The sequence below is a fragment of the Podarcis muralis genome, chromosome 6 (genome assembly GCF_964188315.1).
Source record: "Podarcis muralis chromosome 6, rPodMur119.hap1.1, whole genome shotgun sequence".
In the NCBI taxonomy this organism is placed as follows: domain Eukaryota; kingdom Metazoa; phylum Chordata; class Lepidosauria; order Squamata; family Lacertidae; genus Podarcis; species Podarcis muralis.
In genome coordinates this window covers 57,658,043-57,946,400 of record NC_135660.1, presented here as the reverse complement: position 1 = coordinate 57,946,400, position 288,358 = coordinate 57,658,043, and the positions used below count along the sequence as shown (strand labels likewise).

Genomic DNA, 288,358 nt, shown 5'->3' with positions numbered 1-288,358 from the left:
ATGCAGCCAGGAGGAGCTTGCTGGTGGACTATTGTTTTTTGCATCAGAGAAGCCTTACCAAAGACATGGCTGGCATGAGTGCCTGGCCTCCCTGAGCAAGCGTTGCTAGGATCCAAACATCCCAGCAGGGCCCCTAGCTGCTAAGAAGGAAGGAGCCACCACCCACTTTCTCTTACTGGTTGGTAGCAAGGATTAGGACGCCCTGGGAGCATTTGCCCTGCTCCGGTGGCCCCTCTTCCTTGCTGCCATCCTAGCCCCCAGCACAGAGCAGGCAGTAGTGGTTGTCCTTGCAGCTCATTTGCCATCCCAAGCTACTGATGACAACAGTCAAATGGAGCACTTGCCTGCCCTCCGCTCCTGGCTCTCGTCACCTGCTTGGACAGAGATACCTGAAAGGGGCTCCTGCCTGCCCTCTTCCACTGTGAAGCAGCGAAGGCCCGCATATCCCTATACCTCTAACCCTGTATCGCATACTCTGGTGATCTGCCAGCCAAGCAGCACATGAGATGTCACAGGGTGCAGCCTCCCACAGTACACTGGCAAATGAGTCCTAGGGGCGGCGGATGCTCCCTCCCACATTCCCCACAAGCACTTGGATCTGCGACCCTAAGATGTGCTGTTGCTCAGCATCCCCATCATGCGGCATCATGCGGCACAAGCTTCCTTGCTTCCCATATGATGCTCAGACTTCTTTGTGATGCAACATAGACTGAAGGAATCATTAGAGCAGAATTTTTAATAGCTACTGTTGCACTAACCCTAAGACGGAGCCCAGATCAATAATACCGTGTGTGTGTGTGTGTGTGTGTGTGTGTGTGTGTGTGTGTACACACCAGTGCCTCTTTTCTTTTCTTTTTACTGCCAATGGCAGTGATTTTCTGCTAACACCCACAACACTTTTATCAATACATGAGTATTTGCACTTCATTTTTATTTTTATTTTTAAAAACAAACCCCAAAAAGCACACGTTCCCTTTTCTTGGTTGATGATTTTCCAAACCTCATTTTACTTCATTCTGAATCTGTGGGTAATGGAAAAAGGAAACAAGATTCTTACTACGGACCGGGTGGAAACACAGCTCACATTATTATTCTTCCTCTATAAAAAAGAATGCCATTGTAATTTATTGGTCAGGTGCTGAAGTTTACCGCAAAGTACATTCACCACAGCAGAGAGTGTCTTAACTGATTTCAAATCTCCGTTTTAGTTACGAAGCCAAAAAAACACACCATGTCCTGGGTTGTTTTTTTAAATGCTGAGAACTCTATAATTATAGCATCTTTGGCTACGTTTTCAGCAGTCCAGGTGCACTGAAGCTCAGCTACATTCCTATTTATTTATTTTTAATTGAGTAGCATAACGATCAAAGCATTTTCAGACTGTTGTCTAATCTGTGTTTCTGCATATTCCAGTGTAAATCAAAGGGCAAAATGTCTTTCTCTTTTTAAAAATAAAAGCTGCAACAGGCCCCAATCTAAAAGGGATCCAAGGACTAGAAAGAGGAGAATATGCATCCTTTCCACGTGCCATTTATCTGTCTCATGGGCCACTCCAGACTGGTGTGGGGCTTTTTGAGAGTGTATTCTGCAACTTGCCATTGATGCAATAATACTAGTGCATCAGTGATGGACTGATATAAGATTGTCATTCTGCTATATTATACAATATGAAGATGAAAGCAGAGTCTATTAGTTGTTCTGCAATACTTGCGCAATGCTATCACATCATGGCCATCTGGAGTGGCACTCTTTTACAACAAAAAAGACATAAAAGTTTCAAAATTTCAGCAGGAAGTTACAGGACATGCACTGATTGCTACCAACACAGTATGTCCACTTCAAAACTTTTGCAGGTCTTGAAGGTGAGATCATGCATAAGTGCCCTGATACCCTAATGAACACAAAGCATCAATATAAAGGATGCCTGGAGGAGCCCTAAACCCCCTGCCTCAAAACTGCTTTTAGTCACTGAAGAAGAGGGGAAATAAAGTTACCATGCAGGCCTTTGTTTCCTCCAAAACTAATAGGCATTTCAGGAGGAATTCAGGTTGGGGAAATCATGTGGGACTCCTGGCAGGATTCCTGCATTGTAGAAGGTACAACTAGATGACTCTTAGAGCCCCTTCCATTTGGGAACCTGAGGCAAACCATAAATTGGCACCCCCATCCCCACCAGGAAAGAGGGGGGAGTGAAGACCTACATCAGAAACAAGCAGGGTATAAAGATCTGTATTGGGATCTACTACCTCTGTGGATTTTGCTGCCCAAGGCAATCACCTCATCTTACCTCATGGGCCGGCCAGCCCTGACTTTCAGATAATACTGGGGTGGGGTGGTTTTAAAGGGGCACACATATTCACAGCTTGCACACCACATCAGGCACACCACCTTCTGATCTTACTTTTCTCCACCTAAGAGCCAGGTATATAGAGCAATGTTCCACAGTCTTACAAAAGATGGTTACTGCAACTGATTCTCAGGCTTTCATAGACATGCTAAACCACATATCAGAAGCATGAGAAGATTTGCATGTGGACACTACCTGGCTTTAAGCCGGTTGCTTTGGCTTTAAGTGGATCGCTTGAAATGAAATTTATTCAAGAATATGAAAATCCAGCTGGAATTGCAACCTCTCTGTACACCATCAACATTGCAGCAAGCTTCTTCAGAGTTTAGCAGTACAACCAAATCAACAACCCGGCAGGAGCTGTAATTTGAACACACACCAAGGCTATAAAAAGTCTCTTTTCTAACGTCTTCGGCTAAACTATGTTGTAGTAAAGCTTTAATTTTTTTAAAAGTTTAAAGTTTGAATTAGAGTCTGGAATGTTTAAATTCTCCACTGAATAATAAATAAAAATAAGTCCTCATAAATTATCCAAAAGAACATTCTGTAGCTCACTTGCTTTACATTACCTTGTGCACATATTAAACGTTTAAATTGCCATGTTAGATTTACTACATCAAACTTTTCCTGCGTTTTCTCTATCCAGAGACAGAATTCAAGTTCAGAAATGTATTGTTTTCTCATTCACTGGCCACATCATAAGGTCAACTCAACCCAACCCAAAGAAGCAAGCCAACATGTTAAGCAGAGTCTATAAGGATGGCATTGATGTTATTAGTTCACCTCTTTGCTAAACTTTTGTGTTGCTGAAATGAAATTAATACGTAGCTTATCACAAGAAAGCATGAAAAGTTCTAAAAATGTGTTGTTAGCTAAAGGCATTGAAGGAAGAAAAGTGCTTGAGGTTGCAAACCTGTGCCCCAATACCTGAGAGAAAGTCCCACAGAACTACTTCTGAATAGATGTGTATTGGATTGTGCAATTAGGTAAGTCTGCAAGTTGAAACTATTAACCAGTTGGCAAGAAGCCCTCTCCAGAAATTAGGGCGATACCTGTTGTTTACCAGCAGCTATAATGACCAAAAGTCATTGGGAGCCTTATTTTCCATGAATTTGTCGAATACTGTTTTAAAGCTATCTAAGCTAGTGGCCATCTCCATATTCTGGGATAGCAAAATCCATTGTTTGCACTATGCAAAGAAATGCTTCTATCACCAACCTGCTTCATTAGAGGACCCTGGATTCTAGTATTAGGAGGGAGGGAAAGATCTAGCTAGTCTGTCCACATCAAGCACAATTTTGTAAACCCTAATTTTTTTCTCACCTTTCCCCCAAACTAATTATTTCCTAAGATTTCCTCATACGGAAGTTGTTCCAAGCCCCCTGGTTATTTTGGTTGTCCTTTTCCGTGCATTTTTTTTCAGCTCTTCAAGGTCCTTTTTGAGATACAATGACCAGAATTTCACACAGTATTCCAAGTGTTTTCCCATATAAAAGTTTTAGATAGTTTTATTTTCAATCCCATTCTGTAACAATGAATTTGCCGTTTCCACTGCTGCTGCAAACTGGGTCGACATATTTATTGAGATATCTACCACAACTCCAAGCTCTCTTTGCTGGTCAGTCACTACCCACTCAGATGTTATAGTCAGTCAGTGATATTCACAACTTAGGAATGGGTTAAGTCAAACCCCTCCTTGGCAAAAAAAAAAAATTATTATTATTTAATCCTATATAGCATCTAAAGCAAGTGGGTGGCTTTGTGAAGTATCTGTTGAGTCTCTCTCTGGAAAGCGCAATCTGTTTGATTATTAATGGTAAAGTTTATGTCATAATAGCAGCAAGTTGTCATCACTGAGATTTTGGTTTGGCTGCACTCTTGGGAAATAGAGTAAATCACAATATACTTGTGTTGAAACTCTTGCAGAAGACACCAATTTCTGTTCCCCATTACTAGGCTACAGAATTATGTGCAGCCTCTCTTCTGAGAAATGCCTATATTTTTATTAACAATCATCTTGGCATTTCCCATTCTATGATTAGCTTATAAGATGATTAATGTAACCACTGTATTTTTGTAACATCTTGAATAAACTAAAACCATTACGTTTGAAGAACATAACCAGCATTTGTGGAAACCATTTCCCTCCAGAAAAATATATTAAAAACTCTCTTTTTAAGACTTCACATATGGCATATAGTTCTCTGTGTGTTTGTCTGTTTTCAGTAGCAGAAATAAACTCTGACATAATGACATTCACATCTCTTATGCGGGAAAGGGGCTGCGTTCTCCACTTCTAAAACTCTCTACCATCATGTGCAGATGACCAACGAAAGCATCATATGAAAAAACTTGTGACCCTCCAGAGCAGTGTTTTCCAAACTTGGTTCTCCAGCTGGTTTTGTACTACAATTCCCATCATCCCTAACTAGAAAGGCCAGTGGTCGAGGATGATGGGAAATGTAGTCCAAAAGCAGCGGGAGACCCAAATTTGGGAAATGCTGTTCCAGAGGTTGCTGGACTACCACTGCCATCATCCCTGGCTGTTGGGTATGCTGGCTGGAGTGGTGGGATTTGGAGTCCAGCAGCCTTCGCTGCTCCAGTTAATGATCACGCTACCACATCAAGATTCAGACACAGGCTTGCAATTGAGACTTTCGATCCCTGTAAGGGACAACTGCATATTCCTGCATTGCAGGAAGCTGGACTACATGAGCCTTCTAACTCTATACATCTGTGATTCAATAAATAGCAATGCATTACCTGGACAAATTAACAACAAAGGAAGAAACGCCATGGTGCATCTGTAACAGTGAAACTGGAAACCTTCATCTGCTCCAGCTGCCATAAAACATCTCTCTCCTTTATTGGTCTCTACAGCCATAGCGGGCACTGTAAGTCTCCAATGGTTTGACTTTACCCCTAAGAAGGATGGATGCCAGCTATGTAATATCATCAATTTAACTCATCCAAGTGATGGCGTGTCATTTAGTGATACAACAAGTCCTGATTGCAAGGCTTCCCCTATATTTTGGTGTGGTGCCTTGATCAGTGGCTATAAACATAATATTACAGAGATTCTAACACTGCATAATTTTCAGATACCAACCAATGAAAGCATGATGTGAAAAAGCAAAAGTGGCACTCCAGGTGTGGTTGGATCTCAACTCCCATCATCCCTGAACACTGGCCATACTGGCTGGGAGTGATGGGAGTTGGGAGCCTGGCATGTGAAAAGGGATCGCAAGTCAAGGCTACAATTCTGCACATAGAAGTAAATTCCATGGAATAAAATGGGATTCGCCTTAAAGGATGTATGCATCAGATCAGGTTGCCCTTTTTTATAGTGTTAGAAATGGATATGGATATGTTTCAGTGATCTACAAATTATTGCTAGAGATTTGGGGCTTGGAGGAGAGAGGGGGCAGGCACTGGGCTTTTGCAATATTATCAATTGTTAATTCAAAAATTGATTTTGCAGAATGTCTACTCTGAAAATGCTCCTTGTCTTTTTAAAGAAACAATAATAATATTTGTACCTAATTCTACATCCACCATAAATGTGTTTAAGCTGCTTACTCAAAATGAATCAGGACCTGGTTGCTGGGTGATCTACATTTTTCAGCCAAGTATTACATAATTTGCGTATGAACTACATGAAAAACAGAATTAGGAACATTACTGCAGAATAGACCTGACAGAAACAGAATTGCCACTTTTGCATTCTCTTGCTCCCGTCTTTCCATTTTAATTCAACTAAGCCACAATGTTTCCATTCACTCCTTTGCCTTGAAAATTGGCATCACATGTTGATGACAAACAGAGATTGTAGAAATATGTCGAGTGTAATTGGGCCATATACTAAATGGGGTTTCCCACAGCCGTATTTTCCCATGCACAGTGGTGACACAGTTCCACTGATTTTGCCACTTTTGCTCAACATGCACTGAGCTGCCTAACCTTTGCTTCCAACAAGACAGGTTCCGAGTCTTGTGAAATACAGCAAACTGAACACATGTTGAATTGATTGACAAAGGCAGGTTCCACAGGGATCTTCACTTTGAGATCCACCTGAGAACGACCACGTACGTATAGCTCACCATAGGAAAGTGCAATTCTGCAAATCCACCCCATGAGAAACACGAGTTGGCAATGCACACGAAACTGGGGGTGGGGGGAGAATCTTGTCATTCACAGCACCAGTGAGTACCATCTTAGGCAAAGAGATGAAAACAATCCACAGGAGTCGAGAAGGTGCTGTGATCAGGTGGCTTGGCTTAGTTGAGAGGTCACACTGAGAGGAAGGGAAGTCCAGCTGTTAGGAAGAGAAGATACAATCTATGGGGATGGGGAAACACTCTCAAAATTTAATTTATGCTTTGAAAGATTGGGATCTTCTTATCTAAATCACTTGGGCCCCAAAATGAAGGGTGACCCTCTCCATCAACCCCACCGCTATTCACAGTAAGTAGACAAGCAAGCAAGTCTTTTTTAAAAAATAAAATACCCCAACCCACTCCAAGTCCCATAAAATCAGGGTGTGAAGCATCAGGGAAAGAGAGAATCATATTAATAATTCATTCCAAGCAACCCCCTGGAGCAGTTTTACTATGATATGCTATGCAGAATGCTTCAACACACTAATTAATATTTTCAAAGTGTTCCATGAGCTCCTTTTAAAAGCACTTTTGCCTTCCATTGAACATTCTGCATTGTAAATAAGATCAATCCTGTCCCCCAAACCTACTGATGAGTTACTCTCCTCAGCTGGCAATTTAGGAGCAGAGAAAGATTTTCCCCTTGAATCCAAAATAACCAGTGCAGCTATCTTTTTGGTAACCTGCGCATCTTTTGTTCCAAAAATGAACAGGGATAAATTATGCTCCCTTTGAGAGGCAAGTAACTGCAAAATTCAGGTGAGCCCAGGAGATACTCTGTAATTTGCACTTAATGATTGTATTGCAGGGTCCCCCGTTGCATTGCTCTTTCAGCTAACAACGAAATAAAGTCACTGTAAAAAAAAACACCTTAATATTTAAAAAGAAGCAAATTCTTATTTTGTTTATAATACTGATTACAACGTTCAGTGATGAATTTGTTGTCGGATGCAGTGACTAAATCAACCTATGTACTCGCCATAATAATTCTCATTACTAAAGCCCTGTTGGTGTTAAGATAGGTTAGGGCATATCATTGATTGATGAGTTTTAATCCCCAAAAGAATGGCCTATAAGTATCTGAAAAGATTCCCCCTGTAGCTTTGGAAGGTTGTTTGTTTTCTTATCAAAAATGGTGACTTCTAGTAGTGGGAATATCACACAAGATAGACAGTTGCCAGAGTAGTTAAGATTATTTTTCCTTGGGGATGACGAGTGGTATTGGCTTTTTTTATTATTATTCAGAGGCTAACATATTGTCACGAATTTCTGTTCCTCAGATCAGATGGGCTGATGACAAGAGGTGTTATTTGTGTTGCTTGCTTGCTTGCTTTCCCCAAAAATGAGGAATTAAAAGACAACACTCTGCCCCTGCCCCCCAGTCACATGCCTTCATTAATGTGGTCAAAGCCAATGTCTACTATGGAGATGTAGCCATTTTTTAATTTTTAGAGAGAAAAAAGGTATCAGTATGCACCATGAAGTTGTTACAGTAAGTGCCATACTTTTAACATTTGGGGGAGGGATTGAGGCACCATCACTGCATACACTTGAGTACCCCCAGATAAGAAGCAGTGGGTGTAGCTCATCTCAATGCCTGGCATATTGCAGGAGGTTAGGTCTCCCAGATTCAGAGTATCCACGAAGGCTCATTTGTCCTGTAAATAAAGTGCTAGTGAGCAAACAAAATGAACCTGTAAATCTAGATGGAGATCGTGCCCTGGAACCTGGTGGACTTAAGAGATAGGTCATAGCTCAGTAGCAGAGTGGCATGCCTTGCATACAAAAGGTGCCAAGTTTAATCTTTGGCATCTTTAGGTGGCTCTGGGTGAGTCTGGAACCCTGGCAAATAGGCAGTGCAGGCAAAACTCAGCTACGCTGCATACCTTCCAACATATCCAGGCCAAAAACCAGGCCAAGCATCTTCCAGGCCATGGTCCCATGTGAGTCACATGACCTGTGCAAGATTGCAACCCTGAACAAAGCACTTTTTGAGTCAGGATTGCGGTGTCCAAAATGGCCGCCATGCTCTTGTGTGAAAGCATGGGGTGTTCCAGTTTTCCCAGGATAGTTGAAAGAGCGGTATGTGATTGATCAATGGTCTACCTCAGTGTAAAGCAGTTTCCTATACGTATTCCTGTTGTGATAGTGGGCACACCTTACTCCTTTTGGCTTCCTAAATGCGATATAAGCATCCTCTTTAGCTTATGTTTAACCTTTTAACATCTTTGAGCTCTGCTCCCATCTGCTCTTGGTATTCTATATTTCTGAACAGCAAAGTTCTATTATATGAACTAGCCTGAAGAGACCACTGGAATGTAGAGTGTCTTCTCATAATGCTGAAAGCTGGCCCTCTAGAAACCTAGATTCCTGGGAAATCTACATTTCATGGAGAAAAGGTAATGGGGGAACTCTTGCCACAAGAATCCACTGTGAGATTTCAATGATAGTGTTGGCACTTTTCTGGCATTGCCATGAACATGGAAATCACAGCAGAGTTTACTCTCATGGTGATGTTTCGCCATCAATTCATGGTACATTTTTCCATGTGAAAAATAGTCAAGATGAATTACATGAACAAAAATAACAGCCAATTTGAATTTGCTCATGAGACTGAAGAATCGTATATGGGCTGTATATTTTACCTCTGTAGAACATTGTGTTTCCAACAGTATCTCTGTGGGGTTTTTATTCTATATATGACTGTTGATTTGACTGAATACAGTACAACTTTGCACTGACAGAGAGAGGACAGAGAATAACCAAAGTAATACCAACAGTTATTATGCCTTCAGGATATAACAAAGGAATATCTCCTGTTAGAAATGGACATGTGCACTGATCTTTCTGAAAGCTAATACAAAAGCATGTATTTCTTATTTTGTACAAGCATTCTGTCTCAATTAAACCTGTTAAAAAAAATTTAAGGACAAGCAGCAATTTCCTGCTTTTCAGGTAGTATCTAGCAAATCAAAGAATTAGTAACAATGTATAAGCCCTGGGACTTACAAAGCCTACATATGTTTCAAAGACTGGGATGGGAAAGCCACATCCTCCCATAACATCTTAGAAGCCTCTTTGGAGAATGCTGCAAGAACGTTCCTTTGTTCCAAGTTGTATCACAGTATTGTGTCTTCCTTATGACTCTCCATCAAGCAGAAGATGCCTTCTGAAACCCCTTTACATTAGCTAGAAGACAGATCTAAAAAGAAAGACTAGCAGGAAGGGTTTATTGATATCCAAAAATATTGTTCGTATGCGCACACAATCATGCACAGATACACACACACACACATACACCTTTAGATGTAAGCCAATTTATTTACTGTTTATCCAAGCCAAGTAGAATAGTCTCCTTAAACAGAAATAGTTCTGTATCACTGGGCTGCAGATCAGACTGCAAGCAGATTCTGCAATCTATGAAAACAGAGAGATTGGGGAGGAGCGATACCTCGGGTTTGTGGTGCTCTGAAGACTCACTAGTGGTGCAGCGTACAGTGAGCAGGCCATATGCCAAGGGATACACAGACAAATTGCATCCATCTCCTGCTTGCAAACCTCACACTGATTTGGGCTGCTCACTTGAGAGAGGCCTCTGAACCCAGCGACTTTTCAGAAAGCAAAGGAGTGTCTCCCTGATCTCGCTCAGAATGCGTTCTGGATGGTAATTGTCGTTTCCCATTCAAGTACTCGGAGAGGAACAAAAGGATTGCCTTTCAGCTGGAGAGCACCCAGAAACACAGATGGAAATGGCTGAGGACTGCCAGCCAAGTCTGGAAATTGTTGAGCCATTAGTAACGTACAGAAGCTAACTGTGAAGGAATTAGGCAAGAGGCTTTGTCTTGAACCAAGGCTGTTATGCAAAAGAGGTTGTCTGTTCAGCAGAAGTGCAACCCGGAATATTTCCCCGTCACACCCCATTGTATCATCCCTTTCCCCCAAAACTCTTGTATATATTATAACAGCAGCAGCTCCTTGCCAAGCAGGCCTAGCTAGTCCCATGTCAGAGGACCTTCTGTTGGTGGTGGCAAATATATTTTTATTTGAACAGCCTCTTGACCTATACAGCTATGTTTTAAAATAGAGAAAAACAAACTGGTTGTTTTTATTGATGTTTGACTTGACTTGTTTTTATGTTTTATTTGTATTGTATTGCTGCTACACTGTATTTTCTAATATTTTATTATACTCATATTATTGATGTTAGCTGCTTTGAGCATCATTGCTGAAAAAGATACAATTTTTAACAAAGAGATGATGACGACAACAACACCTGGTTAAACTCTGGCCCTATTTTCCCATTGTAATTTCTTGACTGAATGATGATATGACAGACAACCATACAAGTTTACCACAAGCACGTATATGATCTTCAGCATCATTTGCTGGAAGACATACAAAGGTGAGGAAAATACTGGAACACTAGTAATTTTTATTTTTGTTTTGTATTTAAAAACTTGTGTGTCGTATCCATGATACTTGAGGTGGTGAAGCCGTTTTTCAAAAAGGCAAGATATATATTTTTGAGGATCTTTAAAAACAGTAGTGCAATGTTAAATTCAGCATGTCAACCAATTATCCCTTAAATAGGGTTTTTTAAAGAGTTTTTTAAGTAGTAATAAAACAATGAAGCTGTTGTTGTTGTTATTGTTGTGATTTAAATTTCTATACCGCTCTTCATCCAAGGATCACAGAGAAGTTTACAATATAAAAACACAAAAATACATACCATAATAATAAACAATAACAACCCCACACACAGTTTAAAAGGCCACAGATTGTTTAATTAGCTAAAGGCCTGAGAGAAGAGGACCATGCAATTGCTAGGCATTACAGAAGGGTCTTTTCAATGGTTTTGAAACTCCTTCCCAAGGGATATCCCTATAGTTCCTTCTTTATTATCTTTTAAATGGGCTTTCAAAACTTTTCTATTCCAACCCACTTTTAATTAAAATGCTATGCTGTATTTCTTCAGTTTTACATGAATGTGCTGAGTTTTATGGGTAACCACTGATGCTTGTTTGTGTAATTATAATTAGATTGCTTTTATGAAATTATTGTTCAATGATTGCCATTGCTTTAAATAATACTTGAATTTGTTATTGCCGGCTGCTTTGTGAAGGGCTCGCCATTTTAAAAGCGGGGTGTAAATATGTAAATAAAGAAGACAAGACTAATAGTTACTTAATGGAACCCTATAACTTTATCTTAGAGGCCAGCCTGAATATCTTTCTTCCACATATACCTACGTGACTTAAACCTTAAAACCTACCGGTTTCTCTCTTTATTTCCACAGGCCTTGTAAAAGAGAGTTAAACTCCAATACTCCTACACAGTTAAGCTAGGAAAGACCAGGAGCTCTACCACAAAGCCAACCAATGCAGAGCAGGGAACAGGGCTTCATCTGAGCTCACCAGAGCTCAGCAGCTTAAGAGCAGCCTAGCTGGATCAGACTATAGGTCTACCAAGTAGACTCTTCCTAGTCCATCATTCTGTTTCCCCAAATGCCCAGCTGGATGATTCTGAAAGGGAAACTAAGGCACCAGCCTGCTCCTGCTCCTCAGCAACTGGTACTCACGGCCTTTAAACCTGTAAGCTAAATTTACCCATCACAGAAAAAGGTGTTGCTAGACTTATTCTCCGTGAATGTTGCTAATACCCTTCTAAAGCCATCGACGCCAGCCTTGTTTTTTAGTCCCAGGTCTCAGGCCCAGAACAGGTGGAGCAACAGTAAAGAAGAAGACAGCACTAACAAGCATGTGCAGGGTGCAATTTCCTTCAGTACTTAGTAGCAAGAACTGACCCTCATACATCTCAAAATAAAGGTCAACACAAGAGAGGTCCAAACTTCTCCTTGTTCAGCAGTCACACCTCTAAGAGAGGCTCAGATGCTGTGGTTGGCCCCAGCATATATGGTAGAAACTCTTGAAAGAGGGGGAATTTGAGATATAGAAGACGACAAATACAAGCTAAGTCATGCCTGCTGGAATTAAATGTATTTGCAATACGATTTAAGATGTCACACTTAACTGCTTCTGTTTGATTTTGTAGCTACCAACTGATGAAATTTAAAGCCTCAATATTTGGTGCTTGCCAGAATTGGGGTGTGTGTGTGTGCGCGCGTGACAGTGAGGCAGTTTGTCACATCCCTAAAGGCAGATTGCACTCACTGTCACATAGGGTATGTACAAAGAATTCCCATAGCTTTGCTGAATTGCCCTCAGATGTGCTTTAATGGGAGAGAAGGGGATGTCAGAGGTTATTCCTTTATTTCCGTATTAGGCATAGCATTACATTCATCCTGAGATGCGGTAACCTGTTGCTGTTACAGATCTGATGTTTTAATTAGGACAAAATTGCCATTATCTTTGCTTTTGCAAAACTGGATGACCTAACGTTTATACTAATGCTGGTTATTGTACTTGTCGTAATGCGTACCTGCCTGCTCTGAAATAAAGTAAGCTTCCAGTTAATGCAGTTCCCATGTGCTTATAAGTGTGTGTGTGAGAGAGAGAGAATACAGTGGTACCTCAGGTTAAGTACTTAATTCGTTCTGGAGGTCCGTTCTTAACCTGAAACTGTTCTTAACCTGAAGCACCACTTTCACTAATGGGGCCTCCTGCTGCCGCCGTGCCGCCACTGCACTTTTTCTGTTCTCATCCTGAAGCAAAGTTCTTAACCTGAGGTAATATTTCCGGGTTAGCGGAGTCTGTAACCTGAAGTGTATGTAACCTGAAGCGTATGTAACCCAAGGTACCACTGTAAGAGCTATTGTGGATAGCGATAGATGATAGATAGATAGATGATAGATAGATAGATGATGATATATAGATAGATGATTGATAGATAGATAGATAGATAGATAGATAGATAGATAGATAGATAGATGATAGATAGATGATAGATAGATATAGTCAGACAGACAGACAGACAACAGTTCCTTGTCCATGAGGATAGTAATTCACATCACTGGTAGGGAATAAAAGGAAATGAGCAGGCCTGGCATTCACTAGTTGAAACATAGCATATCCCTCAGCAACATTCACACAAATGTAGTCTAAAATATGTGCCTGGCTACTGGTTGAACAATAACCATATGTACTGAGACTGCAGGCCTGGAAAAATTTCTCCACAGCCACATCTACAACAGCCAAAGCCACCTGGCAGGAATGGAGGCAAGAGTGGTGATTGCTTCCATAGCTTGGCTGGTGTGCTGTGATTTGCTGACTTTTCAGACAGACGCCGACATATCTCTCACATAGGCAGATAAAACCATTGTAATAACCCAGGTTGCGGGGGCAGGGGCAGGGGGGGGGGGAAAGCCCTGGGATATTTTTCCTTTCCCGCACCTTATTGTAGAATGAATCCAACAGCAATAAGGTTCTGCATGGATGGGCCTTTGTTCCTTGACACAAATTTGTTTAGGTGCAAATAAGGTTTGAGACGTATCACCTTAGCACTGGCAAATGCCTGAGGAAGAAAGCTGCATTTCCTTCCTTTTCAAAATCTTTCTGGCTTTTGTTTTTATTCTTTCTTTTTTTAAAAAGGTCTGGGCCATCTCCTTCACTGCTCTTTCTTCAAAATGGGTTGGCCCGAGCCCAGAATATTCCAAGCAAATGGCACAAGGTGCAGAGGAACCCCTCGGCTCCCACCAAAGTCGAAACCAGCAGCCCCTCATGCAACAAGAAAGATTATAGCAAGGCCCGAAAGGAGATCAGCTTAGGTTCTGATCCATTCAATATGGCTACCTGGATGCCTTAGCTTTAGAGAGGGGCTCAAAGGGCAGACAAAGGTTTTTCAGCAAAGAGGCTTATGGGAAAGGAACGCCATCTTTCATGCTTGTGAATGGCCAGAGCAGTCTAGCTAGCTTTAAGTTTGGATTCCAACTTTTGTTTCTTCGCTCTATCTCCCCCCTCTTCCCCCTTCCCTCATATCCTCATCTCTCTCTCTCTCTCTCTCCCCTTCCCTTCCACTTCTCTGAAAAATAAACTGTTACAAAGCTTAAGAGTGCCATCTTGTGGGCCAAAGTAGTAACTGGATAAAAGTCAGGTTTTCCTTTTTTAAAAAAAACAAAACAAAACCCAAAACAAAACCCCCCAACATACCTACATACATACTTTATTTATTTATTTATTTATTTATTTATTTAAGGGCAACACTGAAATTTGAGCTGGATTTTTGTTTTGTTTGCTTGTTTACTTAGCCTTGTTTAATTAGAGTGGTCATTAGTGATCATGCTCCATTTGGGATTTTCCAAATGGTTTTGGGCCCCATTATCTCTTTATGAAGCCAGACTTTGAAAACCACGAGTGCTGAGTAATACAGAAAATTCAGGCTTGAAGTATTTCAGTTTAAAATTGGCAATGGATTTTTGTTTTAATTGTGCCCTTGGCATGGCCTTTTAAATATGCCTAAATGGGGCAACTTCAAAAAAAGAGAAGAGAAGGGAAAAGAGGACAATGAGCAGAAATTTGATCATCCGACAGACAAAAGAACAACATTCCATCAGAATCAATCAGCAACCTCAAGTAAACCTAATTCCAAAGTGCAGGCATTTTATTATTTTTTATTTTACTCCCTTCCTGATATTCCATAACAAAAACCCTGTCCTCCTTCTTCCTGTACTTCTTTCTGGTCTATCCATGATCATTTCTTAGTTATTTTGTAGAACTGTTAGGAGTTGGGTATTATTATTATTTTACATTTTTCAATTGTATTATTTTTCTGTCAAGGTTTCCTGACTATGACAATGTAATTGTCCCATACATCAATCCCATACATACCTACACCAAAATAAGCTCAACTGAATTTAATGGGATTTACCCCCAGGTAAGTGAGCATAGGATTGCAGCCTAACAACAACAACAACAATAGAAAGCATATTTACCAAACAACACATCTCAGATTATTTTCCTGACCACACTATGGAAAAGCAAGGATAGCTCCAACATTAGTTTCATCATCTCATACTAAAAAAATGTATGTCGCTTCTTGTCGTCTCAACAAATAAAAACCTTGGCTTTTCTTTTCTTTTTTCTTTTATTTCTTTCTTCTTGGCACCTATTAGACTTTAGCTATCAGGCTTTAAAAAAAAATATCAAATTCTAAACATTTTAAAGTTTATGTAATACACACACACACAATAGGAAAGTGATATTTAAAAGAGCAAAATTACAGCTTTATTTACTCTTGCTTTTATTTATTGATAGCATGCTAACCAAACACAGCAAAAGTGATTTTTATTATTGGATCCAATTAGATCACCAGAGAGCTCAAAATCAGTTGTTTTTTATTAAAAAATCAGGCTGTAATTAACTGTGTGGTTTTCTTTAATTTAATATGTTGGTGTTGAAGATTTAGCATTTAAGAAATAGGCAAAAAAAAATTAGGTGTATTAGAATTCACAAGACTTGTGAAAAATTATTTTGTATATTAATGATTGGCTCTCTCTTTAAAAAAAAAAGAAAACAAGAGAAAAACATTCTAAGGATCCGTGCAGAAAGAAACAAAACAATATGTTTTAAAAACCCTGCATAAAAGCAATTTTTTTACTCCCCCAACTACCACGATCAGATCAATTCCACTCTGAAAGGAACGCCAATGTAAAAGAAAAACAGATATCATAACAATGTTAAATCTCCTCCGGTTTTGGGGTTGTTTTTTTAAGAATGTCTTTTTTCCCATGAATAGCCCCTTGGACAATTTCAGAGAACCTTAAAAATTACTGTGGTTGTGCTTGGTTGGAAGTGTGCTCAACCAACACTCTCCCTTTCTGTATGCAGATACTGAAAGGATGAGCAACCATTCAGAGTTGTCTAAATGTTATTCACCTGGACTGCAAAGTGCCAGAACTTTTATCCGGACACGGCATCTCTTGATCACTTTCGAGCATGCTCTTGATCACAAGCCACCGACAGGGCTATGAGAGGGGAAATGTCACTGACCATTCAGAAATAAAGCAAGCTCTGTCTTGGAAGCTGTCTTATTCTCTAGAGTTCGTACAGTACTTCGGAGTTCTCTGGTGTTATTATTAGTGTAGGTTAGTTGCCTGGGTTGTATTAGAGCAACCCTAAGCAAAACAGAAAGTGAGGATTTTGCGATAGAAAATTGCTTCTAATTGCTTAGAAGTCACAGAAGTCTTAATCTGTGGGGAGAAGGGTTTGTGGTTTGTTTATTACTTTACATATTTGTTAACGTGAAATGCTTTTATTGCTAAATCTGCTTCAAGTGCAGCTGGGAACAAAGTGAGCTTCAGTTTCCATCTTTTCTAAAGCAAAATAAGAGCTCTTTTTTGTAATTTCATATACAGAAACTTATTCAAAGTACAAAGTAGTAATAATAAATAATACTAGCAGCCTGTGTCTGCACAGTTAACAGTCAGAATTGGGCAGCGTGGAAAATGCTGGTTCTTTTGCATGTTATTCAGACCTTTTGTTACAAATGATAAAGAGCTGTTGGGTAGGAGAAAGCACACAGAACATTACACCAGATCTATAAAACTGTGCTGAAGATTCAGTTTATGGGGAGGAGCTGGTTGCAGTTGGACTGCTATAGCCACAATCTTACACTATTCCCATCGTTTTGGAAGAGTATATATATAATTGGAGCACCATATTTTGAAGATGCAGCAGTGATTGAAGGGAGACCTTTTTAAATCACTAAAATCTAACAATGGCAACAGGGAAAGGTAGGTTCCGGCAGTGTCTGCCCAGGAAAAAAAGCATTGCTGTATCAAATAGGTGCGTGTTGCTCCTTATGGCGAGACGAAAGGATTGTTTTAAAGATCATCTGCCTGGATCCTTCCAGCTCAACGTCCGGCGTGAAAGTCAATTTAGATTAGGCTCTTCCCTAGTGGGTCTGAATCAAGCAGTGGGATCGGAGCCTAAACCAGTTTAAAAGGCTGCCCTTGTGGACTTTAGTCTCTAAAGCAATAGCAGCTAACCTCCGATGTCTGTTACCCATCACTCAATAAAGATTCAGCTACATCCGACTGCCCTGAAACGCAAAACCACTTAGGTCTGGAACGAGCCCCGTCTAATACCTATTACTTCTATTACTGCATTTGTCATCAGTCATATGATGGTAATAAAATTTGTAACTGTTTTGCCCACACTAGTGGTGCGATTTACCTAGCTTAATAGACAATGCAAATGCTAAAAGGCACATATACATCTTCATTATATAAGCTGGTGCCTGAGTCATGTTCCTCCAGAGACAGTTTTATTCATTTTTATACCATTTGCCTACTGTACAGTGCAGATGGTTTCTATTAAGTAAAATATCTATTTGCTTCCAAATTTTTTAGTTTTTGTGATTAAATTGCTTTAAAATGATAGTACATTGTGTTATCTCCTTTTCATGACTTAATTTAGCTCCACGAGCACCAGGCTCAACTTGCAAACCCGGTTTTCATCCACTCAGAAAAATAGATATTTTGACCACATGCTGAGCCATCTTTTTATACTGGCTGCTGCATTAACTAGGCAGCAATTAATTTCTCATAAGCCTTAACTATGTGGATTATTTTCCTAAAGATGTATTTAAACATAAGATAAGAGAAATCATTGGTTATTAATATCGGGGGTAGGCTGCTATATTATTTCTCTTGCTATGTTGCATTCGCATGAAGTGGAGACAAGGCGATACCTAATGCGGTGGTGCCGAGCAGAGGGGGGAAATGACAAACATGTAACTGTGCTGCCACCAGGTGGCCTTCTTGGGTATTTATTACAGTTAGGCTTCTATAGTTGGTTTGTGTTAAGAAACTTTTGAAGTTCTTTTCCGTTGCTTTGCTTTCATTTATATACCAGCCATCACACAAACCACAGGGCAGTTTACAATGAAGTCAATTTTTAAAATAATAATAAAACAGTACTGTCCACACTGGTTTTCCAGAATTTCAGACAGGGGCCTCTCCCAGTCCTTTCTGAAGATACCAGGGATTAGGACCTGGGACCTTCTCCACACTGAGCTGTGGCTCTTCCTCAGACCAACTCACTAAGTAGCGATTTACTGACAGCAGTAGCAGCTAATTCATTCATCTCACCAAATCTCTACTCCTCAAATAACCCACCCAAAAAGGTGTGTCTCAACAGGTCTCCTGAAACTATAAAGAGATGGGGCTCGAAGGTAAAATATTGCAGCTGTCTTTTGGTGCTCTGTGTTTATCAGCATGTGACTGGATACAAGGATTTAATCTGACAAATCGTCACACGGACTTTACTGTAGGGGGTTGTGATCTGAATGTATCAGAAAGGGGGCTGACTTTACCCCACAACTTCCAGTTCCTAGTTCAACCCATGGTCCGGCCTTGAAAACATTTATTTCATTTAAATGTATAGTGTACCCCCATTCCAAGGTCTCGGGTGGACAGCAATTTTAAAAGCCTAATTGTAATAATTTCAAACCGTGACAGATTTATTTTTATTTTTATTTTATAAAATATTTATTAAAGGTTTTAAGCAATACAACACCAATCACATAAAACACCATCACCAAAATAAAAAAATACACACAAAACAAAAGAAATACAACATAGTTAAATTTCAAAAACCAAGTTTCCATAACCTTCCTTTCAGACTCCCTCACATCTCCCTTTCCTGCGTTCCCGTTTACAAAATCATGTTCAGCAATACTTGACCTTCTCTCAAATCTTGTTTTAGTTTGTACCTTTCAAATATTATATCTCCAATTTTACCCTTTGTTATCAAATATTTAAATATTTAAGCTTGACATAATATTTATCAAATTTCATCTTTGTTCTTATATTTCAGTTCTTTTCATACTTCTTTCCACTAGGTTACTAATGCCAAGTTATCTTTCTATCCTGCATCATTCTAGCATTCATACAATTTACAGTACTTTTGCAGATAATCCTTAAATTTCTTCCAGTCCTCTTCCACTGTCTCTTCTCCCAGGTCTCGCATTCTGCCAGTCATTTCTGCCAATTCCATGTAGTCTATCAGTTGCATCTGCCATTCTTCCAGGGTGGGCAAATCTTGTGTCTTCCAATACTTTGCAATGAGTATTCTTGCTGCTGTTGTCGCATACATAAAGAAAGTTCTATCCTTCTTTGACACCATTTGGCCGACAATGCCCAAAAGGAAGGCCTCTGGTTTCTTAAGGAAGGTATATTTAAATACCTTTTTTAGTTCATTATAGATCATTTCCCAGAAGACCTTAACCCTTGGGCACGTCCACCAAAGGTGAAATAATGTTCCTTCAGTTTCTTTACATTTCCAACACTTATTGTCTGGCACATGGTATATTTTTGCAAGCTTGACTGGGGTCATGTACCACCTGTAAATCATTTTCATAATATTTTCTTTCAAGGCATTACATGCCGTGAATCTCACACAAACCGTGACAGATTTAAATACCGTCTCTCCTCCCCTCTCAGAATCCAGCCCAAATGGGACTCTTTTCACTCATTGCTGCATGAACATTTTGGAGGACTATTCCCTCATAATCTCCACCTGATTTTTAAATATAATACTTCTTTATCATTCTTGTGCAACCCCCTAAAAAACCAAGGCCCCCATTTTACTCATTGTAAAGCATGATAGCACACTAAATAAGGCTGGCAACATTTGCCTGTGTGTACTTCCAGGTTTGTTTGTTTGTTTGTTTGTTTGTTTGTTTGTTTGTTTTAATTCTCGTCGGCTCTCAGCCCTGTTAGAGTCATCTCATCAGTCCCCCACCTGGATTAATTCAAACTAGCCCCTTTATCACAGTCCACCTGCTTACCAGCAGTTTGCAAATCTTTAACACTAGCTCAGGCAGACTTTAGAGTCACACAAGTCCCTTCGTCTGAATTAACACAGTCCACAGAAGCATACAGGGCTTGGCTCCTCACCCGGGTCTGTAGCAAGCATACATTTCATACGTTCTGTAAGATTCCTTCTGCTAGCGTGCATGGTAAGCGGTGGAAGAACAACGAATGATATGAGTGAAAAGAACTGGAATACGTGAAAGCTAACCTCCTAAGTACACACAATGTAAAAATCAGATCCAAATGATCTGTTGATGTCCACACCTCAAACACCCTTACGGATCTTAAAGTGGTTGTCTTGGAACAAAGTAAACTAAGTCGCTGAATTGCAACTTATCGATTCTATTCATTTGGAGACATAATCATTATTAGGGTGGGGGGCAGGGCATCCAATCCCCAAAGTCTTTCTGATTTGTCCTAGATCCCCTATGAAGGATTTCCTCAAAAAGTTGAGTGTAAATCTCTTAAATAAAGGAATGAAACTTAAGAAACCTCGGGCCTTGTAGTGATGATGACTAATATGGATGCAGAGAGTTGATGAAACAAAATATTGTTTCCAAGCTAGCCAGTACATCAAAACAGGAGCTTCAAGAAAACTTTGCTGCCCGAACAGGAAGCTTATCTTTTTGAGAAGCTTTGTTAGAACATAATGAAGCACAAAGCAGGCACATTAAATAGAGTACATATAGAAGCAGAAGCAGAACAATAGCTGCTGTTTCTGAAGTTCTAAAGGTGAGGGTGTTGATAGCATAGTTGACCTTTCACAGTAACCACAAGACACAGAAATGTGTCTGGGAGAAATGTAAACCTTTCCATATGGTAAAACAAATTTGCCCCACTGGTCTTTTGTCAATTTAAGACAAAGGTTAAAGGAAATTAACAGGTTCCAGAGTGGGTCAGACGAGGATAGTATGAAAACAAAACATTTTAAACTTAGTGCAGACAAAGCTGGAAAGGTGTTAAAATTGGGACAACCAGAACTGTACTCAAAATTAAAACTTGTTGGCCATTCAGTTGTAAGGTAATATAGTGAGCCAGTGTGATTTTGCTGGTTCACAGAATTTGGTTTTTCAGTGCTTTTTTCCCCCTAGAACTGAGTTCTGTGCACCTGGTTTGTATTTTGGTGGGGTGGGAAGAATCTTCCATACCTCTACAGTCCAAATGGCTCTGAGAAGTTGCCTCATCACTCTTGAAACTGTGCGTCTGCAACAGCAAAAGGCCTTTTCAAAAGAGTTGGTGGGGTTGTTTTGGCTGTTGCAGTACAGCCACAAATAGCTTAAGCTCTGTATAGGGTTTACCTCAAAAAAGAGAAAAACTACCAGCAGAAAGAGAAACTGAAAGGAGAAAAGAGGGGTAGATTTGTAACTGTCCCTAGACAACACATACTGGGTGAAATTTATGAAGATCTACATAAAATTATTAGTAACATGAAACATAGGTAAAGGTAAAGGTACCCCTGCCCGTACGGGCCAGTCGTGTCCGACTCTAGGGTTGTGCGCCCATCTCACTTAAGAGGCCAGGGGCCAGCGCTGTCCGGAGACACTTCCGGGTCACGTGGCCAGCGTGACGAAGCTGCTCTGGAGAGCCAGCACCAGCGCAGCACACGGAAACGCCGTTTACCTTCCCGCTATAAAGCGGTACCTATTTATCTACTTGCACTTAAGGGTGCTTTCGAACTGCTAGGTGGGCAGGAGCTGGGACCGAAAGATGGGAGCTCACCCCGCCGTGGAGATTCGAACCGCCGACCATGCGATCGGCAAGCCCTAGGCACTGAAGTTTTACCCACAGCGCCACCCGCGTCCCAACAACATGAAACATGTCCAAGATCAAATAACCATCTAAAACTTTGCAAACTTTTGCAGCAGGTCTCTACACCATTGTTATTTCATTTTACTTATTAAATAAAAGGAGTCAATAACATTCATGATATCCTATAGCCAAAAAAGTAGCTTTTGAATCATAAATATCATAAAACAAAACAAAAACATTTAAGCATCCTCAATTAAACACAGAGCCAAAGGTGCAACTGTAAACCAAAATATTACTAAATCCTGGGAGGAAATAGATATTTTGCAATGCTTTCTATAAGTCCATACGCTGAAGATCAGAGAGCGTTTACTTGGTGGGATGTTTTGCCGTGTTTGGGTCACCACTGAGGAATACTAGCATGATTTGGCCATGGCCCTAAAACATGGTTTAGTGACACAGCAATAAATGCTGGGCTTGTGTGGTCCCCTTTTCCTTCCATCCTTGTGCATGGCCATGAGGAAGAGACTTTTATTTCTAAACTAACCATGTCTTGTAATTACAGTGGTACCTCAGGTTACAGGCGCTTCAGGTTACAGACGCTTCAGATTACAGACGCTTCAGGTTACAGACTCCGCCAACCCAGAAATAGTACCTCAGGTTAAGAACTTTGCTTCAGGATGAGAACAGAAATTGCGCGGCGGCAGCAGGAGGCCCCATTAGCTAAAGTGGTACCTCAGGTTAAGAACAGTTTCAGGTTAAGTACGGACCTCCAGAACGAATTAAGTTCTTAACCCGAGGCACCACTGTACATATGGCAAGGATGAAATGTCGTTAGCTTTTAAGCTGGCTTGTTGAAAATGACCAAACCAGGGTTTTATATCCTTGCTAGGCTGGTTCATACACAATGGCAAAATAGTTTAGTGTTGCAAGAATAAGCCTGAGAAGCACTGAGTTTGTATGAGCCCCTTGATTTCTAAATGGACTAAGAGATGAGGAAGAAAATGGGCCAGCCCTATGAGGAACCAAACACTGGTTTTGACAGGCAAACCATCTCTGAAAGCGGAACTAGCATAACTAGCATAGCTGGAAGCCATGGATAACCTTATCTTCAATGAGAGGTGGGGACACAAACCGATTCACCTGTCACATCTCCTTAGGGAGGTCATTAAGAACATTCAGCCAGAACATTGGTCCATTTAATTCACTAATGTCCAAACTAACCGACACCAGCTCTCCAGGATTTCAGACAGGTCTTTCCTCATTCTACCTAGAGATGTGAAGGTTTAAACCTGTGGCCTTTCCGTATGTAAAGATACCTGTGTAGCTTATGAAGAATTCACTTGATAGGTTCTTACCATTCTATACGACAACATGGGCTGCTTGTCATGTGAAGCAAATTCCAGTATGATCCCTCTAAATAGTAAACTATGGAATATCACTATACAAGTCCACTATACAAGTTTAATAAATAAATATACCAATAATTACACGTATTTTAAGAAGTAGGCCCAATTTAATTGCAATCCACACTAGTGCAAATTCTGGAATGTTCTGGTTTGCTCCTGTGGGGTTATTCTATATTTACGCAGCTTTTGTAACCATAGTTATCCTTCATGTGGGTGCCTAAATTGGACAGAAACTATTTTCCATCTTGTGAAGCTGCTGCATAGCTACACCATAATGGTCAAACACATTTAAAAGTAAAGAACTCGCCTTATTTGCTGTGTATCTAGGGTTCTAATAAAAAAAAAATGGCTCTATGTTGGCCCGAGGCAAACTGAGAAGTAGAAAGATTTATGAAAACTCTTCAAAAGCTGTTTCAAACAGCTGTAATAGAAAGGAAATGCGTGAAACGTCTGAATTACAAAATTATTATCCTGCCACTCTATACAATATTACCAGGGACCCTCCAGCAACTACATTATTTAATAGACCATTTAATGGACTATTACAAGTCCAGTTGTCTTCATTATGGCAAAACAGGCAAACACACAGATAATGCAGCTATTTTGTGAGTAGAACAACTGCTCTGAACGAAAAGGTGAAATGGCCACAGAGATCCCATGGCTGGACGATGGTAAGAAAGCCCAGAGCCAGAGCCAATCAAATACTTTCCAGTTACCAAACATTTCTGTTGTTTTCTCTCTAAGAAAATCTAAATCAATATATGAAATAAAACAAAGCAATAAATAAGCATAACATGTGTTTCTAGTTATCCAAAATCTATCACATTTTAGCATGCTTTGGCAGATGTTGAACATTTTTCAAGATGAGTCAAGACACTGGGCCATTTCTTTGGGATGACCGTAGCATCTGCAAATAATGAAAAGCAAGTCTAGGTTTTGTGTTTTACACCACACTTACAGATTATGTCAGCTTAAATATTTGTAGGGTCATGATTGATTTCTAAATGGACAAAGAGACGATGAGGAAAATGGGCTGGTCCCATGAGGAACCAAACACCTGCAAACTACCATTTGCTCTGTGCGGCGGGCAGGGGGGTTGGGGAAACAGGTCTTTGCAAGCCACAAGATGAATTCCATACTAAACAGGGTGAGGAATTAAAATTGTTAAGCAAATACCTCTGGAAAAAATTAATATATATAGCTGGCCAAGAGCAGCAATCTTGCAGTGACCTCATCAGTCAAACACAGGCAAATTGAATAAGTATTTACACAGGAACCTTCAAGTGATCATTTAGCATATAGCTTTTTTAGAATAAATACCAAATCCATGATAGAATAACAGCTGTGTCTACGTAGGCAAAGCAACTCAGGAGATCAAGATAAAGGACCTGACAGCAGTTCAAGGCTGCAACTGAGGAGTTTACCCATGCAATACAAGGAAGGCTGGTCCATTAGGCTGAATGGGGTGCTGCCCCATTAGCCTTAGTCTGCCCTCAGCTAGCTCCCACCAACTTGCCTTCTTACTTACAACCAGTCAGGGTGGAGGAGTGGCCTTGGTTGTCATCTTACTCCTCCTTCATGTCACTTGTAGAATTCAGCAGGACGGGGACAAAACTGGAATTGGCTGTCTCCACCTCTCCTGGTCTCTGTCTCTGCCTCTTATTGGCCCTGGCGCCACTTCCTGTTTGCCCGCCTGCCTTCTTCCCTACCAATCCCAACGTGACTTTAACTGATAATTGGGATAAATGGTGAAAGTCATTTCTATTCCAGGGTTGCCATATTTTAAGAAGTAAAAACTTGGGCGTATAGCACAACCCTATATTCACAACAAATTCAGCAACTACCTTCAGTAGATAACGCCTATTGCTTTTTTGGGGGGGGGACACAGGGGTACGCATACCCCTTAACATTTTGTGAATCTAACGGGAGATGAAACAATTTTTTAAAAAATATTTAGTTTCTTCTCTAGCATGGTGAATCATCAGTTCCGTTGCCAGCCCCAATAGCGACCTCCTTTCCTGTCCCGGTGTTTCCTGAGACTCAGACAGAAGCGAGAATTTAATGTGTGAAGCAGTGTGGAATGTGGATGTGTGGTGTTTTACTGATGAAAGTTTGGCCTCATTGAGGGGCAGTATTTCAATATGAGTAATGCTCTTTGTACTTTTGTCCTTTTACTGTACCAGTATTTATTTTTCCCAATTTAAACTATAAAATGGTGCTTTTCTTTGGTCAAAATGAGAGTATCCCTAAACTTTTTTTTAAAAAAAGGGAAAAAAGCACCGGATAACACCAAACTTCCATCTCTGTTTTCTCCTGCTGCCTGGAAAAGACCAAAATTAAACCAGAGAAGATACTCCCTCTAGCTTTTCTAATGCTTGGAGACTTTGAGATTTATACTTACTGGTTGCAGGGGGCAAAGATTGTTGTGGAATGTGTAGATCCCACCAAGAGAGCGCAATACAATTATGTCACCTGAAGCCATACCCCAGCCCAAAATTGGAATGTGTATCTTCCTGGCCACCCTCCCGGATGAGTCATGCACATTTTGGGGCATCGTGCTCTCTTATAAGCCCAACATTGGGATGTCCCAGGACATTTGAGGGGTGTGTGAAGAAGGCTACTGCCCCATCACTGTCCCTTTCTGCAGTCACTTTATCCTTCTTGCCTAGCCATGGCAACTAAGAGCCTGAACAGCAGAAACAGGGGCAATGACAGTATTATTTTAGGAAAAGCAAAACAATTTATTCATTTGGACGGAAAACATTTTATTCAGCCCATCCTGTGTACTGATGTGTCCCTTATTTTTTGTTGCGGTTAAGGATTAATCACCATAAAAGGGGGGGGATATCAATCCTCTTGTTAAAGGAATTCTGCTGCAGATGACATTTACTGTGCTGTGCTGGGAAAGGGGCACGTAACTGTTATTCATATTGACTATGCTTAATGTGAACTGAAAAGTGGATCACTAGGAAAAATAAATTCATGTATGAAAATTTTACCACAGTCGTCATTAATACGCATCAGAGTGTCTAATATAAAGTGTGAACTGCAGTGTCCTTAAATGCAAGGGAAAAAAGTATGTCTTGGTAAATTAGTTCTCTGGAGGCCAAAGTTAAGAATGGAATGAAAGAGTATCTTCATTTTCAGCAAACATCAATTCTTTTTCATGGTAATACCATTAAGCAGTCCTGTCAGTGCAACATTTTTGAGGGACTGTTCCAAGACAAAAGGACAATCTCCTTTGGGGTGGGGGTGTTTTATGTTGCCAAGTAATCAATATTTTAGCAGTGCTTCACCCATTTAACTGAGCCTTTCCGCAGTATCAAAACAGTAATTTATTCATCTATGGCAAAGTTCAAGGTAATTGTTTCACTCATTTGTTATTGTCTCCTGATCGTGCGTCTGCTTTCAGCTTCTCTAACTTTCATTTTAGTGTTATTATGACACACAAAGTGGCAATAATTGTCTGGGCAGCATTCAGAGATTTAAAGTTTTTTTCAGGGGAAAAAATTAATAGAAACATTTCACTGTGTACGGCATCTGAAGTAGGGGAAAAGTTTCTTTGAAAGTGACATTTAGAGCATATCTACTGTACTTCTTTATTATCACAAGCTGACACTAGGAAGAAAACCATCTAGATTATCATGATGGTAGATTAGATCAGATTTTAGATTAGAGTAGGCCTGGCAAGGGCAGCAAAGTTTGGGGAGGTGCACCAAGATCTATGTTGCTGTAGGTAGAAGAGAGAGAATTATAGGGTGTAGAAACAATGAGATAGCACGAGGTGCATAGAAGCTTGTAGGGTGGGAAAAACAAGAGGTGCATAAAGGGATAGAAGTGGAGTAGGGAATAGTAGGGAAAAGGAACAACTGGAATTAGAGAAATAGGTATGCAGGAAAACTTTGGAGAGAAGAGATTCCAGTAGGGTAACTGAGAAAATGGCAGATGAATTTATGGTAGTGCCAAGAGAGAGAGAGTGCACCAAGGAGTGGAAAGGAGGAAGAAGTGGGTTAGCAAATTATACTTCCAGATGACTTGTTTATTGAGCATTCATCCTGATTTGTTTGCAGGGAGATTAGACAATGTTGGCTATTTAATGGGCACTCGCTCTGATTCATCTGTGGAGAGATTAGACAGCATTGCATCGAAGCAAGTGTTTTTCCACACTTTCTGGTGCATTTCCTCCTCACTTTCCTAACTGCTAAAAGTTTGCTCTTTGGTGGAAGCTGATTTGCTGCACAAGCTCTCCCAGTCATCTATAGTTGTGCAACCTGAACTTGCCAGCATGCAGATGAATCCCAGTCAAAAATGGTGACGCAGTCTGGAAGCACCCAAACAAAGGGATCCAGCAAGAGTGTTAACGATGCAGAAAGGCAAGAGTGGGCAATACACGCTGTGGAATATAGACAGAAAAGTGAGGAGAAAACAAACTGAATTAACAAGAAGGCACAAAGAGTGCAACAAAAATGTGTTCCCAGGGTTAACGTCATTATAGGGGGAACACAGTAGACCACAAACTTAACATGAGTCAACAGTGTGATGTAGCAGCAAAGCAAGCTAAAAGTATTCTAGGCTGCACCAACTGAAGCATAGTGTCCCGATCAAGAGAAGTAATAGTTCCACTCTGTTGTGCCTTGGAGTACTCCACATCTGGAGTACTGTGTTCAGTTCTGGGCATCACAATTAAACAGGGCTATTGACAAGCTTGGTGACCAAGAAGATAAAGGGCCTGGAAACCAAGCCTTATGAGGAACAGTTGAGGGAATTGGGTATATTTAATGTGATAAAGAGGAGACTGAGGGGAGAGATAATAGCCATCTTCAGATATCTCAAGGGCTGTCACATGGAAGATGGAGCAAGCTTGTTTTCTCCTGCTCCAGAGGCTAAGACCTAAACCAATGGCTTCAAATTACAAAAAAGGAGATTCTGACTAAACATCAGGAACAACATTCTGGCAGTAAGAGCTGTTCAACAATGGAATAGACTCCCACAAGAGGCGGTGGACTCTTCTTTCTTGGAGGTTTTTAAGGAGAGGTTGGATGGCCATCTGTCATGTATGATCTAGTTGGGATTCCTGCATTCCGGGTTTGGGCTAGATGACCCTTCCACTTCTACAATTCTATGATTGATTCTGTGAATTTATGCACAGAAGGGATCACCAGGCCATGTACACTAGGTCCTCACCCACTCCTATCACTACATACTACCACCCTGCCCCCCCCCCAGCAAATACCCAATTGATGTTTGCTGGATAGAGTTTTCTGCATGAATTGATGCATGCATGGAAAGCTCCTACACTCGCTGAACTCCTTGCATGTAGGAATTCTCCATGTGTACAACAAACATTCACTGGAGGATTTGGTTGTTGTGCACAACAATGGCACCAGGGGAAGACTAAACCATCAAACTTCACAGCTCCCCCTGGGCATGCATACATGTGAAGAGGCTCGTGTTAATCCCATTGAAATGATCTTCTTTAGCCCGTGCCCTTCTAAGTGATTTGACATGTGCCACACAGATTCCAGTGGGTCACAAACTGGATTGCCATCTCCTTCCACAAAATCCCAGATTTCAGCAAATTTGAACTTTGGCACACGACCTGCATCAGACAGAAAGGAAAGCAACATCTGCCCTGTGCCTTCTTGCTGCCATGTCCTTCATCAGCTGTTCCCAACACTGTCCATGCTGAGGGCATGTCTGCAAGGAGGCAACGTGCAGGATGGGCATAAACTGTCCCCATCACAGAGAAAAACCTGACAACAACCCCAGTCTTCTCTTACGCACAATTATCAATGCTTGTGTCTAAACGCCTGAATAGAGCTATAATATTCTGCCAAGCTAGCACTGAAGCTCCAGGTCTTATTTCTTTATTTAATAATAAAAAGTGTGTGTGTGTGTTATAAAATATGAAACTAACACAGGAAGACAAAATCAAACACCAGTTAAAACAGCATCAGAATATGCTAAAAATAAAACTGAAAAGCTTTCTTTAGTATCTTTCAAGGTTACTTCTTCAACTGTACAAGGAAAACCCAAAGTGACTTCCCTCTGCTTTCATACCTGTTTCAACTACCTTGCCAACTGTGTAGCTGCTTCTACAATATGATGTCTGCAAAATTAAGGCGCCGCAAGCATGGTGGGGCAGCAATGGGGCTTTTATGAGTGTGGTGCCTCTGGACCGATCTTTATTGTGGGATCAGTGCTTCACATGAATAGGTGTTTTTTGAAGCACCCACAGAGTGCTATTGTCATCAAAATGCCAGTCTGTATTCCCCTCCACACACTCTTAATCCGGATTTACCTTTTCCATGGAGGGGGGGGAACCTACTGCAAATTAACGGAATAACCTGATTGCAATATTAAGCATCCATCTATAAGCACCTTCATTACCCACAATGTATTTCTGGAATGGACTGTGTGGGCATAAATTGTGTATGGTGATCGGGCATACCCACACCAGTCTTTTTGTCAACACCCCCAAACGTGCCCACCCTACCCCAAACTTCCTACATTGAGAGGGAAGGTCTGAAAGGAGCTGCAAGTGAAGTGTTGGTTGAACATGCTTGGAAGTCTCCTCACAACTAGAAACAACGAAAGTGAAGGATTCCCAATAGTGGGAAGACATCAAAGTGTGTTGCGCCAAATGTGCTTAGAAACCTTTTCCTGTTAAATGTGTGTCTGTGAACTTTGCCCAGGCTTCTATAGCATATGTTGGATTTGGGCCTCATGAAATTAAGCCTCCATTCTTATCAGCCATTCCAGGATACTCCAACAAGGAGAAGATTTTGCTCTCCATGAACCTGTATATTTATGAAGACAGAATATTTAATTTTTCTACTTTAGCCACTCTGGTATCTTAAATATTACGAAAGTATGGGGGGCTTTATTAAAAAACTTCAATAAACAGTAGACTTTTTGGACAAAATGAGCATTAAAGGGTAAACACTAAATGCTACCTCTTAGCAGGACAGTAGCTTAAATTGCAGTACTAAATCATTAAATAGACACTATGAAAAATACTCTCATAATTGTTTCCTTAATTTTCTCTCTTGGTGTTACTCTACGAGGCTATTATTACATAGATACTTTTACCAACAGTTTTTCTGTTTTACAGCTAAAATAACTTTTTAAACATGTGCTAAAACACCCAATGCCATTAGGTGACAACATTATAGCAGCAAATGATGGTGATGATGACAAACAATATGCATTTATTTGGTACTGTGATTGGATTTAGTATTGTACAATAGAACACACTGCTAGCAGGTTTACCATCTGAAGTCCTGGTGTTAGAAAATTCTGCCAGCATCTCTATGCAAATGGAAGCATTATACCTGCATTACATCCCTTAGAAGGGCCAGCCCTTTCGTTAGGCAGGGTGAGGCAACTGCCTCAAGTAGCAGATGCTGGGTGGGGGTAGCAGCAGCAACAACCCTCTGACTGTACCCTTCAGGTGGAGGAAAGAGCTATCATGGCTGGTGTCCACTGAGATTGGCAGTGGAAGGCAAGGAGACCAACAATATGCAGAACCACAGCCAATGACTCAATGTATCTTTTACATACAAAGGGAGAAAACAATAACTGTATTAGGAAAATATGTAAACGTGTTGAAATCTTTCAGCCTGAAGGAACATATCTGGGCTGAGTTAACATGTAGACTTCTTTTCCTCCACCACCACCAGCTTTAGATGATAGATAGATAGAGATAGATGATAGATAGATAGATGATAGATAGATAGATAGATAGATGATAGATGATAGATGATAGATGATAGATGATAGATGATAGATGATAGATAGATAGATGATAGATAGATAGATGATAGATAGATAGATAGATAGATAGATAGATAGATAGATAGATAGATAGATATAGATGATAGATAGATAGAGATAGAGTACCTGTAAAGTCATCAATGTCACCCACTTTCTTATAGCAAAATGAACTCATTTTACTTTGTGGTGCCTAATAAACTTAAACCCTTTGGCTTTTATGTGTCCCAGTTGTAGACCATGGAGTGCTACCATGTTCCTTTAACATCTGGGACTCATCACATCTTTTCTAATGACTCACTGGTCTGCAGAAAATGCCTGCTGAGACACAGATGTATGGTGTCACACAGACTTAATGACATACAGAAGCAGCAAATAAAAGGGGATCCATTCAAGGAGCCGAGGATGGAGTGTTTTTTAAAAATGGAGAAACACTTAGGAAGTGAAAAGAAAGCCAATAAAGAGAGGCAATCAGGAGCAAACGGCCCAATACCTCCAGCAAAAGAAAGCAGAGATACACTTGGTTTGCATTAAATGACAAGGGATTTATAGTATAGTAGTATAGAAGCAAGCAACTCAAGTACCACTTCCACGATGTCTTGTGGCATGCTCCACCCAAGTATCTTTGCGATGTTAATTTTACAATACTGAAATATTGACATCACAATATTTTCCTACAGTTGAGAAAGCATAGCTTCACATACCATTAATTAGGGCATTTCTTTTATTTATTTCTAAAATGGCTGCATTTTCAGAGTGAGATGCAGGCATCACTGCATTTTTTGTTGTTGCAATTGGTTCTAAAATAGGGCAAACAGCAAGCACTGTGCCATATAAAATAGGTACCAGAATACAGGCCATACAGGTATAGTGTATAGGTCGTACGATAAAACTAATACATCTCTGGGGTGGTGAGGAGGAATCAGTGATGACTGCATGATAAGTGGCAGGAGTAGATAACTGAATTAGTGGTGAAGTTCCTGTACTCAGCTAAACTGTTGATTCTTTTGAGTTCTCAGGCATCTTCCTCATGTCTCACATCTTATAGAAGAAGTGTGCATGCACACGAAAGCTCATACCAATAACAAACTTAGTTGGTCTCTAAGGTGCTCCTGGAAGGAATTTTTTTTATCTTATAGAAGGAAAAGGTAAGGTCAGGCATGGGGTGGTACTCAACAGTGCATGTGCTGCCTCCACTGAGGTCTTGCTAAACTGTGACCTGTTGGAGAAACGTTGGGGTCATTTGGAAAGGCCTAGGGCTGTCTAGTCTAGCTCTAGCAACACCACTACTAAGAGGTTTGCGCACTAATCCTAATTGTCTCTTGCTGTAAATAATAATAATAATTTGTATAATATATATAATATAATAGTAATAATAACTTAGAAAAATTACAAAAAAAACCTTATGAAAATTAAATCCAAGTATAAAAACTAAGACAGACATCCTAAAAAGACACAAAGACACACATGTACATGCACTACATACGTGCCACTAAAGGAGACTACAGGAAATTTGATTTCACATTGTATCAAAACTTTGATATCCCATTTAACACATTTAACATGACTGATGAACAAAGTAATGGTGTGGTCAAGTTGCCTATTGCTGTTATTTCGCGCGTACTTACACACACACACACACACACACACACACACACGGTATACCCCTCCTGTTCTTGCCCCAGTAATTCCTTCCAGCAAAATGTGGGATAATGATGCGAGAGATTATAGTCACCTGTCTGCTGCACTTGACCCACACATGGCAAATGCCAGGGACTGATGTTATCAATCTTTTGCATTGTCTTCAACATATCACTCTAGGATTCTTATGTCCCTCATGATGATTCTGATAGTTGATCTATTATTTAAAACAATATTTAAAATATTGTAATCTCACAAATATGGCAGCAGCAATATTAATCAGTTAATGACAGGGCACACAATAGTTGAGAAAAGTTAGTAGATACCTTTAGTGAAATCATATCCCTTTAAAAGTGATACTATTGCCAAAACATTTTTTTAATCACTCATAATCAAAACACAAGGAGATTCAAAACTAGATAGGAAATCATATTTAAGGATAACTATGCATTAGGATTTTTATTACTAATTCATTTCATTCTTAATCATAAAAATCCTGAAGCGGCACAACTACTTTGGAATTATCATTAATAATTACTTTGATACTGAATTCCTTCGGATGAATAATACAGACGACTTAGAGATAGGACTCTTTCCAAATCTCCTGAGTGTTTGCATGAAGTTTAATTCATTTCCTTTCTCCTAGTTTGCAAATGAAGTGTGAAACAATTCTCTGATTCTACAAGGTGTCACTATTCATGCTCCATACCTAGTGTATACCCAGCTCGCTTAATTTAGCGGATTGGAAAGACGCTGTCATCCAGTATAACCTGTGTCATTCAGTCACCCAATGAGGTCATCCAGACACTATTAATTATTACAATTTATTGAGTGATGACAAGGTGCTTGGCACTGTCATGACGGCCTGTATCAATTTACAGCGACTCCCAGTATTCTAACAATTCAGCAACTCCATTGGGAAAGAAAGGACACACACTGAGTCACGCAGCTGTAAGAAGACAGAGCATTTAAGGCAACCTTACAATGGAGGACTGGGTGAGAGCACATTCCCATCATTAGGAACGCATCAAGCTCCCCAACCCCAGGAGATGATCATTCCCTCAGCACCTCAGCATCAAGATGGCTGGTTAATGAGATGCTGTGATCAGATTCTCCGCAACAGCTTTTCGGAAAAGGAGCTTGTTAGCAACTGCTACGAAAGTAATACAGTATTGGGAATTTTTCCCAATGCTAATTTTGGGGCCTGCACTGGAAGACCCACAAAGACCCCACCGTTCATAAGATTGTCTCTTAATGAGTTTAGCTCCCTGAGAACTAGCGATCTATCTAGTAAATTTTTCAAGACCTGGTCATTAGGAATGTTTTGTATATTCTATTTTCCTGTTTTCACCATCTATTGAGCCGTCATTTTTAATTCATTGCCCAGTGGAATTTTTTGTGGGGGTGGAGAACTTGCTCATGAGCTTTTCAAGGAATAATATGTGAGGCTAAGGCTGATGAGTGCTACCCCACAGGTGAACCTCTCCAGCTCTTAGACAAGTGCCTGGGAAATAATCAGCATGATCCAGACTCAATGCATAACCCAGAGTCATTATGGAGATGAGAACTGTGTGTTTTGCTTCCTGTCACAGCAATCACTAATGACAGCAGTTGGCTAAAAGTTCTCGTCCTTGTTTGGGTAGAACATTTGTATCTGCCTCTTCAGCGCTTTTAGATTGTTTATTCTTAGAGCATTTTAGCTCGCTCAGTGTGGTGAAAGAAGATGGCTGTTTTGCTGCTTTCCAAATTAGCAAAGCAACTTTGCACGGAGGTGGGAAGTAACCCAATAACCATCTTACTTAAGTGCAGATGACTAAGGAATATTAGGTAAAATGTATGCATTCAACCAATGTTCTTCCTCACATTCCAAGAAAAAATCCTATATTCCACCAAGGTCTGGCACAACTACTAATTTTACACTTCATTTGAGGGGGTGTTCCTTAAAATATGTGAGGCCAGGAAAAATTAATGCCGATATCTCCATTAAAATCTGTTGGACAGACTCCTATTAATTTACTGAGTTAGGCTGCACTTCTAATCCCAGCTGCTGCCCAGTGGTGTTTAATGGAATGGCAGGATCAGCAGCAGGTTCTTTGCCCTGACACAAGGGCCGGCTGGGGTGCAAAGTAGGAAGCAGGCATATCACTGTACCTGACTGAAGCTGGTGCAATGATCACGGATGATGCCATCAGATGACCACAGTGGGGCTGGCTCAGAATCCAGTGAATCCCAAGACAGCTCAGTCCCTTCTATTATGAGCTTGTGGGCTCAGACTGAATAATATAGTGGGCCTATCCAAGGCCTGCTTAAAATCTAATATGGCTGCTGAATAAGCCATACCAGTTCCTTTGTTAAGATAAAGACCCGGACCGGCCACTGACTGTGCTGTGATTTAACATTTCCAAAGAGGTTGCTCTGTTCCCATACTATCCTAGGATGGAGAGCAATAGGCCAATGGTGATTGTGTATAGGAGACTTGTGTGAGAGTTTTGAGCTGATGTTGGAAGCTGGAGACGCAGCTTCTGTACAAAATTCCATACGTGTCTACTCAAAAATCAGTTCCCTTGAGTTCAATGCATCTTCTTCTTCTTCTTTGGCTATCACTCGTAGCCAAATAAGATTGTCTTCTATAAACACAGTTTTAACAATGAGTCCGTAAGTGACTGTGGCCCATGTAAGCCTTAAGATGCAATCCTATGCACACAATGAACTGAGTGAGTTATTTCTGAGAATACATAAACACAGTCTTTTTAAGAAATAGCCTGTGCCCCCTGAGCTTCTACCTCCAAACAATATAGGACATACTGTCCATCAATAAAACAAAAGTGGATAATGTGAATTAAGTGTGTCATTACTATCATCCAAAACTTCTTATGTGTTGGAGGCTTTGAGATCCAGCTTTGACATTACAACACCAAGTAACCACATCTACTTTTCACAAAATCAGCTTCCTGTTGTTTACTACCTAGAGATCAGAACCCTTACATTAAAGGGTTCATTTTTAACAATTTAGATTAAACTTCTATGCACACTTACTTGGGAGTAAGCCCCATTGAAAACAGTAGGCATTGCTTCTGAGTAAACATGCAAAGGCTTGCACTGTTAAATTAATAAAAACTTAAACCGTCACATAACTGAAATAGCTGCAACTACATTGTCCAAAAAGGCAGCAGTAATAAACTGAGAGCACACCCTAGGAATATGATTGCGGGCAGTGTAAAAATACCTAAAATAAATAAGGTTGTAACTAAAATCAGAAAACATATCTGGTAGTGTCTGTCCTTCAGAATGCAAACAAAACTAAGATATTAGGGTTGTATCCTTGGTATATTAATACTATATATTGCTATTTAAAAAATCAACTCAAGAATATTTTATGTAATTAAACAATATTACTCCAAGAAAATGAATGGGTTCTTTCACATACACACAACTTCCACAGTTTCACCCATAAGGTAAAAAAATGGGTTTTGTCAGCTTCACTGATATGAAATTAATTTTGGTCAGCTTATAAAGGTGTTGCTTTCATGTTTTCCCTCGTAAGAACTCATGCCCCTCAGAGGTTTGGAATCACCTTGCTTCTCCCAGCTTGTCTCCTGTCTTCTATTCTTCATTACACAACAGATGACCTATCAGATATTCTTCTTCTCCGCCAACAGATTTCCTGTTGCCAACCGTCAATGAGAATAAAGCCTGCAAGCCTTTTTATCTTCATTCTGTTGCTGCTTCCCTCCTTTACCACCCTCCCTCCCTCCTCCTCCTCCACCTTTCTAAAGATCATTTGCCAGCATTGCTTTCTCAGTTTTTACCCAGTGGAACAAGCGGTGTCTTCTGAACTGACAATTCTGACTTTTTGTTGCTTGTGATTTTTTCCACAGCATGACAACTACTTCCATGAAGACATGCTAAACCTTTTCAGCTAAAGAGGCCTGTGGAAAAAAGGGAAGGAACAAACAGCAGAGGCAAAGGGCCTTCGATGAATAAAAGTCATTATCAGAGGAGTGAAATGAAATAAATCCCTCATGTGTTGATTTAATTTGGCCATACCTGTTCCACGGGAAATATAATTAGAATCATGACGTCATGGATCTAAAATGCACACAATTTCTTCACTGAGCAAAAAGCATATTTTCATACCCTCCAAGTGTCCCGATTTTCCAGGGACATTCCCGGGTTTACAAAAGCCAACCCAGCTTCGAATTTGATCCTGGAATGACCCTGTTTCCCCTGCCACCCTGGAGAGTGGGAGAGGAGGAGGAGAAGCTTCTGCCCACGATGAGCCACAACTGTTGCCTACGCCTGAGCCAGGTAAGCAGCCATTACCAAGAAGACCTCTACCTGTCCAGTCAAGGAACTGGAGAAGAATCTGAAATACAGCGAGTCAAACAAACTTGGATCCAGTAAAATAAAGTGTGCATTCCACACCTGAAAGCATCCAGATTCAAAAAGCGGCGTCTGAATCCATAAAATTAGAAGCACCAAAGCTCAGCTTCTAACAGAACACATCAATCGTAGCAAGAATCAGTTACTCACAAGCCCACAGCCATGTCTTAAATTTCTTGACACGAAACATCTGTATTTTTTCTTTCCCTCTCAAGATCGTATTTTAACAGCATTCAAGACTGGACCCACCCCCCACCTCACCCCAGCATATGACCAAGGTTTTCCTACACAATGATGATCACCAAGGCATAAATAGTCAGATAAGATAGATAGATTTGATCAAGTATCTCGTATATCACCAACTGGTTTATTGGGCTCAGGTGGCAGAATTGCAGCCCCACTGAGTATGGCTGCAAATCACAAGTTATGGAAAGGAACCCTCACTGCCAGGAAAGAGGAGCTGAAAAGCCTTGAACACACCTCATAAAACAAAATATTCATTCGCTTTACTTAGCATCACAGTGGTCTATATTTGTTTATAGATGCATGTCCTGTATGCCTGTCAGAAGCGGAACTTCCTAAAGAAAGTGGCAGCAAACTCGAGAGAGAAGCATTTCAGTGTCTCCGAGAGAAATCAATGAGAACAAGAGATGGATTTCTTTCAAAGGGAGCTGGGCGGAAGACAAACTAGAGTTTGGAAATTAATTCCTCCAGTCCTGGTGATCTTAACACTTTTAAAAGGACAATCCGTTAGTCACTTCTCTGAGCTCAGTTAGCAAGTCCTAGCCAGCATTTTTCACAGGCATTTTTCACATACACTTCTCTTTCATTTCTGGCGGCCAGTGTGTGCCATATCACACTTTTCTGTGACAGTTTTTTAAACAGGATAATTATTGACTTACATTGCCAGGGTCTGTCAGGTGAAGAAGCTACAAGTTATTGTGCTTTTGCTGTAACTCACACATGCCTTCTGGCAGTAGATGCTTTCAAGATCCCCAAAAGGCTTTCCCCATTTTGTTAGAAAATATGTGAGTATCCTGCTTCTGTACAAGATGGCATTTTCCCCCCTAAGATTTTTTTTTTTTTTTTTTTGAGTGTCTGAAAAAATGCTAGGCATTTGAGGCATCAGATCAAAGTAACATTCTATACAGTATAAAATCTCTGCAACAAACGTATAAGACAGATGTTTTGGACGACTATCACGTATAGAAGCAGGAATGTTTTGAACTGTTCCCATCATCCCTGACCATGAGCCATGCTGGTTGGGTCTGATCAGAGTTGTGGTCCAAAATTTCTGGATGACACCAAGATAGGAGAGACTGGTATAATGTCCCTTGTGAAGGCTATACAGATATAATAACAGACATGTACCTGGCCCATATGGGCAGGGATACCTTTACCTTTTACCCAAAGGGGACGCGGGTGGCGCTGTGGGTAAAACCTCAGTGCCTAGGACTTGCCGATTGTATGGTCGGCGGTTCGAATCCCCGCGGCGGGGTGAGCTCCCATCTTTCGGTCCCAGCTCCTGCCCACCTAGCAGTTCGAAAGCACCCTTAAGTGCAAGTAGATAAATAGGTACCGCTTTATAGCGGGAAGGTAAACAGCGTTTCCATGTGCTGCGCTGGTGCTGGCTCGCCAGAGCAGCTTCGTCACACTGGCCACGTGACCCAGAAGTGTCTGCGGACAGCGCTGGCTCTCGGCCTCTTAAGTGAGATGAGCGCACAACCCTAGAGTCAGACACGACTGGCCCGTACGGGCAGGGGTACCTTTACCTTTTACCCAAAGCAGTTCATGTTGTGAGGATGCCTGATTATCGTCTTCCAAAGCAACTACTCTATTCCAAACTTAAAAATGGAAAGCGTAATGCAAAAGAGGTTTAAAGACTCTCTCAAGGCAAATCTATTTTTTAAAAAAGTACTATAAACATCAACAATTGGGAAACATTGGCCTGTGAGCGCTCCAATTAGAGAGCAGGCTTTACCAAAGGTGTCACGGGCTTTGAAGACGCTCATACTCAGGACAAAAAGGAGAAAGGTGCTAACAGGAAGGCACACTTGGCAAACCCTGACTGTGATCAACTCCCACACGAGAACCTATGTCCCCACTGTGGAAGGACTTGTGGATCCAGAACTGGCCTCCACAGTAACTTACAGTCTCACTTCCATGTTCATGGAAGACTATCTTACTCGGCTATGAGCGTTCGCTAAAAAGAAAGAGACTAGGTACAGCAGGACCTAGAGTCAGGTCATGAACATCTTTGGATAAAGAAAACAAATCATGTGACTGTTAATTACCCCATCCTTTAAGGACTTTATCCATTGCTATTCACCACAAATAGGATTATGGTGGCCCTAGACTTAGCAAACTCATTTAAAACAATAGGACGGAATTGATTCAAGTGAGTCTACCATTACTGAGGCTATGTATGCATTTAGTGGTTTTGAATGCACTGAGGTTGCTCCCCGCCTCACAGCTACATTTCGAGCCACATTTTTACATTGCTGTACACACCAGAGAGGGGACTGGGATGTCTTCACCCGACTACCTGATTAGTTAATCTGCTGTCTTCACATGTGCAATGGATGTCTCAAATGTATACACCTCAGCTTAAGCATGGATTATGGTTTCAAAACAGACAGAAGCTGGTTTGAGGGGGAACACATCAAACATCAGAGTTTCTCAAAACAAAAACAAAAACAAAATTATATATGGATTGTGGCTGTTGTGCGTACTCAGCTTCAACCACTGTAAACTGTAATTTGCACACAGCCTAAGTCTAGATCCAACACCATCATCACTGGGTTGCATCTGACTGTCATGTAGGGTTTATGTCTGACTAGACATAAACCCAGTACTCTTTTTCTGGGGGGCTGCAAACACCAAACATTTTCTGAATCTTTGTCTTTTGTCCATTAATGTATTTATTTTTCATGATTTGAAGTATAAAATGGAGTCAAAATAAGAGTACATTTTTAGGGGGAGAAAGCACTGCATAAACCTCGCTGAATGCAGTAAAACTTCCAGGTAAGTGTGTATAGAACTACAGCCTTAGTGGTGGTGGTGGTGGTTGTTATCAGCCAGTGGGGTATAGCAGTTAGACTGGCTGACTAGGACCTGGGAGACCAGGGTTCAAATCTCCACTCGGCCATGAAATTCACTGGGTGACCTTGGGCAAGTCGCTACCTCCCAACGTATCCTGCCTCATAGGGTTGTTGTGGAGATTAAATGAAAGGAAGAACCATTTACACAACCTTGTGCTCCTTGAAGAAAATATGGGATATAAATGCCATTACTTATTATTATTATTATTATTATTATTATTATTATTATTATTATATTTTGCATTGGGGTATTAATTTAAGTATAATTTATGGTTTTTTTGTATTATGGTATTAATTTTTGCATACCATATCTCTGATAAAGGAGGCATCTGGAAAAGGGCCTCAGCAGAAGATCTTAATAGCATGTACTGGAGTAAACACTGACCACATTTTAAATCACTACTGGGTGGTATTTCCCTGCCATTGTACCAAAAATACTTGTGTGTAACTGTAAATCATCTCTCATAAGTTACCATGTAAAGAGTGGAAATGGGCATCAGATGATTTTCTGGAATTCTGTGGGTGACCCAGGATCAGTCTGTTCAGGCATAAGAGGATTAGTGGTTTCCAACTCCATAACCCCACAAGGACCCAGCTGTTCATGGGCCAGAAGAACCTCTTTTCAGCCTTCACATAGATCAATTTTGCTAGTATTGCAAACTGACATGAAACATCTGGGAAATCTATTCACTTGCATTCTCCCCAGTGCTTAATTCAGTTTTTTAAAGGTAATCAGCATGCTGCTGCCTTGGATTAAGCAAGGGGAAAATACAAAAATAAATACAAAACCTTCCCAATCAAGTAGGAAACAATAGGGAGAAGTGGGGGAGATGGCTTTTTGGTTATTTTGAGCATTTAAATAAATCTATGCGGTTTATATGAAGAGAACGGTTGGCTGGTCTAGAATTCTCTCTTCTAGAAATTCTCCTTGGGTATCTTGCTCTGGCCTACAACCTGAACCCTATGGTGGGCTCTGGAATTTGAAGTGAGATCTCATCCATATGCTACTCTTAGAGCTCAACAGTCATGGGTTAGAGATAGTTGTACAGTTAAGTACTACTGGGTCCAGCCCATGGTTTTTAGGCAGCTCTGGTTAAACAATCATGTACATGGTCTTGTTATGTGCAGGATCTGACATCAATGGGCTTTTGATATTCCGCTGATTAAAAACATACCTCATTTTCAGATGTGTTGCACTGTATATTACACTGATTATCTGTAAAGAGGGACGGCCCTGGTGTTCCTTTATCCAAATATAAAAGGCAATTAGAGTTGAAACCCACCATCTGCAATGCATGTGCCAGCCCCATTCATTATTATTGGACCAACATTGCTACAGCACTAGCAGATTTTGTTCTGTGTGCATTAAATGCCAATCCTACCCTCAAGAAGCATACCTTCAAATGTATATGCATCTATATCTATATATCCCTTCTTGATTCCCTAAAACATTTTTTTCCTTTTTCCTGGCATATTAGAGACTGTTCCTTGTACAGGCACTTGGCAGGGTTTTCTGAGGGCTATTTTTGTCTTGTTATTAGCTACCATCGTGCAATAAAACATCCTTGGTTCCCCAAACATATTAGTTGAACTCTTGTTTAAGAGTGTCCTTTGGTATGGTTTTCCAATATGCTCTCCAGAGCCAACTGTGTCACTGGCAATCTAATTGAGATTTGGCAGTGTACTGCATTTACAGATAAAGAGGAATTTGAGAGTAGATGTGGAATCCACGGGCTGCAGGCCAGTGGGCACTTACTTAGCGTGTCTCATAGGTGATTCATTCAGTCTTCCAGCAAGGCTGCTGCCAATGTTGCTGTCTCAGCATCCCCACTAGCTGATCCATGGAGTTTTGCTCTCATCGCTTCCAAAAGGAGCCACTTGTGTGTTATTAAGGACAGCAGTCAAGTATGGTGTTGACAACAGTGATTCAGAAAGAGAGAGGGAAATGGAAGAGCCATTCCTGGATGCTGGCTGGCTGTTGAGTTTCTGATGCAGGGCAAAAGAAATAAATAAGTGCGGAGGAAAACTAGGAGAAGGCCTGCAGAGGGCAGGCAGAAAGAAGAGCTTCTTTAGGGAAATTAGAGTGAAAACAAATGTGCTCTGTGCAAACTATTACTCTGTACTACATCCACAGACTTGAGGCAGAGGGACTTAGCTGAACATGAACCAAACAGCAGAACTGGGACATACTTGGACACAGAAATTCTCATCAACAAAAGCGACTCAGCAAGAAATCACTGCTGAGCCAAATTGCTCAGAAGCAGCTGAAATTTTGGACAATTAATATTATAAATACTCTGAATTTAACTTGGCTTATCAGAACACACTTGGCTCCATCATCAGGTGCCTTGAGTTCCCAATATATGGCTATCATAGTTGCATTATCCTTTCTCTGAGCAGTGGTAAATCCAAAGCAGATTTAGAGCAGGGAATAGGGACCCTCTTTGAGTCCCAACAGTCCCAGTCCCAGGCATTGCTCAAGAATGATGAGAGTCTGTCATTCAGCAACACCTGGAAGGCCAGAAGTTCTCCATTGGGGCTTTAGAGGGTGAGTTTTAATTTGAGGAAGACCGCACGCAGGAGATTTGCAGCATTTTTATAAGGGCCTTTTGATTTACAAAGCTATAGATCAAACAATCAAATACCCAGGAAGTACTAGATTTGTAGTGACATCAAGAGCTGTCTGAAAACAGCAGCAAAGAAACCCAAACGACAACATTTTATTCATTGTTTAGCAGTTTGCCAGCAAGTCCGAGCACCACTTATCGCAGCCAAATCAGAGTTGCATCAGCTACATAATATATTTTTTAAAATGGGAAAATCCAATGATGGAGGTCCTTATGTTCTGGACTTTACACACCAAGCTATCTTTTCAAGCAAAGGGCAACCGAATGACCCATCAATTACAAAGCACTAAGCTGTGAAACGCCTGCTTCTTGGGAGGAAAGCAATGACCAACCTAGACAGCATCTTAAAAAGTAGAGACATCACCTTGCCAACAAAGGTCCGTATAGTAAAAGCTATGGTTTTCCCAGTAGTGATGTATGGAAGTGAGAGCTGGACCATAAAGAAGGCTGATCGCCAAAGAATTGATGCTTTTGAATTATGGTGCTGGAGGAGACTCTTGAGAGTCCCATGGACTGCAAGAAGATCAAACCTATCCATTCTGAAGGAAATCAGCCCTGAGTGCTCACTGGAAGGACAGATCGTGAAGCTGAGGCTCCAATACTTTGGCCACCTCATGAGAAGAGAAGACTCCCTGGAAAAGACCCTGATGCTGGGAAAGATGGAGGGCACAAGGAGAAGGGGACGACAGAGGACAAGATGGTTGAACAGTGTTCTCGAAGCTACTAACATGAGTCTGACCAAACTGCGGGAGGCAGTGGAAGACAGAAGTGCCTGGCGTGCTCTGCTCCATGGGGTCACGAGTCGGACACGACTAAACGACTAAACAACAACAACAACAACAAGCTGTGAAAGGCTACCATAATAAAACAACACAGTACAAATTAAGATAGCCATGCATACTGCTGAGCTGAGACTGTGCACTTCTGTCTTCTAGTGCACTGATCTTTAGCAGATGGTTTGGGACCCACAAATGTGTTTCAGTCCAACTTCAGGGACTACCTCCATTTTGTTTTGTCAGAAGGATGAGCTTCTACACTCCTAGATAACCTTAAAAGTATCTGTGCTGACTTACTGCACATGCCCATAAAATTGTACCACAAATTCAAGTAGGTGTGTGTGCTTGTGTTTCAAACATCTTAATTTCCATTGAATAAAATCACATCCCTTTAGGAATGTGTTCATGCCAGCTCATGCCAGCACTAGCTCATGCCAGCACAAACTGATTTTGAATTTCTGAAAACAACAAGAAGAAAGTGGGTGGCTGGGGAAATACTCAAATTTATGAGCTTTAAATATATTTGCTGGCATACTCCATTGTAGGAATCCCCTACATTCAAATGAATATAAGGTGAACCCTGCTGGATCCAACCATCTAGTCTAATATCTTCTTCTCAGAGTGGCCAACTAGATGCCAATGGGAAGCCTGTATGGAGGACCTGAGTGCAATAGCACTTTCCCCACTTGTTGTGATTCCCAGCAACTGGTGTTCAGAGACATACTGTGTCCAGAGCACCAGTTTGTAGAACAGTGCTTCCTGTTGCAGATCAGAACATTTGCAAGGCTGTAAGCTGCCTTTTAAACTTGCTCAACTGATTGCTACCTCCAACCCAACACCAATTGTCTGTTCCATTAGTGAGATTATTCCAATTCTTACATTCTGTTCCATCCAGCTGGCTGACCTTACACCTAAAGGACTGCCATTCCAACACAATCCTGCCTCTTGGTTAAGAATTGCAATGGGGAGCCGCTTCTTGGGCTTACCTGTAAGATCAGTGGTAGGCAAAAGTGTTAGGGCCTTTTCTTTAGTGTCCCTGCCACATAGCTCTTAGTATGGTTACCAGATTGTTTTCAATGAACTGGGGGACACTTTTCAACTTCAATGGATTTTGTATGGGGACTCATTTGTAAATCCGGGGACTGTCCCGGGAAACGGGGCCGTCTGGTAACCTTATTTTACAATGCAGGCCTTCAAACAAGCCTTAACATTCCTCTCTTCCAGCTCTCATCATCCATCACCATTGACCATGCTGGCAGTGGTGGAGTCTAACAACATCTGAAAGGCCAAAGGTTCCCCAAGCTTGTTCTGGGCTTTCTTATAATGCTGTATTTTACTGTGTGTAGATACTTTAAATGTGCCTAAATATATCTCAACCTGGTGGTGTGTAGGTCTTACAAGTTAGCTTATAAACACAGGTACTTGAAAAGTATTGAGGATTTACGGAGTACTAATCCATGCTGATAAAATTTAGATATATGGGTACATTGATGCTCGCACTTTTTCATATTAAAAAAAGATTGCAAAGGAACAAGGCATCATCCTATCATTTGCATATCATCACCCCAATCCAGTGGCAAACTGATTTTCAAACAAAAAAAACCCCATAGGACATGAGGATCTGCAATTCAAAGGTGAAAGGGAGGCAGAAATGCCACTCAACCTGCATAAAACCTTTTGGTTCTTCAGATCCTGGTCATTGAGCTGGTTCCAGTGGTTCCGTTCCCCAGATGGAAACTTCTTCCCTTAGAGGAAGGGGCCCGTTGAATCCAGCCCTAATGTTTTTAGAGGAAAAATATACCAAATATACAATTGCTTAGGAATGTGAATTAAATTTGACTTTCTTCTACTTTCTTCTCTCTGCCATTCTAATGGTTGTCATATGATCTTTCTGTTCTTTCTTTCTTTTAATGTTAACTACCCCTTATCAGGATATCATGATGAGAAGGAGAGATGCTTTCAAAATAAGCTACACTTTCAAATGAGCCACTTCCAGGAATGCCTGGTAAACTAACAATGTGACTGCTTGAGAGAATCAGGTTCAAGGTTTAAAAAAAAAAAGAAGAAGGAAAGAAAAAGGCTTTAAAACTTTCCTCATATATATTCTTGTAGTGGTGTTTAATACCGTTCCTTTTGTTTGTTTCGACAATGGATCTTATCTTTCGGTAAGGGCTGTGTTCGGGACTATTATTGCCCTATATAAAAGCCTCATAGTCTTTCTTTCCACTTGTTCAGCACACCAGAGTGGCATAGCAAATTTAATCGAAGAACGCAGCTCCAGGGAGAGTCTTTTGAGACTCTCCCCTTTTTCATAATGCTGTTATCTCCCCTTCCTTGTGTTGGGGATGCATAAAAATCACAAAAAAGTCATTCTGAGTATATTCTTCCTGATAATTATTGTCAGACTCCTAGATAAGTACCCTACGTGATGTAATGTGTGTCAGAACTGGCTCTCTGAATGCAAATCCAGCAACACTTATAGGCCCAAACAATAGTAGCCCTGAACACCAGGGCCTGGTATTTTGCCACAGACAAGAGACAGCTTTGATTTTTTTGTGTTTTGATAAGGCACAATCTGGGTGCCTTTATCTCAGCTGTTATATTTAAAGATGACATTCTAGCCTTGCAGCCTTGCCTATTGTTTTGACCCTGATTATCTCCAAATGTTGTTGTTTAGTCAAACTCACAGGCTTAATGAAAGGCCTGCTCCCAATTTAAGGAAAATTATTTAAATGCAGAGTATCCTATACACTGCGGTTTTCCGAAAGAACTAGGTGGTTAATCAAAAGTTAATTGTATAATTCTCATGCAGATTAAGGCCTCTTGCAAACGAATCCCAGGTTGTGATTATTAAAAAAAAGAGAGGGGGGAGAGTGCTGCAGCAATGCACATGGGTCTCCAGCCTGGTAAACAATCAGCGAAGGTTTAATTTGTGGTAAACAAAGTGATGATACACTGGGGGGCTCCAAAGGAGACAAAAAGGTGAAAATAAATTAAAAAACAACATACAGATATGATCTTTTTGTTTTTCAAAGCATCTTTCAAAAACATTAGCTAAATGAATAAAAAGTAATCCATTAATATTTACTGGCAGCATCCTGGCACTATGCAAATTCACAGCAATTCTATAATTACACTGCAGAAACAGGATGCTGCCAGCAACCTATGCTGTTGCTCTCCTTACAATAATAAAGCAACTATATAATGAGCAGTTTGATTAATACACAGACTGCTTTGCTATAGGACACCAAGCTGCTGCAGCTACATTAAGCCATGATGATGTGCTTTATGAGCACATTGATTTGGACACAACACAAACACACACAGGGAAATGGGGAAAAGGCATCAAATGCAAGTTTGTGAGGGTGCGGAGGGGGAGCAAAAAGCAACCATTAGGCAGGAAAGGAGAAGTTAGCCCCCCATTTTCCAACATTCTCTCCTGCCGTGATTAAATTCACAACTGAATGGTTTCCCTTTAGCTGGATTTAATTATCAGAAGCAAACAGATCAAATTCAGATGTTTAAATGATCAACTGGCAATGAAGAGTGTTTATTTTGGGCTAATGAGATCTGAGGTTCACACTCTGGTCCATCACAGGCTGCTTCAGCAAACATGGTTGGTTTTTCCCCCATAGAAGAATGGGTGTGTTTGCAAGTTACTTTCACCAAGCAGAGAGGTGGGAGGAATCACCCAATCTGGGTTCAGAACTACAGTGGTACCTCGGGTTACATACGCTTCAGGTTACGTACGCTTCAGGTTACAGACTCCGCTAACCCAGAAATAGTACCTCGGGTTAAGAACTTTGCTTCAGGATGAGAACAGAAATTGTGCTCCGGCGGTGCGGCAGCAGCAGCAGGCCCCATTAGTTAAAGTGGTGCTTCAGGTTAAGAACAGTGTCAGGTTAAGAACAGACCTCCAGAACGAATTAAGTACTTAACCCGAGGTACCACTGTATTTATTTCCTACCATAACTATAGTGGCTGGTTAGCCTAAGAATGAAAATTCCTGTTCATGCAAGCTCCAAAGGGAGAAGGCTACCTGTACAGGGTTGATGTCAAGGGTCAGCCAAGCACAATAGGGAGCCTACCATCAACCACCGGAACCTCTTGTTCTTCTTTCTTGCTTTCCACTGCCCAGATCTACTACGAAACTAATGAAGCTTAAGTTTCAGGGACCCTAATCCCAGAGGGGCCCCAGAAGTGACTTTACTTCACATGGCTTAGATATTTTGCGTCTAGTAGGCCCAATTTGAGTCGCACGTCTTAAATTGATTGATTTTTGGTCGCCGAAGAATTGATGCTTTTGAATTATGGTGCTGGAGGAGACTTTTGAGAGTCCCATGGACTGCAAGAAGATCAAACTGATCCATTCTTAAGGAAATCAGCCCTGAGTGCTCACTGGAAGGACAGATCGTGAAGCTGAGGCTCCAATACTTTGGCCACCTCATGAGAAGAGAAGACTCCCTGGAAAAGACCCTGATGTTGGGAAAGATGGAGGGCACAAGGAGAAGGGGACGACAGAGGACGAGATGGTTGGATAGTGTTTTCGAGGTTACCAGCATGAGTTTGACCAAACTGCGGGAGGTAGTGGAGGACAGAGGTGCCTGGCGTGCTCTGGTCCATGGGGTCACGAAGAGTCGGACACGACTAAACGACTAAACAACAACAATATTTCAACGATTCCAAAGTTTGAGAGTCAGTAGCACAGACGTTGTTAAGGTGTGGTGATCTGTCATGGAACAACCCCAATGAAGAAGGCAACAATAGTTACCCAGGCCTCAGTTGCTGGTTGCAAAGGGAACCCCATAAAAGTTCAAGCTTTAGGGCCCCCAAAATGTAGATCTGCCACTGCCCTCTTCAATGAGTGACCAACAAGATAAGCAACAGTGTGAGCTGTGACCATGTGGACCATGCTGTTGGGAGCTGGAGGCGTGCAACATGCAGAGTGTTACATCCAGGTCTGTGACTAGACGACTGGATCATCCCATGCACATTTGTAATTCCTCAGTACCCAACTGATTTGCATGTTGGCTTGGGACTTTTAAGCTTCAGCCTGCTTCCCTAAGTGCTGTGGAATCATCTCCGACCATTAGCCATGCTGTCTTGAGCAAATGGGAGTTGGAGTCCAACAACATCTGGAGGGCCACAGGTTTCCAGTACAAGGAACTTTTCCATGTATATATTGCAAAAAAGAAGGAAAGCGTCACCAAAAATTGGGCAGATTTGCATACACTAATTTATATGTATCTAATGCAACATCAAGGGATGTGGGTGGTGCTGTGGTCTAAACCACTAAGCCTAGGGCTTGCCGATCAAAACGTTGGTGGTTTGAATCCCCGTGACGGGGTGAGCTCCCGTTGCTCGGTCCCAGCTCCTGCCAACCTAGCAGTTCAAAAGCACGTCAAAGTGCAAGTAGATAAATAGGTACCGCTTCAGCGGGAAGGTAAACAGTGTTTCCGTGCACTGCTCTGGTTTTGCCAGAAGCGGCTTAGTCATGTTGGCCACATGGCCCGGAAAAACTGTCTTCGGACAAACGTTGGCTCCCTGACCAGTAAAGCGAGATGCGCGCCGCAACCCCAGAGTCATTCGTGACTGGACTTAACTGTCAGGGGTCCTTTACCTTTACCTTTACCTTTAATACCTTTACCTTACAGGAAATTATTCCTGTAGTTTAAATATAAATGCAGCACATATTACCATACTGGAGGAAGCTTGCAAACAGATGACCTATGTGCCTTCTAAGTCTGCTATCCAGTTGCTAGCTGTTGACAGGCAACTTCAAGGCCCCTGCTGTCTGTCCTTATGGTTCTTCATCTTTAAACTGGACTTAGGAGAGCCCTTCAAAAGAGGACTGTCATCTGTAAAGTAGGACACATGGCCACCCCAGAGTTTGCTCAACCAGTTGCTGCTATCCTGGCTCAGAAGATCAAACTGCTGTTGCTTCCATCGATCAAACATTGTGCCCCTTCACACACATGCTGGGAGCCTAGCAGCCAATTGTGTGCTTCGAGAGGATCAGGCTGCTAAATACTTTAGGAAAACAAATTAAATGGCACAATCAAACAATATAATTGTAAGAGCTGGCAGCCTGGCGCTTGGAACATTCAGATTTAATATTGTTGCATCTTTTTAAAAACTCCACATTCACCCTCCCTCCAATGTTTGCAGCTGCTGCTCTCCATAGCATGCAAGGCAGCGTTAACGGGAAACTTTTGTTCGCAGGCCTCGGATTTCTCTCTATCACTGTCAATTTGGACCAAAGCATCTCATTCTGAGTTTCAACCTAATTGATGAAGAAACTTTTAGCAACGTCGTTTGGCCTGATTTTCAAATATTCATATATCAAATATGCATAATGAAAATCATTTTTGGAGCTCAAGCTAGCTAAAGCATGCGTTTTCAACTTGATGTTTTTCATCAATATAATCCTCTGTGGACACAAGTACTGTTGATATTTCAAGAAATTTAGCACGCTAAGCACCCCAAACCCACTTGAGAATGCTGTTGAAGCTGGCGATACAGGGTACTGTTCCCTCCCCCCCTTTCTCCCTCCCTCCCTCCCTCTCTCTCTCTCTCTCTCTCTCTCTCTCTCTCTCTCTAAATGGCCCTGTTTTGGAATAAATACCAAAAGCAAGCGATTTCTACACATATGTGCTTGGAAACAGTTCATAGAGTACTGAATAAAGCAGCAAGACCAGATCCACTCCATTATGTTAGCGTGTATTTTGGAGTTGCTTTAATCTGTGGAGACACTCTTGTGATGTATAACTATGCACATTAAACTCATTACATTTTTGATAATATAACTCCCTCTGCACTTCAACCACAGAGTTGTGATTTGAATGTTCAAAATTATTTTTAGGAATACACCAAGGACATTAGCTGCATCATAGGCCGGTACTGTCTGCATCATTCCACTGTACAAATGATTTTTATTTATTTTTTTGCATTTCAAGAGCCCCTGAAAAGTCTTTGACATAAGAAAACAAATCCCATACTTCTTCCTTTGAAAACAATGGGATGCATATATATTTCTGTTCCTAAGCAGTTTATGAAATGCGACCTTTGACAACTATTATCCACCAAGAAGTAGCTTCTTCTGCTAATATATTATGCTCTTATATCACCATAATTGATTGCAGCATAGATTCATTGAAGGTTTATGTCAGTGAGTATTGCTGTGAATCTCAAATCAACTACATTTTAATACTGGCCATAACAAATGACAAGTACCACTCATCTCTTCTTGACCTTCCAAACTTAAAACAGCCCAACTAAGGTCATTGTAAATGAAAACCTTCAAAGAAAGTGCCTTGATTTGTTTATGCTTTTGCACCACTGAAAATGGAGGCAGAAAGCTAAATATGATGGGAAAGTGTGTTATGAGTTTGGATGAAACTCTGGTTCCCCTTCCAAACTTGGGAACCTGTATCTGTGAGGGTAGAAACTTTCCAAACCAAGGCTTTGGCTGTCTGGTTAAGTACCATATTTAGCACAACCAAAGAAGTTGCTCCATGCCTTAGAACAGATGGGTGGGCCTTCTCCCCACTGCAGTCACCTAGCCGCTGTGTAGGAGAACAATGACAGAATTGTGTGAGAGCTGAGTGGGAAATAGATGGAAAGCTAGAAATCTAATAGAAAAACAAGATCTGTTTGGTCCATGAGATCTGTGAAAGCTCTCACCCTATGCTCATGTTGTGTATGTGTGCAATTAAAACCATGTATGCTAAAGACAGCACAGTTTCCGTTGACCTTTATTCTAAGGAAACAGAACCCTAGAAAAGCACTTGGAACCCCAGGAATCTCTCATCACTTGGGGGGGGGGTACTTCCCATGCTACCACCAGCAATTAGTTGCATGATTTCACCCAAAGCTAAAGCTCCTAAAATGTGACTATAGAAATAACAAATTGAACTAGGCATTCATAACAAAATGGCTGGATACAGCCATTTGGGGGAGGGGGCAGGACAGACTTAAGGTAGCACAAAGGCTACAAGGAATAGCATCTGAAGACACATCATTATTAAAGTAATGAACATGAGTCTGTGTGATGCAGCTTATGCCACAAAGCCAATTGCCAATGACTGGCTTCTATGCTGCACTGGGAGTAAGGCAGGCTTTCTGTATCTGGAGAGCAGATCAAATCACATGGGTACTTCCCACACCAACATCAGCAGCTCCAACAGAAGGGGAACCTTACTATGGCAATCCAGGCCTATCTGCATGAAACAAACGTTCCCATGTTACTTGCATGGTCTGGGCATTGGCAGCCATGAAAGAGCAGCTTTGGGCAGTTAACTACCCCAGAGAGATAATCTAGAAGCAGTTACCAACATTGCTGAACTTTATAGACTGTCTGTATGACCTGCTCATAGATAAAATGCCATTCTCTATAGTATATCAACGAGTTCTATAATCCTCAATTCAAACAGGACCTCAAAGAAAATATTTGTTGTCTTTTTTCTCTCTTTTTAATTACTGAATTCATGAACTGACTAGCTGATCTAATTATAGTACTCTAATGAAGACGTCATTGCCCAATTTTCTTCATCTTCCTGAAGTCCCCCCCCCCCCCATTTCTGCCCTCTGGCAATAACTGCTCAAGAATCATGCAAAATTGGGTTGTGGTTTTGGAAGTGAACAAATGGAGAGTCGAATGAGACCTGAAACTCATTTTCAGTTTTGATCTGAGCCACAGTTTGAACTGGAGTCGTTAGGAATTTCCATAAGTAGGACAGGGCCATAGGGGCACCGCACTTGATGTACAGTTGGGTCGAGGCTACAGCTGCAGGATTTCAGCTATCAAGACAAGGGCACACAGACAAACGAGGTCAAATCTACACTGCCTACATCGGAGCAATATTCATACCAGCAGCAAGCATACCACATCAAAAAACAAATCATCAACATATGCATAGTACTTCCTGTATTAAAATCTGAAGTTTAAATAGTTGCAGGGACCTGTGTTGGTGCATTAAGGGGTAAAAATCCAAAAGTAGCAGGGAGATAATACTCTTATCAGGCCCAGTTAGAAAGTCACAAAGAGTAGTGAGCAAGCCTTCATGATTCATGACTTTGACCATATAATAAGGATGAGCGGATCTGTCAATTTCAGTTTCTCTCAGTTTCTTATTTTCTCCAAATTTAAGTTTGATTGTTCATATTTCTGCATCACTATGTGGTGTTGTTGTTTTTTTAAAAAGTCCTCATCAAAATTCATCAGCATTTAAGTGTGAATCACTACTAATGTACACGTGTGCAATTTTGCCGAATATAAACATTTTAGCAATCACTCCTAGCATAATGCAGTGCAAAATTCAGAGAAATGTATATTTCTAAGGATATCTATTTCAATTCTCATATTGTTTTAGAAAGTACAAATTAAGCAGGTTTGCCTTTAAATGAAATTGAACTGAATTTTGCCCCCCATTCTTACTGTATAATAACTGTTGTGTTTTATTGTATTGTTTTCCAAATGTTGACTTAAACTCTTTCGGCTGAATGCAAAGAATAAGAAAAGCAGCAGGAAAGAGAAAAATATGTCGGCATCTATGATAAAAAGCTCAAATTGGTTGTTTCTGGTAGTCTTAAAATGAAATGGAGTCTGCAGTCCTAGACACACTTAACTGGCAGTCAGTTATTGAACTTAACGGGATTTACTTCTGAGTATACAGGTGCAGGATGAACTGCTCATTAGAGTTGATGAGGCATTGCTTTTCCACAAAGAGCTGGAAGAAGAATGAAAATGGTTGCTCCACAGAGCACTTACCCTATATTATATGGCAGTGTCTCTCCCCATTGACAATATCCTTCTATAGCAGGCTTTGATTGATGAGAGATGCAGCCATGGGCCTGCAAACCTGTGGAGAGCCGCAGTTCCCTCTGAAGTAAATTCAGTTCAGGAATGGTCTCCTACACCTTAAATTATAAGCTTCTTTCTTGTGTCTTCTGCCTCTAATTTGCTCCTTCAGTGTGTTCAGCATTACTCCTTAATTGCCCTGTAATTAGTTGTTTGTCATGGACCCAGAGTCCACTTGGCCTGCTGAAGAGCAGTGACTCCACCTGCAGCTGATCAGCCTTCAAGGAAACAGAGCAGAAGGCACTGATGAGAACCAGCTGGCTGCTTGAGTTCCAGGCAAACAGGGCTTGAAGGGGCTGGTAACAAACTGTTGTAGTCTCATTGCTGAGCAACAATGCGCAGGGCTCAGTGGCGTGGGAGGCCAGCCAGCCAGAAGAGTCTCTGAGACGTACTTGTTTGGCGCAGCAGAGGCGGCACCCAAATTCAGGTCCAGTCCTCGCGTCAGGTGAACAGCAATCTGCATGGTCAGGTGGTTCAGGGGTCAGGGAATCCAATGATCATGGGGTCAAGGGTCAAGGGTCAAGACAAGCAGGAAGCAGCAAGGTAGGGCCAGGAACTACATGCATCTGACTGCTGCTTTGCTTAAGCTCTGCTTAAGAAAGCTGAAGCCAGCTGGTTCTCATCAGCAATATAAAAGCTGGATCTACAGTAATTGTACTAAAATTGATCTATTGTAAAACAAAACAGAAATCAAAAGTCAAGATGACATTATTGTCCTCATATTAACAAGGCTGGCAATTAATGTTAAGTAGTACAGTAGTACACTAAGTAGTACTATATATATATATATACATACACCAGACTAAGTAAGTTTGCATGAGTGATTTCAAAGGGGGCCTAAGTTAAAGTAAATTAGCCTGGATCCAAACCACTCTCCATGGAATCCAAATTGGGTAGTAGCACCTAGTAGGGCTACTCCAGGCACTTTTGGAAGAAACCATTTCATCGGGGTTTAGGCCTGGTTTTGGCACAGAAACTGCTTTGGTCACCCTGTATGATGACCTCTGTCAAGACAGAGACATGGGAAACATGTCCCTGTTAACTATCCTTGACCTCTCAGCTGTCAATACCATTGACCATGGTATCCTTCTGGAAAGACTGTCTGAATTAGGGGTGGGTGGCACCGCTTTGCAGTGGTTCCAGTCCTACTTGGATGGTCGTTCCCAGAGGATGTTGCTTGGAAAATGCTTTTCAACCCCATGGAACGTTCAATGTGGGGTTCCTCAGGGCTCAATCCTATGCCCCACATTGTTTAACATCTACGTGAAACTGCTAGGTGGTGTTATCCAGAGCTTTGGAGTATGTTGTCAGCAGTAAGCTGATGAAACTCATATTTATTTCTCCTTTACATCTGCAGATGAGGCAGTGGAAGTGCTGGACCAGTGTCTTGCCTCGGTAATGGACTGGATGAGAGCCAACAAACTGAAGCTCAATCCAGATAAGACGGAGGCACTGCTGGTGGTTGGTTCCCTAGACTGGATGGGTGGGAGATCACCTGCTCTTGATGGGGTTCCACTTACTCTGAAGGAGCAGGTTCGTAGCTTGGGGGTACTCCTGGATCCTTTGCTGTTGCTTGAGGCTCAGGTGGCCTCAGTGGCCTGGTACCTCAGGTTAAGTACTTAATTCGTTCCAGAGATCCGTACTTAACCTGAAACTGTTCTTAACCTGAAGCACCACTTTAGCTAATGGGGCCTCCTGTTGCCACCGCGCCGCCGGAACACGATTTCTGTTCTAATCCTGAAGCAAAGTTCTTAACCCAAGGTAATATTTCTAGGTTAGCGGAGTCTGTAACCTGAAGCGTATGTAACCTGAAGCGTATGTAACCTGAGGTACCACTGTATTACAGCAATCCTGGTCCAACTGCACTGGCTACCAATTAATTACCAGGCACAATTCAAAGTGCTGGTTTTGACCTAAAAAGCTCAGGTTTTGACCTTAAATAGCTCAGGACCGCAATACCTCAAGAACTGCCTCTTTCCATATGAACCTACTCGGATCCTGAGATCATCTTCTGAGGCCCATTTTTGTGCGTCCTTGAGAGGTCTGGAGGGTGGCAACACGAGAATGGGCCTTCTCTGCAATGGCTCCCTGTCTGTGGAATTCTCTCCCCAGGGAAGTTCACCTGGTGTCTTCATTATACACCTTTTTAACCAGGCCTTTGGTTGATTTGATTGACATCCTATGCCCTTTTAAGATGTGGGGGTTTGGGGGTGTTACTGAGTTGCTGTATTTTGTGGTTTTGTATTTTGATTTTGTTCTATAAACCGCCCTGAGGCCTCCTGGTATAGGACGGTATATAAATTCAATAAATAATAATATTGAGAGGGTATGTTCCTTCCCATAAGCAAAGTTCCATTGAGTGGCAGAAAATCATTGTCCTCCAGTGCTAGTACTCTCTTCCTGGGTTCTCAAATACATTTTAAAAAATAAACAAATAAAACACCTCTAGTAACTTTGTTAGGACAATGGAAAATTCCAAAAGGAAATATAACACAACTGCCCCTATGCCAAGCAAGACCTTTTCTTCTTTATTTAACATCCAGTCAGACTAAGTGTCCTTGTGCACTCAAAAGCTTGCTTACTAGTCTGTATCTTCCCAATGGGTCCCAATAAAGGTATTTACTACTGCTGCTTTTGGAGTAGATCTTAAATATTATTCAAGAGTGCAGATCACAAATAGCAGTATTCTGAGAAAGCCAGTGGTACCACTGAGTTGTTTTCCATGTCTTCTCTTAATTCAAAATGCAGGACCAGAGACCTGAAAAAAATGGCGGGAAATTTTCGTTATTCTGACAGCACAATCAGATGCCAGAAGCTCCACTGAATTCATTGGAGCTTAACCTGAGAGGCTTGGGGACTGAATGTGCATTATATGCCATTTTGGCATTTAAGTAGTGGTATATAAATAAATGAATATTGTTATTAGCTACAAGTTGACACAGCATCCCTGTGTCAATGTATTTTTGAGAGGAAAAAGAACTAGATATGAATGTTGTTGACTGTTGTATGTGTTGACTGTTGGAGCTTCTGTAGAATTCAAGACCCACATTTTAAATCGTTTACTTCACTGCCAATCTAAACATTATTTAGCACGAACTTTTGACTTGAAACTCAGACGGCAGAGCGAAATGGAGTGATTTTGTGGAGGGCAGAGTACAATTCACCTAATGGTTCATGGCTGCTTACTTGTTGCAGCAGGAGTAACAGCAGACTTTCTCTCTTTCTCTCTGTGTGTGTTTTGCCACCACTGTGGCCACAATAAGTAAACAGCTCCTAATCTTGTGATGAATGTTGTTGTTCTATGTAATCACTAATTTGCCTCTACCTATGAATGGGAAAACTACTTTGCTCATCTCTTATTTATTCACAGAGTTATATGCAGGAATGTATGGCAGTATGGAGTGTTCCTGCTCAATTCCAAATATGCATTCTTTCTCTTTTTTTAAAATTATTTTTAATTAATTTCCAATAAAAAAGAATTTTTAGTCATACATTTTCAATACAATCACAAATACAAATTTTTGACTTCCATCAGAATCCTCCATGTTCTCGTCTTTATACTGCAAGTTCAAAATTTGTCATTGTCTTTTATCTTAAAATCCACCTACTCTTCCCTTTTTTACAATGTTTCTATACATATTTCTTCACAAAGCTTCCTGTAAACCCACAAACGTTATTTGTTCATCACATATGCTTTACATATAATCCACAAATTTACTCCAGTCCTCAGTGAACTTGTGATCTTGTTGTTTTCGGACTTTCCCTGTTAATTTATCTAGTTCTGCGTAGTCTGTTATTTTCATTCTCCACTCTTCTATAGATGGTAGTTCCTCCTGTTTCCATTTTTGGGCCAGTAGTATCCTTGCTGCCGTCACTGCATATAGAAATAATTTCTGATCTTTTCTATTTATTTCATTTCCAACCATTCCTAACAAAAAAGCTTCTGGTTTTTTTTAGCAAATGTATATTTCAACATCTTTTTCAACTCATTATATATCTGTTCCCAGAATACTTTAACCTTATTACACTCCCACCACATATGGTAAAATGTTCCTTCTTTTTCTTTACATTTCCAACATTTATTACTTACTTTATACATTTTTGCTAGTTTTACTGGAGTGATATACCATCTATAAACCATCTTCATCACATTTTCTTTCAGTGCAGTACAGGCCTTAAATTTTATCCTTTCATTCCATAATTTATTCCAAATATGCATTCTTTCTCATACATAATTCCATTCTGCCCCATTCCTTTTTTTATTTTCTTCCTATTCAGCTTTCTAGAGCCACTGGGCATGATCAGTCTTCATGGAGAAGTTGGTTGGGTTTCCCCATATTTTAACTTCTACAAATATTGAGGTTCCCTTAAGCCTGCTAATATCTTCCTCCTTTGTGTGGATGGTAGCATTTTGATTACATAAGGATTGACTCTCAGAGAATGAGTTTGATACTATAGGATCTTAGTCCTTGTCTAAAGATGAGAAGGAAGGGGGAGATGGGAGGCTAGGCTGCATCTAAGGCGACAACCCACAATTACTTTATTGTGCCTGAAAACAAAACATTTCATATTGTACATTAGCATGCTATGGTTTCAAAAACTAGAAGACAACAAAATGGTATTGTATTCATTTATAACATACAGTACTCGTTCTGCGTATGGGATCCTCTTTTCATGTTCCATCAACTAATAAAATGATCAAGGACAAAATAAAATAATTTGTTTCCAAGTAATGACAAACTGTTTAGGTTATTATAAAAGTTTTCTTCTTTTCCTCACTTTTCTTGTCAGCAGACTTGCACTGGCTGAACGCGTCCTCCATTCTTGGTGGCATTAGTCAGTTAGCTCATGGTGTTGTGGCTGCAGTCCTAAACACAAAATGGTGTTTTCTTAGTCCGTGATCGGTATGCAGTGATAGGATGCACTGTCAGCAGTGCTATGAGGGCCTGACATAAATGGCCTCGGTTGATAACTATTCAGCCTAAGGGCCACATTCCCTCAAGAGCAACCTTACAGGGGCCAAATACCCATAATGGTTAGTCACATGCAGTGGATGTGATTCTTTCTACCGGGGGCATTACAGACGGAATTGAAAATAAAACCAGCAATATCATAATACAGTCATACCTTGGTTCTCAAATGGCTTAGCTGATGAACAAATCAGCTCCCAAATGCCACAAACCCAGAAGTAAGTGTTCCTGCAGCCAGTTGGAAGCCACGCCTTGGTTTTCAAACGGTTTGGGGAATCAAACAGACTTCCAGAATGGATTATGTACAAGAACCAAGGTTCCACTGTACCATTATACTAATCTATGGTGCAAACACGTTTTAAGTCCAGATCTGGTCACCTTATCCCAAAAACAATATTGTACAGTTGGAAAAGCTTTAGAAAAGGGCAACCAAAATGATTGAGGGGGTGAAGCAGCTTCTCTGTGGGAGTTTGCAGTGCCCGGGTATTTTTAGTTTAGAGAAAAGGCAAGAGGAGACATGCTAGAAGTTTATAAAAATTATGCATGGCAAGGAGAAAGCGCATAGAGAAAAGTATTTCTCACTTTCTCATAACGCTGCAGTTTCAATGAAGTGTAAGATTCAGGACAGATAAAATAAAAGTACTTCTTCACACAGCGCATAGTTAAAGCTATGGAACTCACTCCCACAGCAGGGGGTGATAGCCACCAACCCACATAGTTTTAAAAGAGGATTAGATAAATTGAGGGAAGAGAGGGCTAGCGATGGCATAGCCTTGATAGCTATGCTCTAACTCCACAATTGAAGGCAGCAATGCTTCTGAATGCCAGTTGCTGCAAGCCACAGGGAGACTACTCTTTCGTTTGAATCTTGCTCACAGGTTTTCCACAGGTATCTGGTAGACCACTGTGAGAACAGGATGCTTTGGCCTCATCCAGCAGGCTCTTCTGATGTTCCTAGGTTCATGCTTCTCTTTCTTATGATACGGAAGGAACAGGGGGGGGGTACCCATCCTTCCCTACCGCTCCCTGAAGGGGTCCGAGGCGATGGCCCCTGCAGTGCCCAGCCGGCCTCGAACCCTCAGCCCCCGCACCATTGCATAGGCACCACACTGTACCCCTGCCTTGTAAATAAAAGGCTCTCTTTCCTGTCTTCACGCGGGCGGAATAAGCCCCATCTTTCCTATGCCTTTCTCTCGCCCTATTCCTAACGTGAGTCTGGAAAGCATTGAAACCTTTAGAAATTGATATAAAATCAACCACAACTCCGATTTTCTCCATCCTGGTGACATTCAACTCAGTTGCCTCTGGACTCCATGTTGCTACCCCTACCTCCATAATCTTCAAGACGACAAGTCACGTACACAGGAACTTCTTAATCCTGTCAGATCGTCCTGCCTAACCCTTCCTCCGGGCAATACCAGGTGGCAGACGATGCATATCACTGTCCCATTGTCCTGCCACCACCGGTACTCAAGAAATGTTTATTTATGTATATCCCTCACTCTGCACATTCCCCCCTCCCTTGTCTTAAATGTTAATCAGTGTAACCCCACCTCTCTGTAAACATATTCATGACGTGTGTAATATATTCATGATGTAATCCATGAAACCCAACCTTCCCAAAATGTATTCATGACGTTTCGTGCACTGTATTCTGGGACTTGGAGGGAACTTTTAAAAGTCTATGTCGCCCCATTCTCGGGGTTCAATCTCGCCTTGAACCTGTTGCGCAATAAACTTGGATCTTCTACAGTTTGCTCCTGCGTCCGGCTGAGCTCATTTTCTTCCGCAGGGACCCACGGACTTAGTCCGATGAGCTGGGTGGCAGAGCAGCCTCGCACCCAGATTTTTCCGTAACAGTTGGCGCCGCAACGTGGGGCTTGCGGTTCTCCCGAGCTGCTGACTGGGGGCCCCGAAATCTTCAGCCGGCTCCGGGCCATTTTGCCTGGGAAGACCCTTTTGGACCCCCAGCCATCTCCCGGGCGGTAATCGAAAGCCCTAGGAGTTCAGCCGGGGAGCAAAAGAGGGATCCAGCCGGCTTATTCATCGATCCCGGGATCATCATAGAAGACGCGTGAGTATAAGGAAAAGGAAAAATCCAGTGCACTGGTGGGAAGGGGGTGGAAGTCTCCTGGCAACTGAATTCTCTGCCCTCCTCTCTATCGCTCCTTCTCGCCTGTCTCTTGGTCCAAGTGGTGAGAGAGACCGTGGACCGCTGCTCAACCCGAAAGGGGGGTTCTGAGCTCTATCTCTTTTCCTTAAATCTCCAGCCAGCCGCACCAATTGGGAGCCCGAAAGTAAGACGGAGAGACCCGACTTGAAAGATAGCCGACTCTCCGCAACGGGCATCCCAGTTGAAAGCAAGGGGTTGGAGCTCTTTTTCCGATCTTCCCGAGCGTCCTTCCTAGGGGGCAGGAAGTGGTCTTGCTTTCTATCCCAATCCCAGCCGCACTGGTCGGAGCCACGTAACACGTGTATCGTGCGTGAGCCCGCTTCCAAAAGCAAGGGGGATTTTCAGTTCGAAGTTCTATCCAGGGATCACCCGATCTGGCACCGCACGGCGCGGGCGTCCAGTAGGGCCCCTTTTCCTGAGATTGTGACGATAGATAAGGAGGTTGCCAGGAGGGATAGCCCATGAGGAATTGGGCGGGATCGGCAGAGTGGAAAGGGACCCCAGGTTATTGATTAAGGAAATCGGAAGGAAATATGAAATACCGGATAGCTAGAGCTCTTTAAAAACTCTCTCAGAAAGTTGCCAAGCGACTGATGACCCCTCTTTTCCTATAAATCCTCATGTTAAGTATACCAATCTCCTAGACCTACCAATCCTCACCGACCCCTTCTCTTTCCCTCTTTCTGTCTAGACACGCGTGAAACATAAAGGGGTACCCCGTCAACCAAGCGTTGTGAGCCCTACCAGTTTGATTAACTGGTGGTGTGTTTGAAGAGGCAAGGAGGCTCATAAAACCATGTGGGACCTTCCTACTAATTTCACTTAATGAAGCCAAAGGTAGTGGCCCAACTCCTTGCAATAACCAACTAAAGGATGAGAATATATATGTTTACATGTTGTCTGTTATGTGTGCTGTCTGTTAATACATATATGAGAATATGTATGTTTACATGTTGTCTGTTATGTGTGTTGTCTGTTCCTTCTGTCTCTGGCAGACTGCCTTTCTTAAGTGTGCATAGTTTAAACTGCAAGCTTGCTTCAAAAGTTAAATCTAAGGAAGCCATGCTGGATCTTAGCAGTCCTAAATAAGACAAGATGAGAATGAAGTGTGCAAATGTTTACCCCACCTCTTGCTTTGCTCCAACTTTTGAGATCGTGAGTCTACCGTCTTATTTTGGAAGGTGCTGATAACCAAATGTTTCTGCTGCAAAAGCCTAGTTGAGCCAACTGCTCTCTCAAGCTAAAATGCAGTGTATGTACTTCATTAAGCATATGCCTATGAAGGTATGGTGTTCCTTCTAAGAAAATTATGTGAGTCCAGTTTTAACTTTGATTTGGTTGGACAGAAGAGTTATTGTAAAGCTCCTGATATCAGTCTCTATAAGACGTCCTGGCCTCTTTTCTTAGAAAATGCCCCCCTTGTTTCATTCTGTCTCTTTCAGGTTTTTTCCCTTCTCCTTCTTATTCTGTGCCAGGTAAATTTACTCCCGAGTAAGCTTCCTTTAAAGGAAACTGCAAAGGTGGGGGGGCATAGATTAGGCTTACTATTCCTCTGCAAGTTCAGGAAAATTGTTCACTCTTGTATTCCTTTAAATCAAATCTATGGCTGTTTAAACTATGCTTTATAAGAGATCCTCTCCCTATCTTAGGAAAAATGTTCACTTCAGTCTTTAAAGATAATTTATCTAGGAACTTTCACTCTTTAGTCTAAGGAAGTAAACTCTCACTCAAACTAGTTGGGTACTTTTATTTTCCTCTTCCTTAGTACATAATAGGCGCATGGTTTGTGATAGGCGCATGGCTTGTGATCTCTTCCCCAGTTGTGTCTGTGTACATAAGTATGTGTGTGTTTCTGGTAGTACAAATCTTGCTATGAACCCTGTATTTTAGGGTTGGACTAGATGACCCCAGGTCCCTTTCAACTTTCCCAATTTGTGGCTGATGAGTTGAAATTCAGCCCAGATTTGCTCTTTGTTTTTTTAAAAGGTGTGAGGTGAAGCCATGATGTTTGAAGCAGAACTGGTGATATCAGGCATTTAAGTGATTACAGTGTTTATCGTTTTGTCTATTATTTACAAAAATCAGACTTAAAAGTCCACTCAAAGTTTAAGCACATACAAATGAATAATCAAGTAGAATTAGCCTTGACCAATCCTGTAAATAAAGGGCAGGAGAAAAATTTGTCTGCGAATGGTAAGGCTGAACTGACTGAGAATGTTTAAAATCCTATGCATTCTGACTGGCCATTTTTACTCATAAATAAGAGAGCGGTTGATTGTTCCGCGAATGACCAGATAAAATGACCAATAATGATAGCCCTTTCCTGTACATAAAGGAAGCAGTCCCTTTGCTTGGGCTGAAATTGCTAGCTTTGGTGAATACTTGAATTGCTGAGTTTCTCTTTTTTGCTTTAAAATCTAACCCTATTTTTTAAATCTACTCCATACCCTTCCCTTCCCTTATTCAAATGGTAATTTAGCCAAAGGATGCAACATTTCAATAGTATAACAGGTTTGCTGAGACATGAACTCTGCACATGCACAGAGGCTAGATCAGTTTGAAGAGAGAGAGAGAGAGGAGGAGGGAAAGAAGGGGGGGAAGAGGAGGTTTGGAGAGCAAGTACTGCAAGAAAAAAAAACCTATCCAAATTTCCTTATGTAAAAAACCATTGAGGGAAATCACCCTCCCGGAGCTAGGTAAGACAAAAGAGTAGGTACTGAACCCTCAAAAGTCAAGAGGTTGCCAAGTTTCAAATCTTAACATGCCAAATTCTTTTCACAGGTAAATATCAAAGCACTCCCACTGTGAGTTCCTCTCTTGAGCAGTTTCCCAATCTAACATGCAAAATTCTTTTCACAGTTTTCCCACTGAGCTTGTCTTTTATCTCGTCTGGTTTTGTGAATACTATATACCTATGCATTATAGGAACAGCATTCCTGACAGATTTTCACAGGAAATAAAAATTTCCCTTTCAAACAGGATAGTGAAGAGAATTCGGACCCACATAAGCAAAATGTTTAACAATTTGCCAATTGTGTTCAGATTAACAAAGGTTTTGTCCCTTCGTTTCTTCCACAGCCAAACTAAGTGAAGGAAATTAAATGTAAATGATCATAATATTCAAATAGATAAAATGCTTAACTATGAGTTTGTATTTACAGCATCCCAAGAAGAAAATTTCAGAATATTCTCTCCTTTCTTGACTATTATCTTCCTCCTTAAAAAAAGAAAAGAAGGAAAAAACAACAACTAATTATGTCTTCAGATCCTACAGGCCTATTTCCAAAGGATGCTTTGCGGGAGACCAAAATACTAAGACCATCTCCTCACCAGCTAAGCAACCTGCCAATGCATCACAGTGGCCACAACAATTTCTTCCCATAAAAGACTTGAGAAACTGACTAATTAGATTTTGAAGGAAATGCCCTTGCGCCAAGTTTGGAAATACATGTAAAAGCAGCAAGAATTGCCTCAAGATCACATTATTGCCTCAAGATATAGTGTAGAATTAATAATTTGTACGTTTTGGGTATTATGTGTTATTATGTAGGAATGCTGAAGTGTGTCTGATAATGTGTTATCTCCACAAAGAAAATTTCTGTGTGTAATTGTTTCTGTATAATGTAGGATACATAACTATGAACAGCAGAAGGATATGGCTTACACCCAAGTTTTCATGGAGGATTCCCATATATTACAATGCTTTCCAATAGAGCACACTATATTTAGATTAAGTCAACTGATGATCATATTTCCTTGTCCCACCTGGCACTCTGCAGAGTCCAACCTTCCCTACCTATTTATTTATGTATTTAATGTTTTCCTATACATGAAGTTCCCAGATTTTACTATTTCTTTCTTTCTGTTCCAGAAAACTATTTCAAATCTTTTCTATGATTTCCCTGCATCTCTTGCAGATTCAGTACTGTCTTCAAGTAGCAATTGTTCTGCATTTATTTACTTATTAATCTTGGTTTTCATCTATAGCTGCGAAATTAATCTACCCCAACCAAGTATTATTATCGGAACCATATTTTATCAGATAGATTTGAAGCAACACTCCTTATTATTATTTGAGATGTTTTAATTAGGATGCCAGATGAAATTGGGTGTAGATCATGTCCCAAATTTTATTTATTTATTTGAGGACACGACTACCATACGTAATATTATTATTGGTAACAAGAAAATTGTATATGCCTTGATGTAGCAAGAATGGTCCCTTATAGAGTTAAATTGACTCATTTGGACAAATGCCCCTTAAGAATGGCTTTGGTTTTAACATATTGGTTTTGAAAAGTTGAGAACCACGGGGCAAGATAAATTCAAATTGGACTCTACTGGAATTGGGCACGTGTATCCAGGCTGCAACTAGCTTTTGGTCCTTTAAGAGCAAGTGGACAATTTTCCAGGAGTGCGAGACCAGAGCCTGCAATAATGAAAAAACCCATAGAAAGACCAAGGCGAAGACATATCCCTCATGATGTGTCCGAGCCTGTGCCAGCTATGGTGGGTGCCAGGCGACATGGTTAAATGAAAGCCCTGAGGGGATTCAGCAGGATGTGTTACTGTACCACTATGCCGGTGTGAGACCATAGAAGAGCTAGCTTGACACCTGAAAACACAAAAACGGTGGGGCTAAAAAGCAAACTGCATTTTTTCAGTCAGTAGTGGACCTTCCTGCTAAATGTAAAGCATACACCACTATTGAAAGTGTTTGAAAGAGCTAGGGTGCCACAAGTAATTTTATTCGTCCGTGTTGTTCCTGTGTTGTTCCCTCTTCTGCTGCCCACCCACCTCCTTTTCCATTAGAGCCTATTCCCACTCACAGGGCACCCCTACATTCACCGAGATTTAGGGTGCGGAGAAAAGATTTGCAAGTTCTTGCAGAACTTTAATGCAAATCTATCTCCGAATGGGGGACTGATACGGAAGGAACAGGGGGGGGGTACCCATCCTTCCCTACCGCTCCCTGAAGGGGTCCGAGGCGATGGCCCCTGCAGTGCCCAGCCGGCCTCGAACCCTCAGCCCCCGCACCATTGCATAGGCACCACACTGTACCCCTGCCTTGTAAATAAAAGGCTCTCTTTCCTGTCTTCACGCGGGCGGAATAAGCCCCATCTTTCCTATGCCTTTCTCTCGCCCTATTCCTAACGTGAGTCTGGAAAGCATTGAAACCTTTAGAAATTGATATAAAATCAACCACAACTCCGATTTTCTCCATCCTGGTGACATTCAACTCAGTTGCCTCTGGACTCCATGTTGCTACCCCTACCTCCATAATCTTCAAGACGACAAGTCACGTACACAGGAACTTCTTAATCCTGTCAGATCGTCCTGCCTAACCCTTCCTCCGGGCAATACCAGGTGGCAGACGATGCATATCACTGTCCCATTGTCCTGCCACCACCGGTACTCAAGAAATGTTTATTTATGTATATCCCTCACTCTGCACATTCCCCCCTCCCTTGTCTTAAATGTTAATCAGTGTAACCCCACCTCTCTGTAAACATATTCATGACGTGTGTAATATATTCATGATGTAATCCATGAAACCCAACCTTCCCAAAATGTATTCATGACGTTTCGTGCACTGTATTCTGGGACTTGGAGGGAACTTTTAAAAGTCTATGTCGCCCCATTCTCGGGGTTCAATCTCGCCTTGAACCTGTTGCGCAATAAACTTGGATCTTCTACAGTTTGCTCCTGCGTCCGGCTGAGCTCATTTTCTTCCGCAGGGACCCACGGACTTAGTCCGATGAGCTGGGTGGCAGAGCAGCCTCGCACCCAGATTTTTCCGTAACACTTACTATCCCATGTGCCAGGGATGGAGAATCTGTGGCCCTTCGGATTATAGCACTTATCATCCCTAACCATTGGCTTTGCAAGCTGGAGCTGATGAGAGTTAGGGTCCATCATCTTCTGGAAGGTCACAGCTTTCCTCCTGCTGCCTTATAGTACCTTCATATATTTTAAATATAATATACACAGTTTGTCAAAGAAGTTCCCTCTCCCCGGAAAAAAATATCAGTCACCTGGCATTGGCCAGTCAATCTTTAGCGGGCTCAAAAATATTCACCTGAAATAATATTGGTGAAATACCATTATTTTTCTGCTTTTTCTTTTCATATATATTTCATTTGCTCCATATCTGATTTTAAAGTGTGCCTTTTTTAAAAAATCGAAGATGCCAACATATACACTGAAAATGTTAATTATTGGTAACCAGTTCAAACTCTGTCTAAAGATGTCTTCAAAGCAATCATTACAGTAACTACTGCTGTGATTTCCTCACCCAATAGAATACAAGTTTTTTTAATATTAAGGTTGCAGTCCTATACCCACTTTCCTGGTAGTAAACATCACCAAATTCAGTGTCACTTCTTTTTGAGTTGGCAGGTAGAGGATTGGCTGTAAAGAAGTCTTTTTTTCTTTTTTTTTAAGGAACAGTATTCTGAAGGTTGAATACATTTTCAATTTCCTCCCCCTCTTTTTTTTTCCTCCACAAGGGAACCAACCTTTTCAAAACGGAACGGTTAACATGGGAAAGGATGCCTCTTTTAGAGAGATTGGAAAGTTCTTACCATATGCAGACTGAAGAGTTGCCTTAACAACTGTTTTGTCAGGAGCACAGTTGTTCCTCCTCTTCATGCAGGTAAAAGGAGAGTGAAAAAAATGGCATGTTAACTACTGCTAGCACCCTTAGTCTGCAATGTATCTTTGTTACAAAACCTGAATTTCACGTAATATATGTTTTGTGTGTGTGTGTGCAGAGTTAAAGTAAACAAAGCTATTTGACTAATGCCATTGAATACCATTTTCTTCACAGTTGCAACATTTCATCTGGTATCCCTCCCACCCACCTTCCCAGCAAATGGTAACTTGCAAATATGGCTAGGGGGGCAAAGACCCACACACAACTCCATGTATTCAGGTTTGTTCAATGGCTGGTTTAAAATTTTAATAATAAAAAACCTAGCGAGCTCATTCAAAAAAGAAATTAGTGAAAAAACTTTGGTCGTCTCTCATCAGTGAAAACTGATTTAGTTATGCAAATTACTGCTATGAATATTAAACCACTGATGAAAGGTTTTTAATGAAGGGATCTTTTGTTTTGGAAATGCAAGGGTATATGCTTTAATTTCTTGCTAATTTACTGTTCTTTGATAATGTTCACATTTTCCCCAAAGTGACTTCACGGATGGGTTTAATACAGTGAATAGAACTACAGGCCAACAATACTGGTTTTGACAAGCCTTCCCCTGTGTAACAATAGATCATGATTTGCAGCCCCTTATGCACAATTCTATTAGGGTGAATTTTGTCTACAGGGCTTTCCCTGAAATGAATTCTCATTTTAATGTTAGCCTCCTGCAGTTTTTAATTTTTAATCTGTAATATGAAATTGCAAATTTTACAAACATCATTTGAAAAAGCCACTAGGACAGAACCGAATGCCAAAGTTTACATATTGCCTAATTAGACTGTTATGAGAAGCAGCTTATCAATGTCAAGCCAAAGATCATCAAAAAATCCAATTACTAATTTGAAAAACACATATATTTATAGGTTCATTTTGTTTAATTTGCATCTGATTAGCTTAATAATTGTTTAAAAATTGTATTAAGGTTAATAGTTTTAGTTCAGCTAGCAACACACCTGGGCTGGGAATGTGCTCTAGCAGCTTTGTCAGTTGCTACCCCACTGACAATAAAAATTTAGCTGTAATCTTCAGCGTAAAGCACAGACAAAATTCATTACTCAAACAGCAAAGCAGTTTTTAATATTAAAAGATATTAAACCTACTTACCAATGTGATCAATATTGTGTCTTCCACCGCTACTAGTCAGATACTTACAGACTACTTTCCTCTTGCTGTGTGTGTTTGTTTGTGTGTGTGAGAGAGAAACTTCTATTTACATTTCCAATCGAGCGCAGTCACTGACTCTGCTAGATTGAAAATGTAAATAGAAGTTTGCATCTTGTTAACATAAGAAGCACACACTCACTTTCTTGACACTACCCATTTAGTAAAATGTTTGAAAGGCTTAAACCTTGTCTTGAACCCACACTGCTAAGCATTTTCAACAAAGAGATGGAAATAAAAACACGTCGTATATTATGCAGAGGGCATAATGCATAAGCCTGGAGCTTATTTACACAGTCAGTTATCTTATAGTAAAACAAAGATGCCTAACTCATTTCATTCTCTACTTGTTTACCTAATCAAGAGGTAAATTCCTAAGCTGGACACTCAGAGCCTTTTTTCAGCATGCCTCTGCTTTCACCTTGGGATAACTGACAGTGCAAAACGAGATCGCAGCCATAGGTTCACCGTGGGCAGCAGCAGGCGACCACAGAGCACTCTTAAAGGGCACAGGCACAGAGACAGACATAGTGGGAGGCCACAATGCATGGGTTTATTCATTTGGTACAAGATATGTGCCCCTCCAAACATTGGCACATTTGCTTCCCTTGGGACATCTAACAATAATATCAGTATAAAACAACACCCATTTAAATTATGCATGGAAGCATCAAATCAACACCAAGCCAGCACCAAGCATAAAAATTTATGCCAGCTCCTAGTCTACCAGACCTTTCTGCTGGCATCACCTAACAGACCCAACAGAACAAGTAAAACTGAACAGGATTGGTAGGTTTCTTTGGGGTGGGAGTTCTGCAGAGAGGCTGCTGCTGGGGAGGAGGGCCAGTTCCTTTTGGACTCTAAGACATAAGCAGAATAACACCAGAGCAAGGTTGTTGGGTGCTGACTGCAGAAATCCCAATATGAATGTGAAGTTCCAGCACAAAATCCAGCTTCAAGAAAAGTGTGGCCAGGCAGTGGGTTGTGATAGGTAAAGGTAAAGGTACCCCTGCCCGTACGGGCCAGTCTTGACAGACTTTAGGGTTGTGCGCCCATCTCACTTAAGAGGCCGGGGGCCAGCGCTGTCCGAAGACACTTCCGGGTCACGTGGCCAGTGTGACAAGCTGCATCTGGCGAGCCAGCGCAACACATGAAACGCCGTTTACCTTCCCGCCAGTAAGCGGTCCCTATTTATCTACTTGCACCCGGGAGTGCTTTCGAACTGCTAGGTTGGCAGGCGCTGGGACCGAGCAACGGGAGCGCACCCCGCCGCGGGGATTCGAACCGCCGACCTTTCGATCGGCAAGTCCTAGGCACTGAGGCTTTTACCCACAGCGCCACCCGCGTCCCTAGTTGTGATACCATTGGCCAATTTGGGGTGTATTACTTCCTGCATCGGAGGCAGTACATCTGGGAACAGCAATTGCGGCTGGCACAAGTGCTCTTGCACTTACGTCCTGCTTGTGGGCTTTCCATAGGTATCTGGTTGCACACTGTGAGAGTAGGATACTGTACTAGTTGGCCTCTTCAAGTTTTTAAGGTGCTCACAGGTGTGGTGGCCATGCAGCTTCAGGTGCATTTGGAAGAAGCTAGGTCAACCAGAGGGTGAGAACCTGTGACCTTCCAGATGTTGTTGACTCCAGTAGTTCAGCGACATCAGGGCCTAGGACCTGGGAGTCCAAAGTTCAACCACCACTTAGCCATGAAGCTCACTGAATTACCATCTCTCAGCCAAATTACCTCACAGGGTTGTTGTAAGGATAAAACAGGGAGGGGAAGAACAATGTATCACACCTTAAACCATGGGTAGGCAAACTAAGGCCCGGGAGCCGTATCCAGCCCAATCGCCTTCTAAAGCCGGCCAGAGGACAGTCCGGGAATCAGCGGGTTTTTACATGAGTAGAACATGTGCTTTTATTTAAAATGCATCTCTGGGTTATTTGTGGGGCATAGGAATTTGTTCATTATTTTTTTTCAATATATAGTCCAACCCACCACAAGGTCTGAGGGACAGTGGACCGCCCCCCTGCTGAAATTTTGCTGACCCCTGCCTTAAACTCATTGAAGGGTGGGGTTTAAAAGTAATCCCAAAAGTAATGTTTAAAGCCCTTAGCATCTTACATAGGGCCCAATTAGTAATATTTTTTATTTATACCCCGCCCATCTGGCTGGGTTGCCCCAGCCACTCTGAGCGGCTTCCAACACACATAATAATTATTATTAATAATATCAAACATTAATAGTAACAATCTGCACCAATATAAAGTCACAATATTAAAAAGATTATTTGAAGGTGTGGCTCCTCCTATATCATACTGCCTGCAACCCCTCTCTTTGAATGTTTGTACAGTAATATGTAGACAATTGAGTGATGTTTATTTAATTGTTGTACTGTTATATTTTTATTTATTTCATTGTTGTAGCCTGCTCTGGGGTCTTTTGATGAAGCACTGTATAGAAATAAACAAGAAAAAATAAATTCTCCTTTGGCACTGACATTTCTTTGCACAAATCTATCCATACATAAAGGGATAAAAGATATGAAATCTATTAACACAATAACATATGCTACCAGTATTTTCAGATTCCATTGAAGTGCAGCAATAAGTCCCACCTTTCTAATTTCATACTACAAAATCCTACCACATACTCAGACCAGATCCACTGACATCGGATTTAGGTTAGTCTATCCATGTGCAGCATGAAAGCAAGTTAATTAGCTATACTTTTCACATCCAGAAGCTGCAACTGCTTGCTTGAAAACAGATTTTTTATTTCTGGTAGACCTGGCCCTGTTATACATGGAAATAAAAGGTTGGGATACCCTGCAACTTCACAATTCTACTCAAAGCAGTAGACGATTTATACTGGAAACTGAACAGGCAATGGCATGGGGCGGTGGGTGGGGGCTTTTCAATTTCTCTGAACTTGAAATCCTGGGTCAAAAGTTCGGTGGGTTAATGAGTCTGCCTTTCATCGTTTGATGATCTGTCCTTTGAACTGACATGGTAGTGTAACTTAGGAGTCCTTGGTCCAAAGGACATGAAGATTTCAGGGTTTTTAATACTCCCTCAAGGCATTAACCCTGCCAAGTTTTGAAAAGATTAGAAATAGAATGCCAATCTTATCAGGCAAAGGCAGCAGGCGCTAGGGCACTTTTCAGTCAGCAGGCCCAGCTATCCGGATGCAAGCTTTTAAAGAAAAAACTACGGCAGAGTTTTGCTTGATTGTGCATCTTTACCAAACTGTAGCCAGAATCTTGTGTTTACCCTTCCCAACCAAGTCCCCAGGCATTTCCCATTGCTCATGGCTTTCTTTTGTAGCATTAAGGCACTGTTGCATGCCACCCCAATCTCTGAGCAGTGCAAGATTCTAGGGCTTACAGGTGCTTCCCCAGGGTTTGGTTTCCTTGGAATGAGGCACAACGAAGACTTTAGGATGTATGGCTTATTTACACACATATACAACATGAGCCTGTGAGAGACTGATTCACAGCATTAACACCCCAAGGGGTCATGCTTCTTCCAAAGCCACAGCCTTGAATTAAACAGAAATCAAGCATCAAATTCTCACTGGCTTCCCAGCCTGTATCTTTTTTTCTAGCTTCCAGATCGTATCATTCAACTCTCAGCTCTGCCTTTTTTCTTTCTAACTACCAGCCAGCTGAGGCAGAAGGCCCACACATTTGCAGTCTGGTACAGATCCACTTCGTTTCCTTTATGGTCCATTACAAACCAGCAAATTCACATTTTGCTATTAGTTGATTCTGAGCTCTTGCATAACAACCCTGCTTCCCATGCCATAATCAGGCCCCATATTAATGCCAGAGCCTCAAGGAGTGATCAAATTTCAGTTGAGATGCTGCACTGAAGAATTAGCAAGGTGGGAATGGGATACTAAAGATGAACAGGTGAAATCAGTGAGGATAAAATGGGTGAAAGATGTGGGACACAATATACAAATGACTGATTGGGAGAGGCTACGGAAAACTGATCTGAAATTCACGGCATGTTCTTCATTGAAAGAAAACTATATGAAAATGATGTAATAGAATCTACAGATAATTTAGGAAGATAAATTTTTTGGAGAAGTATTGATATGCAGATGAAAACAGAATTAAGAGGATACATGGATGGGATGGGAGGAAGTCAGGAGATTCAGAGTAATCTTGATATGTGAATGTGTATGACATTTTGATGTACAGTGGTGCCTCGCAAGACGAAAATAATCCGTTCCGCAAGTGTCTTCGTCTAGCGGTTTTTTTCGTCTTGCGAAGCAACCCTATTAGCGGCTTAGCGCTATTAGCGGTTTAGCGGCTATTAAAGGCTTAGCGGCTAAAAGGCTATTAGCGGCTTAGAAAAAGGGGGGGAGCGGAAAAAATTGCAAGACTTGCAAGACGTTTTCGTCTTGCGAAGCAAGCCCATAGGGAAAATCGTCTTGCGAAGCAGCTCAAAAACGGAAAACCCTTTCGTCTAGCGGGTTTTCCGTCTTGCGAGGCATTTGTCTTGCGGGGCACCACTGTAACTTTATTCTTTCTTTTTTTCTCTCCCTTATTTTTGAAAATAAAATAAAAATATTTTAAAAAAGAATTAACAAGGTGGGCAGCATCATGTATGAGTGTCAGGTGAATACACCTTAGGCCTGTGACTTGGCATCTTCAAAGGTCCATCACCAAGCACGCCTACACCAACCAAGAAAGTCCACCCTCAAATTCTGTGCCATCCAGTGAGAGTTGAAGTTCTGTTCTTGGAGCTGAACTGAAATAAAACAAGAGGGAACTAGAAGGGCTGAAGATAGCAAGAAGGGTAGTATTCATGCAGGGATGTTGAGGGCAGGGTATGTCACTCAACCAGGAGAATCTCTCTCTCACTGGAACCTTCAAAATAAGTCATTTTTCATCAAACATGAAGAATTTTAGGCATTAGCAGTAAATAGTGCTATTCCTTAAAACTGAATCTATTTCAATAGGCTAGCATACACATATGCTTTGTAAGCTTTATTATCCTCCAATTTTGCTGGCTTGGCAATTCACAGGCAGCTTAGAATTCATGTTGGGTGGGGAGGAGAGAAAAGCAGCTACTATGAGATCTATACAAAACTGAAATCATATACAGTACTGACAACTGAACTGAGGTGGGAGCTTAGGAAAGGTGTGCTTAGAATGCTGCAATAAGAAAAAGGACAAGACCTCTACAGTACTAGACTACTGTTTGGTTCAATTTAATGCCAGCTGCACTGTTCAAGTTATCCTGTTAACAACTCAGGCAGAACTTTCCTAGCCCTGCCAATTAGGATGTTGTAACTATAGGTACCAGGCACTTAACCTTAAATATTTAAGTTTTGAATTGATACCATCAACCATGAGAAGGACTGGAACTGAAGAGAAAGTGACAATCATGATTCAAAGGTATGTGGCCTGGGAAAGAGAAGGGTCTGTTTCCCATCCTGGCAAGCCCCAATGACTATGTTATGTGGAAAGAAAGGGGCCAAGTATAATCAGTTCTGTTTAACACTACTATATATGGATTGTTGTTCTCCTAGAGTTGTTAAAGTGCCATAGCTGGTAGTTCGGTAGAGGGATTGTACATTTACTAAGCTATGGACAACAAGATAACAATGCAGCTATCCTTGCCTTATCCTTTCTAAAGCATTAACTGAATGTTGCCAGCGTACAGAGAACAGTCTAACATGCTTTTCTAGCAGTCATATTCACCAGGGATTGGAACAATAAAAGGATACTCTTTTAAGACAAGGTATGGTTTAATGTAAAAATCAGATAACAATTAACACCTGAATTAAAACTATCTTAACACAATACAGTGTTAAACAAAAAGTCCTGTAAAATATATGAAAATGTATATACAGATGGGAAAGCGTCAATGTTGAAGGATGAACTGAAGTTACAGAAACAAAGTAAGGTTCTAAATGCAAAGCATACTTTACAACCCATATATGTCCATTTATTCTGAAGGAAAAAAATTACACAAACCCAGTACCAAAAATTACAAAACATTTTTTTTTGTTTTCCTCCCTCTTGTCTTGCCTTCAGTTTCTCCAGCAGGCTTAACTGTAGATTTGGAATGTTCTTCTTTCACTGTTTTCTTTTTTTCTTTTTTTAATGGTGTCTTTTCAATGCTTTCTAGTTGTTAAAAAAAAAAAGAGAGATGATTTGAGGCCAAACTTTTTGATATTCTCTCTTTAGTAGCAAGATTAGATAAAAATATAACATTCCAATTATCAAGATATCTTTCTTCTGTTCAGAGCAGTTCATTCCAGGCAGTTATTCATTCTTTCCAAACTGACTTGACATCATAACTAAGGGAAACCCTGTGGTAGATGTTTGGAGTCCTATCTCTCACATAAGGCCACAGTTAAGGAAATTGGCTGCAAGGTGCAGGATCCCTCAAACCCACCTCAGGATCACTGCTTCCAAAAAGTTCACATGGAGGAAATTTAATATTGTCCTATTGAAAGCTATTTCAGACCATAGCAGATAACTTTAAAAAATAGTAAGTAGTAAATTCTAAGCATTACTTATTTTAAAAATCTGTAAGCATGTTAGCCCCACAGTTCATCTCTAAACCAAATCAATGCTAGATACCTTTGAATCAAAGGAGACTTTTCTAAGTACAGCAAGATGATTCCTCAGATATATTGACATTCAAGCTGCCAAAGAAGGCATTTTATTTCAACTCATAAAAATTAAATGTTCTATATTGTGCAGTAACAAGCAGACTTTGCTTCAACCTATCAGTTATGGACATTTCAGTTTTGTTTGTAGCTGCTGATCACAAGACAGCAGTATTATCTAATTAGAAATATTTTAAAGGTATTCCCTTTAATGGGAAATGTGAAAGTATATGCTGCTGTTATTGTTGGCGTCCATCTGTCTCAAGAGACAATGAAGGGCACCTTCCAAGGGTGAAGTCAAATCGTTGCATTAGCAGCACTGAAGTGACCTCCTCATGAAACAAGCTTAGACAAGTGTGGTCCTGCTTCACTGATGTGGTTCAAAGGAAAGCAGAGCAATACATTTGGCATCATTGCTTAGGAAATATATCAGGTGTGGCGAACATTTAGCCTTCCAGATGCTGCTGAACTGAATTCTGCATCATCCCAGGCCATTGGCTTGCTGGGGCTGATGGGAGTTTAGAAAATTTCCCGCACATCTGAAATACATGATAAATGGGAAATTTGCTTTCAACATGCTTTTTGAATTGCTGATTCAAAACAATCCACCTTGGTAATGTGGTTAGAAAGGGAAGCCAAACAGGCAGCTACTGCAGGCAGAAAATTATTCTGTCTCCTCAGTGGACAAATGGTTTATAGAACTATGAAGAATGACATCCTATGTCCTTTTAAAATGTGGTTTTTTTGTGGGGGTGAGTTAGTTTTTATTTTGGTAATATATTTTGTGGTTTTATATTCTTATTTTGTTCTGTGAACTGCCCTGAGACCTTTGGGTATAGGGCAGTATATAAATTTTAATAATAATAATAATACTAATGATGGTGGATTCAAAGATTCCCGAAGGCTTGTGCACAAAAATTTCTGAAACCGCTCCTGACTGTGGGTTCTTCATCCCACTTCCAGGAGTAGCTTCTCATAAGAGGAATTCTGAAGTACTAAGATCTGCATGCAGGTTTTGTGCGTAGCCCTTTGGATCTCACCTAACATGGTTAATGTTTGTTAAATATTAATGACTTTATATAAGTTACTCTGTAAACGTATCTGCATTAGAGGTCTCCTGTTTATTTGCTTTCCCTGGGCTACAATTCTTTCCCCCACCCATACAAAATAAACGACAGCATTCAGGACATTAGGGAACTCTTACTAATAATAGTAGTTATTTATAATAATAGTAATAATAGTAGGTTTCATAAACAGGAAAAACCAATAAACTTAAAAGTCTATTTTTAAATAACAGCTAAGCAAGTTATGGGAAGAGGGAGAACACCAGTTTTTCCAGATATCCCACTTATGAATCCAGAAGTTCAATTCTCCGTAAGAAATATGTGAATCCGGTGGCCATCTCACTATATACTATAAACTGGAACCTTTCTGAAGATTAGTCACACTCCTACTATATACTTCAACAATGGGATGGTTTTTCGAGTTTTATCTCTAGGTGATTTGCAGTAAACTAACAACAAAGTTTTATTCCCACTTGTTTAGTGATAGCAACACCCTTCCTAGCCCTTTCCACCTAAGGCTGCTGAGATGAAGGTATATAACTAGAAGTGGACTTTGGGTTATGAAAGGCCTGTCTGCTCCCTTCAATTCTGGTACAGAAAACTAATTCCAAAGCTCTGGATGTGTTCAGAGGCATACTTTCCTTTAATTCATCTGTATGTCATTTACATCTGGTTCTCATTGTTAGACCTGAGTTTTAGTAAAGTCTGCTCACCCTGATTTACATTACCAATGGCATCTTCAACAAAGAAATTTTGAAATGAAATTGATGGTATCTAAATTTCAGGTGTGCTACTGTAACTTTTCACCAAAGCTTTAAGGTTTTCCATTAATTTTGAATCGAAAGCTTAGAATCTTAAACATTAAGAACTCTGAAATAAGGAGGAAAAAACCATGCACATACCTGCTTTAGATTTTGATTTGTTCTTCAGAATCATCTGTCGATCTTTGGGAGCATTATCACCCCCTGCATTCAATCTACGGTTGGTTCTGAGAGAAGCAGAAATAGGTGCTTCAAGTGCATCAACTCTTCTACCTCTTCTGCTTATTTTCTCATTGGCTATAGCTAGCTTTCCAACATCTACATTTTGTTTTTCCTGAAAATCTTCCTTTTCAGGAAGGTTGTGCTTTCTTCTAACAGACATGGAAGGTGTCACTATTTTAATTTTGTTTCTTCTGCCACATTTTTCAAGTTTCCCTTTTGCAGTTGCATCATTTTCACTGGCAGTTTCACCTTTGTCTGGAGGTGGTGGTGTTAGAGTGATGCTTACTTTGAGAGAAGGGTGTACCCGTGATGGAGTAGTTCTTTTTACTCTCTTCCCCTTTGATTGGTTTTGGAAAACTGAACTACTTTCCAAAGACATCTTCTTATCTTTTACAAAAGAGACCTTTCTGTTGCCACTTACTGGTTGGCCATTACTTTCTGTTGAGATTTCAGAAGGAACCGATTGCTTTCTTCTACCTCTTTTGGAAACATTATCTATTGTCACACCTTTTAAAACTTCTGGCATGTCTTCTTGATTCCCAGTATCAAGCAATATGGGCTTTTTACTTGCAGAAACTGAGCTTGCTGCAATTGCCTCATCTGCTTTTCTTCTTCTGCCTCTACGTGGCAGATTCTCACTTGCAACAGTTGCAATTTCCAAAGCCCCACTTGGCTGTTCCACAGCACCTTTGCTTTTGGTTGAGGATGGCAATGGTAAAATGTTACTTTTGAGGGGAGAAAGAGCTGTTACAGGGGCAGTCTTTCTTCCTCTACCCCTTTTTAGCTGATTCTCTTTTACAGTGACAAGCATATTTTGGTCTTCTGTATCACCTGCCTGTTTACTGTCACATTCAGTGAGTATTTCAGGAGAAATGGTTGGTTTGTTTCTACCTCTCCTGAGTGGGTTTCCTTTTGCTAGGTTCAGTCTTTTTGGTGGACTGTGCTCTACTAGAGGTTGCTCACTTTCCAAGGGCATCTTAGGCATTTCATCAAGATTCTTTTCATTTTCAATATCTTGCAAAGAACATTTTCCTTGGGTAGAACTAAGGCTGCCCACTGTTGGGCTCTCCTTTTTAAGAGCAACATTTTCCAAAGGAGGTGGTATTTGGCATCCAGGAGCAGCTCTTCTCCCCCTGCCCCTTTTTGGCTGACTCTCTTTTACAGTGACAAGCATATTTTGGTCTTCTGTATCAGCTGCCTGTTCACTGTCACATTCTGTGGGTATTTTAGGAGAAATTGTTTGTTTGCTTCTTCTACCTCTCCTGGGTGGGTTTCCTTTTGCTATCTTCTGTCTTTTTGGTGGGCTGTGTTCTAAAAGAGGTTGCTCACTTTCCAAGGGAATCTTAGGCATTTCACCAAGATCCTCTTCAGTATGAATTTCTTGCAAAGAACATTTTCCTTGAGCAGAACTAAAGCTGTCTACTGTTGCACCCTCATATGCAGGAGTAAGGTTTCCTAGAGGCAATGTCATATGAGATACAGGAACAGCTCTTTTTCTGCCCCTTTTCAGCTGATTATCTTTTATGGTGACAACCATGGCTTGGTCTTTTCTATCAGCCGTCTGTTTACTTTCACATTCTACGGATGTTTCCTGAGAAATGTCTTGCTTGGTTTTCCCTCTCTTGGGCAGCATCCTCTTTGCTACTTTTTGCTTCCTTGCTGGACAATACTTTGCAGGAGTCTGCAAACCTTCCAAAGGCACCTCCTCAGTTTCATTAGGTTTCTCTTCTTTTTGAATTTCATCTAAAGAACACTTTCCTGGGGCAGAACTAATGCTGTTCGCTGTTGGGCCCTTATATGTAAGTGGAATGTCTTCCAGAGGCAAGGTCACTGAACATACAGGAGCAGCTCTTCTCCCCCTGCCCCTTTTTGGCTGATTCTCTTTTACAGTGACAGGCATATTTTGGTCTTCTGTATCAGCTGCCTGTTTAATGTCACAGTCAGTGAGTGTTTCAGGAGAAATGGTTTGTTTGCTTCTACCTCTCCTCGGTGGGTTTCCTTTTGCTATCTTCTGTCTTTTTGGTGGGCTGTGTTCTAAAAGAGGTTGCTCACTTTCCAAGGGCATCTTAGGCATTTCATCAAGATTCTCTTTAGTCTGAGTTTCTTGCAAAGAACATTTTCCTTGAGTAGAACTAAAGCTGTCCACTGTTGGACTCTCTTTTGTAAGAGCAACGTTTTCCAAAAGAGGTGGTATCTGGCATTCAGGAACAGCTCTTCTTCCCCTGCCCCTTTTTGGTCGATTCTCTTTTACAGTGACAGGCATATTTTGGTCTTCTGTATCAGCTGCCTGTTTACTGTCACATCCTATAGTTTTTTCCTGGGAAATGGCTCGCTTGATTCTTCCTCTCCTGGGTGCTACTGTCTGCCTTCTTGGTGGACTATGCTCCTCAGGAGTTTGCACACTTTCCAATGGCACCTTTTGCGCTTCATCAGGATTCTCTTCATTTTGAATTTCCTGCATGCCTGGCTGTGACGCAATGGAAGCACTCTTTTGTTCTTCATAAGCACCATCCTTATCTCCAAGCATATGTTTTTCCTCAAGTGGTACAGAATTATCACATAGATGAACTTTCCTCCCTTTCCTTCTCCTAACATTATTTTCTTTAACTTCTATTGCAGTCTTTTCCAAAATGTGTGTTTTAGGTGTTGTGTGTCTTAGACTTTCCTTTTTAGCCTCATTAACATCTGTGTTTGTTATAAACAATTCTGCTTGTATTGAAGCAGCCTTTCCTCTTCTATTTCTTTTAAGTATGACATTTCCAGTGCTTTCCACTCCTGAAGTTTCAAAATCTTGGTTTTTTATTTTGTCTTGTATCTCTGCATTTTCTTCTAAATCTAAACTTGCTTCAGTTTGTCGAGCTGCCATTTCCCCCTCAGTTTCAACTGCTGATGTGTTGCTTTCAGATTCTTGCTTTAGATTTATTTCAGTGATGTTCTGATCAAACTTTTCATTAGCTTGCACACAATTGACTGATTCTGCTCTCTGGGTGCTGCTTGTATGCCTCTGTGTATTTTTTGCATCATGTTCTTTTACAGATCTGGATTTATCAGCTCTTCTAGTTCTTCTAGCTGAAGCCAATGGTCCAACGATTTCTGTATCTACTGCCCCAGAATTTGCAACTGGTTCTTTCACAAAATCAATTTTGTGTCCATTTTCAGAGTCCATTTCCTTTAGCTGATGGCTTTCTGAAACACGCAATATTTCAACAGGTTCTATCACTGCTTCTGATTTTAATTCACTAAATGTGTTACATGCAACGTGTCCCAAGTTATCTTCTAATTCTGAAATATTTTTACTGTTGTCCTTTGGTTTTGGCAAAGGAGATATTCTTTTAGGTGATGATTCCAGTTTTGCTTCTTTATTTTCATAGTCATTTCTCATGGACTCTTAAAAAAGAAAAGTACATTCAATGTTATTTCTCAGGATATGGTGATTGTGAATAGTAAACACACTTACTAGCCAAAAAGTCCCAGAGGAAGTACTAGGTAAAGGTAAAGGTACCCCTGCCCGTACGGGCCAGTCTTGACAGACTCTAGGGTTGTGCGCCCATCTCACTCTAGAGGCCGGGGGCCAGCGCTGTCCGGAGACACTTCCGGGTCACGTGGCCAGCGTGACAAAGCTGCATCTGGCGAGCCAGCGCAGCACACGGAAACGCCGTTTACCTTCCCGCTAGTAAGCGGTCCCTATTTATCTACTTGCACCCGGAGGTGCTTTCGAACTGCTAGGTTGGCAGGCGCTGGGACCTAACAACGGGAGCGCACCCCGCCGCGGGGATTCAAACTGCCGACCTTTCGATCGGCAAGCCCTAGGCACTGAGGCTTTTACCCACAGCGCCACCCGCGTCCCTAGGAAGTACTACATTGCTTCATAAATTTGCTTTTATATTTTGCCATGTGATATTTATATCTTGTGCTATTAATCATTCTTAACTTTAACAATATGCCACTATTTGCAGATGCCACTTTACAGTGCTTTCCCAAACCTTCATATTCCAGAATCTCCAAAATAAAATTATTCAAGTTTTGTTGTAATTATAAAGAACGCTTCAAGATGAATAAAATGCAACCAAGTTAAGCACTTCTTAGCTGCATATAGCTTTAGAAATACTAAGTTACATTTAGAACGGGCTCACGATTTGACCTAAACATTACTTAGTGATGGGTTCTTGTAGTCGTATGCTGGAATTCAAATCCAATGTGTGCCGTTAGATAAGCCCTGGCTTGTTTGTTCAAAAGAACCTTTTGAACAGAGCTCCCACACTTACAACCTCATGTGCATTATCTATACACTCAAGAATCAATGTGTAAAAATCATGCAAGCCAGCTGCATCCATTACCCTTTCAGATATACTAAAAAAGGTGAAGGTGAAGAACCCCCGACAGTTAAGTCTAGTCGCAAACGACTCTGGGGTTGCAGCGCTCATCTTGCTTTACTGGCAGAGGGAGCTGACGTTTGTCCGCAGACAGTTTTTCTGGGTCATGTAGCCAGCATGAGTAAGCCGCTTCTGGCGAAACCAGAGCAGCGCACAGAAACGCCGTTTACCTTCCCGCCAGAGCGGTACCTGTTTATCTACTTGCACTTTTACGTGCTTTCGAACTGCTAGGTTGGCAGGAGCTGGGATGGAGCAACAGGAGCTCACCCCGTCACAGGGATTCAAACCGCCGACCTTTTGACTGGCAAGCCCAAGTCTCAGTGGTTTAGACCACAGCACCACCTGTGTCCCATTCAGATATACTGCATGCATCAAATAGGAACACCAGTAAAATAAGGATCCCTTTTTCAATCATCAGTCGTTTTCCTACTGCCATTGTGTACTTTAGGACATAAGGTGCACATAAAGCGGTACAACGGCAACAGATTTTGATGCCCACACATTAAAAAAATTAATCTCTAACTGCTATGCAAACAGAAAATCAAGGCAGACAACATGCACAACTGTTAGCCATCTGTGTATTTGAAAGAGCACCCCAAAAGCCTTGCAACTTTACTGTAATTACTTAATTCAGTCATTTTCAACCAGTGTGCTGTGGCACCCTGGGGGAGTCTTGAATAATGGTCAGGGGTGCTGTGGTCAACACTGGCCTCTGCCCCTCTTTCCTTGCCTCCCTCCTCTGATGCCCTTGCATCTCTGCCTCTCAAAGGTTGCACAGGGAGAATGTTTGAAAAAGGGTGAGGGGCTGCCAGTTCTGCAGGCAAGGGGTGCCATAACTGGGCTCTTGAGCCCCACACAGGTGCTGCAGAATGTAATTGGTCAAGGAAGCCATGGACCCAAAAAGGCTGAAACCTTCTGACTTAATTTCATTCTAGTTGTTCTGAAATAAAACCATATTTTAAAGCAGATAAATGTAAACCTGCTACTTCCTTTTTTGAAAATAAAAGGTTTTGTTGAAATAATATTTACACACACCAAGCTCACCTCTGGAACTCATACAAGATCCATTATCTTCTTTCATTAGATTCACAAACTCTGGCAATTCAGCCTAGAAAAAAACACATAATTATTACAATAGCTGGCATGAAAAGATGCTGGGCCTATAAGCAGTGTTATACAATATTTATAAAAGTCCAAGCTGAACTGACATGTGTGTGTGTGTGTGGAACTGTGTGTTAAGTTCATTGAAGATGCAGGTACTCTTCGTAATATGGCTGATTTAGTGCTTTGTAAAATATGTATGGCAGTCCTGACCATTTCACAAGAAGCTTCATAATACTTACTGAACATACTAAATATCGAAATACAAAAAGATATAATGAAAAAGATGAAAAATAGCAATGCTGCTATAATAAAATCATGAGTGCATCCACTTTGCATCACAAGTGTACCAATGTCATTAAACACAATGTACAAGTGATCCAAAGATGAAACACTTTGAAGTAAAAGCAGTAGTGATAAATGATATTATGTCCCAACTTTTCTCCCTACAAAAAAAACAACTATTTCATATATATTCAAAACCAGTGATTTTAAATGGGAAGATCTGGGCCAAAAAATCCAAAAAGATTCTAATTAGTACTCAGGCAAGATTAGCCTCAGAGTTGGGAGTAAGGTTGATTCATCAAAATCAGGGGTTGCTTGTGCAACCCCATAGGTCACATATTTCCTCCTGGTAAAAAACACAAAGTAAGCACGTGTGCATACACTTTGCTTTTCCAGGAGATCAGGGCTTCCTGGAACAAGTTAGTCATTCTCTGCTCAAAATGCTTGATTCCACATTACAACCCAATCTGCATTTAGAGAAATGGCAGAACTGCGTGTCATATAAACATGTCACAGAATCTTGCTGTGCAAGAAAAAATTGGGTCAGGTTAATGATTTCTTTTATTGAAATAATTAGTGCAATTTAAGTATATAAGACTTTTCTCAGATATTTAATATAGAAGACCTACCTTCTGTTCATCTGCAGCTTCCAACATTTCCTTAACACCTGTATAATCAACTTCAGGACTTGGAAAGCTTTGTTTAGGTTCGGTCATAAACTTCTGCAGTCCCAAGTAGTCATCAACTGGCAAAAACTTCTGCTTTGGTGTCTTCAGTAATCGACTAATGCCAACCATATCATCCATGGGTTCAAATCTTTGTTTAGGTGTTCTCAATAGCCTATGAATCCCTCCCATATCTTCCACTGCTTCCACTTTTTCCTTAGGTGCCTTGATAACATGATTAATAATGAATTTGGAGCAGACAGTGTCATCTGCAATAGACTGCAGGCTTTCTTTGGGCGTCCTCAAGAGCCTCTTGACTCCTGAAAGTGCATCAACTGGCTCTGGTTTTTGCTTCGGCGTTCTCAAGACCCTCTTAACTCCTGAAAGCGCATCAACTGGCTCTGGTTTTTGTTTGGGTGTTCTCAAGACCCTCTTAACTCCTGAAAGCACATCAACTGGCTCTGGTTTTTGTTTGGGTGTTCTCAAGACCCTCTTCACGCCTGAAAGAGCATCAACTGGCTCTGGTTTTTGCTTCGGTGTCCTCAAGAGCCTCTTGACCCCTGAAAATGCTTCAACAGGCTCTAATTTTTGTTCTGGACCTTTTCTTTTATCTTCCATCACTCCCTGTATAGTAGCTTCATTTGCTGCTGTGACCAGTGACCCTACATCTTTTTCTACTGAAGAATTCGTTACTTTTGGAGTTGTAGTTAGGTCATCTTGCTCAAGACCAGAGATCTGTGACACTTCCTTCAAGAAGGGGGATATGACATCTTGGTTGTAAAGTTTTTGTTGGCTTGCTGCGCTGAAAGGTGATACAGACATCTCTCCTATTAAAAGATATAAAAATGAACTGTAAAAGGAGTTTTTGATTACACAAGAAATTACTGTTCTTCCTAGTGGAAACAAGGGACACGTGTCAACTCTGTGCCACCTGATAAGGCAGAATTCTTTAATAAATGATGTTCTGCAGGAAAGGGGATGGTGCATGTGTAACATCCCAAAGACAGATAGTTAGCAGGACTAGGAATAAGAGGTACACTTTGCCATGTGACCAAGGTATTTGAGAGCAGAGGCAGTAAAGGAAGCAGTAAAAAAGTCTAGAAATGTTGTGAAATGCTGAAAAGCCACAGAATCATTTAGCATGCTGAATCACTGTGACTCATCATGATGATGACTCATTCTCTGTACAGTGGTACCTCGGGTTAAGTACTTAATTCATTCCGCTGGTCCGTTCTTAACCTGAAGCACCACTTTAGCTAATGGGGCCTCCTGCTGCTGCGCCGCCGGAGCACGATTTCTGTTCTCATCCTGAAGCAAAGTTCTTAACCTGAGGTACTATTTCTGGGTTAGCGGAGTCTGTAACCTGAAGCGTATGTAACCTGAGCTACCACTGTATAAGTAGGCAGGCAGACTCAGTCTGTGTCTGTCTGTGTGTGTCTCTCTCTCTCTGTGGTGGAGCCTGTGCTCTGTGAAGCCTGTGCTCAATGGAAACTGTGTATGCTCTGAAGCTAGTTTAATCTTCTGTTCACTATGCTTTTATTTGCAAACAAGTTTCTTTTAACTCAGTAAAGCTGTGCGACACACTTATGCCTACTACGAACAGTCCTGAACTGGCCAACACCTACTGCTGCAAGAAGAAATCTGCCGTGCCACAACTATTGAACTGTTACTACTATCAGTGTGAGCACATGTCCTATAAGTAACAACTCCTGGATGTACTCTTTTGTTCCATTTTTCATTTGTCTAAGGGAAACTTTGAAATTGCAAGCACTTTGCCTCTGATGGGGGACAGAAAATAGCACAAATATTTCTAACATCTGGGAAAGCCAGAACAAGACCCTCCTATGAGCCCCTTTATATCCTTGTGTTACACTGATGACATAGAAAAAAACCTCTGCTGTGGTGCTCAGAATGTGTACATTCCTGCCACAACAGCATGCTTGGTCATCCTCAAGTTTTCAAGTTTTCTGCCACCAGCTGAGAAATACTTCCTTTTCAGAAACTTCTTTCCAGATACATGGGAATTTTTAGTTTTAATCTTGGCTCTTTCTAGTGTTAGTTTATATTTAGTAGTTGCATTTTTATGACATTTTCCGTATTCACACATTGCATTAATTTCATTTATTGTAACTGTAGTTCTCTATTTTTTGCTCTGCTTCAAAAAAGCAGAATTTTGATCTTAAAGCAAGAATAAACTAATGCTTCTTTAAAGCCAGCAGTGAAATTTCTTTCCACCAAGTTTCTTGAGTTTGCCAGCAGTTCAGATCCCCACGACGGGGTGAACGCCCATTGCTCTGTCCCAGCTCCTGCCAACCTAGCAGTTCAAAAGCATATGAGTGCAAGTAAACAGGTACGGCTTCTGTCACAGTGTTCCGTTGCACCAGAAGCGGTTTGGTCATGCTGGCCACATCACCCAGAAAGCTGTCTGTGGACAAACACCGGCTCCCTTGGCCTGAAGCGAGATGAGCGCTGCACTCCATAGTTGTCTTTGACTGGACTTAACCCCAGGGGTCCTTTACCTTTCTCATAGAATATTTTTCTAAGATGAATTATAACTCCGAGAGAATTACAGCATAAAAACCTAACTGAGAATTTGCCAAACTTCATGTGTAGATACGTTTGCTTGGACCCCTACACACAGTCAGGGAATCTTGGGACTTTTTCCTCTTCCAAATTTACACAATTTTCACATGAGGTGATTTCGGGGGGGGGGGGGGGGGGAATCAAGTCGCCATGTAATAGTTAGCACTAGGGATATATACAAAACATGCATACCAGACTCCTCTGGAGTGTGCATTTCTGAGACGACTTCTGGTGTTGGTATAGTAGTCTTATGAGCAGAAGAGGGTAAACCTGTCAGTGGAGTGTTGAATATCTCAGCCAACCCTGCAAACAGTATTTAAAGTTCAGTAAAGAAATAATCATTTAGTTTGTTTGCAATTGGGAGCAAGGGAAAACATAACTATTAAGAATTCATTCTCTTTGCTTGACTGCTCCCCAGAAGAACAGTCTTATATACAGTGCAATCCCAGACTACAACATCACACAAGATTTTCAAACATTAATGTTCATGGCAGTTTACAGCCACATGGTAGTTTATCACCCATTAGTCTGAACAAACTGTGATAGCTGTTGATGATGTATCAATTCCTCTTCCCGCTAATGATTTATTACATGCTACCTTTACAGATGGGGACGCGGGTGGCGCTGTGGGTTAAACCACAGAGCCTAGGACTTGCCGATCGGAAGGTTGGTGGTTCGAATCCCCGTGACGGGGTGAGCTCCCATTGCTCGGTCCCTGCTCCTGCCAACCTAGCAGTTCAAAAGCACATCAAAGTGCAAGTAGATAAATAGGTACTGCTGTGGCGGGAAGGTAAACGGCGTTTCCGTGCGCTGCTCTGGTTCGCCAGAAGCGGCTTAGTCATGCTGGCCACGTGACCCGGAAGCTGTACGCCGGCTCCCTCTGCCAATAAAGTGAGATGAGCTCTGGACCTAATGGTCAGGGGCCCCTTTACCTAATGCAAGAGAAGGTACCCATGCTGAAAGATGGCAGCAGGAACACAAGAAGCCCTACCAATGTTGCTGGAGCACATGCCTTGGAAGCAGAGCATTAACCCTTTCAATAAGGGCTCATTTTCTCCAGGGAAGCTGAAATGAACAGATACTAATGGTCAGGGGTCGCTTTACCTTTACTGATTAGTAGGCAAAGAAAGAAAGATGCCATGAAGGCATTTTCAACTTTAAATTATACTAGTATTCTATAAATCTATATTGCATGGTTCAATAAACCCACATACATTCTTGCAATAGGGAAGCGAGCACCTATGCTTCCATGTAAAATCCTGATTTCCTTCCCAGTCTCCAAGAAGTAATATTCTTTCACTCTGGCAAGCTGTGCTTCCGTAAAAAAAACGCAGCAACTGTCAACAAAAATCAGGCAGGAACAGAGGAACTACACCTCTTTTCTTCTCTATATTGAAGTATAGAAAATTTAAAAATATAATGAAGAGGGAAGGTTCGGACCTGATCCCTGCATCAAGTCTTGATTGGGCCCAGTGCTAGCCAATGAAAGCTTGGGATCCATCAGTTCTGGGCTATCTCAGCCCTATCCCTTGGAACACCCTATTTGTGGCTTTCTGCTGGGAGGGGGTTCTCTGACTGGCTCAGCATGAAGAGTAGGGCAGCAGGACACCTGTGCTCAATTCAAACCCCCAGTATTATATATTTTGAAACACTTGGGGAAAAGGCATTATTAGGGCTCTGCATATATGCTGCTACACTACAAGCACTGAGTTCAGTTAAGAACAGTCTCCTTTCTAAATTTTTAGCTACTGAAGATGATGAGATACTTTAAAGTCTTAGCCTGATAAGATCTCACTAGCTAGTTCGAATGATTTCTAACAACTAGAAATGGACCTTCAGTACCCAGCATACCCATTTCCCCGTTGCTGAGAATAGTAAAACAGAATTAAGCAAATCTAATCTAAATTAATTAATGATATATTTTTTTAAAAAAAACCATCATTGTGGGGTGGGAGAGGGCGGAATTAAAAGACTAGTTCATAATTAAGACTAATATGAGTTTGGGAAATTACTAAATTCACATGCTTCCAGATTAAACAGGTAAATCGGGATTTTAGCAAAAGAGCAACTTTCATTCGGGGGCATTTAAAACCAGTATTAGTATGATGAAATGACTGCGTATTTTTGGACCATTATATGATGGTATCACTACTGTATTACACTTGGTTTAGATATTGACCTACCTTTAAAATAATATTACAGTGCCATCTGTTGGCAAAACTGAGAGTTGGTAAATTGGCATGGATAAAAATCTTACTATAGTCAAGAATGGGTAAGTTGCCAATGTTAAAAACCACTTAGTACCTTATATTCATCACTTTCCTGTATGCATGTTCGCAATATAATTTTCTGGCAATTAGGGATTGATAAGACTGAACAGCTTTTATTTCTTAAAGTTTTACTGTACACCTAATGCTGTACTACAAACACACACTATAGGTTTTACATACAATTTAAAAAATGCTAGCTATTAAATCTGCCCAGATTTGCATATAAAAATAGTTAAATGCAAGCTGAAAGCTTATTTTGATCATGGGATGACTGTTTCTGACTAACAGATGTGCTGTGTGAGGAAAAGCAACTAACTCCTAATCTGTTGTCACTTCCTCATGCCTGGGAGCAGAATGAACCAGAGCTAGAACTAGGATAATCTGGATGTGCCTAAGGATACTCAATTGGGAGCTTTGATCTTAGCAAAGGCCCAAAAGGGCTTTGCAAGATTATTCTCTCAGACTGCTCCCCCTGCTCCTTGCAGGTTGTGCATTCCTACAGCTCTGAGCGTCTTGCTGGGTTCAATATCACCTAGGGTTAGTCCAGTCCTAACCTTACACTTTTAGAGGACTGGGAGCATATCAGAGTAGCATGCTGCAGTGAAACAAGAAGGCTATTGCCATCATGCCCTGCTTGTGGGCTTCCCATAGTGATCCGATTGGCTACTCCGGGAAACAGTATGTTGGCCCAGAAAGCCTTTGGGTTAGCTCCAGCAGGTCTTCTTAAAAAGTTAACAAAACAGCACCAATCTATTTTATCCTTCCATTCACAGTTCTGTGGATCAAAGCCATAATAAAGTCTTATAGCAAGTGCCATCTTAGGATGTGAACTTCCTCGTGTGATAGGATAAATATATCTTAAGATGGCACTAGCAGCCAATGGTTTTTTACGAAATATACTTGGAACTTTGTGACATACATGCACTTTCTCCATTACTACAGCTTTATCCTTGCAAAAACATAGATATGTTGAGATATATTGACTAGTTGAAGGGCACCAAGTAAGATTCATGGATGAGCAGAGATTTAAACATAGGTCTTTCTGGCCCGTCACTGACTTAAACAGAATGCTACTTTGTACAAACTAGGTTTGATTTTGTTAGAACAGCATGTGTTTGTTTCAGACAGTAAAACCAACCAAGTTCTTTATATGACCAATCCAAACATTTTCCATGGGATGCAAGTGAACTCCTTATAGGCTTGCAAAATATTTGGTACTGTACAAGAAAAAAAAAATCATTTCACCAAAACACTAACAATTTACCTGTAAAACTTTCATTTAAGTCATCATGTTTCTTCAAAGGATAGTTGATCATCACTTTAGGGACTTGTACAGCAGCATTCACAATACTGGTATGAGCTTTTCCAATCACAATTGGAGCAGGGGAATTTGCATGGCCTGTAGTAAAGTGACCCTTGACTTTTCTTATTGGCGTTTTTAGCATGGAAACATTGTTCTGAAAACAAAATATACAATTAAACCTTTGAGTCTGATCACTGAGGCTCAGAGTGCATGTAAGTCCTGGTGCTCGCAGCTCAATTACCATTTACTTCAAAGTTGGATACAATTCTGAATGTCAAGTCCAGCATGCACAATAAATCCAAGCAAAAAAAAGCAGACAGAGCTTTCATCCATTTTTCCTTCTTGAAACATTTTGCTGCTTGGCAGCAGCAGAAACTACAAACATAGAGCTCACATCTGGCCAGTCACATCTTGCCTCCCCAACAACATACTAAAAATTCTCAGTGCATTGTTGCACTGTTGCTTAGGGTGGCTTTTGCCAATTCTAAGTCATTTCCATCCTTTTACTTAAGTAGTACTGAGAAAAGACTGCAAAAATAAGATAGGAAATCCAATTTTGCATATCTTATTTGATAAAGTCCATTTATGTATGTATTTAATATAGAGGTATTTGAGAATAAGAGAATAATAGTACAGAATGGCATTCAAACTGCTTAACATCCTGTAAGGCTACACCCATATTACAGATTAGACGCTTGACAGAGTATGGCTGATCCAATGATTTCGTGGCTGAACTAAAGTTTGAACTGAACCTTCCTGGTTCATTACATGCTGTTAACTAACTACAATACATTAAGCAGCATGAATTCTAAAGGACTTAATTGTAATTGTAGTAGTTTGAATATAGAAAACTCACTTTATTCCTAAAGTAATCAAATAGTAATTCATAGTTTGAAATATTATAATACAAGAGGAAAGCTGTGTGAAAGGCACTTGAAAACTTTTCACTTGTGGCTACATTTCCTCTCCACATATGTATCTTCTGGCTCTTTCTCTCATTGCAAAAAGCTAGTATTATGTTGGAAATGCTTTAGAAGTGTCTACCCATTTACTTTCAGGATACTGGGTACTTGGTAATTGTTTGACAACAAACAGTAAAATGTAGTCCTGTTTCTCATGCGGAGATCTGCTTTGCATGTGCGCAGACAATGTTGGCTAGAAGCCATTGTTCTTACAGATCATTCAGCCTGCTTTACTTAACCTACAAGCTTTTAAGTAGCAAACACGGCTCTTAAAACATTATTTCTTTTTGCTTGTGGCCCAGTGTGTGGGCAAGCCACTTTGGTTTGTGGACAATGGTCTTGCTCCATCTACCAGACATTGCCTGCCTTTCTACTTGCTCTCATCATGCACCTAGAATTCATCTCCATTCATTTTACCATATCCTCTCTCAAAAGAAAATATGATGCATACTCATTAACATTAGCAACATCAACTTATCCATAATTTTCCCAAGCCCAGTTTTAACCTACTTTACAAACTGCTGTGCTTTATATTACTTATATACTCCAATGTGGTAATTCAGGCTGGTTTCATTATCCAAAAGGCATGCACACCAAGAGAACACATCTCTAAACTCAGAGTAGGGGGAAAGAATCTGATCTGCACATTTGCTCTGGAATTCCATGCAATTATTGGGGGGGGGGGGCAAGGTGGAGGACATTTGAAGCTGCCTTATACAAAGCAGAACTATTGGTCCATCCATCCCAGTGATGTCTATTCTGACTTGGTGGAATAGATCTCAAGTTGTCTAGAAGTGCCAGGGACTGAAACTGGTACTTCATGCATACAGACCATCTATCAAAAAGCTAAAGACCCTTCCCATCCCTGGTTTCAAAGAATTCCAGACTCTGGCATTTAATGACTGGAAAATGGAATGCTTCAATATATTTACTAAATGCAGGGTATTAGTTTTGATCACTGCTAGAGAATTACCTTTGATGGTTTTGTTGAGTTCTTCTTGGCTGACCTCTTCTTGGCTGATCTTTTAAGACCACATTTTGCAGCACTGCTTACTTGAGATTTTGGAACACCCTGTTTCACTATATCTGCCCAAGACTTTGCAACTGGAATGATAATTGTTCAAGATTGCTAGTTATTTCTATGCTTAAAACACATTTTTAATAAAACCAACATTTCCTAGATTTGTAGATTCATTTGTTCTAATGCATTTTTAAGCCAGGGTTGTCAGCCTGATGCCCATGAAGGCTTTCATTGGTACCTCTGGGTTAAAAAACCCACAACTGTCTAGCCCTCCCACAAATAGGGGACAAAATGTGCATGTATCTTCTAAGCCAGTGCTTCTCAAACTTGGTCCCATCATCCCTGATCACTGGTCTTGCTAGCTAGGGATTATGGGAGTTGTAGGCCAACAACAGCTGGGGGCCCAAGTTTGAGCAATTTCTGTGAAATGAAATTGAGTGTGGTGTGACCACCTTGTATATTTTTCCTGGTACTGAGTAATGTCCCATTACAGCATTGGTGTGATCTCCACAATCAGGATTAGTAGGACCTAAATGACTTCCCATGGTTAGCATAAGATTTGAGGGTGGCTCTCTCTCTAATTCTGTGTTAGACCATACTCCTCATTGTAGCCATTTTGTGTTAGGCCACACATCTCTCATAGTAGCTATTCTGTGATGGGCACCCTCACTCTATCGAAATTCAAACTGTGCCCACTGATCTAAAAAGGCTGGTAAACCCTGCAGTCTTTTATAATACTATATGCTGTATCTGATTGTTTTGTGGAACATCAAAGACACTAACAAAGCAATAATGACAAACCTATCAAGTTGGCTTTGGAAGCACCACTTTGCCTTTTAGAGTGAATTACACCCATTACTCCACTTCTCCTACACAAAGAACTTCTTGGAGTAGCATTTTTGCTCCTCTTTGTTGAACGAGCAGCTTTGCATTCTTGAACAGTAGGTTCAGATGTCTTAACTTCAGTGAACTCTTCTTCATCTCCGTTCATCTGACTGGAAAGAGCATCCTGTTCTTCTGAAGGTGGGCTGGTAACATGAGAAACTGAAAAGCGACCTCTTCTTTGGGGTGCATCAAAAGAAAAAGTGGCTGGGGACGAAGCAACCGGAGACCTGCATGCTGGAGGCGAGGCAACCGGAGACCTGCGTGCTGGAGGTGAGGCAACCGGAGACCTGCGTGCTGCGGATGGGGCAACCAAAGACTTGCGTGCTGCGGACGGGGCAACCGGAGACTTGCGTGCTGCAGGCGAGGCAACCAAAGACTTGCGTGCTGCGGACGAGGCAACCAAAGACTTGCGTGCTGTGGGCGAGGCAACCGGAGACCTGCGTGCTGTGGGCGAGGCAACCGGAGACCTGCGTGCTGCGGGAGAGGCAACCAAAGACTTGCGTGCTGTGGGCGAGGCAACCGGAGACCTGCGTGCTGTGGGCGAGGCAACCGGAGACCTGCGTGCTGTGGGCGAAGCAACCGGAGACCTGCGTGCTGAGGGTGAGGCAGCATTCTTAGATGAACTATTCTCATGCTGAACCCCTTCAGGGAAACTCTGTAGAGAAAGAAGAGGGGTTTTTTAAAGTTAATACAAAGAACTTCTAATGAGATATCAAATGTGGCATAGCACATAAGCAGAACTTAAACTGAGGAGACCTGAATTTGGGAATCTAGTGTACCACTTAGGTTTACAACCGTATCATACTGCAGTGGTTGAATGGATAAAATGTTCTCTATGTTGTCCTGAGATCCTTAGAGGAAGTACAGGATAGCAATTGGAAGTATAAATATCCACTTACAGATTTCAGTAGTTGCCCAGGAACTAAGTAGTTGTAACTGGTACTTCATTCAAGTGCATCTCCTTACTATAACATTTGTACAAGCTGGTTTGTTAAGACAAATTATTTTGGACATCTACATTGGCAACCGTGCCCCTATTACCTACAGAAAAGCATGCGAAGTTAGAGCTACATACTTTGACACACAAACTGTTAAGTGCTCCTTTTTAATTAACCTTTCTTTCTTGGGTAAATAGGGATGAGAAACCTTTTGGTGTCCTGCAGGTAGCAGTGGTTTACCAACCCAACCCCCCCTTTGGCACCCATGAAATACCTCAGTAACTATCTCATCAAAAATCCACAATACGTAAGAAATAGCTTGCTCTTCTTGCTCAGTTTGTTTGCACTTATCCAGCTACACCTATGAACATATCCACAAGTCACTAGATGCCAGGATTAAAGTATAAAGAGCTTCTTCCTGGGAGAGAATGCAGTAGTGGTGCTCATTTCTTCACTAATGGGGTGGCATGTCTCCATCATTCTATAATTATGTCTCTTTTTCCATACTTTTCCATACTTTTAGACTTAGCAGCCACTTTACAATAAAAAGCCAACCCATGGCAGCCATTTTGTGATTAGCAAGAACAGCACTTTCTCCAAATTTAAGATGTGCTCACTGGTTCAAAGTTTGGTGACTTCTGGCCTAACTCTTATCAGCTCCAGTGAGTAGAGCCAATGGTTAATGATGATGAGAGCTATAATCCACCAAAATCTGGAAGGCCAGACACATGAAGAGGCCTAGGAAGAAACCACACAGACACACATCATGTCCTAGCCCAGAGAAAAGGAACCTTTTTGGATCCACAGGCCAGTCTAGCAGGCCAAATTTTACAAGTGTGCGGGGCCATCCTCCTGCTGAAATCACAAATTATGTCACAAATGTGCTCTGAAACCCCAAATTTAAGACTTCAAAGCACTAGCAGGCAGCAAGGCACTGTTAAAAGCAACGTGTTTTTCCACATCATTTCAATAGTTGTTTCTTTGTAAATCCAGTTGCTGAAATGAAAGGAGGGACATGACACCTGAACAAAGTAGGAACATCTTCGCTTTGCATCAGCCACTGGGTTCCTGCTTTGTGCACTGCTTCAAAGGCTCCCAACAACCAGCTGATTGTTGGGTGCTTCGGAAGGGACTTAAGCTGGTTTGGCCAACTGCCTCCCTCACTTGTGGGCCAATGGGGAAGCCTGTCAAGCCAAGATTGGCCTGCAAGCCAGAGGTTCCTCAAACCTGTCCTAGCCCTTCTCCTTAAATGAGAGCTTTCCTCCTTCTTTTTTAAAGGGCACTGTCAAGCCAAAACACTTATCTTTGACAGGCCTTCCTCAAACGAAGCACAGGACAGCACACATGATAAAATGAAATACAATCACTACAACTACTAAATAGAAAAACCACAATACAGAACAGTAACATCAAACTACTTGCTCCAACCAACGATGGAGTCATCTTGTCCCTTGCTGCAATTTTATTTATTTTTACTCATAATCCAACTTTTAATAAAAATGCCAGTTCTCAAGAGAGTTATTGTACAGCAGGTGAAAACAAGGGAGTGGGGCTAGACCCCACTCATCCCATGGTGGAAACAAGTTTTCCCTTGCTAGCATTTGTCAGGGAGCAAGACCTCTGAGGCAAATGGTCAAGCAACTGGAACTTGCTCAACCCACACCAGAAATAATATTTCCCTGCATTCAAGATAATAAACCTGTCTCAAGGACACTTCATTTACCCTGACAACTCCTGAATTAAGAAATTTTAGGCAGGGATCCTATACCTACTTACTTGTAAGCCGCATTGGTAGGAATGGATAATATCCAATTATATTGTGGCATTAGAACAAATTTACTCTCAAGGGGGCCTTCTTCCCTACACCCCAGCTCTCATGTTTCCACCAATCCTGCTTCAAAGTGTTTGGACCCTCTGGAGATTTGGTGCGGGGGGGGGGGGGGGGGGGAGAGATACAGAGCAACAGGGGAAGGAGTTTTCTTACACAATGTTGGATTTCACCCAATGGGACTTATATCTAAGTATGCATGTACAGGATTGTTAGAAACACACACACACTTGAAGAATGAGAAGCAGAAGACTTGATCTGGGTGCTTTTGAGGCATTTCAGTACAGAAAATTATTTACCTTGATTCGAGATTGTCTAAATTTCAAAACCGCTCGAGGCGAGTTTCCAAATGGCAAGCTCAGTCGTGCTGGAGTTGCACCTCTTTTAAGTGGTGAGTTTGGAGGTAAGCGTTTATCAAACAGTTCAGGACTCAAGTGCCCACCAAAGGACACCCTCTTTCTCTTTCCAAGAGGCTGAATTAATATGTCAGGTTCTTCGTCCTTCCGCTTTTTAGGTGATTTCTTAACTTCTATAAAAGAGCAAAACATACCAAATTCAATAAACCAACTTACAAAGCTAATCAGAAGGTTGATTCATTTTAGGTAATTTATCTAAAAGAAAGACAGAAGAAAGTTATTCTGAATTCCAAAATAAATATTTAGCTCCAATCACAAAGGGAGTAAAAGGTAAAAGTAAAGGACTCCTGGACAGTTAAGTCCAGTTGACTTCAACTATGGGGTACGGCGCTCATCTCCGCTTTCATGCCGAGGGGGCCAGCATTTGTCTGCAGACAACTTTTCCAGGTAATGTGGCCAGCATGGCTAAACCACTTCTGGTGCAATGGTACACCATGACAGCATGGAAATGCCATTTACCTTCCCCACTGCAGTGGTACCTATTTAACTACTTGCGCTTGTATGCTTTTGAACTGCTAGGTTGGCAGGAGCAATGGGAGCTCACCCCGTAGCACTGCTGACCTCATGATCAGCAAGGGGTTTGGTGGTTTCAGAATGTAAAGGTAGGCTGTTGTTGATTTTTGTTTACTATGTTAAATAAGCAGGATTACTTGAAAGCAGGGATAGACTAATTAATGAAATCTATTGGATTTGTCCAAAAACACGTAAAAAGATAAGTTTTCAAATTGCCTTGATATTGAGGTATTTTGTAAGTTTACCTGCAATGACGATGCTTTAGGTTATATGAAATACTTTTCATATATATTGATTGGTTATATGAAAGTGTGAAATACTTTAAGCTGACATGGAACTTGCTAATAAACAATAATAATAAACAAATATTATTATTGGAACCGTGGGACGCGGGTGGCGCTGTGGGTAAAACCTCAGTGCCTAGGACTTGCCGATCGTATGGTCGGCGGTTCGAATCCCCGCGGCGGGGTTAGCTCCCGTCTTTCTGTCCCAGCTCCTGCCCACCTAGCAGTTCGAAAGCACCCTTAAGTGCAAGTAGATAAATAGGTACCGCTTTATAGCGGGAAGGTAAACGGCGTTCCGTGTGCTGCGCTGGTGCAGGCTCGCCAGAGCAGCTATGTCACGCTGGCCACGTGACCTAGAAGTGTCTGCGGACAGCGCTGGCTCCCGGCCTCTAGAGTGAGATGAGCGCACAACCCTAGAGTCGGAAAAGACTGGCCCGTACGGGCAGGGGTACCTTTACCTTTTTATTGGAACCAAATGGAGAATGAGGTATCCTATTCAAACTTGTAAAATAAGGAACATCACAGAAACTGATATGATGACCAAGAAGATACAGTTAAGTGATGAAAAAGATTTTTTTTTCTTCTGTGAATTGGTTACTACATACTGAGTGTCAGTACAATTTGAATATTATTTATTGTTAATTCATTGTTTTCTAGAGTGATAACTAAAATTTTATCTTTTATGTATTTGCACCAATTCAAGAGCACTGGAGATTTTTTTCTGTGCATACAAAAACCTGTCAAAAAAGATTGCAGGTCTTTTGGACCTCCATGATTAACTTTTAGTCTAGGGCATGGATAGGCAAACTAAGGCCCAGGGGACAGACCCGGCCCAATTGCCTTCTCAATCCAGCCCGTGGATGGTCCGGGAATCAGCATGTTTTTACATGAGTAGAATGTGTCCTTTTATTTAAAATACATCTCTGGGTTATTTGTGGGTCCTGCCTGGTGTTTTTACATGAGTAGAACGTATGCTTTTATTTAAAATACATCTCTGGGTTATTTGTAGGGAATAGGAATTCGTTCATCCCCCCCCCCCCCATATAGTCTGGTCCCCCCATAAGGTCTGAAGGACAGTGGACCAGCCCCCTGCTGAAAAGTTTTGCTGCCCCCTGGTCTAGGGGGTTATTTCTGCTCCAGGTTTGTTTTGTCCTGGCAGAAGACTTAACATACTCATAGTTAAAATCTGCAATACTGATTTCATATTTGTAATGTTCTATTGGGTTATATTGAAACTCCTTCTACTGCGCTCCAGTAGAAGACCCCTACCAGAAACTTAGGCATTTGTTTCTGTTTTGCTTTCTCTTTTCTTAACACTGTCAGGTCACATATTCCAAATAGTTTTTGTGTTAAACTCTTTTGGAATGTGATACCAACAGAAACCTATTTTTTCTTTTAAACCATAGTCACTTTGAAGTAAATAATCCCCCCCCCCGCCCCAGTATGCCCTTAAAGAGGTCTCTTGGACCTAAATACAAGACTGATAGTGTCAGAAAATGAGTGTATGATGACACTTCAGTATCAAAATAGTAAGGATACTTTCTGTTAAAGTAAGATTTTAAAAACAGAACTAGTAAAAGATAAAAATTGAGAAAAATCTGTTGGGGTTATTTTTAGTGCACTGTACTTCTCTTAATCGTAGTAACCAAATTCCTTTGGTATTCATATAAGTTTTATAAATAGAATAACCAACAGACTTCGAATAAAATTACATAAAGAGAGCAAAATTACAAGTTCAAGAAAAAGTAACGACCAATTTCTGAAACAATCTCATAATGATAGTCTTAGGCTTGTACTGCAAGTATTTACCTGACTTTCTTTTTATAGTAAATGCGCTGGCCGCATTCAGTTCTGAAGCAGTCTCGCCCTCTGCTGGCACTGGTACATTATTTTCATGACCTGGTATATTGTGTTTATTATCTAAACTCTGCTTGTGGGCCTTCATCGTTGGTTCTTTTATTTTATCATCCTCCTCCTCCTGGAGCCAGTTTCCCTCTTTTTCAGGTGGCTGGTTAGGTGTGCACATGCAACCTGTTCCAGAAGTATCTACAGGAACTTCTAATGACTCCTCTGAATTGATATGCATCTGCTCTGTAGAAAAATGCCCATTTAAAAAGTCTTCATTTTGCTTAATGCTCCTCCGGGGGCTTTTACTGTTACGACAGCGAAATGAATAGGCAGTGATTCCAGAGTTTCTATCTTTTTGTGTGTTGTTCATACAAATCTCATTTGTTGCTTTCAGAGTTTGCATTGGTTCTATGGCCAGCACTTCATTCTTGCCTTTTATTTTAAAAAACTTTTCTGTCGAGGCAACAAAATCAGGCTCCGCTGCACTAAGATTCATTGAGCACTCTTCAATTTCAGAAGAGGTTTCTGTGGAATTCTTCAGTTCAATCAATGAATCTACCTGTTGCATTCTAGAATTTGAAGAACGTCTGGATTTTCTAGAACGTGGACTAGAATAAGTTTGAAAACTCTCCTTATTAGACTTTGGTATGGACAAAATGCTTTCAACTGATCTGCAAGTATCTGTTAAGTTAGCTTTGATTTCCACACCAGTTGTCTTTGTTGGCTCTTCTTCTGACTTTTCAGGGTGCCCTGCTCTATCTGCAGGTTCCAATGATACTATGGAACATGATTCATGGAAATACTTTGCACTTTGTCTACTTGCTGTTAAATCTGTATCATTACTTGCATTTTTAATCCCTTCAGTTCCATCTAGTTCATTCTCTTCTGCTTTCTTGAAATTTAACGGATTGGTGCCTTCACTTTCTTGCTTCTGTTCTGCAGCATAACCTTGAAGACCCAAAGATGATCTTTTGGATCTGTTCCTTTCAACAGATCTTAGATTTGATATTACACTGTTTATTTCTTGACTTTTAATATAACCAGAATGTTCAAATTCATTCCAAATTACACCTTCAGTCTTCTTAGTTTGACCAGTTTCAGATATCCTGTGTGGTATCTGAGATGCAGCTTCTTCCAAGGTATCATTACCATCTTTTCTGGCTAAGTGTTCTTCTTTTGACTGCAGAAATGTTTCATTGCTAACATCTTTCTCTGCTATTTTTGTATCAGGTTCGTGCTTCACTAATTCATAAAGTTCGCTAAAAGGAGACATTTCGTTTTTCCTTTCTGAACAGAAGGTTTTGTATGTAGATTGGGGTGTGCCATACTGTCCAGTAATAAATTCTTGAATTTTTGTTTTGTCACTTTCATTAGTATTCCGATTTTCCCAGTCAAGTTTCTTTTCTAAGAAGAGATTTTTAAAAGAATACATTTTTAAACAATGTGTTCTTTAAAAGTATTTCTATTTTTGGTATAATGCTTAAGTTAGATGAAACTGTTACCAAATTCTACAGTCAGTTAAGGTTCTGATCATAGGGCAAATATATTTTTGAGGAATTAAGTAAAATCAACACCTGCTTCTACATAGAAAATAAGATTTAACATAAAAGTCCTCAACATACAGCTCAGACATTCACAAATGCACTCATATGAAGCTACTTTGCAACCGATACTGAGAATAGCATGCCCATAGTGAATGGACTCTTAAAACTTATCCTTGTATGCAATAGACTCTCTCTCTCTCTGTGTATGTATGTATGTATGTATGTGTGTGTGTTTGTGTGTGTAAAAAAGCACATTGACAAACATCAGCATAATCTGTAATATAAATTTAAGATTTATCTACTTGTGAACTCTAATCATAATCCAGAGCAAACAAAAAAAGTGGCTGTCCCGCTTCTTCTCTTTTGCCATGCCTGGAGCAGCTGGCAATACAACCTGGAGTGGAACTGGCAGGAAATAGAACTGGAAGGGGTTTTTTCAGCCTACAAGGTGTATTCTCTAAAATATTTTGCTTCCTGCTACTGGAGAGATGGGTGGAGACAACCCATATCAATGATCACATTCATTGATAGGAGAAACTAATTCACCAAATCTTGCTTCATCTGTTCCCTCCTACAGCAGAATCCCAGTAAATGCTTTGATTTCAACTACTACGTATCTGTTTATGTAGCTTTACATTTTCTTGCCATTCAAGGCCTAAGAGTGGTAAATAAACTAAAATAACTACCAACCAGAAATCTGAGGACTTTTAGATTCTGAATTCCGACAGTGCAACAACTCTTCCTGTTCTTCCTGCAGAATATGAAGAACCTGTAAATTTGTACACAATGTATCAGATCAATGAATGTTTTATTTGTTTTAGAAGTTCACAAAATGGTGCCTATGGAAAGTATTAATTGGTTTATTTTTGAAGTAAATATTTATATGGTATCGAATAATTTAACTGAGTAGGTTTCACTAGAACCCACCACCTCTAGCCTAGTTCCATTTATTCTTAAGAAAAAGCTTCAGCTGTTTGTTTATCTTCACCCCCTAAACTAGGAGTAACAGCTATCTTGAAAATAATCTATCATCTGTGAATACAGTTGTTATTGCATAATCATTAAAAAAATATGATATGAAAATGTGCTGTTAAAAGAATGCTTCCAAAACATCTATTAAAAGCATACATTCTCAGTAATATATTACTTTGAAGAGAAGAGTGCTGGCATTAAAACGTTTCTGTGAATACAGTTGCCATCCACACATAAAAAAGGGAGACCCTACATCTGCAGGTAAAAAACCCACTTAAGGAGATTGGGAATATGGAAACCTATAGCTACACATTTCATTCAGTCCAGCAAAATGCAAAGGTGCATTTCATTGTATTCATGAAGTTACCTGTAATGTTTCATTCTCTTGAGACCTGGAACTCCTCTTCCGTGGAAGTAATGAAGGTGGATATTCAAACCTGTTTAAAGGTATTAGGTAGGCTTAATATTGATTTGTTTTTCCCACTGATGAGCTAAATACCCTGGCTGCAAAACAGTTGTTGAAAACTCTTTGGGCTGGATAATGCAAAGAAAGCACCAGCCTTAACAGTCAGAGCCAAACAAGAAGTGTAAGTAGCAACAAATTGAGAAGCAGTCAGGGAGGTGAATAAAGGAGATGAGTTCTGGGATCAGGCTTGGCTATGGGACAGAGTCAGTTTTGGCTGCCTGAGACCTGACCTTTACAGAGAGCAGGACAAGGGGACTGTGACCTTGCTCCTGCTTCTTGACTCTTGTCAATACCATTTCCCATAGTATCCTCCTGAACTGACTCAGTGGAATGGACACTGGTATCACTGTGTTACTGGGGTTCCATTCCTGCAATCCTGAGAACAGCACCGGGAGAGTGCTTTATGAATCTGACAGTTATGTTATGGAGTACCCCTGGGTACAATTCTATCCCCCAGTGCTATTTAAAATCTATACAAAGCCACATGGAGCCTGGACCTGTGCCCGGACACAGTGGTGGGACAGATGAGGGAAAGTAAGCTGAGGTTGAATCCTGCCAAGGTGGAGGCACTATAGGTGTCTGGATCCCATGTGCAATAAACTGATCAATTACTTGCCATGGATGGGGTTGCACTTCACCTGAATTAGCCGGTATGCAATTCGGGGCTGCTTTTGGATCCAGCTTTGTCCATGGAGGCCCAGGTAACCTCAGTTGTTCATGCATTAATGATTTCAAAGCTGAATTGCTACAATGCACTGAATGTAAGTAAGCTTCACTTTTACTAACCAGAAACTGCAGTTAATACAGAATGCTGCAATACAGTTGCTGAAATGATTGGGATTCTGTCAACGTATAACACCTCTACTCAGATATCTACACAGGCTGCCAATTTGTTACCAGGCTAAGTTCATGGTGTCACTATTAGTATACAAACCCATAACAGTTTTGGACCACTTTACCCCACATATTCCCTATCAACCACTTCAATCGGCAGAACTGACACAGCACAACGTAATACTCATTCCGCAGTTACAAAACCACAATTTTTTGGTGTTGCAGCACCTACACTTTGTAACTCTCTACCTACTAATATAAGATAGGAGTCTTGACTAGTATTTTCAATGCCTGCTTAAAACATGTTTAGGCTAGCCTACGCAGACAAGTTGAATGATGCATTTTAATCTCCCTTTGCTTACTGATGATTTTAATTATCTTTTTGAAAGCTTTTAAATACCTGTTTTTAACTGTCTTGTACTGATAATTTTAATGTATTCTTTTTTATAACCACTTAAGAGGCTTTGCTACAATCAAGCAGTATATAAAAGTTGTGAAATACAGGTGGCGACCATTTTGCAGGCATCCAATTGATGTGTGGCCTTCCATGCATGCCATTTTCTGACCCAGAAGGGGATGGAATGGCCTTACACACAATATGACTCAAAATGCAGCCCCTGCACAAAGGAGTTGCCTGAACATAAAATAAACTCATTAAAAATTCCAATGACTTGACCCAACCTAGGCAACGTGACACGAGTAATTTTATTTAAGTAGATCCATAGCTGTGTATGGCATTGTTACCTACCTGAAAGAACGATCAATAATAGTGAATACATCTCCATGCTTTAAGTATGTAGGTTGCTGAAAAATATTTCCATTGAGTTCTGTTGGGTTTGCAGGACTTAAGTTAAACAAAGTTGCCTAAAAATAGATTTAAAAATATTCAGCTCAGTCAATTAAGAAAGGTCCAAGAGACACACAACAAATCAATACAAAAATAATAATAATAATGCATACCTCCTTATTTTCATTGACTTCAATTTTACAATGTTCTTTGGAAACCTGAGGCAGCTGAATTCTGATGTCACACTCTCTTTTCCTTTAAATATAATCATGCAGTTTTCAGATTAACATTTGTATATTACGCAGAGATAAAGGGTTTTTTATATAAAAAAATGCCATAATGCTACTATTCAAATATTAGAAAAATTATAAAGACAAACTATGTAGTATTATGAAAACTGAACTTGTTTTAACTGAAAAAAACACTAATGTTTCCTGTTGGCATGCCATAAACCAGAGATGGCTAATCAATTCAGGGTCTAGAGCCACACTGGTCCAGGGTGAACTGTGATATCAGCATGCCAAAGCAAGCATGCCCAAAGTGTAAATGTGTCCATGGCTAGAATTGCAGTTCGCAAGCTGCCTTCAAAAAGCTTTTATATTCTATCAACACTATTTAAAATCCTTTTTTGATAACCTATTATTAATTATTAAATTCTGTAAGATATAAATATATACATAAGAAAGAATACATTTTATGGATCAGAACAGAGGACCTGTAGAACTGGTCGATGAAGAAATAGTATTTTTTTAATGGACAAATTGGAAGGTTGCAAAGGGAGGGCACAAAAAACTTCCTGGGGAACTATATATGGCTCACAGGCTATGGGTTGGCTACCTCTGCCATAAACTTTCCTCTGCCTTCATTAAATATGCACTTGGCCACTGATACCTATTCACTTGGATACTTGGAGAAAAGATACTCTAAACCAGAGCAACACCTGCACCCAATAAAACCCTCCAAAGATATGAAAAGATAAACATAGATGTTGCCAATAATGCTTGCTTATGTAAAACAGAAAGGTCGAATAACTATTGGAGTTAGTAAAGTTCAACCTTTCAGAGCAGGTTGTACAATTCAAAAATTTCTCTAAAGTTGAAAAAGAGCTCTCTCTATTGACTTTTATGTACGGTGAACTTGAAGCAGACAATCCCGAGAAATTAATTCGAGAACAGCAAAGATGCTTATATCTCCAATAGCAAGTGAATGTTGCTCCTTTCATTTGACCCACTGAAAGCATGCTATTAACCATTTTTGCCCACAAAAATATTATAGCTTCACTTGAGAGTTTCAAAACTGTGAAGAAAAATTAAATTTAAACCCAAAAGTAAAGACAAATTCCTATCTACTAGCTCTCAAAAAGGTCAAATTTACACCAGTGTGCAAACCTAAAATGTGCATATTGATGCAGGACTTAGGCATCTTGACAATTTAATTGACATCTTAAGTTTTGCTGTTTTAAAGTGCAAGCAGGTACGCGCACATCCCCAGAAGGGGCACAAAAAGGTGCAAATAAAGCGGCCCTAAAAGAGCGAAAACAGCAAAAATGGAGTCTAGCCTTTGCAAGTGCAGTCCCAGAAGCCTTTTACGCCTTTGGAGAGTTGAGAGTTTAAGAAAGTAGGTTTGGAGAGTGATTGTGGAGTAGGGTGGATTTTTGGCTTTTTTTCAAGCGTTTCTAGAAGTTTAACAGGTGTTTGCAGGCTTTTTCAATGGTGCCCCAATATACGTAATTTCACTTAAATATGTGGTGCCTTGGAACGTAACCTCCGTGTAAATGGGAGTTTCCTGTAGCAAAGATTTTACTGTTTCCCTTTGTGAAAAAAACAGTTCAGACAATTAAATTCCAACATTCAAAAGCTGTATTTCAAAATACCTTCCAATAAATAAGTCTTACCTTCCAAACAAACAAGAGTTTCTAGTCAGCGGAAAATGAGTTCCATCACTCCCATTCTTTTTAATGACAACAATTTTCCCAAAAAGTGGCATTTTCTCATCTGTAATTCCTACCTGTAAGGATTGAACATTGAGAACTCAATAAAGCTTTACCTAATTAGAATATATGATGAGCACCTTTCTATTAAGACAATACACCAAGAGAATTACAATTTTCTTACACTTTTCTTAAACCCAGATTATCATGAAAATGTATGTAAAAGCCCCTTATCAGGTCTATAGCTACAACATATAATGCAAATTACATTATATAATACAGGAGACACATACAAGTGTACTATTTGTACACGTATACTGTTTTGCTGCTCATTAACACTAGCTCCTAAAAAAATTCAAGTCATTTCTCAGTAACATGATCAAAGTCATAGACGTACAAGTAATTTGAACAAGACATCTTTAAAATTAATGAATGCATTATGGCATTAGCTTTCATGGAATACAGTGCACTTCATCAGATGCACAGAGTGAGATCCTCAACTGTCAAAATATTGCACACATGGGTGCTGTTGGGGTGGATGGATATAATGTAACCAGAAAGGCCAGAGAGAATGCAGGGAAAATAGAGACAGTGAAAATTACATAAATAACAATGATAGTTCACAGAATCAGTTGTGAATAATAGACATCCTGGCATTTGTATACCAATTAACTTGTATGTTTTGTTAACATTTCATTTAGTACTACAATATGTTTACATAGAGCTGCCCTTGAAGCCAGTTCAGAAGTTCCAATTGGTGCAAAAATGCTCCCACCTCACTATCCAGTAGCAAAACTAGATACAACATTGTGACAGCACTCTTGAAACAGTTGTGCTGGTTACATGTTTGCCCAATTTAAGGTGCTCACTTTAGTGTATTGTCCTGCATGGCCTGGATACTTAAAAGAGCACCTTTCCCCATTATATGCCAGCCTGTGCTTTGAGATCTGAAAGAAAGGTCCTTCTTATAGTTCTATTTAAAACCAAGACTCAAACAACAAGACCGTAAGAAGAGCCTGCTGGATCAGGCCTTCAGGCCTATTGACAACCTAATCTAGCATCTTGTTCTCACAGTGGCCACCCAGATGCCTGTGGGAAACCCACAAACTGGACCTGAGAACAGCAGCACCATCCCATTCTGTGGTTTCCAGCATCCTGCTTCTGGAAGGGACTCATGTAATGGCTTCTGTGTTATGGCTCCCCGATTACAGAATTGCCTTCCACTAGAAATACGTTGGTCCTCTTTGCTGGTGTCTTTATGTCATTTACTCTGCTTGGCATTTGGAGGTCAACTGCTCCTACTGTTGCTGAGTTATAAGATGTGTTATATTGCTAGTTTAATGATGGGTGTTCTACCGTTTATTATGAATTGTATACAGTGCTCAAAATTAACCAGGCACTAGGCATTTCCACCATCTGGAAGTGCATGTCTGGGGATCCTTGGATCTAGACTGTTTTCATACAGTAACACTCCATCCTGTAAAATTCTATTGGTTATATTTTATCTACACAATTGGGAATGAATTTCTGGAAACAAAATGCTTCTCAGACTGCAGCCTGAGCAGGAGCAGTTACCATTAATAAAAAGAAGTTGGAATAAGCCAATATACATGTGGACTTTTCTTCTTCAAGTTCTCAAAGCTCAAGGTTGTCATCCGAACTATCCAGATGTTTAACTGATCACAGCCCAAGACTTTAGAGCTGTCTTGCCAAAAAAAATATATATCTGAATTTCTAACACTGATTGTATACCATCTTAGCAACTTCATTTAAATTAATAAATAAAAAAAGATATTTGCCTTACTTCAGTCCACAAGTGAAAAAAGGAAACTCTTGATATATAGTTTCACATTGCAAGTCTGAATAAAGTATCCTTATTACAGGATAGCCAGTTTGTTATCATTTACAATGTTCTGGGAGACTGGAATTGCCCCCCAACAGTTTTTTTAATATTGTAATTTCTGATGAGATTAAATTTATTCTTCTGCATAGCAACTGGCCTATTTGTAGTATGTATGCAATAATCCACTAACAATGCTCTTAATCATTCTACATATAAAGTTGTTCTAGTCCTCTTAATCAATTCCAATAATTTGTCAGAGAAAGTCTGTCATGTACATGAGCAGTTTAACTTGAATCCATAGGACACTGAAACCACATGTCTCCTCCTCATGTGAATCACTAACTGATTTCCAGGTACTGTACTATACAGATATATAAATGCATCTATTTTACTGTCTACCCCATACAGTACTGTCAAAGCAATAACGTTTACAATCTGTATACACAATAGAGGAGCTGTGCAAATCAGCAACTACACTTTCACACAAACAGTTGTACTTACAATGAGACAGCCTGTTATTGTGTTCATGGTTATATGTGAACAAGCCTACAGGCATTATGTATATATATTTGAATATTGCAATTGCTGCTGCTTTTTGTGAAACAGCTTCATCTGCATACACAACTGGAAGAATAGTCTGGCTTTGCAACTATTTTGTTCCATGTTTCCACCTCATGTGATTGGTTTACTAACAAGTACATTTCCTTCAGAAACATTTTCGTTTTAAAAAAACCCCAGAAACTTTAGGGTGGTAACTGTAGATACGTTAATGTGTGGTATGGATACCAACATAGTTACAATATTTGTATACAGTACCACAGCAAAGAGGCAGGTGGCACCTTTTTAAAGTAGAAATACCATGTTCTGTAGAAGGCTCATTTAATTTAAAATGGTCTCAACAGAATTACATGAAGCAAAAAAGTTTCAGCAGAATAAGCAACAAAGACATTGCAAAGTCAGGTATGCTGGGATTGCCAACTCAGTTATGCAATTGTTCCCAAAAGATACAATCAAACAAGGTAAATCAGATGTAGCCCCCTGTCCAAACTGTTCTACTGTACTACAACTCCCATACCAGACTATGCTGGCTGAGGCTGATGGGAGTTGTAGTCCGACTACGAATATTTATTCTGTACAAAGCCACCCTGCAGCATTTTGCTGGAACTCGATTTTCCATAAGAGAGATACTCTGTGGATGCAGCGCGCTCCGGAAAGGCGAGAAAGGCGCGCATTTCAAAAATACCTCGCGACGAGTCTTGTGGAGGCTCCCCACAAAACAGTGGTCTAATACGAGGGGAAACGACCTATTCGCAGCTCTCACCACCAAGTTAGCCAGGCCTGTGCTGTGAACAGTGCCGGATTTACGTATAAGCTAAACAAGCTATAGTTTAGGGTCCCACTCTTTTGGGGGGCCCCAAAAAATTTAAAGGGAAAATAACTGGATGTACATTTCCAAACTATAAGATAAAAAAACACAAATGAAATACAACCTATATACAGCAACAGTGGGAAATGGCTTTAGATACCTATTAGGTCCATAAATTACCATGTAGCATATATTCAACACAAAAAAAACAGCGACAATTTGTTGTTGACAAAGGACAGCTGGACATATAAAGGGCCCCATTATCGTCAGTAGCTTAACGCCTCATCAAACCTAAATTCGGCCTTGGCTGTGAAGGCTCTAAGGGGAAAAACTAAAGGTAAAGGGACCCCTGCCGCCAAATCTCACTGATTCCCCTCAGTGACACCCTCATTTCCCCCAACGTCTCTCCCCCCAACGAACAGCACAGAGGGGACGCTTTTTAAAAAGAAGAGGCCGTTGGACCAACTCACTCGCTTTGCCGGCGCAACCGCTCGCCCCCAAACAAGCCTTAGCACCGTGGGCAGCGAATGCTCCTTCCCCCATTGCCAACTTCTCTCCCCCCCCCCCCCCGCAATAAGAGTCTGGGTCGTGCCCCCCCCCCGTTCCCCACACGGGCTGAACGTCCCTTACCTGCGCGCGCGTCCTCCGCCACGAGGATACGCAGGACCCTCTCGCTCTCCCCTTCTCTCCCCCCTAACAGTCCCAACCGAGTAACAAACCCGCGTGCGCGCGAGCGCCTAACTCCCCACTTAATTCAAATCCCCGCTCTGACGTCGTCACGTCCGTAACTCCGGCGTAAAACTCTCCTCATTCCAGGTCTGTATCTCTCCGCCACGCAAAACTTTGCCGCCTTTTCTTTTAAGTTACTTGTCTCCTGCCCTGGAAGAACGATATAATATAAGAATGTTCCTTACCCCACCACCACTCCCACACTGAACTGAGCTTTCTGGGGGGCGGGGGGGAGCGGGCTGTGCGGGGACTACTTCCGAATGCTTTCCGCGGAAGCATAAATATGGCGCAACGTTTTATCAGATTTACTTTTTAAAACGACGCGCGATGGATTCTGATTGGAGAACGCGAGATGACGCGAGCAGGAAAAACGATCCAATGGGGAACCCAGAAGGCCGTTCAATTTTTAACAGACAGTAAGGAGAAGCGCCGGGCGCGTTTAGTTCTTTCGCTTCTCGCGCCCAGCGGCGGAGGCGGGAAAAGGCGGTAACGCCACTTACCTGCGAGTAAGCGCCTCTGAACTCAAGTCTTCTCAGTAGGCGTGGTTATGAGGGTGTCGTCCGTCCTCTGTTCTGAGGTGCTGCTTAAAAATAGTACAACAGGGTGGATATAATGATAACTTTTGAGTGCTTATGAAGCAGCTGAAGAACTTCCAAGCACGATGATTGAATTTTAAGAAAAAGAAAGAAAAGAACAGCCGGCTTTGCATTTGCATACGTTATTGTAGTTTAGTGTTTTGTTGGAAGCCGCCCAGAGTGGCTGGGGAAACCCAGCCAGATGGGCGGGGTATAAGTAATAAATTATTATTATTATTCTCCCCCCCTACCCTATTTTCTTCTTTTTCTGAAAATGGAAAAACTTGCCAGGTGCAGACACTACCCCTAAATTAATGGAGGATCGGGGGGGGGGTGGCACCCTCGTGACTACACAGGACATGGGTGTGGAAACTTGGAGAAGACCCCTCGGTCCCTAGGAGTTGGATCCTATGATACAGGATCTGGCAATTGCAGTTCCACACAAGTAACTCTCAAGTTCTCCCGTTTAGCATGTCTTTTGTAGGCAGCCCGTCCCAAGCCCATGCAACTGCTAAAGCTTGATTTTCACCATCTCTGAAAAACCCTTTCTCTTATGCAGTCCCACTGTACACCTGCTCTCATCTCCACCCCCATGTCCGTGCCTCCCCCCCCCCATTTTTTTGTGCAAGATCGCTGCAGTGGTGAACTCCATGGTGAACTCCTTCTGCAGCTTTTCAATCATACGTAAATGACGCGTCAGAAACAACTAGCTACTTTTACTTACAAAGAGATACGTCTAAAACATACCTGGTTTACCGGTATTTCAAAAACATATTTGAAATTTTAGCTCAGAAAGGAGAGTACGTGTAAATACATTCTACATTTATAAAGAAATGCTTTCTACATTTATGCAACCGGGGATGCATGAGAGTCTTCTGAATTTCTAAAGGTAGGAGTTACTCTCGAGCATTATCTTTGGCATTTAACATATAATCTTTCCTGCTACCGTCAAATACCGGTGCTTAATATAATTACAGTATTTTCCTGTGCCTTTGTGTGCTGGTTTGACTTTTTCTTTTCTGTTTTCTTTTTTTCTTTTCTTTTGCAAAGTAGCCTCTTGTTTCCCTGGACAATATATGAATGGGAAGTGAATGGGAAGTTGACTCCTTTGTTACTTAGTTTCAATATTTATCTAGTTTGGGAAGCTCCTTCTGATGCAGTAAGTGAAAGTGGTGCTGAAAGAAAAAGTACCGTATTTTATAAATAGCATACTCATAAGCTTTCCCCCAAAATAGAAGGAATGTCCATCTCAAAAGTGTCTTAATGCAAAGATTTTTGTTTCTTAGTTTCTGGTCCAAGGAGTAGGGCCTCTTGAACCTTTAGGCTGGCTGTTCTAATTTCATCACATTTCTATTTTTAATATGAGCAGAATCTTGTGAGTTAGGTTGTTGAGTTTGAGAAGGTTAAACTCAGTTGATGGATGTTGTGTATATTTTGGGTGCTTGCTAATAAAATATCTGTTCTAAGTTGCTACATCAAATCTGGAACTTCATGCAGAACCAGGAGTGAAATACATTGCAAAAAAGTACTATGGAATATTTGAGGACTCCACATCCTTTATCTCTCTCAAATGAGGCAGTTGAGGAATGCAAAAGGGATAAGTTTCAGGATAACAAGAAGGGAGAAAACACTGAAAGGGGGGGGGGGAGTGGCTGCTTTAAACCTTCCACCCCTAATTTACTAAAATTTCTGCTGGTGTTGAAAGTTACCATTTTCTTCCCAGTTTTCTCCATCTCTGCTTTACTCAAACTTCCACAACTTTAAACCACTGCTTTCTGCCTCTCAGTGTGCCTCCCTTCCTCACTCCCATGCTGCTGTTGTGCAGCTTGCCTTCACATTTGCTCCTCTATCCTGCCCTGACTTCATTCAAATCCAGGTTTGTAATGTGGCACTGCAAGCCTCCAGTGGGGGCTGTTTGATAACATTCTTACATTTATATTATATACAGAGAAACCAATCCTCCCTCCCAATTAGGCTTTCTGGAGGAGGGTTTCTCCCCAACCTCAATCTGAATAAAACCTGCAGTCATTTTGATTTCATATCTGTATCATCTTACATTAGTCTTGTCTGAGCTGCTTCCACTTCCACTTTCCATTATGTCATCAGATTAAAAAAAGTGGAAAAGTGAATATCAAAAGCAGATGAGGAAAACTGCTTCAAAATTTAAAAGGTGATTGAGATAGTTATAGATTCTAAACTCTGTACACATGAATGAAACAAAATGGGTATGTACAGTGTATGTGTACACCTAAATGTCTTTGAGTGTTGAGGAGAGAAAACAGGATACTCCACCCATGGCCAGTAATGTATAATATTGTACACTTGTTACACAGAAAACTGTATGCATGGTCTGCAGAAGTGCTGTTTTCCCTCCCACGTGCCGTATGCCAATTTTTTCTGCCTATTTAATTAAGGGTACCTGGGAGTAAACCCCACTGAACCCCACAGGACTTATAAGGAACTTCCTTGCCTTGCCTCGCCTCACCCTCACTCCAGACATTTTGAGTACTTGAGTCATGTGAAATCTAGTAATTTCTAATGTGGTATTGCGATAAGGTTATTTTTTTAAGGGGAGGGCACAAGGGACCCTGTGTACACCTCTGGGTGTTTGTATATTGATGATTTAGTAAGGAGGTGATATGTGTGTGAATTATATATATTTTTGTGTAAAAGTAGTTGATACTGAAAATTAATAGCATATACCTTGCAATTTATATGCTGCATATTAACACTTCCGGTAGTTTGCCTTGGTAGAATATATGGTCTAGTATCAAGTTAATAAAGTTTTTGTGAGCAGAATATATACACAGAGGAAGCAAAGTCTCGGCAAGGTCATACATTCTTTTCTGCTGCAGGGCATAACATTTTAATATTTAGATCTTTCAAAAAGCAAAGTCTCTTGACATTTGTGCTTTGCTTTTGTAATTTTTATAGTTTGCCTCATTTGCTGTTTTCATGTGGCTATGATGTTTAGTCACTTCAAATGTGTTGTAGTTCAGTGTAAACAGCTTTGTTAATGTTAGCTTCGCTTTGGAATTAAATTACTCTGAAGTGGCAAAGCTACTAGCATGATCCAGCTTAGGCCATCCTGACCCCATTTACTTGGGAGTAAGCTAAGCCCCACTGAATCCAGTTCCCACTGAACTAACCTCTGACTAAACATGGTTAGGATTGCAGTGTAAATTTGCCATTAGATTACAATAAGTAAAGTTTGAGTAGTCAACTTAGTAAAACCTGGTTATTTTCAAAATAGTATAACATTTCAGTCCCAGTTATACAGATACACCATTCTGGAGTTACTACTGTGTCATGTGCAAGGGTGTAATTGAGTAAATAGCTGACAATGTACATCATTTTATCTTGATAGACTTGCTTTTTAACATGCTTTTGGAAGTTGCACCTTTGAGCCAGTTATAAGGGACATCACAATAGGATATTTTATTTTATTTATTGCATTTCTATTCCATCTCTTTCTCCATGGAGCTCAAGTTGACATATACATGGTTCTCCTCCTCCTCCTCATTTAATACCCACAACTACCCTATGTAGTAGGTTTTACTGAGAGGCAGTGACTGGCCCAAGGTCACTTTGTGAGCTTCATGGCTGAGTGGGGATACGAGCCCTGGTCTCCCAGATCCTAGTCCAACCACTCCAGCATGTAGGAACAAATCATTTTGACCATACAATTGTAATTATCTGAATTATATTTTCAGTATCTCGAGAATGAGGTACATGCCAAGGCTTGCTGCATAGGAGTGCACTCAAAAGAAAGGATTTTCTGCAGAAATAATGCTGCAAAGTAACTTCACTATAGTTTTACTGTAATAAAAAAAGAAAGATACCAAGCCTTTAGCACACATTCAGGATTTTTTACCAGTATGTTAAGACTTACAGATAAGTGAACCAAGTTTATAAGGAGAGATACCACTAATGCCAGCGTGGTTAATGAGGAAAGTCAGGGAAGCTATTGGAGAAGGCTTCATTCAGAAAAATACTTCCTTTTTATTTGCTTCCTTTTTTTGTTCTCATTTGGCAAAGGGAGCACAGCCCTTGGGGGGGGGGAATGCAAACAATAAGGGATTTAAAAAAGAATTTGAGGAGCAAATTACCAAAAACATTAAAACCAACAATAAAAAGAGGTGAAATAAAATGGAGACCAGCTATGGAGGCAGTCCTCTTATGGATCAGTAACTGGTTAAAGAACAGGGAGAAGTGACAAAGAAAAGCTTCTCAGAAGAGTCCCCTGAGTGTTTGAAGTTTTGCTGCTTTTCATGAAGTAATGAAGGTCACCTTCCCTTCTCAGGAATAAATGGACAGTTCTCCCAATGGAGAGATGTAGAAAGCCAAGTCCCCCAAGATTCTTGGTAAGACTCCACTTTTGAACTTGTTCATAAATAACCTGGGGTTAGGGGTGAGCAGTGAGGTCACCAGATTTGCTGTTGACACCAAATTGTTCAGGTTCGTAAGAAGAAAAATGGATTTGTGAATTAGCTACAAGAGGATCTATCCAGACTGGGATAGTGGGAATTAAAATGGCCAGTGCAATAAATGCAAATTTTTATTTTGTATTTTTTCTTTTTCTTTTTTCATTTTGTAATATTTTGAAAATTTCAATAAATATCTTTTAAATAAAAAATAAAATAAAATGGCCAGTGCAATAAATGCAAACAATTCTAAAGTTATGTACATTGCAGGGGGAGTCCTAACTTTTCATATATGCATTTATGGGGTCTGAAATTGTAGTGACTTATGAGGAACGAGATCTTAGCTTAATGAAAATATTGAGCCAGTGTGTGGCAGGTATGAAAATTAGGATTCATCAGGACAGGGTTTGAAAATAAAATTGCCAATATCATAATGCTGTTACACAAATCTATGGTAGGAGTCATTCTGCAAAGAAACAAAGATTGTTGTAACTTTAAGAACTGTTTCTGTGAGTTCGTGGTGTGGTTTTCTAGAATCTAGACTGATTAGGTACAGCTGGTGATGGGTACAAAAGGAGAAGTTGCAGTTTGCATTTGCCTGCAAAAGAGAACACCCACATGCTTTGTGTTTGTAAGGTTGTAAATAAAACTCTTGCTTGAATATTTTACACCTGTCTCGTGGTTCTGTCATCTGCTACCAGGAAGATACAGCTCCAATAATCTATGGTGACTGCACTGGAATACTGTGTTGAGCTGGAAAAGGATATTGTTGAGCTGGAAAAGGGAGGAGGAGGTAACCAAAATGATCAGAGAGCTGGAACAAGATTACAACATTTGGAACTTTTTAGTTCAGAAAAAGGTATGGTGGAGCATGATAAGAGTTGTATAAAATTATGCATGGTGTGCAGAAACTGGTAAGAGAAGGGGTTTTCAACCTGGTCCCCACCGCCCACTAGTGGGCGTTTCCGAATTCTAGGTGGGCGGTAGGGGTTCTATGGCACAAGCTGAATCCTCCTTCCATCGAGCACTGGTGGGTGGTAAGGAAATTTTACCATCAAGAAAGATGCATTAGTGGGCGGTAAGTATAAAAAGGTTGACTACCCCTGGGTTAGAGAGAAGTATCTATCCTTCTCACATGTACTAGAACGTGGGCCATCCACCAAACTAGAATGCTGAAAGATTCAGGACGGACAAAAGGAACTATGTCACACAGCACGTGCTTAGACTATGGAATTCATGATTGCAAGATGTAGTGTTGGCCATCAACTTGGATAGCTTGAAAAGGACACTGGACAAATGTATGGAGTAAGAGCTATCATGACTGTATTACTTCCACTGTCAAAAGCAGTATGCTTCTACATATCAGTTGCTGGGAGACACTGCAGTTGTGCTCCTGTCCTTCTCAAAGACTTCCCACATGAAACCATAGTTGGTTGTCCACTATGAGTACAGGATGCTGAACTAGATGGGAGTTGGTCTAATCTTATTTTATTTAGAAATGTATGTGTTTTCATTTTGCACATTTTATTTTCTAGCTAAGGACAGTTACTGGCATAAGCTATAGCCATTTATTTGTTCATTCTAGATATATAGATAGTGTAATCTGAATGCCAGTATTTGAGGAAGGTATGGTTTATCAGTAACTATTTCATAAAAACTGCATCAAAAGTATTTTTTTATTTCTATTTGTAAGACACAAATCAAAAGCTCAGAGACATGATTCTTGCATGCATTTATGAATATGCTTTATAAGAAGCTCATATTAAATTCAGATTTAAAGTCCTTTCAAATAATTAATCTATCTATCTTTTAGATGATAAAAGTGCAAAGTGTAGCAAATTACCTGGGGAAACAGAACTCCAAAACATCAAGATATTTTATTTGATATAAAAAATGGTAACAAATTGTCGAGATTTTTTTCTTTCAACTGCCCTTCTCCCACAAGAGTTCTGTGTTTTATTAGATCAAATATAATATAGAATATTACTTTTACTAATGTATTCTTTTTAAATACACTATTATCAAAGCCATAGAGGATGTTCAGAAAACAGACTACAAATCTCATAATGAGGTCTGCCACTGCAGTTTCAAATAAAACTATATAGCCTGGGTAGTAAGAAATCCTGGGAATGATCCCGAGAAAGTCACTTATAATCCAGCTACAGTGGTCTTTGTTTACACGTGAGTTCTGGCAAAGTGAATAGATGTATGCTAGACTGGATAATTAAAAAATCTGCCAACTTACAGGTTTTCAGTATTCAGAATCAGACTTCTAAAAACAAGATCTCAACAGGGCCAAAATAGATTGGAAACATTTTAAATTCTTCCAAGTTCTAAGCACTGACATCCCATGTAGTCAATTTTATAAGCTTTTTTCCATAGTCTGTGGGATTAGGTTACCAAGAATTAAACAAGGAACTGTCAGAAATGAAGAATTTGCTCATGGAAATTCACAAGTAGTTTTCTCATGGTGATGGCAGATCTGGATTTCAGTTATGTGAGACACCATGCAGTTATCTACTGCTTGGTGACTGAGAGGATTTTTAATTAAAAAAAAAAAAAAATCTTCCAAAATAGTTGATTCTTCAAGAACTACCAGCAATGGGCTCTGATTGATAGCTGCTATATGTTAACTTCACAACAGGGATGTAATTGAAAATTGTAACTTTGTGACACGTGTGTGTGTGTGTGTGTGTGTGTGTGTGTGTGTTTTCATAGAATTCAGACACTCTTTTACAATGGCTATGAGTAGCTATCTACCTCCCATCAGAAACCCCCCCAGCAAACAGGGTTCTACCAACTTAAAGCATGATGAAAGTAATCTGCACTTTAAGAATTTCTGGAACTTCTTGGGTGGAGCTCTTACAGCAGGATCCTATTAGAGAAAGTAACATTGGACAACTGTGGATGGCCTCAAGGCAGGACATTTAGGAACATTTGGTAAATAAAAATACCATAGAATGGTTTTGATATGAGTAAAGAAATTGTTAGCCCAAATAAATGGTTCTGTCCAGTTTTAATGCTCCAATGAAATCTAATCTAATTAGATTATATCTAATCAGGATACAATATTCTCCACATAGCTGAGATATCAGTGGTGTGTGCCTTTGCATTATAGAAAATAGTACCCTACTAAATCCAGAGCGGTGACTGAAGCAAACTAGGACATGGTCTACACATAAAGCAACGTGAGGGTAGAAAGAATGCTGAGGAAGGAGACAGGATGCAACCATGTTAAACTATCCATGGACACCCCAGATTTGAATGCTCCAGCATATTAAAACATCCTGCAAGTAAAAGCAGCATTACCATGAGGAATGGTTCTAGCACAGCTTGTTCCCAGTTGTTTTCTACTCATGAAGGAGTTTTGCACGTAGGGGAGCATTATAAATGTGACCACCTATTTGCAGTCTGAAGTGGAACACTGCATGTAACACAGGCAGCACCAGAGAGGAGTAAGGGAGAGGACATACTGTCCAGACACTGCTGGATTCCTTTTGTACTTCCTTCAAAGGAAAGATGTTTTAACATGAACGTATCATTCTCTTTTAGAAATCTAATATATGCAACAGAACCATCTCTCTTGGCACACACAAAAGTGCACCATGTCCTTTTTATGCCATTCCCCATCACCACCATGTTTCTGCTCCTGCAGTCCAGTCTAACCCTCCCAAATCCGTTTTGATGCATGTGTAGACAAGGTCTAAAATGCCTGCCATGGCTATATTTGTTTCAAGTAGACCAAAATGTACTGCCCAGGAAGATTACATTTACTTTTGTATAATCCATTGGAACAACTGAGAATAATGATTACTTTTATTCAGATTACTTAGAATAAATAAGCGTGTTCTGGTTGAGAAGATAAATTGCTGTTGCAAATTAATGTTATATGTATAATGCTTCATTTTTAACTCTTTTTTTTTTTTTGTCAGAACAGTGCTCTGAGTCAAATAGCTAGAGTTTGTAAAGTTCTGGGAAGTAATTTAAGTAAGGGATTTTATGTCCTTTGCACTATTGCTGTATTTAGTTTAAATGAGCAAATAGTAGAGGAATGAAATTAAGAGATTTAAAGAAAGAAATGCAGCCTGAAAATAAAAATGAAACCTTGTTCTTGCATCAGAATTATTAGATCTTGCGATTTGCATATACAAATAATTCAGCAACATTCACTGGCATTATAAATACAGCAAGATCAAATTATAAATGTAATAAAAGAAAATATCACTGTATAATACATACATATATTATAAAGATCTTGACATAAATTAAATATAGTTTTGCATATACAGAATAAGGTTCAGTAGCAACATACTAAAAATGATACTGCGTAATGAAAACATTTTCAAATGCTGGAAACAAAGATGTTCAAATTCCTTTAAAAACCAATTCATAAAAGTCATTTTCAAAACACTAATCAATACAGCAGGCATTCTTCTGTTGGGCCTGATTAACCCAAGCCATTAAGTATCTACTTAGTACAAGATTTCAAAACTTGCTTGCATCAAGAAATGCTTTCCACACTGAGTTGTCTGCCAAGAACTATGTTGTGTGTTGCAGGGAATTCTAGAGTGCATTGTGTCACCCTCTTAAATTTGCGTAGTGAGACTAGCTGGCCTCTATACAGAGCATGTATGTCCCACAGCACCAGGGCTGTTTCCAGGATTCTTTGGACCCCATGCAAGAGACAGCAGGAGGCCTGAACACGCAGAGATACACATCCACATCAAATACAAGAGAGTACATACTTCATGCATTCAAAAGAGTGCATGAGAGTTCGAATTGTGTAGGGTCACAGGGATGCAATGCTGCCCCTGCCCCCAGTAACCTTCTGCATGCTTCCTACTCCCAACCTTTTGAGCTCTGAGCACAAAGGTCTGCAGGGAATTTCTGAATGCAGCTAGAATATTGCTGCAGATATTTCTGCTCAAACCTCAGGAGAGGAGAGAGTGGAGATGGCACACATGAGGATACTGGAGGCGGGGCTGGTGCACACACTCCTGGACTGTTTCAAGCTCAGGTGTTCTTTTGAATGCATGAGCAGGGCTTCCTCCAATATCTTCTTTTGCTCCTAAGCTCCATGCAGAGGGCTAGCTGGGTGACTAAATGGGGCGTGCGGATGGGCTGACTCTAACAGCAGATGAGTCGGGAGCACAGAGCCTGCTCTGCCTGATACAGCATCCACTACTGGTAACATGGGAGACCAGGCAAACTGTGAGCTTAGGCTCTCCCAACTTCTGCAACAGTGCCAAGGAGGAGTTAATCCTGAACGTTGTGGCTGATTGTGGGCTCTGCAAATCCTGTGACAATCAGGGGAGCAAGGAATCCAAGTACGGTATAGAATGGAAACACCTTGGCTGTCATACAGGCAAAAGAAGGTCAAGTCTTCCTTTCCCCACACAGCTGCATTTTCCCACACACATTAACTGTTTGCATGCATCTGTGCGCACTGCTCTTGTTTGTTTTTAAAGCAATTTTATGTATATAAACTATTAGAGGGGGTCCTGCCAGATTTTGCTAATCCCTGGTGCCAGGCCTGCAAAGGACATGTCTCCTCTGCTGCTATACTTTGCAGGAAAATATCAGTAACAAATGATAATATGCCTTTTGGTTAGCTAAGTTACAGTTCTTTATCTTGTTGTTAGTCCTTGCAAGGCATTAAAAAGCAGATGCAATAAAGGGAGTGCTGGCCTGCTCCCTCCATGCATTGGAGGGCAAAGATCTGTAACCAGGACGCTGCTGCATTAGTGTTAGCTCTCCATATGATTCAGGACGCTGATTGTGCAAGGTTCTAAATCACACTGGATCTACATGCATATAGCAGACATCCAGCCTCGTGGAGGGTAAAGTTGGGGAGCTGACACGCCCCTGCCCTCTCCTTATGCAAGTAAAATCGCATGAGGGTTTTAACACACAAATAGGGCTATTGTTGACTCCCTGATAAATTGATAAGGAACGCCGGGTTTCTAGAAACATACTTCGAAATAAAATGCTTTAACAATATTACTATTTGTGCACTGTTTCTGAGTTAAGCATGTACTTAAGAGCTTTGGCAATCAATGTCCACTGTCACACAAGACAATAAGTTGAGTCACATAGTGACTAGATATGCAGATCAGAACATATAAATTTCTAATCACTGTTTGGCATTTATTAATGCAACCTCATGCAATGTAAAAAAATTTAAGTGTGGAAACCCATAAATATGTTTGTTATACCATTGTACGAAGTATCACAGTCTTATTTGACTAAACACCTTGAAGTGAAAAACAAGCTTTCTAAAGTTGCAATTCACCAACCTCATAAAACAGATTAGTTGTGATTAAAAGTGATTTGGCTGGGTTTAGCACAGTATTTCCTCAACAGTGGCAAGTCTTGTCATCACCAAATCGGAGAACCTAGTAGAACTAGATTGTCTGAAGGGAATCCAACAAAGCCACAGAGAAGGTTTTGTGTTTCAGATTACTTCAGAGAATTTAATCCCACGGAATTATCTGAAACTGTTGAGTATAGAAATTATTCCACGTTGGGGGAGGAAAGCTGCTCATTTGGCTCCATTTTAAGTGCACTCATATTAGTATTACCAAAATGAGCCTCACCCCAAGTATTCTGGCTTCACTTGGATAAATATAAGAAAAGTTAAAACATCCCTACTTCATTAATGGATTCCGCTATGTGCATTTCTGGCCCACATCTTACGTTTTTGAATATTGCTTTACAGAACAAGCAACAAATTAAGAGAGTTCTGGATGCTATTAGAAATATTATCTAATAATTACTTCCTTCCACCAAGGCAGGATTTTTCTCTACATCTGGAAATGACTTTGTTTGGATAATTTAAAAAGGAACAACTGCAATGCTTTCCCTTAAGCAGATCTCACAGTTACAGCTATGGTTGCTGGTCAGAGGTCAAGGAAGGGCTACTGGACCAGATACTAAGGGAAGCAAGGAATTCCAGTGTCATGGATGAGGGAACAGCAGCTACCTATGCTATTCTAGGTTTACTGAAAGCTAGGAAGAGGGCAATTAGAAGGCGAAGACTAAATTGGTAACTGTAAAGACTATTTTTGTGTTATCAAGCTAAATAAGATACTTTGGCTAAGTGCAGAGAGGCCATTCATCAAGGAGCCAAGAAAACTGAGGGGATATATTCACCAGGACATCAAAAGTGCCTAAAGGTGTTACTAAAATCCAGTAGTCAAAAACTCAATACCAGGACCAGCACATGTCTCTATTGTAACAAAAATAGAGATATTAGGAAGAATATGATTATGGTTTTGTCATACATAAATAAAAACCCCAGTATTTTGAAAACAGCAGTTTCCACACAATTTGTACTGCATTAGAAAGCGTCTGACACTCTTAAGGCTGTTGGAAGCAGCTTCTAAAGTGGTGGGCAGAAACAGTGGTTTTTAAAAAACCTATCTTCATCTATTAATGTGCTCACAGATTTGGGTCCATAGTGTATTGGACTGTTCATTCCTCACATTTTGGAGTTTGGATTTCCAAACTTATTATGATAGAAAGCTTATTTTACATTCAACTCTTAACCAAATAATGGTGTTTGCTTTGGGGCTTAGAGAGCTTAACATCAATCACCTCTTACAATAAATTCTATTCATTAAGTGCATAACAACTGTACATATACATATAGATTTACAGAAGTGCATTACTGGGAAGACACAAGCAATAAAATGGCAGTGCTTTAAAAACAGTGTGCTTATAGACTAACCTGAACTGTTTTCAATTAAAAGTCGGTAAGTAAAAGACTCATGTGGACACCTTGCAATCCTCTGAATTGCTAAAAGTATCCACCTTTCTTCCAGTCATGTATTAAAATGAACATCGATTAAAATAATGCAGGAGCTGAAATGTAATGACCAGGTTAAAGTCTACATAGTTGTCAATAAGGCTTTCCTTGTTGTATTAAAAAAACACACCAATGAACAAGCCCAAACTATTGCATATTAGACATTTATATACAAATTATTCTTTTGTACTTGTGCTCTTTAATTTATGCCTTCTAAAAAGATGGGAGCAATAGATATAAAACGTACTGTGTGTTTTGTCATTTTTCTCCAAAGCTAGTTTTGTCCAGACGATGACATTGCCACATGGGGCTTTATATATTGTCACAGCCATTAAAGTAAAAACCCTAGGAAGCAACCCATCATACAAGTCAGTTCAAAACAAATGGGTTTTGTGCCCTAAGTGTAAATGGTTTGTTGTGCACCAACAGCCCAAACCCAAATTTTGTGGGCACTCCTGCATGTCCATACTTCATTGGCTACACTCCTGGGATAGTTTTGTATACTTACAATAAGGAAGAAAATTGTGAAATAATAGGTCATATAGGTCTGAAAGCATACTGGCATTGAGTACCACACCATTTGTAGGGACACAATTCAGGACACTGTTCATTCCCATTAAGTACCACCGACACTAAAGGAGCACAAGTGTATTTATCTGTGTCCTTAATTGAACACTAACACCAGTATTCTAAGGACTTGGAAGTAAATGTCTTGACTTCAGTAGATGCTATTCCCTGATTCAGCTAAAGATTTGTCATGACTATACTCCATTGACACCAGTGAAGCAAGTTTGCCACTATGTAATTACTGAAGTTGTGTTGCTTTCAGTAGTGCTTAGCCATAACTATCTTAAGCTAGATTGTTTTAAATTGAAAGTATATGTTTTCCTTTATATATTTGCTTTCTATCTGGCAATATACCTTTTTGTGATAGCAAGAACAGAACCTCTTTTTTTTTCAAAATACAAAATAGTTTCAAAATATTGATTAATTAACCTACATTAAATATGTTACTTTATGTTAATATTTCTTTTTAAAAAATTATATCAGGTTAAATAACTTAAGGTGATCTTTTAAGATTATTTAACTGAATTCAACGAACTCAGTATTTGCATTATGGTGCTAAGTTGCAGCTTGCAATTATAACAGAACTATCTAGAGAATCTTGTCTTCAAAAATAATTATACGTTTTATGTTTTTTGCTAATGTTCAAAATCATAGACAGTTGCTTGTGGAGGATTCATGTACCATTATATATAATCCACTGAATGAGTTGTGCTTAACAGGAAGAATGCTTTAAAAATACAAAAAAAAAAAAAAGCAAACAGATATAACCTGGCTACTGAACGTTAAGATTAATAGTTGTAGAATATTAACCAACTTTCTAGAGCACCTCAAATAGTGTCTTCCACAGTCAGCAGTTCACATTAGCATCAATAGGTTTACAAGTGGAGCAAGGTGCTGATGAACATAAAAGCATCAAAACACCGCCACAACCGAAAAAAGAATACTCTGCAAATACTGAGATGAATGCAGCAAGCAAATGCATATGCTCTTGGGTGGCCACACTCATTTCAGTGGGGTGTACACAGTGTTTCCTAGTAGCTTGTGGCCATTGTGTGGAACTTGCTCTAAGAGAAATAATTGTCATGTGCATGGATTTGGATCCAGCCTATTTACTCTTATTCCTCTGCTTTATAAACACGGGTTATTTTATAAGTCATCTAAAAGTTAAAAACTAAAAAGTAAAAGGCAGAATTTCATAGATGTTCAGGGGGAAATATGGGTATGATCCAGCCAAAACCAAGCATTTTTGAAGTCCCATTAATGAATTTTAAAAGTATTTATTTCCTGTTCTTCGATGGACTCCCATCCAAGGGGCTGATCAGATCCATGCACACTTAGCTTCAGCAGTGCTGCAGCATCAAGTGCTCCCAGACCATTAACTGGACTCCAAATCCCATTAACTTGAATGGGAAAAATTTAAGCATAAGCTTAATACACCCACTGAAATCAGTGGGTATTGAATATGCCTAACATAGGCTGGATTGTGCCCTATATTCATAATAGTTTATACTGTGATATATTGTACACGGCCATCTGTTATGCAAAACTTTAAAGATCACCTTGATCCAGCTTGGGGAACTAGATACACAGGCACAGCCTTTGCACATATATCCCCAGCTGAATGGGGTGTCCCACATGCAAAAGTGTGCTAGATGTGCAGCTCCCCTATTTTATGTGCTGAAGCTGCACATGTTGAGCATTTCAAAACAATAGCAATCCTGCTGTTTGGCTGTTTGGGAGGGAAAGTGGGACTCTGGAATCAAACAGGTTCTTCAGGGTTTTTTTGAAATGGTTCTGCGCATGCTCCTTTGGATCAGAGAGTAAAAGTCTTGAATAATTTATACATCTAAGGAGGCATTCCGAGCAAGCCAAACATGGTAGTATGTACATTTAGAGTTTTTAAAAAGTCAATGGAAATAAATTAACATGATTTACAAATCTCTGTACAGATGATTAAATTAATAATAATAAGGCAGGAGTTTTCACTTGAAATTGGCATAATCAGAAAATATGTCAATGAAATCTTGTACCACTTTGTAGCAGAATTCATACTGTTCCTGAAAAGAGAAGAAGAATACATTTACTCTGATGAAATTTTCTCTGAATCATAACAATTCCAGTGAAGCATGTTTAACTCTAAACTGGAGCATAATCATATGTAGCATATCTTACAGACAACATTTTTAATTTCTTATCCTGTTAAAACACTTTCTTTTTTGCAGGTTGTAGCATAATTAATTTTAAAATATAACTAAAACAACAACAACCGTTGGTTCACTGAAGAAGCAGACTTTGAATGAGAGGTGGACAGTAAGCCCAATGGGACCATTTAAAACAACCATAAATCCTATCAAGAACCACTGTCAAATCAAAAGTTTCCCATTTACTTTTTCATTTTAATTAGTTATAGCCTGCGTCTCGGGGGGGGGGGGGGAGCCATCAAAAGATGGCTATATTCTGATACCAGGACACAGATGTAAGCCTGACTATTGCTATTGTTTTTAAAAACAACTGTGAGAGGCAAGCAGAGCACAAATAACCAGCTCTAATTAATCTGCCCCTTATATACAGGGAGGCCACCCTTGCCGTAATTCCTTGATTGCAAAAGTATGCAATGATATTTGGATCTTGCCACTGCTATTAGCTGTTCAGAGGACCAGCTGTACACTCCTCTCCCCCGCCCCCCAAAATCCAAGATACCCTATAGCACTGTGCAGAGGCTGTTCAGCAGTTTCAAAAGTTGTTGTGGTGTGGCTTTGCAGGTAGGGTTAGCTCCTAGTACTGGGAGAACACGACTAAGCCTTGGCACTACATGTATTTGTGAACACCCAAGTCCTGTGTTGTGGCACTTTGCTCAAATACCAACATCCTATTATCCTTTTGACAAATATTTTTGTGGTTAAAACTACATACCAGTGTTTGCACCATATGTGGTCTTTGCAGTCGTAAACTCTTCACAGCTTGAAATACATCTAAGAGCCCCTCAGCTTTGACTCGCTCCAGAATATTGCTGAGTGCAATGAATGTACCTGTTCTTCCAGCTCCAGCACTATAATACATATACATTTTTTCCCTTTAACAGGTTATATTACCAAATCCATATTCAATACAGTGAAAATACACCCTGAATTGATTCCCTGCTACTTAGAAGAATCCCTGCATTGCCTCATTGTTCTTTCCAAGGACTGGCAGAAGCAGAATAAATTATGCCAATTTGCTTAATATAAACATTTTCATGCAGATAACGGAATTTAGTTCTACTAGCCAAGGAAAACTTTCTTGAAATATAAACTCACGTCTAAATTTTTCAACCAGCCAAGCTTAATCTTCCAATCACTTTATGTGCATAAATGTTTACATCATGCTGTTTCTAAACTGCCAATATATAAACATAGTTCCTAGCACTTCTGGAAACTCTTAGAAACATCCTTGTCTCAGCAGCCAGAGCCTGACTATCACTATGTGACTGACTGCTGTGCATTACACACTGAAGCTAATGTAATGTATGAATTATAGTTCTAGCTAATAAGAAATTGGGCTTCAAAATCATGAACACAGTTTATCCAACAAAAGCAGATCTCCGTATGACAATAGGTGACTGGTAGGTGAGTGTAGTTTGCCCAAAATGGTCTTGCAGCCCAAATTCAGAAGCCAGGCAGACCTAATTAGGCCCATGGCCAAGAGGTTCCCCATTGCTGATCACTTTATGTAATATCACTTTATCACTCCAGGAAAGTGATATTAAAGCCTTGCTGACAAATGCCCCATTTCTGATAACTGAGTATCTGGCCATAGTTGTCCATTCCCTCTTAAACACCCAATCAGAGTACAGAAAATCGTTTCAAGGCTACTAGATTGGTAACAGGGACTGGGCATTACAATCAGGTCATGCAGGCACTTTGTTAACTACAATGGCACCTGGTCAATTTCTGGGGTCTGTGTATTTTAAATGTGTATTTTTTAATATAAAATTATTGTCTTTTTTTAAAAAAATTGTAAATATATTGTTACATTTTTGTAAATATTTGTCATGGAAATATTGATGGGCAGAATAGAAATATTGCAAACTTACAAACAAGCAAAGGAGCATGGAGCAAAATAAAATACAGAACTATTTACCTGCAGTGCACTGTAATGGGATGGTTTCCTGTCTGCTGTTGCTGCTTTTGGACAGCTGCAATGAGGTCAATCATTCCCTTCCCTTCAGCAGGAATTCCAATTTCAGGCCATCCATGAAAATGAAACTGTCGGACAAGTCTGCCCAGCTTCTCCTGGTCATTCAAAAGCAAGAAAACCACAAATTCAATGCAGCTTCAAGAGTGGAATGGAACACTGGAAGCCAGCCACATACCTTATTATCTATAGGAACCTTTTCATATATGGTCAATGTAAATTAATCATGTGATTTATATAAGGTAAGAGGATTTTAACGAGTAATCTAAATTGAGCTAAATTTACATTTCAGTTGGCTTTAAGCAACCCTGAAGTTCAGAAAACCACAGCAGACACAAACGTATTTAAAATGTGATCATTAATACCTGATTGTGCATAATCAGGAAGTCCCTGACGCTTATGGCATCAGCCAGTGAGTCACTCTTTATCTCGATAGTAATCTCTCCATAAGTAACAGATCCCTCTGATGGCCAGTACTGAAAACATTTTTCCTGTAACATTGAGGTAAGAAAAAGGAATGAATGCTGCCTCCAGAACTTCTTGGTTGAAATATATTCATGCAGATACAGCACTGGTTCCTCAAAAACATTAGTAAGAACTAATTCTTCTCTAATCCCTCCAATCGCACATTACATATTATACAGAATAACTATTTAATGCCCCTGTATCTGAGTACTGAACAGAAGAAGAAAAATACAGGAAGTTCTACATTCTCCATGTTTTAGTTGATGCCTGTTTTCTATGGGGAATTGATGTTACACAAGCATATGCTTGACATGCAATACTTCTGTACTTTGGGAGAGAAATGAAGTTTTTAAAAAGGGGGAAAAGTTAGAAAGACACATTAAAAACTTTCATGAATCATATGACAACACAAGTTGCTTTTGTAATGACTTAACAATGATTTCAGCAATGCTTGAAACGGATATCACTGTAAAACCCATTATATCTCACCTTAAGTTAAGAAATGTAGTTTGATGCTGCACCAAACATGCAGACTTCTTGACACCATGCAATTGCTGACACGCAGTGCAGTCCAGAGGAAGTTAAGTAAGCACTATTAAGCTCCACTGACATCTTAGCACTCAGTTGAGCACACTTAATTCCCATCGATTTCCCAATTGACTTGATTATATGTAACTTTCCCTAGAATTGTGACAATTTTTGTCTGAATTTTCAGTACTGAGGATCATCAAGCCAGGTTAGGTACAATTCGCGTGAAGCTGTGTGCATCAGGAACCATGCTACTACATGTCTCATTCCTAGCCTGGAAATCTTTTTTCAAGAGCAAAGCATTTTTTAAAAAATGTGGGGTGAGGAAGAAGAACAGCAAAACACTACAGTGACATCACAAAGTCCCCAGGCTGCACAGCACTCTGCAGCTAAACACAGCTGGGCTTTGCTAAGATTTGGTGGTATGAAGCATATTTGTGGCTATTTATAGGCTAATTATCTTTCTTTTTTTTTTTAGTGGGTTGGAATGTCCTGAAGAAAAATTTCATTTCCTCATCACACTTTATGCTATTCATAAAAATATGTTTTTTTTTAAATTGGGCAAAGTGGTCATACCTGCTCCCTTTCGAGAACTTCGGTGAGCATTACAATTGTGTGGCATTTCCATTCCCACACCATTCGCCAGAAGTCTTCCACAGTGTGAGGAAGAGGTCCTTGTGTTGCAATGAAGTAATCCTTTTGGCGATAGCCCTTTACAGTAAAAAAAAAATACATGCAATGATTACCTGATGCCTCGGTGTTTTCAATTTTTTAACTCCAGGCAATCTAAAAGTGATTCTAGGCTAACTAGAAATATCAGAACAAACAATTCTTTTCAGAAAGCTCCAGAATGAGCCACAAATCCAGAAAACTGTAGTTAGTCCCTTACATAAAATGGAAGGAGAGGGAAACCAGTTCAGGAATAGAAAAACACTTAATATTTATATTGTATTGCATTGCATTGCAATCATGAACGAATTCCTATGCCCCACAAATAACCCAGAGATGCATTTTAAATAAAAGAACACATTCTACTAAAAACATGCTGATTCCCAGACCGTCCGCAGGCCGGATTGAGAAGGCAATTGGGCCACATCTGGCCCACGGGCCTTAGGTTGCCTACCCCTGCTCTAACCCCTACACCACACCAGCTGCCATTCATGATCTGAATTCAGGCAATAATCTCAGGTGGCTGCCTCATGTGGGCATGATGAACTAATACTCCACCTGGCCCCCTGGCTGCCAAGTCAGCCCTGAAGAAGCCTTGCATGGTTGTGTTTACTGCTGCCACCCATGTGAGACTTCTGTGAGGCCTCTGAGAAAGGGCAAATGGGGTCCTTCAGAGTGAGAGTGGGAGCCAGGTGCCTCTCACCACCCACCTCCTGCGAGACAGACTTTCATGCAAGCCCTGTAGGCGCACGCACACACACACGCACCACAAGAGAGAAAAAACCAATGGACAATCCACCAGGTGTCTGAAAATGTAATTAGGTGGCACTGGAAAGACTGTGGGAATTAACCGGGTTCTTTAACTGACTTATTAAGCTTCCCTCGAGGACTGTATTAAAGTATTAGAAAATAAAATAAAAATCTAAGGGTCAAGAGAAAAAAGATGGCAGTGTGTATATAGAGATGAACCCTACGACTGAGACCATGAAGGAGTAAATACTGTTCAGGCAGCTGAACTGTATTTGGAAGAAGTGGAGAAGAGGAAAATTCTTATTTGATAGCTAGAAAATGCTTCGCTGCAGGTGGGGACCTCAATTTCTGTTTTCTCTTAAGGAACAAGGAGAGCAGGGAGGTTTGTCTCTCTCTGTTGACATTTTAAGTGCAAAGCCATACTTTTTATGATGTTGATAATTTGATTCTTTTTGAAAATTCTCAAGTTACTCTTCAATATAGCTCATGTGGTAATGATAAAAGCACATGTGCAACCATGTTCCCTGCTAGTCGAAAACAAAGTTGATTGCTGAAAAGACTTGTAAAAATCAGTACTACACATATTCCACATACACAGAAACACTTACGTCTATGAAGGAAGCATTGATATAATCCGTATACTCCTGACCTCTTTTCATTGAAAGAATCACTCTGTTAAAGTCATCTAAAATACAAAAACACCACATATTAGGTTTCTTAGAATACTTAGCATTTTATAGTCAATAATACAATAAAGCTATGAAGCTTCAGGCTTTCGTAGAATCAAGTTTACGATGTATATCTTTGTACTTCAGCCTAGCAGTGCCACCTGCTGTTGAATGTGTAACATAACCGTACACTACTAATTTGGATTAATACAAGTATTTCGGTTTTTACAAAGAGGAAAATTAATATCTTACATGGGATGATTTGGATAACTCTGGCTTTCTTCATATTTGCGGGCAGATTACCAGTTCTCATGTTTTCTTTCATTATTCGAACATTTGTTAATTTCTACAGCAAAAAGAGAGATTGGGCTAGGACTTTGTAGATTACTGTATAAAAACACAGAATACCAAAAATGGCTAACAGGTACACATCAAAATTTCATGATATTCTGTTCCTTTTAGAGATTTCTAGTTGATTCACCTGATCCCAAACCACATAAACCTTCACCTGTGTTCTTTTATGTTACACCTATATGGAAAGCAATTTTTTAAAACCTGGAAACTAAGACACACTGCTTTTGTTTTCTGCAGGCAAGGTATGTAGCTAGAAAGAGTGTTTTATAGGGGCTGGATATGTACAGTTCAATTTCTAGTAGCTTGTATGTATTACTTGTTTCTAGGTTAGATTACTGCAATGTGTTATACATGGGGCTGCCTCTGAAGACAGTTTGGAAACTTCAGCTGCTGTAAAATTCAGTTGCCAAGTTCTCACTGGGGCAAGACAAGCTGAGCATATAGCGCTAATCCTTGCCCAACAGCACTTGCTGCCAATTGGTTTCTGGGCCCATTTTAAAATGTTGGTGCTGACCTATGAAGCCTTAAGCGGCTCAGGACCTCAATACCTTAAGGACCGCCTCTCCCTATATGGACCTACCCAGACCATGTGTTTGGAGGGCCTTTTCTTTTTCCCCTCCCCTCTCCAAAAGGTTCAGAAAGCTGAACATTGATGTTATAATTTACCGCAAATGTATGTATGAATGTAACATAAAAGAAACTTCCAAAAGTAGAAGAGACAATTACTTTTGTTCATATCTGCAAATTCAGCAGATCTCAAAATGCAAAAGAATGGGTTGAGCTACAGTTAAGTCAAGAAAGTATAACTGGTGTTAGCCTTAAAACTTAACTTCACTATATTCATAACTCCAGACATATTATATATGCTATGCATAATATGACTATTATCACCAAATTCTAATTCAGGTGAAGTTTCCTTATCTAAAAAATACCCAACCCCAACCCAATACTCTAAGAGGATTAACCTTTTAAAAATCAGAGTAAGGAACTATTTCTTTCAAGTGTGAGCCTGAAATCTTTGTAAAATTTTATTTAATACTTACTTTAAACTCTTCTTCTAGCCCTAGTTTGACAAGATTTGGTGCTGCATTGTGCGATGGCTGCAGGTGCTTTTCTAAGGAGGACACATCTAGTTCTGTGTCACCATAGAGGTAGTATTCAAGTAAGGCTTGATAAATGAAGGAATACTGCATCTGTAAAGAACGAAAGCCATTTTATAAGCCAGGTCACTTTAAATATTACTAATCGCATATAATATATGATACGAATAACCTCCAGCTATCTCATACACTTTTATACAGTAGTCAGAAATGTAACTTGCCTTTAAAAATAGTAGGTAAAAAACGTACACATACGTTATGATTGAACAAGCCAATAAAATACAGTTTACTGTTAAGGAACAAGTCTAGGCTTATCCCTCTCATCCACCAGAGTGACCACAAGGAGATTGGAAGTTTTCAATTAACCCAAGTTCAGCATTACACCGAAATCCTAAACTGTGGCTAATATATGGTTTATTGAAACAATCCAGATTCAAAAACCAAGGCTTGGAGACTAATCACGGTTCGTTTGAATTTCGATTAATCATCCTAAGGCAGTTCAACAAAAGTTGAAGTGAAACCTTACTATCCCCTTTTTCTGGCCACACAAAAGGCTAGAAAGAGCATGAGCTTGACCTAAGTTTATTCCCATAATGATAAAACATATCTTATCCTTATGTAATAATTCATCCTTATGGCATTTAGGAATTTTGGTGACAAACCGCAAACTGTAAAGCAAAGGAAAAATCTTGGTTGCAGCTAGTGATTTGTCTGGAGAGAGGTAAAACATTAAACTAAGAGAAGCTTCATCCTTCAGAATAAATTAACAGATCACACCCCATAAAAGCATTCTAGAATCACAAAGAGCCATTTAGAACACAAAGGATGAATCACACCTTTAAAAAAAATAAGAAAACAGAGACTAAATATAGCAAAAAATAAGACTGTGCTAAGGTGCAAGAATTGGAGCTTTTCAGGGCAAGAGAATTAATATAGATGTTTTGTATCTCTGGAATTTAGAAAGTTCTCTTATACTATGTCAGACTAGCTCAGTATTGTTTACATCAGGGGTAGTCAACATGGTGCCCTCCAGATGTCCCTGAACTACAGTACCCATCAGCCTTAGCCAGCATGGCAAATGACCAGGGCTGCAGTCCCAACAACACCCAGAGGGCATTGGCTATCCCTGTTCTACAATGACTAGTAACACCCCACTACCCGTGTATCATGGAGGCCAGGGAGGGGAACCTCCTTCTGTGGGCTGAATTTAAGCCCACAAGGCTGTTCCTCAAACCGTGCTCAACCTGCCTCATACTCGATGTCAAACATGGTCAGGTGAGGACAGGTAAATACGTGGCTGCATGACTGACTGCCGCGTGGTGAACTCAGTCACGCAGCCTGTCCCTGCAGAAAGCAGGGCTGGACTTACCGCCCAGCAGATAGGCTGCCTGATCAACTCTAATGGATTGGCCATGCACCAAGCTCTTTGTGGGAAACTTCATTGTGCGGCTGATCCCTGGATGGCGAGTTCACCCCTGCTGGATTGGCTGTGTGACTGAGTTCACTGTGGATAATTTCCACTATCCCTGGCCCCACAATTTGCTGCTCTAATTGGCTGCTGCTTCGGCACACTTTTTTAAAAAATAGGTCTTGTCTGCTTTGGAATAATGATGTTATCACATAGATGACATAGATGCTGGTCTATGACCATAATAAAGATTTGGATTGGATGTGATCACATAGCCAACCGTGATTAGCCAAGAGACAATGTCACTGAGGACAAGCAAAGCTGATTTAGTATTAAAGGAACAGTAGATTAAGACAGCAAAGAAGTACTTCTTTTTTGGTAAGGGAGCACAGGTGCATTCCCAGGGTGCAAACACTTCCCTGCTCCCACCCATAAGTAACAAAAGGTGGAATGTTTTTCATGGGTGAGGGCAGAAAATGTTGGCCAACACCTCCCTCCAACTGGCTGAGTCATTCTGTCATCTTTTAAGCTGAAAAGATTGATAAATTTGACATAAGGTGTATTTTATTTACTTACATCGGTCTGAACCATTTGTTGGCGTTGATTGCGGATTCTTGCCACAAACTCAAAAACGTCAACTTTTTGCTCGACATGCATCATGTCAATCATAGCATCGATTACTATGAATGTGCCTGTACGACCCACGCCAGCACTTAAGAAGAAAGGAAACACAACAGGAATTAGGAGGAAAATGATGAAACATATTGCAGTAACTTTTTTGGACTTAGCAATCCTTCTTCTGAAGTCATACTCCCAATATTTCTGATTTTCTTTGTCCACTTATATTGCAAGCACTATGACAGGTCAGAGCAGACTCTCTCCACTACGTTTAGTGGCAGTATCAACACCTCCTGCATTTAGTTTATTGTGAGACAGGACCCCCTATTTAGGCAATGCTTCAGTCTTAACAACACAGGAGTAGGGATCGCCAAGCAATCCCACCCTCCGTGTTTATGTAAAAAACATGTGTGGGTCCTTTGCAAATATGGCTGCATGCTCAAAGGCTTTCTCGCAACCTGGAATAATAATAATAATTTATTATTTATACCCCGCCCATCTGGCTGGGCGGCTTCCAAAAAATATTAAAATACTGTAATACATCAAACATTAAAAGCTTCCCTAAACAAGGCTGCCTTCAGATGTCTTCTAAAAGTCTGGTAGTTGTTGTTCTCTTTGACATCTGGTGGGAGGGTATTCCACAGGGAGGGCGCCACTACCAAGAAGGCCCTCTGCCTGGTTCCCTGTAACTTGGCTTCTCACAGTGAGGGAACCGCCAGAAGGCCCTCAGTGGTGGACCTCAGTATCCGGGTAGAACGATGGGGGTGGAGACGCTCCTTCAGATATACTGGGCCGAGGCCGTTTAGGGCTTTAAAGGTCAGCACCAACACTTTGAATTGTGCTCGGAAACGTACTGGGAATCCTACCCAGTTGTGAGACAGTCTTTTTGCAAAGGTCCCAAGGAAACAGGGTTTCATTCTTTGTCCAGGGCTACTTCGCATTGACTCACAGCAAGAAGCCTGAATGAACCTGAATAAATCTAAGTTGGGATAGAAACCCAAAGTAACTCAGATTCAAGTATCCATTGGACCATACCCATAAGTAATCTTGACTCTACTTCCTGCTGCTTATGGCCAAACTACATAATGTGGGGTTCACTGTGCCTTTAATTGCAAGTGTGCTGCGATCACACATATTGTAGTACAATTTACAGTGACAAAACGGCTGCGTAGGCAGGGGCTACTGAAACCTCCCTGCTGCTTTCTGCTCTTCCACCTAGAGCCATCCTCCAGCTGCTGTTCTTCTAGCAGCTGGACTCACTTCGGTATCTGTGTGGAAAATTATCCCATGGGATGGGCTAAGGAGGGGAAATCAGGAGGTAAGACAAGGGCTCCCTCCTTCACCCACTCTTTTCACTTTAAGACACACTTTGCACATCCCCAAGTTAACTACTTTAGGATCTTGAACTTGAGACTCACCTTTTATTTTTAACTAGCACCTTATGCTGGCCTTATGAAGAGATAAGTACAGTCTTACCTTGGATCCCAAATGCCTTGCGAGTCGAATGTTTTGGCTCCCAAACGCCGCAAACCCGGAAATGAGTGTTCCGGTTTGTGAACGTTCTTTGGAACCTGAACATCCGACGCGGCTTCCATGGCTGCAGGCACTTCCTGCAGCCAATCGGAAGCTGTGCCTTGGTTTCCGAACGTTTTGGAAGTCAAACGGACTTCCAGAACGATTCTGTTCGACTTCTGAGGTAACACTGTATACTGAATTGAATTCTAAAATACCATTTTGACACCAATATGAACATTAGATATAAAAATGTACAGTATTGATCTTCTGTGAAATGCTAAAATACTGTCCTAGTGTTTAATAGCACAACCACTAGAGGGGGCATGGTTGCTACTGATTACTGATAACTCAAATGATTTTCAGCCTTCCTTTCAGAGGAAAAGGGCCTGGCATCCTGTGCTAGGCATAAATGTTCCTCTGGTATCCTATTATTTTATTTTGGTCTGTTGTTCTTGTGATGTCATATGCCAGCTTTCTAAATCATAACTTATTTCCCTTTCCCATTTATTATATATACACACACAAAAGTTTATCAGCGATACCACTTCTTCTAAGCATCCTGGTACAAGTTGTACAAAGAGCATTTTTACATTTTGATTGGGCGCTGATTACTTTCAAGTGTGGTTTAAGAATGCATGAATCACCCATGCTTCCTCCTCCATCAGACTCAAACTGCCTTCCCCTACCTCCTTCATGGTACTGGTAGCTACATAGACTGCTAAGAATACAACTACATTACTACAAAGAGCTTGTTCCTTTTCCTGTTCCATCGCTATCCTTTTTCTCTTCTGTGCCATATCTAAGCTTGCGGCAGTGACTGTATTGTTTTCTTAACCTAGAAAACTGCTGGTGCTTTATGAATATATTTATGCTGATAGTAAAGTTTTGAATGATGGGCTATTTTTAAAATTGTAAAAAAGATTCCTGAAGGGAGATTTGCACAAGCTTATCTTGGCATAAGTCACAACAAATGGTCCGTCTCTCAAAATGGAAAAGGGGACAAATTAATCCCTGCTGATGAATAACTAAGGAGAAACCTTTGCTTTTTTTCCACAGGTGATACAATACGGATAATAATCATCATCAAGAAGAAGCCAGTTTCCTGATACTAGTTCGGATGTTGGCTTGTTCTGCTTTTTCTCAGAGACCCTAGTAGGAAAAGCCCACATTAAGGAGGCACTTGTTGCTTAAGCATGCAAAAATTGATTTTGCCCACTTCCTGTTAGGCCACCCCAAGGTAATTTTTCATGGGTATGCGTGTGTATCTGCATATTTATACATACACATACCTGCAGTGAACCACAATTGGTCCAGCATGTGCAGGATTCAATGATTTTACTTTCTTTAGGAATTTGAGCATTCCAATAGGTGTGAAAGGCACTCCAAAATCAGGCCAGCTGGTGAAATGAAGCTGTGTCACAAGCCTGGGAGCTTTGCAGCCATCAGAAACCTGCTAGAGAGCCAGAAACAAAATATGAGTATGACCATTTATTTCTTTGGCTAAAATCGGCAAACAATCCAGTTAGCGTGACCGACCCCTCCCTCTTCAGACATCAGCGGTAGCAGCCTAGTGTAAGAATTCATTTAAAATGTTCAGTATATAAAGAGAATTACAGAGTTACTCAGCTGCCAGCAAAAAGCATAAAGGTAAAGGTACCCCTGCCCGTACGGGCCAGTCTTGACAGACTCTAGGGTTGTGCGCCCATCTCACTCTATAGGCCGGGGGCCAGCGCTGTCCGAAGACACTTCCGGATCACGTGGCCAGCGTGACAAGCTGCATCTGGCGAGCCAGCGCAGCACACGGAACGCCGTTTACCTTCCCGCCAGTAAGCGGTCCCTATTTATCTACTTGCACCCGGGGGTGCTTTCGAACTGCTAGGTTGGCAGGCGCTGGGACCGAACGACGGGAGCGCACCCCGCCGTGGGGATTCGAACCGCCGACCATGCGATCGGCAAGTCCTAGGCACTGAGGTTTTACCCACAGCTCCACCCGCGTCCCTTAGCAAAAAGCATAGAAACTGCAAATTAAAGCATGTGCCTTAATGGCCTCACTTTGTAAGTCATAAGCGCATTCCATGACCTTGCATGTTGTGCTCACTTAAAACTTAGTATTCAGGCACCCACATTTCCCCTTCTTTCGGCAAAAGTTCTTGTGGGGACACTAACCTGTAAGCACCCTTGAGACTGGCAAGTGGATGGGGAACGATTTACCCCAATTGGAACTAGAGACACTTCCCTCCCAAAAGAAGCTTCAGAGAACAGAGAGCTACTAGAGCCTTCGGTGTTTAATGGCAACATGAAAACAAAAACTACATGCAGAATGCCAAATGAAATCTCACTTCGGGCACAGTTTAATAACATGTAAGTATTGAGTAGAGCTAAGTTTTCATGTCACAAAAACAGTTTTCACTCAACAAAAACAGACAATTCCAAGTACGTATTTTAGAGGTAAAAATAGATTTTCCAATTATGAGAAATATTAAATGGGGTCTATCACTTACTGACTGAATACAAAACTTCCGAATAGTATAATCCACAAGAACTATACAGTCCTCCACAGAAACTCGGATGTTTCCATAAGTCCAGCATCCCTGATCAGGCCAGTACTGGAAACACTTGTCCTGTGCAAATGTAAAGAACACACACAGTCACTTCAAGCTGCAATATATGCCCCTCAGATAACTGAGTTGTACTATAAAGCTGTACAATTATTTTTAGTCTATTTAAAGTATGCTTTTTAAAATTCTAAAACTGAAACTGACACCGCCTAACTATATTAATAGTGAGTTATGAAATATCATAGGACCAAAAATTCATTAAGGTATGACTTCACCCCCCTCTGATTTCTAAAAGCCCGTTTCTCCAGGTTGCAGGATACAATAATTTCAATCCAGAGCCATTTGTAGCCAATGGTTACATGGCATTCTTTTAAAAATCTATACTGCATACAATGAGAGAATTGTTGAGAACTCTGTCAACATTTCTCTATGAATGCCAGGAGAGGTCATCCTTGAGCAATAAAAGTTGCATGCTTCTCAGTGACCGAGATATATTTATTTTATTAGCATCTGTATTGGAATTGCCTTTAGATGTTTTTCTTGTCTTACTGCTTGGGTTTGCCACCTTGGGCTCTTTGGGAGGAAGAGTGGGGTATAAATTTAAATATTATTACTATTATTATTTTCTGCTTTCCAAACACACCTTATTCACTTTTAATTAGCTACCTAAAAAGCGTAACAGGAAATGAATATGCACACGAATACGTTCCAGCCATCATCTTCTACCCTGTTGCAGACGTGCTGGGAAATTTCATATTGTATTTTATGAAATCAGTTTTATTCTAGGAACTAGTAATTGGGCTGGAAGGTAAGCTGGAGCCTGAAAGTCCATCTAGCATTCCAGAAAAGATAACGAATTTTGGCAGTGAATTAAAAGGTAAAGGGACCCCTGACCATTAGGTCCAGTCGTGGCCGACTCTGAGATTGCAGCGCTCTTCTCGCTTTATTGGCCAAGGGAGCCGGCATACAGCTTCTGGGTCAAGTGGCCAGCATGACTAAGCCGCTTCTGGCGAAGCAGAGCAGCGCACGGAAACGCCATTTACCGTCCCGCCGGAGCGGTACCTATTTATCTACTTGCACTTTGATGTGCTTTCGAACTGCTAGGTTGGCAGGAGCAGGGACCGAGCAACGGGAGCTCATCCCGTCGCAGGGATTCGAACTGACAAACTTCTGATCGGCTAGTCCTAGGCTCTGTGGTTTAACCCACAGTGAATTAGGGAAGAGAAAAATGCAGTCAAACAATTCTCAGCCATTCCCGCCCCCCACAACACATGGCTACTAGTCATAATAACTATGCTGTGCCCACAACACTGGAGGCAGTAATGTTTCTGAATACCAGTTGCTGGAAATTGCAGGAGGGAAGAGTGTTATTGTGTTCTAGTCCTGCTTGAAGGTTTCCCACAGGCATATGGGTGGCCACTGTGGGAACAGGATGCTGGACTAGATGGACCATTGGCCTGATCCAGCAGGCTCTTCTTACCTTGAATTACTATCTTAAAAGACATTTTCATAACCCTATGCAAGTGTATATTCTCAGGTGGAAAATAGATGCATAATAAATAATAGCTATTTTCCTACCAATGAAAACTATGTACAGTGGACGCTCGGGTTGCGAATGTGATCTTTGCGGGATGCACGTTTGCAACCCGCAGTGACGTGTCTGCACACACAAGTTGCAATTCGGCGCTTCTGCGCATGTGCAAAGCGTGAATTAGCACTTCTGCACATGCGCGACCACCGAAACCCAGAAGTAACCTGTTCCGGTACTTCCGGGTTTCGGCAGTGTGCAACCCAAAAAAACGCAACCTGAAGCGTCTGTAACCCAAGGTATGACTGTATCTCTAAAGGTAATTCACAACTGCCATAAACCAGGGATAAAGCCCAAACATTCACATTTGACTGAAAACATGATTCAGAAATGACACACAAACACCATTAAGTTTCTCAGTTAGTCACCAATTATTTGCTCAGAAGTAAAGAAAGTTTAGTTAAGCCAGCATGCTGCAGCGATTGTGTCAGAAACCCCAGACTTATTAAAGAACTCGGAACAGGAAGTGGTAACATTAGTAACAGTCTTGTGAGTTATGGGAAAACTCCAAACAGTATGAGGGGAAATATTTTTAAAATGTGTCCTACCTCTTTTCTCTCTTTCACATTTGTTAACATGACAATAGTTGCAGACTTTTGTTCCCATATCATCCTCCAGAAATCATTTACAGTGTCTTGTTTAGGGCCTACACATACAACACAGCTATTTAATCAAAAACTATGATGAACACAAACAATACTACTGTTAAAAAGAAAAAGGGGAAAAAATATTTATTTCATTTATTTAAAAATATCTCTATCAATAATAACGTTCAAAGCAGTTCACAAGATTTAAAACCAACCAAATAATTCCACAATAAATACTAAAGCAGTAGCAATGCTGCCCAGAAGCAAAATTGTCAAACAAAAGCCCAGGGAAATAAAACTGTCTTCATCTAGCACCTAAATAATGCTAGCATATGTGGCATGCAAACAAATGTAGACAGGCTATCCAAAGAGGCAGAAAAGGTCCTGTCTAACCTCAGAAGATAGGGCACTCAGTGCAGGGCCTCCAAATATGATGTAATGGGTAACTTCATAGAGGACAAGGCTGCACTTTCATTAGATGGAAATGGTCTGATAACAAATCCATGTGCTTCCCATATTTACTGTATGTTTAAAGCAGAGCTATGCATCTTAATGCAGCTTATTAAAAATAGCATTTCTCACTAAATAGAGATATCTGATTCTAGTTCATAAGAGGAATGATGTCATTGTGACTATGCTATCTTTCACTGTCCAAAATCTCCCTTTCCTTTCATTTTGGCTTGGGTGCTTCTAGATAGCAACTTCTCACACAACTGGAGCACCAGCAGGAGATGGGATGGGACGAAACAAGGCAGGGACTTTGTAGAAGACGTATTTCCTCATGTGGAGGGTTGGCAAGGTGGTGGTTAATTTCTCACTACTGTTGCCTGGCTGCTCACACCTTTTCCTGATGTGCTATATAGGGCTCGGCCTTAGGCCTGGCTGCCTGTTGATGTAATTTGGAGAAATGGATGAAATTGCACTAAGTGCTTAGTCCATGTCTTGAGCAGCCCATCCTTCACGTCTGGGTTCTGTTCAGAGTTAGCACGCCAGCTGCAATGGATGGCTTAGAAACAGTCCAAGGCTAAATGCCTGGAGCAGGACTACTCATCTACCCTCCCTTTTCTCTAAGGAATGTGTGAACATGCAGAGGTGGGTATAAAGCCAAAGCTGTATTCAAAAAGCTCTTTAAAATCTGACTGCCTAAGCATAAGGGTAAATTCTGAAGAACACATTTGCTGAAATTGCTTTGTACATGCAGATGTTTAAAGCAAAACATTTAAAAAGAGAAATGGATGGAATAATGGAGATACCTTGAGCTGCTATAAATTTATTCTTTTCCTTGTAGCCCTGGAGGAGAAAAATGTACACAGTTGTCTTTTAAACTTATGCTCTTACAATATGAATTTCAAAACTGTCAATGTGCTGCTTGCTTTAAAAATTTAAAAAGTAATTTAAAAAGAAATCTATTCACTTACATCTATATATGAAGCATTGATGTAGTCTGAACACTGAAGTCCACCTATTTGCGTTAAAACTACCCTGGAATGGTCGTCTGTAAAGAACAAACATACACAATTAGAAGCTCCTTTGGCAAATATAGATACAGTGCTGACAACCTTCTGAAACACATTGTTTTCTTCTCAGCAACAAAACAAACTCTAAAAACATTATTCTGCCTGATGAATACCTTAAGCCAATAGCAACACCATTTGATTTATTAAATTTGTATACCACCCTTCATCCGAATATCCCAGGACAGTTCACAACACAAAAATGCAAAATGAGAATACATAATAAATACAAAACAAAACAAAAACCATTAATGAGACCATGAAACAAAATCAAATTTACTGATGAATTCTACTTCAGCAGTTTCACTCCGCGGTCCACTTTTAAAGTTCCTTTCTCAAAGAATATTAACATTAAGTTTTCATCTAAGACTAAAATATCATTTCACTGTTTCGGAATGCAGCCATTTCTATTGTCAAATATTTGTCCATTTATAATTTTCATGTAGAGACTGACCTGTTTGTCTTACGCAGACAGAAGAAGGGCAGGTTAGAAGTGATACTTGTCAGGCATCAGCATATGAACAGCCTTAATATGGCTGATGCTATTATTGTTGCCTCCAGCAGCAACCAGCTAAAACCATGCCAAAACCATCAGTGATGTACAGCCATCCTAAACAATTATATTTCTCTCTCACAGGCCTGGGGTGACAGGCCTTCCCTTGTTTACATTCAGCCCCTCGTGTAAAAAGGTGACCCAGCCTAACGGAGAGACAGAAGCCCTGGGACAAGGCACTGCTACAAACCTTGATACCAGCTCTGTCCCCAAATGCTCTCAGGCAAAACTGTTACAGGACCTAATGGCATCAGATAAACACCAACAGGAATTCATTCATGTGCAGTCACCCTATTCTCTTGACTGTAATTTATTTTAAATTGATTTTAATATTGTACTTTTAAATTGCTGCAGGTCATCTGAGGCCTTATGATGAAGGGCAAGAAAGAAATCAAAGCAACGACTGTCATCCTGGTATCACCTACCAACAAGGACAAAGCTGAAGGAGAACTCAGGAAGTTTGAGTCCATTTATTTAGACCGTAATCAAACCATAATGGTTACCTCCCCAGTTATATCTGTTTAGCAAAGGTTAGAAAAACCATGTTATCAGTGTTGTGAACTGTCAATGTGATTTATCTTAAATATGCAGAGCTGACCCGCCCATGACGCGGGGTGAAGAGCCCACCTCAGGTGGCAGAAGTACCTGCTTCTGCCGCCAATAGGGAGGTGTTCTGGCATGTGACGTTGCCAAGCGAGTGGCAACACTTTGAGGAGTGCGCTGACTTCCACCAAGTTTGGTGAGAGGTGGGAGTGGTGATGGCGGAAGTGGAGGAGGGGGGGAGGAGGCAATTCCTGTTTTGCCTCGGGTAGCAAAATGGGACAGGTCGCCCCTATCAATACGTTTAAGTTTAACACACAACAGTCACTGTACATCTTGGTCATTTGGCTGAAATGTTTACTATTTTTCACTTTATCCATGCACATTTCTATCTGCCAACTGAGAATAGTACCAATGCATGCATCTGTTGAAGGAGACTCTAGTCGATAAAAGCTAGGGCTAAAGCTTGTAGCCTTTAGATGCCGCAATACTGTTGTTTCTTTCTGCAACAGATTAACATGGGTACTTGCATGGAAAACACTATTACTTTAATAAGAATTTGGTCCTTCCTAATATAAACCTTATTATTTATAATAAATCAACAAATCATTAATACTTACAAGGTAGTATGTTGGGATATCTGTTCTTTTCTCTGTTTTCCTCTTTATTTGCCATCTCAAGTGTTCCTTGCATATATCCAGGAGGTAATGACTACAGGAAAAATATGTGGTGTCGGTTCAAAACTGCATACCATAGTGAGTAGTTACATAGAGGAGATGGTTTAAGTAAAACAGCTGTATCCCATGGAGCTCAATAATGCCCACATGAAAAGGTTAACAAAATTCTTTGAATCCACCAACCCCAGGAGTAAGTTCCAGTTTCAAAGAAAGATGAGTGTTTGTTGTTTGCACTGGCAACTTGAAATAACAATCTCAAAATGACTCATGTAGTGACCACGCCATTAAGAACTGAAGCATAAAACATTGAAAATGAACAGGATTATCGAGTATGGATGAAGGACTCAAAATCCCAGTTATGTGAATCCAAAATAAGAAGTTCAAAATATGCAAGGACAATCAAAGTGTGTGTGTGATATGATTAGCTTAACGTCCTATGTTTTTAGAAATCTATTTCAATCCACATATAAATGTTCATTAGAAACTATAATGACTATAAATGTTTAAAGTTTTTAAAGAAGATATGTCTGCATAGAAATCTAGGTTCCAAATCCACACCAGGACCTTGTGCTTGTAATTTGTGGAAGAAAACTTGCACTCACTTACAATTTAAGTGACACATGTAGTTTGCGCCTTAGACATGCCCATCAAATACATAACATACCATCTGACCATCAACGCCAGAAGGCAGTGTTGATATTCACTAGGTTCATGTCCCAATCAATTAGGGCAGAAATGCACCTGGAGGCATGCTTCTATGAACAGATTTCCAGCTGCACTGGAAAGTGTGCACACCTGTACCACAATATGTCCTTGGAGTCAAATCATTCAATCCCAGTAGGAACACACTCTCTCTCAAGCCAGTAGTAACATGCAACACCTTGTTATACATCACTCTATCCGGACCAGGACTTCCGTGTTTTAAAATAGGGTTTCATGTAGTTTGCATTACTACATTTAAAATAGGTACATTGGTACATTCTTCCATTTTGGAGGCAGGGTAAATTACCATTAGAAAGTAATAAACATAATTAGTGAAGGAGAAGAAGTTTTTTTTACTATGAAATCATCTAATATATTTAGGAGATCCACACTGTGCCAAGGCATCAGGATGTATTTAATTATTATTATTTATGATTTATTTATTTATAGACATGCAAAGATAAAACATTTAATTGACAGAGATGCACTATTACTTTTAAAAAGGCACATTTTAAGCATATAATCATAATAAAAACTGCTGACATGCAATCCTGACAATTATAGCCTCCTCCTATATTATAGCACTGCTGCATAACAGAGACGGTTTAATTGGCATTTTCTTTTTCACTTAGATGAACTCAAATCTAAACTAATGCTGTTCCTTCATTGCCATGGCTGCATCTATGAGACCTGATGTAAGGAGTAAGTTCAGCTTCACAGAACTGTTCATATGAGGTCAGAGAGCAAACCCAACATAGTATGTTCCTTTCTGCTAGTGAGCAAGCAGCCAGGAAAAAGAAACCCTTTCTGTATGCAACCACAATGTAGCAGGAAGCGAAAGAGCAAGCCTGCTTTACTGAACGAGGTGAGGATCGTATTTACAAGAAACCTTCAGCACCATTAAAAGCAGATATTGAGGGACTACTGCTAATAGGGAGCCAGAACTTGGGGGACCAACAACAACATACACTCCTCTAGGGGTTGTGCTCAGATTAACAACATGCCTCTGCTTCCTCAAAATTGTCATATATTTTTTAATCGGTAGGAAGGTCAGGGTATCACAGGTCACTGATTCGAAGGGGAAAGCTGTAGACTTCCCTAGGTATCTGAGAAGCTTCAGTTCTCTCCACATCCCATTTGCCAAGCGGCAAATAACAGCACAATGATGCACAGTTGCTACCACAATTCAGGCCTCAGCAAGATTCATGGATTTTCGGCACCTATCCATATGCATGCACACTATTCTGAGTTGTGGGATAGCTTGGTGATTATTTATCTCTTTTCTCCATAATAACCAGTTGCTAATCCCCATTTCTTGCAACAAGGCACTGTGGAGTGGGAAACTCCATAGCTTTTAAGGCAAAGGTCAGAATGTTTGATAGGAGGTAGGATTTCGGAAAGTTGTGGCACACGGGACAGAGTGTCGCTCAGATATGTATTGGGAGAAACTCCCTAGGTTTGGAGAATATGAACACCACTAAGAAATGACATTGCTTTTTCTACCTTTCCCCTTTCTTCAGTATTTCTACAGGAGAGAATTGCCAATGCCCTTAATTGTTTATGCTGTAGCACAGTGGCTCTGTGTGTGCTGGAAATGATGTACAGGAACTTGGCACATGAGAACCTGGAGGGGTGGCTGAATGACCAGTCAGGATGGGCAGACTGGAAGCAAAGCTGCCCTGAACCTGAACCAGCCAGGTGGAGTAAAACTATGATGGTGTTTGCTCAATAGAGGCACCCTGCAGAACTCCTCCCATCCCCCAATATAGCTGGCAAGGAGCCTTATAAACTATCAGTGTGAACGGAAGACCTACTTATTCACCCAGCCTTTTGGTTGAATGCTGCACTTTGCAAACAGGTGTTTTAACTACCTATGTGTTCTTTCCTGCTTTGTTGTTTATTGACAGCTGGACTGCATAACTTTATTGTGGGTTTTTTTGGCACTGTATTCCTCTTCAGGATTATTTTGCATGAGATAAGTTGATAAAAGGAAACATAGTTAAGCACACAGGAGCTGAGAATGAAGAGCCATTTTGAGTTCAGGCACAGCACGGATTGTAAATAGAATACAAGGCCAGCCCCCTGCATGACTTCACTGGCAAACCTGGTCATGCCTCAGCAAGATTTTTAATGTTTCTAAATGGCACGGTATCAAAAAGGAACGATGGTAAGGTTTACATAGTACAGGCCCATACCTTAGCCTGAAACAAATGCCAACTGATGCACACATGTAATTTTTAAACATGAGGTCCTACACCTTTTCTTCTTTTAGAGGAAGAGTAGCCGGGGGAACCCAGGCAGATTAGCAGGGTATAAAAAAATAAAATAAAAGTATTACACACAATTTGTTACCTGCATTTGCTGTGTCGTTGAAGAAAACACAACATTCAATACAAAATATGAAGACTTACATTAAACTCCTCCCGAAACAACTTCCCATCATCAGCTGCTCTTATCCGTATTTCATGTTCCAGATGTTCCACTGGAATAGGAAAATACTTTTTGGGGCCAGAAGGAGACCTTCTGAGAAGCATCTGTTGTTCTGCTGGATAGGATGCCAACATAATATATATTATTACATATGGTATGAATAATGACACTGCAGTTCAAATGTTCATTTAGAATCCCCTGCTCACCAAAAGAATGCTAAGGAAGAATTTTATCTGCAACTCTGAGGTGTGTTCCTAAGATGATGATTTGGGAGGGGGTGGAGTTGGGGTGGATGAAAGCTTCACCAATAGGAGCTGGGGTGGGTAGGGAGACTGGGAAACTGGGGACAGACAGTGGGCAGAATGGAAACACATCAAACTCAAGCAATGTGTACAATGATGTGCAAATTTGACTTGAAACGAAGCGGGGGGGGGGGGGGGGGAATCTCACTATGTTTTTAGCCAGCATACTCATAATTAACAGTGAATATCAATGGAGTATTTAGCTGAGAGGAGGGATGTACATTTAATCCTCTTAAACTGCATGGCAAACCTGTACAATTCCAAAATGGAAACACTTACCATACTTTACACAAGTAAAAATAAATAAATCAAACAGTAAACACTATACATAAAAGCATACAAAGGGGAGCTGATGAAAACAAAAGCCTCACAATAACAGCAGGAAAAAGGATGGGACACTGTTGAAAGAGAAGTTTGTCAGTGGAAGCTGCTGGTTTGTTACTTTGTGGTTTTATTTTATAATTTTAATGTACTGTATTTTTCCATCTATAGGACGGAATTTTGGAGGACTCAGATTTAAGAAAATGGGGGAAGATGTATCCGTGTATAAGACACCCCCTAATTTTTGACATTTTAAAGGGAAAAAAACCTAGTCTTATATACAGAAAAATATGGTAAATTGTACTTGTTTTAACTATGTTGTATAACCTGACTTTGGATCATTTGGTGCTGGGTGGGCTATAAGTTCTAAGAAGAAAGAAAGGGGAAAAATATCCCATAGCAGGAATATTAGTGCCAAAGCAAAAGGGGGGGGGGGAAAGAGTTCCTTTCTGGGATGGGAGGGACTGAAGGGAAGGGAAACACACATCTGAACAGTTTAGATGCTTCAGTTTAGTAATTCTGAACTCATAGCTGAATGAGCTCAATTTCACAATGAGCTCTTCTGAAGGGAAGCCCCACATCTAGAAACACCCACCAATATTTATTCTGCTGAATCTGACAAGCTGACTATTGTGTCATTCATTTTTAACGCTTTCAATATGTTGTAGTGGTTGGAGCATTGGAGTAGAACCTGGAAGACCAGGGGTCAAATCCCCACTCAGCCATGAAGCTCACTATGTAACCTCGGAGCCAGCCACCATCTCTCTCAGCCTAACCTACATCACAGGGTTTGGGGGAGGATAAATTGGGAGGGGGAGAACAACATATATCACATTGGGCTCACTGGAGGAAAGCGGGACTATGTGTTAAATAAATACGTACACAATAAAAGACATTTAATTCTCCAGACGACTGCCGTATATATTGGTTTTGTAAAAATACGCACAGCATTTGAAAAATGAGCATTAATACAAGCTGTAATGAAGAAAAGGCATGAAACAATTTAGCTGTGATTCCTGCATGACAGGGGGTTGGACTATATGACCCTTGGGGTCCCTTCCAATAATTCTATGATTCCCCCTCTTTTTGTTTCCTTATTATCTGTTTCTGCTGGATGGTGTATTCTTGTGTAACACTTACTATGTCTATACAGTGGTACCTCGGTTTAAGAACAGTCCGGTTTAAGAACAATTTGGTTCACAAACTCCGCAAAACCGGAAATAGTGTCTTGGTTTGAGAACTTTACCTCAGTCTAAGAACGGAATCTGAACGGTGGAAGGGCACCGGCAGCAGGAGGCCTCATTAGGGAAAGTGCGCCTCGGTTTAAGAACAGTTTTGATTTAAGAACGACTTCCGGAACGGATTAAGTTCGTAAGCCGAGGTACTACTGTATTTGTATTAATGTATTTGTATTTATTTATACATAAAATCAGGTGCAGCTCAGTGGCCAGTAGTGTAAATTGTGAGTCCAGCCAAGCAGTTTAAGGATTAAACTCAGCTATAAACCAGCTGCTCCTGGGCAAGCTATTAGCCCCTTGCCCATGAAATGGAAATTTACAATACAGGACTATTGAAAGGATGACAGGTTGAAGCCCTCAGTATGCCTCTGAATGCAACGCTGCTGGGAATAAAAAATGGGGGACATGCTGTTACATCCAGCTTGTGAACTTCCTATAGGCTTCTGCTTGACTCCCGTGAGCCCAGGATGCTGGACTAGATGGGCATTTGGCCTGATTCTGAAAGGCTCTTCTTACGACCTTACGACAGAGGGCCTTCTCGGTGGTGGCACCTGCCCTGTGGAACGCCCTCCCTTCAGATGTGAAGGAAATAAGCAGCTATCTTATCTTTAAAAGACATCTGAAGGCAGCCCTGTTTAGGGAAGTTTTTAATATTTAATGCTGTATTGTTTTTAACACTCGATTGGAAGCTGCCCAGAGTGGCTGGGGAAACTCAGCCAGATGGGCGGGGTATAAATAATAAATTATTATTATTATTATTATTATTATTATTATTCACAAGAGAGACTGTAACCTAGTATAAACTCCCACTGGAAGAACGGGGAGGGGGTGAGGTGGGGTGGGGGGGAAGCAGAGATTTTTGCCAGCTTCACCTTCTTCCTGCAGTCCTCCAAGCAATCTCATGTGTTTCAAAGAGCCTCAAACCTTTGAGAGCAGATTCTCAGTGGGAACTGGCAGTTCCAGGGAAAAGGACAAAATAGTAACTTCCTCCTTCCACTCACAGGAGTGCCCTAGTTCTGCTCACTGAGTTTCTGGATCCAAGCCACGGAGAGTTAAACTACACAAATGTCACATGTGGCTGCCTCTTGCTTTTCATTCACAGGGGAAGGGGTATTATTGGGGACACAGCATACCTGGAGTAAGGCATGTTCCATCCTTCCTTAGCTACAATGGACTATAATAGCATATTTTATTTTATTTATTTGTTTTAAAAAACTAAGCCTTGAAATTTTGTGAGCAAGGGGCACACTACGGGGGTTGGGGTGTTATATCTGGAAAGCAAAATACTCGCCTAACCAACCCGCTATAATTCCAGTTACAAACTGTAGTTTCACACCAAGAGAATGTTTCTCACAGCACAATCCTATGCACATCAACACAGAAGCAAGTCCTGTTAAGTTTGGTAGGACCTTGGTCACATTCACGCCATACACTGAAAACACATGACTTCCCCCAAATAATCTTGGGAGCTGCAGTTTGCTGAGGTCTCTGAGGGGGTAAACTAAAGTTCACAGGATTCTTTGGGGAAAGCCAAGTGATTTAAAGGACGTGACCTTACTCCAGGTAAGTGTGTACAGGATTGCAGTCTAAAGTGCCCTGAACACTCGGAATGCAATAGGTATTAGCAACATCACACTGGTTATGATCTAGGACAGAGATAAAGATGCTTAAGAACCACTACTTTTAAACCAAAGTATTATTCAATAGCTGCAACTTTCTGCAAGTCCAGTTCATGGCTCTGTTTCAAGGCTATTTTTAATACATGAAATAAAAACATCCAGTTCACTCAGCTGGGTTCTACAGTGATTTCTGTCTCCTTCACAAATGAATAGGTATGATACACATGTTTTCAAACTACTGTTTCTCACATTTACAAAACATTCTTGTGTAATTATTTCTTTAAAATATTTATATACCCTTCTTCAAACCTGATTTTAGGACAAGGTATGCTTAAGATCTCTCGGTTCTATACCTAACATTTATAATATGTAAAAAGTGGCCCAAGTCTAACTAGACTTTAAATATAAATATATATATAAATATATTCAATTTCCAGTCTTTGTGTTGGATCTTACACCCTGTTATAGATAGAAACTTGTAAGCAGCATATTACTACAAAAGCGAAAGTTGCTTTAAAAAGTAAAGTTTTTAAATTAAAAACAACAACTAAGAGTAACAAACATTTCAGTAACCAAACATTTACATTCAGCATTATATTTACCACTTTAAAAAACCTAAGATTTTCAATATTAAGTAAATAAAATTTATATTTTACCTTGCTCTTCTAAGATTCCATTCGGTATTTTTTTATCACTTGAAGTCACCACTGCTTTTCTGTGTTTCCTGAACCTTAATAAGTATAACAAGATAAATTTAGGGGGATAGTGCAGATCTGTTGTGGATAAATAAGTTACCTGTTTACGTATAATACTGCAGCTTGTCTCACAAACCATGTAATTCTGGAAAAACTCTTTCTAATCATCTTCCGTTTGTAAAAGCTTCAGATGGTGGAGAGAAACAGTGTGTGTAACATCCTCCGCTGCCCTTGCTAATGTGGGTGAGTGCAGCCGGCACAGCTGCACGCAACACACTTTCATTTCCTCATTAGATCACATGGAAACAAGACAGAACTAGTTCCAAGCTAAGCGTCTGATGTCTGCTTACCTGAAGAAATAGCCAGCTAAAAGGATCAGAATTATAAACACCAGAATCAGGATCAGCATTGAAGTCAACAGATGTGGCGGTGGGCTGTTTTCTTTTGGAGGGCCTAGGAGTTTAAAAAGAGAAGTAAGAAGTGGGGAAAGAACGAATTTCTTAATCTCTAACAGATAAAATCGCATACACACAGTTCCTACTTAACAAATTACTTAACACGAATCAGCCACATAGCATTTTGAGCAAGTTATAATATCTTTTGAAGTTCTTGGCTAGAAATGAGAATCCTGACAGCAACAATTCCCTTGTCACTTGCACTTCCAGAATAGTTTTGCCATACAGCTATTTGCTTCTTTGCTGTCAGACAACACCATCAAACCATAAATGGCCTTCATGTACCCTTCTGAGCTTTAATAATAATAATAAAAATAAATTTTTATTTATACCCTGCCCTCCCCAGCCAAGACCGGGCTCAGGGCGGCTAACAACCAGTAATAAAAACAAGTTGATGAAAATACAATTTAAAAGATTAAGATACAACATTAAAACAATTAGGGAGCAATCTCATCATAGGAGGAGAAAGGAAAAAGAAAAAGGGGGAGGGAATCAAACTGATTCTGAGCCAAAGGCCAGGTGGAACAACTCTGTCTTACAGGCCCTGCAGAAAGAGATCAGATCCCGCAGGGCCCTGGTCTCAAGAGACAGAGCATTCCACCAGGCCGGAGCCAGTGTTGAGAAGGCCCTGGCTCTGGCTGAGGCTAATTTAACTTCCTTAGGGCCCGGGACCTCTAGGGTGTTGCTATATATGGACCTTAAGGTCCTCTGTGGGGCATACCAGGAGAGGCGGTCCCATAGGTACGAGGGTCCTAGGCCGTGAAGGGCTTTAATAGTCAAAACCAGCACCTTAAATCTGACCCTGTACTCCACCGGGAGCCAATGCAGCTGGAAAAGCACTGGGTGAATATACTCCCATGGCAGAGACCCTGTGAGGAGCCTCGCTGCAGCATTCTGCACCCGCTGGAGTTTCTGGGACAGCTTCAAGGGCAGCCCCGCATAGAGCGAATTACAGTAGTCAAGCCTGGAGGTGACCATCGCATGGATCACTGTGGCCAGGTCGGGGCGGGAAAGGTAAAGGACCAACTGCTTGATGCGGCGAAGGTGGATAAATGTGGAATATTTGACCACCAGGAACAGGTGGATGCCAACTGATTTTAAAAGGGCAGTAAGTTTTCCCCACTCACAAACCACCACCAGTTCTTACTTCCTCATCAACAATCTCTGCTAAAGTGCTACAGCATGGGTAGGCAAACTAAGGCCCGGGGCCCGGATCCGGCCCAATTGCCTTCTAAATCCAGCCCGCGGAAGGTCCAGGAATCAGAATGTTTTTACATGAGTAGAATGTGTGCTTTTATTTAAAATGCATCTCTGGGTTATTTGAGGGCATAGGAATTCGTTCATCCCCCCCCCCCCCCCCATATATAGTCTGGCCCACAACATGGTCTGACCCCTGTGCTACACTGAATATGGAACTTTGTGGTACCAGGAATTAAATACATATTTGTGGGAATGTACCATGGAATATGTCAGGGCTTTGCATCTGTTATCTCTTTTGACAAGAGGCAGGTGATAAATGGAAGAGGGAGAAATTTAAAACAGTTGCTTTCCCCCTTTCAGTGTTCCTGTCTTCTCATTGTACAGTGACAGGAGTTTAAGTAAAATGGGGGTGGAGCCACACTGAGATGAAAACTGGATTTAAACAATGCCACAGGTTTAAGCAAAGCAGGTATGGAGCGAAGCTGAGCTTTTTTAAATTAAGAAAACCCAGACAAGTCAGTTTTAACAAGGAAAATAGCAGAGATGGGTACAACTCAGAAAATAACATGAAAAACTGTTTTCCTCCACTGTGCTTTATTCAAACCTCTGCAGTTTAAAACCAAATGCAAATGAAGAAGGGATAATATAAGGCGAGAAAATGGGTGTTGACATTAAGCATATAAAAATACTCGGAGTAATAATCTTAGAAAATACCAACATCATATTTCAGAGGGAGGAAGGAAGAAAAGATGGCCGATGAGATATGAGAGATAAAAAAGTGTATAGTCATAACATTTTTGTTTTTACAATAATACTGAGACGACAGGCATTCCTTATGCAGAAACAAAAGTATTATTGTCTGCTGAATCCTTAGGGCTTTTCAGACACAGAACCACCCTAAATATTTAGTTACAGAAGCTTTAGTTACAGACTTCTTCTATTTATAATGAAATACTTTTTCTATCCAATGCCATCCATTGCAACAAAACTAATAAGTACCCATAGGACTAAGCATACTTCATTCTGCCTCATAACCTAGAGGAATCCAAACCAAGTATTGTACTTTAATTGATAAGGTTCCACCCCCCTCTTTTCCCCACCTATTGTTTCCTTCTCACAGCTTCTGAACTTTAAATAGAGCAGCAGATCTCCTTACATGCAACACACAAGATTGTGCATGTGCAACAGACTTTTGCTGAACAACGACTCTCTTGCAAAGCACGACAGTGGTTCACAACATAAAAACACAGAATACATAATAAAAATAAGAACAAACCAATAAACCCCCTCCCACAAATACGTTTAAAAAGACATAGCAAGTTAATCAGTCAAAAGCCTGGTTAAAGGGAAACATTTTTGCCTGGTGCCTAAATATATGTAATGAAGACATCAGACGGACGTCCCTGGGGAAAGCATTCCAGAAACAGGGATCCATTGCTGAAAAGGCCTGCTCTTGTATCATCACCCTCTGGATCTCTTGGGGAGGAGACACATGAGAAAGGCCTCAGATGATGGTTGTTGGTTCATATGGGGAGAGGCGGTCCTTAATATCAGAACTTGGAGAAGCTTATTAGAAGCTTGAGATCATTTGTACTACTCTTTAGCAAAAGTGCAGATGACAAAGTTGTGTGCTCTGGATGGGGTTACACACCCCTTAAAGAGGAAGATTGCAGTTTGGGCGTGCTCCTGGAACCATCACTGTATGTAAATAACAATAATAAAACTAATAATTATTATGGTAGTAATGCCTCATGAGATGAGTGCAATTATGTGCATGTACATGTGAAAAGGATCTAGGAGTCTTGGTTGACCACAAACTTGACATGAGCCAACAGTGTGACGCGGCAGCTAAAAAAGCCAATGCAATTCTGGGCTGCATCAATAGGAGTATAGCATCTAGATCACGGGAAGTAATAGTGCCACTGTATTCTGCTCTGGTCAGACCTCACCTGGAGTACTGTGTCCAGTTCTGGGCACCACAGTTCAAGAAGGACACTGACAAACTGGAACGTGTCCAGAGGGCGGAAACCAAAATGGTCAAAGGCCTGGAAACGATGCCTTATGAGGAACGGCTAAGGGAGCTGGGCATGTTTAGCCTGGAGAAGAGGAGGTTAAGGGGTGATATGATAGGCATGTTCAAATATATAAAAGGATGTCATATAGCGGAGGGAGAAAGGTTGTTTTCTGCTGCTCCAGAGAAGTGGACATGGAGCGATGGATCCAAACTACAAGAAAGAAGATTCCACCTAAACATTCGGAAGAACTTCCTGACAGTAAGAGCTGTTTGACAGTGGAATTTGCTGCCAAGGAGTGTGGTGGAGTCTCCTTCTTTGGAGGTCTTTAAGCAGAGGCTTGACAACCATATGTCAGGAGTGCTCTGATGGTGTTTCCTGCTTGGCAGGGGGTTGGACTCGATGGCCCTTGTGGTCTCTTCCAACTCTATGATTCTATGATTCGATGTGGTTACCGTACTTTCCATGCCACTGACACAACACACTGCTGGCATGGAAGAAACTAGGCTGTCGCACCCATTCCACATGGTTCTACTTACAAATGACACTGAACTACTTATGCACTTATGGACCACGGGTCCTACAATCTGCACACTGCAGGTGAAAACTATTGTATGCATATAAAAGTTTGCAAAATTCCAGGAGATATACTCTTACAGCTCAGGTGTAGCATGTGTGTGTGTGTGTGTGTGTGAACATAAAAGCACACACACACAATAAAATACATCTCTTAAGTGAGTTTTCACTACTATGAACTACTATTATTTTTTACTTTGAAAATATGTGTTTTTGGAATGATGGACAGCAGAATCAATGCCTCGTAAGGTCACCCACATTTTCCATGAAGTTTATTTTCCTATGTTCAAATGGCCATCCAGTGGAGGCACGTAAGAAGGGCAAGAGGGACCACCTTACCAACACTGGCAGTGTGAATGTAACATATAATAGGTAGGTACTGAAGGTGACTCCTAGCTCTGTACTGAATCCAAACAGCGATACTTCATCATCATCATCCTGTGTTATCACAACAACTTTCACTTTGTTATGGCTGTTCTTTGCAGCATGTCATGTGTGTAACAGAACATGCACATCTAATTTTTCAGGCGATGTTCTTGTTTTCTCTTGAAGTTATTACTAAAACTTTGTATGTTCACAATATTTGCTTTCCTGTTTTGAGCTTCACAATTCGACAAGGGAAAAATGTCCCATCACATGGAAAGAATGTTCCTGCTTAGGGATCCATCCATCCATCCATCCATCCATCCACCCACCACACCCTTCTCCAGCATACAACTCTGTAAATTGTCAGAGGATCCTGGAGGGCATTCTACTCTACACAACCAGTTTTCTGTTTCCCATCTTTCAACATTCTGCAGCTACTAAGAATGCACAGTTCACCCTGGGCTGGTTTGTCTTTTTTAACAGGGGTACTGTGTACTTCTGCAAACCCTGAAAATGATACTGTAATATTTAATGGATCCCTTTTTGGTGTTGGTGGGGTAAAGAGAAGAACATTTTTCATAAAGTATTTCGAACACGTAACTTTTTGTCCTTATGAACTTATAGATGGCATTGAATAAAAACATCTGAGCAGGACCTTCCAGTTATTATCTAGTTGCAGTCTTGTAACATCCCTGAAAAGGTTAGTATTATCCATATACAACGGATGGGAGGACTGAGGCTGAGAGCAGCTTGCCTAAAGCCACCTACTAAGTTCATGGCAGAGAAAAGATTCAAACCAGGAACTTCATGATTTGCAACCTAGTCTCTTAGACACACCACTGGAAATAATATGCACAAGAGCAGAATTTTCAAAAATCCACACTGGGGAAAGCTACTTAGTGATTTTCTGATTTCCATATGCCTACAAACTTGTAATACTCTTATGAAAGTGAATTATCTTTGCACTTTAAGTGCACAGAAGCATATAAATGCAACTTGAATAATCATGATTTAACAATTCTTATAATAAATATACTCAGCAGTTATACTATAAGCAAACACAAGCAACAAACTATCTGCTGCAGTCCTTTTCATTGCAACAAATAGTCAACCGCAGCAGTACAGGCCTAAAATAGAGTATGGCAATTTGTTAAACATGTGACACACGGTGGGCTATGTGGTTTGAAAGGTTTGGAGAGCTGTAGCAACAGTAATTTAGGCTCCACGTTATGAGAAGCTTTAGTTATAGTCTGGATAATCAGATCCAGCCAATCTTTGTAAATAACTTCCCTTTTCAATATGCCAATATCGCCTCTTACTAGATGGCACTCACCCTGTTCCTACTTGAAATGCATTAAATAAAACAGAGGTCCGTCCCCCCATCTTAAAAAAGATCTTCTCCCTGTATAAAATTTTATAAACAGGAAAAGCTTCAGAAGAAGATGAATGACCAGGAAGGAGCATGGCATCCATTACCCCCTCCCTGAAAGCCTGCACATGCATACTTAACCATGGTTTGGGCTTGGTGTAATATGCAAACCAGGCCACTGTCAAAGAGCTGAGAGGAAGGAAAAAGATCCTGTGGCCAAGGAATCAGTAAGCCTAGGGGTGTCTCTTCTAAGCATCCTTGCCCTCTAACCCCTAGATTATAGAATATTGCTTTGCTTGTTGAAGGATGCATCCGCAACCATGACACCAATCTCAACCATCACTGCAGACCTATCTGCATGCCTAGCCACCAACAATAATAAAAGGGGACAAAGAAAGTCCACGTTCTGTAAAGCTTCTTACCTATTGTTGCTTGATGTAAAAGAGAAAGGTCTGTTAGCACATGGGCTCTTCTCCACCTGGCCTGGGCAAGACTCAATGTGCATGCATACACCACCTCTGCTAGACAGGCAGCTAAATGCTTAATTTCATAGTAATACAAGCTATGACGTTACTGAATGTACAATTCTGGTTTTGAAAGAATGAGCTTTCAAAATGTTTCCACAGACCCTGAAGCAGCTGTCACTGGGATTGTGTTGATAGCCAGCTTAGTGTTGCTGTGCCATAGGATTTCTGCTTTCAGGCCCTACAGCAAAAATCCTGAGGGTTGTCAAATGAGCAGGGTGGGGGTGGGGGGGAACTGGCAGAAAGCATGGCAGTTTCCAAGGCATGACTTTGCTGTTTTCCAGGTTCTGCACAGGATGGTCTTAGGTGCTTGATTCTTATTGCTCCAACCAGGGGGTATATTCCAGCAGGTACTCTCTAACCCAGGATGTGAAATTTTGCAAGAAGGAATATGTTAAAAATCTAGTACATTAAAGCAAATACATTCCCCCTCTTCTGAGCAGGCTTTGTGGCAATAAGGTAGCATTCATCAAAGCTGATAACTGCCTGGGTGGATTAGGCTAAGCTCTTCTTTCTAGTTCCTGTTTCAACAACAGAGAGTCATATGCCTCTGGAAGCTGACAAACAAGGCATGAAGGCGAAGCCACCCATTTATGGCATTATGGGGAAAGGGGGAAGTTCTATATTGATGCTCTTATTTTTAGAAACCTCTATTGTATCTCCCCACCCCCAGCAATCTTTATTTTCCTCTATGACACCATTATAAACGTTTGTGGCCTATGTGTCTCTTAATACTAACATTTTGTATTGTCTGCTGTTTGCTGTTTTTGCAAATAAGGTAAGGTATTTTTGTTTAACCCCGCCGTCCCACACACAACCGATGTATCGCCAAAAACAACTTACACGTGCTTCACCTTGGCTGCATACATAACAAGCATTTGAAGCACATTTAGACAACGTGACTCCCCCCCCCCCAAGGAATCTTGGGAAACTGTAGTTCACCATTCACAGAGCTACAGTTCCCAACACCTTTAGCAAACTATAAATCCCTGGATTCTGTGAGGGAAGTTATGTGCTTTAAATGTATGGTGTATGAGCATCCTCTGTTAGAACAGCTGCTACACTGTTTATTTAAGCTACTGTAGAACAGGTGACATACCTGCTTCCCCTGGGCATTTATGTGGCTTTTGTCCAAAGTCCCTAGAGCAATCGGTATACTTGCTGAGCAAGAAAATGCTTCAAGTAACTCATTAAGAATTGCATTCAACAATACTCAGCATGCAAGGATCCCAAAGGGGACATGGAGGTAAAGGAACTTAGGGAGAGAAGAAACAGGAGAAGGAAATGTGCCACATCATTGCTGCTGAGAAGAGAGGTAGGTAAAGGTAAAGGACCCCTGGATGGTTAAGTCCAGGGTTGTGGTGCTCATCTCACTTTTCAAGCTGAGGGAGCTGGCGTTGGTCCACAGACAGCTTTCTAGGGTCATGTGGCCAGCATGACTAAACCACTACTGGCACACAGAGCTTTGTTATGAGAGCCAGAACGCACAGAAACACCATTTACCTTCCCGCTGCAGCGGTACCTATTTATCTACTCACACTGGTATGCTTTCAAACTGCTAGGCTGGCAGAAGCTGAGACAGAGCAACAGGAGCTCACCCCATCACAGGGTTTCGAATTGCCAACCTTCCTATCAGCAAGCCCAAGAGGCTTTACCTGCTAAGATAACTGCCTGAGAACACACACACACACGCACACACACACACACACACACACAGGAGGAAGGAGAGAGAGAGAGAGAGAGAGAAAATATGTAATATGACTGGGGGCTAAGCAGGCCAAGTTTCGGGGGGGGGGCCTCACCAGTCAAGCACAATTCGTTTCCCTTTCCCCAGAGCCCCACTCAGCACTGGTATGCTGAAAAGCAATATTAGCAGACCACTTGTTCCAGAGGAGAAGATTCTGTAGTGTTGCTGACTCACTTCCATCAGTCCTAGTCAGCATGGTCTGTGGACAGGGATAGTGGGAGGTGCTATTCAACAATATCTGGGGGGGGGGCACAGGTTCCCCTTCCCATGGCTGTTCTTTCAGTGCTTTCTGGATGTTCCTCCCCCCCCCCAATCTTCCTAGGGGATATTTTTTTTCAACACTTTGTAAGGATAGTAGCTACAAACTTGTTTGCACGAATAAATTTGAAATACTTTTGCTACCTTGTATTTTTTTTTAATTCAGAGAACATTAAAGTTACAATTATCATAGAACTGTAGTTGGAAGGCACCATGAAGGCCATTTAGTCCAACCCTCTGCAATGCAGGAATATTTTGCCCAATGAAGAACTCGAACCCACAACCCTCTACTGACTGAGCTATTTAAGTGTATAGTCATACCTCGGGATGAATACGCTTCAGCTTAAATATTTTCAGGTTGCGCTCCGCGGTGACCCGGAAGTAACAGAGTGCCACTCGTGCATGCACAGACACTCAAAGTGACATCATGCACATGCGCAGAAGTGGCAAAACGCGACCCACACACGTGCAGACATGCTGTCGCATCTTACGTTTGCTTCAGGATGTGAACAGGGTTCCAGAATGGATCCCATTCACATCCAGAGGTACCACTGTATGGGGTAACCAGGAAAGGATGCAATCTAGCAAAATCTATCAGTGTCCAAATTCTGTTCAATTTTAATAATAATAATAAATTTTTATTTATATCCCGCCCTCCCCGGACAAAGCCGGGTTCTGAGCGACTAACATCATACAAGTAAGATAATGCATAAAAACAAGCAATCAATAAATTAATATACATCCCACAATTAATTCAAACAAATTAAAATTAAAACTGGACAAGTGGCAATCTTCAGGTTAATTTTAGCCATTAATTAATTTTATTTCACAGGGCCTCTGTGGCCAACCCTGTTTAGATTTTACCCAGGGTAACTCATCTGTAACCTGTATCAACTGGGTGGTTCAGGTCTATGCTACTGGCCTAGCCCACATCATCACATCTATTCTTCTCTATCAAGAGAATGCACCATGTGGAAGCAGCTTCTACACTTTGGTGAAAGAGGATAGACCGTGCAAGCAAAGGTAAACTCAACAAATCACCCAACCAGTGGCATTATCATGCTTTAGCATCTTCATCAGTATACGACAGTGATTTTCCAGTTTGTTTGTTATAATTCTTTCTCATCCTGAAACTACAATCCACTTCTGAAATATACTCAGAGTCGCAAAGTGATTTCATGCTCTTTATTCAGCTCATAGTGGTGAGGAGGAATGAATGAATGTCCCCTCAAAGTATCTGCATTATATACATTATTTACACAATGGGCTGCACATGATTGGCTAATTCTGGAATTCTACTGTAAGCCAATCAGGTTGTGGATTCACTTATATCTGGAGCATGATTGGGTAGTTCCTGCCAACCAATCATACTGCTGCATTGTTCTAGGACCAATCAGACTGCTGCATTCTGAATCCTATTGTTCTAGGACCAATCAGACTGCTGCCTTTTGGATCCTATTGTTCTAGGACCAATCAGACTGCTGCAGTTTGGATCCTATTCAACACAGTACATAACAACTTCCATAGCTATAAACAAGCCAAATTGATCAGAAAGGGAAATGGATGCATTCTTCTGGAAAACTGAACATTATACATTCAGGTCTGATGGCAACTTTGGCAACAGATAACAAAGTTTAAAAACTTTGTTCTGAACTGCCGGCCCAAAGGAGAACTTGTGGGAACGGTTGGGTGCAGGGATACAACAGAAGGATTTCAAAAAACCAGAGTGATCAGTTCTGGTGCTTTATTAAAGAAAGGTGTAGAAAATATAATGAAAATGATGTACAGATGGTATATAACAAGGTAAAACTAGCCAAGTTGTACAAAACAAACAAGAAATTTTGGAAATGTAAAGAAAAAGAAGGCACGTTCTACCATATGTGGTGGGAATGTAAAAAAGTAAGAGACATTCTCGAATTGTCCCCCTTAAAAATCAAATTGCACCCTCTGGGGCGTGTGCCACACATTGGGAACCACAGGTCTAGAGGGTAGCTTCTTTATACAAGCCAGACCACTGGGGAAAAGCAAAAAAGCAAAAATATATAGAGAGAGAAATGGATACAGACAATAAAAAGAGGTCCCATGTTGCAGACATAAAAATATGCATGACTGCTGATTTAGATAAGCAGAGGTTCCTGAACCAAGAAATAAACTTGCATTTGGAGTAAGATTATTCAAATGCAAGGGAACTCAGTAAGAGGAAGAGCAGTCAGTTTCAAGTCAACTGCTCCTGCTTTATGTATTAATGAAGTTAATTGGAAAGCTTTAAAACCATCAAGGCTTTTGTAGCAGCAGTAAAAGAAGCTCGATCCCTGCCCTTTAGAGTTACCAAAGAACTACTGGCAGCCCTTAATGACAAGTACTGGAGGTTTGTAGCTTCTTATCTAGAATTGTAGAAAAGCCTCAGAGACGCTTCCAAAGTAGAGCATCATAACAAAATATTTGTCAATGGGAAATAGTCAGTCAATTACTCATACATATTACAGATAATGTTCAGCATGTATGAGTTGAGAAGAACGCAAGCCTGATCCCACATTGATTTCATAAGATATGTGACATGGTGCTATAAATGTTAAAGCAGGAAGCATGAAACACCATCTGAAACCAAAGGAATGAAGATTTATATGAACAAGGTACTGATGCAGACTGACCCCCAAAATTCAGTGTTTCTTACTTGTTGTTGTATCATTAAGTGATGCAGTCCCATTGCCACGCAACGCTTCGCCGTGCAGAAAACTAATGGAAATTAGCAAGACTGAACAGGAGTATTCCATCATGGACCTGTTAAGCAAACACAGAGAAAAATATAAAACCCATACTAACATACTCAAGTCATGTTCATACTATCAAGAAGGAGGTTTGAATTTTATTTTTTTGAAAGAATGACTTTTGTAAGGGAATATGATTTATCTGTTGTGTCCAAAGTCTTATAAGTATTTGTGAAACTACCAGCCTAGTGCCCAAAGTCTTATTCTATACCACAAATCTTCCAAGTTTGGAAAATTAAGGGATTTGAAAAACACCAAGAATAAAAACTTGCTACTCCAAAAAAGAAAAAAGAAAAAAAAGGAAGCTCCAGGGATTACACAGAAACTGCAACAGAGGACACATGCCCCACTCGCCCTTCCTCTTTTCTTCTGGGATATGCAAACTGGGGGTTTCTGCCTCTTCCTCAACATTTGGCCTTCAGTATCTCACCAGGGGAAAGGTGCACTAGTTCTCATGTTGCATATTACATGGAAGTACAAAAAGAGGAAATGCGAGTCACCCACATTTCCTTTGTTGCTGCTTGTTTGCACATCCAAAAGCTGGCAGAGATTACAAGCTGTTCAAGAAGAAATCTGACACAAATTCTAGTGAGTATAAAACTAAACAACATATGCAGAAAATGGAACAAATTCCTAGGTTGCGTGATGATCATTTTGTAACAATCTGCTGCTGTTCCAGTCTACTTTTCTTGCTGACAACTTAGTTTCTTATATGCTGAGTTGCTGGATTGTTGTTGTTCTTCCACAAGTGAGCACTGAAAACATGCAGTCGGAACTGGTACGCTTGAAGCTTCTACAACACCAGCTCCACTAATACATAAAATAATTTAAGTATAACTCGTAATCATACAACTAGATATTATAACTAGATATTATACTACAGACTGCAGGTCAGGTTTGCCTCCTAAAAACCCACACGCAGCAGGCTCAATTCAGTCTACGGGGGGGGGGGGAGGGGGGAGATCCCACTGAATGTAACAAATCCCTTTTCCCTTCCTTTCCTTCTTCCATACTCACAGGCACATCATGGGAGCTCTCCACATTCCTCCCATATCCTCATCTGTCCCTCTTCTTCCTGCTCAATCAAATAATGCAAGGCTGACCTATAGGAACGGCTCGACAGTAATTTGGGAGACGTGCTATGCAGAACTGCCTTGGGCATTCTCCCGGAACACCAACTGATGCAGCAGATAGACTGGTGACGGTGGGAGGCAGTGCGAGACAGTGGGATGTCACACCTTGGCCAAAACATATACACCAGCTGCCTATAAATTCCTGCACAAGGTTCGTGTACCAATCTACAAAGCCCTGAACAACTAACTAAAATAAGAATACTGTATTTTTTGCTCTATAAGACTCACTTTTTCCCTCCTAAAAAGTAAGGGGAAATGTGTGTGCGTCTTATGGACGCTGCACAGCTATCCCAGAAGCCAGAACAGCAAGAGGGATTGCTGCTTTCACTGTGCAGTGATCCCTCTTGCTGTTCTGGCTTCTGAGATTCAGAATATTTTTTTTTCTTGTTTTCCTCCTCCAAAAACTAGGTGCGTCTTGTGATCTGGTGCGTCTTATAGAGCGAAAAATACGGTACTCTGGCTGCTTCTCTTTCTCTGTAATGCGTTCACAGAGTGTCCCAACATACACACTGGGCCGAACCTACTATATTTTTAAAAATTATTTTGCTCCTCATTAAAGGTACAAAGGTATGAACTAGGCAAAACTAGTTGTCATCTGCCCCTCCCTCATTATACCATGTAAATATACAATACCAGCATGCAGAGAAATCCTGACAGCGGCATAACAGAACTTGTGCAGGAGAGAACCTTTAAAAGTACACAGGGCTTTAAAATATAATTTATCAAAAATTACTGGTTCTAATATGAGATGACAAAGTCAGGAAAAAACTTTTTGAATGGCATGAGTGGATAGAGAAGGGTCAAGGACCACAATTCAGTACAGTGGTACCTCGGGTTAAGTACTTAATTCGTTCCGGAGGTCCGTTCTTAACCTGAAACTGTTCTTAACCTGAAGCACCACTTTAGCTAATGGGGCCTCCCACTGCCGCCATGCCGCTAGAGCACGATTTCTGTTCTCATCCTGAAGCAAAGTTCTTAACCTGAAGCACTATTTCTGGGTTAGCGAAGTCTGTAACCTGAAGTGTATGTAACCTGAAGCGTATGTAACCTGAGGTACCACTGTAATACTAAATTGTATCACCAGACTTTCCTAAAGCACTATACAAAACATATTTTTTTAGCCTCAGGCAGCCTATATTCATTTCAGTAGTCACTGACAATATCAGTAACTGAAGTATGAAATACAATCCAAGAATTGGCTGAATTCCTAGCTGGTCTTTTTAAAGACACATTATTACAAGCGAAGAACTGAACACCTAAATTCAGCACACCAAATACAGTTCTAGTGACACAGACAGATCTTCCAGATGGTATCACTGTTCACCAAGTAGCGAAGTTATAGTTGACAGGAATGAATAATACATAATTTTTGCATCACTTCAGTAGTAGTGAGAATGATTACTACCAGGAAATTCAAAACAGTGACAGGCATAACAACCTAATGGGGGTTGGAGAGAAGCAAAGAGGTGATTCTTACACCCGTCCGAATTATTCCTCTTTAGCAATAGAGCTATGGCTTCTGAGTAGGCATACCTTGGATTTCATCAATACATACATTTTAAAAATGACATCGCGAAGTCCCAGTAAGTTGACAACAATTTACCAATTATGATAGCCACCCTAACCTCATTATAACTCAGCCTTAAAGGTAAAGGTAAAGGGACCCCTGACCATTAGGTCCAGTCGTGGCCGACTCTGGGGTTGTGGCGCTCATCTTGCTTTATTGGCCGAGGGAGCTGTCATACAGCTTCTGGGTCATGTGGCCAGCATGACTAAGCCGCTTCTGGCGAACCAGAGCAGTGCACAGAAATGCCGTTTACCTTCCTGCCTATTTATCTACTTGCAGTTTGACGTGCTTTCGAACTGCTAGGTTGGCAGGAGCAGGGACCGAGCAACGGGAGCTCACCCCGTCGCAGGGATTCGAACCGCCGACCTTCTGATCGGCAAGTTCTAGGCTCTGTGGTTTAACCCACAGTGCCACCCACGTCCCACAACTCAGCTTTCCTTATCTCTAAAATGTGTTCAGAAGATGCTTCAAGAGAATATGTAGGCTACTTTTGATTCACAAATAAGAAACAGGAAAAGCTCGAATTCAACTCTAAATTCACATGGATACTTCCGTCAACTATTCTAAATATATGATTAGATGCTATGGGAGGGAAAGTATATATTAAAATTCTAAAGCAAGGAAGTAGTTTTATGATTTCTGCTTATTTTTTAATCTTTCGAAGACACAAGCAATAAACAAGGCAGTACACAGCACAGCTAAAAACGATTCCCAAAGCTGTAAATGGCTTGAGCACTGGACCATTGCTAAACTGCCCTCCTCTCTGTCTCCCATTACAATCCCTAGTATAGGCAGCATCTTAAGCTTACTATTGATTATTCAGCTTACCAACGACGCATAAAGTCAACACTTCAAGAGCATACAGTGGTGTGTGCAATGTCTGCCTCTCAGCTATGAAATCCTTTTCCACTGGAGAATTGCCCAAACCTTTGTCTGACTAAAAGAAAATAGACTTTAGATTATTCACATACTAACGTGTCACCTGGACCCTAAACTCTTGTTGATCTTAACTATGGTTTGCTAAAAAAAAAAATTCCAAGTTCATTAACTGTGGTCTAAAGTAAAAAAATAAATAAAAAATTGTTGAAGCAAGCTAAGACTAACCATGTTTTGTCCAGATTTGAATATTGTGACATGGTGTAAGTAATTTAAAATCCAAATGAAAGTTTCCCAGCTCTTCCTTATAATCCTGTAGGGTAGGGGGAGCCAAGGCTTCTGCAAGAAATCCGAATTAGGCCAGTATGACCTGTTCAGATGGGCCAGGAAACAAATGCAACAAATGAATCAATGAATAAGTAAATTAGTACCCAGACTTCATTTTTATTAATCACATGTATCAAAAGCTGCTTCCTCCTGTTGGTTCTACATCATCCAATACCCAAGCTGACTATTCCAATGACACACAGATAAATCACAGCTTTTGAAACCATGTGGCGGACAATTATATCCACCAGGAAAAAAATATAGCCAGCTTGAAACTAGAGGTTTGGCAAAAAAAATTGTAGGTTTATTTGTAGAATTTTCATTGCTTAGTTGCAAAAACACTATACAGTATTTCTGAAAAATAATAATAATGAAAGGAATAGCGTGAGCTTAAAGAAGGATGTAAAACATGTTTCAATGGTAAAATTATGCCCGTTCCTGGGCTTGGATAACATTTCTCAGTTGCCACCATATTTTTGTACAGCAGATGGGGCTGTATAGCAAGAGACCTGAGCCACGTCAAATGCCAGTTTTCTGCTTTTCCTGCACTTTCTGAAACATAAGAAACTCTATCCATATCACATCCCCAAAACTTTTTTAAAAAAATAAATGTAGCATTATGTGAAAAAGGTGAAGAAACAAACTAAATATTTCTAACACAGACAAGTGTGACAATAGTTCAATACATACAGCATGCCTAGATGGAGTATGCATACGAGCACTTCTTTTGTTATAGAGAACTACCATGAGCTTTGACAGCAGCAGTGGGGATCCTTTTACAGCCCGAGGCCCACATTCCAAGGGCCACATTCCAGTGGTGAGAAGGGCCAGAAGTGGATGGAACAATGAATGCAAGTTTCTCCTTTGGACAGTAGGCTAGCTTCTACACACACACACCCCTTTCTCAATCTTCATCTCAGCAAGCAAGAGTCATCATCTGAGCTCAAGGACACATCACTGCCAGGCAAAAAATAATGAAGGACAAAGTGAAACAGGTCAAGTGAGAAGTGTAGCCTGAGGAGAGTCCCAAAGGACACACAGAGAGACCTGGAAGACTGCCTGAAGCTCCCTACCCATTTAATAATTTTGCAAAAAACAAAAATGAGTTCAGTGCAAAGTGGTTGATTGAAATGCATACTTGAAAGGATTAAAACTCCTGCAATCCCTTCATGTGAAGGTACACCACTGAGATTCATCTCTGATTAAGATCTTGGGACAAGGCTCAGCTCCAGATGCTACTTCTGGACTGCAATGGGAGCCACACTGACACCAAATATTGTAGGTACCAGACCCAGACTTTACAGTACAGTGGTACCTCGGGTTAAGTACTTAATTCGTTCTGGAGGTCCGTTCTTAACCTGAAGCACCACTTTAGCTAATGGGGCCTCCTGCTGCCACTGCGCCACCGGAGCACGATTTCTGTCTCATCCTGAAGTAAAGTTCTCAACCTGAGGTACTATTTCTGGGTTAGCGGAGTCTGTAACCTGAAGCGTATGTAACCTGAAGCGTATGTAACCCGAGGTACCACTGTAGTACCTCAGGTTAAGAACTTAATTCGTTCTGGAGGTCCATTCTTAACCTGAAACTGTTCTTAACCTGAGGTACCACTTTAGATAATGGTGCCTCCTACTGCCGCTGCGCTGCCGGAGCACAATTTCTGTTCTCATCCTGAAGTAAAGTTCTTAACCCGAGGTACTACTTCCGGATTAGTGGAGTCTGTAACCTGAAGCGTCTGTAACCCGAGGTACCACTATATTATTCTATCACTCTTAATGCTTCTGCTGTTTTCTGTGTTTTTAGTCTACAATTATTAAGTGGTGCTTTTACTGAAGCTGTTTATGTCTTAAAATTGTTGACCCAGCGAATGGCCTGGGGCCACCTGAGAATGCAAAGTCACTGAAACAAAGCTAGTGTGTAACTGATCACAAAGCTTGGACGGGAGGTTAATGCAAGTGGGACAATCCTAAGGTTTTAGTTTTTAATGTTCTGAACCACCTTGTTCCGAACGGAAGTACAGAAGTTTTCTAAATGGAAAGGCAAATGATAAACAAATAATGCCTCCATTAAAGCATAATGCTGAAACATGGATTAGTGTTGCATAAACACATCACATCTCTCCCTGGGCTCACATGCTCCAACTGCCTTTCCCTCATCATTTGAGGTGAATACTGTAGGAGGAGTTCAGAAGCTTTTGCTAACTATGCTGTGATTAGCACCAACTATGGTTAGTTTAATGCAGGTGATACCCAGCCCTATTTCTCCATACCATGTGAACTAGATGAAGCCATGCTGAACTGGTGCCTGGATGACAGCCAATGAACTGAAGATGAATCCTGAGAACATAGAAATACTGTTGGTTGGTGGTTCCCATGCCTGGGAGGTGGTTCAATAGTCTGTTCTAGATGCTGTCCTTGACACTTAGGGTACTCCTAGATCCAGCATTGTCAACGTGAGTCCTGACATCAGTAGCAAGGGTTGCCTATCTCCCACTGTGGCTGATTAATCAGTTATGCCTGTTCCTGGACAGCGACAGCATTGCTGCTGTGATCCATACTCTCACCTCATGTCCAGACTACTGCAATAAACTCTAGATAGGGTTACATTTCAAGTTGGTCCAGAAACATCAGTTGGTCCTGAGCATGGCTACCAGGTATACCTGTGCAGTCATATAACATTAGTTCTGTAGGACATATAGCACTGGCATATGCTGATACATAAAGACCTAAGCAACTTTGGATCCAGGTTGATGGAACAAGGTTTGGCTTGTTGTGGGGAGACATGGAATACAGTCTTCTTTGTAGTGGCACCTGACTCCAAATTCCCTTCTAGAGGTGCAAATTGCTCCTATGCTATTGGGCTTCCACATCAGGTTACAGAACACTTGTTCACCCCGACCTACGAGGAATTTACTGTTCCAAGTTTAGTGCAGCTGCTGTTGCATTTATAGCACGTAATTGTTTTGTATCTTTAGAAACCACTTAGGTTGCTGTTTTAGTGTTTGTTTCTAGGACTCTATAATCTAAGTTTCATTGTTATGATAATGGAAGCATCTTTAAAACTTTCTTACCGAAAGCTGTATGCTGGCTCCCTCGGCCAATAAAGTGAGATGAGTGCCGCAACCCCAGAGTCGTCTGTGATTGGACCTAATGGTCAGGGGTCCCTTTACCTTTACCTATGTACTTCTCCGCATAGAATATAGCTAAATGGTGAAATTTGCTCCCACAGGATGGCCACTAGCTTTGATAGTTTTAAAATAGGATTAGAAAAATTCATGCAGGACAAATGCTATCAATGGCTACTAGAGGCAATACGCTTCTGAATACCAGTTCTAGGAAACCACAGGAGGTGAGGATGCTGTTATGTTCCAGTCCTTCTTTCACACATCTCATAGGCATCTGTTGGCCACCATGAGAATAGGATGCTGGACTAGATGGACCATCACCTGATCCAGCAGGGATGTTCTGGTGTTTTACTGTATGAAAAATAATGAGCCAAAATGACCTGCACAAAATGTCAACAGAAATCTTTTAACATGTTAGAAGATGAAATACAGTAGCTCTTTTTTTCCCCCAGAAGGCACATAACGTTTCAGACAGGACACAATTTAGCCAATGCTCTCGATCAGTGTAAAGAATTATGTTTGCACAACAAAATTTCTCTCTGTCTCTCCTCCCCTTCTACACCCTCCCCCAAACCTGCTCTGGAAGATTGTTGGAACCTCCAAACATGAGGTTAGGGAGAAGTTCCGTAAACTGAGTGTCAATCGTTGTGCTGATGGAATGAGTTAGTTGCGTGCTGCTCATGATTTCTTCACAAATCTCCCAACTGAGACAAAAAATATGCAGTGCTCCAATAGTGCTGATTGCTGTCCAAAAAGAACAAGGACACCCTAGCTCTGAAAGACTGAATAGTTATACTGTAATTGTTACTGGGAGAGAGCTTCCAGATGTGTAGCTTGCAGCAAAAATAATTCTATGGTCCCTTAAAGACTATTTCATTTATAAGCATGAGCTTTCATGGGCTCTGTTCACTTTGTCAGATTGCACGACATGAAACAATTGTATGGTGAGATTTGAATGGCAGTGAGATGCAAAATAATAATAATAATAATAATCACAGTTGGTGACAATTAGAGCTTAAATATATGTTCAATAGGTACAATTTTAACCTTTTACATTAGCAGATTGGTAATAATTGCTGTGATTCTTGTATTAACATCTGAAGTGAAGCAGGAACCCATTCACAAGAAACACAAATGGCATTGGAAAGTTAATTAACACATTAAACTTCTTGATGATTATTACATTGTTGTCTAGTTATAGATAATATCAACAATATGTTTTCAAAGTCCAGTTTACATTGTGCCTTCAACCTTACTGTATCTAGTTCCCATATTTTTCCGTGTATAAGACGACCCCCAATTTTAAACTTAATTTTTTTGGGGGGGAAATATAATCTTATACATGGGAAAATACAGTATATGCTCTCATGAAAATCAGTGTCTTAAAATGGTGGGTCACAGATGACCTCATGGGTACTCTCCTCCACTGGAGGTTTCTAAGCAGAGGTTGGATGGTCATCTGCCAGGGCTGCTTTTGTTGTGATTCCTGCATTGTAGGAAGCTGGATTAGATTACTCTTGGGGTACCTCACAACTCTACAATTCTATGAGTAGACAGTTTTTTAAATATAAAATAGGAAGGTGTGTGCCTGCTGTTCCAGGGGGTGGGAAATCATGATGCCACTGGTTCTATGATGGGGGGGGTCTTGAAAACCCCTGCCCTGAGCCTACATGAAAGAAAGGACTGACGTTTCAATCCATCAAGTCAAAGAACGGCTGCAGTAAATTCCTTCTAATGACAGCAAAAAGATGCAGCTGCAGTAATTAACCATAATCTGATATAATTACAACTAGCTTATCAACAGGACAATAAAAAAGGATGGAAAACTGGGATAAATGTAAATGGTATACTGATTTCTTAAGTATCGTAGTGAACCCCTACTGCAATGTACACGCTTATGTTAAGGAATGGGGATTGGCTGTGACATAATGTAATCCTATGAATTGAGTTCCTTTCATAATTGCACACTCATGAAATAGTAAGATGAAGAAGAATGCATATGTTAATCAGAGTATAGTAGAATCATCAGTCAGTCTTTTAGCTGTAATGTAGCACTTCATATGTAACCATACAAAGTTACTGCATCACCTCTGACAATAATTTAAACCAGTTGAGAAGTTCTGAGGTTTCTGAATTGCAACCTATTTTTTTTTAATGCACATAACTCTAGACTCTGTGCACCTCTGTTTCCTACATGTAAGTAGGGTTGCCATATTTCAAACAGTGAAGAGTTGTTGAGCTTTTTTTTGCAAATTTGCTTTTATTTTTATTTTTTAAAGTTCTTTAGTTTTTGAGCTATTTTAAAGGAAAATCGCCGACATGGGTTGCCATACACCTGGATTTTCCTGGGCATTTTTAAAGCAATTTCTGCCTGGACAGTGCTTCCGACTGCAGTATTCCGGATATGTCCGAGAAATTCCAGACATATGGCAATCCAACATGTAAGTGTTATCTCTCTGTACAATGTATGAAGACTTAAGGCCATCCAGTTTATGGAAAGTTCAAGCAAATATTGATGAGAGACTCTAGGGTCAGGCAGCGTGTTAATTACCAACCTTCTCTATTTGTACTATCAGATGGTTCCCAATTAAAATTAAAAATTATGCATACTCATAAAACGGATGTTATTCCTCATTACTGCCCTAAATAGGTTTTCCCTTTAGCCATCTAGGCGCTTGAGGGATAACTCACTACTGATAAATAGATACTACAGTTCAAGCTGTAGCACAAGCAAGTATTTTAAGCAGGAGCAGAAGGTTGGAATCCAGGGGCAGAGTAGTATAGTAGACAAATGTAAGTTTATTAATCAGAACCACTTGGCACCCAAAGAAGAAGAAAATACATTCTCTGCAAAACGACATGAACCAGGTTCCAGAATAAGGAAGCAACTGGGAGTGGCTTATAGAATAATAGAATTGTAGCATTGGGGAACAACCACAAAGACCACTTAGTTCAACCCCTGCAATGCAGGAATCTTTTGCCTAACATGGGGCTCAAACCCTGAGATTAAGAGTCTCATGCAGACGAAATTATCTACAGGGCTTGTGAGGGACACCTCTTAATCCCTCCCCTAACTCCCATGAGGGTAAAAGTTACAGGAGCCCCATATCTCAGGGTGAGGGAAAGAGCATACAGGAGACTATTACTGGGCCCTATCTGGTATATGTTGGTGGGAGAAAGCCATACAAGTGCAGAAAGAGAAAAGTGTGGAATGAAGAAATGGCAGGAAAGAGAGAGAGAGAGAGAATGAATGAGTGATTAATGAATGAATGAATGAATGACCAGGTGGTATGTGTGGAAGAGTGGGGGTCCTGAGCTAGGAGGGGCAGAGGATGAAGTAGCATGTGCATGTGTGTGTACACGCAGAGGTGTGCATATGTACACACAAATGAATTAGGATTTGGAGGGGTGGTGAGAGAAAGAGCCTTTGGGTTTGTTTCTGCCCCCACCCACTCATGACAGATTACACTTGATGGAATGTGGTTCTCAGCAGAGAGAGAAAAAGTTTCCCACCACTGAACTAGAGAGGGTTTCTATTCCTCAGGCTAATAAAGGCTGAGTAACTTAAGAATTAGCGTTTCCTTTGGGAACTTCAGGAAGGATTTCTAGTCAGCAACTTCCTGAGGGACTGAGCAATCTTGCCCTCCCCCCAGTTTGCATTACAGCCTGCCAAAATGGAGCTTTACTGTTTTATAAAAATGGAGTTTGTCAAATAATAATCTGCAAAGAAAATGCATCCAATGACAATAGGGGAAAGCACCTAAGGATTTTCTCCCCCTTTTATTTAAACAGGCAAACTTCAACCTGAAGACATTCTTAACATTCAGAACACAGTGCTTCTTTCTTTCTTTATTTTTTTAGATAGAAAACTAACGGCATACCAGCCTTTCACAAGCTGTGTACTTGCAGTGATACTCTCCTATCAAGCCTTTCAAATTAGGTTTTATCTGAAGATGCTAGGCAGCCTCTAGCAGATCCCTGTGGTTCTGAAAAATGCTGCTGACATTTGGCTTTCTGAGATTGGATTAGAGAGAGATTTAATTGTATGCCTAATTAAATTGAATTCTTCGATAGCATCCAATGCTTTATTCACCATGACAAAACAATGTTACTATTGATTATATAATGTCTCACTTTCTCAGGCTATATGAAAACAATTATTGTCAATGCTCATCCACACTTACATCTTAATTTTAATATAAAAATTAGTGTAGAAAAAATTGCTTTAAAAGACAATGATACACATAAATATTTTCTCTCTGTGGAGAAAGCTGTCAAATAGAATGCAAATTTCTCTTTGTTTTAAAAAATGCTCCCCCCATCTTCTTGTAGCTCAGAATACAAAACTGGGTAATAAACTTTTAAACAATATAAACACAACTAAAAATTATTTATTTTTTAAACTAGCTCTTTTAAGAGACACCTGAATCCCAAAACCTACAAGAAATAAATGCAAGAGCAGTAAACCGCAATATGTTCTCTCCCTAATCCTCGAAGGCCAGATTAAACAAATATACTTCATAGGGTTTTCTTGGGAAAAGATGTGCAAGTGTGCATATCCCCAGGGAGTGAGCTCTGTAACATTATGGGGAAAGGTTACATCCTGTTACTGTTCTGATTACATTCAGAAATGCTACTTTACAATTAGGGCTTTCTAGAGGCTGTTTCTGCCAGTTCTCATACGGTCCTGAGCTTTACTGGGACCCTGGATTTGCTGCATAAAATAGGTGGAAGCTGGTACAGATTTTAATAACGCAGGCTATGTTTCTAGAAGTGATAAGAACGTAAGAGCCAAACTGCATCAGATCAAAGGTCGCCCAGCATTTAGTTTCCACACTGCAAAACTTCTCTGTGAGAAGTAACCACTGTTCTGTCAACAGCACACACGCAAATCATGAACGTTTGGCTATATAAAGCACACAAACAAGCAGATTTTGGTTTATGGGTTCAAATAGGCCACAACTTTTTTGGTTACAGATGTGAGCGGTCTGGGTTAGGCACTGGGTGAAGCCGGACTATATCCCGACTCTTGCCCGTCTTCTTCTGGGAGTCCAGATAAGGGTAAACCACCAATAGGGGGAGCCCTATGATTTACATCAGGGATGTCCAACAGCTAGATTAGGACTGGTCAATCCCAGGGAGGTTCAGGTCAATTGCTGTCTTAAAAGTGATCTTTTCTCCCCAACAACTTTGACCTGAACCCTCTGTCATTTTCTGTGAGTAGATAGCAGTCTCTTGGGAGTTGGACGGCCCTGATTTACATCAAATAGGGGCATCCCAAGGGGTCCCCATTGGAGTAGTGGCATGGCCCTAGCCCATTGTCTAGGCATTGGACAGAATCCACACCCCGCTTTAACAGGATATCCACTTTAAACAGGATACCCTTAATGGGGAGGGTAGGCGGAGGCTACAACCTCCCCTCCATCCAAACAAAGGCTTACCCAATGCCTAACCTCACAAAGTTGTCACGATTGCTACGAGGTAGGCGAAAACCAAATGGCGGCATCAATTTGCTAAGGGGAAAAATTCCTGCATGGTCCCAACAATATGGCGACTGACATTAGTCCATGGCAAGGTTGCAATGCATCAAAGCAGACAAAGAGGTTGAGGAGAGTGGGAGATCTGGGGAAGGGTGCAAGAGGACAGCCTCCCCGTAGCACTGGAGTTTAAATTCCCCGCAGACACAACTCCATCAGTGCTGATTGGACAGTGAGGCCTTGAGTAGGGCACCACCCAACACCATCAGCGCAGGGAAGGCGTTTGGCTCCGACCCTCGGCCGGGTTACCATGGAGGCCGGCTGGAATGCCACCTACAGAATAAGGTAAACAGACTTCTCGATAAAAACAGGCTTCTCAGTTCATTAATCCAAAAGCTCTTAAAATGCCACTCCTGCTCTGAAAGTGAAGCAGAAATGCCCATCAACATGGGAGGCAGGATTGACACATGCACATACACACCCACCCTGCATACTTTATGACCATATGTGGTCTTCTGAATACACGAAGCGGGCTTTTGTAGTGTAGGCAAATCCAATACATGGACAGAAGAATCCAACACACTAACAGAAGAAATCTGCAGAGAAGGAATGGATTTGTGCTACTTCAGAAACTGCATACTGGCTAAATATTGATTTAATATTGGATACTCTATCTTTTGAAACAAGACAACCCTGTGCATTCTGCAGAATTCTCTCTTCTACTCAGCAAATTCCACTTTTTCATTCCTGCACCTACTTCCTCTAAAACAGAGCCCATTGGGATGGTAATTTGGTATTGAGTTTTAAGAAGTCAACTGTGTTTCCTATAGTACATCTTTCCCCAAACTGATGCCTTCTAGATGTTTTGGACTACAACTTCCATCAGCACCAGCCAGCACAGCTGTGCTTATGGAACCTGTAGTCCTAAACATCTGGAGAACACCATGTTGTGGAAGACTGCTATAGTACAAGCACAGCCACTGACACCACACTTAAGTCAGTGCTCGCCACCTGCTGGTCCACATGATTGACAAGAATCAACACAAACTCCACAGTCCACAAATATGGCTTCTGACAAAGTTTGGAGTTCTTGAAGAGGCAAAAGGCTCCTGCTATTCCTTGAACACGTTTCCCGTCTAACCAGCTATACTTTGAAATGTTAAAAGAAGAAGAGTGCAGGAATCCACCTTCCATATGTTCACCAGTGTGGTGTTATTGGTCTTGAAAATAATGTGATCCCAAATATATCTCTTGATACAATTTTAAAGACCAATTCATCGTTGGTTTCTTATTTCCAGATAAAATAACAAGTATATGAAGGCCTACTATGAGCCACTCAAGATGACTTTAATTCCTCTTTCCAGGAGCCTTGTTTTATAACCCAACTCATTACATAGATGTCAGGCCCACTGCTGATTGATTTTTAAATTGGCATGGTTCAAGTGACTAGCGCTGAAGTGATTTATTCTCTGAGAGTAACAAACTAAGGCCCTAGCAAAAATGCTCCTCAGCCATATTTTGTTTAAACAAGTGTACCAACACACGGAAAAAAAGCTGAGAGTTTCATTTGTTATCTATGCAACATTTGAAGGTCAGTTACGGATACTCCAGGAGTAGAATACTGATGGCAAAAATCAAACCTTAAAACAAAATGACACTGCAGTCAGAGCAGCAAAGTTTTAAAGCACACACTTCTGAAAGAAAGGTAATGGTTTTTAAGGTATTCAGTAGATTCTTCTCAGTTGCCTCAGCCATATCCTTCTAAGAAAGTTTATACCCATCTCCACTTCACTGAACTTCATCAGGGAGACCAGTTGCATCGAAGTGACAGTAGAGGGATCCTGGTTGCTTTGGCTGGCCAATTTTTTTTAGAGTTCAACCTATTCACCAACTGCTGTCAGTTACTATAGCAAATGGTTGGCTTCATTACTCTGTGGTGGCCTGCCAACGGAAATGGTTTGTCACCACAGGGCTGAAAAAGGAAGATAAGATAAATTGCCTTTCTGAAGGTACACAGAATAGTTTCTACACACTTGGATGGGCAGATCACCTGTTTCGGCCTACTTAAAACAATTATGTTTAAGAGGAATGCTGTAACATGCGTTAGAATAGCTTAACCTTGTAAATAAGTTACACAACATTACGAGAAGATGACTCCTCTTCCCAGGGGGCGCAGCATTGCTGGTGGGCATGCTGGACCTCACAGGGACCCGGGAGTGGGCGGAGGAATGCTGCCCACATCATTAGGGCTCCTGGCTGCATCATGCCCCCCCAGCTGACCAATCAGGTTAGCCAGGGGGCATGGTCACTTGCCATATAAACCAAAACACGGCTGAGGGGCAGCCTCCACTCGACTTCTTGCCCAGAGCCTCGCTAAACAAAATGTAGCCCAGTAAAAAAATATCACCAGCCTGTTGGAGGATGGTAAAGAAGAGGGTGCCATCCTTCCAGCAACCACCTGCTGCATTTCTGTGCAGGGCGTGAAATAGGGTGATTCCTTCCTCTTGCAGGCTGCTTAGTTTCTAAGTTGGGCACAGAAGAGGAACAGAGTATTCCACCCTTCCTTCACCAACTCACTCACTTGCCTGAATAGAATTCCTTATCAGTTGTGGTTAATTGGCTACTGCTAAGGGACAGGCCCATGGGCTAATTTCAGTTTCATAGGTGAATCAACACCCTCAGAGCCAGAAGCCTCTCTGACACCAACACAAAAACTGCATCAGACAAGCACACACTAGATAACATTTATAGATAACATCCCAAGTGTCTTCATAGACAATGACTATTGCCTCATCTCAGTTCCCAGTTACAAGATTTATTTGATGATCTTCACACAGGGGTCAACAAACTTTTTCAGCAGGGGGCCGGTCCACTGTCCCTCAGACCTTGTGGGGGGGCCAGACTATGTTTTGGAGGGGGGGGGAATCAATGAATTCCTATGCCCCACAAATAACCCAGAGATGTATTTTAAATAAAAGGACACGTTTTACTCATGTAAAACACGCTGATTCACAGACCGTCTGCGGGCCGGATTTAGAAGGTGATTGGGCTGGATCCGGCCACCGGACCTTAGTTTGCCTACCCATGATCTTCAGCGAGTTTGGGAATTTCATCATGATGAAATAATGAATCACTGAACTTGCACCGAGCAGCAGCAGTAAATAGAATGGAAACATCTCCAGGTTCAACTCCTAAATATCCTAAGAGGGTGGTGTGTGTGTAAAACAAACATGCTTACAGTGGTACCTCGGTTTAAGAACAGCCCTGTTTATGAACTATTCAGTATACGAACTCCGCAAAACTGGAAGCAGTGCTCCGGTTAGCGAACTTTACCTCAGCCTACAAATGGAAGCCAAACAGTGGAAGGGCACCGGTGACGGGAGGCCTCATTAGGGAAAGCGCGCCTCAGTTTAAGAATGGCTTTGGTTTAAGAACAGACTTCTGGATTAAGTTCATAAACCGAGGTACCACTGTATATTTCATTTACAGGGCATTGTAAAAATATACTAAAATATATTAAAAGTTCATGTATCAATTCATTTTTTAAAGAAAGAATTTATCCTGAGACCTCCATTTCAATAGAATGGAATTAGATAGTACCATGGTTTAGTTGCCTTTCTCCCAGTGTTATTTAGATTTAATAAATTGCCTTCCCATTTAATTCTCAATGACTGTTTCTTCTTTAATCTATGTAGGTATAGATCATCTTTTTTTAAATTCAGAGCATGAGATCACTGAAGTACAATTAAAGCCAGAAGGGATAAATAAATAATTAACTAAACAAAATAAATGATGCTTAATCATTACAATTCAACATGTTAAATAAACTTGTTAAATTTATAAGGATAAATCTACCATCTAACAGCATGCAACTTGTAATTCTTTTTCCCCCGGTGCTTAGCAATTGCTGCATTATTAGACAATAAAAAAGGTTTCTAAAGACAGCAGTTGGTTAAATTTGGTATAACGGCTTCTGGAATATATTCATTTAATGTACCCGTCTCGAGATTCAAGTGTACACGCTGTTGTGGACATGGCAATATGTCTAGTAATATCAATAGTCTTGGAGGCAGTTTAATTTAATGTCCATGCCCATCACTTAGGAACAACCCATGTGAAGTTCTGGTTCATCAAAGAGTCAAAACAGGAAACTCCTGACCTATGCTTCAGTGCTCTTTGTAACAACCCATTCTGTGCATTGTGGGACACCAGGATGAAGGACCAGGCAGCCCATTGGCTCCTTCTGACCCAGTTATAAAATGCTTGGGCAACTGATCTTGTTTATGAGGCCCATCGGCCTTGGTATCTACCCTCAATGTGCCCTTTCCAGACACTGCCTAAAGGTTCATTTCCCAGTATCCCAGTTTACAGCTGCCTGCTCTGCCTATTTCAGGAATTAGGGTACGTGTGACCCTAGGACATTGTTGGGCTCCAACAGTCGCCTGCCAGGTGGCCAATGGTTCACGTTTGGTGAGAAAGAAGTATAGGGCCACAGAAGAAAAGGAGCTGTGTACAATTCTGGGTGTGGTGGGATACAACAGAGAAAAGTGCACAGGAAATAATGAGCTTGCCTTTGGCCAAATGTGCTAGTGGTGAAGTATACTTTTATCATTTTTATTAAAGCGTTCTGGTGATTGCCACTATCCATTCTGACCATTTAAATGCAGTAATGACTCTCATAAAGTGGAGACAGTGTCTACACGAGATCTGAATGCACAGAAAGGAAACAAATAGGAGAGCAGGCTTACTTAAGTTCAAGCCTAGCTGAAATAAACAATGACCTCAAAAGGGTCAGAGACAAGCAAGCCTGGGAATGTTTTCAGTTTTTTTGATGATAGAGAAAAGCTGGGTGAACTCTCATGCTCTGCTTATAAAAAGAAAAGTGTAATTTGGTTGTTGGATAAACCACAGAGCAGCATTTTCACAGTGTTCCCTATAAGTGGCTGTACATGAGCAGTCAAGGCTTGGTACTCTTCCCCTGCACTGCTCACTCTTTTCCCCATTCAAAGTGAACGGCTCTCATCGCAGCTGTCTTGTCACGCGAGTAGAAACACATCCTATAATCAGATCAGAAGCTAGTTCCACTGAATTCAATGGGCTGACTCCCATGTAAATAGGTATAGGACTGCAGTCTTATACACATATTCAATCAATACAATTTAAACAAAACATTACAATGCTGTTGCTTGCACAATCCAGTTTTGATAATGAAGTTTGAGGAATTACTCAGATCATTAAGCATTTTAATGAGCTGTGTTTTGAGCAAGACAACTATATGGGACAGCATAGAGAACATCTAATACAGGGGTCAGCAACCTTTTTCAGCAGTGGGCTGGTCCATTGTCCCTCAGACTATATTTTGGGAGGGGAAATATGAACGAATTCCTATGCTCCACAAATAACCCAGAGATGCATTTTAAATAAAAGGACACATTCTACTCTTGTAAAAACACGCTGATTCCCGGACCATCCGCGGCCTGGATTGAGAAGGCAATTGGGCCGCATCCGGCCCCCGGGCCTTAGGTTGCCTACCCCTGATCTAATAGCATGGTTTAGATATCTTTTAGATATCATTTTATGTTATAGAAGAGTATTTTATATTTTTATATAATCTTCACTTTAAAACTTTTGGCTTTATAATGAATTTGTCCTATACTTACATAATCGGTTTCTCATAGGATATATAAATAATTAAGTTTTTCTACTATTAGATATATAAAATCCCAACGTCCAGAAACAACATCTGCTAAAAGTATTTTTTTACTTATTTAGTCCAGGTATAGTGCCATTAAGCACATGAATGTAGTCAATTATTGTGTATTTGCCTTCAGAAATGGTGTACACAAGAGTGTATAAAATGGAAATGTTATTTCTATCAACTACACAATGCCTTTCAGACAACAACATGATGACCTATGTCCTTATTCCACTACTCCTGTGACCCATTTTACAAGCATATTTATATCTTAGTGTCCCGTGAAGGTGATTTGTGATTCCTAACATACTGGGGCCCAAAAGCTCTAGCTTTTGAACAGATGCACAAGAGGACCATTAGCATCATATAATTTAAGATCCATAAGTTTGATGCACCTTTTCAATATGACAGACTCAAAGGTCTGAAATTTTGCCATGGGAAAACCTTAGTCATTTCATTTCATTTCATTTGAAACACCCAGATTACTAAAGATACGCACATGCAAAAATGTTTGCATGACCTAGCCATAAATGATCATCCAGGCTTAGTAAAGACTTGTTAATCTTAGTAAATCTCCTTTTATGCTTTATTTTGATATGGAATTTAAGATGATATTATTATTATTATTATTATTATTATTATTATTATTATTATTATTTATATCCCGCCCATCTGGCAGAGTTTCCCCAGCCACTCTGGGTGGCTCCCAATCGAGTGTTAAAAACAATACAGCATTAAACAGGGCTGTCTTCAGATGTCTTTTAAAAATAGGATAGCTGCTTATTTCCCTTGACATCTGATGGGAGGGCGTTCCACAGGGTGGGCGCCACTACCGAGGAGGCCCTCTGTCTGGTTCCCTGTAACCTCACTTCTCGCTATGAGGGAACCGCCAGAAGGCCCTTGGGCGCTGGATCTCAGTGTCATGGCTGAACGATAGGGGTGGAGACGCTCCTTCAGGCATACAGGACCAAGGCCAAGCTATATTAGTCAAAAAACAGTTCTTATATAGTTCTGTACAGAAACACAGTAACATGAGAAACTGGAAACCCTTAATATGTAGCAAGCAACACATCAGGATACCCTGGGAATGGTTAGTTTTGTGTTTTCAAACACTTGTAAGCTACAAAGAATAAGGGTGATAATCAGAAGTCCCTTTAGCATTCATCTGCCTAAAACCTATCAACATATGCAAGTAAAAGATGGCATGTAGTTCTGGCAACAAAAATGCAAATGCTTAACACGTGACGCCCCAATAAACCACACAATACTCCAATAATATTATTGTAAGATGGGGATGAATTTGGGCAAGGGGTTGCCCAGGATGCCCAGGTGATTTGTCTAATGGGAACCAATTGCTGAAACAATGCTTCTTGCTACAGGACCACTAAAAACCCCAACCTTATACAATTAAAAACCTGTTGCTTATTTCAGTTGCCTGCTTGCTACTCTGCATATGCCCAAATATTAGCTAAAGCCGGGTTTGAAGTAACTGCAGAGAAATCAACCCTGGGTGGATACCTGTGGATACACACATCATACTAGTCTATCGTTAATCCGTGTTCTGTCTAAGAGAAAATGAGGTCACATAATCACCTAGAAAAATGCCAGTGACACAGAAAAGGCTAGATAGCTTCCAATGGAAAATTACTGTGCTTTTGACAATAAAAGGGGAAGAGCTGATTATCTATATTTATCTATATCTATATATCTATATCTATCTATGAGATAGTCTTTTGCGGCTGTTTTGTTGTTATTGAGCCTATTCTTGGCTATCCAACAGGAAGAAGAAGCCTCAGAGCTACAGCAGAAGCACACACACACAATCTATCACACAGAGAGAAATGTTTTAAGACTTTGTAACAAAAGTTGGGCTCTGCCCTTTCCATTGTTAAGGTATGAAAGGAACTGTGTAGATGTGCTGTATTTGTAGAAGCACCTGCAGCAGCACTTTTATGCAGAAGATACAATTACATAGTACGCTCAACATTGCATGCCTATGCCAAAAACTGACCTCAGAAGTGTTTGTTTCCTGTAACAGAGAGTTGCCTAACAGGTACCTATTATGTGACTAAGGCTGCATACATACTGTATTGCTGTTTACACTGGCATCAATGAGGCCCCACAACTTGGTGTTTGAAGCTGTGCGTGCATTATGCGAGCCACAGTCCATATCTATCCTCTAGTTTCTTGAGCAATACTGCTGTTCAAACCAGCTTCCATCCGATTTGAAAACATAAGCCATGCTCATTAAGCTGAGGTGAGTACATTTGAGAAAGCCCTTGCGCATGTGTAGATGACAGCACACGCATGGATGAAAAGCTTAAAGAAGAGGAGTTTGGTGCATGTATTCGGGGGGGGGGGGGTTGCAGTGTGGGGAAACCAATCAGGTAATATGCATCAGGTGAAGACATCCCCACTCCCTCTCTGGCATGCAAATGTGACTTGAAAATCCAAGGAAGGAGGGAGAACCACACTGCAGTCTAGGCTGCTAATGTGTACAGTTTTGCCCAAGGCCTTAGTAAAGAAGAATGTACATAAGAGCTCTGTTTCTTTGGGACACACAATAAACATCTGGAAATAGCATTTATCGTTCCAAACGGTGACCCTTTTTATTTATTTATATGATCATTTAGTTTGTTAGTTCTTTAATTATAGTAACAGTATGTATAGTTATGCTTCCTGGTCTGTCTTCTCCTGCTGCAGGAGTCTTTCCAAGGAGAACGTGTACTATTTCAGCAACTTAAAAATCAAACCCACCTAAGTTTTAACAGCATATATAGTTTTAACTCCACATCTTTCAATAAATGTTAATCTGGGATAATCAAAGCTCTTTAATACAGCGATGCCTTTCCGTTTCCTGCCAATTTGTGAAGCCATGAATACCTGGTAAAAGCTATTTATGCACAGGTCAATGAAATGCTCATGGTCTCCTGCAGTTTTGAACACTGTCACTCACTAACAGTTGCTGAGCTCTGCTAAAGGTAAAATGGAGACTGACATTCAGCAAGGGCACAGTGCATGCTAGGAAACTCAGCCTTTTTCCTGCTCTCTCCTCCCACAGGACACAAATTGTATGAAAACATGACCCCTTGTCTCCTTAGAATCTCCCCTCCCCTCCCAGGTTACCTTGGTGTGGGATACACACTTGTATTTTCTGACTCCCTGCAAAAAGGCCGCACTGTGAAACAAAGCTCAGTCAGGAAACATAAAGAAGTTAGAATGCGCTTCTTGGGGAGAACATAACGTTTCCTATCTTTATGCAATTAAATACGTTACAAGCAGGCTGATGAAAGAACAGAAAACCCAATAAAAGCATGAAAAGCTATCTCACACTTTCTGCTGTCGGGAGAGCGAAATATATTTAGTGCTGATGCTAGGAAAAATCATTTAATCAAGCGCACAGGCCAGACCTTCAGCTGTGCTCTCTAGGGACTATATCAAGTTATGCAGGCACTCTCTGAAAGAGAATTAAACATTAATATTACTCATCACTTCAATTTAAGCAAAATACTGCCTCATAAAGGAAGACAAAGTTTAAAACTACACAAATAAATATTCCTATTGTAGTAAGAAACCGGGCTGAAAATGTTATAGTTTGTATATAAACTTTGCAAATTGGATGAGGGACTTACACACACTGCAGTAATCTAAGGTTCATGGTTTTTATATATCTGAACACTTTCAGATACTAAAATCATTCAAATCTGGGGTGTGCCGTCATAAAGATAGATTTTTAGTGACTCTGACATTCTCACCTAGAAAGCAGAGTAAAAGCTTGAAGATAGAACGTGTGTAGGAGCTTTCCCTTGAGAAATCCAGATCTCAGTGCCAAGTCACTCTGATACCTACCAGTGTGTACTAAAATATTGAGAACCAATGACAAAGGGGGCAAATAAAATAAAAATAAAAATAAATAAATAAAAATAATCTTTAAAAATAAAGATTCAGGTCCATCAAAGGATCCCTAGAATGTGTGCATGAGACTAATAATAATAATAATAATAATTTATTATTTATACCCCGGCTGGGTTTCCCCAGCCACTCTGGGCAGCTTCCAACAAAAGATAAAAAATACATTAAAACACCAGTCATTAAAAACTTCCCTAAACAGGGCTGCCTTCAGATGTCTTCTAAACATCAGGTGGTTATTTATTTCTTTGACATCTGGTGGGAGGGCATTCCACAGGGCGGGCGCCACTACCAAGAAGGCCCTCTGCCTGGTTCCCTGTGACTTGGCTTCTTGCAGTGAGGAAACCACCAGAAGGCCCTTGGCGCTGGACCTCAGTGTCTGGGTTGCATGATGGAGGTGGAGACGCTCCTTCAGGTATACAGGACCGAGGCCATTTAGGGCTTTAAAGGTCAGCACCAAAACTTTGAATTGTGCTCGAAAATGTAAACTTTGATAGATGTTTTGATATCATGGAGCCTATTGCCTTGGATCTTGAAGTTCAAGCCTTTCTTTTACCATGTGAATGGAGATAATCATAGTCTCTAAAATGTGCTAGCTTACCTTTACCCCCAAGGGCATGCTCTATAGGGAGTTGGCTTCAGACACCAGGCCTATTGGCAGACTAGCTCTGTGTTACAAAGATGTCTGCAAACAAGACATGAGGGCTTGCCACATCAACCCTGCTATGTGGGAATTCCTTGCAGTGCCTGGAGACAGTCAGGTCATGTATTCACAGCAATAACCTGTGAATACATGAACCTGTGAAGATTCCACCTAAACATTAGGAAGAACTTCCTGACAGTAAGAGCTGTTTGACAGTGGAATTTGCTGCCAAGGAGTGTGGTGGAGTCTCCTTCTTTGGAGGTCTTTAAGCAGAGGCTTGACAACCATATGTCAGGAGTGCTCTGATGGTGTTTCCTGCTTGGCAGGGGGTTGGACTCGATGGCCCTTGTGGTCTATTCCAACTCTATGATTCTATGATTCTATGATGAGGAATGACTGCTGGGAGGAGTGCAGGGAGAAAAAACGCCATGGTGCACCTGTAGCAACAAGATAGGATGCCTTCATCTGCCCCACCTGCAATAAAACATGTCTCTCCCGTATTGATCTCTGCAGCCACAGCAGGCGCTGCAACCTTTCAACTGTTTGACTTCACTCCAAAAGGCGCACTTCTCCATTGACTCCCGAGACAGACAGATGCCAACAACCCTTATCCATGATATAGCTATTTAGAGACATTTCAGAGATCTGTTTGGGGGGAAATCCCATGCTCCTGATATTATCAGTATTAGTATTAACTATGTATGCTTAGATGTTTATTTCACAAAGGTGAACTCAGATAAACTCAGAACCATACATTAAAAGCAAGTGAGTAAAAAACCTAAAATGCTCACCAAACATATGCATGAAACTGCAGATCCAACTCAACCAACCCCACTAAAAAAATGAGCTGAAAATTAAGGTCTGGCTAAAATAAATGTTGTCTTTGTTACATTGATAGCCAATAGTATACTGAAAAAAGCATATAGCCAAAATGCAATATTATTTAATCACCCAAGGGGCTGTGTGCTTCTACATGAATTCCAAATTATGACCCAGAAATAATTGGTAGACTGTCCTGACATTCTTTTAATGGAACCGGACAAAAGACTTCATTTTTATTAAATTCTGCTGCCTTAGAAAGATAAGAAGCAGAATTCCCTGCAGGCATTCAGAGGGAAAAGCATAATTTGAAGTAATGTTTAAGTCTTGAACTACAAGGTAGAAGATTATCTACTTATTTTAAGTGAGAGACTTAACTTTATAAAATGAACCTTGAATAAATCTTATGAATGAGATGAGGTTTAACTGCACTTCATCTTCTGGCCCAAGCATTGGGGCCAATATTTCTAGGGCTGGCCGGCAGCAGGGTGCAACAGGATGAAAAGCAATCTGCTTCAGGCAACACCATGAGAGCAGGATAGATGAAGGTGAACATTAGTCTCTGAACGGTGCATCAAGAGCTTTTAAAAGCATGAGCACATTTCACTTATTTTATTGGTCCAGCTCTACAAAAATCCCATATTAGGTGATGATGATATTACAGGTTAGGTCATGAGAAGTTTTTTTGGTGAAGGATTCCTAAATGGAAGGTCTATCAAATTCATTGTCAACTCCAAAAAAACCCAACACCCTAGACATCTTTGAATTCTTCAACATGAATTAACTGTTAACAACATCACTGAGAATGGGATATTCAAAATGCAGAAGGAAGCCTAATTACATATCTTCCATATACATAGACTTCAGTTTTTATTCTGTAACATGCACTGTGTATTAACATGAACTGCAATACAAATAGGAAACAATATAAATACACATTAACTTCAGTCTACCTAGCGCTCCCAAAATCTAAGCTCACATTTCAGAAATATATCAAAAAGCATATCATTACAGATACATTAGCATGTATCATAGATAATCATAGATAATCATTGCATTTTACTCTGAATTTAATTTCAGCACTGACATATTTTGATAATGTCTAAAATACCTTACTGAACATTAAATTATCTTTTCAGATTACAGAACTTTAATCTCAAATTCCATTTGCATTATTTCAAGTACAAGGCAACCATTTCCAAACTTAGCAGGCTGAAAAAAGCAGCTTCCATAAAGTTAAGAGTAGAACTTAGAAGGACTAAATTCCAAGATATATTTTTAATACCTACAGTACTGATGTATGCGTGAAGTTTGTAATATGTTGGTAATCACTGTTCAAGTATCACAGCTATACTTGCATTAATTAGCTCTATAGTTTTATGCTTTTCAGCTGCTCATGAAACACTAGGGAAAATCCAGATTTACTTATATATAGCCATCTAGAAATGAATAATTGAATAAATAGGGAATTAGTTTCTATTTTGCAATTGTAATTATTATTATTTTTTTGTTAAAGCTATTATTTTGAATGATCTAAACTTCATTTATATTCTTTTGAAACAAGTCTTTTGGCAGCCCTGTCCTAATTGCAGAAGAAACACCGCCTGCAAGTTTGTTTGTTTGCTTGTTTTTAAACCATGCTTCTCTAAACAACTATTCTCTTAGCTATATTATTAATAAATGGAAGATATCTATCTCAGTATGGTTTGTGTTCAGCAAAACTAGAACTGCTTTCTCTATGGGGACTTTTAGATTTAAATGCAAAATAATAATAAAGACAAAATACCTCATTAACTTGGTGTAATTATAGTTAATGTTATCACCATTTATTTTTATTATTCATATAGCGCTGTCACAGTATTAGTGATTTCACAGAGCTAAATGCAATAAGCTTACAGTTTCAAATTAGAACCATAAAGAGGCAACAAAGATAGTAAACTATAACTGTAACCTTGTGTAAAGGATCAACTTTCCAGTCATGTACCTGGCAGAAATTCTCCAAAACAAGGCAACTAATCCAGAGGCAAGTAGTACTGTGTACACAAGTTAGTCATGTCAATTAGTTTCAACCTGTTTACTCTGAGTAGGACTGGCTCTGGATACAGCCCTCTGCTTCTTCAAAGAAAGAGACAAGAACTATCTAATCTGCTCCACATCTTTTTGGGCCACAACAGGAATACAATGGTACCTCAGGTTACATACGCTTCAGGTTACATATGCTTCAGGTTACAGACTCCGCTAACCCAGAAACAGTGCTTCAGGTTAAGAACTTTGCTTCAGGATGAGAACAGAAATTGGGCTCCGGCGGCGCGGCGGCAGCAGGAGGCCCCATTAGCTAAAGTGGTGCTTCAGGTTAAGAACAGTTTCAGGTTAAGTACGGACCTCCGGAACGAATTAAGTACTTAACCTGAGGTACCACTGTACCCTGAAATTTCCATAGCCACATTGTTACTCTACCCATTCCCACACTGAGGCATGTAGAAGAATCCACAGACGATTTAATTCTGTGTTCCCCACCCCCATCATCTACAACTCAGGAAATACATCAATCACAACACTAACCTGTGCATCAGCATACAACTACCATCTTCTCAATGCACCCCTGGACAGTGCAGCAATGCACAGCACATTCCTCAGGAATAAGGGAAGAGGAATTTTGCGTGGCCCCCTTCAGATAGTGTAGAAATCTACTCTGGTATTGTGACTAAGTACTTCTGCTACTATGCCCAAGGCTGAGGTGCTCAGCGAAGAGTATTTTTTTGTATCGTATAACCCCAGCTGTACAAAGTGTGATGCTGTCTACAGCTTCAGAAACAACCCAGACATCACAATTAAAGACACTGGAAAAGGAGGAGCTATTTTTTTCACTAACCAGTTGCATGTGTACAGAAGATCTCCAGCACCAATTTTTGCAGAAACAAATCTGCACAGACGTGTCATTGCACATATGTTTCATCTATATGTGGATATATGCACCGAGGAACTATGGGTGTTAATAATAACAAGTAAATTGTCTTTATTAATGGGAATTTTTGAAATAATAATCTTCTTGTGCCATAATTATAAGTAACCATTTTACATTGTTTGATCACAATTTGAGTTCCATGGTATTTTTAAACAATACCACTTATCTTCAGAAGCTGTCACAGCAATAATGCTCAGCTCCCATTTCTCATTAATAAATACTGAAAATATAAGTCAAATCATTTGTTTTACTTGGTAAAGCTTGCACAGAGCAAATCAGATACATAATTTTAATATAAAGCCTAATTAAGAAACAGCATACTTTCGGTCTTATCAGCAATGCAACATAAAATTATGAAGTCTGCACTAATTAATGCATTGTGCCAAGTCTTAAATTATACATCCTAAATGCCAGAAGCTATAATTCTAAATACAAGGTGGTTAACCACCTCTCTCACCTAATAGCCACAGTTAATTAGCAACTCAGTTGTAGTGATGTACATGATAAAATATTGCTAAAGATGCTTGAAAGAACCTGTCAGTTTAAGGGTGGAATTTAACTAGATTCTCTTATAGTTCAGTTTCAAGCCAATTACCACCATGTGAAACTTTTTTCCAATAAAACTCCCCTTTTGGGAGAAAAATACCCAACTCATCATAAATGAAATGCTAACAAATGAGCAAGTAAGAGCTAGCAATTGATTTTTGTTTTGTTGTATAAAGAATGTAGACTCTGGGAAGGGGACAACAAAAATATCGTACCATTTTGTTTCATACTCAAGCCAAGCAAGGGTTCTGAGATGTATCGTGTGAGGATTCAATGGGCACCAACCACAATATCCACTAAGAAACCATATCCCTAACATTGTAGAACTGGCTTCTAAACCTCTAAGAAATGGCCACAAGCCAAATAAAATTATGTCTAACTTAAGAGTAGGGACGCGGGTGGTGCTGTGGTCTAAACCACTGAGCCTCTTGGGCTTGCCGATCAGAAGGCTGGCAGTTTGAATCCCTGCGACGGGGTGAGCTCCCATTGCTCAGTCCCAGTTCCTGCCAACCTAGCAGTTCGAAAGCACTCCAAAAAAGTGCAAGTAGATAAATAGGTACCGCTCCTGCGGGAAGGTAAACAGCGTTTCCATGCGCTGCTCTGGTTTTGGTGTTCCGTTGAGCCAGAAGCGGCTTAGTCATGCTGGCCACATGATCCGGAAGCTGTCTGTGGACAAACGTCGGCTCCCTCAGCCTTTAAAGCGAGATGAGCGCCGCAACCCCAGAGTCGTCTGCGACTGGACTTAACTGTCGGGGTACTTTACCTTTACCTTTTTTTAACTTAAGAGTGCCATGCCAATCAACTGTCCAGTTATTATTTAACTGCAATAAAATATTCCATGAAGAAAAGAATGCTACTATGTAGGTAAGTGGTAGATTATTTTTTTAAAAATGCATTACAAATTTTGCATGGTATCACGAGGCAAAGAAGTGACAAAATAAAGTTTCCACATTTTTGCTTTATTTTGCTCCCCACAAAATTATCAAAATGCCACACTGATGCATGATGCTTGCAATTTCTGGTTGAAAACCAATACTCTAGGGTACCCATGAAGTCCACCATATAAATCTTCTCATTTTGTACCTTATCTACCTTCTCAGGTTCATTTAAACATAACAGCCAGCATGGGTGCTTACAAACAATTCAGCATGTCATAATCTTGTATTATTATTACTATTGTTATTATTAAATTTGTATACTGCGCTTCAACCATAGATCTCAAGGTGGTTCACAACAAAAGATCACATTATAAAAAACACAAAATACATAATAAATAGAAGAACAAAAACAAACCAATAATCTCCCCTCCCATAACACATTTAAAAGCGGATTAGTACCATTTCGAATACCAAATTAAAATCCTCATTGTATTTCATAGACCCAGCTTAATCATTGACTCATGGTGAACTCAGGTAAGCAGTGCTTTTTTTCTGGCGCTACTCAACTAGAAGAAAAACACTGCAGGTAAGCCTCTTACTCTCAACTTCAATTGATCTCAAGTTCAACTGTTCTATCTGTAAGGAATTGCTGTTCCCTTTTTTTTTTGGCTAAGACTAATAAGCGAAGAATTTTTAACAGCTGTGCGCCTGTTATATTCTGTACTGCACTGTACCCATAAAGAAATGTTTCACAAAACTTCTGTTATACTATCTCAGCAGTTCAATTCATTCATTCATTCAGTGGATTATTGGCAGCAAATATGTCTAGTGACCAATGCAATAATGACCCACATTTCCAGGAGAAAGAAGACAAGCAATGCCAGATCTGATTGCTTGTAGGCCTTATGGGTAGCAAGATTGCCACAGGGATGAGGAATGATAATGATGGATTCAGGCCCTACATTGAGCAAAAAATTCCTGCCTTGCAGAGGGTTTGACTAGATGGCCCTTGTGGTGCCCTTCCAACACTACAGTTCTATGATTCTATGACATATAGTACCTCAGCAAAGGTAGCTCAAAAGTTTTCTAGGTGATATTTTCCTTGCAGCTATATGCTGGTAACTCATTTATGCCAGGCAACAACAAAATGGTCTATTAATAAAGGTGCTTATATAGAGAGTTAAGAAAATATACGACAAATAATCTCAAAATACCTGAAGAAAATGGTGTCACATTTTCCTAACATGCCCTAAAAAGAGAGAGAGAGATCAAAACAAGCTTATGTCAAAAGAACTGGAAATGCACAGGCTTCAGTCCAGTAGTGTCAGGGTGTAGAGAATATTAAATAAGCATAATCGGGTAGACATATGGTGGTTATCTTATCTTGCTGTTTAAGCTTGCAACAGCTTCACAAGATGGTGCCTTAACACTGTGAATAGCATCCTGAATGGTTTAAAAACAGTGTGATTTGCAAAAGAGATAATGTGCTATACATTCACTGCACAATGATTGATAGGAACAATAAAGGTTTTTTGATAAATTGGGAGAATTTAATAGGTTGGAAGTTGTAACACTCAAGGTTTAGCAATAATTTACTAAAGGTCAATAACACCTGATCTACTGAAAGGAGACTTATTTATGAAATGAAGAGTATAACTGACAGATAGAATGTTCTTGTCTATCTGACCTTATTATGAATTCCAGAACAGAGAAAGTTAAGTGTAAATCCTATTTAAATTATTGGGATCTAAGCATTAAAATGTGTCCAGTAAATCTATTGATTCAAGCATCTCTAAATATCCCTTCATGCTTGACGGCTATAGAAGGAAAGTGTGCCTACCTGTTGAGTCCAAAGGTGGACAGATACTAAGCTAGTTAAATGAAGATATTTAATTTTAGGGTACTTTCCTTGCTCACAGTTACTTACAGACTGGTTTACTGGGATGCAGGTGGCGCTGTGGTCTAATCCACTGAGCCTCTTGGGCTTGCCAATTGGAAGGTCGGCAGTTCAAATCCCTGTGACGGGGTGAGCTCCTATTGCTCTATCCCAGCTCCTGCCAACCTAGCAGTTTGAAAGCATGCCAGTGCAAGTAGACAAATAGGTACCACTGTGGGAGGAAGATAAACAGCATTTCCATGCGCTGTAGCAATCCATAGAACTCTTTAGATCATTGCAAATGTAGGTTTACCTAGGCGCTGCAACTGTGCAAACATAGCCATTCAACCTGCATAAAACATGTCAAAGGGTCTTATGTTTCTTTCAGCTGCTCCAGTTTCCAAGAATCCTATTGTGCCAAGTGTTGTTAATGTTTTTGTTTCCTTTTAACATAAAAGATCCAATCTTCACTATTATGTATCAGGCTTAGGAAACAGAGTAGGAGAAGACAGGGATGATGTCATTTCTTCCTGTTACATTTCACTTCCTTCTAGCTACAGGACTCTCTCCTGCCTGACCTCTCTGCAGCTACAACAAAAATTAAAAATAACATGCAATACACATGTGTGGTAAATGCTAATTTCAAGTTAAGGAGGAAGGAACTGAAAAAATGATCTTCTAATATTAGCTAAGATAGAAAGTTGAGTATGACATAAAGAAAACAGCAGTGAAGTGAAAACATACAGAGTTAAGTTGCAGCCCTCCTCAGTAATTAATACAGTGGTACCTCAGGTTAAGAATTCATTCTGGAGGTCTGTTCTTAACCTGAAACTGTTCTTAACCTGAAGCACCACTTTAGCTTAATGGGGCCTCCTGCTGCCACTGCACCGCCGCTGCATGATTTCTGTTCTTATCCTGAAGCAAAGTTCTTAACCCGAGGTAATATTTCTGGGTTAGCGGAGTCTGTAACCTGAAGCGTATGTAACCTGAAGCGTATGTAACCCAAGGTACCACTGTACTATGTTCCTCGTGACAGACATGGGAGCACACTGAGTAGCCCATACTCCAATGTCCACTTGAACAGTGCAGCTATCTGTAGTAACACTGTAGATGCAAAGGGCTCCACATGACCCAGAATTCAAATTGTGCAGAGTTCCAGTTTGTGTCGAACCCTTCATAAGTACAGTACAGCTTCACACAGGAAGATGTTATAGCCACAGACAGTTGAGCTGTTCAGAGAGAAGCCAGGGCTGCTCAGCTCACCCCTGCCCCTGTGTTGAGTAACATGGAAGCATTGACACCAGGACAGCTCAGATACAGGAAGTGATTCACACTGGGAAATATTACTAAAATCAGTGTATGGAAGGTGGCTCATTTTCACAGATTAATAAAACAACAGCCCTCCCCCTCCATCTCTGACTATATATATATGAACAAGGGAGACAGCTGGATAAAGCACACATTGGTGCATGCATGCATACTTTGTTTACTGAAATTTGTTTATTTCACAAATAATCATGTCAGTCTAAACGCCTTCTGGTCTGGGACCATGTTGCTGCCTTTAAAGAACTGTGTGCATTATATTAATGCTAACAAGCAAGGACTTCACTAAGAGAGCATATGTTATTTTCTACTGCAGTGTTTTAAAAAAGGGATTTACTCCACGATAAAAAAAATTCACATACACTATTAAGCATTCATGAAGCATATAAAGGGCATCAGTCCTTAAAATAGGACAGCTTTGTTAAATCTTGCACACAGTTATATCTGCAGGTGGTCTTCATGCATTATTTGCTTTGCAGAGCAATTATAAGCAGACAATGAAAGGGGGTTGGACTAGATGACCCTTGGGGTCTCTTCCAACTCTTCTATGTTTCTATTATTCTATGACATGACACCTGCACATAAGCAATGTAAACTACCCTTGCTTACCAGTCGCAGTCTGGCAAAGAACAGTGAAAATCAAACATTTTCTTTCATGTAGACTTAGTCCCCCCTACTCACCCCAAAAGCCTATTTTGCTATTACCTTTATATGCATTGCAGATTCATTTTTCCTCCTGGTTTAAATGTATAAGTATTTCAAAATTAAAGTTTGGGAATTTATTTCTGGAATTTCTATCATATTCATCAATATTACGTATTGTATTTTATGTATTTTTTTTTATGCCGCTCTGAGCCTGGCTTTGGCTGGGGAGGGCAGGGTACAAATAAAATTTATTATCTATTATTATTATTATTTTAAAAACAAAGAAAATGCTCCTTGCCATGCCTTCAAGAGTGTTTCACATAATACAAATGAAATCTAATTACAGGGCATAATAAAATCATTCAAAAAGCAAAGTGTCAGGAAATGAATTTACTGCAATTTCCAGCCAATTAGAAGGGTAGAAATACACTCCTCATCTGATAATGGCGAAGTTCACATGTAACAATTAGCTTCAGTAAACCATACTGTGCGGAAACTGGGCTGCTGCACAAAGCCCGACTGTTCCCGCTTTGTTCCCCCCCTTTGAACAAGTGGATAAACAAACCAGGAAGGAGATAGCTTCGCACAGGGGTGGGAAACCCTTTTCAACCAAAGGCTCACATTCCTTTCTGGACAACCTCCTGGGGGACCATGCCAGAGTTTCTACACACATTCACGCCCCCTCTATCTTCCATCCAGGCAGGCAGAAGGATGTACAGTGGACGCTCGGGTTGCGAACGTGATCCATGCGGGAGGCACGTTCACAACTCACAGCATTCGCAACCCGCAAGTCTGCACACGCGTGGGGCACGATTTAGCACTTCTGCACATGCACAAGCACCGAAACCCGGAAGTAACCATTCCGGTACTTCCTGGTTCAGTGCGGTGCACAACCCAAAATCACACAACTCGAAGACATTTCAGCCAGGCTGACCAGGCTGACCATTGGCCATGCTGACTGAGGCTGATGGGAGTTGTAGTCCAATGACATATGGGTGGCGCCCCATTGACTATCCCTGCAGGGTTGTTTCCATACGTTCTGAGGTCAAAAAGAAACAGCCTCCATCCAGCATGTGATCATTCACTGCATGCTCTCTTTCCCCACCAAAATGAGTGTTGTTGAATGTGATAGAACAGACAATTAGATAGAAATTCACAAAACTATTCTCCTTCCTCTTCCACCAATGCTGAAAATCTGTTTAGCACAGTGGAAGACTTTTCACACTCAACAGCAAGAGCATAACCCGTAGGTATTTGCAATTTACTTAGAACTGAAAGGAATTATGTGCAAGGGCCAAAATCTCCTAATGTTCCTTTCTGATCTTTTATCCAGATTTAAATATTACTGAATTACACGGAATAATATTTCTAGCTCCTCCACATATGAAACATGATTTTTAACTCTGTTATTTTTAGACCAACAGCCTACTCCACAGCAACTTCACTGTTAGAAATTATATATGAATTAGTAAGTCTACACCCAACAGAATATAAAATAATTTAAGTTCCAATTATTATTGAAATAAAGCTATTAAAACACTACTTGTGTTCTTAATACAGGAGGTCTTATAAATTATTTCTAAAATTGTAAGTAAAATTTATCTTTAATGCACTGATTTCGACACAATGATCCATGTACGTATTTCGCTTTTCTATAAACGAACAATTGCTTGGTATTGACAATTGTTTTCTATTCCATTATGGTCAATACCGTATGCACACTTACTTGAGAGCCCCATTCCTCTCAGTGAATCTTAATTCCAAGTAAACATTACAGGATCATGCTATTTGTCATATTAAACAGAACATATCACTTTCCAAGTTCAGAATCTTAATTTTGTTATATACTCCTGTGGTTTTATTCCTTTTCTGACACCTTTCCAAATCTATGAAATATGATCTTAGAAAAAGCACTGTAATATGTTTAACTAATAAACTGTATTGTTTACAATATATTCTCTCTTACACTGCACACTTCAATAAATACACACTTCATTAAAAACATACTTCATTAAATAAAACAATCCAATATACTCTTTTACCTCTTTTTCATCCAGAACAGATCTAACGGACAACCAACATAATACCCTGGGATCCATTTTGCTTATCAACTGTAAAGTAAGCCTTTATCATCAAATCTTTGTTTCAGGAAATCCCGGTTCAAGTGCAACTAAGTTCCTTTTAAATAGAAAATATATTGGTGTCCCAGCCCATCCCTCCCGCAGCTACTCATGCTTTTCTAAATGGAAACCTTGACTGCTGGGCATAATTATAGTAGCTGTTGCATGTGATAAATAGTCAAAAAGCCAGAGTCATAGGATTGTCTGGAAAAGGCTGCTGCGTCTCATAATGTAAACATTTCCTTCTGCTGCTGGAATAGGAAACAACCATTCTGGTAAATGATTAAGAAATTGCTGGCTTTCAAACTCATTCGTAAGTGTAGGAACATTCCCCTCCCCCACGCAGCTGCAAATCTCCTTTGCTTCCTACAAAAAGAAATAAGTAGAAAACTTGAAGAGAGTAAGACGAAAGAGCACACCTTAAATGAAACTCACAAACTTTAATATGCAAGGGTAAGACCCAGGTCCACCGTATTCCCTATTATGAAGTGGCTGCTTCGTAGCATTCCTTGTTGAGATTAAAAATTCATATCAGTCCTACCTTCCAAAAAGGTGGTAATTCAAGCCCCTAGTATAGCCTGCTTGCTGACACAATAAATGACTACAGCACTACAAATCCACCGTGGATTTAGCTTACGCGGCTGCAGTTGTCCATGTGTCCAGTATCTGATGCACAGACAAAGACGACAAATTTTCATTGAAAAGCAATACTGTTCTAGCAAACTCCAGAATGATGTCTGGCTTCACCTATGAAGGTTTTTTTGGGAGCTATTTGGGGATGTGCGTGAAACAGCAAGGTGGTTTCAGAGCATGTGAAACACTTCACGTACTGTTTTCACTTGCCTATTTAAGCAGCTGTTGGTTCTTGTGTCACTTCTGCTTCCAGCAGTTTCCTTCTTACCAGACAATCGGGAATCACACGCTAAGGCAGCAATCCTAATCCTACTTACCTGGGAGTTAGCCTCATTGAATTCAATAGGCCTTACCACTGTGTAGACATGGCTAGGATCGCTCTATAAACAATGGTATCGCAACAATACATATTACAAAGCCAATTAAGAGTAAAGGTGATGAAAGGAAAGAGAAGCCAAGTCTGGTGGGACTGCCCTTTTTAAAGGGCCTGTTTTCCCTCCCTTCTCTAAGATCTCATCCAGCCATGCAAGATGAAGAAACCCCACGAGATCCTCGGGAGACCCAGCTTAGTCGGTAGAGCATGAGACTCTTAATCTCAAGGTTGTGAGTTCGAGCCCCATGTTGGGCAAAAGATTCCTGCATTGCAGCAGGTTGGACTAAACGACTCGTGTGGTCTCTTCCAACTCTATGATTCTATGATTATTAGCTCTTTTGGCCATGACAGTGACCATGCTGCCCTGCAGCCAGCCTGTGCCTCAAATTCCTTCACTGGGCTGTGAGAATGAGTATATACCTCCTAATTCCTAATAGCCACCTTTAAGCTGCCTCTCAATAACAGCTTAATCATGGTCTTAGGTGATACACCTATAACAAAGAAGCAACGTATTTTCAACTTACAGTATAATGACTTCTGCCAGAAGCTTGAATATCACTGAAGTTGGAACAAAGCAGTTCAAAATAACTCAAGGCAATTTATAGCTTTCACATGCAACCCTAAGCAACATTATTTCCTCAGTTAAATGTTCATTGCTAAGAAACCTGCACAAGTTTCCTACCACATTATCCTTCACACACATCCTTTTAAAACAAACTTTAAAAAAAACACACCTGGTATTATTTGCCTAGGCAGATGTGCCTTCAAAATGCCCCCTTTACCCATTTCTATCTTTCTATTTTGAATCGTCCTACTTTTTAAACCTGGCATTCAGAACTGAAGCAATGAATGGCTCTAACAATGAAAGCAGCCCAATTCTGCCGACGTGGTTCTAGAATAGTTCTTTTTCAGCCATTTTCCCAACAGCAGATCTGTGTCGCAAGCAACTATAATCAGCACCATTATCTGACAATGGGCTTCAGATGTATGTCAGTGATAAGAAGCACTTTATTTTCAAGGCTGCAAACTAATACATGCTAAATTATATCCTAACAACTAATACGAGAAGGAAAAGTGAGACTGCAAAGGCTACCCCCTATAAAATATGCTGACCTATAAAATTTAAATATAGTTTGGCTGCTATATAGCTTCAAGCTGTTAACTTCATAATGTTGTGAAATTTCTTAAAAAGAATACTATACTTGAATATACTGGTGGATAATTGTTAATAGTTAGATTATGCAGTGTACTCACCTACTAGAAGATGATGCTATAGGCTGCAAAGAAAAAAGAGAAAGAGAGAATTAAAAATGTTTATATAAATATATATACATATTGTTACTCTAAACTGATGACACACCTCTATGTTTATATGCAAGCTTTTGTCTCCAGTGCAATCACTTAGAATATATATCCAATATTCTTTTGTTGTTTGTGTAGCAAGACACCTCATTGTGGAATCTGAACCACAAGGCAAGTACTGAAAAACAGAACTTGCATATATTTAAAGACCTGCAACTGAAATTGGCAAAAGCCTTGCTCAGGAAGGAATGAACACATGGCTGGAGGAAGGAAATTTGGGTCATGTAAGCCCTATGCAAGAGTTTCATGCAATGTTAATTTTAAACAACTACTTTAAACAAAGAAGCCTGCTTCCTCTACCCCTAAAGTTAGAGATTGGTTCAAAATAACTCAAGGATGCTAATCACGTGGAAAGGGAAAGAGGGAGCAGAGCAATCGTGTGTCCCCAGTGGCTTGCGGTGAATTTTTTCGTGGGCGAACAGTTAGGGCCAAAGGCTTCAGCTTGCAAGGGCAATGGAGTGGGCCTGACGTTTCCCATGTCACACATGTGAGCATCGTGCCACCTTCCCTAAGCTTGGCAGAAGCTTCCTGGGCTTTGGGAAGCAGGTGCCAGCCCTATGACAGGACTCAGGAGCCCTCTTGCCTCCTTCCCAAAGCTGGGCGGGCTTTGGGAAGGTGGCAGAAGGGCTCTTGGACCCATCGGAGTATTGCACCTCCCCCCCTCTGCTGGGCAAAAGCTTTCCAGGCTTTGGGAAGGAGGCACCAGGGGAACATATAGGAGAATAGCCTAGCCCATTGACCACACACCATTGCACATCCCCCCAAACTGCATTCCTGGTAGCCATCCATAAGTTGAAGGGCAACCATCTGTAGTGGGGAGTCTGCTCTACCTATGTGGACTCCTGGATGTTTTAGAACCAATCTGGCATACATTCACAATATCATTTGTTCAGGAACCTAGGTATGTGGACCGCGGACATACAATTTGTATTCTGGAAATAGATCACTGGTATGTTCCTGTGCAAACAACACCTAAACCACATCCAAGTTTAATTCCAGGTTAATGGACAGAATGACTTAAGCTCCTAAGCAATTCTGTTTTTTCCAGTTGATGCCACTCATGTCAAACCTGCTTTGAAACTGAGACGTATATCATGAGCATGCAGTTTAGCACAGGAAATTTGATAGAACCACCCTTTGCATGGTTACTTAGAAGGAAGCCCTATTGTGGTCACTGGGACTTACTTCTTGTAAGTGCACATAGGATTTCAGCCTCAGGGTGTCTCCATATAAAAGTAGCCCTATAAACACATAAAATGCTCAGCATGTGTTCACAGTAATTTATGACATGTTTAAAAACTAACATGCCACTGGTTGCTTCTCTGGGAGATTATATTTGCTGAATTCTCTCTCTCTCTCTCTCTCTCTCTCTCTCTCTCTCTCACACACACACACACACACACACACACACGTGTTCACAAAAATAATTACGGGGTGGAGCATGGTCTATGACTTGGAACTACAGATTGTTGACTATTTTGATTCATTATATTTGTTTTCAGTTTGTCCACTGAACAACAATACTGTAGGACTCTAAACTAAAGACTCCTAATTCTGAAATTCACACCTCTTACACAGACTCCACCTTGCTACAGTGAATGTCAGACATAAGGTCGGAAACCAGTCAGGCTTTTTTGTTGTTTGTCCACAACATAAAGGAAAATATAACACAAAGTAGTTAACTCTTTAAGCCAGGGGTCAGCAAACTAAGGCCCGGGGGCTGGATCCGGCCCAATTGCCTACTGGATCCGGCCCGCGGATGGTCCAGGAATCGCCGCGTGGATTGGTGTGGGGATTCTGGGCATTCGGGCTGTGCCATTTCCTGCCCCCCTCCCTCACACACATCGCGGCGGAGCCTCCTCCCTCCCTCCTACGGGCTTCTCCCCGCCCTGCCTAGAGGAGGAAGGGGGCTGGGCTTTGTTGCACCGCAGTTGGCTGAGAGCCATTTTAAGCAGCCCCTCACCGGTGCCAGCCCTTTCATGCCACTCATCGTCCCTCCACCGCTGCCAGCCCCTGCCGCTCGCAAGGCACAGGTAAGCAGCCACCGGGGCTCGTCCGGTGCTGTGGAGAAGGGAGGGGGGAGTCATGGGGAGGATTTTTGTTTTCAAAATATAGTCTGGCCCCCCCACAAGGTCTGAGGGACAGTGGACTGGCCCTATGCGGAAAAGGTTTGCTGAACCCTGCTTTAAGCAAACACTGGAGGCCTTGGCCAAAATGGTCAATAACTTCTTTTTATCAAAGTCTTAATTTGTGTCTTGCGTATCCATAGAAAAAAAGCACTCGCATGGCCAACCCTGCAGATACTCATGCACACATTTGCTCACTGCGATGAAGCAGTGCTTGCATGCTTCCCCCAACAGAAGTCTGTGGTAATGAGGTCCTGGGGATTTATTTCCCTACTTCTACTTTTCCAGACCCTGTTCCATGTGCTCACTTTGCTTTTCATCTGACTGTGCCAGTTGAAACACCAGCCTTTTGCAACACAGATGAAACAAATTATTATTTTACGCTCACCATCTTACTTTCGTTTGGATTTTAATTAATTATATTATTTTCAAATCAGTTTCAATCTGAGAAACCCTAACCTGGTGGGTGGAATCAGTTCTCCACCACCTCTTATGGAATTATCCGTCCTCCCAACCAGAATATGATGAAGATGCAATTGTTGCTTTAATTCTTTTTTTAAAAAACAAATAGTGTTAATTCTTCTTTTCAGCCAGCCTATGCAGAAAATAGAATGAGAAATTAGGTCACAATGCACTGCAGAGATACTAACATAGTTGTTTCATAATCTGTGCAATCTACTTATTCTGTCCTGAATTCTACAGAGAATTCATCCATCTTTGAGGAAGATGTTGTACTGCATAGCATCTGAATCAATCCTTTCAGTTTATTATACCGCACATCAAAAGCCATAGAACTAAAATTCATTTAACAGTCATTCTGCATTATGAAGATTAACAAGCTGCAAATAGTTCCACTAGAAAACTGAATTCAATAAAACTAATTAGTTTTTCCCTTACAGTAGGTAATGAGGACAGCTGTGTTAGAGTGTATTTTGCTAACTCCCAACACTCCCTCCTCCCTTTTCCAAATCCCTCAGTCACTGACCTTCAATTTGAAGGTGCAAACTGCCAACATAAACAATTACAGAGGCAATTTTGCAGACAATTATGTAGGCCCAAAGCATTTAGGTGCAATCACACAACTGCAGCTGATTGAAATGCAAGATGAAGATACTTTGAATTTTCCATAAAATTTATAGTTAAATATTTAAAGTGGAAAGGATATGCTTTTTTTTTGAACTGCCATTTCTAAAGTGCTTTTCTTCACAGATGATCATGGTACAATGTTTTGTACATTATCTTCTGCAGTCTCATATTCTAAAATCTAGAAGCATGTTTGTGTGCTCTCTCTCACATACACACTAGTCATAAAGAAATGGAGGAAGGTATTACTGAATTTCCTGGTTCCTAACAGATGTTTCCTGGAATGAGGATGTGGACCGAGTCATTATGACATGGTAAGTAGCTATACAGACAAAGTGATGACATTTAACCTAGTGGTCAAGTGCCTGTGCAATGTACTGTACACACAACGTCCCACACTTTTGTTCAAAAACTTAAGTGTTAAATAATATCATCATCCTACACAGTACCCCTCACTTTTCTGCAGGGTGCACAACTTTCATAATTATAAACATAACCACTTTCTAAAAAATGATAGCCCCCGCCTCCCTGAGACCACCAAAAGTGCTTAACTATAGCAATGCTCCATTTGATCACTTGAATAGCTGTTGCTTCGTGACAGGGAAAATGTGTAATATCTCCATGCCAGCACCACACACGCTAAGCAGCTGATAGCACAGAAAGGCAGTGCAAATTTTGGTTGGCACACAAAAATTAAGTGTTTTTAAACACAGTACCTGCCACTTGCAATGCTGCCAGAAATAAATAATTTATTATTATTATTATTATTATTATTATTATTATTATTATTATTATTTGTTTGTTTATACCCCACCCATCTGGCTGGGTTTCCCTTTTGAGCAGCATTTGTAGGGGCAAGCGCAGCACTGAAATCAGCCCATGTTCTTGTTAGAAATGTGAAAACATACTTTTATTTCAGCAAGAGATGTGGTAATGAGTCTTTGAGTAAAGAAAAACAGCATACAGTATTTTATTGTAAGATAGGAAGTTTTAATGGCAAAACAATATCAAAATTAGCAGAATTGACAGTTTCTATAGGTGCATTCAGTTAATACCTGTCACGGACTGGTTGGGCACAGGGGAACCAGCAAGGGAAGAGTCTGGAAAGTGGTGGTGTGTCAACAATGAGAGGGAAAAGAGGGAGGAAACCAGGACGAGGAGAGATCAGAAGATGAAGTCTTTCCAGCTTAAAGTTAAGACACTATTATAACAGAAGGAGGGCCACACACCATAAATAGTCATGCTTTCAAAAGCCATGTGTTGATCAGTGAATTCCATTGATCAATTATTATTATGGAAATAAGGGGTCAATTGTATATAAAACATGGATGCATGCCCACAGAGAAACACTATGGTTGAGATAGGAGTCTGTGATAGCTACTCCTACTCCTTGTGGATGGTTTGGCTCTAGAAAAAAGTTGATGCCATCTGTCAGTAAAAGTCAATACAGCACAACAAGCCCAAGGCATTATATATAATTCCCAGAGAGAGATAGAACATCAAAGCACAGGCTTTTCTGATAAAACAAAAACTTGTCCTTTTTCTTATAAGTTAACTTCTATCCAAACTTTGGCTGCACTTTGATTAAAATTTGGAAGGGCTGCCTGCGAGCAAACAAAAAGCACTCCCTATTTGTTTCTGGAAAATTGGAAGAAAAATGGGAACACCCCAGCACCACATTTTCCCAGTTTCCTCCCTGGCCTTCACATCTCTACCACTGCACCAAAACCCGACATACCTACTTTGACTGAACAGGCACATTAAAAGCCTTTCAGGTTTTGTGAAAAGACTGCTTACCAACATTAATGCATTATATGCTGGAGAGGTGAAAGGGGAAATGAATCAGCAACAAACTAGCAATTATCTGCTGTGAAGGATGACAGCTATAAACTAAGTAACACTACTAACCGCACACTTTCTAAGTGTTCTGGCAAAGCAGAAGAAGATATATAATAATATAGCATAGCAAAGCAAGAAAAACACAGGATAGCGTAACCCAAAGTGTAGCTTGAAAACATGATACCCATGAATTATTCCACATTACTACTAAAACAATAATAAAATGCCCATCAGTCATGTTGCTGTGATTCCCAGGAATATTGTAATATCAATTTTAAAAATGAAAAACACATTTATCATCACTTTCTGCTGTGAAAATTTAATCTAAAAGTATATGTCATTCCTGGAAGACGGAATTATTCCAGCTACAACGAATTAAGTAAATATCTGACATATTATGTTTTGTTTTAGGAAAATCAGCTTAGGTTCAAATAATGAAACATTTTCAATTAAATTGTTTTCTATAAAGTGTTCACATGCATTGATTTTTATATAATATATACCGTATTATGTATACTATATATTTATATGTTTTATGTTGTTCATGATGTCTCTTAAAGACTTAAACAGTTGATCTATGTGTGTTTGTATATAAGCAAGTTCTACTGAGTTCAAATAGGGCTTACTTCCAAGAAGGTGCAGATTGGATTGCAGTTTAAGTTTGCTTTGGAAATAGCACAAAGCAGCAGCAGCAATCTGAACTGTAAGGATAAACACATCTGGCATAGCTTGTGACCAAAGTAGATGCTGTCATTTTTTTTGGCATCTGTGCTGTAATGGTACACGCTGAAAACCACGCAGATGCAGAGCCTTTCAAAACAGAAAGATAGTGTGGTTCTCATTTGCAGATAAACAGGCTAGAAGAATGACACATCTTCCTAGGATTCCAAACAAATAAGTGAATCAAGGAAATTTCTAGTTCATTTCTCAACCAAAAGAATGATTTTAAATGAATATTTCATGTCTGTTTCATGAAAGTTTTACTCCTACTTCTGAGAATTAAGGGTTGGATCCAAACTTACTTAGCAGAGGCCCATTGAGATAAGTGGTACTTAAGTTTGTTTAAAGCCCTTTCATAGGACTTGAAGGTAGCCAAGTTTAAAAAAAGAAAAAATGTAAACTCAGCCTTTTATTCAGGATATCAACCATGTATGATGTTTAATTAAATCATTAAATGCAGAGCAGAGCAATTTACGATTAAGGTGTACAACCTAAGTGTTGCAATATCGCAATATATTGATCTCCATGGGCCAAACACATTTTGTTGTGGAAAATAATTCTAAATTCATTGCATTAAGCAAGAGATTCAGAGGTTTAGAACCATACCTTCAATGGGAAATAGTTGCAACTGCCTGAAGGAGCATCTCCACCCCCATCGTTCAGCCCGGACACTGAGGTCCAGCACCAAGGGCCTTCTGTCAGTTCCCTCACTGCAAGAAGTGAGGTTACAGGGAACCAGGCAAAGGGCCTTCTCAGTGGCTGCAACCACCCTGTGGAACTCCCTCCCATCAGATGTCCAGGAAATAAACAACTATCTGACTTTTAGAAGACATCTGAAGGCTGCCCTGTTTAGGGAAGTTTTTACTGTTTGATGTTTTATTCTATTTAATATTCTGTTGGCAGCCGCCCAGAGTGGCTGGGGAAACCCAGCCAGATGGGTGGGATATAAAATAATAATAATAATAATAATAATAATAATAATAATAATAATAATACAACAACAACAACAACAACAACAACAACAACAACAACAACAACAACAAAGAAGAGAGGCAGGACCAGGAAGGAAGCAGATGCTTTAACTTGACATGTGGAAGTATGAAACAGGCAATGAATGGCAAAGGGAAGAGAGTGGTGTCTACTTTTTAAGTACAGTTTAAAAAGTGTTCTTAATGTACTGGCAAGTTTGGAAGGAACATATCCCAGATGCTTGCAATGTGCAATTGCCTGTAGTCTGTTTTGACTCAACTTCGTAGCAGATCCTTTGGGTTTTGATTACTTTGGGTTCCCTACTGCTGCCAGCCTGGCCAATTAAGCAGCTGAGCCCAAAGTACTGAAAAATAAAACTCACAACATTTCTGTCAGGAGTAGAAATGGTGTCAGGGATTCCAGTGCTTGAACCAGAATTTTAGTATCTGGGGTTATAACCTAGCCTGCAGTTTCTCTCACAGTGAACCTGGCCCCAAGGTGAACGGGTCAAACTTTAGGAATACTGCTCTTCCGGGGAATTATTGAGAAGCAGTGAAACTATACAGGTTAGCTGAGTTGGTTACAGCATGGTGCTGATAATGCCAAGGTTGTAGGTTTGAATTCCGCATGGGACAGCTTCATATTCCAACACTGCAAGGAGTTGGATTAGATTATCCTCAGGGTCCCTTCCGATTCTATGAATCAGAGCATGGTGGGCAAGCAGGAACAACATAAGGCCTTTTAAACCAGGCCACACATGCAGAAGTTGTTTCAAGCCCCTCTGATAAATCAAAGAGAAAACATGATCAGGAAGGTAGATCCCTGGGCATCTTGCAAAGCCTTTTGTAAAAAACTAGATGCTCTGGAACTGGAGAAAGGGAAGAACTAAGAAACATTACTACACCCTGCCTGGCTCAAAGCAACAACAGCCTAGCCTGTACCAACTGAAGACAACCCAAAAAGTGCATTGTGTTCTGCTAGAGCAAGAACCGCAAAGCAGGCGGAAGCACAGTGGCACCTCGGTCATGGCAGCAATAATCAACTAATACACAGATATCATCAGTTCAGTCTGTTCTGATGGCTTTGAGCAACCAAGCATCCATGGTAACAGAGTCATCGGGCATTATCCCTTATGGCTCTGGAGTAGGTCTAGAGAAGCAGGGGAGATTGAAACAGTACCCACTTTACATCTATTGAATCTATTCCCTTCTACACTTTGTCGAAAGGAAACTCACCACTAGAGTAGAAATCATATGTTGAACAGATGGAAAGTTCTTTGAGCAGGCTGAAAGCAATGAGTAAGGTTACCGTAACTTCTGTCATAGAGCTTCAGTATGCTGACGGCAACGTAGTATGTGCACACTCAGAAGATTACCTCCAAACCATCCTAAATATCTTCGCAGAAGCTTACAAAAAGCTTGGCCTGTTGCTCAACACCCAAAAAACCAAAGTGCTGCACCAACAAGCACAAAACAACCCCTCGGTAGCACCACAAATCCAACTCAATGGTATAATGTTGAAAAGTGTTGATCACTTTTCCTACCTGGGCAGTTATCTTTCCACAAGGGCCAACATTGATGCCAAAATCCAGCATCACCTGAGTTCTGCGAGTGCACCTTTCTCCTGATTGAAGTGCAGAGCGTTTGAGGATTGGGACATTCACAGGGAAACCAAAATGCTTGTTTAAAAAGCTATTATACTACCAACCTTACTATATACTTATAAAACATGGACAACTTATAAACGCCATCTCCAACTTCTCAAAATATTCCATCAACGGTGACTCCAAAAAAAATTTACACATCACTTGGGAAGGCAGGCGAACTAATGCCAGTGTACTGGAAGAAGCAAAGATCACCAGTCTCAAAGCAATGAGTCTTCAACATCAATTTTGCTGGACTGGTCATGTTGTGCGGACACCTAATTATCATCTTCCAAAGCAACTACTCTATTCCAAACTTAAAAATGGAAAGTGTAATGATGGTCAACAAAAGAGGTTTAAAGACTCTCTCAAGGCAAATCTTTAAAAATGTAGTATAAACACCGACAACTGGGAAACACCAGCCTGCAAGTGCTCCAGTTGGAGAACAGCCTTTACCAAAGGTGTCATGGGCTTTGAAGACACTCGAACGCAGAACGAAAGGGAGAAACGTGCTGAAAGGGAAGGCTTGGCAAACCCTCATCGTGATCAACTCCTGCCCGGAAACCTATGTCCCCACTAAAAATTATTTTAATATGCAAGTGCTGGTTACAGATCTACTTTGTTGCATTTACATGTACATTTTGTTTCACTTTTTTATTTTAAAAAGTATGTCTACAGAGTACCCATTAAAAATGTATAACGTTGTACAATAGTATCCCTCAATCATTCAATGACTTTATAAATGAAACATACAGACCTCTCTCAATATACAAGTGCCTTTGAAAATCAGTACACGTTTCAAAGACCAAATAAGACTACTTTCATGTCAACAGCTGAAATATAACCATCTATCCTCCTCCTCCAACTGTCTTCTGAGAAAGTTCTGTGAACTCAACATGAATACTTCCTCCACACAAAATAACACAGCTGTATTCATTTATAAAACAAAAACAGCACTGTAGGAAAATATGCTGCTCTCCATTCTGGCGTGTTATCAGTCCAACAAAGGGGTAAATGTTAAAAATGGAAGGCATGCCGTTTAGGGTATCCATAAAGGTCAAACACTTACTGAATTATTCTCTAACACATATGCGATATTCTAAACCTTACCATGGTGTTTTAACTCTCACTGCAAATTAACAATGCCCATGGCAGCAAGATGACAGGACCCTGACTTAGCCTAGGCCCCAAAGTGGGAACCCGCTAAACAGCCAAGGTAAACTTCAACCAGATTATCAAACAAGCATAAGAATCCCAAGTCAATGAAAATGTAATCAGCGATACTTTTTCTCTCTTGTAAAGAGGTGGCTTTTAGGTCCCCTTGTGGTAATCTGTGTATAGTCCTGTTCGGAATTAGTTTAGGATAAGTTCACTTCCTACACAGAGGTGAAATGTGCATAAGGAATATAGGGAGTAGGTGCAAGTATACCTCTCTCCTTAATGCCTTATTTCAGTCAACGTCTCAGAACTATTAAGAGGGAAAAGCCTGCCACACAATTACTGGAACTCAGGCTTTGGCCTGGAGCATTAGGAAATCAAGCCACGTTTCTGGGCCACGTTCATCTCTTGAATATCATTCAGCCTAGAAGTCTTTTCTTTCAAGCCATCTGAGCATGCCTTTTCAACAGAATGAGGAAAGGAGCCACCAGAAAGCAAGTCCAAGTAGTGGCTGCAGTGGCATGTAGGAGCTGTGTTGGCCCAGAACCAGCTCAGCATCCTGCTTCATTGAAGACTCTGTTAACCATAGGAGCCAATTCCTACGAGCCCCCACAATAAAATGTTTGAGGGGGCTGGGCGTTTGTGGGCATTCCCATTCAAATGGTGTGTGCGCGCACTGTGTCATGTGATTGATTATGCAGGGCAGGGCTTGCCTGGGCTCCCACAATATTTTATTCAAGTTGGTACCCCTGCTGTTAACATGAGTGTGCACATGAGAGGAGAGTTAACAATTCCACTCATGCCAGGGCCTCGAAAACTGCTATTTATTCTACAATACGGAAAAGCCCCTCAAACTTGCATACACCACTATGACAACCAGTTTAAAGTGGCCATAAAAATAAAAAGATTTGGAAGAATGTGACCTTGTAATTACACCAGCTAACCTTAGGTCTCATTGTGGCCTTTATTCCACTGCATGTACAACTGAGCTATAAAAATGCAGAAGCAGTGCTTCTACCACAATTAAATTAGTATCTTAAAAGGCTTTGCAATATTGCTTGGTTTCAAAGCTGAATAATACTTATGGGACTTACGTCTTACACCTCTCTGTTGCAAGAATGCTTCGTTATTAAAAGTTAGCAACCCGTAAGACATTTAAGGGTTAAGACGTTAATATCAACACCCATGGCTAAAATCTTTTTTCAGTCTTGGGTCTTTGTATTTACAGTTCAACTAATGGAATGTTATAGAATGATTTCATACATCAGACTTGCAGGTTTAACAAGATTTAAAATAGTGAGAGATGGAGAGATGGAAAGGAGTGGTAAATTGAAAGGATTGAAGTGACAGGTGGCAAAACACCAGGGGAATTTTAAACTGAAGGACTGTCTTCCAAATGCCCTTGGTATCAATGTGTGAAATTAGTTAAGATACCTTCTGAAAATTAATTATCTAACACTTGAACTAATTATGCATCTATAGATAATTGCAGGGTCATTAGAAACATAAACCTTAGGAAGATGTTACCTCATAATAGAGATCTCATTCATGCTAAGGAAGCCTAATTTCATCAGAATTTAAATTACAACCACTTTTACCTAGGATTTACAACTCAACCTGATATATTTTCAAATAAATTAATGTCTCTGTTCTTCTAGCCCTCAGTCTCGGTTGCTTGCTTAACTGAAATACTAAGTTTCTTCCTGCAATTGCTCCAAGTCAACAAGTGTGATGCAGCAGCAAAAATAAAATAAAATGCTAATGCTATTCTAGGCTGCATTAACAGAAGTACTGTGTTCTGATCAAAGGAAGGCTCTATTCTGCCTTGGTCAGACCACATCTGGAGTACTGTATCCAGTTCTGGGCATCACAATTTAAGGAGGATGTTGATAAGCTGGGAAGTGTGAAAATGTGGGTGACCAAGATGATAAAGGGTCTGGAAACCAAGGCTTATGGGGAATGGTTGAGATAATTGGGTATGTTTAGCCTGGAAAAGAGGAGACTGAGAGGAGATATGATAGCCATCTTCAAATATCTAAAGGGCTGTCATATGGAAGATGGAGCAAATGTGCTTTCTCCTGCTCTGGAGACTAGGACCCAAACCAATGGCTTCATAAAGTAGATCCCAAATAAACATCAGGATTAACTTTCTGACAGTAAGAGCTGTTTAACAGTGGAACAGACTCCAACTAGAGGTGGTGGACTCACCTTCCTTGGAGATTTTCAAGCAGAGGTTGGATGGCCATCTGTCAAGTATGACAAAATGAGTCTTTATCAAAGAAAAGAAATGGAAGGGATAATTTTTATGTATATATAATATTGCTCAGTAGTTATAAAACCAACTCTTCACTGCATGGATAATAACTGTAATGATTTTACCCATTTACAAGCAATGTATCATATATCCCTGTCTGACTGAAGTTCTGCCTCCAATATTTCCATGACAACTCATTCCAACTTAAGCCATTTCATTTTCTTTACAGCATGCATTCAACTGGATAGTGCTGGTGCTGTTTTGCTTTCTCATTTAATTACTGAAGTCAACTTTATGAGCCGGCAGTGGGGGAGGGAGTCCACTAGCACATGCAGCTGGCATTACCCTGTTTCATCATCCCATATATTTAATGCAAAACTGGAATGAGATCTGTGTTTAGTGATGTTTTCCAGAGCTATGTCAGGTTTTGCTTTCTAGGACACATTTATGCAATAGCATGAAATGGTGTCTCTATGTTCTGTCATTAGGGTTGGACTGTCGATTGTGTTAGAACCTAGCACTAGGATACATAAGCTGTAGTGCTGCCTGTGCCAACACGGTGCCCTCCAGATGTGCTGGTAGGAGAGGATGGGAGTTGTAGCTCAAAGCATTTGGAAGGTACCATGTTCACGAAGGTTGCTGTAGAGCAACACGGCTAGCCAGAATACAACGGAGTAAGAGCCTTAGCTACAGTGGAGGCGAAATGGGCCATTCAACAAGGTTTTTAAAATGTTATTTCTAAAATAATTTACACTCGCCTTTTTAGCCCAGGCAAGGGCTCCCTAAGGTGGCTTACGATTAAAATGCAGTAAAATCTGAGAGCAGAGAGCAAAAACATAGCAATATTAAACAAAGGATCCAGCTCATTAAAACAAAAACAGAATGTTCAGGGGGAAACAACCAAAAGCCTGACAAAACATTGTGTGTGTGTGTGTGTGTGTGTGTGTGTGTGTGTGTGACATGTCATGCAAAATAATAATAAGGGGGGGGGCAACTGAACCATTCTGAGGAGGCAGTTTCTGATTCTACAAGTGGACTTCATCCCAAGTAGGGTGCTCATAAACCCAGATTAACTTTCCTACGGAGCAACACCATCACTGTCTTATCTTGTTGAATCCCAGGTTGTTATCCACATCTGCTGCTGCAACTAGAACATTCTTCAGGTGTTTCTTTATACAATTTTGCTTCACGTACAAGCTTGTTTACTCAAAGTATTGACACACAGAAACACTAGATTTGATTCAGTTTCTTGTCACTCCCTCTGCCACCTCAAAAAGGAGAAGTTATTGCCAAGCACACTTAAGAGTCATTGTTTCAGGAATTTGCAACAGAACAAAATAAATAAGTACAACCACCCCAATAACAATGTAACAGTGGAAGACAAGAGCTCTGATTTCATTGTACCAGCAACCCATTTTAGGTGTGGCCAATATTTACGCGATTGAGCACAAATGCACAGCGCTGAACCCGGAAGTGCCCCAGAAATGTGATAAAAGACACCACTTATTCTGAGTAGACACAGATAGGATTACACCATACCATCAAAGCACTGCAAAACCCTACACAACGGGGAATAGGATTATGTTGTAGATAATGAGCAGGACGAGCATAAAACTCGATATACGACTAAAGATTAATATAAAAGCTGGGGACTCAATGAGTCCTCAAGTCCATAGAAACAAACATAAGCAAGCCCCCCCCCCCCCAGGAAAAAGTATTCAGGATTCCAGGTACAGTACAGAAAATGCTCTGAATATCTCAGCACTTGTTTATACAATTTTATGTAAACCTAAAATTTTCTGGATAAACGTAAGCAATATTATGTGGGAAACATCTGGCAAATCATATTTAAATAGGAGGCATTGCTAATTACTTTTGCAATGCTACCTGCTTAAAATCAAACCAAGGTTTGTTATTTATGAAACATCTGTTAATATCTTTTCATGCATCTTCATGCTTGATCATTCTTGTCAAATATGGCTGGGTTTTTTAAAAAAAAAAAATCAATAGAGTGCACACAGGAAGCATGAACTACCTCTGTTTGCCTTTAGGGTGGAAAAAATTCTCACCTTATTTACTTTATTCACGCCCCAAATACAGTTTGTTATTACTACTAGAGCATGTCAGCCAACCTCCACACCAGTAGAGCTGGCTATGCACCAAATGCAAAAGCCGATTAACTTACTTCAATACTAGAAATCTCAAAAGTAAAAATACAAGGATAGTCAAGGTGCAGCTGAAGTTAAGGGCTAAAAATATCATGGGCTGCAGAATTTGCAAAAGCCAGCAGCAACACCTTGTTACTAAGGAGCTGTACTAAACTATATTGAGCGCTTTCAGCAAGAACAAGGAAAAGGAAAAAAACTAATTGCAGCAAATGCAATCAAATAATACTGGCTTTCTTAATACCAGTAGTATTTTTGGAGGTACTGGACTGGGTGGATAGATAAACCGTATGTTTTCAGTAGTCATAAAATCATAGAATTGTTGAGTTGGAAGGGACCACGAGGGTCATCTAGTCCAACCCCCTGCAATGCAGGAATCTTTCGCTCAACATGAGGCTTGAATCCATGGCCCTGCTGAGATTAAGAATCTCATGCTTTACCAGCGGCGTAGCGTGGGTTGTCAGCACCCGGGGCAAGGCAAGTAATTTGCGCCCCCTAACCTGTGGATTTGCGCCCCCTAACCCGTGGATTTGCCCTAACCCCAGATGTTGCGCCCGGTGCGGCCGGCCCCCCCTGCACCCCCCACGCTACGCCACTGTGCTTTACCAACTGAGCTGGTAAATGTAAGCTTCCCCAGTGGGAGGAACAGATCTCTGCCACAGATGTCCATTTTGTATTGTTTTTAAACTCATCTTTTGTTTTCTGAGCAGCTTTTCTTATGCTGCTTTTCTTATATTTTGCCCACTGCACAGGGACATATGCAGAAGGCTGATAATAGCAATAGGCAAGTACACTTACTTGCCATGCGACCTACCTCTGACAATCTCCTGGTTTGTGTGTGGAAGCTATGGAAAAGCAATAGAATGTTTTCATTTTTACCCCACCCTTTCTCCAAAGAACACTGTAACCTTAAATCCTTAAAAATGGAAAGTTAGGCTGAAAGACAGCAATGTCATAGCTGAGCAGGAGCTGAACCTTGTTTCCTACATCTAAGTTCAACATTCTAGTTACTTCACCATAGACCAGGGGTCTGCAACCTTTAAGACAAAAAGAGCCACTTGGACCGAAGAAAAAAAACTGGGAGCCGCAAAACCATTGTGACATTTAAAACAGTGGGGAGTGTTGTGACCCTCGCTAGTATCCGCCCCGGAGCCGCGGCAAAGGTGTAAAAGAGCCACATGTGGCTCCGGAGCCGCGGGTTGCTGACCCCTGCCATAGAGGGACCCACATGCCTATAGAAATACAGTAGTGTTGCAATGTTTAGATGATTAATAATAATAATAATAATAATAATAATAATAATAGATTAAATCAGTCTAAAATCAGCAAATAAACCAGCAAGCGCAAAAACAATATAATTTTTGTTCAACTGATAAGAACAGATGCTACACTTGATCTTAGACAAAAGGCCATGAAGCAAACAGTATAATATTTTATAGTGAAAAATTGGATTCTGTGCTTTAGTATTTTATCATGTACAGTGGTACCTTGGGTTACAGACACTTCAGGTTAGACTCTGCTAACCCAGAAATAGTACCTCGGGTTAAGAACTTTGCTTCAGGATAAGAACAGAAATCATGCTCCGGCGGCACGGCAGCAGCAGGAGGCCCCATTAGCTAAAGTGGTGTCTCAGGTTAAGAACAGTTTCAGGTTAAGAACAGACCTCCAGAATGAATTAAGTTCTTAACCCGAGGTACCACTGTATTTACATTATGAAAGCACTCAATTTCCTATTAATCTGTTCTGCAATTACTGACCTTTACAAGTCCTTAAAAGGTTTAGCATGACAACATGCATACATATTAAAATTTAAAAAATTTAAATAGAGTTCCTTTTCCCCTCCCTTCAGTTTTGATCGATGGCTATTCTTGCTTAGGGCTGGGCAATATTAGGTCTTCATCATTGCAGTATATCTCCAGCGATATACTGTGATATTGAAAAGAGAGGCACTGGCCCCAGCCTGCGAGGCCTCAGGTGAAACTGCTTCAGCTCTCACCATAGGGGAGCTGAGGTGCTTTCATCCCAGCGCCTTGCAGGTCAGGGCCAATGCAGCTAGCCCCAGCCCGCTGCTCAATGCCCCCCAGCTGAGCTAGCCCTCCACTCCCCAAGACAGAGGGACCCCTGTGACATTCCCCAGTGATATCTAGGGAAACTGCCATGGTTCTGAGCCCCTCTACCTACAGCGGCCGGCTGCAGCTTGTTTCTCCCTCACTGAGCGGTGGTGGTTTCACTAGCAATATACCACCAAGTGAAACCACCATCATGGTCTGCCCCTCATACCGGTCCTGGGAGATATGTAAATATTCTTGCTCCAGTGATCTTTTTTTGCTGCAATGACCCTTCTATATCTAAGGTAAAGGTAAAGGTACCCCTGCCCGTACGGGCCAGTCTTGACAGACTCTAGGGTTGTGCGCCCATCTCACTCAAGAGGCCGGGGGCCAGCGCTGTCCGGAGACACTTCCGGGTCACGTGGCCAGCGTGACATTGCTGCTCTGGCGAGCCAGAGTCGCACACGGAAACGCCGTTTACCTTCCCGCCAGTAAGCGGTCCCTATTTATCTACTTGCACCCGGGGGTGCTTTCGAACTGCTAGGTTGGCAGGCGCTGGGACCGAGCAACGGGAGCTCACCCCGCCGCGGGGATTCGAACCGCTGACCTTTCGATCGGCAAGCCCTAGGCGCTGAGGCTTTTACCCACAGCGCCACCCGCGTCCCTTTCTATATCTAAATCATTGATTTTATCAGAGCATAATAATATAATTAACATTTACACAGTAAAGGTAAAATATAAGCAATCATTTATTTTATGTTGGTCAGTGCTAACTTCCAATAATTGAAAAATTGAAAAACATGAGCTATATCTACTTGAGCAGCATAATAATGTCAGAAAACAGGCTTAATTCCTAGATAATTCTAACTTAAAACAATTACCTCCTTAAAAAGGAACCCATACATCAGCATATCTGAACTTTGTAAGAATACAGCTTTTTATAGTGCAATAAACAATACCATTCATAGTTACAAAGGAAAGTTAATGTTTCCGCTCTCTTTAAAGTCTGAAATGCATTTCTCTTGGAACGTAAGAGAAACATCATTTGTTAAGAAAATCAATAAAGACTGTATTTCATCTAGATGTTGAATTCTCAGGATACATGGTCTAATTTTTCAGAGATGCTGTCCTCTTCCTGCTTTCTGTAGGAGGTACGGATGTTCAGTATCTGTGTCAGGTCAATGGAATATTTTTATGGCATCACAGAGTGTGAGAAGGACGGTACAATCACATCAGGATTCCTCTTAAGGTATAGAAACGCTGCGCAGAGATTTAAATAAAACATCAGACGCAATAACCCAATTTCTGTTTTCCTTAGAAGTGAAAAGAAAACTTGTAACATTGTGATAATTACTAGTATGTGGTGACATTTGGTATCTTTAAATAAATACAATCTTATTGTTAATTTCATCTGGCCACAATCGCCAGCTAGAAATATTGCACACAGTTGGGTCCAGAAGAAATAAACCCAATCTTGACCTACCAGAGACAACAGTATAGTGAGTATAGAGAAGCCCCAGGAATAGTGAAGGTTGCCATGCCTGTGAATCGCAATTCCTCCACTATTACACACTATTTTAGGCTATTGTCTGCTGTCTGTACTGCATTAACCCTGCCCTCCACCAAACGCCAATAAAGTGATTGTCCAAATAAACAAAAACAGATACTGTACATACATCTAGAAAAACAAAACAGTCATAACAATATGTTGTGAAGAGTTCAAAACAACATATCTGCTACAGTGTGCAAAATGGTAGGCTATGAACTACAGAGTGCCCTTTTGCATAATCTTATGCATGTGTACTCAGAAGTAAGTGGTACTTAGTTCGATGGGGTTTATTCCCAGGTAAGTTCATATATAGAATTGCAGTTGTGATGTCCATGCATCCAACCACAACCTTAGATCTTTTAACTTCTAGATAAGACACTGGGGAATTATCTGAACCTGAAGAGTGACAATGCTAGCAAATCACACTAGCAACATTTTACCACATCCCCCAAATGCAAAAACAGGGGAAATATTTTACCACAAACAAGTATCAGAAAATAAGGACTGTAACTAATAATCAGGGCCTGTTGGAGGGAAGGGGGTTCCATAAATGAGGTGGTACCACAAAGAAGGCTTTTTTAAAGAAGACTAGCTGCAGGAAAGTCTATCTTCAGAGTCAAGAATCAGGCAGGTGTACTAACAGACAGCCTTAACAGACAGCAACCCTTTAGTGCAACTACAACACAGCCTAATATTGCTGAGTCAAAGAAGGAAAGACACAAAGATTCAACAGGGAAAGGAAGTGTTTTTTTAAAAAAATACACTCTTTAAATATTAAAGAAATATTGATTGCTTGTCTTCCTTTAATTTGCATTTTAGCACAGCAGTAGATGCTAACAGGATTTATTTATTTATTTATAGTATGAATAAGTTTGCAGTGTTTACAGTTGTGTTGATACTATTGTTTACTGGCAAACTTTATCAGTAAACTGCAAACGTCGTAGGGTTTCTGACCCCCAAACCCTGTCATTCATATAATAGAGTTGGAAGGGGACTTGTAGATCAATCAAACACAGGAAATCCTGAGCTAAATCATCCCAATATCAGACTGCCTAGCATCTGCATGAAGACCTTCAGCAAGAGATTGATTTCCTCCCCTGGGTAATTGACTCTACTACTGAACTGCTCTTACCATTCAAAAGCTTATCTTAATGTTCAGCCTATAACGTTACATTCTAGGAATAAAATCACCAAAACATTTTAATCTGTTTCATGTTCTTCCCTGTGCAGAACACATTATAAAAGTGATAAGATGTTACAGCAAATAATATTTATTTTAAAATCAGATAATTTACATAGTGAATAAGCAGAAATCAAACTCATCACTCCAGGGTCTAGTTAGTATATGAAGCCTGACCCAGAGAAAAATCAGTTTAAATAATACGTGTTATTCAGACAAAACAGCAATTACCACACTAAAAGTAGCTTAGCAATAATACTCCTATTGCAAACGGAATGTAAAATGAAATGCTTTGAATAGCATATTCTTTTCTGAGGCTTTAGACTAAAAGGACAACAAACTTCAGCCTAGGCTGCAAAATAAATAAATATATTTTTAAAAATCAATAACAGAATTGTGACCAAAGAACAATGCCATGCTCACCACAAAATGAAATCTTTCACATTTAGCTACAATTTCTACTCAAAAGGTCCTTTGTATGCTAGAACAACAAGAAACAAGCGGATGCAATCGCCATATTCCCCAAAGGCCATATTTTACACTCAGTACAAGAATCTGTAAGTAAGCAAACCATCTTATGTCAATATGTAACCCGTGTGGGCAAGTAATTGAAGAGACCTACATAAAATAATTATGCACAATGGGTAGCAATTCCCCCCCCCCCAAAAGCATATTCCTTTGAGCAACACCTATTTGCACTAAAGTAGATGTGACATTAAATTTGTCTTTGCATTGATGTTTTTAAAGAACAAACACCATTTGGATCACAGAAGATAGGTAGAGGAAAATTAATCCTTTCCTCTGCTGCTGCTATCTGAGGATTCTAACCAATTGGCTAGCAATTACATGGAGACATTTCTATACATTAACTAGTATGCACATGAAGACTCCCTTCATGTTTAAAACACACATTGGTCAAGAGTAGACCCTGCCACTATAATGTTTCTCTCCACATACCCATTGTGCCCAGTGTGAACACCTGTAAAGGGCTTTAATGAACTGAACAGGTAGTGGAATGGACTCCCTTGGAAGGTGCAGACTCTCCTGGAGGTTTTTAAGCAAAGAATGGATGACCATCTGTCAGGGATGCTTTAGCTGAGATTCTTGCATCGCAGGGGGTTGGACCAGATGGTCCTAAGGATCACTTCCAACTCTACAATTCTATGATTCTATGTATAACTCTTGGGTTCTTTGCTGGCAAAACAAAAATATGCCCTTCCTCACTTGATCAATGTGTATGTATACTCAAATGCCTGCTCCAAAAAGAAACAGGTTTCAGAAATGATGAATCAATTAATTCAATTAATACTGCTGCTTTAGTCAATTAAGATAAATACATTTTTAGAAGACAGGACTATAGCTGCTCATAATCATGTAACCCATTGAACTATATCCATCACCACTTCCAAGAGTCCCTCCATCCCCCAAGAGATTTTCAAAGGATGAAGGGTCTGCAGAACAGGGAAATCCCTGCATATTAACATGAATTCCATTCCTTTCGCAGAAGACTATTAGGATCCAAGCAACTGGCACAAATTCAGCTAACTGGTCTTACTACTCGTGGAACCCTATCCACGGACTATTGCTACTGCAACAGGGCTTTCCCCTCTCCTTCACCGCTACACACCCCAATTATTAACTCTGGAGGGTGGGGGGAGGGACCCAGAACAACATGTAGGAGGAGACAGGAGATCATTCCATCAGGCAAACAGAAACATCGTAATGTTGAATTATTCCCACTATTTTTTAACAACAAAAGCCATTGTATGGAATACATAAAGGTCAAGGCAAACATTCAGTTTTGTCCTAATACAACATGAGCTTCCTCTTTCATTTGATGTGCTTCATTCATTCAAAATGAACAGATGTTCTAAGTCCTGAGATTTGAAAATGGGGCCTAGCCATTATAGCAGTATCACTAAGAGCCACATAAAATGACCTGGGGATTTTTGATCTCTTATCTGTAATAAGCCCTGCATGATGTAAGGATCAACCCATACACACCTAATTGCAGCCTCTGAGATGTATAATGATGCCAAAGATAGGTTGTGTGCATTTCACACCTTTAAAGCACATTAGAAGTGCATTTCCTAAACCTTAAGAGAATGCTGGGATCTGTAGTTTACCCCTCACAGAGCTATAATTCCCAATACCCATATAAAACTATAGTTCTCAAGCTTCTTTGTGGGGGCGGGGTATGTGCTATGAATGTATCTACTGTATCTGCAAAAAACTTTCTTCACAATCACTGCTTATTTCTAGCAGCTTAGCTCTCCTGACTTTAACACTAGCACACAAATTTCACATCTGCAACCTGGACTTGCAGTATTTTTTAAATGGTTCTTAATTCAAGTCGCTATACCTTGACTTCAAATAGCAATACTGATGTTGCCATTCCTATACACACTTGCCAGGAGTAAACCAGGCTATACCATTGTTCCATCCTGCCTCAGCACCCCTGACAAGATCCTCTCTACTCTCCCCTCTCTGCCAAACCCCAGGAGCATCTTTAAACTCACCACTGGACTTTAAACCTAAGGCTTTGTGAAGGGTCTATGCCTGTGACCCTGTTTCACAAATAAAGGTCTGAAATCACCTAGGGCATAGACTCTTGAGTTCAACACCTGATCCTGGGTCCACACACAGTTTCAGTAGCACTTTAGCTAGCACTAAGAGAAGTAAACGTTGCAGCTCTGGCCTTCAGTGCTATTTCTATCCCCCTTTTAGTTTAGAACTCTTATTTAAGTTAGAAGAGCCATTGTGCTGCTACACATTAGCTCCCGTGAAAATAAAATCCTGGGCAAATCTGGGCAAACATGCTACCTGGTGCACTCGATTTTGCCCTTCTACAACAGACCCATAGAGAAAAAGTAACTGGACATTATCACTGTCCACAAAAACAAATATACATGAACTAGATTTACTCAGCAAGGGTAACATTAGCCTTAATTAAATTAATTTGTCACGTTGACATCTCTACGTGTCAATAGAGAGGGAGGGGAATCATTAAGTGCAGAGTTAGGGCAATTTAAACACCAGAAAATAATGAAATGTTAAAAAAAAAAACCATTTCTGTCTTCAGTAGCCATCACAATAATCTTAACTCTGCTCCATATCTCAAGTTTAAAAAACAAATATAGTTCTATAAACAATTCATTGATTAGGCACCACATTTTAGAGATGGAAAGGTAATACGCTGGTATAAAATTACACATTCTTTACTTATCCCACTCTCAAATTGAAATTCATACTATGCATGACAAGGTGTCTATCAAAACCAGCTACTAAGGTTCTACTGTGGACTGGACCATCCTATCTGGGCTGAGATTACAAACACACAGTTCTCATAAATCAGGAGAAAATCTTGTTAACTTCAACTGCAGCTGCCACCATCACACATTACTGAAGACTAGAGGTGGTTCAGATTGTTTGTAGACAGAGATATTTAAGTGGCCCTAGGGATACAAGGCAGGGTGTGGGGAGTAATGTCTGACCTGATACAGCCACCGATTTGCAGAAGCAATTCATACGAGCACTGTGGCTAACAGGCACGTCAAAGCAATCACACAGATCACTACTGGGAAGTTGTGGCTATATTAATAGATTGATTTGGTCAAATGCTACTTTCTTCACACAGTCATGACCCTAGAAACACTTGGGAAGTCATTTACAAAAAGAAGAAGTCAGAGCTAACTAATCCCCCAGTGCAGGACTGAACATTATGAGAAGCACATGGATGGTTCTGAAAACAGTATCCCTAGTTAAGTTGTCCCACTCTGTGACATGTACTAAACTTGCCCGATGTCCTGACATCATCACATTGTGTGTTTCCTGTTCCTGCTCCACATAACAAGCTGACAATAGAAGGGGTGGGAAAATCCACAAGGTGGTAATGTCAGGACACAGGGCAAGTTTACTACATGGTATAGAGGGAGAATGACATGTGGGTTCTGGAAATAGGTTTCACAGACTCCTTCTAGCTCACCGTATGACCTAAGGCTTTAGAACACTTGCTTTGAGAGTCAGTTCCTCATCTGCAAAATGGAAATAATTATAAACAATTGAATCCTTAGAGGATTGCCTCCAAACTGAATTAGTAGCACTTGGCAGAAGGTAGAGCAAGGTCTACTTTGAGAGATGGGAGTCAGAAATTCCTGGGCTCAGAATTGCATGACTTTTGCACCTCGTTCTAGTTGAAGGATCTTGGGGTTCTAGTTCCTACAAGCCTAAGGTCTTCCTTCTCCTGCCGTAAAGTGTGTTGTATACTAGAATGTTAAACAGAAACACACTTATTTGGAAGCAAGTTTACATTAATAAGTCACAGTGGTTTCAGAGTAAACGTGGATGCACTGCAAGTTCAGTGAACTGCAATTTATCCATCCACCCAGTAACATTTCACAACAAAAAATAAAGTAATAACATCTCCATAATGTCTTCTAAGGCACGATTGTCTCTTTATTACAAAGGTTGGCAGAACAGACGTTATTCCTAGAAAACTGCAACAAAGCAAACCTATAAACATTCTAAATAATTCTCTCTCTGGATGACGGAAGGATGAGCAGCACTAAATTTCTGTTCCAGCGAGCACTCGCTTACACCTCAAGTTTCTTAAATTCAGGCAAAAAACCAAACCATTACTTGCCCGAGAAAACAAATTGCACACAATTTTAACACCTTCTGACTCAATGCCATCCAGCGGGGGGGGGGGGGGGGGATATAACCAAAGCATATCAAGCACAAAGGCGCTCATCATAGCAGACTCCATCATTGCCATGAGCTAAGCTCCACATAATTTGCATAAGACAGCTTCTTACTATGTAAAAGATACATAACTATGTTAATTAGTTTCAATTAAAAAATCCAACTGCTGGAAAGGTTGCACCAAAAGCCTTACTACAGATATTTGATTACTATTTTTGATTGTTTTTCCCCCCAGTGGTCCAAGTGCAACAGATGCCAACATGACCAAAATCTGATAGGATAGATGAGAAATTGCCTTTTCCTGGTTAGGTTTGTAGCCCTGAAAGCAAAGCAATGTATACATACATATTATGCAGAATCACAAAAACATATTGCATGAGACTCGGTATCCATTGCAAATTTCCCACATTTTGAACCAGCTGTAGTGCTGTGGCTAAGCCAGGAAGCCCCCAATTCAAATCTTACCAAGGCTGCAATACCAAACGTACTTATTAGCGAGCACAAACCACTGAACAGAGCGGTGCATGCATCCAGGTATAGCTTGCCATGGGCTGTACTGTAAATGGCTTTAGGCCGGTCAGCATTTCAACATCAGCATCATTCCAAACCAGCAACAGTGGTCTACCTTGCAGGACTGTGGTGCAGTTGACTTTACTAAACATACGTCAAATTCTCCCAAAACTACTCCCCAAGGTGTTATATAAAATGCTCGGTGCTATTCAATGTCCCGGCGACATTTGGCACCAAGGGCGGCTTTTAAGAGGATATTTAACACAGATTTGCTGGGCTCTCCTCTCCCTTTTCACAAGCACAGCGGCGGCGACAGGCAAGAACAGCGACGGATGTGTGGCGATGTGGTGCGACCGTGTTAGAGACATTTCTTAACGTTTGGAGGGAGGCTGCAGTGAGCACACCAGGCAAACAAACACCTTCCCGGCCACCCGCCACACCTGGCGCACGGGGGGGGGGGGGGAGAGCTCGGAGTTCTGATTCGCCAAATCTCTTCGCCTCCCCCCCCCCCACCGCGAAACCGGCTCTCCTGCGTTTCGTTCCAAGCCCAGCTGACGACTTTTCTGCCACCTGCGCGAGAGCGGCTGGGGCTCCCTCCCCTCCTCCTCCTCCATGGCGCTCTCCATGCAAGGGAAATACCGTTTCCGCTTCTGACACCCCCTCCCGCCCCCGGCGGCAGCTAGCCAAAGCGACTGGGGGGCAGGAGACATCTCCCCCCCTCCTCACACCCCCTCGCAACCAGGGAAGAGGGGGGACACAGCCGGCTCCTTCTCCTGCTCTGTCGCCCAGGAGAGCCTCGGGGGGAGCCGGTGCCCCTCTGCGGCGGAGAGGAGGCGTCTTCCCGCCCGCTCCATGCCCTGGCGCAGCTCGGGACTGGGCGTGGAGGAACCGAGGAAGCAGCCCGCCTGCCCTGCTGCGTGCAAAGCCCCGGTGGCTCAGAGGCAAACCACACGCACGCACGCAAGCAAGCACACCCGCCGCCGGGACTGGCATGCCTGGAGAATGAGCAGCAGCAGCAAGGCAGCTCCGCCGGCCGCTGGCCTCGTGCCCTGCTGTCTTACCTCCGGGGGACTCGGCCAGCTCGGCTCCTGCAGGCGCGCCGGCTCCTCATGCCCTCCTGGCAGCGTCGCTGGCGGACTGAGGCGGAGGCGAGCGGGGGACGCCCTGGCATTCGCCCTGCCGCGGCTGGAGGGACCCCGCTGTCGGCCAAGCAGGAAATTTCCTGCGTTCCCTCTCCTCGCCCGCCTGCCTGCCTGCCAGCCGCTCTGCGCGCATCTGAGGCGGCGCCAGCCGAGCGCGGGAGCCGCCTGCTGCCCGACGAGGAAAACTGCAGCTGCAGATACTGAGGGGAGCGGGAAACGGGGGGGCTTTTCGTCACGCTGGAGACACGAGGCGGGAATCCCCCCCCCCCAACACACACCTCGAATAAAAACCAAGGGGTAGTGGCTGCTGCTGTGGTTTACCTGGCGCAAAAGAGGACACGGCCCCTATACTTTCACTGGTGGCGCGGAAAGAAGAGTTTGGGCAGGATAGATGCTGAAATGAAGTGAAGGAATTCTGTCCCACTTCGCTTGTGGTCCCCACTTCACGTGTACAACGCCACCACCCCCCCCCCCCCAGAGCTACAATTCCTAGCAAGCTTAACAAACTGCATTTCCTAGGATTCTTGGGGAGATATCATGAGCATTCAATGTATGGTGTACGCAGTCTGTGAGTTCAGGTGTGATGTCCTCACTTTATAAAGTTGGGAATGGTATGGGATTGGCACTGTGTGACTCGCCTTAAAGCAGGAAGTGATGCACTTGTAGCTGCGAACCCGCATGCTAAAGATGGAGGGCATGAATTAGCAGCTAAGGAGTGCGGGGGGGGGGGGGGCAGAAACTGTAAAGAAAGATGGGGAGCTTAAGGACAAAGGTCCACAATTAAAACTACGTGTTTTGCTGCATCTCTTGTAACATTGGGCTTTGCTTTGCACAGCTCCAAATTCTCCATGCAGGAATTGATAAGGAGCCAATATATAGTATGTGACAAGTGTAGATGTGGAATTTCTGCTGTGAGGGGCCTCAATTTCCCACTCTGCTGATCAACCAAAAAATATGAGGGTACGGTTGTCACCACATTAGGGAAAACCTTTCCCTAGATCGTAAACATCTCAGAAGTGCCCTACTTCTAGTAATACAGTTTAAGCTTATAAATTTTGCGGGCAAAAATTTTGCCATTTTTTGTACATACTCTATACCAGGGCTGGGGGAACTTTTTCAGCCCAAGAGCCACATTGCCTTCCAAGCAACTTTTGAAGGGCCACATGCCAGTAGTGGGCTATGCCAGAGGCAAAAGTTGATAGATCAATGAATGAAAAATTGCCTTTGCACAATAGGCTAGTTTCTACGTTGTTGTTGTTTAGTCATTTAGTCGTGTCCGACTCTTCGTGACCCCATGGACCAGAGCACGCCAGGCACCTCTGTCCTCCACTACCTCCCGCAGTTTGGTCAAACTCATGCTGGTAACCTCGAAAACACTATCCAACCACCTCATCCTCTGTTGCCCCCTTCTCCTTGTGCCCTCCACCTTTCCCAGCATCAGTGTCTTCTCCAGGGAGTCTTCTCTTCTCATGAGGTGGCCAAAGTACTGGAGCCTCAGCTTCAGGATCTGTCCTTCCAGTGAGCACTCAGGGCTGATTTCCTTCAGAATGAATAGGTTTGATCTTCTTTTTTGTGTCCATGGGACTCTCAAAAGTCTCCTCCAGCACCATAATTCAAAAGCATCAATTATTCGGTGATCAGCCTTCTTTATGGTCCAGCTCTCACTTCCATACATCACTACTGGGAAAACCATAGCTTTGACTACATGGACCTTTCGTAGTTTCTACACACCTGCCTAATTCAGAGAAGCAGGAAACATTATCATAGTTCAAGGACACACTCTAGAGGGCTAGAGGACCACACTGACACACCCACCCCAAGGTTTCCCCACCCTTACCAACTTGTTCCTACTGTCTTTCACCAGTGAAAATGGTGTATGGAATTTAGCAGCTGGCTAAACACCACTGAATGCTACATGCTGGAGGACAGCAATAGGGTAGAACTGTTGACTTGACGCCCTACTTGTGGTCCGCCCTACTTGTGGTATTTCCCAGACTCTTCTGGTTGGCCAGTAGAGGAAACAGATTGCTGAACCAGATGGAACCTTGGCGTGATCCAACAGGATTCCTCTTATGTTCAGATGAATTGACTCCTCCACCTCTCAAGCCTGCCAGTGCAGTATCAACTATTACCATTTCAAATTGTTTAAGGATGCTAATAACCCTGTGCTCGTGATACACCAGACCTTTGGAATCATTCATATGGGTGTGTTGACAGCCATTTAAAAAGTGTTTGGTATAAGCCAACCTTTCAGAAGCCTATTTTAATATATTCTAGGTTCGTGCCTTAATCCTGTATAATCATTTATGATCCCTTTTAAATCTGGCTCGTCCTGAAGTACACCCCATAAATAAGGTTTAAAGCAATCCTGTGTAAAGTCCTGCTTCCTCATATATCTCCACCTCGAACTTCAGCAAAACTTTACTAAATGTATGAAGCATTTGCATAGTGAAGGATATCGGGGGAAGAGGATGTGCTTTTTAGGCACATTGGAAAAGGAAGCTCCATCTGAACTATGAAGTATAAGTAAAATAGTGCATTTGGTATCCAATGCTAAGAGTAGACCCATTGAAATTAATGGACATGATTAATTTAGGCTAATTAATTTTAAGGGGTATAATTTAGTTGGATACAACCTACAGTATGTCATGAACGAAACTTCCACCCTTCAATTACTACTGGACAAGGAGGAATAGTTGAGAAACCAGGAGCTGCCTTTGTGACCCAAATAAAAAAATGAAATAAAAACTTTTCTTCCATATTCACAGTGTGTCAGTAACAGAGCAAGCCTATACATGTCTACTCAGAAGCAAGTTCCATTGACGTCAATAGGATTCACTCCCCAGAAAATGGGTAAAAGGAATACAGTATTGGAATGGCTTTTAATTAATGCATACATTTGTGGACTAGACACAAGAGTCTGCCTATTCCTTACAGGTATAATCATTTGCAAATAATTGTTACTTAATTTAAAGCATTTTTCATATTTAAGCAATTTTAAAACGACACTGCTGAATATGTTCAAGAAAATCAGCACATTTTGTCCATTAGTTTATTAAATGTACAGACTATTATCCACTGGTTTAAAAATAAACATCATATTTATAGCATCCAAGAAAATGGTGTCTGGAAATCTGGTTGCTTCTGCAAAATGTAGATTCTTTTCCTGCTCAAACATTGCTAAAGAGGTAGGGAAGTACTGAGAACGATTGATCGGCTATCCTATTTAGATATAGGATATTGAATGATTGCTATATCCTACTTCTGAGGCCTAATTTGTAATTAAAATTGACCACAAGTAAAGCCCCAGTACTTAACAAGCATCTCCTGTGCTTTCTTAGCATATCAGCAGTTAGTGGCCTTCCCCGCAGTGTTTGCAGGTTCCCAAACGTTGTATTTTATTTCGTTTATCTTATACAGATATATATGTACTGTGTGTTTTTTGACCCCAAGCAGCCTCTCATCCAAACTCTGCACTAGACCGTGACTTGTTTAGCTTCAGCAACGTGGTTGCCTCATGTGACCTCAGGCTATATACCCTGATGCAGAAGTTTCTAAGTCCTATTTTGCTGGTTCTCCGTGTTTAAAGTTTATGAAGTGGAGAAGCAGAGGGCATTTAAAGATGCAATTTTCCAACCTACATGCTGCAGTTGTGCAGCCTCCAGCGTAGTACCATCTGTCCTGCAATCAATTTATCAAGCCTTTCCTATGCACAGACTTGTCCCCTTTAGGTTTGAATAACATTTGAATAACATTGCTGAACCTTGCATTCACCTCAGACTTAAAAGATGCTGCTGTTCTTCAAGGAAGACTTTGCACATGCATTTAGCATACTGGATTTTCCTCCTTCCGTGCATATGGTAAGAACATAAATAGAGCTTAATACAGGGGTCGGCAACCCACGGGGGCAGTTTAACCGGCCCACAAGCTGCCCCCGAACTGAGCCGCCCACTTGGCAAATCCCCACGTGCTGCGCTAAACTGGTGCTGTGCGGAGACTCGCTTCCACAGTGCCGGAAATCACGTCTGCGCATACCCAGATGCCGGAAATTGTGTGTGCACGATCCGGCCCACAGAGAGATCTCCATGGGACTTGACCAGCCCAGGCAGTTAAAACTTTGCTGACCCCTGGCTTAATACATCACTGCCCTGACCCTGCAGATGAACAGTTTTTTTTGGGGGGGTGGGGCGGTTCCGGATTTTACTTCTTGAAATATGGCAATCATAGTGTGTACACACTTTACTTTTCCAAGGATTACTGTTGTTGTTGGCATCTGTGGATTATGGTAGTAAAATTAATATGAGCCTTTAACAGCAAATAGAGCTAAAACAGGAAGTGAGAAAGTACGCCACTCTTCCAACTTCCTCCTTTGGCTCTGTTTACTTTTCAGGGAAGAGAAAGGTAGACAGCCTCACAACCTCATGACCAATGGGGCAGGAGTGTTCAGAGGTTTTGTGGGCTCCAGAGGAAGATCTCATGCATGCCATTACCACTACAGGTATCTCATCTTATACCTGGTGGGGTGCAGTTACGATGGTCAGGGTTACAACTTGCTGTATACACACATCCAAATCCTGAAATGCAGTCTGAGATCCTGGTGCATGGACAATTTGGAGCAGAAAAACAAAAAAGGGGTGATGGGTGGGGGCTGATGCTAGAGCTGAGCAAGCTTGCAGCAATACATAGAACTAGCAGGAACACAAGGAGTTATCACACTTCTCCCACAAAATCCTCAATCCTACTGTAGGCTTGAAAATCTTGGGACCTCTGTGTGTGTTATGGTTAACACCTGACAGCATGTCTGGCAACAACAGACATTGAGACCTACATCTTTCTGTGACACAAACGGGAAAGTGTCCAATTCATCACCAGCAGTATTTTTCAAGACATTCTGAAAACAGTGTTTCATGTGCAATGAGTCATGGACAGAATATGGGTTGGAGCTTTAATGACTTTTTATTATGATGGTGGTGGGAGGAACTGAATAAACCATTTGTTGCCATGCCAGTAAAATTTTGCCGTGCCAATAAAATCTATGCAAGGTATTCCTTCCTATCCATATGTATAATATCAACACCCACACATATCCTGTGAGTAGCTGTATTTATTATGCATGTATGAAATTCTTGACTGCATCATTGAAATGCAGCAGTGTTATAGTACTTACTATTATACTTTGCAATAAATATTCCAGAATATTTGGTTACTATCAGATAAGCTGTTTGTTTGTTTGTTCTCTGCACTGTCTAAGACTATGAGCTGCAATCCAGTAAGTCTGTGGTTCAAATCTTGCCTTAGCCATGGAGTCACTAGATGGCCTTAGGCAAGCCACAGTATCTCAGTCTCAACCCCTAGCTGGAATATGGAGCTAATAAAAACCCTGTTCCCAGTATCGCCATGTGCACTGCCTCATTAAAGGTAAAGGGACCCCTGACCATTAGGTCCAGTCGTGACTGACTCTGGGGTTGCAGCGCTCATCTCGCTTTATTAGCCGAGGGAGCCAGTATACAGCTTCCGGGTCATGTGGCCAGCATGACAAAGCCACTTCTGGCGAACCAGAGCAGCACACAGAAACAGCGTTTACCTTCCTGCCTGAGCGGGACCTATTTATCTACTTGCAGTTTGACATGCTTTCGAACTGCTAGGTTGGCAGAAGCAGGGACCAAGCAACGGGAGCTCACCCCGTCGCGGGGATTTGAACCGCTGACCTTCTGATCGGCAAGTCCTAGGCTCTGTGGTTTAACCCACAGCGCCACCCGTGTCCCTGTACTGCCTCATTACTTGACCTTTAATCGTTTAGTGTGTACATCTGAATGGGTCTTTTAACCAGCCAAAGGGAGGAATCTACTTGCATTCAACTGATCACAGTTAGAATTTGCTTGCAGACCTTCATGCTCATCACATGAAGGTTCAGAGGGGAAGAGGACAACACTGGTGACATGCATGAAGATATGGAGGGCAGGGGTGGTGCATGCAACCTAGGCCACAGTTTACAGCTTGAGCCTTCATGTGTTCTTCTGAATACCTGAAGGCTTGTGCGATTGAAGTGAACATGCCTGGGTTTTGTTTGAAATCTTGGAATTGAAGACTCAAGTTTGACACAAGTACTCTTTGGTGAAAGTACTCCAGTATAGATTTAACATAGCAAAACAAGCAGCAAAGAAAATCATTGAAACATAAGCTACAAAACCTTTAAAATATTCCATTTCCCGTGAACTCCAAAGGTACCTCACTTCCATAGCACAAAGACAGGCCACACGTTTAGTAAGTGGTACCCGTTACAGACGCTTCAGGTTACAGATGCTTCAGGTTACAGACTCTGCTAACCCAAAAATAGTATCTCGGGTTAAGAACTTTGCTTCGGGATGAGAGCAGAAATCGCACAGCGGCAGCGCGAGGCCCCATTAGCTAAAGTGGTACCTCAGGTTAAGAACAGTTTCAGGTTAAGAATGGGCTTGCAGAACAAATTAAGTTCTTAACCCGAGGTACCACTGTACTTACAAACACACCTTATATCAGATTCATGTACTTTTCCATACAGCAGCCTGAAAAAGTTGCACAGCACAGACAGCAAAAAGTTGCTTGGTAACAAAACAATAAAAGATCCTCAACTATTGGTATAGAAAAACACAACCTTCAGACTCCATTCTTGTCTGAAACAAAAGCGGCTGGAGGGATCAGCTCAGGGTTCCTCATGCATCAAATTCGCATGTACACTGAGTAGTGCAAAAGGTTTGGTTGCCCATTTCCTCCCAAGGTGAGGGAAAGTGATATAGATTAAGCCTGGCAGGACAGCTTACTCTATTGCTTTAACCCCTTCATATATTAACTAGCCGAAAGCATGTTGGTTATATGAAGCTGGTTACCCTACAGTTTTTACATTTTAAATAGTAGCTCTGGGGTATGTGTAATCAGAATTAAAATCAACTGCCAGCTATTTGTTGCTGGAAGGAGGCTGCTATTTTCACCAATGGATACTTTTCTCCCAGTATAAGTAATGCTACCTTGTAAGCAAACGAGTTAAAGGATGGCAGGAGTTGTCACAGCTCTGCAGTCCCAGTCCTGAATGGGCTTCCCTATGGATGCTGGTTCAATTTTTAAAACTAGTCATATTAATTGCTATCACACAATTGACATCACAACTAGTTAATAACTGACCTAATTTTCATGGTTGATTTCAGTAGGTTTTAAAACTTGTCTAATGCTGTGGTCAATTAAAAGGTAAAGGTAAAGGTACCCCTGCCCGTACGGGCCAGTCTTGACAGACTCTGGGGTTGTGAGCCCATCTCACTCAAGAGGCCGTGGGCCAGCGCTGTCCGGAGACACTTCCGGGTCACGTGGCCAGCGTGACATCGCTGCTCTGGCGAGCCAGAGCCACACACGGAAACGCCGTTTACCTTCCCGCTAGTAAGCAGTCCCTATTTATCTACTTGCATCCGGGGGTGCTTTTGAACTGCTAGGTTGGCAGGCGCTGGGACCAAGCAGCGGGAGCGCACCCCGCCGCGGGGTTTCGAACCGCCGACCTTTCGATCGGCAAGCCCTAGGCGCTGAGGCTTTTACCCACAGCGCCACCCGCGTCCCTGTAGTGGTCAATTAGTATTGTGCAATTTCACTTACAGAGTATGAAGCAAGGCTTTTTTAAAAAAAATAGTCGATATTAGTTTGAATCCACATGTGAAATTACATGACTTATTTACTAAACTTGAAATACCACAAAAATGCTTACAAAGGAGAAAAGGTTTGGGATTGTCATGCTGGAGAGTTAGTTTCACCTGCTGCACAATTCTGGTGATTTTCATACATAAACTGAGGGGCTAATCTCTCCCCCGCCCCCTTCTCATCGGGATCCTAATAAATTCTTTGAACAATTCATTAATTTCATTGATTCCTGCTGTGTCATCTGATGGTCGGGCTAAACATATATCAGTTTTCTCATTTAGCATAGCAGTTCGCCTTTATTCCTTTGAATAACCAAGACATTAAAATGATAGGTCAATTCCACCCCCATGTGTGAAAATTTCTAACTTGCAGCTGACTTACATTGTGAATGAATTCAGAACAGAAAAGCAGGCATGCCAACAGCAAAAAAAAATGTTTTATTCTGCTTTTCACCTGTAAGTAGTTATTTGCAGTAATTATAGTGGATGGCAATAGGATAAATCCACTAAAGTAATAATGAAACAAAGAGACTCAACTGTACTTTTCAAAGCCTATATGAAATACTATTGCTCCAAGAACCATGTATTTTGTTCTTCATGAAAAACAGATCAAAAAAACAACAGCTACAGTATAAAGGAAATAGTTTGGTGCTATGATCTACCAGATTTCATTTCTTGATCCAGACGTGTATATTGGACACAAACACATCAAAACCTGCATCAATATAATCCAAATTTTCCTTCTCTTTTTTGTAATTGGAGTTATACAAATATTCACGTACCTCTATTTTTAATATTTGTTGGATTTCCAAAATTAGGAGGGACACAATAGATGGACAAGTATATTGAAACACAGAATGGGCTTCAAGGGAGATAGGCTATGATACCATCCTCTTACCACTGAGAACCGTGCTTAGCTTAAAAAAAAAGGCATAAAAGCTAGATTATTTACAAAGTAAAAGAGAATCTCTCTGAATACTGATAGCAGTCTTATTCATGTCTAATCAAAAATGTAAGCCCCATTGAGTTCAATGGGGTTAGCCTCCAGGAAACTCTGTATAGGATTGCAGCCCAAGTTGTACACCCAGATACTTGCACAGAGGGGGCTCTCTTTTCCAAGAGATGCAACCTACCTCACAGCCACCAGCACCGAGATGCTTTCAGAGTAGCGACAGCAGGCAAACGATACACTAAATCAACTCCAGTTCAATACTGACTTGACGTAAACTGGCAGTTTGCACAAGCCCTAGGATGCAAACTTATATGAGTGTGGAAAGACAAAGAACGGAAAAGCTTAATTCTGAGTAGTTCCTGAAGCAAATGGAACAGACAAGAGAAAGGTGCATGGCTCAAAACATACATAATAATTCCAAGTGTTAAATTTTATGAAAAGTGTAAGGTGAAAAGAGAGTGAAAAATAACTCTCTTTGGCATTTTCACATAATGTGAAAAATAGCCTTTAGACAAAGAGGTGAGTGTGAAAATGCATGCAGAGCTCTAAATGAGGCTATCTGACATGATGTGTAAATTAGGGGTTGTGCTGCTGCTCACACTGCTTGCCAACTCCACCTAGCCGCCCCCTGCCAAACTCCCTACTCCACTGCCAAACCCTCTCCCTTTACACCTCACCAATCCATGGTTATGTGAACTGCAGCATGATGATGTCCTTACAATTTTATTATATGCTAAGAAATACATTTATTTTAAAATTAATTTTCTCATTAACTCATATGCCCCATAGCTCCCACAATTCCTTGCAATATGAAAGCACTCCTTCTTAATGCTCCACCCTTTCAGCCCCACATTCAAGTAACCACTAGAGCAGTGTTTCCCAACCTTGTGCCTCCAGCTGTTTTTGGCCTACAATTCCCATCATCCCTTGCCACTGGTCTTGCTAGTCAGGGATGATGGGAGTTGTAGGCCAAAAACATCTGGAGGCACAAGGTTGGGAAACACTGCACTAGAGAATGCCCCATGGACATAGCAACGGACATAAGTAGAGCTCCACCTGCCTGCCTGCTTTCTAACTTAGAGCCAGTCCGTGGGGTGTTGCTGCCTGATGACTTCCTCTTCTTTAGCCTCAGTGGCTCCATCTGTCATTGGCTCCACCTCCTGTTAGTCACCTAACATGTCGTAATGGGCAGCAGCCAAGTGAAGAGATTTGTCTCAATCACTTTTTAGCCACTGTGTTATACTACAGTGGTACCTCGGGTTAAGTACTTAATTCGTTCTGGAGGTCCGTTCTTAACCTGAAACTGTTCTTAACCTGAAGCACCACTTTAGCTAATGGGGCCTCCTGCTGCCGCTGCGCTGCCGCTGCACAATTTCTGTTCTCATCCTGAAGCAAAGTTCTTAATCTGAGGTAATATTTCTGGGTTAGCAGAGTCTGTAACCTGAAGCGTATGTAACCTGAAGCATATATAAGCCGAGGTACCACTGTATTTGTATCTTTGAGAATATGAGAATGACTTACTGGGGCCATAACCAAACTAAGCCTCCTAGAGCAGTGATGGCCAAACCTGGACCTCCAGCTGTTTTTTGGACTACAACTCCCATCATCCCTAGCTAATAGGGCCAGTGGTCAGGGATGTCCCAAAACAGCTGGAGGGCGGAGTTTGGCCATCATTGTCCTAGAGCAAAAGAAGGCTTAGTTTGGTCAGAATCGAGTATACACTTCCAAAGTTAATGCTAAATACATTACTTCTGATAAATGAGCCACCATAGTCACTAGAGAGCCATGGAAAGTTGTGTCCTGGGCTTATTAGGCTCGTCTACCCATGTACTATCTGAAACCAGAGGAGTGCATTGGTTGCCAGATGTGAAACATATTGGCATTATTTTCAGCTCTCCTACCCCACTAGTAAGCCAAACTTTGGCTTAGCTCAGTAACGTATGGCAGTAAAAAGGACCAGGAAGGAACAAAGCAGCTACAAGCAGCTCTGGCTAAGCCATAGTTTTACCATGCTGAGCAAACCAGGTATCTCCCCCACCGTTTGGGAAGCAAATGAAGAAAGCTCTGACCAAAGGCAAGTCACCATTGTGTCTTTTACACATTTATAACAACAGAGTGAATTGGCCCTATGTGTGTATATACTAACCCTTTGCTATTCCTTCTTCATGTTTTCAGAAAGCAAACACAGACAAGAAGCTGAGTTTCACCCCCCAAATGTACATTGCCAAAAAATTCTATATGGGCAAAATGAAAAACAACAACAACACTCAGTCTACAAAATTTGAGCTTTCTAATGAATTCTTTGATTATGCAAAGCTTTCACAGGAACACAGGAATATTGTTATATTGAGTCAGGCCTTTGGTCCATTTAGCTCAGTGTTGTCTTCCTACATGGAGACACCAGTGATTTAACCTGAGATCTTCGGCATGCAAAGCAGGTGTTCTCCCCCTGAGCCACAGCCCTTTCAGATCTTTACTGTTCATGGTTGGAGTGATTTTCCTGTCACTATGGCAACACTTTGCTGCAGACCAAAGTTCAATGATTTTACAACTTTATTACCACTGCTGTTAGTTCAAAGTTTATGGGCATGACTTTCTGCCAACGCAGATACCAGTAACAGGGTCCCCATTATTCAGCAGCAGAAGTGAAGCTTCTATTCACTGGATTTCTCATTTAGAGAACTAAGAATCGAGGAGGGAAATCTTACTGCACCTCAGAAAAACACTTTTCTGATAAAATGCCATCCAAGAGAAAATCCCTGATGTTTGCTTCTGCTTTTTTCACCAGTGTTATCTCCTTGGTGATAGTTTGCCTTGTTCTTGCAACCAAAAATTGGGTTTCAAGTGAGATTAAATTCGGTGACGTAAATTCCACTGAGACAATATTCATCACGTATGGACTCTTTGAAGGATCTTGTTCAAAGAACGTGCAAAATGGACTTAGTGTTGAGGATACCCCTTTCCAAGGTAACTATCTACACAAGTAAATATAAAGAGTTATTGTTGGGAGCTGTTTGGTTTAATGCTGTCTGTTTACTTGGGTATTGTGAACCATGGCTTTAATTTCTTTATGTGGATACTTTTATGGAAGAGAAGAGTAACACCAGGAAGCAAAGAGCTGTAAAATAAGAATGGCAAACATTGTTACAAGCAAACTCTCTAAAAGAAAATTGACAAAATAGTCCATGACTTACGGCATGAAAATGATAAGAATTAGCTGAAGCTGAAAGATAGTCACAGAGAAAGTGTTTCCAGGAAGATAGCTCTGTTTGTATTTGTATTCTCTTAATTCAAGCTATAGGTGATAGAATTTCATGTCTTGTGTTAATTCACCAATTTTCCTTCCTAATAATGGCCACTTTCACACCAGCAGCAGGGTGTCCTGGGAGGCTGACATGTCCTAGTGATTACTAGATATTACCATTTTGGATGTTAAATTTTGTGTCCATTTATTCTGTTGCACAAGGACTGGCCATTTTGTCCTGTGTAGAATGCAGAGGGCCATTGCTAGCATATCATAGAATTATTACATCAGAAGATTAGCAGGTGAACAAATGCCTGATGTCAGCCAACTTTATTAGGTCCTATAGTGATCTTGCTGGAATACATGTTCTCATCTTCAATTTATTTGTATGCCAGTTTTCACGGTAAACCTTGCTCACAGAAGCAGAACTACATAAAAGAAGTTTGTATATAAAATAAAGCATTGGCTAAATATAATTCACTGACAATTATGAAACATAATATTAGTATGACTTTTTTTTAATAGGCCAAACATCTCATATGCACTGGTTTGGGTCCTAAGTTAATTTAATTTAAGGAAGTTCACAGAAAGAAAGTTTCATGTCTACTCTTTCCCTGTGTGATCAGTAATAAGCGCAAGTGAGCCAACTGGAATACAATTAGATCTGGTTCACGGTTATCATTTGATAACAATGTTGTATCTTCCTCCTTACCTATTTAGACTTCATACACCACAGCAAAGTCCAAGCAAGGTTTCTCCTTTGTTTCCTGAATGCTAGCTAGTGCCCTTGGTATTCTATGAATTGTTCATTTAGTTATTGTTCATAGTTCTGAAGGGCAAAGTTTCTAAAATGCTAGATGGATGCATACCAAATGCATCCGAGTGAATAATTGATAAAAAGAGAGAAAGGAAAAGCCAAGGCTGAAATGGCTGGGAGAAACCACCATTCGCATCCTCCTGTCACTAGGCTTTTCACCAAGTAGTGCCACGATTTATAATGGGATGAATCCAGATCTGCTATGAGCGGAATTCTGCTAAAGGGATACTCCCACTTGAAAAGGGGGAAGAGAGGATTTTGGTCAATTACCTCTGTGCCCCATGAAATGCTTCTCAAGAGAGAGTTGGTGGACCCTCCAGGAAAGCATGGCAGGTGGGCTAGGGAATGCAATTGGGTAAGGAGAGATTGGCAAAAACTGCCTTATCCACTTTCTTCATCATGGAGCCCTGTGGATGGAAGGACTGCAGCATATATTCCACAGATGTCTTGATCTCAATGGGTACTTCTCAGTGAGCACCCTTTTGTAGAGCATGGGTAGGCAAACTAAGGCCTGGGGGCCAGATCCGGCCTAATCACCTTCTAAATCCGGCCTGTGGACGGTCCGGGAATCAGTGTATTTTTACATGAGTAGAATGTGTGCTTTTATTTAAAATGCATCTCTGGGTTATTTGTGGGGCCTGCCTGGTGTTTTTACATGAGTAGAATGTGTGCTTTTATTTAAAATGCATCTCTGGGTTATTTGTGGGGCATAGGAATTCATTCTCTCCCCCCCCCAAAAAAAATATAGTTTTTGCCCCACAAGGTCTAAGGCACAGTGGACAGGCTCCCTGCTGAAAAGGTTTGCTGACCCCTGATGTAGAGTTTCATCAAATTACTGAACATTGTATAAATGAAGACCACAACATTTTGGAGATCTGCTATTTTCCTTTGAAATCACTCAGTAGGTTTCAGTTTCCCATGAAAGTCCATTTTAAAGCCCAAATGTTTGCTTTTCGCAGAAATTTGGTTTACTAAACTTTGAGTTCCTTCATTCAAGGATTTATTTTCTAAGTTCCAAGTCTTTTAGAGTTTGTAAGTGAAACTATAGTGTCAGGTAGACTAGAACAACATAGTTGTTCTGTAATAATGCCATAAACTAGTCAGCTTTAAGAAATTGTAGAAATCCTGTGCCAAAATAGCATAGGTCTGTCAATGGGTGTCTAAATAAAGCCTCCAAGTTCAATGGCACTATATCTTTAATTGTTGTTGTTTAGTCATTTAGTCGTGTCCGACTCTTCGTGACCCCATGGACCAGAGCACGCCAGGCACTTCTGTCTTCCACTGCCTCCCGCAGTTTGGTCAGACTCATGTTTGTAGCTTCGAGAACACTATCCAACCATCTCGTCCTCTTTCGTCCCCTTCTCCTTGTGCCCTCCATCTTTCCCAACATCAGGGTCTTTTCCAGGGAGTCTTCTCTTCTCATGAGGTGGCCAAAGTATTGGAGCCTCAGCTTCAGGATCTGTCCTTCCAGTGAAAACTCAGGGCTGATTTCCTTAAGAATGGATAGGTTTGATCTTCTTGCAGTCCAGGGGACTCTCAAGAGTATACGTTTAATTATATGATATTAAATACAAGCAACAGGGAGAATTTTTTTTTATTTGTTTCCTGCTTGTGAATGTGCAGAAGCATCTGGTTGGCACTGTTGGAAACAATACACCAAACTAGATAGAGCTTGTTCTGATCCACTATGGCAGTTCTTACATCCCATGAATTTATATATTTGTTTACATACTATGGAAGTTGCAAAACCACATCCCCTGATGCCACATACTTCTCTATTGCATTGGGCACTGATCTCTTGTATAGAACTTCTGTTGATACAGAGCACAGTGCTGATAATGGTGAAGGTTGTGTCTGAGAGCAGAATGTAAGACACGCTGTAAAATTCTGTAGCGTGAATTAGATCGATGCCTTTATACCACAGTTCTTGGGCTGCAAGGAATTTGCTGGCAAGAGCAATTTGCTTGTATATTATAAGGTCAGTTAATTAGTAGCCTCACTGCAAACTAACAAAGACCTCTGATATTATCCCCTAAATTTATTGTGACTGCTACTCCACTGAACAGTAAACTTGATCTTCTCTTTTATGTCTTGGAAGTTAACAGTGCAAGGCATACAAAGCTCTATCAAAGTACTGGGCTCTTAATAGCCTGCCATTAATGATTTGTATGATGCAATAAACAAAAGTGGCTTCTTGGACTCTTCCAAATATAGGCAGAATGAACTGGTTTTATTCTGAAATATTTATCTGACATACTTTGAATTGAGTTTTCATTCTGCTGGTACAGAAAAGGCAGCACAGACAATCTTGATTAGATTTAATTTGAAATATCTTGTTGAAACATGGACACTTCTACTTTGGCATAAATACTTGTGAATAAGTTTTTTTGTGAGGAAATTATAATCTCTCTTTGACACACACACATGTACCTTAGTTCTCAATAAGTGCTTCCTACAATGTGGGAAATGGATGGGCAAGGAATTATCAAATGAGATATTTTATCTTAAGGGGAATATAAATTGAGTGGTTAATATCTGCAATAACCGGTCATTATGCACATTCACTAGGCCACCTGGAGTATATGCACATAATCCTTCTATGAACAGGGAAATGTGCACAGTTCTATGTGCATAGGTGCATGGTTTCAGATAAAATTATATGAATGCCATGACGGGGACAGCAAGCATGATCACAGCTCCTCTCCCACATACTCATACACGAGAGAGAGAGGGGTGTGTGTGGAAGGCTCATTTATCAACTGAATCACTGCTTCTGATATCCTCTATATAACTATGAAATTTAGTTCCTAGACAGTTTTGTGATGACCATAATCTTTTTCTATGCAACATCAAGAGTTATAAACTTGCAGCTGCCCATCTACTTAGAAGCTTGTCATACTCTACTAGGTACAATGGTACATGCTCAGTTAGGCTGTTTTTCAAACGGGTATTCCTTCATGTCTAAATGTTTGAACTTCAGGGATAAATTACAAAAACAGTAATTTAAAAAAATACTGAAAGACTGAGGAGAAACTGAAAGAGCTAAACATCCAAGAATATGTAGAAGTCAACTTGCCCAAATCCCAATGTAGAAGGGCAATTTCTCTAGAATCAGACATGTCTGATCATATTTGATAGCCCCCCCCCCCGTTTCTTAGCAATACTATATAGTTAGCTTTAAAAAAATTCCATCCATAGAAACCAGTTGACACAAGGTGATTTTCATCTGAAGTATTAATCACTGTATCTACTGATATTAACTATGATGTATTATTTTTCAGTTGTAGATTTGCTGGAAAATACTAAAACGAAGGGTTTCAACACTGTGATTATTATTCTGCTAGTTCTTAGTTTGATCAGCTCCTTCCTCAGTTCTGGATTTACATGCTACAATGCCGTTAGCAACCCCTACCAGACCTTTTTGGGCCCTATTGGGGTCTATACCTGGAATTCCATATCTGGTAAGTAATATACATTACTGTTGTTGTTGTTGGCATCCTTCTGTCTCATTAGACAGTGAAGGGATGCACCTTTGGGGTGAAGTCAAACCGTTGGAGAGTTACAGCACCTGCTGTGGCTGTAGAGACCAATATGGGAGAGACATGTTCTATTGTAGGTGGGGCAGGTAAAGGCGTCTGGTTTTGTTACTATGGGTACACTATGGGTTTTTCTTCTCTCTGTGTTCCTCCCAGCTGTCATTTCTCCTCTGGTCACTGCTTGTGGATACGTGACCCGACTGTCTCCAGGCACTGTGGCCGTCTGCAATGGATTCCCACTAGGTGGGGTCAATGTTGCCAACCTTCATGTTACATTTGCAGATATCTTTGTAACATTTGCTCTGCCAATGGGCCTGATGCCTTAAACCAGCTTCCCACAGAGTATGTCTTCCATTCTGTGGACATGACCAAGCCAGTGTGGACATACGGTTTTAAAAATATGATATTGCCAGTTTAAGGCCAGTGAGACCATGCACCCACTTTCCCTTGGTTTCAAGTTCAAAATCCAGATAGGGAGAATGAAATACCTGGGAGCAGGAAAGATGACTTACATTGTCCTGGTCAATTTTGCTGTATGGCCCGAGAAACCCTCCTCTGAGATGCTATACTTATTTGTTGCTTACATCTGTAGCTGGCAGGAAGAGTTACACAGTGGGAGATGAGGGCTTCCTCTGAGGCAGTAGGGGTCAGAATGGTACTCCTGCTAATGACTTGCAGTTTTTGCTAGCATCCCTGCGATTGATGATGATGCCATTAATGAAAAATTTTTCCAACACAAATTTAGAAAACAATTCACCTATTTCGTAGATGTTTAAAAGGTAGCAGAAGTGTTTTGCCTTGGCAGTGTGGCTGTAGCGAATGAACTGATTTTGAGAAGAAACTGCTTGCTTAATTATTTATATATCAGCATATTTCTGGGCCAATGCTTCTTTCTTTCTAAAAGGCACTCAGAGAGACTTACGTAGAATATCATGTTAAACAAGGGAGCTCACAAACTTTAGCCCACATATCTTTTCTGTTGTGTAGTGCTGTTTTGAGAGTGTAGTTTGAAGCAAAAAAAAAAGTGGTGCAGTGGTGCAAATCTCAACATAACAGTGGACGAATATTTTTTTTCTATTCTTTATCATGTTGTTTTTATTATTTACTAAATTTGTTAGTTGCTTTATCTTGTCCAGGGCAACCCAAAGAGGCTTACAACCAACCAACTAAACAAACAAACAAACAAACAAACAAACAAACAAACAAACAAACAAACAAACACCTCCATAGATGCATTAAAAGCAAAGGAGGGAAATAACTACATTACTAACATCAGGGGTCAGCAAACTTTTTCAGCAGGGGGTCGGTCCACTGTCCCTCAGACCTTGTGGAGGGCCAGACTATATTTTTTGGGGGGAAATGAATGAATTCTTATGCCCCACAAATAACCCAGAGATGCATTTTAAATAAAAGGACACATTCTCCTCATGTAAAAACAAGCTGATTCCTGGACCATCCGCAGGCTGGATTTAGAAAGCGATTGGGCTGCACCTGGCCCCCAGGCCTTAGTTTGCCTACCCATGAGTAACATCCTACTCTCTTTTAAAAGGTACAGATAGTAAAAGCCCACTGATAATTAAAGGTCAAAGACCTGGTTATAAAGTTTTTGCCTGGTGCCTAAAGATATGTAATAATGGCACCAAATGAGCCTCCTGTCCACAAGTGGGCAGCCATCGCAGAAAAAGAAGTTCCAAATCCAGACTAAGACACCTGAACTCTCTTGTCACTTAGTCTCATTGTAGTGTCACACACTAAAAAAAACCCCCCAAAAACCCCACACCCCTCCATGGAAAGACAGCGTAAGAAGGCTCCTTATGCTCCTTTTGTTTGCAAGAAACAAAAACAGCTATGGATTAAGTCACAGGAAGATTATTCTAGCAATACAGTGAGGTTCAGGTGCTTCCTGCAGAAATACAGGACCAGGGATTGCACAATGGTTTAAAAACTGGGAGAAAATTTTGGCACAGCACTAACTGCATCAGGTAGATCACGTATATCAAATATCCAGTTATCAGATCAACAGGGACCATTCTCATAAATTATAGAAATTGGTGGCTTATAACAGCAGACCATTTTTGTGTGTGCACTGCAGAGTATACCAATAACTGCAAATTGGGAGTGCCTCCAAAATTCATCTATAACACCTATTTCTTCTGCAGGTGTGCACTGCAGAGCAAACTGAGTAATAGCAGACAAGCCATCTTTCAAGGAAGGTTGTTCAAAGTTTTCATGGAGGTACCCCTGTAGAGCTTCTTCAGATGCCCCCGAGTTCATATTCGAAACAGAACAGAATTGAACAGAATTGTGACTGTAGATTGCTATCTTCTAATTATTTGATCTGTATTTGATCTCCTTGAAATGTAAGACTACTGCAGAGAAAGACTAATAGTTGGAGTATTGCGGTCAATAGCTGCAATCTCAATGAGCTGTGTATGGCTAGGCACATGGAAACTGAATGCAGTCAGGGTTTTTTTCTTTTGTTTTAGTTTTTAAATTACAATAGCGGCTCCAGCAGCTGCAGAAGCAAGAAGTGCTTAAATCTCAACAGCTCCTTTGGATTGCAGCCAATATTTCTTAAATAAACTCAGTATTCCACTCATAATACAAGTGTAAGCAGAATCCATTTGTACAAAGATACATCAGCTTTATCATCTCCCTACTTAAATTTAAATATTATACATTTTATTTGTGGGTTTAATGAACGGTGGAGGTTGCATATAAACTAGCAACACTTGAATGAGAAGTCTCTTTGATTAGGCTTCTGGAACAAAACTATTAATCATGAGCATTTGCTTTCACTACATGGCAGCAAAATTGGAATATGAGATATAAATTAACTAACCATATGATAACAGTAGTCAGCAGGTATTATTCAAATAAACACGTAACAAGAAAATGTTCATTAGGGCCAGCTCTACCATTGGGCAGAGTGAGGCAGCTGCCTCACATGGCAGATGTTCAATGGCAGTGCAATATCTCCCCACCATTATCCAGAGTCTTGTAAGCCGGCTTGCTCTGCATCCCCAAAGATAGCCTGTTTCCAGGTTTGATGGAGAAAGGAAAGCTGTCATTTAATCAGGGTTAAATAAGATACAACTACAAGTTCAGTTGGAGTCTATGAAAGCTGCTGTTCCACTAGAGTAACAGATTTCTAGTTGTGCAATGGAGCTCTCTTCTCCTCTCCCCTGTAGCCTCATATGTACTCCAAAAATCTGGTTCAGAGGGTCGGAGAACTTTCTGGAGCATATTTTGAGGGCATTTGGGGAGGGAAGTGGAAGGCTTGTTGCATGAGTGGAACTCTCCACATACACTGTTGGATACAAGCCTGGATGAAATGGGATGGTACCATCTTACCCATTGCCTCAGGCAGCAAAATGTCTTGGGCCAGCCTCGATGATTACATAGCAATGTCCAAAATGGCTCTGGGAGAATGTGACATCCCAGGATGCCCTCTGGAGGAAAGGCATTTCTCCTGCTTAGATGCAGTGGGTGTTACTCCCTCAAACCAGTGTATGGGAACTGCAACTAACATGATGCCCTGGCACTGGTGGATGATTCATGCAGCTCTCATCTGGTAATCTAAGGGCCCAAACTGAAGTGCTGCACAAGATCTGTGAGTGGCTCTCTTGACGTTGTTTTCAGACTTTGAAGCAGCAGTGGGGAACTCTGATGTTGATCAGAGCAGAGAAAAAAGTAGGGATTAGTCATTTCCCCCTGCACAATTTCCCCCAATCTATATCATCCACACATCCCAAAGCTATTAGCCCCCTGAGAAAGATGCAGGCATGAAGCAGGTGTCCCGCCAGGAGGCAATCTAGAGCATGGGAATGGCACAGAGAAGCTTAATTGCTTGCCCAACGCTGCTGTGATGGCTGATTTGCCATCGCTCCTTTGTGATATTGGTCCTAATAAAGGTGTTATGCTGCTGTAACTTCTGCATGTCTTTTCCCTAATTGACCAACAAAGGTACCTGTGATGTCTGATCTGTGGCAGTTATGATACACACAACTGTCACTTGATGGGTCACACTGCTCTAGTAAATACAGATATCAGATTTCTTCAATATAACGTTGTGTCATTTATTTTACAATCAGAGGGTAGTTTTAGCATTTACTTTTACGATGGTCCTATTCTGTACTAGCTGTCTCCCACACAAATCCCATCTGCACTTTGCCTCAGGCTGAGTTTCCACTCTCCTACATAAAACCTCCCAGACATTTTCCGCCCAAAACATAACAAACCTGTTAAGGAAATATCACCACAAGACCATTGCTAGATTTTGAATTTTAATAAAAGTTGTGAGGTTAGTAAAGCCTTGAAGAGGGCGCGGCATGAGAACTGGAGTTGCAAAAATAGGGCAAAACTTTGCTAAGAGAAAAATCAGCAGTACATCAGGTTCTGTAGAGGAGGGGAGAGACAGAGAGAGCAGATTTCTAGACGTTTCAGAAAGTTGAGATATGTTAGAATGCAAGATGAACTCCATCAAATATTTCCCTGGGGGTATAACCCTTCATTCCCCTATTTGGCTTACATCTGGTTTCTTTTGATGTACTTTGCTATCCTTGTGATCTCGCTACTGAAATAACTCCAGTTCTTACACTAAATATGTCTCAAGAGGCTCCTGCTTTTTCTAACGGCAAGCTTTGGACTAAAAGAATTTATTCACAGGGAATGGGGGAGCCTGTTACAAAATATACCAGCATTAGATCGTTCCCATATAATATCTTTTTTTGTTGAAAGATGGTTCTTACTACCAGAGTACTTTACTTTTCTGCTTTCCAGCTTAATAGTTCCTTTTGGAAGTGATTTGGTACCAGTAGAGGAAGATTTCTGAAGCACTGTAAAAATGTTAGGCTCCAGTGTCAGATGAAAATCAGGATAGTTGGTCCTAAATTTAGCACCCCTGCACTGAGTTTATGCCATTTTAGGCTTTTTCCAGACTTTAGAGCCTTGGAAATGGTGGTATTTCCAGATTTGTATAATACCTAAATAGGGTTTATTCATCACTTGTATGAGTGATTACAGTCTGATTCTGAGCGTATTTACTTGGCATCAAGTCCCACTGCATTCAGTGGGGCTTTGACACAGGTAAGTCTGCAAATGCCAGGCTTCAGTGGGAGCACAACTTTCTGCTGCTTTCCAAAACTAAAGTTAAGTGTCAGGCATTGGAGCGCAGACTGGAAAGGACATGTTTTTCCTTTGAATTGTGATAATCTGATGTCCGGTGATAAAAAAAAAAAAAAATGAGAGTGAGGTAGGCTAGATTGCATTCCCTACCAATGATTTAGATAAAATGGGGTGGGGGGAGAGGTCAAGACTTGTGAATTTCCCGATAATTCAAGCACCGCTCCACCAGCCTTGCCCTTTCTTCCAACCCCACCTAAGCCTCTGACAGCCTTATTCTGCAAATTTTGTTGACAACAGAAAAGAACTTTGAAAAAAATATTCATCTGCCTACTATCACTTTCCCAAACTAATATCAGAAATATTTGCTTTCCTTTTTATTTTTAAGGCATCTGCTCCCTCCTGGGCTTGTTTCTGTTTCCTGCAAATGTGGAAGTGAACGAACTGTCCGTTGAGCTGGCTGCACCTTGCGGTCCTTCAAAAGAAGCCACACTCTCTAACACTTATGGATATTCATACTGGATCGTGCTCCTTATAGTCCTTTCAAATGCTGCAGCTATCATTATCATTGTTTTCTACCAACGTGCAAGGTATTCGAAAAGGAAAGAGCGAGAGAGACCCATGGAAATTGCACCCAAAGATGGCATTTTATTTTGATGGAATCTGCTGCTTAATTTCAAGGACAAGTGTGCAGTCTAAACCACCATCATTTACATGTCAGGCCCATTGACTTATGTAGGGTGGATAATTCAGCACAGGGTTGCTACCTATATGAATAAAATAGAACAACAATGTGGACAATTGGGGTTGATAAATGGAAAAGTGATATTCTGTGTTTTCCAGCTGTTTGCTACACTATAATTTATTTCAGATTCTGTCCACTGAGTAAGGTCTTTCTATAGGTCTGTACAACTTGTAACTCCAAATCTGCTGTATATTTGATTCTGTCTAATTGAATCTACAATTACATTTCACTTACTATGAGGTTATGTTGGACCTACTGTTCTAGTATACCTGCTCCTTTTACATAATATATGTTACTTAATGAAAAGGCATAGTTGTGAACCCAACCTTGTGTATGTTACCCTTCATCAACCTGGTCACTCCCAGATATTTTTGACTACAACATCCATCAGTCCCAGTGTCCCATTTACATGTAAATTGGATGCTGACCAATGCTCCATTGAGTTACCTAGTAATTTGTGGCTTACTCAAAAGAGTGCTGGAGACTTAAGACCACAGAGCAACTTTCCTGGCAATACTACTCTTTCAAAATTTTCAGGCTTTCCTGTATGTCCTTTAGATCTCTGGTCTTCAACAGGTGGTTTGGGACCCAGTCGTGATCCAAGGTGGGTCACAACAGGAGCACTAGCACCAGGCAAATGTATGGTAAAAATTTAAGAAATGGGTCCCCAAATGCATGTTTGGGTTAAAACTAGGTCCTGGATCTGAAAAGGTTGAAGATACCTGCTTTAGATTAAAGGTTCTACATCAATGGCATGAAGCACATTCGTGCGCCTGAGAGCCCCAAGCTGATAATTTTCTGAAAGGAGATTGAGATCTGCATTTCCTGCTGGTGGTGATTATTATATGAAATTGGGAAATCTCCTGAGGCTTGTCCACCACTGATAACAGTCTCGTGCTGCTGTACAATTGCTGGAGCCATGCTGAGCCACTTATTTTCAAAAACCAAGACATGGATTCTCTGATAATACAAATGCTCTGCTTCTGTCATAAGGTCTGATTGTAGATTTAATCACATTGCATGATGGATGTTGGCTCAGCAAAACAGTGACAATTGCTCGCTGAAGCTCACTGTGAAATTTTTGCAGCTCAAGCAGAACTGGCAAATGCTTGGCTGTGTGCCAGTTTCGCTTGTGGGGGCAAATGTCTGATTATTTTAGCCTAAACATCTGCAGCGGCAGAAAGTAGTTTTTACGCTGTATAAAATCTTTAGTTATCTCTCAAAGGATTGATTCAACATGAACATGTGGAACTTACCTTGGTTGGGTACAAGCCAGTCTTGTGGTCCTTAAACTTCATTGTTCGATGACCACTGTTCCAGTTCACTTGATCTTCGCAAAGCACCACATTTTCTTACTTTACAGTCACCGCAGCAAAGAAAAAAAAAAAGCTTCAAAAGCTTCTGAATGCAAACTCAGCTGCTGCATTTGACCTCTGTGACCTTGCTGCAATGAAGCTATATGCATACATGGAGGAGGAGGAGAATTAGCTACACAGAAGGGCTTCTTGAATGTTTCCACAGCAACTAGTCGCACTGCTGAAGTGGCAAGCCACTTTTCAATTCAGAACTTGCAATATAAATTTAAAAGTGGTTTGCCTTTTCAGCATGTGGTAGAAATCCCCTCCCCCTTCAAATATCTAGCACTCCATCCTGCCCCCCCTATTTTTATTGCATTCTTGGGAACCACCTCCAAGGAGCATTTAGGATAACTTCAACCCGCTCGCTAATCTAAGAATGATTTTATTTTCCACCAAGAACCAATTTGCATATCTGCTTCAGTTCTTGTCCTTCGTGGTTTTCAGTCGGCCTGGATTAGTGAATCTGTGCCAAAAGCCAGATCTAGAAAGATGTCAGCTGTTGGAGTGAAGTGCCATCCACTTGATAGCTGCCACAGAAAAGAAGCCATAACTGATTCCAAATTCCCTAGGATATTCTTGTTTGGAATCTTATCTCATTTGCAAGTAATACAGGTGTTACCTTTCTGTCTCAGCCGTGCCCCCTCCCAGGGGAAACAACAGCTTGGGAAAATCTTTAGACTAGGGAAATAACACAAGGGGAAAGGGGGTTAATTTTCCTCCCTTCCACCAGCATCACAGCCCAGATCCTATTTTCCACCCATGACTGCTTTTATTTTTAAAACAAATGGTCATTTTGAAACAAACAGGCCTGCTCTTTGACAGGGAGGCCCTGATCCTATCCTGAATGTGCATGGGAGTAGATATTTGAATGCTTTCATGTAGGGATCTGAAGAAGAATTGCTATGCTGTACAGACTACAGAACTGATCTTTTGCAATTTTCTATTAATTCTGCTCCCGCAGACCTAAGACTACAGTAAAGCTTATTAATCATTAGCACAGTTAGGAGGGGTATCGTACATTTAAAAAGATCAGTTTCCATGTTGTTTGTCTAGGGTAAAAATGGAGGAAAGGAAACAGTAATGGCTGTTTTCTCAAGCTGCTTGCTACTGTAGGATGCTTAATCACTTGTTTGTGGGTTCAGGAGGCAGTCTAGCATCGATGAAGGCTGTTTTCAAAGCCAGGTACCAGGAAGGCTTATAGGTAAAGGTAAGGGGACCCCTAACCATTAGGTCCAGTCGTGACCGACTCTGGGGTTGCGGCGCTCATCTCACTTTATTGGCCGAGGGAGCCAGCGTACAGCTTCCAGGTCATGTGGCCAGCATGACTAAGCTGCTTCTGGTGAACCAGAGCAGCACACGGAAACGCCGTTTACCTTCCCGCTGGAGCGGTATCTATTTATCTACTTGCACTTTGACGTGCTTTCAAACTGCTAGGTTGGCAGGAGCAGGGACCGAGCAACGGGAGCTCACCCCGCCGTGGGGATTCGAACCACAGAGCCTTCTGATCGGCAAGTCCTAGGCTCTGTGGTTTAACCCACAGCACCACCCATATCCCAACAGGAAGGCTTATAAGGACTGCTAAAAGAAAGCTAGCTTTATTGTTTGGAATAAGCCTAGGTAAGACTGTCTCCAGACCACATCCAAATGAGCATCCATCATTACTTGCACAAAGCTTATGCAGAGGTTAAATTCTATCTGGTCTTTGTTCTGATTAGTTTGCAGGAATGTTACACAACAAAGAGCATTCATCCAGTTGGTTATTTATAAGTATCCCCATTAAACACTTGTTCATCCCACATTTTTCTGTGCATTTCCCTGTCACTTTTCTAACTACAAAGAGTCTGTTTCTTTTTTAAAGGGAGGTTGGTGCACTAGGGTGACATTTTATTCCACTTTAATTGTGTAAACCTAAATTTCCTGGTATGCACCTGAATCCCTCCTGCAAAATAGTGACGTGGTATTCAACTAAATTAGTGCAAGGATTAGGGCTAGCAAAGCACAGGTTTCCACTCTCCCCCCCCCCCCCCCCCGCCCACGGCTCATCCTCAAATCTGCTCTAGAGGTTTGGGGAAAACACCAGAATAGATTTAGGGGGCATGGAGAAAGGGGAGATCATTATGTTGCACTTGCAGAATGATTTGCTTAAAGCTATTGTGGTCTAAACCACTGACCCTAGGGCTTGTCAATCAGAAGGTCGGCAGTTCAAATCCCTGCGACGGGGTGAGCTCCCGTTGCTTGGTCCCAGCTCCTGCCAACCTAGCAGTTCGAAAGCACGTCAAAGTGCAAGTAGATAAATAGGTACCGCTCCGGCGGGAAGGTAAATGGCATTTCCGGTTTAGCCAGAAGCGGATTAGTCATGCTGGCCACATGACCCAGAAAAACTGTCTTCGGACAAACGTCGGCTCCCTCGGCCAGTAAAGCAAGATGAGCGCACCCCTTAACTGTCAGGGGTCCTTTACTGTTATGTACTAAGCTTGGGTCCTAAAACAATAGGCAAGTAGGATCCTAGAATGCAACAACTGATTGGCTTGCAGGAGAAGACCAATCAGGCTCCAGGAGGGAAGCAGAATCAGCCAATCAGGCGGGACTTATTGTGCAAATAATGTATATAAAAGCCTGAGGCTTGGGGGGCAATTAAATCACTGTTTTACAAGCTGCAATAAAGAGCATGAAATCACTACAGGACTCCAAGTATTTGGAGTATTTACCTTTTTTTTTACTATGAATACAACCGAGAGTCTGGAGGCAGCTTGCATTACAACACAGATCACTGAGTAGGGAAGCAAGGAGAGATTTAAATGAGGGCAACGAGTGGGGACTTACAATTTCTCTTGGAGATGAAAGTCACATACGTTCTCCTTAAATATGGGCATAAGGGAAAGCTGTTTTTAGATTATGAGTAGATGGTATATCTACTCAGACCAGATACAAAAGAAATCAATAAAAAAGATATTACCACAGTTTGGTATTAAAACACCACAGTGTTAAAAAGAAAGAGGAGGGGCTTTCCCCCATATGTGGTGGGAACTAGTTAGGAGAAGGAAATATAAAAACCAAATGAAAAAGATCTTAAGGTATGAAATCCCCCTCCAATTTTTCCTATTAAATTATGTGGAAAGTTTTCCTATTAAATTAAATCTGACAGTGTCATAACATAAAGAATTAGCTTCCTACACTTTAGCTACAGCAAGAGTACTACTTTTTCCCAGAACATGGAGATCAGCAAACACACCATCTTTTAAGGAATGGCTGGAGAAACTGCTATGCCTAAATTGATTCATTAGGTAAAAAGGTAAAGTAAACAACCCCTGGATGGTTAAGTCCAGTCAAAGGTGACTATGGGATAGGGGGCTCATCTCGCTTCCAGTCTGAGGGGCGTTTGTCCACAGACAGCTTTCCAGATCATGTGGCCTGCATGACTAAAGCGCTTCTGGCGCATTTGGACTCTGTGACAGAAGCCAGAGTGCACAGAAACATCGTTTACCTTCCCGCCACAGTGGCATCTATTTATCTACTTGCACTGGAGTGCTTTCGAACTGCTAGGTGGGCAGAAGCTGGGACAGAGCAATGGGAGCTCACCCCGTCGCAGGGATTCGAACCACTGACCTTCCGATCAGCAAGCCCAAGAGGCTCAGTGGTTTAGACCACAGTACCACCCATGTCAGATTCAGAGAACAAAGACAAAGGTACAATAGCTTTATGACAAAATAATATAGCGTTATTGAGTAGCCCCCAAAATAATGGTTGTGGCCAAACATAATATCAGTTTATACAGTATTAAGAATCGATATAACCAGCTCTGATTCTATTACAAATCAACCCTTTTTTTTCCCTTCAGCAAAGCAATGCTTTTTCCTTCTATTTATCAGTTTGGTGTGCTATGTTTAAGCTTGTGATATTTACAACTGATTATCATCTTTGATAAAACTATGATGTGCCAATGATACTTATAAATTAAATAAAAATTGTGAACCTTTTTAAAAAAGCAATTTCTCTTAGAAGTACAGGCACACACACCACACACAGAATTCAGCGTTTATAGCAAATGTTTACAGCTTCATTTTGTGAAGTACAGTAAATATTTTTCACTAAAGTGGTTGGTTGACGTAACCTGCAAGTACATCTTCCTCCTTCCTTCCCTACCACAAAAATTCTTCTGGGAGACCAAGCACTTGTCAAAGCATCCCCATATTATTGAGTATACCCTCTCTGAGATTACATGATATATGTACCACCTTATGGGACCAGGAAACATCAGGCACTTAGCAATTGTACGGTAAAGAGAGCCAAATGTTGCTGCGAGCGCATTGCAAAAGGCCTCCCAAGGGTCGAAAAGAGAAGATACATATCAGAGAATGCCAACCACAGCACTTTATAAACATGTATTTGCTACTGCAGGACATTACTCATAATCGCACAGGATGGCATATGTTCTGCCTCTGTGAACAGGCAAAGGTCAAGTTAATTTAAAAGGTGAAATCAATCTGTGGCTTCAACAGTACACAAGCCAGCTTGTAGATATAATAGGAACCAAAGACTGAGATGTTGCAAAAATGAAACCAGGAACCTCACGGTCCATTAGGGACAGTTCACTTTTTGGACATTCTCCCTAAAATACATCCATCAGAGTCTGCTGAGTTGATGCAATGAATTTGGATGAGTGGAGGATGCTGGTTGTTTTGCGAATGGTCACAGCACCACTGTATGGAAAATCCAAACACTATTTTGTTTAAAAGGGCAAGTGCTTTTTGCTCAAACAATGACATCCCAATAAACCTTTTGGTCACAGGATTTTTCTGTGGATTTTGACATTCAGAATTCTTATCCATCTGGCATTCATTGTCACATAAGTAGCAAGGGTTTCAGTTTGCATTAATCCGGGTCAGAAGATTCCTAGGCAGGGCTACTGTTATCTGCAACTCACATCCATTCTAAAAGGGCATCATAGACATCTCTATGGTACATCTAAGTTTTTTCATTGTCTGTAAATCTTATTCCCCACCACCACTCACTTATTCATGAGATGTTTAAAGCCTAATAAGGCATTTCCAAATCTTTCCAAAGGAGAGACAGGTGAGTCAAGGACATCTTTTCTGTTTTCTTCTGCACCACTTTAAATAACATGCAAGAATGATGCGGAAGTGCGGAAGTGGGAGAGAATCCAGCAGGAGACTGATTTTGAAAACAAAAGAATTTATCTTGTTCGAAATCAACCATTGTTGGCAATTAGAATTGCCAACACCACCTGTCTTTCAGAAATGTGGGGAGATCTATGTTCAGCTTCCAGAACAACTTTCAGTCTAGAGACTCACAATTCAGGAACGGCTGCAGAAAGGAGCAGATGAACAAGGCAACGTTTTTCTTCCTCCTCTATCAAAGCTTCATCTGCACCGGGGGAAGCCGGCCTGGAGTCTGACTCCGGAGAGGTGAAAAGTAGTCTTTGGGGACCTGTACCAGCCAGGAGACGTGGGTGGCGCTGTGGGTTAAACCACAGAGCCTAGGACTTGCCGATCAAAAGGTCGGCGGTTCGAATCCCCGCGACGGGATGAGCTCCCATTGCTTGGTCCTGCTCCTGCCTACCTAGCAGTTCAAAAGCACATCAAAGTGCAAGTAGATAAATAGGTACCGCTCTGGCAGGAAGGTAAACGGTGTTTCCGTGCACTGCTCTGGTTCGCCAGAAGCGGCTTAGTCATGCTGGCCCCATGACCCTGAAGCTGTACACCGGCTCCCTTGGCCAATAAAGCGAGATGAGCGCCGCAACCCCAGAGTCGGCCTTGACTGGACCTAATGATCAGGGGTCCCTTTACCTTTACCTTACCAGCCAGGAGGCGAGAATCAGAGGCATGGGGAGCTTCAGAGCCGGAGGAAGAGGCAGGCCAGGCAAGTGAAGGGCCGGGTGCTTCTCCACTGTTTCCCAGAACCAGGCGAGAACTGAAGCGGGGAGTAGAAGCAACTTCCATGTCGGTGTAGTCTCCAGCTACATGCATGCTGCCCGTTTGGGCCAGGGACATAAAACTGGTGGAGTGGTCCCCAGTTGCTGTGACTGCTCCATAGAGCACAGATCTGGGAATAGCTGCCTAGATGCTAGATTGGTGTGTGTAGGTCTCCAGAGCTGAAGAAGTGACTGTGTTCTTTGACAATACAGAGTTAACACTCTGCCGTGTGCATTCCTTTGGCCAGGAAGTGCCCTTGACATTTACAAAACACATTTCAGTGTACTTTCAGAGTTCACTATGATAGTTATGCGAAACAGAGACCAGAACTAGGAGAGTTTTGTGGGCTACTTCTATACCGCCATCCTGTCTTGTTCCAAAGAAAGTTTGCTTATTCTCTTTCAAGAGAAGCGGAAGCAGCAAGACAAGCCTCCAAATGTCTTCAAGCCTGGTATCACACAAAGAAATTGGTCTGGCCCCTGGAAACCAGCCTGCTCCAAAAATGAATGGAGTTGCATACGGCAGTTTCATCCTTTTAGCGAAAATGAGCACTGACAGTTTTCCCTTAGGTGAAATAGAATATATATATATAAATATATATAAAGCTTGCAGTGTCAGCTTGATACAGTGCAGAAATAAAATCAAGTGCTTATGTTATCTGAAGAGCAGAGGGAGTAATTTAGTAAAAGGAAGAGGCATGCTTGTCAGTTTTGAGCACAGCTCCGTCTACGTGATTATAGGAGTAGTCTGCTCTGGTCAGGAATGGGAGCCAGTCTGGAAAGCCCATGAAGATGTTTTCTTGGGCTCCACATCCTGTGACCAAAATGAGATGATTTTGCAGACCAAGGATCAAGAAGCATTGCACTCTGAAGATGGTCATTTGCATCTTGCTGTAAGCTGACCTACATTCTAGAAATAAGAACTGATTTTATTTCTGAAGCTTTTTTGCATCAGGTTCTAATCTATGACATGCTAGAAATAGATTAGGAGGAGCCTGCTTTTACCATCCACAAAAAAGTTATGCTTTGAACAGAGCTGATCTGATCTGCTGCTTAAGTCAGACAGGGGTCTTCAATATGATGCAGAAAGAATTGGAGGAAATAAAAAGATAGTGGTTAATGGATAGGCACGTTTATAGACCACCCCATGACAACTCAAAGTCCTTTGCGGGGCTAACAGCATAACAGAATAACAATTCTATAATACATGACAATGAGATAAAATGCAGCATTAAAACAATATCAGGAAAGATCTGGAGGAACAGACCAAGGAAACAGAGAGCAGAGAATAAAAATCAGCAAAGCAGGGTTAAAAGCTGAAACAGAATTTAGAAGGCCCAAGGGCAAAATAAAAACTGAGGCTGATGAGAGTTTTAATCCAAAACGTTTGGAGGGCACCAGGATTTCCCAAACTTGGGTCTCCAGCTGTTGTTGGACTACAATTCCCATCATCCTCGACCACTGGTTCTGCTAGCTAGGAATGATGGGAGTTGTAGTCCAAAAACAGCTGGAGACCCAAGTTTGAGAAACCTTGTACTAGACTGAGAACTTTAAAAATACAGGAATATGATTCATTATTTTACCGGATAATATTGTGCGATGTTTGTATAATAGAAGTATATTATATACCCTCACCAGGTAGGTGCGGTACTGTATAGCTGTGTGAAGTGAGAAAAGCCTTCTCAGAAAGTCAGCCATGGCCTCTGTTAAAGGGAATGTAAGATGTACTAGCAAGACAGGAAGCTTGACAATAATAGGATGAGCTATTTATTGCCACAGATTCTCAGAGCCCCAGGCAAGACTGAAGTAGGTGTTACATAAATAGGGATGGTGATGCACTCACTTCTCTTAAAGCGTTTAGCATCCAAATGAAGCAAAATAACTATTAATCATACCTAACAAATATGATAATAGGAGGTCAATTTGCACATTACAAGGAGGAAGTGAAAACAGCAAGTCACTTCTGAAGGAATGCTTGAGGAAGGGGAAACACATGCATCTCCCATGAGGGGGAACGAACAGTGGAAGGCATCATAGGCCCAGGGTCAACAGTGTGCGCACATGGATACTATCATTGCACACTGAGATCTGTGGAGTTGGAAGGGACCACGAGGGTCATCTATGCCCTGCAATACAGCAATCTTGCCCTGTGTAGGGCTTGAACCCACAACTTTGAGGTTAAGACTCTCGTGCCCACTGACTGAGTATCTGGGAGAAGTCAGCAACAGGAGGTGCCACTGTTTGTGAAGGAGGTGGAGGAGCACCCCCTCCTCCAGAAGCCCTTTCCGAATCCAGAAGTGGATTTTGCCTAGTTGCAAAGGTGCTTGATCAGATTATATTAGCTGGCCAGCCCCAGGCATACATAAAAGAAACTGATTGTCTAGACCCATTTGAATCTCACTTCTGACCTGGTTTAGGCACTGAAAAGGTTCTGGTTGCCTTGGTTAACGACTTGTATTGGTGTGCAGGAGGTATGCAGCGCTGTTAATTCTCTATACACAGGGGGCAGGGGGGAAGTGCTATAAATAAGTCAGAAATTAAATTGTTATAAGAAAAGGGGGGGAAATCGCTATAGAAAATTGCTTAGAAATTTCTTTTTGCTCTCTGGCACCATCTGGTGTTGCATTTTTATAACACATTCAAAATGCAGTTTCTTGACTAATGTAGCTGAGTCCTTAATCCATCGGTAGGCAAACTAAGGCCCGGGAGCCAGAGCCGGCCCAATCGCCTTCTCAATTTGGCCCACAGAGGCCCCCACAAGGTCTGAGGGACAGTAGACTAGCCCCCTGCTGGAAAAGTTTGCTGACCCCTGATTAAGAGGCTGTGACTGGCCCAAGGTCACCCAGTGAGCTTCATGACTGAATGGGGATTTGAACCGTGATCTCCCAGGCCCTAGACTGACATTCTATCCACTACACCACACTGGCTGCCTAGAGTACTTCTCTCAGCAGCTTTCAGTTGTGCATAGTACAGTATCTTCTTGGGTTGGCTCTGTGGGTTTGAAGCTGGAACCGCAGTCTTACAGTGTATCCTACTGAGCAGATACTGAGCATGAGGGGTGGGAAGGAGGTATGTGAGGCACCTTCACCGCCACCTGGGCCTGCCTCTGCTCTGCTCTCCTCCGAGAGGAGCACCGCCCTCCCAGCCACTCCTCGCTCCCCCCTCACCACCGCTGCCTCTTCTTCCCAGCCAGATGGTGAAAGGCAGTATGGACCGCATGTTCAGCAAGAACCTCCAGAACCTGGTGCACAGCATCCGCAACCACAAGGAGGACAAGGCAAGATACATCTCTCAGTGCGTCGACGAGATCAAGCAGGATCTGAAGCAGGATAACATTGCCATGAAAGCGAATGCCGTCTGCAAGCCCACCTACTTGCAAATGCTGGGCTACAGCATCAGCTGGGCGGCCTTCAACATCATCAAAGTCATGAGCGCCTTGAGGTTCACCTTCAAAAGGATTGGGTACCTGGCAGCCTCACAGTGCTTTCATGAAGGGACCGACGTCATCGTGCTGACAATGAACCAGATCCAAAAGGACCAGAGTTAGCCCCAACCAGTATGACACCACCATTGCACCGATTGGTTTGTCCTGTTTTGTGACTCCCGATCTGGCCAGAGACTTGGCCAACGACATCATGACCCCGATGTCTCACACAAAGCTTTACATCAGGAAGAGGGCAGTGTTAATCATGTACAAAGTGTTCTTGAAATGCCCCGAGTCCCTGCGCCCTGCGTTCTCCCGCCTTAAGGAGAAGCTGGAAGACCCAGATCTAGGTTAGCAAGCTGGATGAAACAGGATCCAGAAGATGGCAAAGACTGTGTGTGTTTGGGGTGTGGAGGGGAAGGCAGTCGCTCCTGGTAGCCTTTTATTGGGTTGTTTTTGTTTTTATCGTATAATTTTGTGTTTTTTATATTGTCTTTTTATGCTGTAACTACCCTGAGGCCTGCAGGTATAGGGCAGTATACAAATTTAATAAATAAGAATAAATAAATAAACTACCAGGACCAAGTCCAGGCTTTGGGGAGACCGGCCCACAGTCATCCATCATGTTCTCCATGCATTTCACATCTATATGTAACCATTGTGAGTGATCATCCAGTGTCATGGACTGGCTGGATCCACAGGAGTAGTGGGAGGCACCAGCCAGCAAATCCCCCAGGGAACCTCCAGGGAAGAAGGCTTAGAGCCAGGCGATTGGTGGTGGGACAATGATGCATGGTCAGAGGGAGGAGACGGTGTCAGAAGCAGAAGAGGCGACAGGGCTTAGTGAACAGGAAGAGTCTGCGGCAGAGCACAGTTCAGACTCTGAGGCAGAAGCAGAAGCAGGGGCTGGAGTGGAGTGGAGTGGGGTCAGAAGAGGAGTGGGGAAAGCTGCTGAACAATCCAGGGAGTCTACCCCTCCTGCAGTGACCAGCTCCCTTCCCCCCTGGTCCCCTAGAACATGTAGAGAAATGAAATAGGCAGAGCTGAGGTTGATTGTGCACAGACGCAGCCTGAGAATGCGTAGGAAACACCCTGGAGAGCAGGAGTTCTAGCGGGAAGTCAGGGACCTTCAGTCTTCGCAACTGCTTTATTGGGGCAAGACCTCATAGAAAGAGTTGCTGAAGTCACTTTGCTTCCTTTGACTAAAGGAAACAAAAAGAAATAGTTAACTTCACTGGCCTCGGGTGATTTATTGTTTTATTGCTAACCTATTCCTGACTCCAGTCCTGACATCCAGGGATTTGGGGTGCAATGCTGCCATTCATTCATTCATTGCATTTAATCTAAGCAATTTATATGCTATCTAACCACAATAGTCTCAAAGTGGTACACAAGAAATACAATGCAAAAAGAAGGTTTGTATTCTATAACTATGCTGATAACACTCAACTGTTACATCTCTGTAATAAAAACTATATGGATAGACATCTATCACCAATGTCTCATGTTGTAGGGAGTGGTAGGGTGGAATGCAAGGAGACCAATGGTCGGTGGTGCCAGAACCAGACAGGCAGAATCACTTCATTCTGGCTTTGTCACAATCCTCCTCACTGCTGAGTTCTGCAAAGGCCAACAGTGAGACCACGGAGCAGGAAGCTGGAGGGCAGTGCCAACCCTGGCCTGCGTATAACGAAGAAGGCAATCATGTGAGGAGCTAAGGGCCGACCGAGGTTGGATGGGCACTGCCCCATCTCCCCTAATAGACCAGCCTAGAATGAATCTAAAAAAGTTCTGAAGAGCCTATTTGAAAGAAGCAAGGGAGGAGCCAGGTGAGCCCTTCCTTGGGGGGGGGGGAGAAATAATTTAGGAGCTATAGGCGAAAATGGTCTCTTTCTTGTCCCACCAGGAGACAAGGCAACAATGGTAAGGGCTTCAAGAATTGGTGGCAGATCAGGCTGCAGATTGTTGCTGCTGTACACCATTGTGCTGGCAATTCATTGGTTGTCATGTACCTAATCATTGTGTCTCTATCACAAGCACAAAAGCATGGTATTTGCTCAGCATGTTGATTACATTCCTTTCTTCCACCCCAAACTAGAAATCCTTCCCTTCTCCTCCAAAGAAAAAATCCTTTCAAGGGCCCCAGTTTCTGCTATCTAGATTCCCAGGTTTCCCATAAAGTTGCCAGCTTTACAGATGAAGGCCCTCATGGCAGAGAGACAAACGTTATCAGCGGCTAATGCCGTCTTGATGCATGTTGCAACTGCAGAGTCCAGCTGAATAGTCAGCAGCCCTAGTATCTGGGCAGAAGCTCTTGCCAGGATTGAAAAAGGCCCAGCTATTAGCGCCAATGCTGAAATTGGCAGAAATTGGGGGACAAGGGGTGTGGCAACAAGGTTTCGGCCTGATGTCTGACATCATAATGGAGGTTCCTTCTCACGTAGGCCCTTCATCCTGTTTCTGAGTAGCGCATACACTGGTGGTTGCTTGGCAACCATTTGGCTGTATTTATCAGGCATCACTGCGTGCCCTTTCTGAATTTGCTAAAGAACACTCCTAGCTAAAGATTTTCTAGTGACCTTCGCCTTACAATAATATCTCGCATCACCAACTGGAATCTAAACGACTTAAGAGAGAAGCATGTAAAACTATTTCACTGGGTGCCCACAAAAAAAAAAAAAACAGATGCTACAGCACAGTGCTTAACAAAAAAATAAGATGGGATCAATTTTACACAGAGATATTTATATTGGTTGCTGCTTACTTGAGCATGAGACACGCATCTGTATTACCTGAGGAAGTTGGTAAGAAACCAGCCTCCTTGACATTCACGTTCATTATTTTCACCTGCATAGGTCGGCATTTCCAGCCAGCTAGATCCAGCTATTTTACTATCATTCAGAATGTGAGCTCAGATGCAAGTTTGCTTCAAACACAGATGAGATGTTAACAGAACTGCCAATGCTAACTAAAAGATTCTTATTATCTTGAACGCCTGAATAAACAGAACCCATGCCCAGAAGTTTCTGGTGGATTGTAGGGACTGAGTAAAGTGCAAAAGTTGTTGATACACCTTAGACAGTTGTGCTAGGAAGGGCAGAGTAGGGTGACATTGTTCACCTAGCTTCTGAAACTGAGGAGAGGGGTGAGATAGCGGAGAGGCTGGCATGGTGCATGTGCAGCGCTGGGAACATCAGATTGGCTCCACCGGTTGCGGACATCCCTGCTACCTCCCCTTCTCAGTTACCAGCAGCAACCTCTGCATTGCGAAGCAAGATGGACATCATTGCCCCATCCTGCTCTGGCTTGTGAGCCACTATCAACCTGAGACAGATAACTATTGCCTGGCTTTCTAAGTGTCCTGCTGGCAGGCATATTATCCACACATTATAACAGGACCACATATATAATCCAGCATCCTGTTCTTAAATGGCCAACCGGATGCTTGTGGGATGCCCTTAAGCAGGACATAAGTGCACTCTGCCCGCCTGAGGTTCCCAACAACTGGCATTCAGAGGCATAGCCACTGTGGCTAGTAGCAGTTGGTAGTCTTATTCTATATGAATTATTCTAATCTTCTTTTAAAGCCATCCACGCTGATGTTCTGCTGAAATTCTGCCCCAACTATTCAAAGTGCAGAAACCCTGTTCTCCTTTGCCCCTCGCCACCCTGTGCCAATGTCAGGGGAAGAATGGAAGGGCAGAGCCTATAATTTTGTCTACTCTTCAGAACTTTCCGGAACCTAACGTTACTGAAATAAGACTTTGCACCTAGTCTGATATTGCAGATCTCTTTAAAAGTTATGACCTGCTCCAACACCGAATATATATATATATATATATATATATATATATATATATATATATATATGATGCTTGGGTTGTCACCTTCTTTGTGGGTTCTTGTGCCATTTTGAGCACATCTCCTCACACGGAGAAAATTAGCAGGTAAAGCTTTTTCTGATATGAAGATTAATGATGGGGGAAGCTTCCTTGCTGAACTCTGTTGTTTAGTAATGCCAGGAAATAAAGCTGGCAAGCTTATTGCCAAGAGCTCTACCATTAGGATTTAATGCCTGGTGACATAGCCTGTATTTAATAGCATTGAAAGAGGCTCAAGTGTGGGACATACCTTGCAGACATCCCTGCTACCTCCCCATCTCAGTTACCAGCAGCAACCTCTGCATTGCGAAGCGAGATGGACATCATTGCCCCATCCTGCTCTGGCTTGTGAGCCACTATCAACCTGGGTTAATCAAAACCACTTGTACTTCTTTATTTCCTTTTTTGCACTGTGATCAAGGTTTTGCCATCTTTATACAAACCGGGTTGCAATATTCAACATTTTTAAAAAGCTATTTAAAGAAAGGAACACAAGAGGGCAGCACAATCCTTTTGGTTTACAGAAGAACAGACTCTTGCCACACTGTAATATACTGTCCTAGGCAAAAGAATGAAGCGCTTTATAATTTGTTGCATTCTTTGTGTTTGTTCAAGTAATTATTGTCTTAAGGAACCTTAACAAAACCAAACTTCCTGTTCTTCTGCTCAGTCTCCATCTACGCTGCAAAACTCTACCTACTGAGGAGTTTCTGTGAGAAACCTCACGGAGTGTTTGTGTGGGGGAGGAAGGGAAAAGGAGGTTGTTAGCTGCTTGGAGACTCCTTAGGGTAGTGATAAAGCGGGATATCAGATCCAAACTCCTCCTCCTCCTCTTCTTCTTCTTCTTACCACTGAACTCAACAGGACTTACTTCTGAGTAAGAATGCATAGGATTGCATGGGCAGAAGATTTTTTCTATAAGCATTATGCACAAAATGGGTATTTCACTAAGATTACCCTAGGAAAGATTTTACAGTACGCCCATGCATTTGCTTCATAACAAATATTTTTTATAATAATAAATAAAAAATATAATTGGTACACTTGTTACAGTGCGATTATCTCTGTTCTGACCGTCAGAACTGATAGAATCATTGAGTTGGAAGGGACCTTGGAGATCATCTCTTCCAACCCCTTATTCCAATCTCATTGTTGTCTTGCTCCTTTTAGTAATAAACAGCAGCGGCATGGCCAACTAGGTCAGATGGACAGGCCTGCTCCACCATGTCATCTGCTACAGCTGCCAAATGTATGGTGAGAGTATTGTGTTATCAGAGGGATTAGGAACCGAACACATAAATTTAAGGACATAGAATGAACTCATATAGCAGTTTTGAAGGTCGTAGCTCAGTGGCAGTGCATCTGTTGCACATGGAAAAGGTACCGTGTTCAGTCTCTGAAATTCCCAGGTAGAACTGGGAATGTCCAATATCTGAAACCTTGGAGGGCCACTGCCAGTCACTGGAGATAATACTGAGGAAGATGGACCAATGGACTCCATATATGGTAGATTCCCATGAGTCCTACAGTTCTTCAACCAGTGGTCCAAACCATTAATGTGTACTTGGGAAATAACTCTCATTGAATTAAATGGGCTTATTCCCATGGTGGTTAAATTACAGTGATCATATTCTGTAGTTCTGAGCTGCAAACTGCTGAAATATCTTGCCATAATGTCAACCGCATTCAAAGACCTACCTGAGCTGAGCATAGCCAGGTGTGAGGTCTCTGCTACCACAAAATTTTATAAATCAGTCCATCCAATTTTCCTTGAAAGAAACCAAGAGACAATCAATGCCTGTGATGGAAGTTCAAGCAAAGCACAGATGCCTGCTGTGTGTTTAGCTATAAGGCAATTTCCAGTGCTAAAGAAATCACTGGAGAAGGTTCATTGAATTGCACAATATCCTAATTGCAACAACGTCAAAGAGTGTCATAAAGGGCCTATAATAAACCTGAGCATGAATTTATGTTGTTGTTTTTTAAATCTTTATGGATTTTTTTTGTTTCCTAAGTTAGAAAATGTTCCTGCTTTCACTCTGCAATCCTTCACAATGCATTATACTAGAAATTCCATGACATTGTTTGTGCCCCTTTCAATCATTTTTTTTTAAAAAAGTTTCAACACAGCTTTATGAACCATATTATATTTTATATTCAATTTCAGGAATTCTCTGAATGCAGTTTATATATATTTTAATTAAATAAAAATAAAGAAGAAAAATATTTGAGTCAAACTATACGTGACACAGAACATCTTTGACTGGGTCTCCCAATGCTTTTTTCTTTACTTCCAAGCAATGGATCATAGTAGGGGGAAGGGAATTAACCCTTCTCCCCCCCCCATGCCCTTTCACCCAGTCAAATCAATTTCCCTTAAGAGCTCTACTAGGAAAGGTGCTAGTACGATTTTATGACGTCTTCTTTAGGCTACAGGAAAAGGCAGCCCCTTGAAACCAGCAAAGAACCCAACAGAGATGCTGAAGAGCAGAAAGCTGGTCCTTTCCAGACTAACGATATGTGACCTTGGTTATCTGTGACAATGTCAGGCAAACCGTGACAGAGAGAGCAGCAGATTAATCAGTGATCGTGGGCAACTTGTACCATTTCCAGTGAAGCAACTAGTCACTGCTTGTTTACATATTTTACCTGCTTACTTTTGGAGCTCAATAAATATTTCAGATGACATCCCTGTCACACATGCTATCAATTTTTACTTGAAGGATCGAGCTGTTTGTGGAATCGAAGTCTGCGTTATCATCATGCAAAATAGCAATGACACGTCAAGTGACTGTGTGCAGTCATGTCAAATAGTAATTATGTATCGGCTGATGACAGCTATTCTAGGTTGTTTTTTAAAAAAGAAAAAAAAACCTTTGGTTTAAGATGGGGTGGGGAATGTTTCCAGCCCAAGTCCCATATTACTTTGTGGGGGAGCTTCCAGGGATCACATGCTAGTGGTGGCCTGTGGCCAAGTCAAGAGTGGTAAGAGCAACAGATGTGGCGTATCTTTTGCAGCCAAACAAAAGCTGGAGGTTTCTGCTTGCAAAACACCACAAACACATTCTCCATCCAGACAAGCAAGAGGCCTTTATCAGGACACATTCCAGCCAGGAAAAAGCACTTCAGGAGGGTGCAGAGCAGGGCTGGTGAGAGAAGCGTCCTGGCGAGAGAGGGCATGTCTGGGGCATGCCCTGAGGGCCACGTAGTGCAGCCTGGAGGGCCACATTCAGACCCCAAGCCTGAAGATTCCCATCCTGATATAAGTGAAGAACGAAGATTGACAGATTGACACATGGACGCAAAGGTTTGGAAATTGCATGTTAAGGAACCAGGCCTTAACTTGCACGCCATGCGAGCAGTAAACCCATCTTACTGTTTCATGTAATGGGCTCATTTCCAACTTGGCCTGCAGGCACTCGCATTTCCCCTTAGTTTCCCTAACAGGTAGCAAGTGAAAGGGATTAACTGGTAGAGGAAGTGTAACAAATTAGCTGGCCAAGACCTAGACCAGGCAAGGCAAACTCCGGCCCTCCAGATGTTTGGGACTACAATTCCCATCATCCCTAGTTAACAGGACCAGTGGCCAGGGATGATGGGAATTGTAATCCCAAACTTCTGGAGGGCCGGAGTTTGCCTATGCCTGACCTAGACTGAGAAAACAAGGCTTTTCAGTACCCTGGACAAATCCCAGAGAAGAGACAACTTGCCTTGCCTAGAGCTGGTGGTTGACTGAGCTCTTACTTGGCCCCTGGACTGACTATCTCTCCCAGGCTGCAATGCACCCTCTTGCTGGAGAATGGAGATTCTTAAAGGGACAGGCCCCTGGCATCAAGATGCCACTCTATCACTTCTCTGTTGTCATTGGGCCTGCTGACGCAGTGGCACATGAGGTCCTTTGCAGCCCCTTAGTGGGCTCTGACATGGGAGCTGCAGTCACTGGGAATCTTGGTTTGATGGCATCAGGTTCACAAGGTTCCTGGTTGTGGGGTCAAGCTCAGTGGTGCCAGACTCTAGACCTCTGTGGGCTGTGCTACTGGATCTCCTCCTGATTTCATTGGCCCTTCTTCTGCTGAGTCATTATTGGACATTGGAGTCACGGCACCATTAACACACACAATAGCCATGACCGATGACTGTATTACAAGTGATGCCTTTATTGGACTTTTCCTACCTATGTTCACCTTGCTTGGTAAATGCCATGGTCTCACCAACAAGCAGTTCAACTTGGGGCTAACAAGCTGAGGAATTTGTATCATGGGAAATGATCTTTTTTAGTACTGCAAGATTAAATCAGTTGATTAATCAGCTAACGTTTGGTTGATTAATCTATGGAGCCCAGTTTGAATCATTGAGGGGGAATCTTAATTGATAGCATATGAGTTAAGGGTAAATGTGAAGCTATTTTTAATTTGGCATAATAAATTATAGGGAATTTTAAAAGAAACTATTTAAGATGACTCTTCCTTATGCAAACAGTATTGCTATACAGTGGTACCTCGGGTTAGATACGCTTCAGGTTACAGACTCCGCTAACCCAGAAATAGTACCTCAGGTTAAGAACTTTGCTTCAGGATGAGAACAGACATCGTGCTCTGGTGGCGCGGCAGCAGCAGGAGGCCCCATTAGCTAAAGTGGTCTTCAGGTTAAGAACAGTTTCAGGTTAAGAACGGACCTATTGGACAAATTAAGTACTTAACCTGAGGTACCACTGTATATCTGAAAAACTGCCTCCTTCCCTGCAGACCCTCTCAAGTTCAGCAGAGGGGAACCTCTTGATAGTTTCACCACCCTCAGAAGCTCAGGGTGTGGGTGGCCCAGGAGAGCACATTCTTTGTGGCAGCCCTAAGTTGTAGATTTTCCTCCACAGAGGTGCACCTGGCATCTTCATTTTACAGCTTTCGTCTGAAGACACGCCTTTCCTTTGACTTTTGAGATACATATTTTTAGGATCCACTGCAGTTGTGATTGTAATTTGCTTTTAAATGCTTCTAATGTTGCATTTTACATTTTTGTGACCTGTCCCGGGACCCTGTGGTGAAGGGCAGGTAATTAACAACTACAGCCTATATTGAATTATAAGATGTTTCTCAAAAATTATCTGTACTGAAGTTCTAGTAACATGCAAATGAACTAACTTTGTTAAATTTGTTGCCTAATTTGTTAAAAGGCAGAGGATTAATCAACCAAGCAGCCTCTGAGTGCTTCACAGCCAGAATCGCTTTTTCTTTTAGAGCTGACACTTCTTTCAAGGTCTCTTTCCACACATAGGAGCAGAAAAATACATACAAAAACCCCACATTAAATATTTAAGAATAAAACAATATAACCCTGTCCAAATAAACCACAAAAAAAATCTGCTAACATAAAGTACAGTCAGGGCTGCATAAAGTACAGGGCTGGAACCCGAAAAGGTAATGAAAGGAAAAGGCAGGGGAGAGAAACAAACATACCTGTTACATGCTCACCTTTGAATTGAGTTGATTGTAAGGACAGCTCTTTTTTCTGTTCATATACACTGTGATCAGAGATCTATTTTTATTTTAAATCTGGTTTAACCAAGGTGGCAACTTATGAGACTTGTAGTCATACCGTAAGTCAATTTGACTTGAAAGAACTTGACAACCCACCACTATCCATCTTAATTTGTCTTTCACAAATGTAAGGGGTGGGAGCAATAATTAGGGGATTCCCTTTCACCATGCTAATGGTGAATAAGTGATAGCATCTTTTGGTCTTATCTTATTTCCTTGAATTCTGATTCCTCCCCCGGCAATTTTAGAGCCTTGAAACTTCAGGCATTTATGTTTCATTATTTATGAAACAATCTTTAAGGGAAGAAAATGTATGCTCTCCATCTAGCAATTTTATCACTCCAGGAGTATGCTGTGAAAATAAGATAGATTTTTTTTTTTTAAAAAAAGCACTACCATCTAAAATGTTTTGCAGAAGATGGAGTTTGTTTTTAAAGCCTTTTTTGTGATCTGAATATGAAACACACGAAGGAAGGAAGGAAGGAAGGAAGGAAGGAAGGAAGGAAGGAAGGAAGGAAGGAAAAGGAAGGCAGTTTATGCATACCACAAACAGCTGAAATTCTCATCAGGTACCTGCCATGGTATTGTTTCAAAGGAAACAATCCTAAGACCATTTTTAGCTTTTCTAAGGCCCACATGGTGTGAAGGTGCTTCACAGGGCAAATGATTATTTCCTAGCTGCTCGCTATGGAAAATACAGTGGTACCTCAGGTTAAGTACTTAATTCGTTCCGGAGGTCCGTATTTAACCTGAAACTGTTCTTAACCTGAAGCACCACTTTAGCTAATGGGGCCTCCTGCTGCTGCTGGGCCGCTGGAGCACGGTTTCTGTTCTCATCCTGAAGCAAAGTTCTTAACCTGAAGCACTATTTCTGGGTTAGCGGAGTCTGTAACCTAAAATGTATGTAACCTGAAGCGTATGTAACCCGAGGTACCACTGTAACTTCTTTCACCATACCACTGTGTCATATTAGTTTTCTTGTCAGTTTGTATTACCCCACTGTATCTATGTGGCAGACATAACTCATGATGAGATAGCATTCTACAATCAAAATTATGGAAATGAAAGCATTAGAAGACATACAGAAAATTAGGTGGCACAGAAGATCAGCCATCTTGCAAAGATCTCAAAAAAAAAAAAAAAATTCTCATGAAATGTATCTAATTGAGTGAAGTGATCCATTTTAGCCTGACACCACAGCTTTCTTTCAGTCCCTGAGGCTGTCTTTCCTGATTCCCATAGTCAGATTATTTTTTTCCTAAGCGGTGCTGGAGAATTTGCCTAAAGCAACCTTGCTTTCTTCAAAATTTCTTTCTGGTGAAAGCTTTAACTCACACACATTCTTTTGCAGACCTGGCGGGCATGTCTTACTTTGCAAATCCAGCACACCTAAATACTCAATTTGTCATTGTCAGGGCACTACTAGGATGCTCTTCTCTACAAATGATAAGCCTTCTAGATCCCTTGCAGGTTTTGTTTTTTTAAGAATATTGGAAGCCAGGATGTTTCCAAGGTGGGTTTCGGGCAAAAACTGGTGCCTAACATGCTTCACTGTTTATGGCTATTTCAGCAGCAATTAATATTAGAATGACAGAACTGTAGAGTTGGAAGGGACCCTGAGGATCATCTAGTCCAACCCCCTGCAGGGCAAAAATATGCAGCTGACCCATACAGCGATTGAACCTGCAACCTTGACATTATCAGCACCATGCTCTAACCAACTGACCTATCAATTAATAAGGTTATTAAACGTTATTATCTAGTGAATCGTGAAATACATTTGATTTGGACCAGATATTGTTGGACTACAAGTCCCATTATCCTTGGCCATGGGCCACTGGGGCTGATGGGAGTTGGAGTCCTTCTCATTTGTGTTATCCAGGGCAGAAAGATGGCAGGCTTTTTTTTGGAAGGGCGTGTGTGTACTTTTTGCTACAGCATCTCTATTTGACACACCAGCTCCATTCAGATGATTGGAAAGCCAATTGAATCAACTTCAAATGATACACATAATCCTGTGCCAGTTTTAACTTGGCTCTTTTGAAACCACAGGATCTACTGAGACTTCTTTATATGAACAGGCTGGTGGAGGCAGCAGCCTGGGTCAGGCACCAGCAAGCACACTGATCAGCTTAGTCTAATATGTGGAAGTTAAATGTCACTTCTCCCACACCTCATTTCTCAAAAGCATCCTCTCAGTCTTGATTCAGACTCAGTTTATATCTAACTTTTATCCTGGTGACCGAAGTGTTCTGAATGTCATTATCTGGACAAATGCCTGTTGCTTCTCTGAAATCTACTCTGCTCTCGTTCCTTGGTTTCTTGTTGTTGAGTTCAGTAGGTTAATTACGGGTTTGAACTCTGGGGTGTAGTGGAGAATCAGCAAGATGGTGAAACAGAGACTCAAAAGGAATTCAGTGATAGTACCTGCATTCAGACCTGCAGTATTTGCCGTTTCAAAGAATCATGGGTTGTTGTTTAATGGTGATCTAGGCATGACTAGAATTAGATTTGATTTAGTTATCATTTCACCCGCCAAGGAGTTAAGGGTTGTGTATATGGTCTTATCCAGGGGTCAGCAAACTTTTTCAGCAGGGGGCCAGTCCACTGTCCCTCAAACCTTGGGGGGGGGGCTGAACTATATTTGTGGGGGGGTGAACAAATTTCTATGCCCCACAAATAACCCAGAGATGCATTTTAAATAAAAGGACACATTCTGCTCATGCAAAAACATGCTGATACCTGGACCGTCCGTGGGCCGGACTGAGAAGGCGATTGGGCCGGATCTGGCCCCTGGGCCTTAGTTTGCCTACCCATGGTCATATCCTTGCAATAACTCAGTGAAACAGGTTAGGTGGAGAGTTAACAGCTCACCTAAGATCACCCAATGAGCTACATGGCTGAACAGGATTTAAACCTTGATCTCCCTCTCCAACACTCTAAGTACCACCACACTGGCTTTTAAGAACACACTGGACTACCTCTTTCATATGTGTCCGCACATGAGCTAATCAAGCCACTTTAACTTTGACTGACAAAAGGGTATTGGTTTTGCTTGCATTACATATTTACGTTATTAAAAGTGTTTTGAATGAACAGCAAGCCCCACCGAAAGTGAAAATCAAGGAAGAATTAGATGGGGGAGGAAGGGAAGAAAGGTGATATAAGATGCAACTGCTACAAAAAACAGAACAAATATTTACAAGACTAAGTTTTAAACTCTTGCAGTATTCTAGAACTAAGACAATTTGACTTCTCTTTTGTTTTTCTTTTGTATTAGTATTATTATTAAATATAAATTTAATAAATAATGCTAATCTTTCTAGTTCATCCGCTGTATTTTTTTATTCACTCTTGGATACAAAAACCATGCTGTCCAGAAGGAAGAGCAGTGCCCAAAGAGAAAACATTTAAAGACACTTATTTGTTTTGCCTCAGGAAATTTGTCCTTAATCTTCAAGATGACCTCTTTCAGACACTTCGGAGCACTTTAAACACCACAAAAGACCAAGAACAAGTCCGCGTTCTTAGGGCATTTAGTGCCTACTGACAATTTATTGACTTCATGACTTCAGAATGGAAATCCATCTCTTGCTACAAGCACCACTGGCAACGGAAATACTTTCAGCCAAACTGCATGTCACAGGAGCAGGTCTCTATCTTGAAATGTGACTCTGCTGTATCAATGCATTGCAAGGGGTTGGACTAGATAGCCCTTGGGGGTCCCTTCCAACCCTACAAGGCTATGAATCTATGAATGCATGAAGTGGAATGGGTGTGGGGAGAGCCACTTTTGCCCTTGCAGCCCTACTGCTTCATCTTCTGGTCAGGCTGCCTTCCAGTATCCATTCCAGCTAAGGGGAAAGCTGACCCCAGGGAATGGGCTATAGAATGACAGAAGCTCAGCTCCTAAATCAGCACTGTAAGTAGGTAAAAGTTAGCCGAAACCTGTTGGATGGCCAACATGTCAAGCACTCCTCACTGTTTCTGCCTCAAATATATGTACATTTCATGAGGCACATGGCATCATTAGAATATCAACTGGTTCTTTAAAAATAAAAATATCCCTTGTGACATGTTCTAGGCTAGGGGGTAACTAGGTAGGGTTACTGAGTAGTGATTTTGAAATGTCCTTATTTATGAGTCCCACCCTTTGTGCCCCTTGCCAAGGCACACATCACTTCCCCGCTTGCTGTCAGCATAAATAATGCAACTCTACCCCAACAAATTAACATTGTTAACCACAGAAAGGAGAAGTGGTTGGCACTTCGCCCGCAAGCCCAGCTCCTGCTTTAGCAGGTGATCCTTGAAACATGTGCAGCTACATACACATTCAGGCAACTGGGCGCACGGGGGGGGGGGCACTCCGTGACTCTTTCACCACTTCTGTTTACCAATTGTGTTGACAAAATAATGTCATGATGGATTGGGGGGGGGGGGAGCAAGAATCAACGTTGTGACCTGATGCAGATCATGCTCACCTGTGCCCATCATAGGATGCTTTCTCGATATTGCAGCCCAGCTGGGAGAAAATATTCCTGGAGGACGAACTGGGGGTGGGTGGGTAGCAAGTTGACTCAGCACCTCCCACTGCACACCTACTTTGTACTTCAAAATTGCACACTTCCAGCTAACCTGTCACTTCAATACATGTGATGTTAATGTCTTCCATTGCCAAACATATTGGTCATCATACATCCACGCATGCGTCCACACACCCACTCCATGGGGCACCGAGGAAGCAAAGAAAGTTTATGAACAGTGGTTCCAAAAAGCCATGAAATGCAAGGAGTCTGTCACAATTCAATGCAATGTGCATGCTGGACAAGAGCAAAAGTAGGGACAGCAGAACCTATTCCATAAACAAACCCCGTGTTCTCTGCTGATCACTTGGGGGCTGATGCTCAGAGACTGACAGGGTGGGAGGCGAGGAGACCATCAGTAGGTGGCGCCAGAGCCCATCACAGGCAGAGCCAACTAATTCTAGTTTTCTCCCTATCCTCCTCTCTGCTGAGTTCTACAAGGCCAACGCTGAGACTAAGCAAGAGGAAGCTGGCAGGCAGTGCCGCCCGCTGGAGTGGCTGTAGGTAAGGAGGCAGGCAGGTGGGGGCTGGCTGAAGTAAGTGGGACTCGTGGACCAGCCTCCGCTGCTCCTTCTTGTTCAGTGAGGGTCCTTATGTAGGAAGGTGACCTTCACTGCTCCTCTGATGGTCCCACTGTGTGACACAAAAAAGCAAACTCTGAATTGTCAGACTACTAGGAACACATAAGGGAAGTTGCTGCCAAAGATTATACTAAATCCTCACAAGAAACTCAGCAGCGTGTAATACAATCTTTCTCCCAGATAAGGAATACACAATAACTAGCATGGGCACGAAAACCATGTCAATACTATTTGGCCACTCAAGCATCCGATAGGTTCAGCCAACAAGCAGTTTGGAGATAAATTACAAAATTGCTTGGAGTATCCGTAAATCTTCTGTGCTCATATACACATTGCATTCATAAATCCCTGGGAGTCCAACCCCTTACAAATAGGCTGAATTGTCAGGGCACACATGTATACCAAATCCATACATAATTCAAAGCTGCTCATCAACCACAACGGATTCAATATAATCTCCCCAGTTTCCCACTTTTTTTTTTTTTTACAATATAGCTTCATTTATCCAACAGTTCATATCTAAAGCTGATATAAGTGGCAATGAATAGTGGAACCCCTTAGGGCAAAATCTTTCCCTACCTGCACAAAGCCCCCTCCCCGCCCCCATTGAACGATATTTCAAGGGGCTAGGGCAGGGTGGAAAGGTGTCCATGGTGCTGAGATAACCTGGCATCACTGTCTTCCTCCACTATGCTGCGGGGGGGGGGGGGCTGTGTTGCCTAGTGTAGGAAGACAGAATGTTGCCTGCTCACCTTGATAGTGCAGGTGTGCGCCTACCACAAAAAGTAATACTATTTCATTTTCCTTCAGTGATGATGACATTAAAGAGTCAAATCAGGCTACATCACACGGTTTCATCTGACTGACAGGGTGCAGTGTGTGATAAGGAAATTGTGCAGGGGGATCAGAGGAGAGGGAGAATGCCACACATTAAAAAGTTCAAAAACGTATGTTTGGATCTCCCCCCCCTTCCCCCCCAGGGAGTCTTTTGTGCTGCCGCCACCCCAAGCCTCCTTTCTGCCCCAGTTTTTTCCACAGGCAGAAAATCTGGCACATCCCTCATGATGATATCATCACCCGCCTTTAAAGACAATGTTGCATGGCTGATCTGCAATTTAGGTCAAGTTGAGCTCAGTTCAGGAACGAGTTCCCTTCCTAAATGGTAAAGAGGTACCTTAATATTTTATGAAGAGATGCAACAGAAACAAAATAAACCGGAGGAGCTGATGTGGCCCATTATTGAGGAATCGAAAAGTTGTGGCCAGGAGATAATATAATGAGTGTTTAGCACATTCATATTTTGTGGGTTGGAGAGAGATTTCAGAGACAAAATCTGCAGCGAGGTTCAAAGGCCTAGATATACAAGAGCAAATTGTTCCCAAACAGCACATTTCAGCTTGTTGTGATTACTTTTCATACCTCATCATAACCAGTGCTATAGCTACCCTAGGGGAATAATCACAAGTGATCTGAGACACAGGGAGAGGAACATTGCTTCCTGACCCTCCCCAAATATTGCCTCTTTAGGAATTTCCATTACTGATTCAACATAAGGAGGCTGCATGCACTAAGGCAACTGAAATACAGAGGAATTAGAATGCCTCATTCTAATATAAAGATCTCTCCTTTAAAAGGCATGAATGGGCAAATAAAACTATAAACACAGACAAAATACATATATACACAAAGCCTATCCAATGAGCTTCTTTCCAATGTGACAGCATTCTTTCCAATCACAACAGTTCTCTAAGTCATCAAAGGTGACCTTGTTTGGCTTCACATCATTTTATATTTGCTTTGAACATTGTTGACAGTAAATGCGCTCTAGAGCCATTTCACCTGCTAAGCAGACAAGGAAGACAGGTGTCTCCACCAGAATCTTACTGCTGTGATACAAAAGAAAGAAAGGGGGGGGGGACCCTACTGATCTCATTTGTGTGTCTTATTATTTACTGTAAATCAGAATATCCTCAACACACATGGGAAGGGTGGCTGGAAGAGTGACACTGTGTAAGAATTCCTTGTTTCTATTATATCACTAAGATGATGAAGCAGTAAATTGATCCTTTCTACATTTTTAAGAATTAAGTGCACAGGTGAAAAATAAGCTCCTTACTCAGCCCAATGTTATATCAAGCTGGCTGCTTCCCTCTTAGAGTCTCCAGCAGAGGTCCCAGTCCTGCTGTCCTCACATGGAGCACTGGAACCATGTGGGGTATAGGTTTTCTGCCCCCTGGCTATAACCTCTCCTTGCAGTTGGAAACCAAATTATGGAATATCTATGAAGACCTAATATCTAGGGGAAAGCCATAACTCTGTGATAGGGAAACTGCTTTAAATACAGAACGTCCCAAGGTTATAACCCTACATAGGGCTGGGAAATATTTCTATCAGACACCCTGGAGAGCTGCTGCCAAATAGTATAAAACAATACTGAGGAAGATGGACCAATAGCCTGCCTCAGTGTAAGGCAACTTCCTATGTTCCTGAGCACTTGTGTGTGTGTGTTTTGTGGTTCTACCTAGAATCCTGAAAATTTCAGCATTCATGTGTTCCTTGAGATTTCAACTGCTACTCATTTTCTCTTCTCCTCCCACCTGCTTTATGGAAATCAGTAGGACAGGAGGCTGTCCCGTTCCAAAGCTAGCCCAATACAATTTGCTGCTGGATAAGATAGTTCTTCCATTTGCAGAAGCTGTCCAGGCTAGCAACCAAATATTTCATTAACACTGGCACTTAGCAGATAAAGGGCAGTTCTATAGCCTGACATGGGAATGGAGAACCTGTGAACCACCACATCAGTGGAGACTGATGCCCCACCAACCTCAGTCTGCCCTTCGCCAGCCTCCACCCACCTGCCTTCTTACTTAGAACCTGGCTGTCTGTTGTTTTTGTAGAACTCACCAGGGAGAGGAAGAAGAAGAGTTTGGATTTGATATCCCGCTTTATCACTACCCGAAGGAGTCTCAAAGCAGCTAACATTCTCCTTTCCCTTCCTCCCCCACAACAAACACTCTGTGAGGTGAATGGGGCTGAGAGACTTCAAAGAAGTGTGACTAGCCCAAGATCACCCAGCAGCTGCATGTGGAGGAGCAGAGACGCGAACCTGGTTCCCCAGATTAGCAGACTACCGCTCTTTAACCACTACACCACACTGGCTAGGAGAAGGAAGCTGGGGACAAAACCAGAATTAGTTGGCACTGCCTGTGATTGACTGGGGCTCCTCCTACTGTTGGGCAACCCCCAAGTCCCAGTGGGCACCAGCTGCCACTGCTGAAGTTGCTGCATGGCAACTCCCTTCATCCTGATCACTGGCCATGCTGGCTGGGCCCAGGAATCCAACAACATCCAGAAGGCCACAAGTTCCCCATCCCTGTTCTTACACCTCACTCTGCCTACTGGTAGAGCTGGTCCTGCCTGCTTCCTGCTCCGTTTCCCTGGGATCAGCCTATGCTCTTGCATCCCTTTGTCACCTTTGCCCCCCACTTATCTTCCCTCCCTTCTTAGGAAGACGTGTCCTCACTTGGCCTTGTTCTAGCTCCAATTAATGGGTAAGTAAATAACTGAGTAGTTATTAGAAGACAAGGAGAACCAGATTAAGCACCCATCATTGACACTGAACTATATCCTTAAATTTCTTAAAACAAGAGGTGGCCACTATATACCTGCAGCACTCAAACTATTTGAAGCCAAACCAACAGCACAACTTCTCTATGGTGCCCAGCTGGGCCCCTTCTCTAATTTTGCACTTCTAGAACCTGTACAAATTTCTAAGATCAGCCCTTCAAGTCCCAAAATGTGTCTCTAATGCCACCCTGAGACTAAAGACAGGTTTCATAAAAGTGGAGGCTAGAGTGTGGGTGACCATACTCAACTACTGGCTCAGAATATCTTTATTTCCCCTTGGCCTTGCCCCACTAACTATGAACGATGATTTTCAATCCACATGGAAACAGGCTGTAGTAACTAAAATCTCAAACCTGGGCTTCTCTCCAGGTTTCCTACTCAGCATGAGATACAATCAGGCCAAAGCTCTCATAAAACAACATGTTGCAGACACTGAGTTCCAACTGGATCTAGCCAGGACCCCAACTTTTATTGCCAATGAATCCTCCAGTACTCTGTGCTCCCTATGGCATATCTAGCTAAACTAGAAGTCCCTAAGCACTGGAGGGCCTTGACCTTGGCTTGATGTCATGCCCTCCCCTCAGCTGTCCTTGAAGGCCGATACAGGAAGATTGCTTATCTGGAGAGGCAGTGCTGTGTGGACAAATGTGACTCTGGACAAATAGAGACAACAGGGCATGAGCTTCTCCAGTGTCTTTATTATAGAGACATTCGTACTAGTCTCATCTTACCATCACTGCATAAGTACCCAGGGTCCACAGGACAATTCTATACCTCCCTGCTGCTTTCAGATGCCAATCCTGCTATAACATACGACGTTGCCAGATTCTGCACAGCAGCGCTCAAGATTCAACAGATAATGATGACCTGTGCCACAAAGTAGATATAATGGGCACTCGTATTGGAGTGCTCTGTAGACTGATATCTGTGGTCTTATATATACTAGACTTTTGTGCTCTTTCACTCTTGTCTGAGGTTCCTAACCCTTCTTTTACACTTTCTTAGCTTCTTTTGGATTCTTATAGATGATAGATAGATAGATAGATAGATAGATAGATACATGATAGATAGATAGATAGATAGATAGATAGATAGATAGATAGATAGATGATAGATAGATAGATGATAGATAGATGATAGATGATAGATGGATATTCTGTTTTAACTCCTTTTAGTGTGTGCTTTTATATTTTAAATGATTTTAAAAGATTGTATCCTTCCCTCCTTATGCTGGTCTATGACTGTAATAAAGTGTTGTTGTTCTATATTTGAGGGGCGTGGCATTTGAGGACTCCTAAGTACACTTACTCTTTGAACTCAACAAGACTCGGGTATGAATGGGATTGTGCTCGAAAGCAGCTGCTCTCTTGGCAGACATCCCCTCTGGTCTGGCACTTCCCTTGAAGCCAGAAGGTGAAGCAAGGGTTTAGCAGTTGATCCCTCTGCCAATCCTCTTATCACAACAGGATGATAGATACAAGTTTAATTAGTCACTGTAATTCCCTTCCTTGGGCCCAGGAAAGCCTACTGAAGAAGAGGTCAAGCCTTGATGCACGTGCCCTCACTATGTCAAAAGAAGAGAAAGGGGAATGGTTCTCTGATCATATTCGAACATAAACCCCAAAGAAAGTGGGTAGCAGAACCCTTCCTGTGACTGGAACTTGTCTGGGAACAACTGCTACTCACCTCAGGCAAGGTATAAGACATGATATAAGAGTTGCTGCAATTATTTACCCAGACTTTCTTGGATACCCTCCCAGATCCAAACACAATAGCGGCTTTTCAATATATTTGTTATGGCAATACTGAGCAGGTAGCAGGCAGATCTATGTAGGTTTTTCCAAACAAGTTTTGAAACAGGTGCCTGCTTTTCCCCAGTTGACATAATGTTCTTGGATTTTCAAAAAGCTTTCGACAAAGTACCTCACCAAAGAGTCCTGAATCTTGGAGCAGTCCGGGAACAAGATGAGAGGTCCTCTGGGTGGATCAAGTACTGCTTAAGCAACAGGAAGTACACAGTAGGAATAAATGGACAGTTCTCCCAATGGAGGGACATAGAAAGTGGAGTCCACCACGGAACAATGTTAGCATTTGGTTTTTTGTTTAACTAATTCATAAATGAACTACTATAGAGTTAAGGGAGAAAAGTGAGGTAGCCGAATTTGCTGATCATACAAAGCTGTTCATGGGTGGTTAAAACAAAAAAAGGAATTGCAAAGAGTTCCAAAAGGACCTTTCCAGACTGACAGCATAGGCTGTAAGATGACAAATGCAATCCAACATAAACAAGTGATACATGGTGCAAAAAAATTACTAATTTCACATACAGTGGTACCTCGGGTTACATATGCTTCAGGTTACATACGCTTCAGGTTACAGACTCCGCTAACCCAGAAATAGTGCTTCAGGTTAAGAACTTTGCTTCAGGATGAGAACAGAAATCGTGCTCCGGTGGCGCGGCAGCAGCAGGAGGCCCCATTAGCTAAAGTGGTGCTTCAGGTTTTAAGAACAGTTTCAGGTTAAGTACAGACCTCCGGAACGAATTAAGTACTTAACCCGAGGTACCACTGTATATGCTCATGGGTTATTTCACACAGCACATTGTTAGATTATGGAATTTTCTCCCCCAAGAAATAGTGATGACCACCAAGTTGGACAGTTTTAAAAGAGGATTAGACAAATTCCTATCTGGAAATATTCTACACATTGCTTTCTAATTTTCTGAATGTATAGACCCAGAGCCGAACTAGAGGAGATACCATTCAGTCAGTGAGCTATTATATGAATGCCTTAAAAAAAAGGTAAACAGCAGGTGTGAAGGGCCAATCCAGATTGGGGCCCTGGTCAAGAACAGGGGCCCTCTGCCTTCTACTTGCATTGGAAGAAAAACTTTCATTGGTGCAAATGGGAGCTTTTTTTTCCAGTGAAAGTGCAGGGCCCCCAATTGGGCTTAGGATTGTCCAATTGGGTGCTAATGAAATAAAGCCCTTTATCCCCATCCAGGGTGCTAATCCAGTTCAGGCCCTCTACACCTGCTGTTTGCTTTTTAAAAAATCATTCATACAATTGCTAAGGTTGTGCATGGTGTCTCATCTAGCTTGGCTCTAAGGTAAATAGAAGCCCCACTTATTTACAGATGTTTTGAAATTACTCGCCAAAGAATTGCTTGATTGTAAAACAACAGGTAAGTCATGCATACTGAAGACAATCTCTCAACAGTGACAAGGTAATGGATGTTCATGCGCAGTCTCCCCTCCAAATGAGCTGAAACATATTCTATTCTCTTTTGGCTACTATTATAGAATGTCTGGAAATAGTTTTCATAACAAAAACACAATACATTAATTTTTTATAATGTTCATGAACCACAGCATTCTGGGCACCTGACTAACTGAAGCATAAGAATCATAAAACACAAAAACAGATAAAATGTTATGAGCCAGTGGCAAATCAATATTTCAGAAGCAAGTCACTATGCCTTGCCGAAAACATTCTCACATTAAATTAAAAAAAAAACATTTTTATTGCCTGACCTTAAGGATTGCTTACAATAGTATGTTGTGCTCATGTTGATGCTGCTTAAGAAAAGCATATATGGCATCTATTTTAATATAAAAATGAATGCTTCCTGGGTTTTATTTGCAGGAGATTGGAGGGGCATGTTTTGAACATATATCTCAGTAGTGAAATAGATACATGTATACTCCTTCTTAGGTGATACTGACAGCATCTTGTGGGTGATGAAATGTAGCATTGCCTTAAGTGTTTGGGATGCTACATTCCAGTAGCGTTGGCAATGCAAACAAATAATAACAAATGCAAACTATTGAAGACACAAATGCCGACTGTATTACAGTGACGCATGCTCTGCTCTGCTGTGGCATGAATGAGCAATTCACAGCAATTTTGATGTGTGTGTGTGTAATCATTTTAAACTTTTCATTTATGCTTTTCTTGACATACTCCAGATGATTTGCATTTCACCAATTAATCTTCCTCATCAGGATCCAAAACTTCCCTTCTGTTGAACTTTACCGCTGTTTTCTTGTCAGTTTGCTGACTCACTTTTTCAAGTATTTCTATCAACCCTTGTTCAGTTACCTTGCCACCTAACTGTCCATCTGTATAAGGTAATTCTCCACTGCTTTTGCCTTTTCTGGTTTCACAAGCGCTAAATTACTTAATCTGGCACAAGCTGCCTGATCCAAAAGTTGAGCCAGAATGTTATTCCCCATTATTCTGATTCCTTCTGTTTGGCTTCTTGCTCTGAGATGTCACTGGAAGCATCCCGTGGGCCAGGAGACTGGGCGCAGTGTCGAAGGCGACACCCACCCGCGTATGAGGGAAGGGTCCAGGCCCGGTTCTCTCCCCTCTGGTGGGGAGAATGTTGCAAAAGGTAGGATAGAATAAAGCAGAAAATTCATTATCTTGCTAATGTAAATGTTACATTGACATGACTGACAAACAGTGTAATCCATGTCTGCTCAGACACAAGTCTGATTGAGTTCAATGGGTCTCACTCCCAGGTAAGTACGTTTAGGGTTGCATTAAAGACAACATATTTTTTTTTTTAAGACAAAGAGATTCAGGGGTGCTGATTTTGCTTTGAGATTAGCTGTACTGTCTGAGCTGTGGCTTGATGTTGCTGTGGAAAACATTCTTAAGTGGTTGACTGGGTATGTTTTTAATTGGCTTTTATATGCGCCGGGAGGTTTTAGGTTTTGCACTGTTGCTATTTGGTAGCCTTTTTTGTGTGGTGCGCTGGGTGGGCACTGCCTGGAAAAGCAGCCTAGAAATATTTTTGAAATAAATAAAATGGATAATGGAGCCAGCATGCAGACAGCTCAGTTTTTGCAAACCAAAGGGCCTGGCCAAAGTGAACATCCTTATATTAATTTTATTAAAATGTTGATCTCCTACCCTTCTGGTGAAAACCACCACATAAGTGCTTGTGGTGACATGGAGCTTGTGGTTTCTTGACTGGTGGCACTAATGTTGTGGAATGCACTCCCCCCTGAAATATGAGAGATGCTATCAGTATTGCCATTCCACCATATTTTGAAGATGCACCTGTTTGCACAGACATTCCTTTTGCTCTCTTGACTTTGAGTGGCTGTGTTGCTTTAATGGAACTGTTTGATTTCTTAATTCTAGATGTTTACATTTTTGTTTCAATATGATTGCTTTTTTGTGAATTTTAATTATTGTGCATTTAAAATTTCTGTGTTGTTGTTGTTTTATTAATGATGTGATTGCTTTTTTATTTTGGAAACTGGTTAGTTAGAAGTCTGTTTTGGCAAGAAATGCTAAATAAATAGTAAGACAGCTTACTTCATTCATAACGGCAATTGTATTTTTTTAAAAATGGACCCAAAAGGACCCAATTGACATTTAATATCAACAAATGTCCCCTGAGGACTAGGAGCTACAAAATACTTTTTGGCTATCTGTAGAAGTGGCCCTGGTGCACAGTAGAGAACAGAGGCAAGGACTTTCCTGGGAAACTATGAGAATTCTCTGTCACTCTGCTAGAGTCCTAGGTTTTAGCTCCTTGGCACTTTCTTCCCAGCACTAGACATCAGTTCTGGCATCTCCTCCATGGAAACTTTAAAATGTAATTTGGCAGCCTGAAAGCTGCAACAAATGTATGCTGTTAAGTATCTCTGACAAAATCCAAGAGACTTTGTAGGTACAGCTTTGGCTATGTTCACATCCCCTTTATTCAATGGATATTATCTTTATGGAGAAGCCTCAGATTCATTTCAGTAATATTCTTGCAACTGCCTTCTGCTTGATGCAGTGACATTTTACAAGACTTTGTGGGTGGTGTCTCTGTCTCATTTGTCTAGTAAGTAGAAATGGGCTAAAGTTAAAGTAATTAAATATACTCTTCTGCAGAGCTGAGATTCATTCATTGGTCTTGGTGATTGTTGCATAACAATTTGGCAGATCACCCCACTCCTGAAGAATTAAAAAAACCCACCAACTTTTGTTGCTATAAATAATTCCTACAAATCTCCTTTAATTTGTTCAGGTTGTTGCTTACTCTTGTCAAAACTCCACTTGTTTTCCTTCTGTAATTATTTTTAATATGGTGAAGTTGTTTGGGCTTTTCTGAAGTGATACGTTTAATTGCCTTTTTCTTCAGTTGTTTGCAGCCTCTGGGCTATGCAACAGTGGTGGGAGGCAGGATGTGCTTCAATGCTCAAGACCCATTCAAATCTGTGTGAGGGGAAGCTGCACTCTAGCATTGGCCCAATGGCACTGGCAACATATTTATTTACAGGTGTCAAAGGATTGAGGGCACCAGTGAAACAGGGAACAATCTGAGAAATTGTGGCTCTAAGGATAAAACGAAGAGCCTAATAAAAGTTTCTGGTTGGTTTAAAGGTACCTTAGGAAATACTGGTACAATTATTTCGAAGATATTGTTTGTGCCACAGACCAGAACATATGACACCATCCGGTTGCAAAGACAAGCCCTGTTTACATTTCCAGTCCGTCTTTCCTGTAATGGATTTTTTAATTACTTTCTGAAGTATTCTCAAAGACAAAAAACAAAACAAGATTGTCATTAGGCTTCACCTTAGGGCATTATAATAATAAAAGTCTGTCCATGTTAATACACATCACAAGATTTTGTCAATTCTTACTAGTGCCAAAATCTGTCCTTCAAATTTCTCAAAATATTTCTGTATATTGAGAAGGAGGTTCCCATTTTTTCTGCTTTATTCTCGGGACACTTTAGAATTTCTTTGAATTTAGAATGGGGTGTGGGTTTTTTAGTCCACCTTATCACTGTACATGAGTGGAGTGGATGTTTTTCTTTCTTGTAAACTTTTCTTCAGCACACTGCAGCTTCCCTGGCTGCCTGCACTTCCTGATCTGAAAATTCCCCATGGGAGGAATTACGTCAGCATATACAACTGGGGAGGGTGAAGAGTGCAGGCCACTGCTGAGATGCCTTGTAGAACGAAAGAAGGGACCCTCAGACGCTTTGGCCATCTCAAAAGTGAGGGGAGTGTGAAAAAGCCCTGCACCCACCCATAAGAATTTCACAGAGGTTTTCTATTCCTTTTGATAATTCTTGAATGCAATTTCTTTTCTCATGAATTGATTGAGAATGGTTGAAGGAATTTTTTTTTACAAAACGCTACTTCTCACACTTCTGAACTACCTGTTAAATAATATAGCAATGATTTATATTGTCCAAACCTTATATAGCAGTATCATTGTTCTGATTCAGTTATTATTGCTTATTATTATTATCTACTCATGCCTTTTATATCAGGCCTATATGTGCACACAGGTCTGTAGGCCCAATTTCCATGGTTACGGTACCTTGAAAAAGAAGTGGAGAAAATATGGGAATCAGGCCCACATAGAATTAAGTTCCATTTGTTTACAGTTATATCCCACCATTTCTCCAAGGAACTCAAGGTTGTGGTCATGGTTATCTCTCTCCCCATTTCATCCTCACAACAACCCTGTGAAGGAGGTTAGGCAGAGAGGCTAAGACTGGCCTAAGGTCACCCAGTCAGCTTCATGGCTAAGTGGGGATTTGAACCCTGGTAGCTCAGTCTGACACTCTAACCACTACACCATACCAGCTCTCCAGGTCACTTGGGCTTACTCTTGGATAGGAGAGTATAGTTTTGGAGTCTTAAATCAGGGATGGGGAACCTGCAACCCTCCAGATGTTGCTGGACTCCAGCTCCCAGCAGCTCCAGCCAGCATGACCAACATCTGGATAGCCACAGGTTCCTCATCTCTGCTTAAATAACCTAAGAGAATATGAGAAATAATTTTGATTAAACTTCTGCTTGCTGAACTTCAAGACCTTAAGAGGTTTTCATATGTTGTGGGCATGATAAGATTCTGAGTAATTAATTTAAGTGCAGAAGTTTGTTAGCATGCTCACTTAGAAGCCCCATTAATTGCAGCTAGATATGGTATTTATTCTACATAAGCACATTGACGACTGCAGCCAAACTAAGTGCACGAGCCAATTCCAGGACATTTCCCCCCCTGCATGGAAGAATACTCTAGAACAATACCTGTGAAGGCATATTACATTAAACTGTTATCCATCTAGTTTTTGTAGGAAAGACCATGATCAACAGACCCAATCACATTAAGCAATTAGTGCTCAATACATCACAAGTGCTATGCTTAAAGTTCAGGCTTCCAGCCATTCTGCTGCCAGCTCTTTATGATGAGATAACATTAGGTTTGGGAAGGGCAGAAATAAATTGACAACAGAAAGTTAAAACAAAGGCCAGCCAGGAGTCCAGCCCTGCTCTGTATGTCGAAATAATCACCCTGCTATCCATCAAAACATGGCTTGGGGCTAACACAAAACTGAATAATATACATGCATATATCTAAGCTAGCATTTGCCTTCTGCCTATTAATCAGGGACAGGTACCTACCAGGTATTTTAAAAACAATTTAACAATAAAGGTATATATTAATGTAAGGAGCCTACTCCTTACATCAATCCATCTCTTTATCATGGCCAATGGTCAGTGTTCAAAAAGAAAGTCCATTCAAATATATAAAATAGTACCAAACAAAACAAAATAGGAAACCACGGCAATAAAATTACTAATAACTGTACCATATTACTACTACTACTTGTACCCAGTCCATCAAACTGGGTTGCCCCAGCCACTCTGGCATAAAACAATGAAATTATAAGTTTATAAAAGTCCCTGGCAAGTTTTACATGCAACAGCCAATCCATCTGATTGTCCCGGGAATTTCTGCAAAAAGGGTTTTTTTAAATCTTATGTACATCGCAATGAAAAGAGCAATGCATAAGAACATGATTTTTTGATTCTTCCTCTCCAGATTCACAGGGACCTTTACATTGACAAGAGGGGATTTTCTTTGAGTTTACTGTATTTGTGTGTTCTGACCAATGAAATAAGCACTTAAGATGGCAACCCTCTACCCATTCACCTGAGAGCAAGTCCCCTTGAACTCAGGGTGTTTTACATCTAAGAAGGCAAGTATAAGCTTGTGATATCATCAAAAGAGCATGCTATATAAGCAAAGTAATAGAAACATGTTTGTGTATGTGCATTTACATACACACTTTCTTGCTGTATCAGATGTTTGGGTAAAAGCAGGGCTTCCTATATTTTGTAGCAAATTCAAAATCTAAATTATTACTTTAAGTCAGGAGTAAAAAATTACGCGGGTGGCGCTGTGGGTAAAAGCCTCAGCGCCTAGGGCTTGCTGATCAAAAGGTCGGCGGTTCGAATCCCCGCAGCGGGGTGCGCTCCCACTGCTCGGTCCCAGCGCCTGCCAACGTAGCAGTTCGAAAGCACCTCCGGGTGCAAGTAGATAAATAGGGACCGCTTACTGGCGGGAAGGTAAACGGCGTTTCCGTGTGCTCACCAGATGCAGCTTTGTCACGCTGGCCACGTGACCCAGAAGTGTCTCCAGACAGTGCTGGCCCCCGGCCTCTTGAGTGAGATGGGCGCACAACCCTAGAGTCTGGCAAGACTGGCCCGTACGGGCAGGGGTACCTTTACCTTTACCTTAAAAAATTGCCATACCTTTCTCCACCAATGGGAATGGATGAACTGTGCACCATGTGTGCTATAGTGAGGCCAGGGCTCAAATCCTCCTTTGGCTATGAACTTTTGCAATTCAGAAATTCGTCTCCCCCCCCCCCTTTCTTTTTTTACCAAAAAATAATAATGTTCCCAATCAAAAGCAGCAAAGCTGTTAGTCGAATAAGTAAACCAATAAATAACAGTGAGACAAATTAACCCACTGTCCCCTTTTAAGGAGAAATACAGAACACATGCTCTTTCAGAATTTCTCGACTGTGAGAAAATTTTAGAGGCATGAAATATCACCCCTTAGCAAACTCTTTTGCTCGGCTATTTTACAGCCAGCAGGAGGAAAAGCTGTCAGAACATATCCTGAAAATTGATGAGTCCCGGTAAAAGGATCGACTGGGTCCCTTTGCATTACATGGTATTATACTTGCCGTTCTCATCACTTCTGCTACCTGTTTTCAACTGTAAATATTAGAAAGGAAGGACCTAACACAGTTGATCCAGCCTCTAGTTTAGCATTTATATTTCTACACAGTGTAAGGAGGATGAAGAGACTCTGACCAGGATACTTTAACAATCACACAACAGATGCTAGGATGGTGACAGAGGAATTCTAGAAACATCTGGTGGAAAAACACATGTGAAAATCCTTAGGTACTGTACTGTAATTTATTGGTGCTTTTCTGTTGCAGCTTGAACAATATGGCTAGCACTGAAGTAAAAGGTCACGGCCCAGTGACGGAAATAATACTTTGCATGCAAAGAATAGCCTTAATCAGGTGTTCTAAAAGAATAACATCATTCAGGTGTTCTAAAAGAATAACAACAGCACAGCACTGCTGGATCAGGTCTGTGATATATCTAGTCCAGCATTCAGATCTCACAGCAGTCAACCAGATGCCTATGGGAAGCACACAAGCAAGACCTGAGCTCAACAGCTCCCTCCTGCAGTTTCTAGCAACTGTATTCGTAAGCACACTGCCTCCAATAGTGGAGGTTCTACTCATGGTTTAACTGTACACCCATGAGAGGAGTGAACCAGTTGCAAGTAGTTTCAACCCCCTGGCACCAGTGATTGCAGTGAGTCTTGAAGGAAGAGGAGTCCTTTTGCATAGAGGCTTCCACGCAATCAGAATACAAGATTATGCAGGGTTCCATATTGTGCAGAAGCTTGTACAATGAAGGCTCACTTCAGACATTTGCATTGCAAATTCTGGCACTAAGGGGAAAGTGCTACTCAGCACAAACCTGTAAGCTCATACCAATAACAAACTTAGTTGGTCTCTAAGGTGCTACTGGAAGGAATGTTTTTTATCATAGATAGATCTGTTAGATCTGTGGTAGAAGGTCCCTCTCCCAGGTTTGATCCCTGGTGTCTCCAGGTGGGGCTGGGAAAAACTCTTGTCTGAAACAAAGGCTTGAACCTTAACTTTCTGTCTGTGAAGGAACAGAGTTGGTGTTCACTGAATGAAGTTTTGCTTCTGTCTCCGTTACCTCTGCATTCCTCACAGAAAATCTACTCCTGGGAGATGGGGGCTCATTGGGAAATCTCCCTTGAATTAAAAAGTGAGTACCTAAGGATCCAAACCAAAGTTGTATTTCAACAAGGCTGGCCCAAGATACTCTGAGGTGATGGACAAAATGATGCCCTTCCCCATTCCAGGCAAAGAAGTCAGCTAGAATGGCAGTTGAATCTTATTCCTACCACCACTCCTAAGACAGCAGCACAGAGTGGCCGGAGCAGGCCTTGCAGATGGGAATGGCCAGAGGTCTTAGAAGGAATAGCCAGAGGGCTGTCAATGCTGCCAAGCCCCTATAAAATCTACCGCCTGAGGTAGTCGCCTCATGTTGCCTAATGGTCAAGCCAACCCTTTGGAAAGAGTTATTTCTGCACAACCAACCAGAAATGTAAGATACTTGCATTTTATATAAGTTGTACTATGTGTAATAGCTAGGCGAGTTACTAGCTCTGATTAACATATTAAATTGCATTTTTTAAAAATAAAAATATTCAAGACAATGAAAATCAAGTTGAAAGACAATGCCCTACTGTTATAAACAGTGGTGATGAATGAGAGACAGAGGAAAATGGAGTTTACATTCACAGTAGACATTACTCGCCCCCCTTTTTTCAACCTGAAATATGTGATGATTCACTATCAACCATTTCCCAGAGGGTGGCAGCAGGATTCTCTCATCAAACAGACATTCTCAGAGATAGTAGCTTTTTATGGGTACAGTTTGCAAAATTATGTAACTGATACAATTTACGGTTGTTGAGCTGCATTAGGCTCAGCTATCAAATGTACATATCACCTCTTTTACTACTGGTGTGAAATGAAGTCCCCATTCTTCATAGAACAGCAAGGCTTTGCCCTACCTGTCATCATTCAAGAAAATCCAATAATTAACTGCCCATAGAGATTAGAAACAGGCCCACATTCACCAGGACTGCAAAACCAAGCAGAAGTTCACACAACTGCAAAATGACCCAAGTTCTGTTTGTACTATAGTATTTTTATATATATATTTTTAAAAGACATTAAATTGGCTCCCTTATTGTGATAAATCACAGTTCATTCACATCATACACACACACACACACACACACATATTCCTGAATTTTTCCATTGCAAAGAAAGCCACCAAATCTGTTTGATGTTTTTGCACTTCTTTAAGTAGTCACTGAGAACAAATGTGGGTGATAAGAGCATTGCAAGGAACATTGCCACATTGCCAGCTGCGGTTATTTGGGACAGTGACTCAAGGATTATGTAGTTAATGGCCCTGGACAAGTAGCTTTTTATATTTGCACATGTTCAAAATGTCTGAAGCAAGCCTCGTGCATCTCACCAATGGGGAAGTACGTGTGCTCCTAATGCAAATACACGGTACTTAAGCTGCCTGAACAACTATAGTCAACAGCCCTGATTTGTTGAAGCTGATGTTCCTATGGATAAAGGGAAAGCCGAAAGGGTGGAGGGAACCCTGCTTCCCATTCACTTCATATCCTCCTAACAATCATTCCCTCTATTTCTGATGGATACCCACAACCTCAAAAAACATGACCCTGGTCTAAGCAGCACAATTGTCTCTCTCAGCTGAAAATCAACATCTGGGAAAATGGAAGCAGATTTGTTTCTTCTTAAGATTCCACAAATACAATATACAAATTATAGCCATTGTACCTATCTGTAGCAGACCACTTTTTTAAAATAAAAAAAACAGCCCCACTTCAGCATACCTAATTTACAGGATGCAAGACACATGCACCCACTTAAATAGAACTCATAAAGGGCAGCGGAAATGCCATTTTGACCATTAAATGTCTCATATAATAGTCATAACTCTTCCCTTCACAATAGGGCTAAGTGTAGACATTCTTCCTGCATCCAAGTACAGTAGCTATAATGTTATGCCTGCATAGGAACTCCAAAAGTAAGTGTTAATCTCAGAGCAAGCTGTCAAAACATTGCAGCACTCTTGGATTACAAAGCTAGACGAGAGTGTAACATTAAGGCAATGTGAGTATGTCTGCTGGATACGGCCCATTTAACGCTAAATATGGAAGTTCTGCTTATAGCAGCTGTTTCTTCATGTCACAGCAGGGCTGAGAATGATGTGTGCTGGCAAGGATGAGAGCGAGCCGATGCAACAGGTAGAATTTCTCTCCCTGAAAGAACACAAGCATTTGACTAGATGCGAGCTTTGTTTAATCGATGGCTGCAGCAGCTGAATCCAGCACAAAAACCAAAAGGCCTATTTTGAACTGCACACGTCAACACAAACTTTCGAAATGACAGAAAAGACCTGAAGGCAGCACAGGCTTGATGATTCATCTTTGCTTAAGCAGCTGTTAAGCAGTTAAAACCTAGCTTTCCAAATCCCACCTTGTCTTTGAGGGAAATGGTGGCAATAGTTGCAGGGCCAGACTTTTTTTTGGGGGGGGGGGTTGCCATGGAGCTGATGGCTCCCCAGCTCCCAACAACCCCTGCCACATGCATTATTTAACATGATCACTGTTTTGGCAACGGTGCCACTCATCACCCTCCATTGGCCCCCAAACACAAACCCTCCAACACTTTGAAGCCAAAATCAAGGATGCCATTTTCCCAGATGCCATCTTCCTGCATTTTTATTGTGAGAGCACGGTGGCCATTTTGGTTCCCATGATCTCACACAATTTTGTGCTGTAGCATGGCACCCCCCCAAAAAGTGCCTGGGGGGGTGGGAATCATGTGAGATCATGCCAACCAAAATGGCCGCTGTTCTTTAGCAATAAAAAATTGAGTGTCCAGGACACTTGTGGTGTATGCAAAGATGCTTCTGCGGTGAACAGACAACAGAACTTCTGAATGGAAGCCAAGCTGTTCCTCATCTAAGTTACCCTCATCATGAAGTTCTCCCTGGACTACACCAATAAATTTCATACATCTACAGAACATTTTGCATAGCTTAAAAAGACCGGCTGTCACCAGAGGTGGGACCTGAGCTTAGCCCCCATTGAAAAGCGGCAAGACTACCAGGCGGGGATGGAGATGAATGGGGCTGTGGCCCTTTCAAGCCACTGAGACCCATGGCCAGTGCCTGACAGTTCGTACCAGGCCTGCACAGTTGCCAGCTATTTATTGAGAAAGCTTCTTTCAGCTTCTAAACAGCACATCTTATATGCATCACGCAGTGGTGGACTGTGGGGGGGGGGAGGTGGGTGCAAAATTCTGAGGAGGGGCGCAACCAGGCGCCCCCACGCAGGTGGCCGTGTTCCACAGCGAAGCCCCTGGGCATTTTAAATGGCCTCGCAGGAGTGAAGTGGCTAGGAAGATTCATGTCTGAGTATGCACATCTACTCAGCTCAACTCTGCTCCCTTCCCTTCATGGTTGACAGGAAGAAAAGCAGCCTATCAAATTCCCAGCACCAGCCAGCTAGAAGCTCACACCTTCAGCATGCTGCCAGGATCTCATGTCAACAGAGATGCACATCCCAAAATGCTGCAGCTAAAACAACCCTTGCATTTTTTTAAAAAAATCCCCCAAATGCTTCATTTTTAAAGCAACCAATGCATTTTTTAAAATGCAACGCCAAGCTAAGGAAGCACTATGAGCTCAACCGTGGGCAGCAAGGGACAGGAGCAAACATGTTTTAACCAAGAGATCTAGGTTTTAATCACAG

General features: G+C 41.2%; 3 protein-coding genes and 1 pseudogene across 10 annotated transcripts; 1 reads left to right on the top strand and 3 right to left on the bottom strand.

Moving 5' to 3' along the window:
- Nucleotides 1-74,341: 74,341 nt before the first annotated feature.
- On the bottom strand, nucleotides 74,342-109,064 carry MKI67 (marker of proliferation Ki-67). Of its 3 annotated transcripts, none has more exons than XM_077930367.1 (16): nucleotides 108,925-109,064; nucleotides 105,050-105,162; nucleotides 103,329-103,410; nucleotides 103,117-103,232; nucleotides 101,436-101,505; nucleotides 100,787-100,865; nucleotides 98,514-99,956; nucleotides 95,791-96,020; nucleotides 92,642-93,380; nucleotides 91,793-91,923; nucleotides 89,819-90,011; nucleotides 86,477-86,587; nucleotides 83,666-84,528; nucleotides 82,695-82,758; nucleotides 77,197-80,664; nucleotides 74,342-74,739 (listed from the first exon to the last, which is right to left on the bottom strand). In XM_077930367.1, exons 2-16 carry the CDS (start codon nucleotides 105,139-105,141, stop codon nucleotides 74,603-74,605), a joined length of 7,818 nt encoding a protein of 2,605 aa, XP_077786493.1. In that variant the 5' UTR covers nucleotides 105,142-105,162; nucleotides 108,925-109,064; the 3' UTR covers nucleotides 74,342-74,602. The 3 variants fall into 3 exon arrangements, with proteins under 3 accessions (XP_077786493.1, XP_077786494.1, XP_028585771.2); XM_077930368.1 differs by lacking the exon at nucleotides 108,925-109,064 and adding an exon at nucleotides 108,765-108,833; XM_028729938.2 differs by lacking the exon at nucleotides 98,514-99,956 and having other exon boundaries at nucleotides 108,925-109,062.
- A 14,593-nt stretch (nucleotides 109,065-123,657) lies between these two features.
- On the bottom strand, nucleotides 123,658-222,756 carry PTPRE (protein tyrosine phosphatase receptor type E). Of its 6 annotated transcripts, none has more exons than XM_077930366.1 (20): nucleotides 222,537-222,756; nucleotides 161,150-161,256; nucleotides 150,319-150,421; nucleotides 149,930-150,003; nucleotides 145,775-145,908; nucleotides 142,605-142,695; nucleotides 140,796-140,872; nucleotides 140,631-140,667; nucleotides 139,339-139,436; nucleotides 137,146-137,265; nucleotides 135,934-136,094; nucleotides 133,088-133,223; nucleotides 131,047-131,196; nucleotides 129,902-129,995; nucleotides 129,590-129,666; nucleotides 128,139-128,273; nucleotides 126,935-127,060; nucleotides 126,516-126,667; nucleotides 125,310-125,445; nucleotides 123,658-124,453 (listed from the first exon to the last, which is right to left on the bottom strand). In XM_077930366.1, exons 1-20 carry the CDS (start codon nucleotides 222,644-222,646, stop codon nucleotides 124,379-124,381), a joined length of 2,193 nt encoding a protein of 730 aa, XP_077786492.1. In that variant the 5' UTR covers nucleotides 222,647-222,756; the 3' UTR covers nucleotides 123,658-124,378. The 6 variants fall into 6 exon arrangements, with proteins under 6 accessions (XP_077786492.1, XP_077786490.1, XP_077786491.1 ...); XM_077930364.1 differs by having other exon boundaries at nucleotides 135,934-136,097; nucleotides 222,537-222,755; XM_077930365.1 differs by having other exon boundaries at nucleotides 135,934-136,097; nucleotides 145,775-145,905; nucleotides 222,537-222,755.
- On the bottom strand, nucleotides 212,704-212,908 carry LOC144328211 (U2 spliceosomal RNA; annotated as a pseudogene).
- Nucleotides 222,757-233,802: 11,046 nt separating the features above from the next.
- On the top strand, nucleotides 233,803-247,847 carry CLRN3 (clarin 3). Its single transcript, XM_028729950.2, has 3 exons — nucleotides 233,803-234,194; nucleotides 238,570-238,749; nucleotides 244,337-247,847. Exons 1-3 carry the CDS (start codon nucleotides 233,966-233,968, stop codon nucleotides 244,603-244,605), a joined length of 678 nt encoding a protein of 225 aa, XP_028585783.2. The 5' UTR covers nucleotides 233,803-233,965; the 3' UTR covers nucleotides 244,606-247,847.
- Nucleotides 247,848-288,358: the final 40,511 nt, after the last annotated feature.

Excerpts from the sequence above, each read along its gene's own strand:
- MKI67 (XM_077930367.1), bottom strand. The coding sequence starts at position 105,141 with ATGCCACTTTTTGGGAAAATTGTTGTCATTAAAAAGAATGGGAGTGAT. Across the intron at positions 101,506-103,116 it reads ATTATTGATCGTTCTTTCAG|GTTTGAATATCCACCTTCAT; the intron begins GTAGGTAACAAT and ends ACCTTTAAACAG. Across the intron at positions 86,588-89,818 it reads CTTAAATGAAAGTTTTACAG|GGTTGGCTGAGATATTCAAC; the intron begins GTAAATTGTTAG and ends TACTGTTTGCAG.
- PTPRE (XM_077930364.1), bottom strand. The coding sequence starts at position 222,646 with ATGCCAGGGCGTCCCCCGCTCGCCTCCGCCTCAGTCCGCCAGCGACGC. Across the intron at positions 142,696-145,774 it reads TGTTTCGGGAGGAGTTTAAT|TCATTACCTCCTGGATATAT; the intron begins GTAAGTCTTCAT and ends TTTTTCCTGTAG. Across the intron at positions 129,667-129,901 it reads AGTTATCCAAATCATCCCAT|ATGACTTTAACAGAGTGATT; the intron begins GTAAGATATTAA and ends TTTGTATTTTAG.
- CLRN3 (XM_028729950.2), top strand. The coding sequence starts at position 233,966 with ATGCCATCCAAGAGAAAATCCCTGATGTTTGCTTCTGCTTTTTTCACC. Across the intron at positions 234,195-238,569 it reads TGAGGATACCCCTTTCCAAG|TTGTAGATTTGCTGGAAAAT; the intron begins GTAACTATCTAC and ends ATTATTTTTCAG. Across the intron at positions 238,750-244,336 it reads TACCTGGAATTCCATATCTG|GCATCTGCTCCCTCCTGGGC; the intron begins GTAAGTAATATA and ends TTTATTTTTAAG.